Source organism: Erinaceus europaeus, chromosome 3 (assembly GCF_950295315.1).
Source record: "Erinaceus europaeus chromosome 3, mEriEur2.1, whole genome shotgun sequence".
NCBI lineage: Eukaryota > Metazoa > Chordata > Mammalia > Eulipotyphla > Erinaceidae > Erinaceus > Erinaceus europaeus.
The window spans coordinates 173,095,843-173,384,200 of record NC_080164.1 but is presented as its reverse complement, the minus strand read 5'-3'; the positions used below and the strand labels follow the sequence as shown (position 1 = coordinate 173,384,200).

The following is a 288,358-nucleotide window of genomic DNA, read 5'->3' as shown; positions in this document are numbered from 1 at the left end:
CTACCAGAAAAATATGGGACTCTTGTTTCCCATCCCTATGAAATGTGTTATTATTAGAAAACTGGAAATAACTATATTTCTCAGATGTCTAAAAGAAAGAGCTCTTCTCTAGTTCATTTATGTCGATAGTCGTGCTTATCAGAAAGATTGGTTACAGATATTTTCAAGTTCTGAAGCTTCCTGTACTTCTAAGATATACATGACTCTTATACTCTTCTTTAGCCCCTGAGAGGGTAAGGAAAGAGGAAAGATGTTCAGTGATACTACACTCTAAAGTGTCCAGTGCATGAGTATCACTGAGAATCTTCTTTAAAGCTATAGTGAAATGCTCTGCCAGTTTAGTACCTTCTTTATCTCTTTACTTTACACAAAAATGGTATAATGCCTTATCAGTAGTTACTAAGGTTACATGCATTGGGTGCAGAAAAAAAAAAGATGCTTATAGAGTGGGTTGTCAGAAAATTTATGACATTTTTCTATGTTTTTCTATGTACAATGAGTTATGACCTATCTGGCAACTCAATAGTGGTTGCTTGCAAAGATCTACCGAAGACAAACATTGTAATTTTGGTTTAAAATTCTAATTAGTTGAGAAACTGACACTAAAACTGACAGTTTGGCTAAATACTCCCCAGGTTAATAAAGTGTTGAAACTCTTCTTAATATTCAAGTTGCTCTGAATAGCCCAGAAAATCTTACTTCTTTATTCTGGTTTGTTATGAGAGTGCTAAGGGGCCTTATCTTAGCCTTTCTGAAACTATTTCAGTTTACATCTATCTTCCCTGTACAGTTATTAATAATTCAAACTTTAATCTTAAAATTTTCCTAGTTGGATGTCACTACATCCTCATTCTACCTATAATTTCATATTTCTTGTTTTCTAAGTGTATCACAGAAATGACAGCCTAATTCTACTACTCTAACCTGAATATCAAGCATATGCTGCCTATTTCAAAAATCAGAGTTCTAATCTGAGGGAGTTGGGTTCTCAACTCTCTCTTAACAGGAAGAGGATTTTAAACTACCCCAAACACAAAGTACTGAGTCATAAGCATTATTAACATAAATAACGTTGACTCTCTGAGAGCAGGAAGACATGTAAACATTCCCAAACTCTATAATATTAGTGTTCCCATTAATTAGCTCTTCTGGTCTTTAAGCTCACAACAGAAAAATCATACTCCATCTACTCCCTGATAATTTTATCACTCCTATCTTTTAATAACTTGCTCTAGAGTATACTGACTGCATTTTCATGAATATAACTCTTTTCCCTAGTAAATAATAACAAACTTGAAGGTATCATTTTTCACCATCTATGCACTTCTAGTGCCAAATGCAAGGTCAACTACTCAATAAATTTTTCATGGCATTTGAATAAATGAACACATCCAATTCAATCCAGTCAACATAAATTGAAGTCAATTCAATTGATTTTAAATTGTTGTATTGTAATCATAAAATCCTGGAAGCCATAACAACCAATTTATTTTTGAAGACACAAGATTTTATATGAACTTGCCTTGGACTCTGGAAAAGTACAGTTGCCAAGAGTGAAATTATTAACTTTCTTTTTGCATTTTCATTCCTGTTCATGAACAGTTCTCTTTCCATCCTCTCCTCTACATTCCTAACAAGAAATCATCGAAAATAGAATGCTGATTTCCCAGGAAGCATTGCCTTTTCAATGTTTTTTCTCTAGTACATATTTTGGCATAAATTCCATCATTTTACCTCTGGAAGAAATCCATTGTAACCATTAAATGTCAGAAAGCATTGAGCTGTAGAGGAGTCTTCAGGGATGAATGCCCTTTAAAACCTGCTTCATTCTAAAAATTATTGCATTTAGTTTTTGGTTTTATTACTAATAAAACCAAGTAAACTAACCTCTAGACTATTTTGCAGTTAACTTGTACATATGCCCACACAGTCAATTCATTTTTCTCAAACATACAGTTCTAAGTAAAATGTGCAACCGACAGCATCAAAATCTATGTTAACTTATCAAGTAAGTAAATAAAACCTAACTTTCCAGGCCAAAAAAAACTGTAGTAATCTATGATCTGTGACATGTTAATGGAACAGGAATTGGGGGAGGAGAGAGTTAGGAAGATAAAGAGACATTGTTGTGTTTTTGTGTTTGATTGTGATGTCCTTTGACATATCTGTCTCTGTACTTTATCTCTCCATCATTCATCAACACTTATTTGAGAAAAACCTGCCCTGTTGTATATACAGATTCTAGCACTTGGGAATCACAAGGCTGAGTCAACATTTGTCCTGACTTTAATGCTCTCAGAGTTGAGGAGAGTAGCTGCAAACAAAGGACTCAACCATACAAGACTGCCCTCCACTTGAGGTAATCGAACATTCAGTTTCATATCTGTATTTCTGACAAGCTAGGTAGAGACTGGAAGTTCCAAGGAGCCCACCATACATCATACTTTGGGAATTAACTGGAAACCCAGCATGTTACCTTATTTCCAATCAACTGTAAGTGAGATGTTCTCAAGAATTATTCCTTACTTCCTCACCTCCTCTCTACTCGTTTTCCCCATGGTTCAGTTAACTTAATAACCTGACTCATAGAACTCAGGAAAACATACCAACTCACTAAATTAGCAGTTTCGTACAAAGAATACCAAAGCTTTCAAATCAATAGCCAGTTGAATCAAAATATAGTACAGAGTACAAAAAGTGTTACAAGACTCCCATACCCAAGCATATTCCCACTTGTTCATCAACTGAGGACCTCCCCAAACTATGAAAGTTTCATTACATAGTGATTGAAGCACCGGCCTTTAAACAGTAATCTCAACCTCCAGTTCATCTCCTTTCCCTGGAGGTCAAGGTTGGAGAGCTAAAGACTGAAGTTCAACCCTCTAATCATATGGTTAGCTCTCCATCAATCATCTCCCAGCTTTGAGTGCCTTCCAAAAGTCATCTTTTTAAAACATAATTAATAACAGTGTGGCAAACTTTATAACAGAGATGAATTTGTGACTGAGATCCTGTTCATGAAAGACTCAATAGAGTAAATATGATGGTTGAATTTTTAAGAATTAGTAGAAACTTAGTAGACAATTAAATGAAATACCAAATAGGAAAGATAATAAACTCAAGAGACAGGGACACATGATAGAATGGCACTTTCTGGAAATGCAAGAGATTAAGACAGCCAGAATTAAAGACAAGTATAGGGAATAATAGAAAAATGAAGGCAAAAAGTTAAGATCTAAATCGATTATATATATATATACCGATAAAGGCTTCGTAGTTCTTCCTTTGTATAGCAACTATGATTAGTTTAATCTGAGGAGTACCATGAACAGACAACATACTCACATATATACTTTGATATTTTCTAAAATTTCTTATTCTTTTTACTCCTCTGAAAAAGTAAAATGGAATCATCTTGCCCCTCCCCCCCAAAAAAAATAAATAAAAACAACCTGATGTCTCCTTAAAAGAGTTCAAGAACATGGAGGGTAAATAACATTTTCTAGCACTACACATTAGTGTACATCAGTAATTTGGCTTCATCTCTAGCTAGCTCTATCTTGGAAACCTTGGAAGGCAGTAAATGTTTAAGTGAGAGAGATAAATGACTCATTAGGAAATCCTGCCTAAGAGAACCAGCACAGGAATTTAAAAGCCCAGGGCTAAAAGTCAGAAGATAAGAATTCAGGACCAAGTACTAAAGATGTCTGCTCTTCATTTACAAAATGAGAACATGATCCACTTGGGTTCTAATGTTTACTGATGCTCTAAACAATTTTATCCTTCCAAGATGTGCCAATGGGGCATCCATGAAAGATGGCAGTAACTGGGCACATCTTAAGGGTCAGGGAAAAAATGCCAGATACCAGACTAAAGAATGAGTCTTCTAAGTGTCCCTGCAGAACACAAGATGTTGAAGAAAATAATATGATTCATGCAGCTGACCTCATATTAAGGGTCACAAGTTTAATCACTAGGCCAGAGCATTACTTTTTTTTTTTCCTTAGGAATAGCAGATTCAGCATTCAAAAGTAAAGTAACCACAGAGCTTTATTTTTGTTTTTATTTTGTGATCATATGATGAAAGAAGACTTTAAGTGAATTTGTTTTAGGTCTTAGCATAAGGCAGTTGCCAAGAGTACAGTCACAGTTTTGAGTGTTCTTACTCCTCTCTCATCCCTTCTTCTGTATTCTGAACTGGAAATCCAACAAAAAGATTCCAACTGCAAGGGAAGCATTACATGTACGATGTCTTCAGTCAATGTTTCTCAGTATCAAGAGAATGAAGCTTTTAGAAGTTAAAGGACTCTCATGAGATCGAGGAGGTGAAGTGGCACGCCTAGGAAAAGAACCAAGATTTCTGGACCATAACTCAGGCTACTTATATCCTCCCCTTTATTTTTTTTTCTCATGAGTAGTAAAGAGTAGCTATCAATCATAATGAAATTCTCTGCTCTTCAGAAAGTCACCCTCAATGACAGATTGAAAAAGCTATTGAAGGCTATGGTAATAAGGTCTAAAAAAAAAAAAAAATCTAGATTCTAGCCTGTGTCAACACAGGCTATATTGTGGTAAGAACTTTGCATGAACCAAAACTAATCCTCTTAAATCCATGACCAGAAGGGGTGGGAAGGAGGATGTGCCTGCTCCATTTCTTGTCTCTATGTCTCCATCCTTAGAATTATTACGTTGCAGTCACTGAGCAATTACTTGACAAGCTGTTCAAATAAGCTCCTTACCTCCAGTCCTCAAATACAGAAATGGAAACAAGCAAAATGTCAGAAACCTGTCACACTAGATTCCTGTACGTTCCAGACCAAACTACCTCAAGATGGGGTGACTCAAATCAATAGAAACATATTTTCTCATAGTTCTAGAGACCTGAAGGCTGAGGTTAGAATGTCTGTTGATCATGCTCTCAGTAGTTACTCAAAGGGAAAATTGTCCCTTGCCCCCTGTAACTTCTGGCATATGCCAGTGGCCACTGGCATATGTTGGCTTATGAATGCAAAACTCCTATCACATGGCTGTTTTTTTTCTACATTTATCTTCACAAAATTTTTCCTCTTTGTATCTCTATTTCTGTGTCTAAATTTCAACTTCTGTATAGTCATCTGTCAATTTGGATTATTGCTTTTTTTTTTTTTTTTTTTCCAGAGCACTGCTCAGCTCTGGCTTATGGTGGTACAGGGGATTGAACCTGGAACTTTGGAGCTACAGGCATGACAGTCTCTTTGCATAGCCATTATGCTCTCTACCCCTGCTCATTAAGGCCCATTTTGACAATCCCACTACAACACATAATAATTGCCTCACAAATGATAACAGATGTGGACACCAACCTGACCATCTCTGCAAATGCTCTGTTTTCAAATAAGGAAGTTTCTTGTATGTTGGATGAAATTTTAGGCGCCAGAAAAATGGCAGCTTTTGGAAAGACCATGATTACTGCAAGCAAGCAAGCCATCATAGAGTTGGCATGGAAGGAAATTGTGAGAGAATATGTTTTTCAATCAGTAATATTCATTCATGCCCAATTCTACCCATCTCAACGATCACTTTAACATTTCTTGTTACATAACCCAAAGAAAGTTAGAAAATGTCCACTCTCCTTGTCTATGTCACTGAAAATGTCCCTGTTATTTCAAAGAAACTCATCCCACATCTCATATATAGGCAAAAATATAAATGTAGGATGTCATAGCAATATTAAATGAGCTAAAAGATGAGTCCCAATGACTGTGTTCAGAATCTGTGAAATAATACCTGGGAGTTACTATAATAAGTAGTTAAAATTGAGCTGAGGGCAGGGGGAACAGGCAATTGCACACCCAGTTGACGGCACAGATTGTTTAAGGATCCAGGTGCAAGTCTCCACTCCCCATCTGAAGGCGGACTGCTTCACAAGAAATAAAGTAGGTCCACAGGTGGCTACATTTCTTTTTTCCCCCTCTACCTTCCCTCTCCTCTCAGTTTCCCCTCTTGTATCAAACAAAGCAGAAGAAACAAAAAATAAAATAAAATAAAATAAAATAAAATAAAATGGCCACCAGGAACAGTGCATTCATAGTGCCAGCACTGAGTACCAGCAATAACCATGGTCTCAATAAAAAATAAGCTTTGGGATGAACTTCTGCCCTGATGTATATACCTATGATGTTATACACTAGATATATAAGTTAAGCAATTGATTATCCTTTATGTCCGTCTGTTTTCTCCTCTGTTAATGCTGGCAGCATCAGTATACAACTTAAGACTTTTTAAGGGGGCTGGAAAAATAGCTCACTTGGTTAGCACACTTTCTTTTCATCTAGAATTATCACTGGGAGTTAGTGCCTGCATCACAAATCCACAAATCTGCTCCTGGTGGCCATTTTTTTTTCCACTGTTATTGAATAGGACAGAAAGAAATTGAGCAAGAAGGAGAAGACAGAAAGGGAGAGAGACAGAGAGACACCTGCAGACCTGCTTCACCATTTGTGAAGCTACCTCTGCCCCCCCCCCCACAGGTGGGGAGCTGGGGGTTCAAACCAGGATCCTTGCTCTTGTCCTTGCTCTACTCTACTGCTAGGCCCCTAGTGCACTCCCTCCCTCCCTCCCTCCTTCTCCTGCCCCCACCTCTTTCTCAGCATCCTTATTTCTGTCTTTATCTTAAAAAGCCATCCTGGAACAATGAAGCCCCTGTGATGACAAAAAAAAAAAAAAAAAAAAAGACAAAGATTACTAAGGTAATCCTTTAAAATGCACAAACTTCCTGATGCTTGATAACTGATGAATATTTTTTAACTTTTACTATTATTTGAGAGCAAAGAGAGAAAATGTGAAATATTCATATTTTATCTTTTCTCTTTCTTACTACCTACATTCCCCCACCCAGTAAGCTGACACAAAACTTTGTATATAGAGTATAACCCCCTCCAGTCACAAAACCTTGTTCTTTTAAGAGGAATATACTTATGGTTTCTGAATACTCCTTACATCTTTACTTTTTACTTTTACATTTGAATACTTTATATAAATTTACCTTAATACAAAGTGTAAAAATCTATGTAATAGTTCCAATGACATTTCATTCTACTCTACTGGTTTGGGTTGCCACCTGCTTGTAGATTAATTCCCCAGGGATACTGTATAATATAACATGATTTTTAAAAAAAGAAAGAAAATAGGACAAATAAATACAAAGACTGGGACCCAGCCAGGTGGTGGTACACCTAGTGAGCACACATATTATAATGTCCAAGGAACCGGGTTCAAGGGGAAAGCTTCATGAGTGGTTTAACAGGGTTACAGGTGTCTCTCTGTCTCTTTCACTCTCTATCTCCCCCTCCCTTCTTAATTTCTCTGTCTCTATACAGTAATAAATAAATTAAAAAAAAATCTTTACAAAGAAATACACAGACTGTCTCAATGCTCCTCAAAAAGTAGGAGCATGTTCTGACCCCGTGAACTGGGCACCCACCCATTTCCTTAACTAGAATGTGCTCCCTGCAGATAATCCTATGGTCAACATCTTTAAATCTGTTCAGATTCTGGTCAAATGCATCTTCTTAGAGAACTCTCCCCTTGACAACATGACTTTTCAAACAACCACTTTCTTTCTTTTTTTAAAAAATAGTGTTCATCTTTTCTTGTTTGCTTTTTGTTATTCTTTAATATTTATTTATTTCCTTTTGCTGCTTTTGTTGTTTTATTGCTGTAGTTATTATTGATGTCATTATTGTTGGGTAGGACAGAGAGAAATGGAGAGAGGAGGGGAAGACAGAGAAGGGGAGAGAAAGATAGACACCTGCAGACCTGCTTCACCGCTTGTGAAGCGACTCCCCTACAGGTGGGGAGCCAGAGACTCGAACCCAGAGCCATACACCAGTCCTTGTGGCTTTGTGTCACCTGTACTTAACCCGCTGTGCTACTTACTGCCCAACTCATAACAATCACTTTTGAGTTTAAAGTGCAGTTCTTTAATATCTATCTATCTATCTATCTATCTATCTATCTATCTATCTATCTATCCATTTGCCTCCAAGGTTATCGCTGGGGCTCAATGTCTGCACTATGAATCCACTGCTTCTGAAGGCCATTTTCCCCAGTTTGTTGCCCTTATTGTTGTTATTGCTGCCATTGCTGCTGCTGCTGTTATTGGACAGGACAGATAAATCAAGAGAGATGGGGAAGACAGAGAGGAGAAAGAAAGACATCTGCAGCCCTACTTCACCACTTGTGAAGCGACCTTCCCTGCAGATGGGGAACTGGGGGCTCTAACTGGGATCCTTATGCTGGTCCTTGTGCTTTAAACCATGTGCTCTAAATCGCTTGTACTATTTCCTGTCCCCACTTCTTTATTATTTTTTTTCCTCCAGGGTTATTGCTGGGCTCGGTGCCTGCACCATGAATCCACTGCTCCTAGAGGCCATTTTCCCCCCTTTTGTTGCCCTTGTTGTTGTAGCCTCGTTGTGGTTATTATTATTGTCATTGTTGATGTCGTTGTTCTTTGTTGGATAGGACAGAGAGAAATGGAAAAAGGAGGGGAAGACAGAGAGGGGGAGAGAAAGATAGACACCTGCAGACCTGTTCCACCACTTGTGAAGCGACTCCCCTGCAGGTGGGGAGCCGGGGGCTCAAACCGGGATCCTTAGGCCAGTCCCTGCGCTTTGCGCCACATGCGCTTGACCCACTGTGCCACCGCCTGACCCCCTTCTTTCTTTTTTTTTTTTTTAAGCACTATTACATGAGTTACAGTCTATACCCATTGTGGCTAAATATCTGCTTCACAATATCAGGAAATTCTAGGTATGCATCCATCAACAGCTTTACATTACATAGTATCTCAATGTGGTCGATATGAAGTACTTCTATATAAGAGACTATTTCCCTAGATGATGGTCATGGTCAAGTTTTAGTTAATAATACATAAGTAAAAGTTGGGGGGGGGATAGGATTCCTGGAAAATCTGATTTAGAAAAGAAAGGAGTTTTCACAGAACTGAGTCTCTCTTATCCTTCTGCCTTTTTACCAAGCCTGGAATAGGGTCACCACCATCAACGGCACCCAAGTACTAAGAGGTGGCCTGGCACTTAAGAAACACACATGCTACGGGAGTCGGGCTATAGCTCAGCAGGTTAAGCGCAGGTGGCACAAAGCACAACGACCTGCATAAGGATCCCAGTTCGAGCCCCTGGCTCCCCACCTGCAGGGGAGTCCCTTCATAGGCAGTGAAGCAGGTCTGCAGGTGTCTATCTTTCTCTCCCCCTCTCTGCCTTCCCCTCCTCTCTCCATTTCTCTCTGTCCTATCCAACAATGATGACATCAATAACTACAATAAAAAGGGGCAACAAAAGGGAATAAATAAATAAACCAACAAAAAAGGAAACACACATGCTACAATGGACAAGCAGCTGCCACACAGCTTCCAGGAGCAGTGAAGTTACTGTACAGACACCAAACCCCCAGCCATAACCCTGGGGACTGATAAATAAATCTACATAAATATTTTTAAAAAGAAAAATGGCAATTCATTGTGTTTACATCACAGTTTTATTGATTTTAATTGTACTCATCGAATACAGATTTACTCTAGATGTGTTAGCAAGTAAATTATTGTGGCTTAAGGACTGCATTTTTGGCCTATATTCAATTGATAAGCACTTTTCAGAATCTTACACATGAACCTAACATTAGATGAGGAAGGGCCGGGTGGTGGTACACCTGGTTGAGCATACACATTGCCCTGCACAAGGACCCGAGTGGGAGCCCCCAGGAGCCACCTGCAGGGGGAAAGCTTTGCATGTGGTGAAGCAGGGCTGTGGGTGTCTCTTTCTCACTCCCTCTCTATCTCCCCTTCCCGTCTCAATTTCTGGCTGTCTCTGTCCAATAAATAAAGATGCTTTTAAAAAAGATTAATCATATTAGGAACTTTAAATGCATAGTAATTATTGCTCTTAGCCTATAAACTCAGGGATGCCAAAAATATTTCCTTCAAATACCTTCTCTGTTTTTTAAGATTTTTTAAATTACCTTTATTAGATAGAGACAGCCAGAAATTGAGAGGAAGGGAGGAGACAGAGAAGGAGAAAGGCAGAGAGGCACCTACAGACCTGCTTCACCACTCATGAAGCTTTCCCCCTGCAGGTATGTAGTGGGGGCTTGAACCTGGGCCCTTGAGCACAGTAACATGTGCGTTCAACCAGGTGTACCACCACCTGGCCCCTCAAATATTCTCTCTAATATGAAGTTTGTGCTTCTTATAGGTCCAGCAAACAACAGCTATGAATATCTTCAAAAAGAAATAGGTTCTTGGGGGCCAGGTGATGGCACACCAGGTTAAGCACACATAGTATGAAGTGCAAGGATCCCCTTGGAGCCCCCAGTGGCTCCCCACCTGCAGAGGGAGGTCACTTCACAAGCAGTGAAGCAGGTCTGCCAGTGTCTATCTTCCCCTGCCCTCTCATTTTCTCTCTGTCCTATCAAAAAAAAAAAAAAAAAAAAATGGTTGCAGGAGCAGGGGATTCATAGTGCAGGCACAGAGCCCTAGCGATAACCCTGGAGAAAGAAAGAAAGAAAAAGTTTCTTAAATCTGGGAGAGCACTGGATACTGCTATGGCTTACTGGGGCCTCTACAAGCATCTCTGACCCCCTCCCTCCCTCCAAGTACAGGGTCTCTTTCTTCCAGCCTTCTGAGATTTTCTTTGTCATTCTCTTCCCAAACTCCAGGATGCCAGATGTATTTCTTGTTCAGAAGAGCGTATGCTCTTTACAAAAGCAATAAAAGAGGGAGCACTGCTGATCTCAAACAGTTTCTGTTTTCTGCCCTGTAAATATTACAGAAGCAAAGACTTGAAAAGAAAAGAAAAGAAAACTTGCATGCAAGCAGAGGAAACAATACGGAGAGGAAAACAGAAATAAAAAAAAAACTTTCAACAATTTTTAGCATGCAAAGATCATTTTCCATTTTCCTATGAACTTTGCAGATTAGAATCACACACACACACACACACACAAACAGACAAACACAGGATGAAAACAAGTGCAGTGGGAGGAAATTGGAAGATAGTTGCAGATGCAGTGGAGGACAGTAGAGGCGGAATTAAATTGGCGGTGGTAAAGAAGAATGTCTTGAAATGAGGAGATAAGAAATTGTATCCATGAGACAGTTGTCCTGTAAATCATTATTCCACTAATAAAACCATTTGGGAGGAAAAGGTGCATAAATTTACATGAGAACGTGGTTGAGCATGAACTTTCACCCACACATTTTTAAAAATTATTTATGTATTCCCATTGTAGTTATTGATGTCGTTGTTGTTAGATAGGACAGAGAGAAATGGAGAGAGGAGGGGAAGATAGAGAGGGGGAGAGAAAGACAGACACCTGCAGACCTGCTTCACTGCCTGTGAAGCGACTCCCCTGCCAAGGGCTCGAACCAGGATCCTTACACCAGTCCTTGTGCTTTAAGCCACCTGCACTTAACCCTCCACACTACCACCCTACTCCCCCCTGCACGCATTTTTACAGGTATTAGCCCTGCTCCTGTTTCCTGTAGGACATTAGTTTTCTGGTTATATTTTGTAGCATTCTTGTGACCCATGGATTTGTCTGAGATATTTAGAATTCTGAGTGGGTAGAGTTGTTGGTATGCTTCTAGTTCTGCTTCTGGGATCCCTTCTGTTACACTGCTTGACGTTGTGGTCTATTTACATGGTCATTCCGTTACATTGGTTTGGTCTCACTCCCCCTGCCTCCGGGAGATTGTGGTTTAGTCCTGGCCTTTCCACGCTTCTTCCTTCTCCCCGCTCCATATAGGACACACTTGCTTGGTTCCTGACTCTTCTGCCAGAGGAGAGAGAGGCAAGACAGAATCGGGTTGTGATTAGATTAGATTAGTTTTTTGAACCGTTCTCTTGTGAATAAAGAAATATTGCTTCTCCATTCAGCCATGTGTCCCTGGTCATCTGTCTCCCGCCGCAAAGTTAGCCCGGCATACTGGCGCCCTGAATATTGACTGACATACAGTTACACTGCAACCAGTGTCAATGCTAGCAGTTTTGCCTTTAACTGCTTAGTAGCTATCTATAAAATTAAGCAATTCTTAAAGCAACTTTTTAAGGCAATGCTTCAACATTTGAAGAATTTAGCCTACTTGCTTTTACTGAGAGTTCAGAACTCATCAGCCATCAAGTTCAGCTTTGCGTACATAAAAAAGTCACTATTTCTTAATGTAAATATAATAACATTGGAGCCCAAGTTACTTAGATGAACCCATTTAAAATTTTTACCTGATTTTAAATATGCCCATATACTAAATGTTTTCTCACGCCTGTTTTATCTGCATCTTTTTTTTTTTCATGTAAAAGGAGGTACAGCTCTTGTGTTTATGCCTGGGAATTCAGCAGATACCAACAGGGGCAGACACCCTTGCAAAGCTTACCCAGCCAAGTGTCTTTGATCACATAGCTCACACTGAATTCTACTCCACGGAACCCAGGCTCACAGCAGGAAACAAGTTCTGCAGTAGTTTGGGCTTTCCCATCTAGCTGTCCTGTCAGAAGAAACTGAAACTTTAAATCTATATTCTTTCCCACCCTGGTTATAAAATCATGAAATAGGATATTCACAGAAGATAAAGATATATAAGAACATTTCCATTGTATTAGCAATCTAGAAATGTCATGGAAATTAAAAACTCCTCTTAGAAAAATGATCCTTCTAATCTTGGAGGAAGAGGAGTGGTCAGGTTGACCTGTTGGAGCAATAAACTTCCCAAATGATACGGAGGGCTCAAATCAGAGAACGTCCAATGGGGGCATTGTAAAAACAGGTCTTATCTTCCTTTCCTTGTTTCTCAAATGCACTGAGTCCTGGAATTAAGAAGCATGCTGGTGTTTTTCTTATACATTCCCATTAATTACCTTGAACTCACGTTCAGACTTAAAGATCCATGTTCTTTCACTGTAACCTCCCTGTCCCATCTAAAGTTAGAGTTTCACTTGAATAGGATCTTTGACTTTTTTATGTGTGTGTGTCTTTATTTATGGAATTAAATACCAAGTGCAGTGAAATCTAAGAGGATCTGATTTTGGTCTGAAAAGTACTGATGATCAGAGAAGTTGGCAGTTGTGTCATGCTACACAGCATAGCAGCAGAGCCTATATCCAGATTTGGTCGGCCTCTGAAACCCCTATGCATTTCTGTCTCTCTTAACAGCAAAGCAACAATAGTCTGCACAGAATGTTAACTGGATCTCAACAGACAACTCAAGTAATCCCTCCAGTGATGGCAGGAATATGATCTGCCAACGAACACTTTTGACTTTGCTCACGTACAGGCTGGCACACAGTTACATGGAGAAAGCATATGAAACACATTTAACTGATAATCGGTTTAAAAATAATTGACTGCTTCTTCAGGGTTAATGATTCATTCACTGGAAGGTCCATGTTCAGCTGAGCACACAGGTTGCCAAGCAGAAAGACCCAAGTTTGAGCCCCAAATGCTGGGGCGAAGCTTCATAAGTGGTAAAGCTTCTCGTTCTCTATCTCCTCCTCCTGTCAATTTCTCTCTATTCTATCTAATAAAATAGAAAAGAAAACAATAGCTGTCAGGAGCATTGGATTCATAGTGCTTGCACTGAGCTCCAGTGATAACCCTGGTGTTGAGAAGGAAGGGGGGGTGGGGAGGGAGGCAGAAAAGGAGAAAGAGGAGGGAGAGACAGGAAGAGGGGAGGATATTAGAATACAGTCAGACTTAGCTGTTTGTGTATTTGCTTGTAATTTGTAAAACTAAAATATTAATCACCTCTTCACAGAAACAAATCTTCTAACACTGAACTAAAGCAACACAAGATGATTTATCTTACAGCAGTCTCAACAGTCTTTGCTTTTGCCTCGCTTGCATTTTATGTAAAATTTTGAATCCTAAATAATGCCCAAGGGCTTGGGCATTTCCGTAAGGACATACCTGTGTTATTTGCTCAAGGACAATGCTGGGATGGATTTGTACTCTCCCAAACCAAAAGGCACTCTGCAACCAAATTTTCCCTTTATATAAAGATAGTTGTCACAGTGAGCTGCAGATTGCCTTAACTACTTGCACTGGTAACCTGTGTGCAAATAAAACTACATTCTGACGCTAAGATTACATCTTCAAAATTTTATATTGAGGGTGGACAACTGAATTCATCACACTAGGCCACTAAACATTAATTTACCTCTACAATGACATTATCTCCTTCCATAATATTCTCCCAAAACTCTCTTAATAAGTTGAGTTTAATATTCTAGTTTAATAGTAATGAATACAAAAAAGCCACTAAGAATATTTGAGGATTTAAGTGAAGAATTCTTGGAAAATTACAAAGCTTTAGACTAGCATTTAAACTATTATTTAATGGTACAGTGGCAATAAGATTCTGGTGGTAGATATTTTTTTTACCTTTACATCCATGTAGACTATACCTCTAAATTTTTATTATAGACCCATAATAAATAAATTCAAAGTAATGACTCACATAATATGTAGGTTCTAGTTATTATTAATGAAGTAACCATACTGCATCTTTATAACATTTATAACATATGATATCTGAGAGCTGGGCAGTAGCGCAGTGGGTTAAGCGCATGTGGTGCCAAGTGCAAGGACCAGAGTAGGGATATGGGTTCGAGCCCCAGCTCCCCACCTGCAGGGGAGTCACTTCACAGGAGGTGAAGCAGGTCTGCAGGTGCTCTCTTTCTCTCCCCCTCTGTCTTCCCCTCCTCTCTCCATTTTTCTCTGTTCTATCCAAGAACAACAACAATAAAACAACAAGGGCAACAAAAAGGGAATAAATAAATAAATACTAAAAAATAAACATTTATACGCTATCTAAATCACTCTTTTTATTGATGGCTGAGAAAATAAGACTAAGAATTTAGAGAAATGAAACTTGGAGAATTTGCTGTCCTATCAAATTACATAGACAATAATACATAGAATTTGAATTAAAAATCAAATATACATATCCCCAAAATTCATATTCTGGCCACTCTCTCACAGCAATGCAAGTGAGTCAGTAAATTAGATACAGACGTAAAATGTTCATGCCACAGAGACTGTCAGCAGTATTAAAGATACAACAGGATTCATAAAGACTGCAGACTTTCTGGTTGAACTTCCTTTGTCCTAATCATTGACTAATTTTCTGACTTAGGTTCGCATATACAGTATAATATCAGTCTTCTAGTACATAAAGAGGCAGGTATCAAATCAGCCTCAGAAGGTGATTATGAAGTTTAAGAGAGAGGACACAGGCGAAATGCTCAAGAAAGAACCTGGTAAATAAACCAGATTTTAGTGTGGGCTTTATAACAAACACTGTGACTTTTAATGTTATTCATATTATTTCTTCAACAATATATAGTGTTGAAATTAATACATGTGAAAAGGGTTACATTATTTAGGTTTGGTAGCCTGTTAAGTAATCCTCAACCTTGCCCAAGCAAATTTGTTGAATTAAAAAAATACGTGGTTGGGAGTCGGGCTGTAGCGCAGTGGGTTAAGCGCACATGGCACAAAGCACAAGGACCAGCCTAAGGATCCTGGTTCGAGTCCCCGGATCCCCACCTGCAGGGGAGTCACTTCACAAGCAGTGAAGCAGGTCTGCAGGTGTCTATCTTTCTCTCCCCCTCCTCTCTCCATTTCTCTCTGTCCCATCCAACAATGATGACATGAATAACAACAACAATAAAAAAATGGCAACAACAGGGAAAATAAATAAATATAAAACAATTTAAAAAACATGGTTGATATTATCTCTACAAAAAATCTATTTACAAACATTTGCAAGAAATTCTACTGTAATGGCACAAAGAACTTGCTAGAATGTTCCTGACTTCTTATAGAATGAGGGAAGAAATTCTCCACATGTTTATGTGAAACAGGTTAACATAATGAACCTAGAGCAAAATAAATCTGATGATACACATAGTAGGAAGAAATATTCTAATCCTTAGCACCCTATCAAAAAAAAATTGTTAGTATAAGTTGATGGTTATGGCTAACAAGAAAATGTCAGTGGCTTTTCTATAAGTTGTTCATTTGAAACTGCCTATAGGTAAGTCACTGTGTTATATTGAGATAAACACATATGATTTCCTACTTACCTCACTGCATATAGTTTTTCTACCATAAGAATAGTGATTTTTTTAATGTTCAATGGATTAAAGATTGTTAGAATGTCCTGCAATTTTTTTCCACATAGGAACTAGATCCTGAACAGAGTATATATATATATATATATATATATATATATATATATATATGATTTTATTTTGTTTTATTTATGAGAAATATAGGAGGAGAGAGAAAGAACCAGACATCACTCTGGGACATGTGCTGCTGGGGATCGAACTCAGGACCTCATGCTTCAGAGTCCAAAGCTTTATCACTGTGCCACCTCCCAGACCACGCAACAGAGTCTATTTTTAAAAAGCAGTAGTTCAGTGCTTCTGTGTGAAAGTACAGTCACCTCAAAAAAAAAAAAAAAGAAAGAAAAAAGGAAACTGGAATTATAAAGCTGTCTCCATAATCAGGGACTATGTTGTCCCAAATGGTGTTTAAACTATGGTTTACCATCTCCAAGATGATGACTCTCTTTTAATGGAAATACTATCTGAGGTATCATTTTGAACTTCTGGTACTCCAAAAAGAAGAGAGACTATACTGTACACTCAGACATATATGAGGTGGACAGTCTTATTCCTTGCATAACCCATAATAAGCAGACTACTTTGGCGTTTTCTGCCATCCCGCTTTACAGTTCTTCAAGCGTTCTTGGCCCCATAACCACTATGTGACTGCTGTTTCGTAGAGATGGTACTAATATGATGATGGCCAGTAGAAGCATAATGAGAAGCTCATGTTTCAAATTTGATCCTACATGTCTCCAGGACACAAAGGATAGTAATTAGAGAGAAGGAATCTCTGATCTCCCTTCACAAAAATCTGCTGGCATGGAAGTTTAGGGCCATGACCCTTCTGGATTTACTTGTGATTAACATTTGTGAGAGTAAAGGGAGAAGAAGAAAGAATGAGCAGGAAGGCCCTTCAAGCTGTGGTACAGGTCTGACCTCTGGCTAAGGAGATGGGGTGGCAGGGTGAGTGGCTGGGAAGAGTCCCAGGCAAAGGATAGTTTCATACTTCATTCACCTTTCTGGTGAGCCCTTCAAACCAAAAGCAGGTCTACTAATTCTAATGCCTTTATCCCTAAAGTTGAAATATATGTCACAATGTCTCAGGTTGTTTCTAACACACTCCTGGAAACATTGTCAGACTTACCTATTCGTTGTATGTAACATTCTCTACAATAGAAGTGCCCAGTCTGTTGCAGCATCTTCTCATGATAAAAACAAAGAGGTATTATGCCTGGATATTAATTCAGTCGTGCCATCAGTACAAGAGATTTACTGATGGCATGAGCTTTTAAGACAACTTATTTAGGCCAGACATCAGAGATAGAATGCTGTATCAGAACATGGTCTTCGTCACATTAGAACTTAGTCTACTTGGCATGAAGCGCAAGACCCAGATAAGGTTCCTGGTTCAAGCCCCTGGCTCCCCACCTGCAGGGGAGTTGCTTCACAGGCGGTAAAGCAGGTCTGCAGGTAGCTATCTTTCTCTCCCCCTCTTTGCCTTCCCCTCCCCTCTCCATTTCTCTCTGTCCTATCTAACAAAGACGACATCAATAACAACAACAATGATAACTACAACAACAATTAAAAAACAGGGTAACAAAAGGGAAAATAAACAAAAATTTATATATAAAAAAGAACTTAGTCTACTAAAGCAAATCTTACAATGTTATTTTTTTCTGAATCCCTGTAAATATTCCAAGTGTTATGGATAGTGTCCCCTAGTAAAAGTGTAATTTGAACATATGCATACAAGAAAATTCTGCAGTAATATTGGAAATTTCAAGAACATAATTCTGTCTTAGTCCCTGCCTTTTTTTTTTCTGAATACATTAATTCACATGCCAATCCAGTTCCAGTAACTAGACTCCTGTCATGTTTATTCAAGCCAAAAGTCTATTTCTGATAATTTTAAAAAATTATTTATAAGAAGGAAACACTGACAAAACCATAGGATAAGAGGGGTACAACTTCACACAATTCGCACCACCAGAACTCTCTATCCTCCCCCCTCCCGATAGCTTTCTTATTCTTTAACCCTCTGGGAAGTATGTGCCCAAGGTCATTGTGGGATGCAGAAGGTGGAAGGTCTGGCTTCTGTAATTGCTTCCCCACTGAACATGGGTGTTGACAGGTGGATCCATACTCCTAGCCTGCCTCTCTCTTTTCCTAGTGGTGAAGGGCTCTGGGGAAGTGGAGCTCCTGAACACATTGGTGGGTATTTCTGAAAACTTTCCTTTAAGCCAGATCCTAGCCTTTGTCCTTATCCCCTCTTTTGGGGATTTGAATCCAACTTCTATATTATTCCCTTTCTTTCTTTCTTTCTTTCTTTCTTTCTTTCTTTCTGTCTGTCTGTCTTTCTTTCTTTCTTTTTTTCTTTCTTTTTTTGCCTCCAGGGTTATTGCTGGGGCTCAGTGCCTATACCATGAACCCACTGCTCCTGGAGGCCAATTTTTTCCCCCTTTTGTTGCCCTTGTTGTTGTAGTTATTATTGTTGTTGTTGATGATGTTGTGTGTTGTTGGATACGATGTCGGGCTGAGCTTCATGAGCAGGAGACAGACGACCAGGGACTCATGGCTGGGTTGTACACAGTATCTCTTTATTCATGCAGGATGCAGCACAATCTAAGCCAAGCTAAGCTAAAACTAAACTAAAAACTCACAATGCTGTCCTTATATATACTTGCCAATTAGGGTGTAAACAGGATGTGATGTAGAGAGGGTGGAGAGAAAAGTGACTGGTGAAAATCAGGGTGTACTACAAGAGGGGGCAGAGCAAAAACACATCATGAGCCAGTGGGGATTAAACCAATGCCATGCAGGCATGCTGGTGCTTAGTTATGTAAATAGAATAGTGTTAAGCAGGGGGGCATTAAACCAAATGAAACAGAAGGGGTTTTTAGAAGCAGAATTAGAAGCATACCAACAATACCAGAGAGAAATTGAGATGAGGGGAAGACAGAGAGGGAGAGAGAAAGACAGACACCTGCAGACCTGTTTCACTGCCTGGGAAGTGACTCCCTGCTGGGAAATTGTGCAGATGCATTCACATCTGCCATGTTTTCCCCTCAGGCTACTAGTTCCCGTGAGAGTTGGGACATTCTGGGAGTGCCTGTTCCGCCATGTTATGCCCTCAGGACATTGTCTATATCCCCGCGATATCTGGAGTGCTCTGGTTACTCCTCCCCCCTCCCATTCTCATGAGAGTTATCATCCTATCCTGGAGTGCTATGGTTACTCCTCCCCCTTCTCATTCTCGTGAAAGCTGCTCCTATAAAAACCCTTCGTTTTCCGCACCTCTCTCTCTTGCCAGGGCTTCATTCCGGTGTTCAGACGCAGAAAAGGTTACTGCGTGAGGCGGCCATTTTCGCTACCTCCATGTGGCCCAACCTGCTTCTCTAGCACCCAACTCTGAGGTGCCAGCGCAAATAAAGATTTGTGTTTCCTCTTCGCTCCGGACCCCCTCTCTCTCTTCTCCGCTGCCCGCGTTCAACAACTCCCCTGCAGGTGGGGAGCAGGGGTCTCGAACCGGGATCCTTAAGCCTTTCCTTGTGCTTTGTGTCATGTGTGCTTAAACCACTGCGCTTTCACCCGACCCCTGTTCCCTTACTTTCTAATTTTTCCCTTCATGATTACCAAAATAGTCTTTTTGGATTGGCATAGCCCCAGTAACTTCCTAGTCTATGGTCTTGTCCCAAATACCCCTCCAATCCACCTGGTTAGATTCTGATGCCAGATGTGTACTCATGAAGCACAGATACAGGAATGTCCGTTTTCCACACAAACATCTTCCTTGTCTCAAGCCCAGTGAAGTAGTTGCCTAGGTGCACAGAGTTACAGAGTTCTCCTCCCAAGAAATTCATCTCAAACGCTATTATCAAAGACATCCTCTCCATAAACTGCATGACCCTGTAAATTTACCTCAAGTCATTGCATGTCCTGGATATATTATTCTTTTTCTAGGCTCAAAACTTTTTTCACCCCTAAAATATCCTTCTGTCACCTTTTCTACTGACCTCAACATCAGTCACGCCTCCATAATACATAAGCAAGGAAAGTGTAAGGGTAGATTTTAAAAGGAAGTAGAAGTAGAAATGGAAGACAAAAACCAAGAGTAATAGGGACTTTAAAGGTAGAAGTAGCAGTGTTCTTTTATAAAACATGAGAACTAAGATTCCTAAGTACTTAAATAAATTCTTATTTTTGTACTTTCCTTATATGTAACTCTACGGGATGTGTTTGTCTGGCATTGGCCCCTTTATACAGGTGTCCTGGTAAAGGAGCTGCTTCTATCATCTCAGTAAAAACAATAAAGTGGAGAGTCAGGCGGTAGCGCAGCAGGTTAAGCGCATGTGCCCCAAAGCGCAAGAACCGGCATAAGGATCCCAGTTCGAGTCCCCGGCTGCCCATCTGCAAGGAAGTCGCTTCACAGACGGTGAAGCAGGTCTGCAGGTGTCTATTTTTCTCTACCCCCCTCTGTCTTCCCCTTCTCTCTCCATTTCTCTCTGTCCTATCTAACAACAACAACATCAGTAACAACCACAATAATAACTACAACAATGAAGTGAATGCTACAGGTACCAGTAAACTCGCTAAGCTCTCATGGCATGTTACTCTTAAATGCAGGTTTGTATAAGAATATCCACCCTTGTCTTCCCTAAGAGAAAATGACCTGAAGTTTTAAGTTTTATAGCCTGAGGTCACTGAATATTTTGTGAAATAAAGACACAAGATCTTCACTTCTGAAATGTTTACTTTTGAAACATTTGAATGGTGTCTAGGAAGAGATAGCCATCAATTAATAACAAACGTGAGGACAGAACTTGGAAAAGAAATCAGTCATGCAGTTACTGACCTGACTAGTTTGAATGTTAGGAAATCCTAAGGGAAAATGCATCACTGTGCTGAAAAAAAAAAAAGAAGAAGAAGAAAAACAAAAGTTGGGGATGGGGCAGACGGTAGAGCAGTGGATTAAGTGCACACAGTGCGAAGCACAAGGACCTGTGCAAGGAAGGATCCCAATTTAAGCCCCCAGCTCCCCACCTGCAAGGGGGGTCGCTTCTCGAATGGTGAAGCAGGCCTACAGATTTCTTTCTCTCCCCCTCTCTGTCTTCCCCTCCTCTCTCAAATTCTCTCTGTCCTATCCAGCAATAACAGCAGCAACAACAACAATGGGAAAAAATGACTGCCAGGAGCAGGGGATTTGTAGTGCAGACACAGAGTGTTAGCGTTAACTGAAAAGAGGAATATTCAAGGCAAAACCTGGTCCAACTGCATCAGAGTATTATACCATAGGTTCCTCTCTCCCTCCCTTATGTCTGGCTGTGCTTTCCATGTTTACAGGCAACTTACAGTCAAACATGGAGAACAAATTATTACGTACAACCTGATATGGAGAGAGAACATTCACATAACTTTTATTATAGCAGATTTATTACTGTCTTGTCTATTGCTTTTTGTTATTAACTTCTCACTAGGCCTAATTGTATAAATGTGTATTTTAAAAAAAACATAGTACATACAATGTTCAGTATAATTCTTGGTTTCAGGCATCTGTGGAGTTCCTAGAACATATGCCCATAGCCAAGAAGAGCTACTTAAATTAGAACAATAGTCTGACAGTGTTTAGAAAATTTTAGAGATTGCTAAACAAGTTATAACTGATCGTGCAGAATGTTACAGCAGAAGAAGCCAAAATAGAAAGAAATGAAGGAGTAACTCACAGAGATTCATTTAATTTTGCCAGTAAAGGAAGTTAGATCTTGGCCTATCCTGTTTTTTGGGAGTGGGGGTGGGGTGGTGGCAGGAACAAGACACTTTCTCTGTAAGTTTTATGAAGAAGTATCTACTCTTGTTGAAAAAATAAGATCAGAAGAGAAAACGCTAAGCAGAACTTGGAATGAAGTTGGTATATTGCATTAAAGTAAAAGACTCTGGGGTAGGTGTTGGGGGGGGGTGTAGTTTCAGCTCCTGGATCATGATGCCAGAGAACCTAATGGGGGTTGTATCAACTAGGAAGTGTTATACATGTACAAAGTATTGTATTTTACTTTATACTGTAAAACACTAATCCCTCAATAAGGAAAAAAAAACCAGACATATCTACTCCTTTGGGGATTATGCAGCCCATTCTGAAAGACTTTGTTCAGTTGATATTTATGTCCCAACAACTTCCCTTTCTGCTCACTTCATAAAATGGCACGTGTTGTGTAGTCAGTCTTTTCCAGTTGAATTGTACAAGCTTCAAGTTGTCACCATTTACTTCCCAAATGACTATTATTTAACTGAAAGTGTTGATCTGTCACTGTTATTTGGTGATTCCAGTGTTTGAAGGTCATTCTGATTATATACTAGACTAGACTACAAAGTCCTTGGAGATGGAGACAAATAATGCTACATCCATACCCAGCAACTAGTAAACCTCTCATGAATGCTCCCAGCCTCATCCAGTGTCAAACATAATCAGACATTGAAAAATGATCACTGAATGAATTAGTAAATTAATGAATGAGAAGATAGTTGAATAAGTAAGTTGCAGTGAAAAATGTATTTTCAGAAACACAAAAGTAAACAAATAGAAATTAAGTTCTATGGAGCAATGGTATATACTTGAAACACAGCCTAAAAGAATACATGTATGTTTTCTATAGATGACCTTCAATGAGGACATGCGCTTATATAAGATTGTGCTACATATTTATATAGGGCAGTAAGTATTCAAGTAAAGTTTGAAGACTGTCAGAGATATAGGAAACTATCATCTTTCCTTAGTGAAATATTGATCTAGGCAGTCTCTAAAGGATGAAATCTAATACCATACGTGCTTTAAGTCCTAGTTAAGCACACTGAAAACAAGAGCTCTGGATTGGTAAATGTTCCTGTCAGTATTTTCTTCTCTGAATGACAGGTTTTTGCACTTCACATCTAGAACAATGTCCATTTCACAGATGATTGCTGAACTGCCTCAGTCAGAATAAGGCAACCTAGGCTGTGGCAATTACTTCTGAACCTCAATGGCCACAAGTGACAAAAGTTTATTTCTCACTCAGATTTCATATCCAGCTGGCCTCTCTTCTGTTGACTGTTAATAAGAGATCCAGCCTGATGAACTGCCTGCATCTGCCTTCACATACACATATCCCCACCTACCAGGGGAAAGAGCACAGTAAAATCAGACAGCATCTCTTAAAGGCATTCATCTCTTAAAGGCATTCAACAAGAAGTGACTTGTGTTATTTCCACTCAAGTCCCTTTGATTACACTCTATGAAAGAAGTCATTTGGCTAAGCAGAAGTTGGCACACTTTTCATCTTATTATTTTAAGAAATTAGGGGCTGAGCGGTAGCACACCCAATAGAACACACATGTTCCAATACACAATGACCTGGATTCAATCCCCCAGTCCTCACCTACAGGGAGGAGGTTTCAATAGTGGTGAAATTGTGCAGTTTGTGTCTCTCTACCTTTCATTCTTTTCCTTCCCACTCAATTTTTGTCTCTATGAAAAAGATAGAAAGAAGAAGAAAAGAGAGAAAGGAGAGAGGAAAGAAGAGAGAGGAAAGAGAGGAAAACATTGGCAAAACACTTTCCCACCTAAACCTCAAGGACATCTTTGATGAAATAAACCCAATTGCAAGGAAGACTAAAGCAGAAACAAACCAATGGGACTACATCAAATTGAAAAGCTTCTGCATAGCCAAAGAAACTATCACACAAACAAAGAGACGCCTCACAGAGTGGGAGAAGATCTTCACATGCCATACATCAGACAAGAATTTAATCACCAAAATGTACAAAGAGGTCAGCAAACTTAGCACCAAAAAAGCAAATGACCCCATCCATAAATGGGCAGAGGATATGAACAAAACATTCACCTCAGAGGAGATCCAAAAGGCTAACAAACATATGAAAAACTGCTCCAGGTCACTGATTGTCAGAGAAATGCAAATTAAGTCAACACTGAGATACCACCTCACCCCTGTGAGAATAGCATACATCAAAAAGGACAGCAGCAACAAATGCTGGAGACTGTGGGGACGTCCCAGAGGAACCTGTCTGCACTGCTGGTGGGAATGTAAATTGGTCCAGCCTCTGTGGAGAGCTGTGTGGAGAACTCTCACAAGGCTAGACATGGACCTTCCATATGACCCAGTAATTCCTCTCCTGGGGATATACCCCAAGGACTTCATAACATCCAACCAAAAAGATGTGTGTACTCTTTTGTTCATAGCAGCACAATTCATAATAGCTAAAACCTGGAAGCAACCCAGGTGCCCAACAACAGATGAGTGGCTGAGAAAGTTGTGGTATATATACACAATGGAATACCATGCAGCTACTAAGAACAATGAACACACCTTCTCTGACCCATCTTGGTCAAAGCTAGAAGGAATTATGCTAAGTGAGCTAAGTCAGAAAGATAAAGATGAGTATGGGATGATCCCACTCATCAACAGACGTTGAGAAAGAAGTTCTGACAGGGAAACTAAATGTAGGATCTGACTAAATTGAAAGTAGGGCACCAAAGTAAAAACCCTGTGGTGAGTGGGAGGGTGGACATGTGGCTTCCTGGGCCGGTGGGGGGGGGGTGGGGGTGGGAGGGTGGGATGGGACACAATCTGTTGGTGATGGGAATGGTGTTTATGTACACACCTATTAAATTGTAGTTGTATAAATCACTAATTAATATGAGAGGGGGAAAAATTTTATGTCTAACAAAGGGACTTTTCAAAGTTAACCCAATTACCAAATAATGTGATGATAACAGTAACTATCCATTGTCTTCTTGAACCCTAAGACAGCAGGAACCTCACATTTCCACTATAGACCCTAAACTTCCCCCAGTCCCAGGACCCTAGGGAAGGGCCCACTTTCCCATATACTTCACCCAATTCTTATCAAATAATATTGCATCCACTGATCCACAAATAATATAAAATATAATCATAAATGAATAGGAAAGATACATCCCCCAATACTCAGTTGGTCAAGGCACCAAACCTCTTTTTCTATAAAGCATTCAAATCAGATGCCCTGCTAACCACGAGAAGCAGATTGTTTATGTTTCTTCCACAGGAATCCCAGAAAAAAAACATCTGGACCCCTGCACAACCTGACATCACCCACTAGATGGCACGACTACAGTGGCACACCCCCCGAAACCCTAGATGTCACCTGACGCGATCTGAAGAATCTGATTCGCAGACTCCAAGGACAGAACCTTTTTACTGCCTGTCTGCCTTTCCTGCTTTTGCTTTGACCTGTCACGTTTTGGCGGTTCCAGCTCACAATCTACAGAAAAGCAGAATTCCAGAGGCTGACCTTCCTCATGCAGCATTTCATCCCCTGCCATTTCTCCCCCTAGTCGCCTACTTTGGACTGACACTTCTATCGGACTTGCTGGTATACCCTTTGGACACTTTAGACAATTTTACAGCAGCTTCCTTCTCTTCACGTTGCTGGTTTTTCATAGACTGACCCTGAGTAGTTCATAGACTTTACACACTGTTGCCCTGGGCATTAGATAAAAGGAAAGGGGGAGATGCTGGGAAATTGTGCCAATGCAGTCACATCTGCCATGTTGTCCCCTCAGGCTACTGCTAGTTCTCTGGAGAGTTGAGACATTCTCGGAGTGCCTGTTCAGCCATGTTGTGCCCTCAGGACATTGTCTATATCCCCGCGATATCTGGAGTGCTATGGTTACTCCTCCCCCTTCCCATTCTCGCGAAAGCTATTCCTATAAAAACCCTTCGTTTTCCGCACCCCGCTCTCTTGCCGGCGCTTCACTCTGGTGTTCTTACGCAGGAAAGGTTACTGCGTGAGGCGGCCATTTTCTCTATTTTCTCTACCTCCACGTGGCCCAACCTGCTTCTCTAACACCCAACTCTGAGGTGCCAGTGTGAATAAAGATTTGTGTTTCCTCTTCACTCCGGACCCTCTCTCTCTCTTCTCTGCGGCCCGTGCACTACAACATCTGGCTCTACAACAAGACCTTTCCTTTCATAGTATTCTCTAATTCCATCCCAGGTGGTTCACTTCCTAACAAAGTCCCAAATCTAGATATAGACCAGGTTCCAGGAGATAGAGCATATGTTCACACGTATCCATAAACTAGGGCAAATATATACCTGAAAGCAGAAGTACACTAGAGTTTGCAGTGAGTACCCCCCCCCAACACTTCATCTCCACTATTCCAACCTTTGGGCCCATGATTCTTCAACAATTTGTTTGGCTTTGTATGTTAACTCTCTTTTCATCCACCAGGTTCCAGATGCCATCAGGATGCCAGCCAGGCTTCCCTGGACTGAAGACCCCACCAATGTGTCCTGGAGCTCTGCTTCCCCAGAGACACACCCTACTAGGGAAAGAGAGAGGCAGACTGGGAGTATGATCAACCAGTCAACGCCCATGTTCAGCAGGGAAGCAATTACAGAAGCCAGACCTCCCATCTTCTGCAACCCACAGTGACCCTGGGTCCATGCTCCCAGAGGGATAGAGAATGGGAAAGCTATCAGGGGAGGGGATGGGATATGGAGATTGGGTGGCGGGAATTGTGTAGAGTTGTACCCCCCCACATCCTATGATTTTGTTAATGTCTCCTTTCTTAAATAAATTTTAAAAAAAGAGATCAATAAAATTATAATAGGGGGGCTGGTTGGTATCACACCTGACTAACTGCACATAGTACTAAGCAAAAGAACACATGCAAAGATCTGGGTTTGAGCACCCAGCTCCCCACCTGCAGGGAGGGGGTGCTTCACAAGCATTGAAGCAGGTCTGCAGGTGTCTTTCTCTCTCCTTATCTCCCCATCTCTCTCAATTTCTCTCTTTCCTATCCAATAAAATAGACAAATAAATGACTTCCAGGGGCCATGGATTGTTTGTAACAGCAGTGAGGCGAGGCTGAGTGATAATCCTAGTGGCAGAGAGAAAGAGAGAAATGAAGGAAAGAAGGAAGGAAGGAAGGAAGGAAGGAAGGAAGGAAGGAAGGAAGGAAGAAAAATCAAGGAAGAAAGGAAGGAAGGAAGTTACAGTCAACAGTGAGGCTTTAAATTCAACTCTATTCAACTATACATGGTAGGGTGAAGTGTGATATAAGCTTTTGAAGTCAGAACACAAAAATAGCAAATCGAGAACTACAAATTAATGACTAAATATTTATGAAGTGTTTATTACATGTCAGGCTCAGTACAAAACACAGAAAATAAAATATGAATTGGGCAAAACACTGCCCTTGCCTGTGAAGAATAATTGCAGGAAGAGAAGAGATGAACATGTGAATAATTCATAATGAAAGCTGTATCTGGTGTTGTATCTGGTAGTATGAAAGACAGTTAATACTGCATGGAGGGGGTCAAAGAAGGTGATGTTAGTACTAGAGAAATGCCTGAAAAAGCAAATGAGAAATGGCCATGTGGAAAATGACAGAAAGGGTGAAATCTATGGGACCATTTTAGGACAGACATAAAAACATTAAATGCATTAAATGTGTCCCTCTGAGACAAAACGTACTGAATTGGTATTATAAATAGAGTATATTTACAAAGGTTACATAAAGTAAATCCCAATACAAACCAAGGCTGTGGTATAAAGTTCCTGGAACATTACATAGTCTTTCCTGATACTCTAGTTTTCAGTGTCCCAGTGCCTTCCTTCATGATCAGTGCTCTACAGATGAATTAAAAGATAAAAATTATAATCATATATGTTGAATACATTACTAAAAATAGCTTAAGGTTTTCACAAGACCTTATGATAGTTGGCATATAGATTTTTGAGATAATGCCAAAATATGTGAAAAATTAAAAGACTCAATTTCTATATCACAAAATTTTTTAAAAATATAAGCATTTTTTCTTAAACAAAGAAAACCCTATTCTCCTTAAACATAGAGACAATAGGGAGTCAGGCGGTAGCACAGAGGGTTAAGCGCATGTGGCGCAAAGCACAAGGACCTGCGTAAGGATCCCAGTTTGAGCCCCCAGCTCCCCACCTGCAGGGGAGTCGCTTCACAGGTGGTGAAGCAGGTCTGCAGACGTCTCTCTTTCTCTCCCCCTCTCTGTCTTCCCCTCCTCTCTCCATTTCTGTCCTATCCAACAACAACAACATCATTTACAACAATAGTAACTACAACAATGGTAAAACAACCAGGGTAACAAAAGGAAAAGATGGCCTCCAGGAGCAGTGGATTCAACAAAAGATTGAGGAAAATGTGTGTGTGTGTGTGTGTGTGTGTGTGTGTGTGTGTGTGTGTGTGTGTGTGTGTGTGTGTAAATAATGAACTCAACACTTAAATTTCACTCTGTTCAAGTCCAAAGGGAACAGTCTGCCATGCCCAAACTCTGACGATGACAAATTGAACAAGCAAAACTTGATGTTACATGTACCTAAAAATTTCCATCAGAAGCTTACAAAGTAGAGACTACATCTTTAACTAAATGCCAGGTCCACAACATCCTTTCCTGAAGTCCAAATTCTATGTCCCCCAGCTACATTCATGTCTGAGTTAACACTGAGTCTTAACACTATTTTGGTTGCTAAGGTTACACTATTTGGCTTCTAAGATATTAACTAAAATCTTTCAAAAGGAGCAGTAGTGATCAAATTAGTGGTTTTATATTAGCATCAATTCTATGAAGGGATTCCAAATTAGTATGAAATATTTATTAAAATAGTGCAAATTTGGGACCTGGTGCACAAGGACCCAGGTTCAAGCCCCTGGTGCCACCTACAGGGGGAATGCTTCATGAGTGGTGAAGTAGGGCTACAGGTGTCTCTCTCCCTCTCTACTTCCCCTTCTCTCAACATCTCTGTCTTTATCCAATAGTAAACAAATTTTTTTTAAAAAATAGTGCAAATTTGACAGAAATAGGAGATATTGGTTAGCATTGGAGACACTCTGTAAAAGCTTTATAGGGGCTGGGTGGTAGCACACCTGGTTGACAGCACATGTTGTAATGCTCAAGGACCTGGGTTTGAGCCCCTGGTCCCCACCTGCAAGGGGAAAGCTTTGCAAATGGTGAAGCAGTGCTGCAGATGTCTGCCACTCTCCCTGTCTATCTCCCCCTTCCTCTCAACTTCTGGCTATCTCTATCCAATAAATAAAGAAAGAAACAAAAAAAATTATAAATATAATGCCCAAGCAGATGACTCACAAGCCTATGACAGAAACTTTTCCTAGCAATGATATTTTCCATAACATGAAATAGTAACCAAAAGTATTTCAAAAAACAGTAAAAGGAAGTTGTAGCAATGAACGTTTTGTTAGAATTAATAAACATTGTGCATGCAGCATGTATTTGAATATTCGGTTCTTTGAAACATCAGGTCTTCAGTGACCAAACAAAGACTATATAATGAAGTCAGAGAAAGCAAAGAGCCTTGCAAAGGGTGAAGCTTTATGCTATTTATAAGGATCAGGCGATAGAGAATTCTTTAATATGTTGGCTTAAGGAGTTATAACAAAAGAGGGCAGGCAGTTTTACAGGTTAAGTGTTCATGTTACCATGCACAAGGACATAGGTTCAAGTCCCCAGTCTCTACCTTTAGGGAGGAAGTTTCATGAGAAGAGAAGCATGTGGCTGGTGTCTCTCTCTTTCCCTCCTTCTCTACATTTCCCCTTCCCCTCCTAACTCCTCTATGTCCTATACAATAAATAAATATATATATATATGTCTGCAAATATATATATACCTATATATATTTAGATATAGGTATATATGTGTTTAAAAATAAAAATTATAATGGGCTACTTTTGTATGAAAAAAGAAGTCTTCAAAGATAAGTTCTTAGTGTACACACAAAGTGTCCTGTATTGGATAAAGATTTTAATTGAAGTGGTACTGGGAGTGAAATTATAAAAAATTTAGTTTCCTGTTTATAATAAGTGCGGTAGTGGTCCCTTTAAGCTGCCATAACAGACTACTGCAGACTAAGGGGCTATCACAGTTCTTAACCTCAAAATTCCAAAGAAAAGTATGAGCCTATCTGTTCTCTGGTGAGATCTCTCTTCCTGACTTGTACAAAGCAGTCACTTTTTTTCTATGTCCATCTAATAACATCTGCCATGGTAGGAGACAAAGAGCTCTTCTCTGTCTCTTCCTCATTTTAAAGACAAAGTCCTAGAAAATTAAGGCTCCACTTTGTGACTTAACTTATTATCACTAAAGACAGTCATACTGACGGTTAGCACTTGAAAATAGGGATTTAGAAGAGACAATTCTATCACATGTGCTAAAACAGAAATGTTTAAATCCACCCATCAGGACATGTCTTTTTAATGAAGAGCTGCATTAAATCAAGAGATGCCATTATTAGCTGGCAGAAGTTCCTATAGAAAAGAAAATTTGAGACAATTACAAAAGCGGAAGTTCCCTCCCTTATCTATTGGGAAGCAGCCCATAGAGAATCCAATGGTTGTGCACTCTGTGTCCCCTTAATGCTTTGAATGAAGAATTCACATCTGTCACCAAAAACCCCATGCTTTCCTAGCCCAACTTGTCAAGCTATGTTATAGTTTGGGTCTCATATACTTGTCTGAGTAGTGTGAGTGATGAGAGGGCATGCCAGGTAAGTAGAAGAAACTATTTACAGAGCACTGTAAAACTCAAAAAAACTCTAGAGAGATAAAAATTCAAACTTGGAAATCGCACTGTCACATTACAGCAAACTATCGAACTGACCTGATGAGTCTTCCCAACTACCTGGCTGGGAAGTTTGAGGAGCCTACGAGTTCATCACCAGTCATGTTATTTCTGGATTTGGGTTACTTCTGAGTGCATTATTATGGTATTTCACTGCATTTCAACGTAATGATTAGTTAAATTTTAATGACTTGTTCAGAATAATAACATGTGCTTTGATACTAATTTTTGCGACCATCAATTCTATAGAAAATTGGAATTCCTTTTCTACTTCGTGGTGAAATCTATAAGGATATCTTTAGGCTATGCCCTATTCATGTTTGGAAGGCAGAGTCTGGTAACAAGAATGAACCTGACCATGAAAGGGAGACAATAAAAAAAGTAGGTTCCAGAGATAAGATCAGGAGACATAATAGGATATTGGCTAATAAGTTGACCTTGAAAAGGTGACTTTTCCACCACCTGGTAGAGTTATCTGACAAATCCTTCATTTTTTCTGCAAGTCACAAGTTCTTATCTATAATCATGTTCACTCACTCTCCCAGGTGCGCCACCACTCAGCCCTTATCTGAAATCAAATAAAAGTCTCTGCCTAATAGGGTCATTCTGAAGTTCAAAGGCTGTAGTATCTGTGAAACACGGGGTGCCTCCTATATCCCAGGGTCTCAAATAGTGATTATTCAAATGATGCTGAAAAAAACAACTTTCCATTCTCTGAAATGCTTCATGTTCATGAGATATTTGTAAATTAATGTTCAACTTCAAGAACAGACCTTTAGATGAGTTTCTGCTTAGTTTAAAATACTGCTTTCCAGTATTTTAACAGGTATACTAACATTACTGCTCTCTATCATTTGATAGTATTAATTAGAGGTCTAACTTTAGATGAGTATTAGATTGAGATAGAGATAAAAGGCTCACAATTTCTCCAGCACTGTGTTTATAATAAATATGCAAGTCCTGAGAACATTCATTTTCCAGATGAAAGCACAAAGGTCTAGAAAAGTTAAATGAACTGTTTAAGTTATTCTATCTTCTAAATAATTCTTCTGAAATTTGATGGCTTCTTTATAAAGATTATGATGATGCATATTATAGTTCAGGAGTCAGCAAACACTTTTTTGACTATTGACAGTGGGTAAGCATACAAGGCAGCCTGTGTTTTGATGAAATGTTATTTGTAAACACAGATAGCAGGTCAGACTGGGTTTACAGGCTGTGATTTTCTGACCCTTGTCCTAGTTAATAGTTATATTACATAGTTTAACAAGAAAATTGTGTTCCTTTGTGTGTATTGCCAAGGGAATGTCTTTACTTTCTACTTTGTCTAGATCATAAGAAAAAAAAACTTTGTTCCATATCCCATTCAAAATTGTGTATCATTTGTCATTTTTATCCCAAGATATATATTTTAGGCAGGTTATCATAGGTGTCACTGTATACACAATGAATATATATAAATGTGTAATCAAATGAATAACACATAAAGAAATTATTAGCTTTTACTGAGGAAGAGCATCTGCAATATAATATGCCTCCTAGTGACATAAATTTGTCAGATATTTATAAACTAGCTCCTGTATGTCAAGTGCTCTGTTAAGAAGTAGGGTTGTTACAGCACAAATGGTAGGCACTCCCCTCACTCTCCAACGGGAGGCTGGGTCAACATACTTTGCCACTGTAGGAAGCATGGTCCTGAAATGAGTGCAGCCTAGAATGTTCCCAGCTGTGACCATGGACTGCAGGCTCAGAGTGACAGGAACTCAGAGGTTACACAGGCTTCTGTGCTAAGCAGGAAAAGATATGGGCCCTAGCTCAGATCCATGAGGTTGCAGTTAAAGGTATTTATATACCTCCCTCATATTTGGGAGCTACTCTTTGTTGTTAGCCAGCTTTCTAGGCCTTTTCTCAACCCTGACACCATCTTCCTAGACAAGACTTTTAGTCCATCTGAATGCTAGCTATCGGCTTAGCCAAAAATCCATCAAACGATGGGCCCCTTGGAACACACCTAAAATAGACTTCCTAGTTTCTTCCTACAAGAAGACCCCTAGTTTCATCTACTATAGTCCTACTGTAGTTCCTATTTATTTTTTTAATATTTATTTGTTTATTCCCTTTTGTTGCCCTTGTTTTATTTTTGCAGCTATTATTGTTGTTGATGTTGTCACTGTTGGTTAGGACAGAGAGAAATGGAGAGAGGAGGGGGAGACAGAGAGGGGGAGAGAAAGACAGACACCTGCAGACCTGCTTCACCGCCTGTGAAGCGACTCCCCTGCGGGTGGGGAGCTGGAGGCTCGAACCCGGATCCTTAGGCCAGTCCAGTCCTTGAGCTTTGCGCCACCTGCGCTTAACCCGCTGCGCTACACCCCAACTTCTGGGTTCCTGTTTATTAAACAGTTTGTCCTGCTTTTTATCTTACCACGTTTCAGCCACTAAGTTGCAGAGGCTACCATGACACTATTCTGACTTTCCTGGTCACATGAACTCACCTGTGTGTCCCAGAATATTGCCTCTCTGGAGCCCTGGCCCACTGAGGACGGGTGGAGACAGGCTGTAGTGTGGATCAGCCTGCTGGCCATGTTCAGTGAAGAGACAATTGCAGCAACCAGACATTCTGCCTTCTGCATCCCATGGGGAGTTTTGTTGCATACTCCCAGAGGGATGAAGAGTAGAGAAGCTTCCAGGGGAAGGAATCTCTGATGGTGGTTACGTGTGGAGTTGTACCCCTATTATCTTACAATTTTGTTGATTATTATGAGATCACTAATAAAAAATTAAGGTAAAAAATGAAGTAGGATTGTATAGGAGTTAAAGATAAAAACGATTCCTTTCAGGGGACTCGGGCAGCAGCGCAGCGGGTTAAGTACACGTGACGCAAAGCTCAAGGACCAGCTTAAGGTTCCCGGTTTGAGCCCCGGGCTCCCCACCTGCAGGGAGGTCGCTTCACAGGTGGTGAAGCAGGTCTGCAGGTGTATACCTTTCTCTCCCCCTCTCTGTCTTCCCCTCCCCTCTCCATTTCTCTCTGTTCTATCCAACAACAATGACATCAATAACAACAACAACAATAATTACAAAGAACAAGGGCAACAAAAGGGATAATAAATGAATATTTTTAACAAGAACTATTCCTTTCCCAAGAATTCAAGTATAAGAGGCAAATATATATGGCACTGAATCTGTGAAAGTTCTGTTGACTTCGGCTACTCAGATATAACAAATGGACTATTATCATAGAAGTACTTTAGGCTTCCTATAGTCCCAATCCCTATTGCACTGATAATCAAGAAATATAAGAACATACCTTTCAAAATAAAGAGTCAAATCAGAGCCACATTTATCTTGAATTGACACAAGAAGAGTAAAATCCAGAAAAAGCATTCTTTATGTGTGTCTTTTTCTGGTCATCTCCTTGCTTTTTTTTTTTTTTTTTTTTTAATTCAGTGCTAAAGTTCTCAAATTGGGTATTGGCTTTTTTGGTCCCAGTATCATTGGAGAAGTGAGTTATATAAATTTTATCTTTTATAGCATTAATTCTTTAATCCTTATTTTTAGGCTTAGTGGTTTTCCCCAAATGCATTCTCTGATTTTTTTTTTCTAATATCAACCATGCAACTAGAACAGAATGGAGCATAAATAAGTCTTAATGTTCATTGCATAAAATGCATGAGATACCACAAAACTACCAGTACTAAGTTGACAATCCCAGGAAGTTGAATCAAGTGCCAAAATATGTGGGGAAATTACCAACACATAAAATTTTTTTAAAAATTATAGAAAAAGAAGTGTCTTAAATTATCATGCCAGAGCTTCAGGGGACACGATATTAAGAAAGGGTTTGGGAACCAGTCATATCATCTGAATGAGCTAAGTGGGTTTCATGTGTCACAACCCTGGGATATGAGTCTTTCAGAACATGGTGAATGATGCTTTGAGTGTTATAATAGGTCTAAAAAAAAAAGAAAGAAAGAAAAAAGAAGTGAAAGCATTTGATTTAATGCGTAGACATCAGTTCTGTCTGCCAAAGCTCAAGGAAGACATCTATGAGCCCATCAATCAAAATTAGGATCTCTGTGTTGAACAAATGACATCCAAATCATAAAGCTGCCGTCATTTAAAATGCATTTTTAAATCACTGCTCCACTATCATTTATAATGGGCATATTTTTAACTCTAATAATTAATCAACTCTGACATGTTTCCTTTCTTCTCCCCCCACCCCCGCCCATCTTCTCTGACATCTTTCTTTTAAAAGAAATCATGTTTAATTTCCTGCATGCATGCAGAAAACCAGCCAAGGTATACAAATTTCTAGATTTTCAACGACAAAGGGGCCTTGGAGGTTTATAAATTAAGCAAGTTGAAAAACGATCTTCAGCTTCGATAGTGTCTTGACATACATGTATCATGATCGGTGTGATACTCTGCTGGGAATACAATCACCTCAGTGTGATACTCCGCTGGGAATACAATCACCTCAGTTGTGACTGCACTGCAGAAAGGCAGTGCTTGAGAATGATAGGCCTCGAGCGTACAGCTACATCACATTTCTCCACCTCTCTAGGAACAAGCTCATCAGATAATTTCTCTTAAAGAGATTCCAGTACTGTAATTTGCCTCTGCTTTAATCAACAGTGAGATAATATAGAAGCCGCATTAAATGATTCAGAATGATTTAGTCGGCAGGAAACCCATTAGCCTAACCATATTTTCCCATACTTTTCAGCACCATGTCCTGTCATCTGGAAATAATAGGTACCATAAAAGCAAATTCTGAAAGCTTGAGAAAAAAAAAAAACAACCTAGAATAGAGCACCCAGTGTTTATTTGGAGGTTGATATTACCACAAATTAATCAAAATGATAATTTTTTCCAGTATATTTGAATTTGATTTCCATATGAAAGAATGCTAAAATGTTACATTTAAGCATGATATATTTACATATTTACTAACATCAGACTGGAATATTCCAGATGTGCAAACTTACAATCATACTAATGTAGATGTTTGCATTTCTAGTAAATGATGGCATAAACATAATCATATATATATATATATATGGAGTAGGGAAGTGGCAACTTGAAAAGATAGCCAGGGCATATAAAAACATTTTGAGTTCATAGTCTTTCTAGGGATTCATGTCTTATTATTTCAATATGTCTTAAATGCGTTGAAAATGAACATTAAAAAATTTAAATCCTCTGTTTAAATTAATGTGGTTGGTGGGTGAAAGGAGTGAAAAATCTAGGATGTGATCATCCACATACTCTGACTACTCGATACAGTTGCCTTTGTGGACTCTCTTGGGTGAGTATTAATTGACAGTGCTCTCACTTTCTAAAGGATAGATTCCCTAGACCTTCCTCCATCCCTCAGAGCAGAGCATCATAGCAGTCTATGCTATCATGTGACTATTTTGTAGCCACCAGACTGAAGAGTTGGGAGAAATAAGGTTTCAGATGACTGGGTGATAGCAATAGCTAGAATGGACTCACTTTTTGTAATTGCAAGAAAATATCCAGTTATAAGCACAAGGAGAAGTTGGTAGCATTATAGGTTTAAATAGAAAAACACAAATGTCAATAAGAATCCTGGGATCCTACTGCAAATTTCAAATTTTACTAGGTCTTTGGAAGATGAAAGTGAAAAATAGTAATAAATGTCTGTAGGGTTGCATTTCAGTGATGCAGATTAAATATTCTCAAGCAGTCGACTGGCTTTGACACTAAAAGTACACTCTGTGGTGAAGTTACACATAATAATGGAGTCACCAGTGATTAAGACCTTGTTACCATTCTGTATTTGCCTCTTAAATTCACTGCAATGATTAAATGAGCTAATGGAAATGAAATTAATTCCATGTTTGACTGATCCTCAATAAACAGAACATTAAAAAATCTTGTTCTTATGGAAGTGATATTTGCAAGGGTAGACATGGGAAATGAATAAGTACAACAGAAAAAAAGAGCGTAAGTCTTAGGTTTGCTAAAAACCAGGGACCGGTTCGAGCCCCCGGCTCCCCACCTGAAGGGGAGTCACTTCACAAGTGGTGAAGTAGGTCTGCTGGTGTCTATCGTTCTTTCTCCCTCTCTGTCTTCCCCTCTTCTCTCCATTTCTCTCTGTCCTATTCAACAACAGTGAGATCAATAATAACAACAAGGGCAACAAAAGGGAATAAATAAATATTTAAAAAAACAACAGGGACAACACTTTTTTTTTTTAACCAGAGCACTATTCATCTCTGTCTTATGGTGGTGTGGGGGATTGAACCTGGCACTTTGGAGCCTCAGGCATGAGGTCTCTTTTGCATAATCATTATGCTATCTACCCTCTGCTGGGACAACACTTTTTGACACTTATTATGTATGTTGTTATATTTTTTTAGAAGTATCAATTCATGTAATGCTACACCCTGGTGAGGTATCTATGATAGTAATCCTCATTTTATGGATGAAAGAGACTTAAGCACAGGGAGGTTATTTAGTTCACCCAAGGTCACAGAGTTAGTATAAGAGTAAATATTTTAACCCAAGTAAATTGGCATCATGGTCAGGCACTAAGGCAATGGGCCACACAGCCTTCCACGTGCACGTGCATTAGTATTAGGGATATTATTGATGAAACAACTACCGTATGACTAGTATTTCTTTAAAACGTGGTTTTCAAAATAGAATCCCAGTGGTCTCCTAGCAGTTGTAGGATCAAAAATAACAAGGATTTCTCTCTCTCTCTCTCTCTCTCTTGTATTTTTACGTATTCATTTATTTTAGATACATACATCGAAAATGAGAGAGGAGTAAAAAAGAGGGGGTTGGAGAAGGGACACCTGCAACATTGTTTCACCACTCCCAAAGCTTCTTCCCTGTAGATGGGGACCAGGGGCTTGAACTTGGGTCCCTGTGCAATGATGTGTTCACACAACTAAATGCATCACCACCTACCTCCCCACTTTTCTCTTTATAGCCCAGCCTAAAGCAGAGTGGTTTAGGCCAAGTTTGTCTTAAGTCTGCCTTATTAACTCTTCGAGGAATAAGCAAAAGTGTTGGACTATGAACAGGGAAGATGTCTCTCTTCATGAGACCTAAGATCCCAAGCTAATAAAAATGATAAAGACTGGGAGTTGGGTGGTAGCGCAGCGGGTTAAGCGCACATGGCACAAAGCGCAAGAATGGCTTAAGGATCCCGGTTCAAGCCCCTGGCTCCCCACCTGCAGGGAAGTTGCTTCACAGGAGCTGAAGCAGGTCTGCCGGTGTCTATCTTTCTCTCCCCCTCTCTGTCTTCCCCTCCTCTCTCCATTTCTCTCTGTCCTATTCAATAACAACAACAATAATAACTACAACAATAAAACAACAAGGGCAACCAAAGGGAAAATAAACAAAATCTTTTTTAAAAAATGATAAAGACTGAAGTGTTTTGTTTCAACTTCATTGTTTAACTGAAGTACTGAAGCACCAAATGTATCGATAAAATCCCAGAATTACTTAGGTGTCTCATCTTTCATGAAATGAAATGTCGTTTGAATTTGATTTTAAAGTATCTAAGGAAACAAAATGAGGTGGGGGTGGAATCAGATGAGAGGGAAAAATATATATCTCAAATGATTTCCAAAAATACTCTACTACTCACACTACAGTTTGGGACACTGTCAGGGGAAAAACATTCAACGACTCCTTTCTTTAACTAGCCACTGCTTAAGAAAATTTTGTGTTTATTCTGTGGGAGTATTTGGGAAGAACGAGTTTAACTTGGCTACCCTGGAAGTTGTTTTTTGTTGTCTGGGTTTCTTAATGTTAGTATTTTAGTATTTGGGATAACTTTGTTTTCTCTAGGGTGGAGGAATCAACTTTTCATACAATTTAGTGGTTATATGAAACCACCTCCGTTGGACTCTCATGCATTCCACATACTATATATAATACATACTATGGCTGGATTTGTTTTCCCAAAATACGAGAACTCCTGCATCAAAGTTGCTCAATTTCAGAAAGATTTAAACCACAGGGAGGATAATTCTAGATGGCACCAAACTGCAGGGGTTTCCTAAGCAGAATGCATAGCCTTTCACCTCTCTCTTATGTCTTTGGTCCTATGGCATGGAATCTCGATTTAAAAAGCTACTATATTCTGAGTTAGTGTGTATATCTGAGTAAGAAGGCCACTTGATGTTGTCTCTAATGAATGCAAAGCATAAAGCTCCTGTTCCTGGGTCCATCCATCATCTTCCTCTACCCTTTCACATTCTGGCCCTCTCTCCCTCTAAATGTAGAAAGGGAACACACACAAACCAGAGTCCCAGTGTGGTCCCCAACTGTGTTATTGCCCCTTCTACCTCAAGAATATTATGCAACCTTTAAACAGCACCAAACTAGACTCTAACTCAAGGTAACACAAGTCAGGCTGATTATGACTGAACTCACTAAGCAGCATATGAGAGTGTTTTTAAGAAGGTAGAATGAGAAATTTTCAGTATTTTTTGTTTTTAGTTTATGAAACAGACCAGTAATTTTTCTCCATTTAGTTATCATTGCCAATTTGGAATGAGATAGCTATAAATAATGCATGATAGTATTAGAGAGAATAGAGGCAGAGAAGAAGCCCTGGTGCGTGTTGGAAATTGCAGAAGAGACACAGATTGGTGCATACCATAAGCCAGGATTACCTGCAAGCCACCATCCAGCAGACTCTTAACCAGTGCCAAGCAAGTCAGTTACAAAGAAAAAGCAACTGGTTGGGGGGTGCGGGGGGGGGGGGCTGGGGAGGGGGGTGTACCTGCATAAGGCAGTGTAACTGAGGAAACCTCATAAAACTCAAGACTTTGACCTGCCCCACCCAGCCCTTCCTGTTGCTTCTCTTGTGGTAGGTGACTGCGACCCAGCTCCCCCAAACCCTTAGGAGTAGAGAATCTCATGTGATGAGTCTGGTAATGTGTTTCTGTCTCCTCACTCCTTCGAAATCATTAAAATACTTGTGCTTAAATTTAATTTGCTCTCTTAAATAAACTTGCCCTTAATTCTTGCAATAAATCTCCTTAATGTGCTAATAGTTTCTGTCCTTAGTGGCCATTCCCATGTTTGGTTAAACATTTTCCTAATGCAAGAAAGAACTTAGAAATTCCCAAAAAGAGGTTGGGAATTATCTGATGGCAGTGGTAGATTAGTGTCTAACTTCAATTTAAAAATTCAATATGGAACTATAAATGTGTGTGTGTGTGTGTGTTTATATAAAATTGAAAAGTATTCAATGTAAGAACTGCTTAACGGGATGTGGAGAGGGTGAAGAAAGACCAGCTAGGGTTGGGAGACAGAATAATGGTCACGCAAACAGTCTTACGTGCCCTGGTTAAATCCTCAGTACCACCATAAACCAGAGCTGCACAGTACACAGCTCTGGTCTCTCAGCACTCAGTTCTCTCAGTCTACCTTTCTCTCTGTATTTCTCTCATTAAAATAAATTAAAAATAAAGTAATTTAACAAAGAAAGAAAGAAATACCATAAGCAGCACTAGGACTTAGAGTAATACCAACCCTAAACCCAACAAGACAAGAATGAGGGTTGAGTGTATTCCACAAGCAGTATGGCTTTAGGGAGGAAATTGAGGCCACAGCAGGAGGTCAGTCACTGACATCCTCTTGTCTGCTTCAGTTCTTTTACTAACCTAAACAACAGGAAGCCAAAGGGCAAGGAAGTTCTTTACTATAATCTGCACAGGTCAATCTCCAGAATGTATGCATAGAAAAATGCACATAAACCCTAACGAGTGAGATGACAGATAGATAGATAGACAGATAGACAGATAAGAGGGTGGAGTCAAATAGCTTAATGGTTATGCAAAGAGATAAGAGAGAAAGAAAATGATGCACACAAAAGATGATAAAAATTAAATGTTAAGGGAGTTGGGCGGTAGCACAGCGAGTTAAACACACATGGTGCAGAGCTCAAGGACCCGTGTAAGGATCCCGGTTCGAGCCCCCGGCTCCCCACCTACAAGGGAGTCGCTTCACAGGCGGTGAAGCAGGTCTGCAGGTGTCTATTTTTCTCTCCCCCTCTCTGTCTTCCCCTCCTCTCTCCATTTCTCTCTGTCCTATCCAACAGTGAGGATATCAATAACAACAACAATAACTACAACAATAAAACAACAAGGACAACAAAAGGGAATAAATGAATAATTATTTTTAAAACATGAAATGTTAATACCAGTATTAGTAAGATGGATGTGAAAGTGGCATGATAGAATCATTAACAGATGCATGCAGTTTATTTGAAAACTATTGAATTCAAACATGTTTACATGCTGAAAATCCTTTGTATTAAACTGACATTAGGTAAAATGTGAAAGTCGTTTCTCCTGCCAAGACCCATCTAAAAAAGTAAGTTGAAATTGCATAGGCAACACCTCCATGAATAAAAATACCAAAGTATTGCTTTCTTTCAAAATAAATTGCTTTATACTTTGAGAGAAAAGAGAGTGTAATAGGATCTTTCCCATTCTCTCTTTGCTCTGGGATTTTAAAAGGGAATTCTGCTACATTTTCAATTCAGGCTGAGAAATCAAGACTGTGAGATTCTGGAAATTGCAAAATGATCATTTTACCAATAAAAAAGGTTCTGGGCTAGGCTGATTGTTTTTCTAAGCTGAACTCAAGTCAGAGGATAAACATTCCTGTTCAGTACCTACAATTATTCAAAGAATCACCATACTAAGAAATACTGAAGAAAAACAAACAAACAAACAAAAGATAGGAAGGCTAGAAAGAGAGAGGGAGGAAGGGAGGAAGGGAAGGAAGGGAAGGGATAGAAAGAAGGAAGGCAGACCCAATTACAACCATCTACCCTAGAGCCAAGCATGAAAAGTGTTAATGAAATCATCTGTTAAGCCCATTAAATGGTGTTTCTTTTGACTGACTTACAACAGTACAATGAAATTTGGCAAATACTTCTGTTACCCTCTTACTAAAGTTCCACTTAGAACTACCATAGGATTCTGGCCTGGGATTGGTTGAAAATTTACTGAGAAAGCCAGAGGAGACCCAGAAAATGGCATAGTCACTAGGGTTTGTGACTTGTCATATGTGTGAATCTGGTTCAAGTCCCAGCACTACACAGGAGTACTACAATATTTGGGGAAGCTCTAGTAATGTTAGTGTTTGTGTGGGATGTGTGTGTGGGGGGTGGAAAACCAGATGTCTCTTCCCTCTGAGTATCTGGTTCATCACAGTAGGTTTCCACAAAGAATTGAACACATTATGGATCAAGTAAGCCTAATTTTATTAGAAAAAAGGCATAGCACCTGTACAGGTTATCTACCAGAAATGATGAGTAGCTGATTTTTTTCTGCATTTTCACATATTTTTTATTTATTTTTCTAATTATACTTTTTTTATTTATTCCATTTTGTTGCCCTTGTTTTATTGTAGTTATTGATGTTCCAGACTCTTGGAAACAGAGTTGGCAGTCAGCTGAGGTCAAGAACAAACACCTCATCACAGACCCCTGCAAGCGTCAACCCGGCTTTGACCTAGCACCTCATGATTGGGCCCTCCTCAATCGCTATCGAACAGGCCATGGCCGGTGCGCCGCTATGTTCCATCGCTGGGGAGCCAGAGACGACCCGAACTGCCCCTGCGGCTCCAGACAGACTATGACCCACATAGTCAACGACTGCCACCTCTCCAGATTCAAAGGAGGTCTCGAAACTTTACATCAGGCTCAACCTGACGCTGTTGACTGGCTACGGAAGAAGGGCAAACGCTAGAAGAAGAAGATGACATCACTGTTGGATAGGAGAGAGAGAAATGGAGAGAGGAGGGCAAGACAGGGAGGAGGAGAGAAAGACAGACACCTGCAGACCTACTTTACTGCCTATGAAGTGACTCCCCTGCAGGTGGGGCACCGGGGCTCGAACCACCGGGATCCTTACACAGGTCCTTGTGCTTTGCACCACATGTGCTTAACCTGCTGTGCTACCATCCAACTCCCTGGCTCCCTGGCTTTTTATATTCTAATTTGTCTACCAGGAGTGAACTTTCCATTGGTCATCTGTTTAAATGACCTGATTCTTTTTTTTTTTTTTGCCTCGAGGGTTATTGCTGGGGCTCAGTGCCTGCACTAGGAATCCACTGCTCCTGGAGGCCATTTCCCCCCCTTTGTGGCCCTTGTTGTTTATCATTGTTGTTATTGTTGTCATTGCTGTCATTATTGTTGGACAGGACAGAGAGAAGTCGAGAGAGAATGGGAAGACAGAGAGGCAAAAAGAAAGACAGATACCTGCAGACCTGCTTCACTGTTTGTGAAGCAATTCCCTGCAGGTGGGGAGCTGGGGCTCGAACCGGGATTCTTACACCCGTCTGCACCATGTGCGCTTGTGTGCTTAACCTGCTGGGCTACAACCCCACCCCCCTTTTTAAATAATTTAATAATGATTGACAAGATTATGGAATAACAGGGGTACAATTCCATACAATTCCCACCACCACAGCTCTGTATCCCACCCCCTATATTGGAAGCTACATTATTCTTTATCCCTCAGGGAATATGGAACGAAGATCTTCATGGAGTGCAGAAGTTGGGGGGGTTTGGTTTCTGTAATTGCTTCTCAGCCAAACATGGATCCTGTCCTCATGGTATATCCTTTCTAAGACACCCCCTTCTTTTTCCTTTCTAAGGCCTTGCCAACTGTTTTTCCCATCTAGACATTTTCCCACCATGGAATTTTGAAGATAAAGATCAGGATTTTGGTTAATTCTATAATGGCTGAGTCTTGCCCTAATTTCCCCTCTAACAATGTCTCCCCACAACATCCCTATCTAAGATAAAACAAGAACAAAAAGTTAGCCCAGGAACTTAGACCTCTCTCCACTACCACTGGTCACTTCCATAAGGAACAGCATCTTGTGGGCCCTCCCAAGACCTTGGCTTTATCACAAGGCAACAATAGTAGGGATAGCCCCAGCCTCCCTTCGGTATCCTCCCCTGCCACTTGAAAAACACTAGTCCAGAAATGAGTGCAGCCTGTAATGTTCCTCAGATGTGACCATGAGCTATAAGCTCAGACCAATAGGGACTTAGAGGTTACACAGACTCTGGTGCTAAATATATATGCCCTGGAGCAAGTTGATGGAGTTAAATAGTTAATGTAGCCACAGATTTTTTTTTTATATATAAGAATGGGAGCTACTCCCTGCCCTAATTCAACTTTCTAGCCCTTTACTCTGACACCATTCTCTCAGACAATATTTTTATCCAACTTCAGGCTAGCTATCAAACTCAAGCAAAACTACCATAAGGCCCCAGGAAAATGCTTAAAATGGTTTCCCTACCTTTCTTCTTCCCTAAAATCCTTAGTCTCATCCGTTCTGATCCTACTTTTTGGTTCCTGTTCATTAACCATATTGTCTCAACTTGGGCCATGCCACCGTCCAGACACCAAGTTACAAATGCTACCATGACTCCATCCCAACTTCTCTGGGAAGACAACCTCACCTATGTGCCCTGGACCCTCGCATCTCCAGAACTCTGGTCCACTAGAGAAAGATAGAAACAGGCTGGGTGTATGGAATGACGTGTCAACACCCATGCTCAGCAGAGAAGCAGCTACAGAAACCAGAACTCCTACCTTCTGCTCCCCATAAACAACCTTGCTCCATACTCCCAATGGGGGAGAAGTGATAGGATGAAGATAAGAGGGCTCTGCACTCCAGCTCCATCAGCACCCAGAGAGAAAGAAGGAAAAGGAGAGGGACATATGGAGGCAGCTTTGATGTCATGAGTGGTTTAGAGGGAAAGAGAGGATTGAATCAGAAAAAGGGGCAACTGTGTGTAAATGTGGGCAGAGAGTTGTAGAGAAGATGGTCGGCCCATGTCTACAACTTTAGGGGAACTGTGGTGGGTTGCAGTGGGGAGAGTGAAGATTCAGAACTCTGGTGGTGGGAATGGTGTGGATTCAAAGCCCTGTCGACATGTAATTCTGTAATATAAAAATGAATGTTAAGAATTTTTTTAAAAAGAAAAGAAAAATGTAAAAAAAAAAAAAAAGGTGGCCCAGGACTAGTGAAATCTCACATGTGAGAAGCCATGATACAGAGAGAGAGAGAGAGAGACAGAGACAGAGACAGAGAGAGATAGAGGAGAAAATGGGAGTGGTGACAGGTGTGGCTAGGAAGGAGGAAGATGGGGCTTGGATGTCAAAGGCTAAACCTGTGGGCTTCTCTCACGCTCTCTCTGTTCAGGTCACCATATGAGTATAAACTCTACTTCTCTCCCTCTCTCCCTCTGTCTCTCTGTCTGTCTGTCTCTCTGTCTGTCTGTCTATCTATCTCTCATGTCCTAACATGTGGATGTTTTTAACTTTCCTGAATAAAATTTAGAATTCCTGAAAATCATGCTCTCTCCTCAATTCTCTGTTGAGATAATTTGTGATGAACTTTTAAAATGTTGGGGAAATAAGTGTCTGCCCCTTCTCCCCCAAAACAGAAGGAAGGAAAGCAAGAAGGAAGGAAGGAAGGAAGGAAGGAAGGAAGGAAGGAAGGAAGGAAGGAAGGGTAGAAGGAAGGAAGGAAGGAAGTCAATAGCAAATCCATCCTCATGATGATTTGTCACTTTCCAAAAGTAATAATAGAGAAATGGGAGCGAAAAATGACTTTTCCAGCTGCTATGCGTAAACTACTTGACATCAAACAAACATCTTATAAGCAAGTGCTCACCTGAACTGCCCTTGCAGGGCAGGCAGCTTTGGAAGAGAGAAAGGGATAGAAGGTTGAATACATCAACACTCAAGCAGCTTATTTGAATCCCACTCTACAGCAGGTTCCAAACTCGTGGATAATTACAGGAAATAACTGTCAAATGGTTCTCATTTACAAATGAGAAAGTGCTCCTTCTCCCCCAGGCCACATCAGACAGAGCAAAGATCCAGCTACCCAGCCATTTGTTTGCTAAAATTCAGCCAAACTCAAAACATTCAACCCCTAAGATCACCATCCCACCCCCCATCCCCTGTGGAAGTCACCCCCATTTAAAATTTTTTTAAAGAATGTTTTATTTTTTTATTTTTTTAAAATCAGTTCTTGCCCCCCCCCTTTTATTGTCCTTGTTTTCTTATTGTTGTTTTTATTTATTTCATCTTTGCCTTTCGGTTTCTTCCTGTACATAACGATTGTCCCCTGTCTGTAATATGATTCCTATCACCAACTTAAGCATCGTCCAACCTCCTTCTTTCTCATCTCCTAGGTTTAATAGTTCCCTGACCATTTCTCCCTCTAGTGGGTCAATTACATGTGAAAAGGGGCTGTGTTTGTTTGACCTCTTCCCTTAGCATCTAACCAAGGCCCACTCACAGTAGACCCTTAATAAATATTTGTTCAATGCATGAATGCAATTCTCATCCGGCATTAATTATAGAGTAGCCTGCCTGAAAGCAAGTCCTTCTAATTCTTCTTATTTTTTTAACATGGGAAATTACACCAAAACTTTCCCAGAGCTTTTGTACTCACAAGAACTTTAAGGAGGACTTTGGAATCTAAGGAACAACATTTCTTGACCACAGTATTCCACCAGAGTCTAGCTTCCAACAGTCACAACAGGGCAGACAACCCTGAGACACACATGTCTAGTTAAGCCTGGACTTGTAACTTTTTTTTTTTGCTAGAATTTGTCTTTTCTATTTATATGCTAATAGTTTAATATTAAAAATACACATTGTTGGTATGCTTCTAAATTCTGCTTCTAATACCCCTTCTGTTGCATTGCTTGTGGTCTATTTACATAATCATTGTTTTCATTGGTTTAATCCCCAGTGGTTTGCACCCAATTTTCCTTCTCCCCAACACCTATCCTACATACTTCCTCTTCCTGACCCTTCCGCCTCAGGAGATATAAAAGACAGGGCTTTCCAATGAAGAGGAATTAGAAGAGATTAGATTGTTGAACTGCATCCCCGCCTGTCAATAAAGACTGAACTGCTTCCCAGCTCAGCCATGAGTCCCTGGTTTTCTGTCTCCCACCCGCAAAGCTAGAATGGCATCTGGTGTCCCAAACTGGGACCAGCACACATGACGCAAAGCACAAGGATAGCTGTTCGAGCCCCCACTCCCCACCTGCAGGGGAGCCACTTCACAGACTGTGAAGCAGGTCTGCAGTTGTTTATCTTTCTCTCCCCCACCTTCCCCTCCTCTCTCCATTTCTCTCTGTCCTATCCAACAACGATGAAATAAATAAAAACAACAATAAGAAAACAAGGACAATAAAAGGGGGGGGGCAAGAACTGATTTTAAAAAAATAAAAAAATAAAACATTCTTTAAAAAAATTTTAAATGGGGGTGACTTCCACAGGTGGGGCTACAGAGTAGCAGCAGCTGTGTTTCTCTCCTCTCCTCTCCCAGGTAAACTAGGAATACCAAAGAAGACACCTGGGACTGGGACCTCCAGAAGACAGGACTAGAATGACTTCAGGAACCCACCAAATCCAAGGTGACTGCAAACACATGTGGCTTCTGAACAGAGAGGAGCCTAGGGAGAGATTAAGTGGCTGGTAACATTCCGGCATTTTACCAGTTGAGACACCACGTCCGGTCTGTTTCACCAACAAAAAGACGGCTGAAGGAAGGAGAGGACTCCCCTAAGACTCACTAAATGCAACCATGAGTCTCCATTACTACTGCCCTCATATTCTGGAGCAGCAGCAGGGAGGCCCTGTGCTGACACCAGGGAACAGAGAACTAACCAGAAAACTCAAGATCTATACCTCCGTGGCCTATCAGTAGGGTTGTGAAAGTCTCTTTGCATAACCATTGGATTATCTCTGCCCTACCCTGCTTTATCTCTTGGTCAGGAGTCAGTGATTAAGCTAAGAAGTCTTTGAACTTATAGTTCGAAAGCCCTCAGGCTCCCATAGCCTACAGGAAAGAAAAAGAACAAAAGAGGCATTTAAGCCACTGAGCTCTAACTCAGGGATTAAAATACTATTGAAACAACTGTCAATTTCCACAACTGTGAATCCTTTAATTACCTTACTTAGACACAAGTCAATCCAGGCAAGAGTGATCAATAATTTGAAAAGTACTGAGAGACGGACCTCATAACATACTATATAAATTGGTTAAACCAACAAGAAGAAAATTGGAGAAACGAGCCAGGACAAGTGTCCAGCTAAAAGGCCCCCAAAGGCTGAAGCACAAAATAGTGAGGTCAACATCCAAACACTAGTTAAGGAAATAGATAATCACAGGAGTGAGTAAAGAGTCTGAAAGAATTATCATCAGAAATGCAGAAACAACAAATGAGACTCTGAAAGAAAACACTAATTATCTCAAGGTTATTGGAGAGCTGAAAGCTGAAATAGCTGAGCTTAAGATACAACCAGCTGAACAAGCTAAAACAGTATAATAACAGGGTAACAAAATAGATAAACTCCAGAAAACAGTAGAGGGGAGAGACAATAGAATAAATGAGGCTGAAGACAGAATTAGCAAGATTGAGGATGAATTAGAGACAACTAAAAAAGAAGTAAGAGATCTCAAAAAGAGATTAAGATATACTGAAAACAACAACATAGACCAATGGATGACTTCAAAAGAAATAATATACACATTTTAGGCTTTCCAGAGGAAGAATGACAGGGAGGGTAACAAAAGCATTCTTCAGAACATAATAGCTGAAAATTTCTCTAGTCTAGACAACATAAGTCATAAAGGTTCAAGAAGCCCAGAGGGTCCCAAACAGAATTAGCCCAGACTTAAAGATACCAAGACACTTCATATTTAGAATGGAAAGGAATAAGGATAAAGAAGGCTTCAAGAGAAAAAGAGTCACCTACAAAGGAAAACTCATAAGATTAGCAGCAGACTTCTCCACACAAACACTACAAGCCAGAAAAGAATGACAAGATATCTATTGAGTGCTCAATGAGAAAGGCTTTCAACCAAGACTACTGTATCCTACTAGACTGTCATTCAGACTAGCTGGGGGTATAAAAATCTTCTCAAACAAGCAACAGTTGAAGGAATTAACTATCATCAAGCCTGCCATGAAAGAAATTCTGAAAGGTCTCCTATAAACAGTCAGACCACCATAAATATAGCATAGATCTGAAAACTCTAAAACTCCACAAGAATGGCATTAAAATATCTTCAGCCTTTGATATCAATAAATGTCAATGGCCTGAATTCACCTATTAAAAGGCACAGAGTAGGAAGATGGAGCAGAAAACACAACCCAACAATATGCTGTCCACAGGAAACCCACCTAACTCAACAAGACAAACACAGACTCAAAGTGAAAGGATGGAGAACTATCATACAAGCCAATGGCCCACAAAAAAGAGCAGGAACAACTATTCTCATATCTGACATGATAGACTTTAAAATAAATAAAATCTTAAAAGATAGGGATGGACACTACTTAATACTTAGTGGATCAGTCAATCAAGAGGACTTAACAATTATTAACATCTATGCACCCATGAGAAGCCATCTAAATACATCATACATCTACTGAAAGAGCTACAGCAATATATTAACAGCAACACAGTCATAGTAGGGGACTTCAACACCCCATTCTCTAAACTTGACAGATCATCCAGGCAGAAAATCAATAAAGACATGATGGAGCTAAACGGGGAGATAGATCAACTAGAACTATTGGACATATTTCAGAGTCATTCATCCCAATAAACTGGAATACACAATTTACTCAAGTCCACATGGGTCACTCTCAAGGCTAGACCATATGTTAAACCACAAAGACAGCATCAGCAAATTCAAGAACATTGAAATCATCCCAAGCATGTTCTCAGACCACAGTGGAATTCAACTAAAATTTAACAGTCAACAAAAGATTAGTAAGAGTCTTAAAATGTGGAAGCTCCACAGTACACTACTTAACAACTACTGGGTCAAAGAGGAAATAAAGGAAGAAATCAAATGTTTAGAGAGTTCAATGATAACGAAGACACAAGCTATCCAAATATTTGGAACACAGCTAAGGCAGTACTGAGAAGGAAGTTAATAGCCATACGGACACATATTAGGAAACAAAGAAAACGCACAAATAAACAGCCTAATTGCACATCTTAAAGACCTAGAAGAAGAAGAAGAACAGAACCCTAAAGTAACTAGACAGACAGAAATCACTAAAGTCAGGGCAGAAATCAATAACACTCAAAATAAGAAAACCATGCAAAAGATCAACAAAGTATATTTTGGTTCTTCGAAAGAGTGAACAAAATCAACAAACCTTTAGCCAGATTCACAAAACAGAAAAGAAGAAAAAATAAATCAGATCATAAATGAAAGAAGAGATGTTACAATAGACACAAAAGAAATTCAACATATCATGCGAGGCTTCTATGAACAACTATATGCCACCAAGCTACAGAACCTGGAAGAAATGAATGATTTCCTAGATACCTATGAACTCCCAAAATTAAGTAAAGAGGAACTAGATAATATGAACAGGCCCATCACAGCTAATGAAATTGAGACAGGTATTAAAAATCTTCCCAAGAATAAAAGTCCTGGACCAGATGGTTTCACAAATGAATTTTATAAAACCTTCAAAGAAGAACTAATACATCTACTTTTAAAAGTCTTCCAGAAGATTGAAGACACTGGAATACTGCCTTCCAGCTTCTATGAAGCCAATATCACTTTGATACCAAAATCAGACAGGGACACAACCAAAAAAGAAAACTACAGACCAAAATATCTGATGAACATAGATGCAAAAATACTGAACAATATTCTAGCCAACCAGATACAGCAATATATTACAAAGATTGTTCATTATGACCAAGTGAAGTTTGTCCCAGGAATGCAAGGCTGGTTTAATATACATAAGTCAATCAACATGATCCACCACATCAACAAAAGACAAAAAATACATAGTTATATCAATAGATGCAGAGAAAAACTGACAAAATAAAACATCCCTTTATGATCAAAACTCTACAAAAAAAATGGAAATAGATGGAAAATTCCTCAAGATAGTGGAGTCTATATACAGCAGACCTACATCCAACATCATACTCATGGTGAAAAACTGGAAGCATTTCCCCTCAGATCAGGTACTAGACAGGGATGCCCACTATTACCAATATTCAACAGAGTGTTGGAATTTCTTGCCATAGCAATCAGGCAGGAGCAAGGAATTAAAGGCATACAGACTGGAAGAGAAGTCAAACTCTCCGTATTACAGATGACATAGTATACATAGAAAAACCTAAGGAATCCAGCAAGAAGCTTTTGGAAATCATCAGTCAATACAGTAAGATGTTAGACTACAAATTTAACATTCTAAAGTCAGTGACATTCCTCTATGGAAACACTTAGAATAAGTTGAAATCCAGAAATCAATTCCTTTTACTATAGCAACATAAACAATAAAATATCTAGGAATAAACCTAACCAAAGAAGTGAAAGACTTGTATACTGAAAATTATGAGTCACTACTCAAGGAAATTGAAAAAGACACAATGAAGTGGAAAGATAGTCCATGTTCATGAGTTGGAAGAATGAACATCATCAAAATGAATATACTACCCAGAGCCATATACAAATTTAATGCTATCCCCATCAAGATCCCAACCACATTTTCAAAAGAATAGAACAAATGCTACAAATGTTTATCTGTAACCAGAACAGACCTAGAATTGCCAAAACAATCTTGAGAAGCAAGAACAGAACCGGAGGCATCACACTCCCAGATCTCAAACTGTATTATAGGGCCATTGTCATCAAAACTGCTTGATACTGGAACATGAATAGACACACTGACCAGTGGAATAGAATTAGAGCCCAGAAGTAAGACCACATACCTATGGACATCTAATCTTTGACAAAGGTGCCCAAACTATTAAATGGGGCAAAGCAGAGTCTGTTCAACAAATGGTGTTGGAAAACATGGGTTGAAACATGCAGAAGAATGAAACTGAACCACCATATTTCACCAAATACAAAAGAAAATTCCAAGTGGATCAAGAACTTGGATGTTAGACCAGAAACTATGAGATACTTAGAGTAAAATATTGGCAGACACCTTTCTGTCTAAATTTTAAAGACATCTTCAATGAAACAAATCCAGTTACAAAGCAGACTAAATCAAGCACAAACCTATGGGACTACACCAAATTAAAAAGCTTCTGCACAGCAAAAGAAACCACTACCCAAACCAAGAGACCCCTCACAGAATGGGAGAAGATCTTTACATGCCATACATCAGACAAGAGTTTAATAACCAACATATATAAAGAGCTTGCCAAACTCAACAACAAGAAAACAAATAACCCTATCCAAACATGGGGGTAGGACATAGAATATTCACCACAGAAGAGATCCAAAATGCTGAGAAACACATGAAAAAGTGCTCCAAGTCTTTGATTGTCAGATAAATGCAAATAAAAACAACAATGAGATAGCACTTCACTCCTGTGAGAATGTCATATATCAGAAAAGGTAGGAGCAACAAATGCTGGAGAGGTTGTGAGGTCAAAGGAACCCTCCTACAGTGCTGGTGGGAATGTAAATTGGTCCAGCCTCTATGGAGAACAGTTTGGTAAACTCTCAGAAGGCTAGAAATGGACCTACCCAATGATCCTGCAATTCCTCTCCTGGGGATATATCTTAAGGAACCCAACACACCCATCCAAAAAGATCTCTGTACACATATGTTCTTAGCAGCACAATTTGTAATAGCCAAAACCTGGAAGCAACCCAGGTGTCCAACAACAGATCAGTGGCTGAGCAAGTTGTAGTAAATATGCACAATGGAATACTACTCAGCTATAAAAAATGGTGACTTCACCATTTTCAGTGGATCTTGGATGGACCTTGATAAATTCATGTTAAGTGAAATAAGTCAGAAGGATGGATATGGGATGATCTCACTTCTCAGGCAGAAGTGGAAAAGCAAGATCAGAAGAGAAAACACAAGTAGAACCTGAACTGGAATTGGTGTATTGCACCAAACTAAAAGATTCTGGAGTGGGGGCGGTGAGGGAATACAGGTCCTTCAGAGGACCTAGTGGGGGTTGTATTGTTACATGGAAAACTGAAAAATGTTATGCATGTACCAACTATTGTATTTACTGTCTAATGTAAAACATTAATTTCCCAATAAAGAAATTTAAAAAATTTAAAAATACATAAAATATTAAAGTTTACAGGTGTCTATCTTTCTCTTCCTCTCTATATCCTCCACCTCTCTCGTTTTCTCTCTATTGAGTAAAATAAAAAGTGAAAAAAAATGGCCAGCAGGAATAGTGGACTTGACATGCAGGCTAGACCTAGTTCCAGAAATAACCCTAGTGGCAAAAAAAAAGGGGGGGGGCAGAGCAAAAAAAAAGTTCTTGACTACCTTTTCAAAGACTCAGTCAATGTACATCGAGATTCTGGCAATCTGGATCTATAAGACATTCAGTTATGACTTATTTTTGAAAATAATTTTTCTGGAGAGAGAGCAATGAAATATCCCCTTGGGGCGCTCCGTTCTTGTTGAAGAAAACCTGGAAGATTGGGCAGATGGCTTGACGCTCCTATAGAGTCGAAGATAAAACAAAAAAAGTATATATGCTTTTTATACAACCTGCATGTCTCCATCATTTATGAGTCTACGTTAGAGTCTTTGAGGTTTTTATGGGAGAATTGAGAAACTAACACGAGTAGTAAAAACACCAGAAATATCTGTTTACTTGGCAAAGCAATCCCATGACATCTGTGGGCCAAAACAGTGCATCATCAATGAAATTGGTTTGGATTTTCATCTTAGTTTGGGAGAGGACCAAGAATCAAGTCTCCCTCTCTCTCTTCTCTCTCTATCCCCCCCCCCCTTATAAACACACACACACACACACACACACACACACACATCTTTGGCAAAAGGATTAATTTCATGGAAGTTGGAAGCAGGAGATCTGGTCTCTAGAGAAGGTGAAACACTCTGCCTACCTCCAGTTTTCTCTGTGTGCCCTGTTTGGGTGGTTTTCCTTCCTTGCTGACACCTTCTCACATCTTGTGTCACACCTGGCCTTTCTGATCTTCTTTTCCTCTACCCAAAGTCCTTCAGATTCGAAAGCTATAATAGTGTATAAAAAATTACAGGGAGGCTCAGAATCACTGGGTATCTCCCACGTGTATAAGAGGTATTATGTTATTAATAAATTCATCTTTTCTTTTTCTTCTTTTTTAAATTTTTTATTATCTTTGCTTATTTATTGGGTAGACAACCAGAAATTGAGAGGGAAGGGGGAGACAGAGAGGAAGAGAGAGAGAAACACCCGGCAGCGCTGTTTCCACTTGCATAGATTTTTCCCTGCAGGTGGGGACTGGGAGCTCGAACCCTGGTCCTTGTGCATTGTAATGTGTGCTCAGTCAAGTGTGCCACCAACTGGCCCCAGTTTTCTTTCTCTTACTGAGATGCCTCAAGTTTACTTAATTACTTGCCCAGCTTTGCATGACCCAAAGGATACAGGGTTTTTTTTCTCTAACCCCTCAGTTTTAGTCTGCTTGAGAACTTAAAGTTAGCAAGACATACCTCAGATACCTCGAGAAATTGAGTGCAAGAATAACAGAAGTAAAAATCTGGTGGAAAAAAAAAAATTCCGGCAGGGGTAGATAGCATAATGATTATGCAAACAGACTCCCATGCCTGAGGCTCCAAAGTCCCAGGTTCAATCCCCTGCACCACCATAAACCAGAGTTGAGTAGTGCTCTGGTTTAAAAAAAAAAAAAAAAATCTCTGGTGGAGGATAGAAACAGACTTAAGAGTGGTGAAATGTATGTGTTTGTTGCATTCTTTTTAAATTATTTTTTATATTTCTTTATTTCCCTTTTGTTGCCCTTGTTTTTTTATTGTTGTTTTAGTTATTTTAGTTGTTTTTATTATTGATATCGTCATTGTCAGATAGGACAGAAAGGCATGGAGAGAGGAGGAGAAGACAGAGAGGGGGAGAGAAAGACAAATACCTGCAGACCTTCACCGCCTGTGAGGGGACTCCCCTGCAGGTGGGACGCTAGGGGCTTGAACCGGGATCCTTATGCTAGTCCTTGCGCTTTGCTCCATGTGGCTTAATCCACTGAGCTACAGCCTGACTCCCTGTTGTATTCTTATTGAATGAGATACTAGTAGGTTTTCAGATTGATTCCCTCTGGGTTCATAAGCTCTAGGGTCCAGCTAAGGCAGGTACTCCTACCACACAGTTCAGAACTTGCTTCTAATAATAACAACCTTCCCTGCCCCTTTTTATTTGGTTGTTGCTGGAGCTTCAGTGCAATGGGCAGATTTTTCATAAAGAAAGACAGAGATTCAGAGAGAGGGAAAGACTACAGTACTGAAGCTTCCTCCATCTCTAACTGGAGCCAGGTTCAAACATGGAAGATGAACATGAAAGCAGGTGTATACTATCAGGTGAGTTAGCTGCTGGCCCCAATACTAACAACTCTTATGAGTAGTTCTTCCCTAGTTTTATTCCTACTTCTAAACAAGACTCAATTATTTATATAAATCAGTTTAATAAATATACAAGCAGAAAGAGGAGTCACACATAAACCATAAAATGAGCGAAGGGCTGAATTTGCCAGCAAACAAACCAACCCAAAGGATCATTAAAGTAAATGAAACAATAGAAAGAAAACAGTGAAAACAGATTTCATTCAGATTCGAAACCCACTAATGAACAGTCACACCTGAATATGCAATTTACCTAAAACACCTGATAAGTCTTGGGGTTTATTTATACCACTTTCTCCTAGAAAATATCAGGTAGGTCTTCTAGCTTGTTTTGAGTGTTTCACCAGTTTTGAGCTCAGTCTTAACAGATACATCTCAATTCAGTCCAATTTAGAAAAGTAGTTAATGAATATCTACTGTGTGTCAGACTCAGAGAAGGTTAGAAAAATGACTCCTTAATGTTAAGAAGGATAATACATCTGTGACACTCAAAATTTCCTATCACAAATGGCTTACAGGAAACAATAAAGTAGTATGTATTTCTTCATATAAAGAAATAGATTTGTCCCTTTTCTTCTTGTTTAAATTGCAGCTTGTATTCCACAATAAATTTTTGTATCCTGTTCCACATGTGTGAGAGGTGAGCAGAAAGAAAAAAAAAAAATAAAGCAAACTTCACTAGGCTTGTTTTCCTGATGAAGCAATTGAGGATTTAATTTACCCAAGGCCAACCAACTAAAACTGAGCACAACAGAAGCAATTTGTCCCCTTTTTCAATGGTGGCTAGAACAAGACACTGAAGTTCAAACTCCATGATTTCTTAACCAGATCATCAAAGGAAAATCATCAGCAATCCCCTTCACTTGGCCCATGCTTCAATAATTCATTCAATTTTTACAAACTACCATGTTTAGCCAGGAGGAACTGATAATTCTTGAGTTCTGATTATGTGACACTTGCTGTGCTAGATGTCTACATGTGAGCTCATTCAGCCCTTACTAGTACTTCTTTGATATGTATTATTTCCCTTTTGAGACACTCAGTATGAAGGAGTTAAGAAACCTGTCCATTGTTGAAGAGCTGGTAATTGAGTTGAGATTTCTGTAATTTCAGTCTTGTTTCAAGTCATTTGTCTTTACTTGTTGCCTCCAAGAAGGAAAAATTAGCTTCTCTTAACAAACCATTGGCAACTCCTGCTTGAAGAAATAAGTGAGCATGCCTTCAGCGGACCTCTCTAATAAGAACTAACCCGGTTTCCTTTGATCAGAAAGAATGCTTCAGAACCCTATGGTGTTTACAATGCCTTGCTCCAGGAATTGCTTTCTTTCCACTGAGATGTGAAACCACCAACTAGTTGCTTTGGGTAATTAAAGATCCTTTGCACCAACTCAGTGTTTCAACAGCAAATGTCCTGGGTAAATTTCAAGTAAGTAATTACATTCTGTCAATCTGAAATGCCTTTCTAATTTTTTCTCCTAACATATCCACTTACTGTACCTTTTACTGTGGCTGTAGAGAATTCTAATATAATTGAGACCACACAGTCCGCTGTCCCAACTAAGAATGAGAAAATGGACTTTCATTTAAAATGTGTGTCAAGTTCTTCTGTATCACTGGGTAGAAGCCAACATACAAATGTTGAGAGTTCATTTTTCCCTCTATGTATCAGATTTCCCATCCAAGCAACCAGAAATGAAAACTGATTATATCTTCTTTTTCTATTTCACTCTTACCTGCTGTATGTGAGTAAATCAATTTATTCATAGTATGAGAACTTTGGACTCCTTGGAGAAAAGTCTATTGAAATATTACATTTATAGCTACAGACAACTTAACACCCAAGATATTTTTAAAAGCGCTCCACTCTGGAAAAAATAAAGTGTCATCCTAAAATCCATCACACATTCTTTATTATAACAAGCCATCCTATGCCCCAAAGGGGAAAAAAAGTCTCAGCAGTAAGCCATAATTTGCAAGATACTTTTTCTCAAAGGACTTAGTAGAGAGGATTTTCCCTGCAGTAGATCATTTTAAATTTTACAGGCAAATGAGTTGAGTAAGTAAATAGTATAAGAAGAAAAGCTACATACTATTCCATAAATTAATTTCCTGAGTAAAACCCCTCAAAGAATTTGCTTTTATGACTAATCCTCTATATTCACGAATATGGTATATAATCAAGCAATTTATAAACTAGTGATCTAGCTAATAAATCTGCAATGGCCATGAAAGCAAAGCAATCATTATTAATCCTATGTAAATGTATTTGAAGTGGTTTTATAAGACATCTCTCATAGCCATCTAACACTCACTACCCCCACTACACACACACACACACACACACACACACACACACTCACTCACTCACACTCACACACCTTATCTCAATTCTAACTACAGCTTTGTAGTTATGCCTCAAGTTTTTAAATAATACAGAGGTATAAAATTGGTACAGGAACACATGACTATTTTCTCTTTAGTTTCCACCTTCTTATCACTGGGATTCTGTACCTGTATGATTCCACCACTCTGAGAGGACTCTTTCTTTTCTTTTTAGAGGGTGGGAAAAATGGAAAGAAAGAGGGGGGGAGGGAGGGGGGAAGGGGGAGGAGGTAAAGGGAGATGGAGAGAGAGAAGGAAGGAGAGAGAGAAAAGATATCATAGCACTGCCACAGCTCATGAAGCAGGTATTTCCATGTGTTGGCTGGGAGCTCATATACAGCTTCTCATGATGGAAAGTATGTACTCTATTCAGTGAGTTATATCTCCCAGTCCCCTATTTCCATTCCTTATACTATCTGACCATTTTATCTGATTCCAGAAAAATTATGCCATATATATTTTTTAAACTGTCAAAACCAGATTACTGTCAAAAATCGGCTGTTTGCTCAAAGTCAATAATACTAATATACCGTATTGATCACATAAGCATTCTTATTATTATCCTCACCATGGCTGTACTACTCTGAGTCAGCTTGTTCAGACAGAGAGGGAAAGACAGAGACAGAGAGAGACTGTGATATCATATAGCACAAAAGCTTACTTCAGTGCCATGAAGACTAGGGACTCCAACCTGGGTTGTGCACATGACAAAGCAGGTACATTCCTAGGTGAGCTATGTCATTGACCTAGAACCCCATAGTTTTTAATTGAACAAACTATTCGGAGGTCACAGTCACATTTAAACTGAAAGAAATGGAAAATTGTTGTATTAAGATTATTATCTAGGCATGGAAGATGGACAAATATCAAAATGCTCTTCCACATTCAGTCAATTAACCATTCTTATGTAATCCTGATTTTAAATCTTTGCCTCACCCCCCCCCCCCTTTTTAGGTCTTTAAAGTAGAATTTGACCAAAATTATTTCCAAGTTGTTTTAAAACACAAGGTAAATTGTTGAGTGGCTCAGCTGAAAAGTGTGTGGGTGTGTGTGTGTGTATGTGTGTGTGTGTGTACACACACGCACGTGCTCGAGCATTAGAATGATCAACAGTAAGTGGATAGTAGAGCAACAAGCTAAAAGAATGCTCAAGTTGGAGCAGGTCAGTAAAAACTGTAAGAACTTGAAGCCAGTATAGGGGTATTACACTGATACTTTGAATTTTGATCAGATCTCTTAGTTAGGTTGGGGGCAAACGCTAGAAGAAGAAGTTAGGTTGGGTATCTTATCAGTCTCCAAAAGTGGAATTTAAAATAAGCAGTCAGGAGTTCCCTGGTCAGCACTTATAAGGTAATTTTCATGATGAGACTCTCGTCTTCCCCTATAAGAAGGTGGTTTTGCTGGATGTAATCCATCATGCATTAGCTAATAACCCTGTCCTACTCTCTGTCTATAGAAACCTTTCATTTGAATAACATTTAGCTACCTGATTCATTAATTGTTTAAGAAAGTCAGTAAGAAATTAAAAAAAAAAGACTCAAGTCAGAAAGTCAAAATTGAACCTAAAAGGCAAGCCTATAGACTCACAAGTCAACTCTCTCTGGTTTACTCATGCTGTTATATGACCAGTGATTTTCCTTGTCACTTGCCTCTGTAATATATAAACTCCTGGTGTGTAAAAATAACCTATCTTCTCTTTAATTCAGAAAAAAAGTCTTACCACAACTTTGCATGATAAATATCATCATTGAATGTTTGCCGAATTATACGAAGCAATTCCAACCTAACTTTCTCACATTATCGTTCATTGGTTCCCATCATTAACCCCATACATCCGTTCCTGATGACATCTTATCTTAAAAAAGCAACAGAGAACCCTCTTCTCCTCTAGGAAATTAATTTTGGATTCTTTTCTCCCTACAAATGAAGTAATGACAAGGTCATGAGGACCTATAAGAAAACACTTGCCATGGGCTCAATCATCCTTTTGTTCACTAGTCAATTCTATGCTGGGAAAAGTCAATAATTTCTCTGTTACTGTAAAGGTTTTGACAGTTCCACAGTCACTAGAAAAAAATATGCCATAGGCTGTGAAGTAATCCATTTCATGAAAGCCTGACCTCTGACCGAAAATAGTGGTAAGTAGTTAACTATTTGACATGCTTCTCGTGATAAAATGTTACCTCCCCATGAAAGGGCAATTCAGCAAAGACCTTGAAGATATTAAAGGTTTTATATAGGGATGGAGGTCATAAATATTCAGAAGCTGGTCCTGAATATGTGAGTAAGTTAGGAAATGTTCAATAAATTGCCCCAAGTGATTTTTTGATAGCCATATAACAAGGGGAAATAAATTCACACGATGTCTTGTGAAACAGAACAATGATAAAGATGTATACCTTGGACTGTCAGAAAAGTTATGATGTGTTTTTCTATTCAAAAAAATGTCATGACTTTTTCAACAACCCAGTAATACTTCCCCCTCTTTTATTGAAACTGAATGTGATCACAGAAGAAATAGTGGGGCAGGAATATTTTCTGGATTGTCGTTAAGGTTCGGGGGCTCCAGCAGGCCGGGCTAGCTTCGCGGCGGCAGTAGACAGAGACGACCAGAGACACACGGCTAGGCTGAGAAGCTACAATTTAATCTTTATTCACGAACGGCAAATCACCACACCATGTGCTTCCCCATCATTCTCCCTCCGTGGCTGCTGCTGGGACTCTGGACATCCTTAGCATAGGGGGCAGGGAGAAAGTGGGGCACGAAACTAGCAAGGGCCAAACCAATTCTCTCAGAGGTGGGGGGAAGGGGAGCAAACCAATATGAAACATATCAACACTGGATCACTTCCCATTTTAGGAGAAAGCAAACAGAAACCAGATATTCTTTGAATGTGTACTTAGCTCACTATCATGTTTGGACTTAATCTTACCTTATCCTCAAAGTAACTTAACATAGAATGGCATCCTTATTTGCAGAGGCTAAAGTCAATCATCTTGCAGTGACATGAAGAAAAATCAAACATTGTGTCCACTATCACACAACTATCACCGCTACCGAACTCCCGTTCTCAACTCACCTTTCACACCTAAAATGAGTGTGGAAGTCAGTAAACATTACAAAGTCTCTATCAAGTGCCTGGTTCTAGTCTAGGTAGTAACTTGATTAGTCTCTAACTTCAAGACACCTCACAATTCGGTTGAAAAGAAGAACATTCATCAACCAGAGATGAAAAAAAAAAAGTGAAATGATGACTCTGCCAGAAATTATACCAGTAGGTAGATCACAGGACATGTCTGGGGGAGGCCTGGGTTTCATCCCTAAGGCTAAATATGCCAGAGTGGTGCACTGGTGTCCTCTCTCAGTAAGTCAATTAATAAATACTTCTTTTAAAAGAGATACATCCCATAAAAATATTTTCTTCTTCTATGTAGATTTGAAGTGGTTCAGGAACCACTCTGTTACTCTTCGAAGGAGTACCAATACTTGCTAAGAGATCTGACAGACTGGCACTAAAATGGAATTTTTAAGAGGCCTTCCACACATCAGGCATAATCTCAAAAATTCTCTGTTATAGGAAGTGATACTGTGTATAAATAAGATTAAAATTAAGCATTCAGTTCAGCAGTGATGGCCATAGGGCAAATTCCTAACCACCCAACCTCACCCACAAAGTTGGAGTGATGTCCCTTAGCACACTCCTGTGTTACTCTGCACAGCAAGCCAGTGTCACAGTTTGGGTGCTTAGTATTAGTTCTATGCAGTAACCTTCATAGTATCTATAGAAAACACTGCGGCAATGATATTATGAATAAAGAAAGAAGGAATGGACAGAAGGAGGACAGAAAGGACAAAGGGGGTAAGGGGAAAAGAAAGGAGAGCAGAGGCAACCCAAAGAGATCATCTTTTAGAATAGAACACAGCCTCAAGGAAGAAAGGAGGCATAACTGAGTTTGAGTTACTGCAGGAGCTGTCACTGAACAAATCTTCAAAACCGGGCTTACCTACTCAGGAGACCTGAGCTCTGGGTACTAACTGTCTAAGAAAGAAAAAGCTTAGCCTGAGAAGTTATTTAGGGAAACCACAAGGCTGTAACCAAGTTAAATTCCTATCACCAAAAAATGAGCAATGAGCATTTTCAGATCCAAACAAAAAGGGCTTTTATCCCAAAGTGACAGGAAACTTGGGAGCAAAATTAAAGGTGTTTAATAAAGTTGAGGAGCTAGGTACTGACATAGCTAATGGAGTACACAATGGGCAAGGACCCAGGTTCAAATCTCCAATCCTGACCTGCAAGTGGGAAGCTTTACTAGCCATGAAACAGGGCTGCAAATCTCTCCTTTCCTCTGTCCCTTCTTCCCTCCCTCCCTCGATCCCTTCTCAATTTCTCTTTCTCTATTCAAAATTATTTTTAAAATAAAACAATTATTTATTTTTATTTTTTAACATTTATTTATTTATTCCCTTTTGTTGCCCTTGTTGTTTTATTATTGTAGTTATTATTGATGTCATCGTTGTTGGATAGGACAGAGAGAAATGGAGAGAGGAGGGGAAGACAGAGAGGAGGAGAGAAAGATAGACACCTGCAGACCTGCTCCACCGCCTGTGAAGCGACTCCCCTGCAGGTGGGGAGCCAGGGGCTCAAACTGGGATCCTTAAGTTGGTCCTTAGGCTTTGTGCCACGTGCGCTTAACCCCCAGTGCTACCGCCTGACTCCCAAAACAAATATTTTTAAAACCACTGAGCAGCATAAAAATGATTATATTTGGCCTTTTTTGATCTATAAAATAACTACTGAATAGGGATTTACCTAGATTAATACTAGAAAGAACTGAATACAAATAATCCATAATTTCCTCTATATTACATATTTATATATATACATATTTATATTTATATATGTCACTGTGGTTAGAAAGTAAGGACAGTGGCAATAGACAAAACTATATTTCAAAATCAGCTATTTAACAAATAATAGTAGTAACACTGTTCTATATTATATGTGTTATGAAGTAAAGGATAAAGAAGAGGCTGGTATGAGAGAGAGTAGCCACTGAACTAAAGTGAGCCCCAGCCCCACCCCCAATTCATAAATTGGAGTCTTAACCTCCAGAACCTCAATATGTAAGTTTATTTGGAGAGAAGGTCATTTACAGGCTGAGGAACAAGATAATTCAGAAGCAATCCAGTCAGGTGACACTTGTCACCTCTGGACCTTGGACATGCAGACCGCACAACAGTGACAACATGAGTTTGCAGTTAAATCCTCCTAGTCAATGAGGCACTGTCACATTAGTACTAGGAAACGAAGATGATGGTAAGACAAGAAGGCTTGGCTCTATATGTTAACTCTGTTTTCAGCCACCAGATTCCAGATGCTAAAATGAAAGTCCAATCGGACTTCCCTGAGCAGATGACCCCACCAATGTGTCCTGGAGCCCTACTTCCCCAGAACCCCACCCCACTAGGGAAAGAGAGAGACAGGCTGAGAGTATGGATTGACCTGACAACGCCCAAGTTCAGTAGAGAAGCAATTACAGAAGCCAGACCTTCCACCTTCTGCACCCCATAATGACCCTGGGTCCATGCTCCCAGAGGGTTATGGAATAGGAAAGCTATCAGGGGTGGGGATGGGATACAGTATTCTGGTGGTGGGAACTGTGTGGAGTTGTACTCCTCTTATCCTATGTTTTTTTGCCAGTGTTTCCTTTTTATAAATAAAAATTAAAAAAAAAAAAAAGGCTTAAGCACAAGAAGTGGTTAGAATGAAGTGGGCATGGCTAAAGAGAAAAGTAGCAAAGGCACCAGAAACTGTCTGTATCACATCCTTTGGGTCCTCTGAATAGAATTTGGATCAACTGCCTTTGTCGTCAGCAAGGTCAAAGAGTGAGGTTTACTCTGTGGACCTGACTTGAATCCACAGTTTCCCATGTTATGAATTCTCTAAGCAGGATTTTGGATCTAGGTGAGTCATTTTATTTTTGTTCCTTCATTTCATATTAAAGTGGATAATACCTAGTACTTATTGAACTGTTTTCATATATTGGATACTATCTGAAGTACTTTAATACTGATCTCTGTATTCAAAAAATTGCTCTGTGGTTTATTTCTACTCATTGTACAGATGTGTCAACTGAGACACAAGGAGGTAAAAGAATTTCCTGGGCAGGGGGTACATAGCATAATGGTTATGCAAAGAGAGTCTCTTCATCCCTGAGGCTCCAAAACCCCAGGCTCAATTCCTTGTACCACCATAAACCAGAGTTGAACAGTGCTCTAGTTAACATCAACAACAACAACAAAAAAGACTTTCCCAAAGAATTCATAACAAATAGAATATAAATTTGATGAGTCATTTTGGCTCTGGAACCCATGTTCATACACACAACTGTAACTCTCCTACAATCTTCCATATAGAGGTTATTTAACATTTCACAATGGTTATAATTTTAATCAATATTCTTCTTTCTCAAAAACTAAATTATCATATAAGTACAGTGTATGCCTTCACCTCAGGAGCACTTTTTAATCAGGAGTAACCTTTGAACTCCAGATTGTTCTAAAGACTCATTTTTTTTCTTTGTATTTTAAATTACTGATCCCTCTTGCTTTTTGTTTAATTTTAACTTGCGGCCAATAGTTTCCAAACAGATTCAATGTGTAAGAAAACAAAAGACCTTGAAGAAATACTCGCCAAGTAGCCTGTCAGGTGAAGGACCCAAGTTTAAGGGATGGGTCCATGTGGGAGGTGCTATGGTAACAGAGAAAGCTCCTGTCATGTGGAGTCTCTCCCTGCCCCCCTCCTTCCTGTCTGAATGAAAAAAAGAGGGCCAGGGCAGTGAAATCTTGCATGCAAGATCTCCTGTTAAATTAACAGAGAGAAAGAGAGAGAGAGACAGACCAAGATCCTGACACTATACATAAAAATAATGAAAGAAAATGTATTTTCACAAACTCTTAATATTCCATACTGTAATGCAAAAAAAAAAGGGGGGGGAACATGCATATTTGCAAGAATGGACCAGTGTGTATTATTAAGTGCTGCCCTCGTTGCCACAAAATCTGCAAATGAAAGCAACGAAGAAACAAAAGCATAATCAAAATGCTAATCAAATGACATTTGCTTAATTGCAGTAAAACATAATCAATTCTCCCTCTGGAAAGATGGTGCATCTGACCCTTAAAACTATTATGGCAATTGTCTGTGAGGCTGATTGCTCCTCTGCAGCGGTTGACAAGGGAGATAAGAGGATATTTCACTGAGGGAGAATTTCTATTGGACTGCCCAGTGCTGGCCCTGTGACCTGTGAACCAGGGAACAGTCTTTCAGGGCTCACCAGGGAACGCAAGAGCAGGGAACGCAAGAGAAAGTGCTTAGAATCACGGTGATAAATGGCAACTGTTCATGTGCTCAGTAGTTTGAAACTGCTATTTAGTGAGGCCTACACAATCATTTAACACATGCCACGAAGCACTTGGAAGTGTAATAAAAAAGTACACACCCTATTTATCATTGAAAAGCTTGGGGGCTCAAAGCATTCACCTGTGACTCAGCAGATTCTTGCTGCTACTGATTTTCAAAGGTGTCTCTATCAGGGGAAATAGAGAGATTTATTATTTTACGGGATCTTTTAGGTAGAGGCCTTGAACATTTTTTGCAATGAAAATTTAACATTTCATCTTCCAAGAACCTTGAGCTCATGGGTAGTTTGGAGACTAATAGTTGAATATTAGTGTAGGCTACTATACAGGGTAGGGGAAGAAAAGATATTTCTAATTTTCTTATTTTGAAAATCACAAACAAGACATGGCAAAGAGATAGGCATAGCGACTAGCTCTAATAATGATGAGTCAATGTAATTTTGAGATTTGAGATTAGCCATATTTTTATTCTAGTAACTGTAGACCCATGCACTGCCCGCTACTAATATAACTACTATTGGGTTGTCAGAAAAGTCATGATGTATTCCTTTCTATTTTTTAAATTTTATTTTATATTTTTAAATTAGAGAATTACATGTCAACAGGGGTTTGAATCGATACCATTCCCACCACCAGAGTTCTGAATCTTCTCTCTCCCCACTGCAATCCACCACAGTTCCCCTAAAGTTGTAGACATGGGCCAACCATCTTCTCTACAACTCTCTGCCCACATTTACACACAGTTGCCCCTTCTTTTCCTGATTCAATCCTCTCTTTCCCTCTAAACCACTCATGACATCAAAGCTGCCTCCATATGTCCCTTTCCTTTACCTTCTTTCTCTCTGGGTGCTGATGGAGCTGGAGTGCAGAGCCCTCTTATCTTCATCCTATCACTTCTCCCCCACTGGGAGTATGGATCAAGCTTGTTTATGGGGAACAGAAGGTATGAGTTCTGGCTTCTGTAGCTGCTTCTCTGCTGAGCATGGGCATTGACATGTTGAGCCATACTCCCAGCCTGTTTCTATCTTTCCCTAGTGACCAGAGCACTGGAGATGCTGGGGTCCAGGTAAGATCATCTGCCCAGAGAAGTTGGGGTGGAGTCATGGTAGTGTCAACAGCCTGGTATCTGGACGGTGGCATGGCCTAAGTTGAGACAAGATGGTTAATGAACAGGAACCAAAAAGTAGGATTAGAGCAGATAAGATTAGGTATTTTAGGGCAGAAGAAAGCTAGGGAAACCATTTTAGGCATGTTCCTGGGGGCATACAACTATAATAGTTTTGCTTGAGTGTGGTAACTAGCCTGAGGTTGGATGAGAATACTGTCGGAGAGAATGGGGTCAGAGTGGAGCAGCAGGTTTGAAGAGTTGCGAGGTTGACTTCTCAGCCTGGCATGTCAGTATTACAGTCCACAGTAGGATTTCAATAGCAGCATAACGTGGGTGGCAGCACCAGCAGCAATTTGGTTCAAGTTGACAGGGTGGGTATGGCGGTAAGGAATCATAGAAAAGGAATTTCAAGAAGTATGGGCATATCCTAGAGACCTTTTGACCTTGTAAGTACTTAAAATACAAGGAGGCATTCAGATCATAGTGAGGTTAAGTATAATAACACAGACACTTAGTCCCCCAACTAACCTGGCTATAATAATTGATTGTGGATATTTTAACTTTCTCTAAGACTATAAGCAACCCCTTGCATCCTCTTTAAGACCTGCATTTCTCCTAGTCCTGGTACCTCTAGGATATGCCCATACTTCCTTTCTATTTTTGATACAAAAATGTATCATGATTTTCTGCCAATCCATAATATCTCCTCTATTCATCATTTAAAGAAAAATTACCCCATGTTTTTCTTCAGTAAATCCACTTGAAATACAGAGTCTTTGTGTATATGTGTGCATGTGTTTCTAACATGGTGATGGGCAGAACACTTTTAAGCATGCACTGGCAATAATACGTAAGCTGTTTCACAGACCTACATTTCAGATCTTCAAGAAGGAACTGTGGATGGATACCCAATACTATATATATATATATATAATCTGCTGGGTGAGAAAATGAAACAGAACTTGAACTTTATTAATTACACCATTTTTCTGTGGCCATTTGGAGTTTTTACTTGTAGCTTGTAGTTTGAAAATTTGAGGGAGCTATAGCATTCATTATTCATAATGGTGATGAATCTACTAAGGTATGTTTTTTCTTTTTCCTCCACAAAGGTGTCTGGAAAACAATGAAAAAAGTAGTCAGCCAATTTCTTCTCTTCCTGTTTTTGGCTCTATATTATTCATTCAATCTTTCATTTCTGGCATCCTGTTAACATCAGTTAACATGTTTAAGGAAAAACATGCACAGTCTGTGCTTAGTCTTTGGGTATTATTTTTATTCTACTTATTTTTGTATTCTTCTGCATGCGATGGGATTCTTTTTCTCAATTTCTGTGGTCAAGGCCCAATAAATAAATAAAGATACTTAAAAAAAAAGTGGAGTGAGACCAACCATATTCTTCATGTATTTTGGCTGAAATACAGTAGCTGTTGTCAAAGGGGAAAAAAAATTCTGCCTTGCAAGGTTGTCTTTTTCCTGTTCCATTAATTAGAAGAATGAATTTTTTCTTGGGTCTTTTATTGAGGGGGGTGGTTTGGAGGGAGTTTGTGGAAGATGTACCTGTTGGTGTTAATAGGTCGTTGGTTTCTGCAACACTCAAGTCTGGGCTACAGGAGGCAAAAAGAAATCCAAAGAAACACTGCTGCATTGAGCTGGTGAGACAGCTCCCCTGGCAGGGCACCTGCTTTGCCATGTGAGTGTCCCAAGGAGCTCTCTGGTAACAATTGATGCTTTGATGCTGTGGTCTGTCTGTCTGTCTGTCTGTCTCCCTCTCTGAAAAAAAAAAAAAAATCAGTCAGGAACAATGAAGCCCTGTAGAAAACAACAGTAAAAAGCAATACTACCTCATCATTTCATAAATTCAAGTTTATCCTTTTCTCTCCACATCACAGAGTCTTCTAATACTGTTTTACTATATCAAAGAGTTTTTAATCAGTACTAAGCAAGAGGAAAAGGGAAGCAAATTTTCTTTTTTAATTCATAAAATCTTTTGGTTTTTAATTTATATTTATAAAAAGGAAACACTGACAAATACCATAGAGTAAGAGGGGTATAACTCCACACAATTCCCACCACCAGAACTCCATATATCACCCCCTCCCCTGATAGCTTTCCTATTCTTTATCCCTCTGGGAGCATGGACCCAAGGTCACTGTGGGATGCAGCAGGTGGGAAGTCTGGCTTCTGTAATTGCTTCCCTGCTGAACATGGGCATTGGCAGGTTAATCCTTACTCCCAGCTTAAGAGAGACAATTTTTCTAGACACAGAGTCATCCGTGAATTATTTTCTTATGCTTGTTTCAAAAATATTTATTGAGATACTTACTAAGCACCAATGATCCAAAGTGACTAAAATAGCTATGGTTTCTTTCTTAACAATACTTCAATCTAGAGAGTAGAATACATAACAGTCAAACACAAAATTATTAAGGGGCGGGGGCTCGATGAAGTGAGGGGGGGCGGGGCAGGCAGTAGCAAACTGGGTTATGCACATATAGTACAAAATGCAAGGACCCCTATGCGGATCCTGGTTCCAGCCTCCAGCTCCACCTGCGGGAGGTGGGGGGGGGGAGGGTCTGTCACATATAGTAGGTGAGGCAGGTCTTTGGGTGTTTACCTTTCTTTCCCCTTCTCTATTTCCCCCTCCTCTCTCAATTTCTCTCTGTACTATCCAATTAAAAAAAAATGGAAAAAAAGGCCACCAGGAACACCGGATTCGTAGTGCTGGCATCGAGCCCAGTGATAAACCTGAAGGCAAAAATCAATCAATCAAAAAAAAAAAATCAATCAATAAAATAAAATGAAATTATTAGCCATAGTTTAACTACTGATAAGTTGTAACATTCAGAGTGGCAAATGAAAAATTACAAGGGGACCTATCTGTTTACATTATGTATACATTATTTTTCCATTGCTTTTAATTCAGAATTTAATTGAATGATTATCTTATGATGTAATTAAGACATTATTTAAACACTTAACTGAGGATGTTTCAGGAGTTCGGTTTCACACTTAGTTTTATACAGTGTTTTTCAAAATATTTTATGTGTGTTAAATGTAACTATTATTGGGTCTGGATGGTGGCAATGTGTATACATTATAGTGTGCCCTTAAGGACCCAATTTCAAGCCCCCAGTCCCCAAATGCCAGGGGAAAGCTTCACAGACAATGAAACAGTGCTGTAAGTGTCTTTCTCTTTCTTTTTCCCTTTCTGTCTCCCAATTCATCCTCAATTTCTCCCTGACTCTATCCAAAACAAATACATTTAAAAAAATAAGACTTTAAAAATGTATATCATATTAGTTATGAAAAGAAGTTTTTGCATCCACTCATGGAAATAAATGACTAATATTTACCTTTTGAAATAATTAAACACAAGGAAAATAAAGCTGCTTTCTACCCAGGGCTTAATAAGCATATGCTGTAAATTTGTTTTTTAAAAAAAATGACTTCAGATTATTGTATCATAATTTGTAATCGATGACATTTCTACGTGGTATATTCCTACATTTTCAGAGATCTTATTGTCATAAATAAGATGGAGTTTGAGGCTGAGTGAACTTTTGTTGGATTCCAATATGGTGACTCTCAGGAATCATCTCCCCGCAAAACTCCTTAGTGACAAGGTCCTATTTCATTATAGAAAGTTCAGCTACTTGTCTTTAGACTGGGCTGACTTCATTGTCTAATGTCCTCCGAAGAACATGCTGACATTTTTCATTTGATGGGCTGCTGAGAAACCACAGCAGGGTACAGACCAACCCATAAGAAGTGAATGGAGACTTTCATCGATGTGGAGAGCTAATTATGTGACAGTGGGGAACAGGGCACTGATTGAAATCTATCCGACTTCCCATGCTGACTCTTGAGCGCTGGCTCTCGAGAGGAATGGGAAATGAAGGGAGTTTGTTCTCTGCTCTCACCAAAGTACTGCACAGTCCTTTAAGGCTGGGAGTCAACTGCAGAGACACTTCTCTCAACCCCAAAGCCAAGAAGTCAGGGAAACAAACGGAGGAATGTCTTCTTTCACCAGTCTTGAAGCAGTCTGATACACAGGCAGATTCTTGTCTTCTGGCTTTTTGTATCTTCAGTTTCCCTCAGCCAGAAACACTCTTCCTCTTGTCTTTGTAAAGGGAATTCAAGGAGATCTTTCTTGATTACATTATTTAAAATGGCAGCTAAAGCAAACACAACTCCATGGGCAGTATAACAGTATTTGGTATTTTGGTCTCTCTGTTCCTCACTCTCTCCAGCAAGATAAAATAAAATACCAGGCAGGGAGGGAGGAGGTTCAATAGTAGAGTGCATACTTGACACACTAAATTCAATTTCCAGCACCACATTAAAAAAAAGGGAGAAAATTAAAATTGTAACTATTTGCAACTCTTGTGTTGGCTTCTCCACTTCACTTTTCAGCCTTAATATGAGTTCAGCTCTCATACAAGCTTTGCATACATATATATATATATATATATGTATATATATACACACATATATATACATACATATATATATATATATATATATATATATATATATATATATATGGCCTCCAGGGTTATCACTGGGGCTCAGTGCCTGCATTACAAATCCACTGCTCCCATGGCCATATATTTATTATATTTGTATTTATATTTTTGGATACAATAAAGAGAATTTGAGAGAAGAGAGGAAAATAGAGAGGGGAACAGAAAGATAAGACACCTGCAGACCTGCTTCACCGCTTGTGAAGCGACTCCCCTGCAGGTGGGGAGCTGGACTCGAACCGGGATCCTTAGGCCCGTCCTTGCACTTTACACCACGTGCGCTTAATCTGCTGCGCTACGCCTGACTCCCAGTACCGGTTTTTTATGTCCTTATTAACAATGAAACAACTTTATTTTCAGGGGACAGTCCATATAATAGTATGCCTAGAAATATGATATGGAAAGAAAAGAGCATATATTCTATACATATATGCTACTGTACTTATTGCTAAGAAAATGGGGTAAATGCTACAAAAAAAAAAGAAAAAGCAAGTATCTCGAGCCTCAGGGGTTACCATGTGACTGTGACACAGAAAGTCTGAGCTGACTGGTGACCTTCCACTTTAAGATGTGCAGAACTTCGTGTCACCGTTGTCTGAAATCCTGCAAAATGTGTCTTATTATGCAGAGTGAAGCTTTCTGTCCCTCAACTCTTGTAAAAGTGATTGTAAACGCAACTTAAGAGATAGCCAATGAGAACGCACGTCAATACTCATTTAGAAGGATGTCACACAACTGGCTCAGGATCTGTTTACATTATTTTTAAGATCATCATCCAAAGGCAAATACAAAAATTCATAAATTCTTATAAAAAAGCAAGTCTAAGTCCACAGACACCACATCCTCATCCCAACCAGGGCTCATGAATCACAGTTAAAGAAACAGTCTTTGTAATAAAAGGTTTTTGCCAGACAAAGTATGATAAATGACACCTAGAAATATTACAGGCAATTCGATTGAAAGAGAAACATTCAATCTGCAATAAAGGACAGGTTTTTAAAAGAAGTGACATTTATGCTAGAGCCAATTTAGCAAGGAGGAAACTAGAGGAAGCTCCTTCAGGTAGAGAAATTTGGCACGGGTAAAGGGCTACATGCAAGACAGCCATAGGCTTCTTAAAAAACTTGAAATGTCTTTTATTTGTTGGGCAATAGAAAACAAGATTAATGTGAACTAGCATGAAAAGTAATTTGGATGTTAGAAAAATTAACAAATAATGATAGCATACACGTGTGTGTGTGTGTGTGTGTGTGTGTGTGTGTGTGTGTGTAATTTGCATGTGTCTTGTTCTCTTCCACATGTGCCAGGCAGTGCTCTAAGTGCTTTACACAGGGTAGTTAGTCTATCTAATCTGTATGATGGCCCTTTCAAGTGAACAAATAGTAGTTGAACAAATGTTCAGCTGCTCCCTCAAGGGCACACAACTGGGCAGATGATGCTACATCTTGATCCTGGAGCCTCTGTGCCCTAAGTAGCTTAAATATGTAAGTCGGTGCATATCAAAGATTAGAACCCCGCAGATAACAGCCCATTATAGTTAGTTGGCATAGCAGAAAAGGTACAAAAGGCTTTCAGAAGCAAAACACGTGAAGAAATTAATTCACAAAACATCTTACAGACGAGGTTTTTGTACTATACCAGAGAGTGAGTGAGGAGTTACCAAGGAGCTTGCACATTATAAGGAACTGCAGAATGATAACGTATGCCTCTCATTTCCTTCTCTCTGACTGTCCCTTCCCCTCCTGCTGCTTCCCTACAGCCATCTCATCTGAGCACTGCCTTTCATGCAAGCCCTAGAACTGATCTGACTGCTCATTTATCTTATCTGTTTTTTTTTTTATTAAGAATTAAATATTTTAGTAGTTTGTGGCCCATGAATCTGATGTAAGAAATGGTTGGCCTTCCTTAACCTCAGGAAGGCTAAAAAACTGATCTGCAACAACTGGGGGAAAAAATTATGTTAAGACCTGTCTTTCCAGTGTCCTCCACCCTCAAGAGCATAGGAAACAGCTAAAAATGTTTAAAATTTGCAAGAAACAAGAGACAAGTACATCAGGCGAACTGATTTGGGTTTGCTCTTTAGTAAATACTTCAAATTTCTCACTGTCTTCTTCTGTCAACTAAAATGATAAATGGAAGGTCCTTTTTACACAAATTAAAATTAATTTTACTTTAATTAGGTGTGGCCTGGTCATTCTTTGTGCACTACACATTCTCATTACTAATACATGTAGCTTGGTGAGTGGCTGAAGTTCTATTTCTAAGTACATACGAAATACAAAACACTTATTCTAGCTTTATCATCTGTATGTGATATGGTAGAATACAGGTTTTAAAAATTACTTAATATTTTGCTTACATTCTGCTAGACCTAATTATCCCATAGTGCAAAAACTTATCTTCTTCTAATTAAAAAAAAAAAAGAGCACACTATTTCTTCCTACTTGTAAGGAGAGAATATTAGCTTATTTCTTTTTTTGTATTTTTGTGTAGAGAAAAGAATGAGAAGAAATTGTATGGTGCAATCTGCTTGTTTGTCAGGAAAACTTTGAGTAATTAAGACAATGTGAAATTACACTGAGTATTCCATTTTGTAAAAGCTCATGTTAAGATGATTACCATCAAAATCATTAAATAATTTAATTATTGAAAGAAAAATAAATGCCATTCATTAATAGCTTTTGCAATAAAAGCAATACTGAATCAATGTTCCACTACATTCTATATGCAATTGAATTAAGAAGCAACATTAGATGGGTCTTTAATTATAGGAATAATTCCACACTTGATGTATATCAACAAGATAAAAATGTAGCTGTACCAGACTAAACAAGTTGATAAACTACTGTATTTAGTAGTTAATTTTAAATACATACTTGGTTAAGCCACATAATGCCAGTATAAGAATGAAATGAAAAATACTATAAATGACAAAAGTCATTGTGAAAACAAAACCTTTAGTACCTTAAAAAAATTTTGGGAGAGGAAGAAAAAGATACTTCTCCACATATAATAAGTATTTTTCTCTTCTCTCCTCTCCTCTCCTCTCCTCTCCTCCCCTCCCCTCCCCTTTCCTCTCTCTCTCTCTCTTCTCTCTCTCTCTCTCTCTTGCCTTCAGGGTTGCTGCTGGGGCTCAGTGCCTGCACTACAAATCCACCACTCCTATAGTCTATTTTTTCCGTTTTGTTGCCCTTGTTGTTTATCACAGTCGTAGCTATTATTGTTGTTGCTATTGCTGTTGTTGTTGGACAGGACAGAGGGAAATCAATCGAGAGAGGATGGGAAGACACACGAACTGGGATCCTTAAGCAGGTCCTTGTGCTTTAAGCCATGTGCGCTTAACCCACTGTGCTACTGCCTGGCCCCCAAGAGGTTATTTCTTTATTATTATGTAAACAGTCAGAATTCCTATTGTACTAGCAACTGATTGGTTAGAAGTAGAGCAATTTACACTTGAAAATAACAGCATTAATTTTTCAGCTTATTCAAAAATTAAAATACTAGCTAGTGTATTTTCATCAGCCAAGCCATGTAGCAAGAATATTTTCCTATTAATAATATTCTGGGCAATGCTACTGATCCATGAGAAAATGTCTGTGAGTGCTTCCTGTCTTAAATAGTTTGGGTTCAGTGCTTAAGAACTTTGATGGCTTGTCTGCTCATTTTCTATTTATCTTATGGTCAATGAATTAGGTTGAGTCACAAGAAGTTGTCCACACTTAACATTCTAACTTATGATAAAGGAGATGCATATATCATATGACTTATTAGATATGTTTCTTATCTATTTCAGTCTGAGGACAGAGACCTTTTTCTATTTAGTCTTCTTTATCCCTGTTGCTAAAATAGTGAATGATGGGTAACAGGCATTGAGGGAAGAGTTCACTGTATTTTTTTTTTTAATTTTTCTAACTTGCTTTTTCCCTCCTTTTGTTGCCCTTGTTGTTTTGTATTATTGTAGTTATTGTTATTGTTGTTATTTATGTCATTGTTGTTGGACAGGATAGAGAGAAATGGAGAGAGGAGGGGAAAACAGAGGGGGAGAGAAATACACCTGCAGACCTGTTTCACTGCCTGTGAAGCGACACCCCTGCAGGTGGGGAACCGGGAGCTCGAACCAGGATCCTTACACCTGGGATACTTATGCCTTATGCCTGTCCTTGTGCTTCACACCACATGCGCTTAACCCACTGTATTTATGCACTCGTGAACAGTGTGCAGTAGGTATCATTTTTTTAGGAAAATACAGTAAGATACTTCCAAATATCAATCATTAAAATACCTAATTATAGTTTTATTTTCTCTTTAAATAAATGTGTGATTTGGGAGATGGCCCAGTGGGTAGGGTGTGATGTGTATGCTTGAATGCTCCCTTCACTGCGCTGAGGTCCAGGTCTGAACCTCTGGTTATGCATATAACATAGCACTAAGTAAACCATTTGCCAGCCTGCTCTCATTCTTTATTCTCTTCCTCTATTTTTCATAAATAAGGAAACAAGTGCAGTTGCTTAGCATATGAAAGGATTGTTGTTTGCTTTAATCTTTAAATCTTATCATTTTCTGACACATAAAAAAAAATAAAGCATGGACAGGTTCTTGATTTTTACAGCTTTTGACCAAACAGACAATTACTTTTCATAGACTATGGCAACATAAGGAAACAGGCAGTTATTAATAAGGTACCAATTAGTGATAACACTTCAAACTTATAGACTTAATTTTTTAAGTTTATGTCAAATAGATGCCAACAGTGATGCTTCAAACAAATTATTCTGTTTTAACCTCTCTCTCTATATATATTTTTTCTTTTTCTTTTTTGCTTCCAGCATTATCACTGGGGCTGTGTACCTGCACTATGAAATCCACTGCTTCTGGAGGCCATCTTTTTCCCATTGTTGTTGTTGCTGCTGCTGTTGGATAGGACAGGAAGAAATTAAGAAAGGAGGGGAAGACAGGGAGGAGAGAGAAAGACACAGGCAGACCTGCTTCACTGAAAAAGACATCAGCAGACCTGCTTCACTGCTTGTGAAGACACCACCCTGCAGGTGAGGAGCCGGGGACTTGAACGGAATCCCTGAGCAGATCCTTGTGCTTTGCACCTTGTGGCTTAACCCAGTGTGCCTGGTCCTCTACCTACTTGTATTTTAAATATTGTGATATTCCTGATACAAGCTTAATCATTTTTAAGTAGCTAGTATAAACTGTATTTTTAATCAATACATTCTCTTTGTGCTATTTGGAAGATCTCCTTGTTGACATTTAAACTGGCTTTGAATTACTAGGCAATCTTCTTAAAATTGAAATGATAGGACTGAAGAAGCTAACAAACATAAACCCTTTTGTGAGCCTCTACAGGAACTTACCTTCAATGTAGAGCAACAGTAGTAGGGACTACCCCCACTGCCCCAAGAGAGAATGGGACAACCTAGCTGCTGGTCCTGAAATGAGTGCAGCCTAGAATGTTCCGAGCTATGACCATGGAATGAGAACTCAGACCCACAGGAATGCAGAGGTTACACACATTCCTGTGCTATATATGAAGAGATATTGGTCCTAGGTCAGCTCGAAGGGATCCACAGTTAATGGTACTTATATACTTTCCTCATGTTTGCGAACTACTCTCTGCTCTAATTCAGCTTTCTAGTCCTATTCTCAACTCTGACACCATCTTTCCAGACAAGAGTCTTAGCCCACCTGCATGTTGCTTGTTGGGCTCAGGAAAAAAGTGACTAAAGACATGAGTCCCTTTGAATATATCTAAAATGGACTGTCTAGCTTCTTCCCACCAAGACCCCTAGTTCTTACTTTTAGGTTCCTGATTATTAAACAATTTGTCTTTAATGTTTTTCAGCCACCAAGGTGCAGATGCTACCATGACACCATCCTGGCTTCCCTGGGCAGACGACATTACCAATGTGTCCTGGAACCCCACTTCCCCAGAGCCTTGTCCCACTAGAAAAAGATAGAAACAGGCTGGGAGTATGGATTGACCTGTCAATGCCCATGTCCAGCAGAGAAGCAATTACAGAAGCCAGACCTCCCACCTTCCTTCCGTACCCTATAAAGATCTTTGGTCCATACTCCCAAAGTGATAAAGAATAGCAAAGCTTCCAATGAACGGGATGGGATACTGGGAACTGTGTAGAATTGTAACCCTCTTATACTACTTGTTAATCATTACTAAATCACTAACAAAATTAAAAAAAAGAAACTCACCAATCCAAAACCTATCTCTAACTTCTCTATCTTTTCCTCCATGATCTCTATTATTGGGCAACAAAACTTATAATATCTGAAACTGAATAGAATAGTAAAGCTGGTTTATGTACAGTCAACAGAGCCTCTGAACTACAAAAACATTCTTACAAATTTTCAATTTTATTTTGAACCCCAAACAAAACAAACTGAGCAATCCTTGCTCTTTTTTTTTTTTTTGTATCTGATTCTGTTCCATATCCTCAAAGTGTGTGCTTGCTTTCTTCTCTGTGTCATTAATCCTTTAAAGGAAAAAGAAAAAAAAAAAAAAGAAAAAGATAAGTAAAAGCCTGTGCCTAAAGTCTAGACACATGCATTCATTGCATATGAGTGTGAGCATGTAGGCGTGAGAGAGAAAGATTAAGCTTCGTTCTCTGTTTGCTAGAAGACAGTTCGCTCTCTCCTTATTTTCCAGGCAAACATGGCTCATCTGCTTGCACTTGCATTCAGCTTTCATGATCACCGTTGAAGAGACTAGGTGGCGTACACCATGCAGATAACACAGTCTTCCTTGCAATTGGCCTAAATGCATGCTTTCTGATTTTCTTGTCAACCTTTCCTTGGACTTGTCTCCAAACTAAGCTGTGCTAACGTACACATGGAGACAGTAATAGATCTTTGCTCTTGCCATAAAGATTATTTCATCTATAACATATCACACACAAGCATGGCCCAAACACATCAAGTCCAGGAATACTGTGTCTAGAGCACTCAGGAAAAGAGACCAAACTTTCTACTGCAAGTTTTGCTTTGGGTTTGTGAGGATTTTGTCACACTTTTCTCCATAAGCTCATGAAATCCAATCCCTTAATAGCATGCAATCCTTTTTCTTTATATTTACAGGTGGTGGCAGATGACACAATTTTTTTTTAAAAAAAGAACAGAATCACAGCACAGAAAATTAATCACCATCTCCACTAACTAAAGATTTCAGATAAGGGACCATGAAGGTGGCACAGAATTTGCATAGTATAAGATCTTCAGTTTAATTCTAAACACTGCATTTATCAGAAATGGTCTGGATCTCTCCCATTCTTTGATTGTCTTTATCATTAAAAAAATACATTTATTTTTAATTGCTACCAGGGTTATCACTGGGGCCTGGTGCCTACATGAGGAATTCATTACTCCTGGTGACCACGCTTTCTTTCTTTTTTTTTTTTTTACTTTGCTGATCGGATAGAGAGAAATTGAGGGGGGAATAGAGAATGGTAAGATGAGAGAGGACATGGGACACCTACAGCATTGCTTCCCCATTCATGAAGCTTCCCTCCTGCAGGTGGAGACCAAGGGAATCAATCCAGGTAACATATCCACATCACTACCTGGCCCCAACAAATCAATCTTTCAAAAATGTTCAGCAAAGCATCATTATATAAACTACATTGAATTGTATAACAGTCCTTCATTGAATTCACTTTAAAAATAAAGCATTACTTTTCCTCATGACCAGAGGAGGCAGACAGGTCACATTCAATACTAAGCCCAATTTGGGGGAGAGGGAGGGGAAGAAGAAACAAACAAACAAACAAAAAAACCTGCCATAGTGTATGCTTAGTTTAGACAACAAAAACTAAACTAGACTGCTATCCACAGGATTAGTCTTTTTAAATCTCCCATCATAAAACAAGCCGGCACATATTCTACCCAATATAGTAAAAGTGAGTTCCGCTATAATGTTCTTGACTTTGTAACCTTTTTACCTACTGGCTGTTCTTTTCCTTCCTTCTTTCTGGTTGAAATCAATTCTCAGTATAAGGAATGAACATGATAGCGTAGATTATAATAAATAATTTACAAAGTGATCATCACGACAGATTTAATTGCTTGTCCCCTGGGATATTTGAATTTTAAAAGTAAACTCAAGGTCAAAGAAATGAATTCATTGATAACAGTGACCCTTAAGAGAACTGTAAGAGGTTATATAGGTTTTAACCAGTCTGCAGGAAAAAAAAAAAAAAAAAGAAGAAGCACTAGACTTCCAGTTAGAAGTCACTGATCATTTGGCGTATTGCACCAAAGTAAAAGACTCTGGGGCTGGGGGGAGGGGGGGGAGTGTTCAGGTTCTGGAACATAATGGTGGAGGAGAACCTAGGTGGGAGGTTAGAGTGTTATACAGAAAACTGAGAAATGTTACACATGTATCAACTACCGCATTTCACTGTCAACGGTAAATCATTAACCCCCCCCAATAAAATAAAAGAATTATTAATTTTAAAAAAGATGTCACGGGAGTCGGGCAGTAGCACAGCAGGTTAAGTGCAGATGGCGCAAAAACGCAAGGACCGGCCTAAGGACCCCGGTTGGAGCCCCCGGCTCCCCACCTGCAGGGGGGGGATTTCCTCACAGGCAGTGATGCAGGTCTGCAGGCATCTCTCTTTCTCTCCCCCTGTCTTCCCCTCCTCTCTCCATTTCTCTCTGTCCTATCCAACAACAACGACGACATTAATAACAACAACAGTAATCACTACAACAATAAAACAACAAGGGCAACAAAAGGGAATGAATAAATAAATAAAATTTTTAAAAAAGGAAGTCATTGAGCTACTCTTTGGAAGATCCTTGACGCTTCGTGGAACCTCAATTTTGCATTTGTGAAGTTGAGGCCACAGAATCACTGACATCTGCAGCAAAAAAGCAATGAACTGGATCACAATGTCCTTTGTATGTGATTCCATAGGACACACTCTAAGAAGAGGAGAAACAAAGGGTGAACATTTGATTCTGTTATGTCAGAGACTGGCTTTTAATTTAATGCCTTCTGCTCTGTAAGTAACCATTAAATAATAACTCTGATTTCAATTGAGGGCCTCCTGTTTCTACTATGCTAGGGTAGACTAAAAATTCCCAGGGCTTTTATCCATTAAGTGTAAAATGAATGCTTGGAAACGTCTTCTGGGACCCACATTTATACAGTATATATTTTCTCAGTCAACCGATTGTCTCTAAATTTGCTATTTACAATTTACCCAGTTCTAATTAGCAGGCTGCTCCCCAAGTCAATCCTGCTGTAGGCAGAACATGCAGTAGAATTTTTTAAAAAGTGTTTCTGGTTGCTAAAAGCAAGCCATACATATTCATGGTGAAAACAGAAAATCATTTGCCAAACTGTGGATGGTAAATACAAATTAACCTTGTGATGAAAAGTGTAATATTTGCATTTTCATGCCTTAGATCTCTCTGGGATTAATTAGGTGATCAGTAGGAATTACAGTTATCAAGAACAAAACTTGGCCTTAGACTGTATGTATCAGTGTGTGTGTGTGTGTGTGTGTGTGTGTGTGTGTGTGTGTGTGTGTGTGTGATATTACTCATTACTGTCTTTCATTATAACTGTTTGGTCCAGTCCACAAAGACTGTGGTTTAGGCTTATTAGATAGCTTGCAAACTGTACAGTGCTAAGCAAATACTGGGCTGTCAGAAATGTCATGACACATTCTTCTTTTTTTAAATATTTATTTATTTATTCCTTTTTGTTGCCCTTGTTTTATTATTGTAGTTATTATTGATGTCATTGTTGTTGGATAGGACAGAGAGAAATGGAGAGAGGAGGGGAAGACAGAGAGGGGGAGAGAAAGACACCTGCAGACCTGCTTCACTGCCTGTGAAGCAACTCCCCCTGCAGGTGGAGAGATGGGGGCTCGAACCAGGATCCTTACGCAGGTCTTTGTGCTTTGCCTCATGTGCGCTTAACCCACTGTGCTACCGCCCAACTCCCGTAACACATTCTTCTATGGTCTTCTATGCAAAAAAAAAAAAAAAGTTTCATGACTTTTCTAACAAACCAATCCAATGGGATCTACTAGATTTTATGACTTCTCCACAGAATAGCAGAAAAGTAAATTGAAGACACTCAGACCATAACCCTCTTTCTTGTCCAGTTCCACTCTGCCCTCCACCATGATTCAACAACTCATCATCTCCTTGTAGTGGACAGAGAACAGCTCTGTAATTGTTCCCTTTGCCTTATTTTTTGCTCCATTTTGCTTCATTCCCAAGGTTCTGCCAGAGTGAATTTTCTGATCCCCAGGCATCATCAAGTCAGATCACTTATAAAGGTACGTCATGCCTTTTGGATGAAGTCCAACGTTTTTAGCTTGCCATGGATGATCTCTGCCCTGCCTACCTCTGTAGGCTCATCTTCTGGTACTCAATCTGTCGACAACTCTTGACCAAATATCGATTGTGTGCTAGGCATGCTTCCAGGAGCTCACATTTCACTCTCTGCTGTCTCGTTTTATTAAATCATGTACACACCCTATACAGGCTCGTGTCTGTAAGGCTTCTGTGTCCATGCATGCTTTATCTTCATGGGCAGAGAACACTCCCTTTTTCGTCTGCATCATGCCAAATGGATGTGGCTTAGGAACCAGTCCAGTTATGAAATTCAATGTGAAGCTCTCCCCGACTTTATTTTCCCAGTTTTGTGACACTCTTCAAGAATCCTGGACTGGCCCTACCCATCATACACTTTAGCACAAAGCACTAAATCTGTCAACTCTACTCTTAGCTTTCCTTTTCTTCTACTCTTGTCCCTTAAAAAGCAGGGGATGTATCTGCCACTTCTGACTTGATAGGACCAAGGATATGTTACATTAAAGTTGTGAAATCATCAGTGAGTGAATTAATGCCAGAGCAGAAAGTGCTGGAGGTCTTGGTCATCAAAAAGAAGTCATCTGTTAATAAAATAAGTTTTATTAAATACCGAGATCTTTTGGATAAAGACAGATTTGTAATTTATTGTTTCTATCCTGTTAGCTCTGGAAATTAATTTCTAATTTTAATGTATAGACCATTAGGAATATGCCACTTCAATTTCTTTTTACCAACAAAAGGCCAGCACTGATATCCTAATAAATCAAACAGTTAAATCTGAAATTTTTTCAGTTTTGAAAAAGAAAGAGTATCCCCAAGAAAGTAAGGTAAGGACATGTGCTTGAAATTAAATTATAGGAGGCGCTGGGTGATGGTGCAAACGGTATAGCACACATATTACAATGTGCAAGGACCTATGTACAAGCCTGGTCTGTATGTCCCCATCTGTGTGTGTTGGGGGAAAGGGGAAGAAGCTTCATGAGCAGGGAAGCAGTAATGCAGGTCTATCTCTTTCTCCTTCTCTGTCTCTCCCTTTCCTCTCAGTTTCTCTCCAAAATAAATGAATAGGTGATTCAAAATAAAATAAATCATAGGAACAAAATTTGGAGAGAAGCCAAAGCAAAGAGCAAGTAAGGACAACAAAACAACGAAACACGTACTACCAATGACAGTTTTTGGCTTTTAAAAGGTTTTGTTTTCAAATGGTTATCTAAGTATCCATATAATATTCTTGTCCACAAAACATAAAATAGTTCGTATGTATCTTTTGTTCTGCAAAACGGAACAAGTCTGAAGACTCCCTAGCCTAATAACAGCTAAAGAATGTGAAGTTGTAAAGTAGACAACAAAGATAAAAAGACTGCAAATCAAAGCTGGAAATTATACACGTGGCCCTAATGCATTCATATACAAAGCAGAAACATCTGAAGAGTCGTAATCCTGTGTGGAAAAGTTTCTTCACTTACGTTCAAGAACACAGAAGAGATGTACTTTTATATACCCAACCAACTTGCTAGTCCTAGAGGAATGTTTTCACTTACATACTAGTACCTGTTTGCTTATTTGTTTGTTTATTCAGAGAGAGCACAGCACTACACAGCTCTTACAGATGAACCTGTGGTCTCAAGGCTCATTCTGAGCTGTAACAGTCTGAGCTCTCTCCCTGGTGCTGAGAGTATCATTGCAAAAACTAAGTCATACTCCTTGGGGTTCTACATGGAGATTTGGATCATGATGGTGTGAAATGTGGAAGAGGAAAAAAAAAAAAAAAAGGAAAGGTGACTTTTAGAAGGAAAGAAATACAAACATTTTGTCTTGAATATAGCTTTCTAGGTATGAATAAAACCAGAGGGTTTATTTGTTCTCTTTGGGAAAATATGATAAAGAAAATGAATATTATTTGTTCTCTTTGGGAAAATATGATAAAGAAAATGAATATCTGATTACCTGAGTTTAATTCACTTTAGACTTCTAATCTAATCACCAAAGGCTCACCCTAGTTTCATTCATCCTCCTCCTCTCTTAGAATGTGAGCTCACTGAACTTGGTCCTTAGATTTACCTAGAATGACAGCCATGTGTTACATTGATAAGTTGCATGAAAAGGCACTTGACCAAGAGCCAAAAGTTAAGGCACTAAAAAGATATTTCCAATCTCCAGAGTAAGAAAGTTCTAAAATCAATAGTGTACCTCCCTCTTGTTGTTAAGAAAATGCAGGTGTACATAACTGCAGTAACTCAGATGTGTAAAGTTATAAGTGGGGATATTTGAAGAATGATTGGTTTCCAGTAGCCTTTACTTTGGTTACCAGCTCTATGATCTACAATACCTCTAACTAACCTTATAAAAAGTTTTTTTTTTTACTTTTTTAAATTTTTCTGCTTTTTATGGTCTCTTCTCCACATCATTAAATATCAGAACAGAGTTTAAAGCAGTTCATTAGGAGAAGACACTAAGCTACATCTTATTCTTTATGAATAAACATTGGGGCCCTTGTTTAAAGACATTCTATATATTAGGATATTAATGAATTGTTTCTTATTTCTAGGACAACTTGGCAAATTAACATTTCCTTCTGTCTGAAGAGAAAACTAAAGTCCACAGAGATGAAGTAACTCTATGTTCAATTCTACAGCATAGCTTGGAAACGTCTGGGAATAACGTCCTCAAAATCCCATGACCTGAAAGGCCACAAGTTAGTAAAGATGGCCAAACAGATTGTCAAATGTCAGACTTGCAGGAGACTCAGAAGACAAAGAAAATAGTCAAGCATTTCCCTTGGATAGTTCCTAGTAGACAGAGGCAACTTATTCTTGCTCTCTTGAACTTGAGGTCCATCTTACCTTCTAGATTTCTGCCCACAAGAATCTTCTACCCACTATCCCTCCAAGACACATAGGTAGAAGTTTCACAAAAACACCCCCACCGTAATCAGCCATTCTCTATTGCCATATAAAGAACCAGATGTGCTTAGTTCCTCAGATTTCCTCAGAACTCTAGCTTGTCCACCTGTACCCTACAGTAGAAAAACAGGTTAGTGCTCTGATCTTCTCAACTTCCTTTTTAGATGTCCATTTGCCCAATTTATCCATTGATAAGTTGGATAATACTATTCCCATAATACTATTCTCCCTGTCATATGTGCCTACTTCTGAATTCTAATGGATCCACACAACCAAGACCACAGAGCTGGTAGTACTTATTCAAAATAGCCATTTCTTTTTTTAAAATTTTTTATTTTATTTATTTGTTATTGGATAGAAACAGAGATAAATTGAGAGAGAAGGGGGAGGTAGAGAAGAAGAGAGACAGAGAGACACCTGCAGACCTGCTTCACCACCTGTGAAGCGACTCCTCTGCAGGTGGGGAGCCGGGGGCTTGAACCGGGATCCTGACCAGTCCTTGTGCTTTGTGCCACGTGCACTTAACCTGCAGTGCTACTGCCTGACTCCCTCAAAAGAGCCATTTCAAGGACACTGATGAGCTTGTTAGAGCACCAACGTGCATGCTTGATGCCCCAGAGAGCATGGGTTTCAGCCCTGGCACCAGTGTGTGTCAGGTCTGACCAGCATTCTTTTTTTCTCTTTTTGTCCCTTCACCTTCACTCTGTCTTTCACAGTCAACAAATCTTGAAAAAATTAAGAATAACAGCACTTAAATAATATATACCATGTTACCATACTATGGAAGATAGCAAGATGAATCAGATCTAGTGCCAGTCCTTAAAAACATGATACAGGGTACTGGACAGTGGCACAGCAGGTTAAGTGCACATGGCACAAAGCACAAGGACCGACATAAGGATCCTGGTTCAAGCCCCTGGCTCCCCACCTGCAGGTGGGGTCGCTTCACAGGTGGTGAAGCAGGTCTGCAGGTGTCTTTCGCTCCCCCTTTCTATCTCCCCTCCTCTCTCCATTTCTCTCTGTCCTACCCAACAACAACAATAGCAATAACAACAATAATACTAATACCAAGGATAAACAACAAGGGCAACAAAAGCAGGGGAAAAAATAGCTTCCAGGAGCAGTGGATTTATAGTGCAGGCAGGCACCCAGTCCCAGGAGAAAAAAAAAAACATGATGCAATATACATAGATCATCACAATACAGAAAATGAGGCAGTAACAGTCACACACACACTGTATATGTGGGCTGAACACCATGCATATTCAAATATGGCTGAGGAGACTTGCCACATGGAACCTTTGCAGATGGATGCTCTTTCAACGAATGATTCACCCAAATAAACCGTGGAAGGGGCCAGATGTGGCCACACCCAGTTGAGCACACATGTTACAATGTGAAAGGACCCAGGTTCAAGCCTCCGGCCTCCATCTACAGTGGGGAAGCTTCATGAGAGGTGAAGCAGGTCTGCAGCTCTCTTCCCCCCCCGCCTCCCTCCTCTTCTTTCCTCCTCCCCCATTTCCTCCCTCCCCCCCTCACTTCTCTCTCAATTTCACTGTCTCCCTCCAAAAAATAATATATAAATAAAATGTTTAATAAGAAATAACTTTAAAAAGAGACCTGGCGATGGAAAAAACAAAGAATGAAGTGGTTATGCAACAAAATAAGATATAGTTATTTTTAAATGTGCATGGGGGTTTCTTAAGGAGAAGTCACATAGTAGAGTAGTATGTCAGTATTAGAGATGGCATAAACAAATCTTTAAGAGAAGGAAAGCTAATCTGCATGGATGTGCCAGAACAGTAGGGTAGGTGGCTTGTTAATGGAGCCTGAGACTTGAATGAATAAGGCTTGCAGCTCGATCCCTGACACTACCTAGACAGAGCAGCATTCTGGTTCTCTCTTTCACTCCTTCCTCTCCAACTCTCTCTTCCTTCTCTCTCTCTCTCTCTGTAAATCATTTTTAAATAAGAGGAAGTAAATGAAGTTGAGAGTGTCAGTGGAAAGCAAAGAAATGAGGAGGGAACAGGAAGATATGGAGACAAAAAAACCAAAGAGGTGAAGAATAGAACTGAAGTAAAATGGGAAGGAAATGGAGGGGCGGGGAGGGGGGGAGAACAGAGATAAGGAAATGATTCCTTGGAGCAGAAGACTGCAGTATACACTCCCATATTAATTCCAAAACCTTCAGACTATTTTTTTTTTTTAGCCTCCAGGGGGATCGCTGGGGCTCAGTGTGCACTATGAATCCACTGCTCCTGGAGGACATTTTTCCCATTTTCGTTGCCACCGTAATTGTTGCTATTGTTGCTATATAGGACAGTAAGAAATTGAGAGAAGAGGGGAAAGAGAGTAGGGGAGAGAAAGATAGACACCTGCAGACCTGCTTCACCGCTTGTGAAGCAACTTCTTTGCAGGTGGGGAGCCAGGGGCTCGAACCGGGATCCTTGTGCTTCATGCCATGTGCACTTAAACTGCTGAGCTACCACCCAGCCCCCCAGACTAATTTTTCCTTTTTTAAAATATTTTATTTATTTACTTATTAGAAATATAGGAGGACACACACACACACACACACACAGAGAGGAGAGAACCAGACATCACTCTGGTACATATGCTTCCGGGGATCGAACTCAGTACTTCACGCTTGACAGAGTCCAGTGCTTTATCCACTGCACTACACCTCACAGACCACACTGCAGACTAATTTTTCAATCTAAGTATATTTCATGAGGGAAATCTCATGCATGAACACTCAAGAGGTTTGCATTGAGGTACTGATGGAGAAAACAGACTTTTCACATTAGAACACGTAAGCTTAGCGATTTGGTGAAGCCTACAAAGCAAGTTACACAGACTTGGCAATCATCAAAGGGAAGATTTCAGAACATCACAGACATGGTTTGCAGTTTGAGTCAAGTTAATTCAGGGCACAGGGTCCCTAGTGATATCTGGTTTGCAGGAACTAAAACTATATACAATGAAAAGTTGAGGTGTGGCAGGCCATTTGACTATTCCAATAACTTTATGAGAGACATACTAGTATTATCCTCATTTTATCATGAAAAAAAAAACAGAACTTTATTTGAATTGCTTTATGAGCTCACACAGCATGTAAGGGTCAAAGATGCTATTTAAACCTAGATCTTTCTGGTTCCTGAATCTTAATCATCGCTTCTCAGTGAGTTGGAAACAATTAGTTGTATTTACCAGTCTCCTTTATTCTCTTTGACTCTGTATTATGTCAAAATCAGATTATTCTGGAACTCGCATGAAATGTGAAATCTGCTATCAATTTTTCTGGGCTAATTCATATTATTGTTGCCTAAAATGAGACAGAGCTACAATCTCACTGTTTCTTTTCATTAAGTACTTGTTAAGAGACTGTTCAGCCATCACAATAAAGCTAACATGATCTCACCCATTCTTATTAAGACAAGTGTTTCAAATTAAAAATTAACATCTTTGACGTGTTAGAATGGTACATATTAACTCAAAGTCAGATTTCTAAATGGAAAAAATATGATATTAGTATGAGCTAATGGGCAAGAAGAAAGAACACCTTCTCCCATTCCTATCTTTGACCACAGAAGAGAATATTTCCTGTACTTTTGTTAAAAAATCAAAAAGCAGGGTTAAAAGGCCAAGTGAAAATAAGTTTAGTCATATATCATAGGTAGATATTTTAACGACTAGCTTGATAAGAGATTCTTATAAATCAGAAAGGAAATTCCCAGTCATGGTTTCTATTACTGTGTCTCTTATGACTGAAGACTCATTACTATTGAAGTCCCTTTTGCCTTATTGTTGTATAATGTCAATTATTTGGTGTAAAGACTAAGGGATAGACTTTCACATTTAAAGAAAGCACACCCAGTAAAAAATTTAAATAGAAAAATACTGCACTATGAGACCAGAGTTCCCCAGATACTGGAGGGGAACTTTACATTAAAACTCAACAACATAGATTAAAAACAGAAACATGCACTCACTTAGTTTTTGGCAAACATAAACTACACAACTTAGTTTATGCATCTAAATCTATGCCTTTTTCTCAAGTAGTTTTGTCTACTGACTGTAGTTGGAACTGTTTAATTTAGATCCACTAGTCTTCCTAGGTATTTGATAAGTAACACTGTCTACATTTGGGCCACAGTTGACATTTTGGGTCAGGGTGACCATTCAGCAATTGAACATAATACCAGCAAGCATAAAGTCTCAGGTTTAATCTCTGGTATGACATATAGCAGATATAAGTGCATATCTGGTGTGCCTCTCTCTCTCTCTGATAGATAATCACTTTTTTAAAATCACCTAAATTTACAATTACTCATAGCTTCAAATCTGTGAAACTAAATTTTGAATATCTAGTTAGAAGAAAATTCTTTCCTTTTAGTTTTTGTTAGAATCTTGGCCAGGACTCAGCAAACCCTTTTCTGTAAAGGGCCAGATAGTCAATGTTTAAAGCCAATTATTTCTCAACTTTATCAGTGCTGATATTTTGTATAAGATGACTGTTCACCGAAGGAGAGTTAATGATTGCTCATAGTGGGACATTCCTAGTTTACAAATCATTTTCTGGGGTTTTACCACTTTGAAATGACTAAAAAATATTTTTTAAATTTATTTACTTATTTTAAGGAGAGAGATGCAAAAGGATGATAGAAAGATAAATAGATAAGATAGATATATTAGATAGATAGATAGATAGATAGATGATAGATAGATAGATAGATAGATAGATAGATAGATAGATAGATAGATAAAGATTAGGTAAGACAGAGTCCAAAGCGCCACTCACAGCTGATGGTCATGCTGGGGATTAAATATGGGACCCCAGAGTCTCTTGCATGAATGTTTTTTGTTTGTTTTTTTTGCATGACCACTATGCAAATCCCTGAGATAACTTGTTTTTGTTTTTTTTTCCAAATGGAGAGGAAAAAAAAAACAAAACCAAAACTTCCAACAATTTGATGGGAGTTGGCCTCCAAGTGGGGTCACATGCAATGTTCATCTACTTTTTTTTTTGTCACAGTATTTTGAGGAGGGGGGCAGCACTAGTAATTACTAGCATTGATAGAAAGAATGCCCCTAATAATTCTAGGTTTCTTTTTAAAATTTTTAATTAATTAATTTATTTGTCACCATGGTTGTAGCTGAAGCTTGATGCCAGCAGGACAAATTCCTACCATTCCTGGCAGCCATATTTCCCTTTATTCTTTTTCTTTTTATTTCACTTGATAGGAGAGAGAGAAATTAAGAGGAGTAGAAGATAAAAAGAGACCTGCAGCACTGCTTCACTGCCTATACAGCTTTCTTCTTTTAGGTGGGACCAAGGGCTTGAACCCAGATCCACTAATCCAGGTTTGACACCAAAATACCTCCAAATTTGACTAAACATCCTGAGAGCTATAAGCAAATTCAGTCTTGGTTAGCAAACCATTGATGATGATGATGATGATGATGATGATGATGATGATGATGATTATGTACTGGAGACAGCCAGAAATCAAGAGAGAAGGGGATGATAGAAAGAGAGAGACACAGAGACACCTGCAGCCCTGCTTCACCACTTGCAAAGCTTTCCCCCTGCAGGTGGGGAATGGGAGCTCAAACCCAGGTCCTTGCGCACTATAATGTGCGCTCAACCAGGTGTGCTACCACCTGGCTCCACAAACCTTTGTTTAAAAATCTCAGCTCATATTTTCTCTGTTGGGACTATGAAAACAATCATGGAATATATGTAAATAAATGACATAGATGTGATCCAGTAAAGATCTATTTTATACACACCACACTTTTTGAGTCAATTTTTATGTATCATAAACTACTTTTTTTCTCAACTCTTTAGAAAATGTTAATTATTCTAAATTCATGATGTGAACAACAACAACAACAACAAAAAGCAACCAGTCATAGTTGCTAATCTGTGATCTGGAGGATAAAATAATTCAAGGAAAATATGAAAAATCTCTACCTTAAGGAGTTCCTGATCTATAAAGGAAAATGTTTATCTTTTCCCTTGATAAATGCTGTCAAGACAGTAGATAAAGAGAAGTATGGTGGCAGTAAAAATGAATGATATCTACAGTGAAAAACTTTACACAAAGACAGTAAACTGAATAATCAGAAATTGACCAGGGAATCAAAGTGAGAGGTGTTGATTTATATATATACATACACATACATTTCCTTATATACGTGCATGGGGATATATGTGTTTTTAAAATTTATTTTCCTTTTTTATATTAGTGATTTAATAATGATCAATAAGATTTTGGGATAAGAAGGGTACAATCCCATATAATTCCCGCCAACAGATTTCTATCCCATCCCCTCCAATGGAAGCTTCCCTATTCTTTATCCCTCTGGGAATATGGACCAAAGATCTTTATGGGGTGCAGAAGGTAGAAGGTCTGGCTTCTGTAATTACTTCTCTGCTGGACATGGGAGATGACAGGTCGATCCATACTCCCAGACTGTTTCTATCTTTCCTTAGTGGGGTAGCAGCTCTGGGTAGGTGAGGTTCCAGGACTCACTGTTGAGGTTGTCTGCCCAGGCAAGTCAGGCTGGTATCATGATACTATCTGCAACTTGGTGGCTGAAAAGCATTAAGAGAGCAGCACAATCCAGGAAAAAAGTCTTCTTTCTTAAGCGACTTTTAAAAATATTTTCTTTATTGACTAGAGACAGTGAGAAATCTATAGGGAAAAGGAAGATGGGGGAAAGAAAGACACAACACACTGCTTCACCTCTCATGAAGCTTCCCCCCACAGGTGTGGACCAGGGACTTGAACCTGGGCCCTTGGGCATTGTAGCATGTGAGCTCTACCAGCTGCACCACCACCTGGCCCCTTAACAACCTTCTTTCAATGCACCTTTCTCCACATTTTCAGTTACTTGGTTTGACTTTTTTTGTATTAATATGTTGGGTAGTATGCCAACCCCCCCTGGCTTCTGCTTAACCATATGCCTATATAGGGATTTATTGATCCCATTCAAAGCTTTGGTCTATTTACATAAATCACTTTTACATTTACATAAAGCACTCCCTCCAGGGCATTGGTGGTTCAGTGATAGGATTCTCGCCTGCTCCACCCCCTCCTTGTCACACTCTGATTTTCACCAGTCACTTTTCTCTCCACCCTCTCTATATCACATCCTGTTTCCACCCTACTTGGAGAGTATAAAAATAGCTGCTCTTCTGATTAAAGACACTTGGAAATTGCTTTCCCGCTCCGAGAGTTCCAGAGTGTATCTCCTGCGAAGTTGGTGCGGCATGAGTTCCTGATCCGTCTCCCACACAGCAGCCTAGATCAGCTCCAGTTGAGTTCTCTCCAACCCAGAGAGCACTAGCTCGGGAAGAAGTACCCTCAGGCTATCCCGGCATTAATATATTTATAAAATAAAAATTATCAACAAGACCACAGGATAAGAGGGATACAATGTCACACAATTCCCACCACCAGAGTTCTATATCCCATCCCCTCCCCTGATAGCTTTCCTATTCTATATCCCTCAGGGAGCATGGATCCAGGGGTCATTATGGGCTGCAGAAGGTGGAAGGTCTGGCTTCTGTAACTGCTTCTCAGCTGCATATGGGCATTGACAGGTCCATCCATACTCCCAGCCTGTGTCTCTCCTTCCCTAGTGGGGTGGGGCTCTGGAGAGTTGGGGTCAAGGGTACATCGGTGGGGTCCACTGTCCGGGGAATTCAGGTTGGCATCATGGTAGCATCTGCAACTTGGTGTTAGAGTGCTGGAGCTGAAGGATTGACATTCCACGTCTGGTGTCTGTGGACACAATCCAAATTAAAATGCTTTGAGGTGGTACTGGTTGCATTGATTTTGCTGAGCTCAGCCAATGCAGTGTCAGATAGTATGGATTGAATGAAGCATGCAAGAAGATAAGCTGTGCCCGGAGTTTCCAGGACTGGGATAAATATGGGTTTTATAGAGAATGGGTAGGGTTCCTGCTGTCTTGAAGTTTAAGATGGCAATAGGTATTTATTATAGTAACCAAGTTATTAGGGAGGTTTTAGTTTTATCTTGACTGCAGGGCAGGTATTTCACAGTCTTCCAAGTATTGTTACTCTGCTGAGGGCATCACATCAAAAGGCATCAAACACGGAAGCTTTAAAGGCCAGTTCATTCAGCAGTTCACGAAACTCAAAAAGTAAGGCACAGTTTCATCTGAACAACAAATGTTTTTAAGTGCTTTCACCCAAGCCCTGTGATGACTTCAAGGAACAAGTTCTACCCATGGTGATGAAGTAACCCAAAGACAAGAGTCCACTCAATTTTAGAGCAGGGGTCTTTTACTTTTGGCTTCCTTGAATTTAATCTTGCTTATCAAGTTGCTGCCATCTGCAAAGCTGTGGTTTCTGTAGCAATGTTCTGATAGAGAAAACCCAAAATCCTAAGTCTATTTTCCATGTAACTTTAATCCTGAGCTTTGGCCACAAGCATTCATAGTGACGGATACCAAACAAGCTACATGGTTGGTTTTCATTTGTTTTTGAGAAAAGTATCCATGTCACATGTGGGAATCTGCCTCAACCCCCAAAGTGGGGAAAATTAAGGGTCAAGCTACATTGTGGGCCAACCAATTCCTTGGGCATCTGCTCCCAGAGCTATTTATCTGATTTTTTTTTTTTTTTTTTTACTAAATAGCAGTCTTACATTGTAACTACAGGAGATGAAATACATCAGACTCATCCAGGGGGTGACTGATCTTGATGAATGCAAATTAAAAAGCAAAGCAAAACAAAAAAAAAAACCCTAAAATGTACAAATATGGTTGCCTAGATGTAAAAAAATGGAGACAGATACACATATTTTTTTGGTGTTATACGTATCTCTAGTAAAGGTTTATGTATTTCTGTTATAGTTTTATATATATATGTATATATATACACACATATATATTTCTCTTTTGCCATCTCATTATGTTTTTGAAGGAAACAAATTTTGCTCATATTTGTGTGTGTGTGTGTGTGTGTGTGTGTGTGTGTATATATATATATATTACAGCATTTTACTATAAGAAGTGTTTGCTGTATATTTGAACAATCTGGACTACTTGAAAACCTAGTAGCATTACTAAAATGTATACAATGGGAATGGTGGGAATTGTGTGGAATTGTCCCCCTCTTATCCTATAGTCTTGTCAATACTTCCATTTTATAAATAAAAATTTAAAATATATATACACACACACAGTGGGTGGCAAAGTGATATTTCAGAAACAATTACAGAATCCCAGTCTTATTTTAGAGGCATTAACAAATTTGCAGAGAAGTCCTGCCCTGCAAAATATCTATTCACAGTTCATTTTTAAAAAATATTATTATCGGGAATCGGGTGGTAGCACAGTGAGTTAATTGCACATGTCACAAAGTGCAAAGGCTGGCATAAGGATCCTGGTTCAAGACCCCAGCTCCCCACCTGCAAGGGAGTCGCTTCACAAGTGGTGAAGCAGGTCTGCAGGTGTCTATCTTTCTCTCCCCTTCTCTGTCTTCCCCTCCTCTCTCCATTTCTCTCTGTCCTACCCAACAACAACATCATCAATAACAACAACAATAATCACTACAACAATAAAACAACAAGGGCAACAAACGGGAATAAATACATAAATATAAAAAAAGCTTTAAAAAATATTATCAAGTTTCTCATAAAAAATCAAGCCATTGAAGAAAAACAAAAGAGGTAACAGTTCAAAGGATTTTAATTCCCCTGTCAATATAGCATACAGAAATTACTAGGTATTCTCCCATGGGCCATCCCTTCCTGCTTGCTAGGTCTCTGCTTTAAAGGAGGTGGTTGTTTTCTTAGTAGATATTAGCAACAAAAACATCAAATCAGAAAAGAGATAGCAACTCCTCTTCAGAAACTCAAATTGAAGATATTCTAAGAAAGATGTCCACAAAATATTTGTTTATAAGTATCAACTGAAGGATTTTTTTTTTTTTTTTTTTTTTTTTTTTTTTTTTTTTTGCTTGGGCTGACTTTTTCCGATACAGAAAGACAGATAAAGATATGAAGAGACAGTTACCACAGCACAGAAGCTTCCTCCAGTCTGGTGGGAGACAAGACTTGAACCTCAGTGCTGTGTTACTAGGAAAGCCGGCACACTATACAAACAAACTTTTTTTTTTTGCCTCCAGGGTTATTTCTGGGGCTCAGTGCCTGCACCACAAATCCACTGCTCCTGGAAGCCACCCTTTCCCTTTTTACTGCCCTTGTTTTTGTTTTTTTTTTAATCATTGTTGTGTTATTACTGTTGTTATTAATGTCCTTGTTGGATAGGTCAGAGAGAAATGGAGAGAGGAGGGGAAGACAGAGAAGGGGAAAGAAAGACCTGCAACCTGCAGACCTGCTTCACCACCTGTGAGGCAACTCCCCTGCAGGTGGGGAGCTGGGGGCTCTAACTAGGATCCTTATGCTGGTCCTTAAGCTTTGCGTCATGTGCACTTAACCCACAGCGCTACCACCTGACCCCCACAGATAAAGTATTTTTGATGGCCCAAGATCTATTTTGTATATTTGATTTGACCAAAGCACCACTCTGTTCTAGTGTGTGGTAACAGGAGTTAACGGGGGTCTTCCGAGCATGCAAGATTCCTGTACAACCACTGTGCTATCTCCTAGGCCCACCTGAACATCTTTTTTTTTTAATTATTATTATTTTAAATTCTGAACGGTGGACTCTCTTGTCAACTGCTATATCTAAAGGTCTTCTTAGGAGCCCAAGTATTTGCACTTTTAACAAGCCTAGTAATAAAAATGAAACTACTTCACAGATTTAAAGTTCTGTTATCTAACTTTATCTTTCATTTAAATTGGGTAATTTTTCTCCTTCCCATATAATTGAGAAAATGTACAATGCTGTTATCCAGTTACAGATTTTTAAAAGATTTATTTATGGGTGGAGGAGATAGCGTAATGGTTATGCAAACAGACTCTCATGCCTGAGGCTCCTAAGTCCCAGGTTCAATCTCCTGCACCACAATAAGCCAGAGCTGAGCAGTGCTCTGGTGTTTCTCTGTGTGTGTCTCTCTCTCTCTGAATCTCTCTCAAAAATAAAATAACATAAAATTTTAAAAAGATTTATTTATTTACTAAAGAAAGAGAAAAAAAAATCAGCACATCTCTCTGGCATATGTGGTACCAGGGACCAAACTGGGGATTTCGAGTTTGTGAGTTCTGCGCTCTATTGCTATACCACTCCAGCGCCGAATTACATTTTCCTTATTTGGGAAGTGAGTCTACAATTCCCATCTTTATTAGGAAATTTTCATATTTTCTGAAATCCTTAACCTTATGAAATATTTGCTCCTCCCCACAACAACAACAACAACAAAAAATCAGGAAAACAAAAGTATTTTCATTATCTTTTCTGATGTAGATCTTAACTAGCAATACAGAAATAGTTGTGATCCAAAGGGCAACACTTGATTGAGAGTAAGGGCAGTAGACACTGACATGCTAAGTCTAAAAATTAAGTTAACCTTTCTAGAAAAAAAGGTCAAGACAGTAGATCAGGATTACTGTTAACCACTGCCTTGTAAAAATGTGTCCATGGTCCAGTCTATAACCTATGGTGAGCCCTTTATGCAAAGAGAAAAAAAAAAAAAAAACCAAAAACAACTGCACTGTATAATTTATACAAATTCTCTTGAATGATGTTCAAAAAAATAGCACACTTAAAAATGCAAAATGAGGTAGCGCTGCGGGTTAAGCGCAAGTGGCACAAAGCACAAGGACTGGCGGAAGGATCCCGGTTCAAACCCCTGGCTTCCCAACTGCAGGGGAGTTGCTTCACAAGTGGTGAAGCAGGTCTATAGGTGTCTATCCTTCTCTCCCCCACTCTGTCTTCCCCTCCTCTCTCCATTTCTCTCTTTCCTATCCAACAACGACATCAACAACAATAATAAAACTACAACAATAAAAAACAAGGACAACAAAAGGGAAAAATAAATATTCAAAAAATCTAAAAAAAAGAAAAGCAAAATGTGTTTTCTGAATGGCAACTTCAAATATGATTCTATGTAATGCAGTTACATTTAACTGGTTATCTGATTGCTTTGTCATTCAAATACTGAACAGTAATGTTTTCAGTTGTCTTCATTGTCAGAATATTAGCTATAGGCTACAACTGCTGGTGAATATGTCAATGGATTAATGCAAGAAATGGTATGAAGGCTGTGAAATGTTCACACAGGATATTACAACGTGTTCTATAATCAGTTCTAGTGTTGGGATGCAATATTAATTTTAATAGCAAATAAAACTCAGGACAAGCTCACTGAAATGAACTGATCCACACGAAGCCCTAGGTACCAATCTGAAGAAGTTTTTAAGCATTTTTTTCATGTGGTCAGCACAAACACAAAGGTAGAAACATTTCTGAGCATCTGGAACACTTGTTACAAAACAAAGATCCATTCTATTGAATAGTGTGATTAATGCTTTGTATATTTTAAGTATTTACTTAGGGTAATAAATATTAAATATTTTATTTTGGTTTTTTTTTATTTTTATCTTTATTTATTTATTTATTGACTAGAGACTGAGAGAAATTGAGAGGGGATGGGAAGACAGAGAGGGAGAGACAGAAAGATACCAGACAGCACTGCTTCACTACTCACAAAGCTTTCCCCCTGCTGGTGGGGACCAGGAGTCTTGAACTCTAGCCCTTGTGCAATGTGACATGTGAACACGACCAGGTGCGCCACCACCTGGCCCCTTAAATATTTTATTTTGTCCTTTTAAATAATGTTGACATCTATTTTTATTAGCTTAGTATCTTTTACTATAAAGTATATGTCAGGCTAAGATCATTAAGATCATTTGTAGATGCTACTGAAATACAAAATCTTGTTCTTATATATGATTAATAATGACGATAAGGTATGTGTTTACTAATGCAATGTGATCATGGAATAATGCAAATCATTAAATATATATGATTTTTAAATCCACGGATGCTCAGTTCTAATTTATGGTAATGCCAGAGACTGAACCTGGGACCTGGGACCAGGGCCAGGAGGTGATGCACCAGGTTAAAGCACATGCATTACAAAGCACAAGAACCCAGGTTCAAAACCCTGGTCACCACTCCCAGGGGGGGAAGCTTCATGAGTGGTGAAACTGTCTCAAACAGGCCTTGTTCTCCCTATCATCCTTTACTCCTAAATGAAGAAAGATTGTCTACACTACCTGTGGACAGATGTCTCACTGGTCTATAGAAGAGAATCATCTAAGGAATGTCACTGCACAAAAACACCCTACCTCCCTGATTTTCTGAAATCTATACTTCTATAATTTTTGCATGTTTTCCACTTTTACTCCAACGTGTTGGAGTTGCTGTGTGCTGTGTAATAAGCTGAAATGTGTTTCTTCCATATCCATATTGAAGGGGGTTAACAATATCTAGCACTTTAGAATGTGACTGTAACTGGATTCTAATTTAAAATAAGGTCTCTTGGGTCACTTACTGCAATGATAACTGGTGTTCCATCGGAGAGAAGACATACACACACACACACACATACACACACACACATATAAAAAGAGGGAGAGGGAGAGGGAGAGGGAGAGGGAGAGGGAGAGGGAGAGGGAGAGGGAGAGGGAGAGGGAGAGGGAGAGGGAGAGGGAGAGGGAGAGGGAGAGATCTTATGTGAATACATTTAAACCTCAGCTGCCAACCAAGCCTCAAAAGAAACCAGTCCTATAGACACATTGATCTGGAACTCCCTGCCTTCTTAGAAGTAAGGAAACAATATCTAGGACAAGCCTAGATAATTCACCAGTCTATAAAAAAAAAACCCTCCTGTTTCCTAGATTTTTCCAGTATATTAAGTGGCAAAATCATGGAACTAACTCCTTACTATGGCATGGATATGAAGAGTTCTTCAACATAATAAAGGCCATATATGACAAAACATCAGTTGGCATTGTATTTAATGGAAAAAGTCTGTTTTTCCCCTAAAAGCTGGTACTAGACAAGGAGTTCACTCTTACCATTTTTTTTTTTCCAATATTGCCCTGGAAGTTCCTGCCAATGCAAACAGACAAGAAGAAGACATAAAAGAAAACATACTGGAAAGGAATTTGCAAATGGCATGACAATATATGTAGAAAGCCCTAAATACAACCCCCAAACTGCTAGAAATCATAAATTCTGTAAAGTAGCAAGATACAAAATCAATACAGGTACAGATAGGGCATTCCTATACATAAATAATGAGTTCCAAGAAAATGAACTGAAGGAAGCACTCCCATTTACTACTGAAGTCCAAGAGAGAAAGTCCCTTGCACTGAATCTAACAAAGGAGGTGAAGGATTTTTTATTTAGCATGAGAACTACTGGACATTATTTTTGTTTTGTTTTGCTTTTTGTTTGTTTGTTTTTTAAAGGGTGGCACAAAGAAATGGAAGAATATCCCTTATTCGTGAATTGGGAGACTAAACAGTATCAAAATAGTCACCTTTCCAAAAAAGCAACCATATAACCTGTACCAAAATACCAATGACATTCTTTAAGGAAATTGAACAAGTTATCTAAAAATTTCTGTGGAACCAAGAAAAAAAAATCACAAATAGCCTCTCATGCCTCACCTTAAACCCTAAAACCAAGTGGAGAGGGAGAGAGGTGGGGCTAGAAAGAGAGAAGAGAGATGAGGTTAGGGGTAGAGGGGCTGTTTGTTGAGGGCACAGAAGTTTGACAATGGGTAAGTGTGAAACTCTTCCCCTGTAATCATATGTTCTTGTAAACTGTAATTAAATTACTAGTAAAGTGTTTTTAAAAACTTGCTAGTAGGAGCCTAGAGGGCTGTCTTTTCTAGAAAATAAGATTTTCTTATTTGTTGTTAGATCCATTTTGCTCACAAGTGTAGCCATTAGATATTCTCTGAAAATATCCAAGTCTATTTATGAGAAGATAAGAGGGGATTTTTTTTTTTTTTTTTGTAAGACAAAGTAAGCAAAGCGATGCCTGCAATTCCCAGGTTGAAGTTTAAGGGTTAATGTACAACTTCCCACATTTATTTTTTCTGATCTGGTAACTGTGCAAATAAAAAGACAGAGGTTCTCCTCCCTAACTTGAAGCCAGATCCAACAAACCCAATATTGGTTTGGATACAAAAAAAAAAAAAAAAAAGAAAAATGGCACTCAATGATTTAACAACTGGGAGAAAGTCTAAGCTCATCAGACAAAGGAAGGACTATAAAAGCTGGATAGGGCAAGAGACTGGTACACTTTAATGATGGCCTTTTTGGTCAAGACCAGGCCACCCATCACCTGAGGCTCTAGTCAGAGAATCCTAGACCTCTAATAGATCCCTCTCTCCACCATCACTGGTCATCTCCATCAGGGACCTTATCATAAACCCTCTTGCGGGCCTCTCCAGGACCTTGCCCTCACTGTGGAGCAGCAATGGTAGAGTTTGCCCTACTTTCCAGTGGGAGGCTGGGTCAATCAACCCTGCCACTTGAGGAAGGCTGGTCGTGATGTAAGTGCAGCCTAGAATGTTCCCAGATGTGACCATGGACTGTGAGCTCAGAATGTCAGGGACTCCTGAGCTAAATATGAATAGATATGGGCCCTAGGTCAGATGGATGGGGTTTATAGTTAATGATATTTATATTTTTTTTCCTCATGTCTGGGAGCTACTCTCTGCCCTAATCCAGTTTTCTAGGCCTATTCTCAACTCTCGACACCATTTCCCAGACAATATTTTTAGCCCACCTCATGTTAGCTATCAGGCTCAGGCAAAAATTACTAAACCCATGGGCCCCTTGGAACATACCTAAAAGAGATGTCCTAACTTCTTCCTACCCCAAAGCCCCTAACTTCACTTGCTCTATTCTTACCTTTAGGTTCCTGATTATTAAACAATGTCTTATTTTATATCTTACCACTTTCAACCATCAAGTTGCAGACACTACTATCGATCCCATCCAGACTTCCCTGAGGCAGAGGACCTCACCAATATGTCGCAAGGTCTAAGGAGACTCCAAAGCCCTACCCCACTAGGGAAAGACAGAAACAGGCTGGGGGTATGGATCATCCTGCCAAGCGTCTATGTCCAGCAGAGAAGCAAGCACAGAAGCAAGACCCTCCACCTTCTGCACCCCATCAAGAATTTTGATCCATACTCCCAGAGGGATAAAAAAATGGGGAAATTTCTAGGGCCAGGCACTGGCATACCTGGTTGAGCAAATATGTTACAATGAGCAAGGACCTGTGTTCAAGGCCCCCAGTCCCCACCTACAGGAGAGAAGCTTCAAGGAATGGTGAAGCAGTGCTATAGGTGTCTCTCTGTCTTTCTCTTTCTCTATATGTCCCTGCCTCTCAATTTCTGGTCGTCTCTATCAAATAAGCCAAGAGAATAAAAAATAAAACTAAATAAAAAAAAAGAACAGGAAAGTTTCTAATGAAAGGGATTGGTCACAAAACTCTGATGGTGGAAACTGTATGGAATTACATCCCTGATATCTTCCAGTCTTTTTAATCATTATTAATTCACTAATAGAAGATTTTTAAAAAGAGGTTCCTGTATTGTGTGTTCCTGAGTGAGATTACAGAGCAGAACTCGTAAGCCGACCTGAAGTGGTCACGAAAAAGGGAGGAGAAAGAAGCTTGTGCTATTTTGAGGCATGTGAATAAGTGACTTTTGAATACTGCAGATCAACTTAACTTATTCTGACTCACATAACTGCATTTTTATTTATTGTTCAATCTTAACTCTCTTCTAAATACAAAAGTCATTATTATAGTCTACTTTGGTTTTTGTTTATCTTGAAGGACTGAGTAAGAATTCCAAGGGCAATGAGTGGGATCCACTGTAAAGGAAGCATTTATCACTTTGCTTTCATGTTTGCAGTGATGCTGATATCTTTTACTGAGGAAGAGAGGGAGGAAGAGAAAGAGGGAGGGAGGGAGGGATGGAGAGAAGGAGGGAAAAACCACTACACCAAAGCTTTATTCAAAGCAGTGAGGGTCAAGCTCAAACCTGGGTCACTATCCAAGGGAGCTATTTTGCCAGTCTCATATCTATACTTTGAAATACTCATCAGCACACAGATCCAAGGATCAGTATTTTTGTACAATGACAGAAATTTCAGTGATGCTGCTAAAACGTTCATTTTTTTAAAACTGTATTATCTTTATTTATTTATTGGATAGAGACAGCCAAAAATTGAGAGGGAAGGGGGAAATAGTGAGGGGGAGCGACAGAGAGACACCTGCAGCCCTGCTTCACCACTTGCAAAGCTTTCCCCTGCAGGTGGGCACTGGGGGCTCAAACCTGGGTCCTTGTGCATTGTAACATGTGCGCTCAACCAGGTAAGCCACCACCCATCCCCTAAAATGTTCATTTTTAGACAGAGAAAACAAACTCTCCTGCGTCTATCTTGATGGATAATCCCCGAGGTTATCTTAACTGGCTCTCCACTCTCCAGGTCCCCAATTTTTAATATTAACATCCACACAGAAACTTTCCTCCACCCCATTTCCTCAAAGCAGGATGTTTCAAAGGGAAGAACAGTCAGGACCATTCAAGGAACACCCACAATCCAACTCTCTCTCCTGAGCATGGGCCTAAATATTGAATCAAGAGAGAGCCCTTGCAATCAGCTAGACTTATGCCCTAAAGACCTAAAAATCCACACCAATCTGGAAGCATATGGATGTCATTTATTTCCTCTCCTTTGCAAAAGAAAGGTTTTTCAAAGAATTGTTTCTTCTCCTCCAGTTCCCACTTTTCTCTGTTTTATCATTTAGAGATTATAGAGAACAAATTTAGCTTGCAAAAGTGTTTATGAATTAGACTGTGCCCATTATTTATACGATTAAATACTCAAGAGAAGAGATACAGTTCAGAGACTGTCACAAGAGAGAATCATGGCTACAATTACAGTTGATTCTCTACAATCATGGCTACAAGCCAGCCCTGGGGGACAGGTTGGGGGTCATGTAAAGCTGATAAATTATAATTCTTAGCATCTCTGTCTGTTTCTTTCCTTACCCCTTCAGGATTTGTTATGTGCTCATAATGCTTCTCGGGGCACCGAACCTCCCATTAGATAAAGAATTTTATTTCCCAACTACACTGTTCAAACTTTCACTTTCTCTGGAAACACCACCCAGGATCTCTTATTAGATTAACGCTTCTTCTAGAATTTAAGTCATAGTGCTATAGAGTCCCTGTCTCTGAGGTGGGTTCTTCATTGTAAAGACGGTGTAACATAACCTTTCAAAATATTACGCTTGTTTCTTAAATTCATATAACTGTGTTAAGGTAGGCAAAGTCTAGTCCTTTAACAGATTACTAACTACATATAGAAATTTGGGACAAAGAAGATGACTGATCACAAAGAATCCTCTAAATCTAGAACTGTTATTGGAATATTCTAATTGGATACCATATTTATTCAACTCTGCCCAACAGTGTGTTGCCCTCTTAGAGAAGTTATCTAGAGCTCAAGGAGTGGAGTTCAGAGAGTGCTAGCCAGACACAGCACTCTTATCACTCTTGCCTCAGGGAATGTGTCAGTGATGAACCAATCAGCATAAGGGTTTATTCAGGAGCCTATGGATAACTCAACTTTGATCTGACAAAGGAGAGGAAAGAATTTGTTTTAATGTTTTTATCTTTATTTATTGGATAGAGACAGCCAGAAATTGAGAGGAAGGGGGAGACTGACAGGAAAAGAGACAGAAAGACACCTGCAGCACTGCTTCACCAATTGCAAAGCCCCCACCACCACCACCACAGGTGGGGACCGAGGGCTCCAACCTGGGTTCTTATGCATTGTAACTTGTGCACTCAATCAGGTGCACCACCACCAGCTGGCCCCAGGGAAAGAAATTTGCTTGGAATATGTGAAACTATTTGGAAGTGATTCTTGTACTCTACTTCAGGGTTTATGAGGAAGAATGTAACGTAAGAAGGGATAACACTCATTTTGAAGACCCTGAATACCTTACAGTGACCGTGACATGAAAAAAAGAAGGGGAAGTGTACTAGATATTTTTTATTAGTGTTCTAAGTAGCTCCCTTAAATCACTTACCCAAACCACCCCAACAGTCCATCTCTTCAATTCCATGATCTATGTAAGCACCTTGGTTATGAACAACTTCAGTTTTTCTAGTTTGAAATTAAAGCAGTTTTCCACTGTTACACATCCCCTAAGAATGCACGTATCTTGGTATCTTTTATAAAATATACCCAGTGCCAAGGTGATTTATAATAAGATGTGTTGATTAAAAATGGATCTGAAAAAAAATAATCTATGGTAAAAATAACTTTGAAAAATCTTTTTCTGAGTCAGATTAAGAGTAATGTCAATGATGGTTTGGCATGCATACAGCTCTCTTTATTTCCCTAGGCTTTAATCTTACAACTGGAATCATCCTGGTAAGACACAAGTTCCCCAAATAGACAATGGAGCCACCTGCTTCCCATCTTCTTTGCCATAATATGGGACTTAGTTTGGTTCAATGGGAACTTGTAGATGTGATAAGTAGATCAAAGAAAGCTATGTCTCTTCCAGGTGAAATACTAAACACAAGAACCAGGGGAGTTATATTCTCTGTTTCGGTAACTGAGTTCTGGCAAGGAAAATAGACCAGAGAGTGGACCAAAAGCTTAGTTACATGAGAAAAAAATAAATAGTTCTGCTAGAACTATTTTTATTTATTGGGGGATTAATGTTATACTGTTGGCAGTAAATACAATAGCTTTTACATGCATAACATTGCTCAATTTTCCACATAACAATATAACCCCCACTAGGTCCTCTGTCATCCTTTTCCAGGATCTGAACCCTCTGCCCCACCCACCCCAGAGTCTTTTACTTTGGTGCAATACATCAACTCCAGTCCAGTTTCTACTTAGTGTTTTCTCTTCTGATCTTTTATTTCAACTTCTGCCAGAGGGTGAGATCATCCCAAATTCATCCTTCTGTTTCTGACTTATTTCATTTAACATGATTTCTTCAAGCTCCATCCAAGATGGGCTGAAAATGGTGAAATCACCATTTTTAATAGCTGAGTAGTATTCCATTGTGTATATATACCACAACTTGCTCAGCCACTCATCTGTTGTTGGACACCTGGGTTGCTTCCAGGTTTTGGCTATTACAAATTGTGCTGCTATGAACATGGGTGTACACAAATCTTTTTGGATGAGTGTGTTGGGTTCCTTAGGATATATCCCCAGCTATGGCCATACCATCCTGAACATGCCCGATCTCGTCTGATCTCGGAAGGGTATATCCCCAGGAGAGGAATTGCAGGGTCATAGGGTAGGTCCACTTCTAGCCTTCTAAGAGTTCTCTAGACTGCTCTCCACAGAGGCTGGACCAATTTACATTCCCACCAGCAGTGCAGGAAGGTTCCTTTGTCCCTACAACCTCTACAGCATTTGTTGCTGCTACTTTTTCTGACAGAAGTTAAGTAATATCTCATTGTTGTCTTTATTTGCATTGCTCTGACAATTAATGATTTGGAGCATTTTTTCATATGTTTCTGGACCTTTCAGATCTCTTCTGTGGTGAATATTCTGTTCATGTCTTCTCCCATTTTGGGGTGGGTTCATTGGTTTTCTTATTGTTGATTTTGGCAAGCTCTTTATATATTTTGATTATTAACCTCTTGTCTGATGTATGGCATGTTTCCATAGAGACTTATTTTGCTGTGCAGAAGCTTTTTAATTTGATGTAGTCGCATTGGTTTATTCTTACCTTAGTCTTCTTTGTAATTGGATTAGTTTCACTGAAGAGGTCTTTAAACTTTATGTGGAAAAGAATTCTGATGCCACTGTATTATTAAACAATGAACTAGCAAGAGTTGAGGAAATTATTATCAGAGTTCATAAAGATAATTCACTTTATCACAGTAATGAAATAATTCATAAAACTATTATTTGATTTATTTGTGGATCAATGCAAAGAGTTTGGATGCAAATAACATACAATGATTACTATTGCCTGCTACTGAATAAGTATAAGGAAAATAAGTCGAAGAAATAATTGACCAATTTGCAAGCTGAGTGCAAGAAAACAGAATTTCCTACCTTGAAAAGTAGAAAAAGATCTATGCTTATTACCTCCAAACATTACAAGTAAAAGTGAAGATTATGGGATTAAAAAGTACATGTCCAGGGGGTCGGGCGGTAGTGCAGTTGGATTAAGCGCACATGGCACAAAGTGCAAAGACCTGCTTAAGGATCCAGGTTCAAGCCCCCAGCTCCCTACCTGTATGTGTGTGGGGGGGTGCTTCACAGGCGGTGAAGCAGGTCTGCAAGTGTCTATCTTTCTCTCCCCCTCTGTCTTCCCCTCCTCTCTCCATTTCTCTCTGTCCTCTCCAATAATGATGACATCAACAACAATAATAATACCAACAACAAAAACAACAAGGGCAACAAAAGGGAAAATAATAAAAAAAATTTTTTTAAGTAAATGTCCAGAACTTTCACGTGATTAATCTCGGATCAAAAGTTACACTGAGAGTGTGGTACCATTCATTTACATAAATTAACTCAATGGCCTCCTGGGAGGTGGGATATGGAAGTCTGGTGGTGGAAACTGTGTGGAATTGTACCCCTCGTATCCCACAACCTTGTCAATTATTATTAAATCACTAACAAAAAATAAAAAAGAAACAAAAAAAGACAGTCACATGACTTGAGTTTACTCACATAAGGAATGTATTTCACATTTTAGAAAAAAAAATATTGACAGAGTAGTGAGAGAATTAACACATTATCCTTTTGAAAAACAGAACACCTCCCTGTGAATGACGGAACTGTAAGATTAAAGCATTTACTATGTGGGAGATAGTGCCACAACATTTATCTTGATACCATCAGAATCTACCGTCATTTTTACATAAGTTTAAAGTCACTGAAGTTCAGGGCTTCTTATTGTCTTCATTTCCCTTTAAATTTTGTTAATTATAGCTTCAAAGATTAATCAAACATAGTTCCACAGAGATAATAATATATGACACTTTAATATATCACATTAAGTAAAATAACCAGATGAGATTAATTTTAATATCTTTTCTAACTCAAAGCCAATATGTAATTAATATATTAATATAATCAATATAATAATGAGATATATTTTCATATAATTCTCAAAAACATCTCAAGACGACTAACCATCTTTCCATTACATAATAGTTGCATGAAGCTGGTGGTTATCACATTAAATAGCACATAGAAAGCTTATCTAAGAAATATAATTCTGTGCTATGAGTCAGTACCTCCAACAATTAAAAAAATTATTATTTTTATTATCTTTTTATTGGATAGAGACAGCCAGAAATCAAGAGGGAAGGGGGTGGTGGTAGAGAAGGGAGGAAGGGAGAGAGACATCTGCAGCACTGCTTCACCTCTCACAAAGCTTTACTCTTGCAGGTGGGGACTGAGGGTTCGAACTGGGCTCCTTTTGCATTGCGACGTGTGTGCTCAACCAGTTGCATCACCACTCGGGCCCCACTATCATCCTCTGTTGACAAAGGTCAAATAAGATGATGGTTAGTTTTTAAATGTTAACTTGAAAGGCATTTGATGATGAAGTTAATACATAAATGAGTGAGCTTTTGGTAAAATTTATCTTCTACAATGTAGGAATGGGATTCATTCAGTCAGTCCAGTGTCTGATTATAATGAAACTATAAAAAGGCCTGAAATTCAGTGGCCTTAAACTCATTTAAAAATAACAGTCAGGGCTGGTGTGGTGCACCTGGTTGAGCAAATGCGCAAGGAGCCAGGTTCAAGTCCCTGGTCCCCACCTAAAGGGGGGAAGCTTCACGAGTGGTGAATCAGTACTGCAGGTGTCTCTGTCTCTGTCTCTCTCCCTCTCTATAACTACCTTTCCTCTCAATTTCTGGCTGTGTCTATCCAATAAATAAATGAAGACTGAAAAACTTTAAGAAAAAAATCTCTTAAAAAATGATAGTAGTTTCTGATATTATGATAAACACCACTTAAGGATGAAGTTAATACTTAAATGAGTGAGTTTTAGATTAAATTTATCTCCTACAATGAGAGAGTAGGCTTCATTCAATTAGTACAGTGTCTTGACTATCATAAAATATCACTGAACAAAACAAAATTTTCTACTGGGCTGCTTTCAAACTTTGCCTACAATCTTGGCATTCTTGGGCCTTTGGGTTGTCACCAAAAAAGAAAAACAAAACAAAACAAAAAAAAAACGGAGACCTCAAATCTCAACTGCTATATTCTTGCTGATTATTAAAAAATTTGTTCTAATTTAAATCTTAATGCTTTTTCAGCCATCACAGTCCAGATGTTACCATGACGCCAACCAGACTTCCCTGGACAATCTCACCAGTGTGTCCTGGAGCCTCGATCCCCCAGTTCCCTGCCCCACTAGGGAAAGACAGAAACAGGCTGGGAGTATGGATTGGCCTGTCAATGCCCATGTTCAGTGGGGAAGCAATTGCAGAAGCCAGACCTTCCACCTTCTGCACCCCATGATGATCCTGGGTCCATGCTCCCAGAGGGATAAAGAATAGGAAAGCTATCAAGGGAGGAGATGGGATACGGAGTTCTGGTGGTGGCAACTTTGTGGAGTTGTACCCCTCTTGTCCTATGATATTTTCAATATTTCCATTTTATTTTTTTAATATTTTGTTTATTTATTAATGAGAGGGATAGGAGAGAAAGAACCAGACATCACTCTGGTACATGTGCTGCCGGGGATTGAACTCAGGACCTCATGCCTGAGAGACCAACGTTCCATCCACTGTGCCACCTCTAGGACCACAATATTTCCATTCTACAAATAAACTAATAAGTCTTGGACTTGCCAACCTCCATAATATTTATAATAAATCAATCAATCATTTTACTCCATATTTCTGTGTAATGTGTAAGTACTGCGTTAAATAAAATCAAATTTGGATTTTTTTTTCAGTTGCGTACTCTACATTTCCATGTCTTGTGACTGAAACATTGGCAATAGCACTTGTCAGGCTGAATCGTGTCCCTGTTCTCTGCATCACAGTCACAGTGTATTGACCTTAAACTAGAGCCCCAGCAAGTTCTCTAACGTTTACTTCTGTCACTTCTCAACAATTCCCTGAACAGTTCCATCCTGCTTCCTATACCAAGGAAGCTTTCTACCTGATACATTAAACCTGTGTAGTGGGATGACATGTTATATTTAATGCACTCCTTAATTCAAAGGAAAATCCAAGCTAGTAATTGTAAATGCTAAGTTGTTCTAACAAAAGGAGTCTAAAATAGACAACCATCTAAAGAGAGAAAAATAGATTTCTATTTTAGAAAACAGTCCAAAGATAAACGCTTTTTTATTATTGGGGTGGGGGTAAATATTATCAAAAGGAGATTGGTTCTTCCATTAAGGAGAAGGCTGTGTGATTTTAAGCAAATGAGCTGCTTTGGAGTGCAGTCGAATCCTATACAGGAAAGTCAGTCTCTGTAAAGGGTATTCAGTGGTCTATTGATATTCCAAACCCTATCAACAGTTTGAAAAATGAGAGTTTTTCTACAAGTGCTCTGTCAAACAGAACATAATATATCCTCATGCAAGGATTTATTTTTGCCTCCAGAGTTATCGCTGGGGCTCAGTGCCCACACAACGAATCCACTGCTCCTGGTGGCCAGCTTTTTTTTTTTTCCACTTTGTTGGATTGACAGAGAGAAATTGAGAGAGTAGGAGAAAACAGAAAGGCAGAGAGAAAGACACACAACTGCAGACCTACCTGCTTGTGAAGCGACCCCCTGTAGGTAGGGAGTCAGGGGCTTGAACCAAGATCCTTGTGCTGGTCCTTGTGTTTAACCCAATGAGCCATTACCCCACCCCCTCAAGGAATTACTATTAACTAGAACTATTTTGACTGAAAATTTTAGAAGTTCAACTTATTTAGACATGAAGAAATTTGTTGGATCCCCCAAAATAAAAACTTTAGAAATAAATAAGAACAGAATTGCATTCATTCCATTTCATTTTTATTATTCCCTCCTGAGTTCATTCTAAATCCCAGGTTGGTGGTTATAGGACAGAAAACAAAAATTATTGTTACTATTCTCTTAGTTACTCCAGAGTGGGTAAGCTTAATTTTTCCAATAAAAACTCTAGAACTGAAGTCTCACAGGAATTGAATTGGATAAAATCCTATATTCATCCCTAAATAATATTCCAGAGTAGAGTGTAACACTGACTTGATAATATTTCTATTTTGAAAATAAAAGTAGTAGTCTGGGAGATAGCACAGTGGATAAAGCACTGGGCTCTCAAGCATGAGGTCCCTAGTTCGATTGCTAAACAGTGCATGTGCCAGAGCGATGTCTGCTTCTTTCTTAATAAATAAAATAGTAAGAAAATAGAGTAAAATCAGTTATAGCAAAACACATGCAAATCCTTGGGCTAAGTTCTTTGCCAGTTGGTGGGAGTGGGAGGGATACATTTTTACTAAAAAAAAGGTGGTATAGGTTTTTCCTTTTGTTTTTTGTTTGTTTGTTTGTTTGTTTTTTAGACTTTTAAAAAATCATGATTAGGGGGCCAGGTGGTGGCGCAGTGGGTTAAGCACACATGGCACAAAGCACAAGGACCAGCGTGCCATAAGGATTCTGGTTTGAGCCCCCGGCTCCCCACCTGTAGGGGAGTCACTTCACAGGCGGAGAAGCAGGTCTGCAGGTGTCTGTCTGTCTCTCCCCCTCTCTGTCTTCTCCTTCTCTCTCCATTTCTCTCTGTCCTATCCAACAAGAAGGACAGCAATAATAACAATAATAACTACAACCATAAAAAATAAGGGCAACAAAAGGGAATCAGTAAATATTAAAGAAAATTTTAAATCATGATTAATTATGAGTTACAATATTATAAGATTACAATGTATAGTACCACACCGCACTTTTGTGTCCTCACCTTGCCACCTCCCAGAGATTCCAAGTAACTACCATAGTATTCATAAAGTCTTAAATCTTAAAAAGAGGTGGTTACTTTCTTTTGGAGGGGGGGATGTTTGTTTGTTTGTTTGTTTGTTTGTTTTTGACAAGCGCATGTCTATCAGTTCTGTCGATCACACACATGAGTGAAAGCATCCAGTGGTCTTTGTCTACTTACTTAATTAAACATCATCACCTCCAGTTCCATCCATTTGGCCCTAACGACACAGTTTGTTTTTTTATTACAAAGCAGTATCTATTTATTCCATAACTTCTTTTTTAATATGTTTATTTCCTTATTTATCATTTAGTATTAGATAGAGACAGAGAGAAATTGAGAGGGGAAGAGAGAGATAGAGGGAGAGAGAGAGGGAGAGAGAGACACCTGCAGACCCGTTTTCACCACTAGTGAAGCTTTCCCCCTGTAGGTTGGGACCAGGAGCTTGAACCTGGGTCCTCAGGCACTGTACTGTGTGCGCTTAATCAGTGCCACTGCCTAGCCCCTCCCATAAATTCTTTAGTCAGCCATCTATCAGTGAGTATTTTGGTCCTTCCACACTTTGACTAGTGTGAATAATGTAGCTAGGTGGTATGGGTGTTAAGCAGGTAACTTTGTTTAAATTAAGTCTTTATCTAAACTCTTTGTACATCTAAAACAAATGTCATAAAATATTTTTTAAAAAATAAAGACTGAGGATATAGCACCATAGTTATGCAAAAGATTTTCATGCCTGAGGCTCCAAAGTCCCAGATTCAATCACCAGAACTACTATAATCCAGAGTTCAGCAGTGTTCTGGTCTGTGCCTGTGTGTGTGTGTGTGTGTGTGTGTGTGTGTGTGTGTCTGTCTGTCTGTCTGTCTGTCTCCCATTAAAATAAAATAAATAGGAAGTCAGGAGGTAGCACAGCAGATTAAGCGCACATGGTGCGAAGTGCAAGGACCGGCAGTGTAAGGATCACAGTTCAAGCCCCCGGATCCTCACCTGCAGGGAGTCGCTTCACAGGCAGTGAAGCTGGTCTGCAGGTGTCTGTCTCTCCCCCTCTGTCTTCCCCTTCTCTCTCCATTTCTCTCTGTCCTATTCAACGATGACTAAAACAATAAAACAACAATGGCAACAAAAGAGAATAAAAAATGAATAAATATTTATAAATAGATAAATAAAACACTTTAATATATATTAAATTATATATATAATTTACATCTGACTGGAATCTTGTAGTTCAACATGCTAGTTTTTTATCTGAACATCAAACTGAGTAATCTTATTCAATTAAAACTTCTCAGTACAAAATGTAGAAAACAACATACAAATAAGCGCATGACAGACATGCAGCAATAAAGTCGATCATGGAATCTGTACTTATCTGGTTATTTAGTAGTAATCTACTGCATTTCCAAAGCACTCTCAAAACAGTCAGTCTAAACACAACAGATAAATATATTTCCCCCTAATTCTGAAGACTGGCAGTTTGGTCAGGGCTCAGGTGAGAATTTATTATCTCAGGTACAGATAGGATTGACTCATGCATCTGCAGTCAGCTCTGAACTGGCACAAGTAAGTCTCAGCAGATGCAAACATTTTCTGGCTTGTCTCACAAGACCTCACTCAGATGTTTGGATTCTGTGTGGAGAGATAAGAAGCAACTAGACTCTTATCTCCATCACAACAGATCGAACATAGATTTTTTTTTTCCCCCTCTTAAGGTGACTGTGTTTAAAGAGCACAAAACAAGAAAAGCAAACACTTTGAAGCCTCGGCATCATGACTTGTTAATTTCTCATTGGCTCATGGAAATGACTGAAGGAAGAGAAACAGACTCTTATAAAGAGACGGAAAATAATATGTCCTTTTTATATTATGTACCACAGTCCAACCTATGGCCATAGGTATTTTCCTCCTATTGGCCAAATAACACCTTCCCAAAAACTCCTCCATGCATATATGCTTTTATTAACAAAATTTGGCATTTAATTTAAATGTAGCATTTTGTTACTTCTATCTAGTCTGAGATGCATGTGAGTCCTAAAAAAGTCATCTGTGATTGAGTCAGTGACATGTAGACTAGGTAAGTTTCTTGCCCTTCAGGTGGCTATAATAACTGAATTATAACTCCAATTCCTGGTGTATTGCACCAAAGTCAAAGACTCTGGTGTATGTGTGGGGGGGAGAGTACAGGTCCAAAAGGATGACAGAGGACCTAGTGGGGGTTGTATTGTTATGTGGAAAACCGAGAAATGTGCATTTACAAACTATTGTATTTACCATCAAATGTAAAGCATTAATCCCCAATAAAGAAATTGAAAATAATAACTCCAATTCCATACGAGCAGGAATGAACAGCACTGCTCCTTAGTGATTGAGAAATTCAATCAGAGAAATGATGTCAAGTCACATTACTTTGAAGATGTAAAGAGCTAGGGTTTTGTGCCACACCAGAAATTCATAAAAACTTCTTTTCCCCATGGTTCTCAGCTCCTCCCTCTGAGTCATTTTTTTTTTTCAATACACATTTTTCTCCAAGGGAGAGAGAGAGAGAGAAGAGAAACTAGTGTTGCTTTGCCATTTGTGAAGCTTCCTTCCCCCTGACACAAGGGCTTGAACCCAGATTCTCTCCTATGGTAAAGTGATACTCTAAGGATGAACTATCTCTTGACCCCAACAAATGTATGATTACCTTACATCTCTGGAGGTCAGAAATCTAAAATTTTGCTGAGCAAAACTCAGGTGTCAGCACGGTCTCATTACTTTTTAAATTATTATTATTATTATTTTCCCTTTTGTTATCCTTGTTTTATTGTTGTTGTAGTTATTATTGTTGATGATGATGATGTTGTTGTTGTTGGATAGGACAGAGAGAATGGAGATAGAAAGGGGAGACAGAGAGGGGGAGAGAAAGACAGACACCTGCAGACCTGCTTCACTGTTTGTGAAGTAACTCCCCTGCAAGTGGGGAGCCAGGGACTTGAACTGTGATCCTTACGCTGCCGGTCCTTGCGCTCTGACCACCTGTGCTTAATCTGCTGCATTACCGCCTGACTCCAGGTCTTATTACTTTTGGAGGCCATTTCCTAGAGACTACCCACGTTCCAGGGCTTGTGTCTCTCCCTGCTAACAACCCCACCATTCTAACACTCACTTCTGTTATCACAACTCCTCTCATACTTTTTCTTTGAAGTAGTTTGCCTAACCTGCTTCCTACTTCCAAAAAGTTGGGGTCAAAACTATTTTCCATTCTTAGTTAACCCTAGAACGTTTAGTACGAGATGTGGTGACAGTTGCTATTTTCTTTAGGACTCTACGACTTCTCCTGTGTATGTCCAAAGACAACATGCACATTTGCTAAGGTTGCATTCAGCTAAGGCAAATCACGTGGCCAAACCCAGATTCACAGAGTGGAAAAACAACTTCCACTCCTTGGTGAAGGAAGGAACTGCATGTTTTTATAATCTTGTTGATTCTACCACAATGTCTGAGGTTGGAATATTTATTTACCATGAATAAAAATGTTATTTTGTGATTTTAAACTCCTGATTCTTTATAGACACTGAATTCTATTCCCCACACACAAATTTATCGGCAATTAGTATTTGGCATTAAATTAATTCAGGCAAATGGGGAGGTAGCAGAGAAGAGACCATAAAGGGGGTGAGGGGCAGGGCGTAAGACTCATAAAAAAAAAAGGAAAAGGAGTTTTCTCAAACCCCATTCCTGGAACATATTCTCTAAACACCCTTGGAATAAGATCACAAAGCTCAGAATCCTAAACTGAGTATTAATAAAAATCTCAAAGTTGGGGTCTAAATTGAAGATTTGATATTCAGTTGCAAATGAAACCAGGGATATCCTTGCAGACCTTCTCACTATTATGAGAGATGACAGTTTCTCTTTGGGTAAAAATGGGATAATCTGTCAGTAAACCTGTTCCCTGCAGTGTTAGTATTATGATACATTTAATTTGGAATACTGAAATTCACAGCCATGAAGTAGTTAGAGAAGACGGCACACATTTTTTGCAAGCCAATAAATGTTTTCAAGGCTATCTTTAAGGGTCAGTATGCCTGCATAGTTTCTATAGAAACCATATCTCAATAACTCAATATCTCAAATAAAATCACCTTGACGCATACTAAAAATATCCAAAGCTTCTCTATAAAGATCTGAGACTTGGAACAATAATTCAATGAAATAAAAATATAAAATGCCTCATCTTACCTCACTGCTAGTAAATCATATGGAAAATGAGAATTTAACAAAAAAAACTTGGAAAACATCATAATTATCAGTCTTTTCAACTCCCTCAATCTCTACTGTTTCTGTCTTCAGGCACAGGGTAGGAGAAGAGAGGTAGCTAGTAGGAATAGAGTACTTGCATGCAAATCTTTACTCTAGGGAAGAAACAAATTTCCTGGGGGCCAGGTAGTGGTGCACCTAATTAAGCACAGAGTACTAAACACAAGGATCCAGGTTCAAGCCTCCCTCCCCCCCCCCCCCGTCCCCACCAACCCGTGTGCCTTCACAAATAGTGAAGCAGGTCTACGGATGTCTCTCTCTCTCTCTCTTTCCTCCTTCCATCTCAATTTCTCTCTTTCCTATCCAATAAAATGAACAGAAGAAAAAGAAAAAAAGAACAAAAAAAAGTGGGGGGGAGGACTGGCTGCCTGGAGTCATGGATTTATAGTGCCGACACCAAGCCCTAGAGGCAAAAAAAAAAAAAAAAAAAAGCAAATTTCCCAACAGTTTAAATACACAGTAAGACATCAACATGTCAACTATTTTTCCAAAGCTTCTGCAATTCAAAAAACAGGAATTTAGTGCCAACTTACTCACTGATAGGCTCTTTTCCTGGTGCTGGGAAATGATGTCATCAAATTCTTATTATAAACAATAAAATGATAAAAAAAATATATTGCTACAAATAAGCACCTAGACTACATGTGTAGAAGCTTCATTCGTAAGTGCCAAAATCTGAAGCAACCTTTGAGTGACATAGGGATAACCAGAACTGCGGCATCTTCAGTGGACTAGCCAGCGTTAATCCTATGAATCTTCAGGATCCTATGAGCTAGAGCCACTTTTCCTTTGATGAAAAGGGGCAACAGAAAGACCAGAGGCTCAAAGTGTCCAGTGCATCACAATGGGTAAATAACCAGAACCGAGGTTCAAACCTAGGTGTGTATGACTTCCACTTCTGAACACTTGGTCCCACTCCATATGGGTTCACGACATCAAGGGCTCCTGAGAAATGCAATCACCGTATCTGCGTGCTTGAAAGAGTGTTAGAAACTATCATACTTATTTCCCACAACATCTAGTCCTGTGCCAGGTATATGAAGGTACATAAGATTCACTGATTTCTGCCAAATTTAATTCAAAGAACTATTGGCAAGGGATAGAAACATATTTTTAACTGGGAGCCAGGTATTGGCACACCTGGTTAAGCACATACATCATAGTGTGCAGGGGCAAAGATTCAAGCCCCTGGTCCCCACCTGCAGGAGGAAAGCTTCACAAGTGGTAAAGCAGGGCTGCAGGTGTCTCTCTGCCTCTTTCCTTCTCTGTCTCTCCCTCCCCTCTCAATTTCCTTCTGTCTCTGTATAACAATAAATAAATATATTAAAAACATTTTTTCTTTCCTTAGAATATCCCTCTGAAGTAGCTGTAAAGCACCACACATACAGTATTTTATTGATACTGACAACCCAGTGTGCTACTCGCCACCTTTTTTCTCTGGAGTCCTTAATATAGCTCATTCTCCATCCTCACTGGCACAGACCCACACTCCAACCTTCCTAAGTAATCTATGACCTCATAGTTCAACACTCCAATCATTTACATATGCTATTAATTTCTGGGTATTTTTTTTTTAAACATAATACATCCAACTGGGCCTATTTGTGCTTTATATTTGCTTTCAAATATCCCATGAACCATTATGTCAACACATACTTTTTTACTTTTCCTTTTCAGCATTTCTGAAATTAATAATAATGTGTTAGCAATTAATTTCATTTATGTGTTAAAACACCTGCTGGGCATTTTATGCCTTTTATGGTTTCAGAGAATTGGGGTTAACATGTGTGCAATATAGAAAGACTTTTATTTCTCTGCACTCTCTCTCTCTCTTTCTCTCTTAATTTTATTACCACATCAAGTTTATATTGTATATTACCATGCTATAAAAATACCTTATTTCTCCACTTTTGCATGTGTGGCTTTGTAAGGTGCACCGAAGGATATTTCCCCTTAGCCGAATCATTTTGATAATCACTCTGCCTTAATGCATGCAGGGGTTCTTTTGTATATGGATACAGAAATGTGTTGATAACTTTAACAGACAGTTGTTAAATTGAGCATACATTCAGACAGCAATTTGCACAGGCTATAACTCCAATGCCTGTGTGCTACCAGCAGAAACTGACATATTTCAGGAAGGGCAATCACTCACAATTCATCAGATATGAAATGAAAGACTGGTTTAACACATGCTATATATCTCCTCATGGTTGACATGCAACTATTTCACCTGTCCTAGGATGCAAATCAAATTGGCATCTACTACTGTGCTCACATTTTGGATACTCAGCCTACAGTAATGAAGCAAATGTTGTTCAAGAGGCATTATTAGAGCACTCCTTTCATTCATCACCATCATTACATTAGTTGAAAGCATATGCTGTGATCATAATATGTTATGTTACTAAGTGCTTCATACCACACGTGTGCACCGCGTAGAAAACTATACTGGTGTCTACACGCCAAGCAATGACAATTAACTTGAATTAACCACCTCCCGCATCAATAAATATCTTCCAACTAGACTTGATAAAAGCCTTAATCACTGGGATAGCTTTTTGTGTCCCTTTTCTTGCAACCCATCCAAAGATAAAGCCAGAAGGAAAAAAGTCAATCAGTGTATAAAGGAAGGGGAGAGAAAACACCCTGGCATGACAAAGTATTCACTCCGTTGTAAAAACACAACCTGGCTATTAATGTTAATCATACACACACACACACACACACACACACACACACACACACACACACATACACACACATACAATCTCTGAGGTATATGCCTGTTGCTGACACTTTTCCTTATGGAAACTATTTCATCTTTGATCATGCACATAGCATTGATTAAAAACTGATTTTCTTTTCAGCCTACCTGGTTTAAAAAAAAAAATCTCATTCTAAAAGTACTACTCATGGCAAACAGTATCTGAATTGAAAGCACAAATATATTTCCCTTACTTTGCCTCCCCCCCGCCTCAATACTTACAGGAAGTCATATACAAATGTGTAGAAATGCTAATCAAAAGGATAATCCAAATTTGATAAATGTGAGTGAACTTGTGTTCTGACCAACTGATACACGGAGACTAAGCAAGTCAGTTAAAAAAAAAGAAGAAAAAAAAAAAATTCTAAGCTTCCATCTTCTATATAAACTTAATAGTCAGGAAAATGAAATGTATGGCAAATGTCTTAAAAGGTCTCAGGATCTCAAGATGTTGATGTCGACTATGCAGCAGGATCTGACTTAGAACTCATTGCTCCTGCTCCTCCACGCTCCTCCCTCAGCATTTCTCGTCTCGCTTATGTTTCCCCCTAATTCCTTTTGAGTTTTATTCTTTCTCTCCATAATTTTTCTATAAGTAGATCCAGATTTTTCTCACACCAAACAACACAACTACTTCCTCCTGTTAACATAGCGGATCAGATTCATCAGACGTGGACTTAATCTTTGGTAACTTTCATGATTATAGTAAGATTTCAGGTGGTCAAAAACGAGCACGACGCAAGTAAACAACTTTCAATTTCTGACTGAATTTTCATCATTTGTACAGCTGAACATGCTAAATAAAATCACTGATCTGGTGGCAACTCTAAAAGGAACCTGAGTTATCTGTGTGTGTGGTGGTGGTGGTGGGGGGGGGGGGTATTTGTTGTTGTTGGAGACCAGAAGCAACTAGTCTTGTCAGTATATAAGATATAGTTACTTGTAAATAGCATTAAATGGCATAAATCATTGTGCAGTCTGTATGGTACAGTGAATCCTAACATGGGATTTTAAAAGTAAACCAAATTTCCAAATAACTTGGTTGTAATAACGATCTATTGCTTTCTCAAACTCTAAGACTGCAAGGAATCTTCCTCATTCTCATATAAAACTCATATCGGGGACAGGTGGTGGTGCACCTGGTTGAGCACATGTTACAATGCACAAGGACCCAGGTTCAAGTCCCCGCTCGCTCTCCACATGCGAAGGAAAGCTTTGTGAGTGGTGAAGCAGGGCTGCAGGTGTCTCTCTGTCTTTCTCCCTCTCTATCTCCCCTTTCCCTCTCAATTTCTGGCTGTCTCTATACTATAAATAAATAAAGATTAAAAATAAAACTCTTAAAAATATATTTAAAAAACAAAAAACCCTATTTCTCCCAGTCCTGGAATCTTTGGAGCTTGGTTCATTTTCATTCATGCTACTTTGACCTCCTCCCCTTTGACACTGCATCTGTTGATTTCAGGCAATCGCTATCGAACAGGCCATGGCCGGTGCGCCGCTATGTTCCATCGCTGGGGAGCCAGAGAAGACCCAAACTGCCCCTGCGGCTACAGACAGACTATGACCCACATAGTCAACGACTGCCACCTCTCCAGATTCAAAGGAGGTCTCGAAACTTTACATCAGGCTCAACCTGATGCTGTTGACTGGCTATGGAAGAAGGGCAAACGCTAGAAGAAGAAGAAGTGCAGCCTTGACATGTTTCATACGATTCTAACAGAGCATTGCTTAGCTCTGGTTAATAACAATGCTAGGGATTGAAACAGCAAACTTGGGTCCTTAGGCATTAAAGGCTATGGCATAACTATTAACATAGCTCCCTCAGATCTGTCAGTTTGCTTTATGATAATTTTTCCAGCTCACTGTCCCATAATGAAGGGACAAAAGGTAGAAAAATTATTTAAAAATAGTTAGCAATGTTAAGCAGTTACTTAATAAATGCATGCTGTTTTTCTGACATTTCTAATATCTGTCAGCTTTTTCAAAAGTTAAAATTTGTTGTGTTTTTATCATTCAAAATAATTATTTTCACTTGTGCATTGTTTCTTCATAAAGGGTACAGAATTACATAACTTCAGAATCTGCCTGTGAAACCCAGATCCAATCTCACTCAATACTTTAAATTATTAATGGATTGTACATCTTCTCCTTGTATTGAAGGGCTGTGCATTTAAAAAAAAAAAACTTTCTTATTCACCTCTGCATTTCATTGTCTATACTTGAACTTCGGGCTTCCAGAGGAAAATGACTTTCCTAGCTGTAAAATGTATTGATCCTTTCTAACTTATTGGAAAGGTCATTATGGAGATTGAAGTTGGCTCTCCCCCCTCCCAATTATGATAGTCCACACTGAAGAACTCTCAGATTTACTTCACATGATGTGTCAAGACTGAAATGGAATATTACTCAGTTATAGTCAAATGCAAGATCTTCTTTGGTTAAATGAAAGTAGAGGAATCAAGGTAAGTGAAATAAGCCAGAAGGTGGGGGACTCATAGCAGATGATATCACACAGAGTTGGGATTTAAGAAGCCTAGCAAGGGACCTTATAGAAACAAGCATTAATAAACGTGGTCTGTTGCTGAAACCTCTAGTTTTCAAATGGGGGTAGGGGGAGAAGAGGCTGGGAGCCCCGATCTCTATGGTAGAGACAGAACAATTTGGTAATGGTGCTGATACCTGTCTTGAAGAGTTTTGATGACAACAATCAGAAGAAACAAAGAGCCTAAACTTAAAACTGTTTTTATAGGGTAGTACTAATGCTTGTGCACTGGAAATTGGAGAGTTGGAGAACGGTCATGGTACGTTATGCTAGGTTATCTGCCGCTTGAGATTAAAAGGTACAGTTAGAAACAACCCTTGTACAGTGAGATCTAACTTTAAATATGTCTCTTTGGTGGTGAATTCCTGGGAAACAATAAAAGCAGACAAACAGCATGGCTTAGAGCAATTAGGAACAGAGTGACTCCTTGTGAGATGGTCCTCAGGAAATTGTTTGCACACCCAAAAATCTTTCCTCTGAACCTCCTTGTCTAGTAAGAGTCAACAGTTGACAGCATAAATGGCTGAGCCAATTCATTGAAGAGCACAATATTCAGACTCTTGTTAAAAGAAGTTACACAGAGCTTATCCCTGAAAAGCCATCATTAATCTTCATAATGACCTTCCCAATGAGATCGAAAGAATGAACACATTTTATAGATAGGAAAATCTGGATACAGAGGCTTTTGTTCAAGGTCAGAAGTCTGAAAAAAATGTAAATGTTATTTTTAATAAATTAAGGTCTCCTTTTGCCCCTACCCCCATTTCCTCTCAATCCTATTCTCTGTCTGCTCTAAGAAAGCCTATTTTTTTGCCAAATGATATTTCTAGCAGAAATAAATGCATTATAAATCCATTCCCTTTGAAACTTGCATTCAAGTTGAGTCAATCTTATTTTTAGAACATTTATACGTTCCTACACTAAAAAAAAAAAATCATTTAAAGTTCTACTTATAAAGATCATATTTCTTCTTTGCTGCCAAAAGATCGCAAATGCCTACAAGGCAGAAAACTTCCTGTTGAACAAGGGAGATTAGATAAGGCTTTCAAGAGAAAGATTAATTCGTCTATTGAAATACAGTTGGTATTGCTTAAGCTGATGATTTTCCTAGCAACCACTGAAATGAAAGCAGTATGACTTAATGTCACCAGGTTTAAGGAGTGAACATTGTGGTACTACCAAAATGCATTAGGCACAGCTTTAACTAAAGGAGCCATTTACAAGCTACCAGAAGCAAAGGGTCATCCATAAGATAATCAACAGAGGCGGGGGACTGAAAGAGTACTGACACATTTTTAAAAGTCAAATTCTCCAATAAAATCATCAGCGCTTCTCCAAACTGCTGATAGGCGCATTGCTTGTACATCTAATTACGAAGATTCCGTTGACCAAACCACATAAACAGAACAGCATTTGTCCTTATTTAAAAGTGTATGCAGACCACAAATTGCTCTGTAGCGCATGGAATATAGATAAGCTTAAAACTGCTTTCGTTAGTCGTTATGCACACACATCAAAATAGATGGTCTTTGCATGTTTAAACGTTTCAGACCTAAGCCTGTTTTAGCGAGTTTGAGCTTACAATATGATGATGATTACACAGACTCATAAAACCTCAAATATTTCTAGTTATCTCTTGGGAATTTTCTTCTTCCCTGCTCTCTTTTTATAATATATTTAACCAGTACTAAGATAGTCACATATGGTCTGAAATGCCTTTCCTCCTTCACAGACTCTCAATTTCATAAATCAATCAAATCCCTGAACCTAACATACCACTACGTCTGTGAAACCATCGTACCCCCACATAATCTTTGTCACCACCGCCAACCCCAAGACAGCTAGCTGACTTCTCCCCTGAAATGCTCTTTGGCTGATAGATACAACTTTAGCCTTTCCAACATCCCACTGCAAAGCAGACCGACAACCTATACATTTGAATGCACACAAACAGAAATGCAAAAATACCCAAAATTTGTTTTGACAAATAGTCTAAACTCAGAAACTATATTTTCACAAAACATAAAGACAGATGACCCCCAAATTAAGAAAACCTATCACATGCTGGTTCATGATAGACTTTTGCAAGCCAAACTAGCCTAATGTACATGGAAAAAAAGAGTTTTTGCTCATTAAGATGAGTTAGATTTTAGCTTACTTGTTCATAAAGGGAGTAGCAGTGTAACAAGAGAGATGACTGGGCAAAATTTGGGCCCCAGGTGGGTGAGTTAGAATGTACACTGGCTGATAGCTTTAACATCTTATGAAAGAAACATAATCACCAGGATGACATTTTTCCTATCGGAAACACATGAGTAGGATGATTAACAGAAAGATGGAACTTCAAAATCAGGACAAGAAAAAGATGGAACCAGAAAGAAGGCTGAAGGTCACTGAACAGGAGATGCCAGCTGTAAGATGGAAGTTTCCACCTGGACCACGCTAACAGAGAGGAAGAGACAGGAATGAGGAACTGGTTTCCATAAAAAGCAGGTACTATGACATTCCCCTAATCAAGGGAGAGGAAGATATGCAGGTCAAGCAATAAAAACCTATTATAGTCTCTGGACACAGTCTGAAGAGAAGCATGCTGGGGTGGCACTTGATGCATTGATTAGGTTGTGATCAGCGGATGCAATATTATTTGATAAGAATTGGGAGAAGCATACAGGAAAGTGGGCCCTATCCTAAGGTTCCAGGACTGGGGGAAGTTTAGGCTCTATAGTGGAAATGTGAGGTTTTTGCTGGCTTAGGGTTCAAGAAGACAATGGATAGTTATCCTTATCATCACATTATTTAGTAATTGGATTAACTTTGAAAAGTCCCTTTGTTAGACATACAATCAATTTTCCCCCTCTCATATTAATTAAATAGTGATTTATATGGCTACAATTTAATAGGTGTGTACATAAACACCATTCCCACCACCACTGCTGGGCTAGCTTCGCGGGCAGGAGACAGACGACCAGGGACTCATGGCTGAGCTGTATGTAGTATCTCTTTATTCATGCAGAACGCAGCACAATCTAAGCCAAGCTAAGCTAAACTAACTATAATCACAATCCTGTCCTTATATATATATACTCACCAAGTAGGGTATAAACAGGATGTGACATAGAGAGGGTGGAGCAAAAACAGATTGGTGAAAATCAGGGTGTGACAAGGAGAGGAGGCGGAGCAAAAAGACATTGAGAACCAGTGGGGATTAAACCAATGCCCTGCAAGCATGCTGCTGCTTAGTTAACAGCGGTTATGTAAATAGACTACAGTGTTTGTTGTTAAAATTTCGGAGGCTCTTGCCGGCAGGTTGGCTTCACGGGCAGGTAACAGAGATGCGGAGACAACGGCTGGGCAGGGCAGCTGTATTTCTTTATTCAGGAACAACGATTCATAAACTAAGACAAACTAATCACCAAACAGAACTCTGCTGTCTCTTTGTGGTGGCACAAGCACTCTCTCTCTTACTCTGGAACTCAGGAACCCAGGAACTCTCCAACTCTGGAACTCTGGAACTCTTGTACTGGGGAACCCTCTGAAACTCTTCCACTGTGGAACTCTCTCTTACTCTGTAACCCTGAAACTCTCCAACTCAGGAACCCTCTGGCCCTCTCTCTCTTCCTCTCGAACTCAGGAACTCAGGAACTCTGGCGGGGTTCCTCCGGGGCGGGGCCAAGCGGGCCCGCGAAATTAACAGGACTGACGCAATTCTCTTGGCGGGGGAGAACTAGAACCCAATGTAAAGCATACAACAGTGTTAAGTAGGGGGGATTAAACCAATGAAACAGAAGGGGTTTTTAGAAGCAGAATTAGAAGCATACCAACAATTCCCCCTTTCTTTTTAACTAATGGCCATAGTATCAGGAGTGTGGGGTGAACAGAAACCTATATCATACAGGCATTTTCAAAAGAACTGGCACAAGACATGGAGGACCAAAGTAGGAGAGCAGCAAGAACCAGTGTGATGGCAAGGGGAGGCCTGAGGGGGGCGTTGTTAGTATGCTTCTAAATTCTGCTTCTAAGACCCCTTCTGTTTCATTGGTTTAATCCCCCCTGCTTAGCACTGTATTCTATTTACATAACCACTGTTAACTAAGCACCACCCTGCCTCAGGGCACTGGTTTAATCCTCACTGTTTTGCAAGCTTTTTCCTTCTCCCCACCCCCTATCCTCTTTACATCCTTTTCGGACCTGACGCTTCCGCCTCAGGATATATAAGGACAGGATTGTGATTAGAGATTGCTTAGATTTGCGCTGCTTTCCACATGAATACAGACATACTGCTTCCCAGCTCAGTCATGAGTCCAGGTCCTCTGTCTCCCACCCGAGAAGCTAGACCAGCACCCCGCCCCCACTCCCCGCTGGCTCAGGAAGCAGCATGTCCACCCTCCCCCTCACCACAGGGTTTTTACTTTGGTGTCCTATTTTCAATTTAGTCAGATCCTGCTTTTAGTTTCCCTTTCTGATCTTCTTTCTCAACTTCTGTTGATGAGTGTCCAGAGACTTCAGGTGTGGAATGACAACCCTTCAACTTCATCACTCGGGTGAGACCTTTCCTTTCATAGTATTCTCTAATTCCATCCCAGGTGGTTCAGTTCCTAACAAAGTCCCAAAACCTAGATATGGACCAGGTTCCAGGGGCTAGAGCATATGTTCAGACATATCCATAAACCAGGGCGAATATATACCTGAAAGCAGAAGTACACTAGAGTTTGCAGTGAGTACCCCCCAACACTTCATCTCCACTATTCCAACCTCTGGGTCCATGATTCTTCAACAATTTGTTTGGCTTTGTATGTTAATTCTCTTTTCAGCCACGAGGTTCCAGATGCCATCAGGATGCCGGCCAGGCTTCCCTGGACTGAAGACCCCACCAATGTGTCCTGGAGCTCCGCTTCCCCAGAGACACACCCTACTAGGGAGAGAGAGAGGCAGACTGGGAGTATGGACCGACCAGTCAATGCCCATGTTCAGCGGGGAAGCAATTACGGAAGCCAGACCTCCCACCTTCTGTACCCCACAATGACCCTGGGTCCATGCTTCCAGAGGGATAGAGAATGGGAAAGCTATTGGGGAGGGGATGGGATATGGAGATTGGGTGGCAGGAATTGTGTGGAGTTGTACCCCCCCATCCTATGATTTTGCTAATGTCTCCTTTCTTAAATAAATAATAAGAAAAAGAAAATGGAAAAAAAAAACCTATTATATGCAGCAGAGCTGGGGACTCAACAGGGGGAGGGAGGAGTACCAAGAGGGGATTGGAGACCTACTTCTTTATGGTGGGGCAGGATGCAGTGTGGTGGAGCATGAGATGTATTGGCACCTGTCTAGCAGAAATGTGGAAATGAACCCTTGTGACATCAACAATCCTGTAAATCAAAAATTCCTCCATAACGTGATAGTGAAGTGGGGGTGGGGGGGTCTTACAATGACATCACCACAAGGGCTCAGTGAAAAGCAGAAAGTGTTGTGCTATTTAGAGTTAACCAGATGCTATAATAAAGATGCATGGTAGGATAAGATATTTGCGAGGCCCACAGAGACGCAATCTGATGACGACCGGGGAGTGAAGAGAGAAAGGTAAAGTTGAAAGAATTAAAATAGCAACATAAAAGCTACACAGGGAAGTGAAGAGGACAAAGGGGAACTAAAATATTGAATCAGTGGGGGTGGCTTACATGTGAGAGAGAGTGGGTGGTAGAGAACTCTGAAGCTGAAATAACAGAAGAGGTGTTGACAGGTATAGGGAAAAGTTAAAGAGAAACCACCCAAGGCTGAGACACCCACTCAACCTCAGTGAACCATGACAGTGGAACAGAGGAAGAAGTAATGACTTATTAGAAGATAAATGTTTAGCAAGTTAAAATATCATCGAAAACAGCAGATAAAAGGAAACTGGAGAGAGTGAGACAAGACATGAAAAGAATCTGACACAGATACATCTCACATGGAGACATTCCAATCACAGCGATAAGGGGGGAAAATGATTCAAACATGCAAGAAGTGAAAGATGAAATATGTGTAAAAGGGAACAAGTTGAGGCTGTCCCTAGACTTTTTCACAATATTTTCTCGGGAGTATATACTAAAGAAACATTCACAAAACTGTGATGAGAGAAAAGTCTGTGATTCTTCAATTCTTTTTTTTTATTATTATTTATAAAAAGGAAACATTGGCAAAACTATGGGATAAGAGGGGTACAGCTTCGCACAATTCCCACCACCAGACCTCCTTATCCCATCCCCTCCTTATGCAAGGTTTTGCTGGTGGACAAATCTCAAAGAAAGGAATTAAGAAGTCATGCAGTTTTCCGATAAAGAAACCACCCACATGGATATAGTAGGGGGAAAAGAGTTGATTGAAGACATTCTCTAGCTAACATTGAAATGAGTCCAAACCAACAGACAAAGTATTTGTTAGGTGACAAGACCTAAACTGGCCAGAAACAGCATTGGAGCTCTGTCTCCAGTGTTTTTTTACAGTAAGATGGCTGCAGCCCTCTGGGGCCCACCCTCCACACCCTCCAGTATCTTTTTTTGTTTTGTTTTGTTTTTCTTCCAGGGTTATCCCTGGGGCTCTGTGTCTGCACTATGAATCCACTGCTCCCGGAGGCTACTTTTTTTTTTCCCTTTTGTTGCCCTTGTTGTTTATCGTTGTTGTTGTTGTCATTGCTGTCTTTGCTGTTGGATAGGACAGAGAGAAAATGGAGAGAAGATAGGAAGACAGAGAGGGGGAGAGAAAGACACCTGCAGACCTGCTTCACCTCTTGTGAAGTGACCCCCCTGCAGGTGGGGAGATGGGGGCTTGAACCGGGATCCTTATGCCGGTCCTTGCACTTCGCACCATATGTGCTTAACCTGCTGTGCTACCACTCACTAGACGCCCCTGTATCCAGTATTTTTAATAAATAGTTTAAACTATCAATAGATTTAACAAAAGAACATCAAAGTTCAAAATCATAATGAAAGTTATCACTGATAATATTAATTTACTTTAAAACATATTATATACCCACATCTTCATATATATAGATATACATACAGAGATACAGATTTGAAGGTGAAGAAAACAGCAAAGAGAACAGAGTATGATAAATCCTGAAGACATAGAAAAATTAATCTTTCTCCTTTGATAATCACAGAAATAAAAATATTAAAGCATATTATAAAAAGTCACTAACTCCTACCAAAACTTTTAAATGGGAACTATATTTTCCAGAGATTTGGTGTCGTTCACCTGGAAGAACACACACATTACCATGAACAAGAATCTGTGTTCAAGTCCCAATTCCCCACCTGCCGAAGGGAAGCTACACAAGCAGTGAAGCAGTGCTTTGGGTGAACCGCTTTCTCTTTCTCTATGTCCACCTTCCCTCTCAATTTTGTCTCTATTAAAAATGGGAAAAAGGAAGAAAGGAAAGGAGGAAGGGAGGGTGGGAGGGAGGGAGGGAGATAAATAATGGCTACCAGGAGTATGGTGAGTTCATGCAGGCATGGAGTCCCAGAAATAAACCTGGTGGCAACAAAAAAATCATAAATAATACATTTTAGTCTGTTTTCTACATATGTACAAAATTCATGGAAAGAAATAGTCCACAGAGTTGTACTGAAGAGGAGAATCAAGGGAATAGAGATATTAATTGATATGATTTTATTATTAATAAAATCACAAACTTGCAACTAGTCAAGCCTATGCTATTCAATATAGGGAGAGGGACCTTCCAGGGGCTAGAAAGTAGCAGCAGAGTCTTTATGCTCTCCCTAGGAAACTAGGAAGAGTAACAAAAATCACCAGAAAACCTAACAAAATACAACTAGGATTTTTTTTTTTTTTTTTGGAAATTCAGCAGGCCAAAGATGACATGTGTAGCTCATGAGAAGAAAAGGGGTGAGGGACAGATTCTCAGAACTAAAAGGCTATACTCAGGAATGGCTAGCACTAAACTGGGAAAATGACAGCTGAGACACACTTCTGAGTCTGAGTTAAAGAAACAGCAAAAGAGAAAGAAAGAAAGAAAGAAAGAAAGAAAGAAAGAAAGAAAGAAAGAAAGAAAGAAAGAAAGAAAGAAGGAAGAAATAGAGGGAGGGAGGGAGGGAGGGAGGAAGGAAGGAAGGAAGGAAGGAAGGAAGGAAGGAAGAAAGAAAGAAAGAAAGAAAGAAAGAAAGAAAGAAAGAAAGAAAGAAAGAAGAGAGAGAGAAAGAAAGAAAGGAAGAAAGAGGAAAGGAAGGAAGATGGGGAACGATGGTAGAGCAGCAGGTTAAGTGCTGGTTTCAGGCTCCCCACCTGCAGGGGAGTCGCTTCACAGGCGGTGAAGCAGGTCTGCAGGTGTCTGTCTTTCTCTCCCTCTCTCTGTCTTCCCCTCCTCTCTCCATTTCTCTCTGTCCTATCCAACACCGAACGACATCAACAACAACAATAATAACCACAACAAGGCTACAACAATAAGGGCAACAAAAGGGGGGAAAAATGGCCTCCAGGAGCAGTGGATTCATGGTGCAGGCACCAAGCCCCAGCAATAACCCTGGAGGTAAAATGAAATAAAAGAAAAGAAAAGAAAATGTAAAGAAAATTATGAGTCTGGGTGGTGGCACGCCTGGTTGAGCACACATGTTACAATGCACAAGGACCCAGCCCCCACCTACAGCTTTGTGAATGGTGGAGCAGGTCTGTAGTTATCTGTCTCTCTCCCTCTCTATCAGCCCCTTCCCTCTCAGTTTCTGGCTGTTTCTATCCAATAAATAAATAAAGATAATACCAAAAAAAAAAAAGTTACTAAAAAAAAAAAATCTTCAAAGTCAAAGAGAAATATGAAAAGGTTGACAAGACTAATCCCAAACATCGCCAAGCACTTGTAATACAAAGGCATAATCAAACATTAATGTCATAAAACTTTAATCCAGATACCTAGAAAAACCATACTAACTCCAAGACTTAACTACACCTCTCTTAAAATATTTAATAAATCAAACACTAAAGCAAAAGCGAACAAACTGTCTCTAAGACCTTGTGAGAAACTATGGTGGTGATCCTTGGGAGAGTGAGGAGACAGAACATTTCTCTCCTTTTTTACTATCTAAAAACAGAAGTTTTGGATTGTCTAACCAAATCTCAACTATCCCTTTTTCCATTAAAGTTCTTTCATAAAGGGGAGGCATCTTCCCTGTATTCTTTCTTTTTTTTCCCTTTTGTTGTCCTTGTTTTTTTAAATTGTTGTTGTAGTTATTATTGTTGTTGTTATTGATGTCATCATTGTTGGATAGGACAGAGAGAAATGGAGAGAGATGGGGAAGAGAAAGAGAGGGGGAGAGAAAGATAAGACACCTGCAGACCTGCTTCACCACTTGTGAAGCGACTCCCCTACAGGTGGGGAGCCAGCGGTTCCAACCAGGATCCTTATGCCAGAGATGCTTTTCACTTTGAACTTGTAGGAGTCAACAGTTTTCAATAAGCATCACTACATTTTCGCATTCTCTAGAAATCTTAAATGTTCATGAAGGACTTGTATGATCAGATAATACTGTCTCATAGTCATCCATTCAAAAATGGACTGTTGGAACATTTAGTTAAGTGTCTGAATCAGTGCTCTTAAGTACAGACTGACCCTTAGGGAAAATATTAATAAAGTAAATTCACACAGGTTCCTCTGCTGTCAATAAAGACTTAACGAACTTGACTCTTGTGCACACAGCTGTACAAACCATGGGATAAGCTTTATAGGAAGGACAAATATCCCTTGCCACCAATTCCCACTGTAATCTGTCTGCATGGGGTGAAAATTTCATCAGGTGCTTAGAGGAGTTCCATTTGCCATTCCCATGAGGCCGTGCTGTGCCCTCTTGGCTTCTCCCAACCGTTCTGTGGATTCTGATTCTCTGCTTCTTTGCAGCCAGGTGAAAGTATCTGTCAGCAGCTGCACTCCTTCCTGAAAAAGTTCTATCAAAGGAGAACCTCAGCATAGTTGTCAAACTAAGGACCCTTGTGAAATCTGTCCCTGAAACAAAGTGTTGGTAATGCAACAGAGCAAGAAAAAAAAAGAAAAGGAAACGCACACCCTGCCCTCCTGGAATTCATATTTTAGAAGAGAAACAGACGTTGGATAAGTAATTACCACTGTGATGAATGGAACCTAACAAAAGAAAAAAAGAAGAAGAAGCTGGATGCCATGAAAAATCTATTTTTCCTTTCTCTGGTTTCCCCTCTTAAGTTGCTTATTAACCCAATATGGCACTTGTTACCTTCTGTTTTGTTCTGTGCCTCTCCCTGAGCACATCTGTTTTTGCAACTATTCAGTCACTCCCAGGCATCTGCACAGTGCCTGCCTCAAATTAAATGTTCAATGATGTCTTGCATAAATGAATGAAGAAAAAGCCGTGGGTCTCCCACCATGCTCTCTTTTATCAATATTTTTTATTTAGACACAATTTCAAGACACCAGGAGTCATGCTTATTTAATTAGCTTAAATCTTGCACCAGACAATGCTTTAGAAGTTTTCTTTTCTTCCTTTTTTTTTTTTTTTTCCTTTTGGGCATGTTATTACCTAGCCTTGAGAAATGATGAAGTGAGAGTATTTATATACAGAAAGAGGAAAGCTAACCTTGTACTCACCTACTAAAAATGTATGTGCTAGCTCCCAGTGACACATTTCAGTGTAGAGAAAAGATTGAAGCCTTTACTGCTTTTCTTATAGCAAATTTGAGAGATAAGGGACCATGACAAGTAGCTCTTGGTTCTGAAAAGATAGAGGAGGGCCACTATGTGAAAAAAGTCACACCCTTGACAGTGTTATTCTTGCTTAGGTGTGACGTGGTGGCCCAGTGCATCTTTGAGCCCTCTGATATCCAATACTCAGGCTGCAGGCACTCCCATTAGTGGTGACTGAGTAAAAGGAAATACATTTATGCAATCCAACCTTTGGACCAATGGTGAGAAATCTGGCTCATTGTGAGTCTTGATGATACTTCCTTTTTGACTAGGTGTCTGGGTGTTAATTAGCTTAGATGATACTTGTTGGTTTGGAATTAACTGGATTCCAAAGAATCCATTTCCCAGAAAAAGAACCAGGTGGTTCTTTAGACTCTGGAGCTGGTATCAAGATTTTGTAATGATGAGCTCTCATGTGGATACAAAGCTAGAAAGGCTTAAGCATATGAAATCATGTAAATCTCGGATCCCAGGACCTAGGTACTACCTATATCAAGACGTAAGCATAAGACTCTTCTAGACTTCACATAGTATGCCTTTGACCTTCCTCAAGAGATACTCTTGTGTTCTTGCACTTTCTAGCTCTTGTCTGCTGAATCAGGAGACCACCTCTTCCTCTAACTCATTTTTCTAACTCAGGAGGCATCTAGTCTATTACTGCATCCTATACAATCCTATGGCTGTCCACAGGAAGGCTTCAAAAGGCTTGCTGATGATTATAGTTAAGGTTGAGTTTCAGTTCTGGCAGGTCTAACAGTGAAAACCCAGATCATGTTTCACCCGAATACCTTTGCAAGCACCAAAACCAACATATCCTCTCTTGATGGATGAGAGAGCCCAAAGATGAGAGAGTTGGATGAGAGCAGCCCAAATTATTAATTACTGAAGCCTAAGTACAAAATTGTTGGTCTGCTTCTAATTCTGCTTCTAAGACCCCTTCTGTTTTGATCATCATGTTAGGTTCGCTTGCATTGCTTTAAGCTGTGGTCTATTTACATATTCATTGTTTTGTTTGAGACCCACACTGGTTTAATCCCCACTGCTTTGAGCTCTTTTTCCACTCCGCCCCCTCTCCTAGTCACATCCTGTTTTTCCACCGTTTAATCCCCACTGGTTCGCACACTTTTTCCTTCTCCCCACCCCCTATCCTACGTATTTCCTCTTCTGACCTGACACTTCCACCTCAGGAGATATAAAGGACAGGATTTTCTAATGAACAGAGATTAGATTGATTGCACTGCATTCTCACTCATCAATAAAGACTGAACTGCGTTCCCAGCTCAGCCATGAGTCCCTGGTTGTCTGTCTCCCACCCTCGAAGCTAGCCCGGCACAAAATATCTTCAAGACTTGAGATATAATCTCGTCACCATGCTTGGGGTATCTCATTTATCTTCATTTATCACACACCAGGAGAGAGAGATGGCATCATCCACCTTTCAAATGATGAAACTCACGCTGATTATAAGTAACAAACCCAAGTCCACACATCTATGAATCCTATATAGAAAGTTATGTTAGAATTAGGTTGAGTCAATCAGAGAAGAATGCTACTACCTTGGGTTGGGAAGTCCCAGAAAATTTAAAGATAGGGTTCATCTGTGAACTTAAACTTGAAAATAGTAATGTGTGAACCAGAGATCTAGACTGTTTCCCATCTAGTCAAAGAATGAGAATTCACCCTCATATTTGTTTATTCACATATATTATCAAACATATTTTAACAACCCAAACATGCTTAGTATGTGTCAACCACAGCTATTTGAAATGGAGCTCAGCTTATACTAACTGTCCATGTTAATAGATGTTTAAAAGGATGTTTAGGGCAGATGAAACAGCTCACTAGGTAACGTGTCTGCCTTGCCATGTGTGTGGCCCAGGAAAAAGTCCCAGTAATACATGGGAGTGCTATGGCATCACAGGTAGCTAAATTTGTTGTTCTCTCTCTCTCTCTCCCTCTCCCTCTCCCTCTCCCTCCCTCCTTCTTCTTCCCTCTCTCCTACCTCCCTCTGCTTATCTGAATGAAAAAGTAGCTGAAAGTACTTGAAACCAAATATGCACATAACATCAGCTTATATAAGTAATAAAATAAGATAGATACTGTTTATATTCTCTTTGTGAGAAGGAGCAGGACAGTGTGGAAATAAACTAATGAATTCAGCACATCAGTTTGTGATAAGTCCCATAAAGAGAAATAAAACAGGGGGTCTGGCAGTGGCACACTGGGTTAAATGCAAATAATACAAAGCTCACAGACCTGTGCAAGTATCCTGGTTTGGGCCCCTGGCTCCCCACCTGCAAGGGAGTTGCTGCACATCTGTGGTGTCTATCTTTCTCCCCCCCCCCGCCATCTTACCTTCTCAATATCTCTGAAGGCTTCAGGGCTGTCACCCTTTATATAGTTGATGGGGAAGAACTCAATGGGTCTGGAAAGGCTGCAGAGGAAGAGAGATGTTGGTGGATCTGGATAAGGAACATCTCACTCATTGCAAAGAGCCATGGAGGTCTGGGGACAGCCAGGAGAGTGGTTAGAAGTTGAAGAGGAGGCCAGGGAGGAAGCTGGTAATTCAAAATCTTGCCAGCGAGGACTTGTCTTATCATGAGAACAATATAAAGGGAGCGTGGGTGTGTCTGAGCAGAGGAATCGCAAAAAATCTGTGCAAATTTCACACAGAACCTAAGGTGGGGGGGGGGGATCACAAGGTTTTGTCCAGAGTTCCAAACCTCATGGGAAAACACTTGGCCTCTGCATTCGACCATTTCTAAAATGGCCAAGCCCAAAAAGGAAAAACCAAAAAGGAAAAGCCCAAGGCAGACCCTGAAAAAGGCAAGACTCATCCAGGCACGGTGGCCATATGCCTCAGTTTACCTCCACTGGCCATCCAGCATTATTATTGGCACTACATTCACTGACAAAAGTGTCCCCTTTTAGACCACAAATTGTACTGACTCTTGTTCTCAAGCCATAGTGGATCCACACTGAGCTCACGTTGAGTTCCTACACCCCTGGCCTCCGTCGTTCCAGGCTCTCCTACCCATCTCGATACACTCTGGGATTCTATGCCCATGTTTTCTGCTGGATGTCTGTTATGAAGATGGATGTTCCTCTTTCATGAGTATGTGGGGGAAAAAAACATGGAAACAAAGATAAATCCAAGAGTCTGAAGATTATTTACCTGGTAGGATGCCTGCTTTGTCATGCATGTTGGAGTCTAGCCCCTACATCAAGGATGAGTTCCAGTGCTCTAGGAAAAGCTCCAAAAATGTTTTATTCTTCTCTCTCTCTCCTTCTCATTCTCCCTTTCCCTCTCTGAACAAAACAGTTGCTTCAGAGAGGTGAAATAGTGCATTGTTTATGAGGCCCCATCAATGAAAAAATTCTGAAATAAATTAAAAGCAAATAAGGTGGCTCACATCAGAGGATACCTGCTTTGCTCTGAGTAGGACCCAAGTTCAAACCTGACACCACTACACTGAATGAAGCTTTCAAGCTATAATGTATTTGCCTGTCTTCCTCTTCTTCCCTCTCCTATTTTATAAAAAAGCTGGCTCCAAGCAGTGAAGCCCTGGAGATGACAAAAAGAAAAGAAAAAAAAAGGGGAGGAATGGGGAGTGGGGGGAAGAGATGGAATGGAATGGAATGGAATGGAATGGAATGGAATGGAATGGAATGGAATGGAATGGAATGGAACAGAAAGGAATGGAATGGAATGGAATGGAACAGATACCTAGAGAGCTGAAGTAGGAATGTTTCACAGAAAACTGCATCTCCACTCACTTCAACTGGAGGTCAGCCAGTGGGAAGTCTAAGTACATGTTATGCTACCAAGAAAGTTCAAGCTTTATATGGAACATGTGTCTGTGCAAAGACATGGAGGACCATGAGAACCATGATCGCTGATGACTGGTTTTCCCCAAACACCTGTGTAGGCTCCATCCCCACATCTGCAGGCTATAGATCAAGATCTCTGATCAGTGCCAGTTATTGCACATGCCAGAGACCTCAGAGATGCACACAGGCTGACCCAGTCTCAATATGCCCACCATCTCCTAATAAAGATGCCAGCTTGCCCTTTCTTAGAACCAACATGGTCAGTGTCCAAACTTCTGAGACCGAATGATTTTATATATTCACTGGTCACATTGCACTGGATCCAATAACCAGTGCAAAAGAAAAAGGGGTTATCGGTTTATATTTAAACACTCAGAAGCCTCTTTTCACTCCTAGCTACACCAGGGTGTTGTTTTTTTTTTTTTTTTCTGTTACAATTTCCACACAGCTGCTTGAACCAATTTAGGAAGTGATCTGAATTATGTCATTCCCTTCATCAAGATCTATAACTAGGTATTATTAAATCAAATCAAAGTTCTTTTTTGCTACCACAGTTATAACTGGACTCAGCATTCACATCTACACCATTCATGGCAACTATTACCATTTGATAGATGGTGAGAGACAGAAAGAGAGAGAAGGGGAGAGAGAAAAAGAGAAACCTGCAGCACTGCACCACCGCTCATGAAGCTCCCCCCCTTCAGGTAAGGACTGGGGACTTGATCCCAGGTCCTGGCAACATATGCATTCTACAGGATGCAAATCAAAGTTCTAGTCTCTACAGTTGAGTTCCTCCAATCCTGATAGATTCCAGACACTGTCAAAGGAACACAGAGGTGAACAGTATTTCAAGAGGAAGAAAGATTTTTACCAAGGAACTCATGCACTAGAGGAAAGTAGACCTTGAGATACAAGAAAACACCAAATCTGAACAGGATCTGGAAAAGTGGGATTTGTAGTCAAAAGTAAGTAGGAGGTAGGGGAGGTTCATGAACGAATCATCACTAGTAAAAAAGCACCAGGAAGGGAGAGTTCTGGTTAAACTGACTTAGCAAGATTCTTGCTACAACTGAAAAAGAAACAGACATGAAAGCTTTAAGGTCAGGACCAAGTAGAGAAGAGGATTCAAAGGAACCAGACAAACCTTTATCAAGAAGAGGTGATATGCCCAGTAGAGTACATGCGTAATCATACAGGAGGACCCAGGTTCAAACCCTACTGCCCACTGGTGGGGGGGAGTTCAAGAGAGGTGGAGCAGTGTTGCAGGTTTCTCTCCTCTCTCTCTACTCTATCTCTCTCCTCCTCCCTTTCTCTGTCTAAAAAGAATTTTTAAAAAAATGACTGTTGGGATTAGTGAATTTGTCGTGTAAGCACCAAGTTCTAGTGATAATCCTGTGGGAAACTCTTAATTAACTAATTAAAAGAAGAGTTGTGTCAGTGTTGTGTTCTAGTTCATTCAATAAGCAGAATTTAGCTAAATTCTGTTCTCAAATTCTCACACGTAACCATTACAGTTACCCCTCCTCCTATCGATACCCAATCAAATCTTCCTCTTCAAAGCACAGTAAGCTCCCCCTAAAACCTTTGAAAAGTCAACAGTTTCTTATGATTTTCTTTGTAATGAGGGGTTAGACAGAGTCTCTTACATGAAGACACACATTTTACCACAAAGCTACTTTCCGGAAGTAAGGTTTTTTTATTATTATTCTTTTATTCAAGAAAGGAGACATTAACAAAACCATAGGATAGGAGGGGTACAACTCCACACAATTCCCACCACCTGGTCTCCATATCCCATCCCCTCCCGTGATAGCTTTCCCATTCTCTGTCCCTCAGGGAATATGGACCCAGGGTCATTGAGGGTTGCAGAAGATGGAGGTCTGGCTTCTGTAATTGCTTCCCTGCTGAACATGGGCATTGACTGGTTGATCATACTCCCAGTCTGCCTCTCTCTTTCCCTAGTAGAGTGGGGCTCTGGGGAAGCGGAGCTCCAGGAAACATTGGTGGAAGTAAGTTTTTATATTATTATTTCAGGAAGGAGAGGAAGACAAACTAGTAGCTACATGATGGGGCATCTGGTTGAGCACAAACATCACAGTGCACAAGGACTCTGGTTTGCGCCCCAAGACCCCACCTGCAAAGCGGAAAGCTTCACGAGTGATGAAGCAGGGCTGCAGGTGTCACTATGTCTCTCTCTCTCTCTCTTTGTCTCCATGGTTATTGCTGAGGCTCAGTGCCTGCACTAGGAATTCACTGCTCCTGGAGGCTATTTTTTCCCCTTTTGCTGCCCTTGTTGTTTATCATTGTTGTTGTTATTGTTGTTGTTGTTACTGTTGTCATTGTTGTTGAATAGGACAGAGAGAAATGGAGAGAGGAGGAGAATACAGAGAGGGGGAGAGAAAGATAAGACACCTGCAGATCTGCTTCACTGCTTGTGAAGCGACTCCCCTGCAGGTGGGGAGCCGGGGGCTCAAACCGGGATCCTTACACTGGCCCTTGTGCTTTGTGCCATGTGCGCTTAACCCACTGCGCTACTGCCTGACCCCCTCCTCTCTCTAACTCCCCTTCCCGTCTCAACTTCTGACTGTCTCTATCCAATAAACAAAGAAAGATAGAATAATTTAAAAAATAAGAAAGACAGACTAACATAGCACCCCACCATCATTACTTCATTTGCTTTTGTCTTTCTTTGTCCCTTCTGATGGGGTGTGTTTCCCCTAAGGCCTGTATCCTACCACTAATCCTCCTCTCCAAGCTCTTCTCAAGAAGTCCACACATCATACAGTGTATCCTTCCAACTGATGAGTTTTCATGAACTCTATCTCAATCCTGATGCCACATACTGAGACACACACACACACACACACACACACACACACACGTTGTTTTCGCCAGGCTGGCTTCACGGGCGGGTAACAGACGACCAGGGACTCATGGTTGAGCTGTAGGCAGTATCTCTTTATTCATGCAGGACGCAGCACAATCTAAGCCGAGCTAAGCTAAACTCAAGTACCCTAAAACTCACAATGCTGTCTTTATAGATACTTGCCAAGTAGGGTGGAAACAGGATGTGACATAGAGAGGGTGGAGAGAAAAGTGACTGGTGAAAATCAGGGTATGACAAGGAGAGGATCAGGGTATGACAAGGAGAGGGGGCGGAGCAGGCAAGAATTCTACCACTAAACCACTAATGCCCTGGAGGGAGTGTGGTGCTTTATGTAAATGTAAAAGTGATTTATGTAAATAGACCACTTTGAATGGGATCAAACCCAATCCCTATAGAGGCATACCGGTGCTTGGTTAAGCAGAAGCCAGGGGGAGCTGGCATACTACCCAACACACACACACACACACACACACACACACATACATGAATAAAAGATTCCAGAAATCCTGCTATTTCCTGTCTCCCCTTTTTAATGATAAAAGCTTTATTGTTGATAAGCTATTTAGATGTAAGAGAAAACAAATGTATGCTTGCTTTCCAAGCTATGCCTTGAAGAAGGGATGTGCCTTTGGTTTTTCTTTGCTCATGAAGGTATGTGGACATACCAAATGATTCCTTAGGTAGAAATCCGTGAGGAAGAAGGAAATCGGTTTCTGAATTAGTGTGGAATCCATCATAACCTAAACCCAAAGCCAGCAGTTGTAAAGCACTTAGCATGGTGGCTGGTACTTAGAATTCAGTGAAAGTAAATATACCATGATGACTTTTGGTGTAGAAAAAAGAAAAGTTGATGTGTGGGCAGGGGTAACTATGATGATGAGTGTGTGCTTTCATTCACAAACTACATTCAGGATGGCCCATGTCTTTTTTGTATTATTTTTTTCTCCTTTCATTGCCCTTGTTATCGTCGTTATTATTGTTGTTATTATTGCTGTCATTGTTGTTGGATAGGATAGAGAGAAATGGAGAGAGGATGGGAAGACAGAAAGGGGGAGAGAAAGATAGACACCTGCAGACCTGCTTCACAGCCTGTGAAACAACCTCCCTGCAGGTGGGGAGCCGGGGCCTAGAACCGGAATCCTTACGCCGGCCCTCGTGTTTCCAGCCATGTGCGCTTAACCTGCTGTGCCATTGCCCGGCTCCCTGCCAGTTTCGATTACTTGGTCGGGATAATAAAGCAGCACAGGTCACATTATACTCAATTCCCTTGCTTTGGCAGGTCACAAAAGTAAGGTCACAGAGCTGATGTTAGCTCTTTTGAGATCATCTTTGGGCATTTTAGGTACAATCTAAAGTACTTATAGAGAAAAAGATTAAAGGCTTTCAGAGAAAAAATAAAATGAGCAGGGCACAGCAGTAAAATCAGCTTCAATAAGGGCCCTGGAGCCATGTCATCTGGCAGGCCCTGTGACTTACCATGCCTCACGAGTGTGTATTAGAGGCCCAGCACTGCAAGGAAGCAGCACAGACAACACTGGAGGGAGTTCCTTCGATGGGAGGGATGATGCTGTGGTGTCCTTAACTTTCTCTGAAATAAAAAAGAGTGTAAAGTTGGCCCCAGATTGATAGTATCATACATGAATCAGACTGAGAACAGCATGAAAAGTCAAATAAGTGAAAATACTTCCCTCCGTCCTACTAAAATAATAATAATGATCACACTAAACATGATGTTTGATTATACAACTCAATTAAATTAAGTTATTCACCAACTGGGCCCCTGGGTACATTTAACAACTGTTTTTGATGAACACTTAAAAAGAAAATAAGAGCGAAAGGGAATTGCATGGGAGGGAATGAGAAAGATTTGACATATTAACTACAAATGATTTTTTTTTTCTTCTTACCAGAGCACTGCTCAGCTTTGTCTTGGGTGGTGTGAGTGATTGAACCTGGGACTTTGGAGCCTTGGGAATGAAAGTCAGTCTTGGGGCCCAGTGGTGGAGCACCTGGTTGAGTGCACATGTTGCAATGCGCAAGGACCCAGGTTAGAGTACCCAGTCCCCACCTGCAGGGGGAAAGCTTTCCAAGGGGTGAAGCAGGGTTGCAGGTGTCTTCTGTCTCTTTCCCTCTCTGTTTCCCCTTTCCCCTGGATTTCTGTCTCTACCCAATAAAGAAATAAAAGAGAATTAAATAAAAGCGTCTCTCTTTCTCCCTCTCTCTCTCCTCTCTCTCTCTCTCTCTCTCCATCCCTCCCTCCCTCCCTCTTCCCTTCTCTCCCTCTCTCTCTCTCTTTCTCTCTCTCTCTGCCTCCAGGGTTATCACCAGGGCTTGGTGCCAGCACTACAAATCCACTGCTCCTGGGGGCCACTGTTTCCATTTTATTGCCTAGGACAGAGAGGAATTGAAAGGGGAGAGGGAGATAGAGAGGGAGAGACAAAGATAAGACACCCGCAGACCTGTCTCACTGCTCCTGAAGCGTCCCCCCTTGCAGGTGGAGTACAGGGCAGCTTGAACCCAGAACCTTAAGCAGGTCTTTGCATTTATACCATGTGCGCTCGGTATGCGACCGCCCGGCCAAGAATAAAAGTCTCTTTGCATAACCATTATGTGATCTCTCCCACCCCCATATCTTGAGTAATTAAAATAGATACTGTGATCCCTAGTAGATGTTTTTTATGATCTTTATTTATTTATTGAGTAGAGACAGCCAGAACTTGAGAGAAAATGGGAGATAGAGAGGGAGAGAGACAGAGAGAAACATGCAGGCCTACTTCACCACTCATGAAGCTTTCTCCCTACAGGCAGGGGCTGGGGGGAGAGGGGGTTTGAACCATGGTCCTTGTGCACTATAACATAGGCGGTCAACCAGATGAGCTACCACCAGGCCCCTAGCAAATGCTTAGGTTGGAATTATCTCAACTTTTACTGCAAGCAGAGATAAAACCAGAGATGTCGCAATTTTTTTAAGGTTATAGCAGCATAAAAATGTGGGTCTTTTAAATATTTACACTTAGATTTTATTTCCTCATTCACCATACTTATTTTTAGCTTAAAATAGCACTAAATATGACTGTGGGCCTTTGCCTACTATGTTTCCTAAGTAAAAATCCAGTTGTGGGGCAGTGTGCAGAATGAAATGAAATAGCTAGAGGATTTAGAAAGAAATATGAGGGGATTTGACTTAGAGTGGATGGAGACATTTTTACTGCAATGTGAGAAAGAGGTTACAAGGTAGAATTATGTGAAATTACTAGAGCTGTGACAAATGGTAAGCTACTATACAATAAAGCACATGTTTTTTTTATGGTATCTGTTTTAAGTCTTTTTTATTTTTTTCTTATTTTTTATTGATTTAATAATGATCGACAAGACCATAGGATAAGAGGGGTACAATTCCACATAATTCTCACCAGCAGAGTTCCCTCCCATCCACTGGAAGCTTTCCTATTCTTTATCCCTCTGGAAGCATAAACCAAGGATCATTATGGGCTGCAGAAGGTGGAAGGTCTGGCTTCTGTAATTGCTTCTCAGCTGCATATGGGCATTGGCAGGTCCATCCATACTCCCAGCCTGTTTCTATCTTTCCCTTACTAGGGCAGGGCTCTGGAAAGGTGGGGTTCCAGGACATATTGGTGAGGCTGTCTACCCATGGAAATCAGATTGGTGTCACGGTAGCATCTGCAACTTGGTGGCTGAAAAGGCATTAAGATATAAAGCAGAACAATTTGTTTAATAATCAGGAATCTAAAGGTAAGAATATAGCAGATGAGATTTGGGGTCTCCATTTTGAAAAGAGCCAGGAAGTCTATTTTAGGTATATTCCAAAGGACCCATGACTTTACTAATTTTTGCTTGAGTGTGACAGCTAACATACATGTGGGCGAAAGGGAGATGGGGAGATGATGGTGTCAGAGTTGGAAGTAGGACTATAAAGCTGAATCCAAGAAAAGGGTAGCTCCCAAACATGGGAAAATTATACAAATACCATTAACTGTAAACCCCATCAATCTGATCTAGGGCCCATATTCAGCACAGGTGACTGTAAGCTCTGCATCCTTGTCAGTCTGCGTTCCCATTCCATGGTCACAGCTAGGAACATTCTAGGCTGCACTCATTCCAGGATCCATCTTCCTCAAGTGGCAGAGTGTGTTGACCCAGCCTCCCTTAGGAGAGTGGGGCAGTCCCTACCTCTGTTATTCCACATCGAGAGCAAGGTCTTATAGAGGCCCACAGGAGAGTCCACTATTTTGTTCCTGATGGAGATGACCAGCAATAGTGGAGAAAGGAGTCTGTTAGAGGTCTAAGCCCATGATATCTATGTGGGAATCCCGTGATTCCCTGACTAGGGCCCCGGATGATGAGGTGGCCTGGTAGTGACCAAAAGAGTCATCATTAAAGTGTGCTGGTCTCGGGAGTCCGGCGGTAGCGCAGTGAGTTAAGCGCACCTGGTGCAAAGCACAAGGAGTGGCGGAAGGATCTCAGTTTGAGCCTCCAGCTCCCCACCTGCAGGGGAGTCGCTTCACAGGCGGTAAAGCAGGTCTGCAGGTGTCTTATCTTTCTCTCCCCCTCTCTGTCTTCCCCTCCTCTCTCCATTTCTCTCTGTCCTATCCAACAACAATGACAACAACACCAGTAATAACTACAACAATAAAAAGGGCAACAAAAGGAAAAATAAATAAATATAATTTAAAAAAATAAAGTGCGCTGGTGTCTTGCCCTTATCTAGTCTTTGTAGTTCTTATCTGACAACGTTAGCCTTAGAGTAATTGTGGGAAGTGAAATAGGAAGTAATTGTGGGAAGTGAGGAGGGTACCTAGGTCTAAGTAGAAACCGCTTGATTAAGTACTTCATGGTTTTTTGTTTGTTTGTTTGTTTTGTTATAGGGTTTTCTACTTGCTTGCTGCACTTATTGAGTCACTGCAAACCGCTGTGCACTTTTACTTTAAAGTATATATTTTCCCCTAACTTATGGACACGTGCACGTGCTCTATCACATAGGCTCTGGTCTATGTGTAGGTTCTGTGGCTTTGTTAGGAAGTGCACCACCAGAAATGGAATTAAGTAGTCCAACGCGCTAGAAAAGGTCTCACCAGAGTAACGGAGCAGAAGAAGGCACCTGATTTATGATCCCAATCACCTAACCACGTCACCTATCATTTTCATTTATAAAAGACATTCTCAGACATTCTCAATATGAGCTAACTAGCCTGGCATCTCAAACTACCAACTGGCAATGAAATACTCACCTCAGGGTTGAGAGATTCTAGAGGTAGCGGCACCTTGCCCCGCCCCCACATCCCTAAAGATACTGCTGGCATCAACACTGCTACAGAATCCTCCAAATGGCAAATATGTTGCTGTTCGAGACTGACTGACTCCTTTATGGCTCTCCAGTAATCCTGACTTGCAGGTAATTCATTATTTAAGATATTCCGTGGTCTCTCTCTGGTGCCCAGACATGTATATTCACACACATATGTATGTATTGGGAGTGAGGTACAGATATCTGCTCTTTAGAAAGAACAGGGCCTGTATCCTCATCATGATAATATAAGAATGAAAGGTACATCCATCTGATTAATGGGGAAATTGGGACTTGCTCAGTGGCACACAGCTAGGACCTCACGCAGCTGGGATTTGAACCATGACAATTTACTTCAGGATCACTGTTCTTTTTGTGGCTTGTTTGTTTTATTTCCAAGGGGCTTATCCCTGGGGCTCAGCACCTCCGTGATAATCCACCATTCCTCGAAGTCATTTATTTATTTCCTCCCCTACCCCTTTTTTTTCTTTTACTTGAGAGGACAGAAAAAACTTGAGAAGTATGGGAGAGATAGATATACAGATATAGGGAGAGAGAAAGAGAGAGAGAGAGAACTGCAGCACAGCTTCACTGCTCCTGAAGCTTCCCTTTGCAAGTGGAGACCAAGGGCTTGAACCCAGGTCCTTGCACACCTTAATGTAAGTGCTCAATAGGTACACCATTGCCACTGATAAGAATCCTTGTTCTTATTTGTTACACAAGTGGAACTAGAACTCTAATATTTTCAGGATCTAAAGGTGGGTATAGATACTTCAGCATTTGCCTTGAATACATACAAGAAACCAAACAGAATGGTCTGGGTGATACTGCAATGGATAAAGCATTGGGATCTCAAGCATGAGGTCTTGAGTTCGATCCCCAGAAGCACATGTACCAGAGTGATGTCTGGTTCTTTCTCTCTCTCCTCCTATCTTTCTTATAAGTAAAATAAAATAAAATAAAATACCAAACATACAACAGAAACTAATGCAGAGATCTGTGAAAGAAAATGCTAGCAAGAATTAAAGTAAGTGTGTCAGTGCTTATGAATCCAGGAGTCTACAAGTCTCCAAGAGCCGACAGCCAGAACAACCTTCAGTATGCAGTTCCTCTGTTGGGAGATCTCACACTTCAACTTTTGAATATTGGCTCAAAAAATTCTAAACACTCTCAGGTCAAACAAAATCCTTCCTCACTGGGTTTAATTTACATCATAGTCCAGAGGACTATTTTATTTTTAATATTCATTTTAATAAGAGAGAGGAGATGTGGTGTAACCACACCATATGTGGTGTCAAGAATAGAACACAGGGCCAGGTGGTGAAGCACCTGTTTAAGTGCACACATTACAAACCTCAAGGACCCAGGTTCAAGCCCCTGGTCCCTGCCTGCAGGGGGAAACTTCACTAGTGGTGCAGCAGGGCTGCAGTTGTCTTCCTGTCTCTTTCCCTCACTATCCCCACCTCCCCTCTCTATTTCTCACTGACTCTACCCAGTAATAAATAAATCAATTAATCAGAAAACCTAACACAGGTCCTCAGTTTTGCAGAGATGAATCACCTCCCTGGCAGTCAGACAAGACATTTTTCAGTCATGTTTGGGAAAATCATGATTTCCAAGAGAGTTATTGTCACAAGAGTGCAATTTCTTATCCCCCTATGGTTGGTGTCTGCACACCAAGTCCCGTGTTAGTGCACTGGGTCCCCCGTGTCCCCTTAACTAACCCCCTGCCCCTGAACTTGACTCCCTTACAACAGATTGCACCTAGTCCAACTTGCAGGAGAAAATGTAAGATACAATGGTTCTTAACCCAAGACTCAGCATACTCTTTGCAAAACAGAAATAAAACGAACAGGAAAAGAAGATTCAGGCCTAAATCTTGGCTACAGGGCTTACTAATTCTGACCTCCAGTCATTACTTACTCTCTTGGAACCTCAGTTTCTTCATCTCAAAGGAGGAAGCAGGCCGACCTCGACTGGTTGCTGTGGCAGTTGTATGAAATAATGCCTGTGACTTAATTAGCAGAGTGTTTCATTCAAGACACATTTTCAAAGATGTCTGTGGTCATCTAATTTGTATTCCTACCCCTTGCACCTTTATTATTCATCACCTCCTTGGGTAGGGAAGAGGAGAGGAGAAGAAGGGAAGAGGAATACAAGGAGGGAGAGATGGAAATCCTTATAGCATCCAGGGATGACTAGAAACAGGAGTCAAAGGAACTGACTATGGTCAAATCAGAGCTCTACTGCACTTCCACAAGATAACTTTTGGATAACTTTCATATACTTCTTGATCTTTAATATATTTCCTTATTAATATCATTATAACTAGTACCATTACCACTGTTGTTTTGCTGGGCTGGGTCCCTGCCCATATATAATTCCATGCACCCAGGTCAACGTTTTCATTTGAATTGAGACAAGGAGAGAGCCCACACCACCAGCATTTTCCCACTTGCCATCACACCTCCCATGTGGTTTCCAGACAAGAACTCGGGCTGCAGTTGACCTGGCGAACCCTCTTTCTCTCTAGAACTAGTACCTTTCTTTCTGAAGAGTCAATAATGATCCCCGCCTTATTGCCCTGAATGAAGACTGTGTCCAAAAATACCTGCAAGGTCCCAGGCACCATGTCTGGCACAGAACAGGGATCTCATGAAGGATTTCTAGTTTTCCTCTTTTTCCTTGATGAAGTAAGTCAGTTCCCACATTCCTCTTTTTACTGGAAAGACTAAGTTCTCTGACGCCTTCTCCTCTAGTTCAGAACACGAGAAGTTCTGCTTATGATAGATTGTACAACACGCTACCCTGAGCTAGACGCTCTTTCCCACGGTCTCTAGAGCTATTGCCGGAAGCACATCTTCCCAAACACCCCCCCCCGCCCCCATTTCTATTCTTTCTGTCATTTTCTACCCTCAGCCACTTTAAGTGTCTTCCCTGCTGCCATTTAAATTATCTTATCACTTAGCTGTCTCGCTTCCCCTTAGTGAGACAATTTTCACTGAAAGCACTAAGCGTTTTCCCCGGCATTCCCTAATGACAACATCAGTGAAAAATGTGGAAGCTTACTGGGAACTGAGCAGAGAAGCAAGGTGACAGCTCTCACATCTTTTTTTTTTTCCTTCTGGAAAAAAGATACCCAAATTTCTTCCCCCCCCAAAAAAAAAAGAAATAGAGACCAGTTTATAAGCAAAACAGTAGGCAAAATATGTTTCCTTCACTCAGCAGATTTCTCAATCAAGAAAATTTTCCTCCAGGAACTATTTCTCCTATAAAATGGTGGGATGTGGACCCCAGGCCCTTCTTATCTACGCCTGACCATCTTTTCTCAGGAGTAAATGACATAGGCCATTTGCTGAGAGAGTAAGTAAGTCAGGGACTGACATCCCCCCTGTTCTCAGCCAGCCGTCATTTCACATATGAGAAAACCAGCTGGGTATGGAAAAGGGGCTTTTGCTGAATGCAGAAAAGGTCTACCTGCTTTTTTAAAACTACACGTGCTTGGGTTTTGTTTTGAATCGGTTCATCTTATTTTTTTTCTGCAGGGTTCTCAAGCATTTATTCTACAGTTCACCTTGACTTTCAATTATTGAGTAGAACAGTTGTAGAACCCACTCCCAATGGTTTAATCGAGAACAGAGGTTCTAACAGAGATCCGAGAAGGAGCTGCAGCCAGGAGCTGTAAACACATAGACCTCTCTCACCAATTTCACCTTCCCCACTATCATTTTATCCTTATGACTTAAACACAGCCCTCATCACTCCCCCTCATCTCACCCCAACCTCCTCTAATCTTGACACTTTTTCAAATGCTATTCGCCCTGTGAAGAATGATTTCCCATTACAGTTTTCTGTGCTACCTTGTCGTCTTGTCATTTTCAGTTCAGATATCACCTCCTCTGTGAGACCTTCCCAGCCTCTCAGCCCAGATATCAAAAAGCAGCTCATTCCTACCAGCCCCTTCCCCATACTCTCCCTCCACGATGTTGTCCCCAGACCAAGTTCCCAGGACCATCTTGCTCACTCCTTTGTGTTTTTCAGAGTCTCTATACACTAGACTGTAAGACTTGAAAACAAAGAGCATCTGTGTTGTGTCATCCCAGTAACCCCACTTAGCTCTAGGTGCTTAGTATATACTCAATTAGAAAAAAACTGTCAGGGCTGGGTGGTGGTGCATCTGGTTGAGCGCATGTTACAATGCGAAAGGACCCTGGTTCGAGTCCCCGGTCCCAACCTACAGGGGGGTAACTTTCACGAGTGGTGTAGCAGTGCTGTAGGTGCCTCTCTCTCTTGTCCTCTCTATCCAACCCTTCCCTCTCGATTTCTGGCTGTCTCTATCCAATAAATAAATAAAGATAATAAAAAAATTTAAAAATTCTTTTTAAAAAATCTGTGGAAAGAATGAACCTTTAAGAATCACTCAGTGATGCTATCTGTGCTCAGCAAATGTGAGCTCTTAAGACTCGTTCACTGTTCCCCAGAAACTGGCATAAGAGATAAGAACTGATTACCTACTATGCATCAGGTAGATGCTGAGTGAGGATGACAAAAATTCAATGACTGGGGTAGAAACCTTGTTTGGTAGAATTGGCAGTGCTTAGGTGAAGCAAGGTTATTGAATAAGAAGTTGCATTCCTCATTCCTCGATGGTAGTGTTCCACCTCAGAAGCGGGGGTCTTTTCAGATTCACAAGCGAATAGTTTCTAGTCAGGGGACAGGCAGAGGTACACTCAATAAATAAAGGGAGGTAGGCACAAAAGAGGAGAGGGAATTAAAACAGGATCAAATGCCTAACCTGTTCAAGTCCTACTTTTTGGTTCCTGTCAGTAGCCATTTTGTCTCACTTTATATCCTGCCACCTTCCAGACACCAAGTTGCATGATTCCATCCTGACTTTCCTGGACAGGGGATCTCACCAGTGTCCTGAAACCTTGCCTCTCAGGAGCTCTGTCCCACTAGGGAAAGGATAAGTGTATGGACTGACCTGCCAATGTCCAAGTCCAGTGGAGAAGCAGTTACAAAAGCCAGATCTCCTACCTTCTGCACCCCCAAAACAACTTTGATCCATATTCCCAGTGGAGGAGAAGTGATAAGAGGGATCTGAACTCCAGCTCCATCAGGTCTCAGAGAAAGAGGATGAAAAGGGGAGAGATACTTAAATGTAGTAATAGGGTTCTGTGTGGCCTGGAGAGGAAGAGAAGATTGGACCTGGAAGAAAAAGAAGGCAACTATGTACAAATGTAGACAGAGTTGTAGAGAGGATGATTAACCCATGTCTGCAACCTTTGTCTGCAACTTTGGGAGAACTGTGGTGGTTTACAATGGAGGGATTTAGGGTTTAGAACTCTGGTGGTGGGAACCGTGTAGAATTATACCCCTGTTGACATTTAATTTTGTAAATCAATATTGAACCACATATACATATACATATACATATACATATACATATACATATACATATACATATACATATACATATACATATACATATACATATACATATACATATACATATACATATACATATACATATACATATACATATACATATACATATACATATACATATATATATGGATCAAATGAATGGCAAGTATCTATATATAATTTCTACCTGGGTCTCTCATAATTGTATTCTTTGTAAAAGAATCACCATCACCCAATTCACAGTTAAGAAATGTAAGAGGGAGTCGGGCTGTAGTGCAGCGGGCTAAGCGCAGGTGGCGCACAGCACAAGGACCGGCATAAGGATCCCGGTTCGAACCCCGGCTCCCCACCTGCAGGGGAGTCGCTTCACAGGCGGTGAAGCAGGTCTGCAGGTGTCTAACTTTCTCTCCTCCTCTCTGTCTTCCCCTCCCTCTCTCCATTTTTCTCTGTCCTATCCAACAACAACAACAATAATAACTACAACAATAAAACAACAAGGGCAATAAAAGGGAATAAATAAATAAAATAAATATTAAAAAATTAAAAAAAAAAAGAAATGTAAGACACTCATTAGTTAAGTCTCTCTCATGGTCCCACAAGTTTACTCTGAGAGCTAGACCCAGAACCAAACTTCCCAGACTACAGCCCATTCCCCATAATTTATGTCTTCCAGGTCACAACACTTTCTTCTTCTTCTTCTAGCGTTTGCCCTTCTTCCGTAGCCAGTCAACAGCATCAGGTTGAGCCTGATGTAAAGTTTCGAGACCTCCTTTGAATCTGGAGAGGTGGCAGTCATTGACTATGTGGGTCATAGTCTGTCTGAAGCCGCAGGGGCAATTTAACAACACTTTAACAGCAAGGATTCCCAGATCCATGGCATTGTCAGGGACCACAAAGGACATGCTAGGTACAAAATAATAACCCAAGTAGAGTATGTCCACAAAGTGATATGGCCAGATGGAAGGCTCAGAGCTCTCTGTACTGAAGAGAGCTCACTGGGACTAAAGAGCCCACCATTGTGTCTAGGTAGATTAGTAAATGTCTGTGAGGAATCATTTCAAGGAAGAAAAGAAGGCTCTCTGCTACTAATAAAAATGAATTGAACTTTGCCTTTACCCTTGACTTTACTCTGTGAAGGCTAGTGATCTTAAAATGACCAAGAGACTTCCTCAAGCTGTCAATGACAGTAACCAATGCTACTCAAGTCACTGGCATTTTATCTTCTCAACAACTGTTGAGTATGGTTAATCCTGATAAGTAGCAATACTGGGATTCAAACTCAGGATTTTCTGAATGCAAAATCCATACACTGAACCGGGGACTGTGCTTCCCTCCTGCTATATTACAAAATACACATCAATAAAGATTGTAAAGTGAGCTGGGTAGGTCTGATTACCTGGGTGATACATATAAATTCACAGGGATAAGCAGGAAACCCAGAAATTGGGAGAAGATACTTGGTCTATCACACATCTGACAAGCTTCTGATAACAAACATCTATAAAGAAATCACACAGTTGGGGGCCTGGCGGTGGTGCACCAGGTTAAGCACCCATAGTACTAAGTGCAAAGATCTGCACAGGGCTCCCGGTTCGAGCCCCAGGCTCCCCACCTGCAGGGGGGATGTTTCACAAGCAGTAAACCGGGTCTATAGTGGTCTTTCTCTCTCTCTCAATCTCCCTTTCCCCTCTCAATTTCTCTCTGTCCTATACAATTAAAAAAGAAATGGAAAAAATCACTGCCACGTGCAGTGGATTTGTACTGCTGACACCAAGTCCCTGCAATAACCCTGTAAGAGAGAGAGAGAGAGAATCATACAGTTCAACACAAAAGAAACAACGTAATAAGAAGGTGGGCAAAGATCTGAATAGATTATGTTTTAAAGAAGAGATCCATATGGCTCGCAGACATATGAAGAAATATGCCACTTCACTTAGAATCAGAGAAATATGAATTAAAATCATAACGAGCTAACACCTCATACCTGTGAGAGTGGCTCTAGCATCAACAAATCAAGAGAAGACAGGTGTTGACAAAGATGTGGAGAAAAAGGAACTCTGGCACATTATTGGCAGAAAAGCAAACTGGTATAGCCCACTGTGGAGAGTTTTCAAACAAATAGAATGGAAAATGCCTATGATCCAGCAATGCCATTCATAGACATATACCCAAAGGACATGGGAACACTGATTCAAAGGGACATAGGCACCCACCCTCTGTTTCTAGCTGTGTTATTTACAGCTCCAAGGAATGGAAGCAACCTAAATGCCCATACAGGGATGACTGGATAAAAAGGATATGGAACATAAATTCAGAAGAATACTACTGTGCAGTTATTTTCTTTAATGATATTGTATCTGTCAGGACAATGTGGATGGACCTGGAGATCATTATGTTAGTAAAGTAGGGAGGTGAAAAAGAACTCTCCGATGAGTTTCACTCACATGCAATATAAAGAATTCCGGGTGGGGGGAGTGGTAGCACACTTGGTTAAGCACATATAGTATTAAGCACAAGGACCTGCAAAAGGATCCAGGTTCAAGCCCCCACTCCCCACCTGCAGATGAGTCACTTCACAAGCAGGGAAGCAGGTCTGCAGGTATCTAGCTTTCTCTCATTCCCTATCTCCCCCTCCTCTCTCAATTTCTCTCTGTTCTATCCAATAAAATCAGAAAAAAGAAAAAAAAGGCTGCCAGCAGCAATGACTCTGGAAGAAAAAAAAAACTTCAAACACATGAACTTGCAAAAAAAAAAAAAATTAACCCAACTGTTTCTAAGGCTTTACAAAAGTATGGTGGCAGGAGGAGAGAACTTTGATGATAGAGATGGTGTGAAACTCTACCCCTATCATCATTTTTATTTTGCCTCCAGAGTTATCTCTGGGACTCAGTGCCTGAACTACAAATCCACTGTTCCTGGAGGCTATTTTTCCCCTTTTGTTGCCCTTGTTGTTTATCATTACTGTTATTGTTGTTAATCCTGTCGTTGTTGTTGGATAAGTTGGATAAGACAGAGAGAAATCAGGAGAGGAGGGGAAAACAGAGAGGGAGAGAGAATGATAGACACCTGCAGACCTGCTCCACCGTTCATGAAGGTGAGGAGCCAGGGGCTTGAACCGTGATCCCTGCGCTGGTCCTTGCACTTAGCGCCATGTGTGTCTCACTCGCTGTGCTACCACACCCTCCCTGCCCCCCCCCATAATCTTCTAATCTTGTAAACTATCACTAAATCACTAGTAAAAATGAAAAAAAAAGTCAAGGCCCCATATTTCCATACATATTTTACATACTTAATACTATCTTGCCAGAAGGATTTCCTGGGAACTTTCCAAAGAACTACTTGAGTTCTCGATTGATTTATTTATAGTCTTAGGTTCTATAGTATTCAGGAAGGAAAGGAAGGAAATATGTTCCAAATGAAGACTTCTACGTGGTCATGATCATGACAGTTAACATTTGTTTGAACTATTCAGACACGAAGTTTTCCAGTGCCTTCTCTCACGGAGAGAGTTGAAAGCTACTCATTTTGCAAAAAGAAAAAAGAAAAAGAAACAAGGATTCAGAGAAGTTGCCCAAGAGTCATTGTCTTGCTTATTTGTGTTGCACTGGTGGGTGTCAAACATGCATGACAAGATTTCACCACTTCTTTTTTTTTTTTTTTTTTTTTGGTTGCCTCCATGTTCATTGCTGGGGCATGGTGCCGGCACTAGGAGTCCACTGCTCCTGGAGGTCATTTTTTCCCATTTTGTTGCCCCTGTTATTGTTATTGTTGTCATTGTTGGTGGTGGTAGTGGATAGGACAGAGAGAAATCGAAAGAGGAAGGGGAGAAAGAGAGGAGGAGAGAAAGACACCTACAGACCTGACGGTGGCTCAAACCAGGATCCTTACCCAGTCCTTACACTTCTGCCATGTATGCCTAACCCACTGAACTACCGCCTGCCCCTGAGGTGGTATTTTAATTTAACTAGTACAGAGATAAAAGCAGAAATACATACTCAATACCAATATAGGTTTTAAATCCAGAGCTTTAAGCTTCAAAGTTCTACCCAATGTTTAGACTTGTTCTTCAAATGCAAACTTTCCAGTATTCTTATGCACACAGAGCAAATGTTTCTGGACAAAAGTGGAAAAGAGGCAGGGGGGATAAGAAAGAAAGAGAGAGAGAGGGAGAGAGAGATCCACATATAGATGTACTTAACTTCTATGTATTTTGTCACAAATCTTAAGTAGTTTCTCCAAGAAGTTTAGACCAAGAAAACCCTTAAATACAACTTCTAGCATTTGAAAAACATTAATAGTTCCTTGAATTCTAGAAATGACAGAGACCCCAATGACAAAGTCAAATACTTCATTTTACAGAACAAAGAACGGAAATCCAGAAAGATCGAATACTAGACGTCAGTTCTATTCTGAAATGTTTAATTAAGTTATATAAAACATCTAGATAACTGTCACATGTAGTAAATTTACCATTGTTCTTTCTTCCTTCCTTCCTTCCTCCCTTCCTTCCTTTCTTTCTTCTGGCATCATTTATGAAATTTAACTGTGATAAATACTCTTTGGCTTCATTATGCCTACACAGACTAATGCATCTGAAGGAAATTTATATTCAAGCCCTATTAGTGCACAATGTAAATCAAAAACAGGCTCTAAATGGCCAGCTACTAATTTAAAAAAAAAAACAACAACACGATAGGCCCACTGGAAGCAGGCAGCTGCACTGCCCTTCTTCACAGAGCTAAGGAAAAATACAAACTATTCAGGGGAAAAAAAAAAAGTTGTGACTCCTGACGTGGAGTTCCTCTATCACCAGATTTACTGACCTAGAAGAGAAGTCAGTGGCTGTTCTGCCCCAGTCAGTATTCATTTCCAGGGTCAATAAATCCTGGTAATGAATGCAGAGTGTGAGGCAACATGTGCTCATTAGAAGTGTTCACAAAACCCGCCACATAGGAAACAATAATCACTCAGCGTATCGACGCTCACAAATTATTTCTGACGTCTTTTGAACCACCTTTTTCTTTGTTTTCTTTTGCAAGTGACTCCAGATTTAAAGGAAATCACCTCAGCAAGTTCATATCCCCTATATAACATTTGTCTGTGTCTACAGACCGCTGTCCCCAAGATGGGGCGAGCAGCCTTCTAGCAGGAGAAGACTCAGCCATTTCTGCAGATGGACTTGGGCTTCCAGCTTTACAACTAAGTCACCTCTGTCCTCTTTAGTCAGAACAGAGTTGTCAAATGGGGATCAAGGACAAATAACCAGGACCCTGGGTATATGTTCAAAAGAAATGCATTCCAGGCCTGGAAGAGTGATATATGCACTTCCGTTGTCCTTCTACCATTATACAAAGCATTAAAAGTATGGGAACATCCTAAGTGACTCCTGACAAACGATAAAGAAACTGTGGTATGTACATGCACGGAGCAATATGCAGCCATAAAGAGGCAGACGATCTTGTCATTTGCAGCAACATGGGTAGACTTGGAGGGCACCGTGCCAAGTGAAATGAAGCAGACACAGAGAAAGTACTGCATGACTTCACATATATGTGGGAAAAAAATTTTCCAGTTCAAACTCATAGAAACAGCAGAGTTTGTTGGGGAGGGGGAAACGGGGAGTAGAGAATTTCAGAGATACTGATAAATTCTCAGGACAATGTGCAGCAATGGGGAACATAGTCAATAGTATGCATAGAACACCCGGCATTGGATCAAAGGGTGGATCTTCATTCAATTCAATAGTCAATGAAAAAAATTGGAATGTCACAAAATCGTGCCTATGTAGAGGTAGGAAATAAGTTATTTAGCTTGATTACTCTCTCTCTATATATATATATGTATACATGTATATCTCAAATTATGAAATTGTACACCTTTGTACAACAGATTGTATGACAGTAATTATGTGAGCAGCATTACACATATACAGCCTTCATCACACATATTTTAAATGCCAGAGATATTTCAATATGGTTTACTTTAAAAAAGAGAATGGGGAACAATGATCCCACTTATAAACATTCGAAGGTGAAGGTGTACAAACAAATCTTTTGCAAGTACATATCTAAGAGGTATGCAGAAAACCCAGGGCAAACAATAAAGAGGGCTACCATTTTTCAAGAACTTTCAAAGATGAACATTACCAACTTAGAACTATATTGGATATGGTACACATATTATTTCTAGACTTTAAAAAAAAATTCAAGGGTCAGCAAAATAGCTCACTGGGTTAGTGTTCAGCCTAGGCTTAAATTCTGTCCTTGCATTAAAGAAAGCTTTACTGCTGTGGGGTCAGTCTCTCTCTCTCTCTCTCTCTCCTCCTCCTCCTCCTCCTCCTCCTCCTCCTCCTCCTCTTCCTCCTCCTCCTCCTCCTCCTCCTCTTCCCTCCCTCTCTATCTTTGTTGAAAATAAAAGATAATTCAAGGTAGTTCCATTTTTCCCAATTAGGGAAATAAACCTAAGAAAGCTTAATAATTTTTATCAGAACTGCTATTTCACAGAATCCCAGAGTCCTGGAGTTTTTCACAACCTCCTACTACCTTTTAAGCAAAAGTCTGAGTTGACATGAAAATCCTTGAAAAAGTGAAGTTGTACTATAAGTTAAGTCATATTCATAAACAGTAACAGATACAACACCAAGGAACTTTTATAGCTGGTGCAAAGTAAATTTTAAGTCTCAAAAATGCTGCTGGTTATGTAAAAACATTGATTTTGAAATACTTGGATTTCTAAAGCTCTGTTGGTTAACTTTATTTCAAAATGAAAATATACTTTATAAACCAACAAAGTTCACACACAGACACACACACACAAATGACTGATATTTGAGGGGTGGGGTGAGGGCAGAGAAAGAGGCACAGAAATCACTTCTGCTATGCCAGTTAACATTAGGCAGTCAAAAAGAACGCGCTCATAAAAATGTGTGTATGTTTTCAGACCAATCCTGATCATGTTAAAATAAATATGACACATATTTTGTGTTACATTTTCAAAATCATGTTTCAAATAAGAGTCCTGAAGGACTATTTCCTGAAGTCTGCCCACAATGTAAAACAGGTTTCCATCCCTACAAAGTAGCTGACAAATCTAGCAAGATCAGGCACATGAAATCAGCTCTAATTCCATTCGAGGGGCAGTGTTCTCACCAAACCCTCTCAGCCAGTCAGCCCTCCACAACCTTATGTATGCTTCAAAAACTCTATGTGGGCCTAAATTAGGGTAGTTGATGAGAAGTATGTCTGCCTAAGAATATTCTGTCTCATGGGAGAAAATTATATGAGAAAGATGACACCAAGTTGCAAATGCTACTATAAAGCCAACCTGACTCGCCCAGGCAGATGACCTCACCAATGTACCCTGGAACCCCATCTCTCTGGAGCCCTGCCCCACTAGGGAAACGTAGAAACAGGCTGGGAATATGGATCGACCTGCCAATGTCCATGTTCAGTGGAGAAGCAATTACAGAAGCCAGACCTTCCACCATCTGTACCCATAATGATCCTGGGTCTATACTCCCAGATAATAAAGGAATAGGAAAGTTTCCAGTGGAGAGGGTAGGATATGGAACTCTGGTGGCGGGAAATGTGTGGAATTTTACCCTTCTTATCCTATGGTTTTGTGGATATTTTCTATTTTTTATTTTATAGATAAATTTTAAAAAGGATTATCATGTCTACATTGACATTATGGTAAAATTAGTGGCTCTTGGATTATGCAAAAGATGGTTTTAACCTTTATATGTATAAAGAAAATAGTTCACCTGCTCTAAGACTTCAAAAATCAATAAGGTCATTAAAAAAAAAACTGTGGGGGAGTCGGGCAGTAGCACAGTCGGTTAACTCAGATGGTGCAAAGCGCAAGGACCGGCTTAGGGATCCTGGTTGGAGCTCCCGGCTCCCCACCTGCAGGGGAGTCACTTCACAGGCAGTGAAGCAGGTCTGCAGGTGTCTGTCTTTCTCTCCCCCCTCTGTCTTCCCCTCCTCTCTCCATTTCTCTCTGTCCTATCCAACAACGATGACATCAATAACAACAATAATCACTTCAACAGTAAAACAACAAGGGCAACAAAAGGGAATAAATAAATATATATATATAAAAAGAAAATAGGGATACAAGATGGTTGCGCCTGGTAGAGCACCAACATACATACTTGAGGCACCAAAAGCTACAAGTTCAATCCCCAGAACCACTTTAGTTCTTCATTAATTTTGCCCTGTAGCATTATTTTACTAGTGATTTAACACTGACTTTCAAAATCGTAAGATAACAGGGTGTAGGGAGTCGGGCGGTAGCGCAGCGGGTTAAGCGCAGGTGGCGCAAAGCACAAGGACCAGCATAAGGATCCCAGTTCGAACCCCGGCTCCCCACCTGCAGGGGAGTCGCTTCACAGGCGGTGAAGCAGGTCTGCAGGTGTCTTTCTCTCCTCCTCTCTGTCTTCCCCTCCTCTCTCCATTTCTCTCTGTCCTATCCAACAACGACAACAACAATAATAACTACAACAATAAAACAACAAGGGCAACAAAAGGGAATAAATAAATAAAATAAATATTTAAAAAAAAAAGATAACAGGGTGTTCCATAACATTCCCACCACCAGAGTTTGGTGTCCTCACCACCTCGAGTACCACTTTTGGCCAGAGCTGAGCAAAGCTTTGGCCTTTCTCTCTCCTTTTTCCCCCCCCTCATAACAGATTAAATCATTTTTTCATCTTCTTTCATTTGTTTGTTCGTTATTGTATAGAGACAGAGAGAAATTGAGAGAGGAGTGGGAGAGGAAGAGAAAGCTACAGAGAGACACCTGCAGCCCTGCTTCACCACTTGTGAAGCTTTCCACCTGCAGGTGGGAGCAGGGGCTTAATTTTTTTTTTTAGATGAAAATAGTTTAAAAGTAAAAAAAAAAATCATCTACATAAAAGTAAGCATGTCTGTGAAAATTGATATCCCCAGTGTTGTGCTGACTTTCAATCACAATTCAAGAGACATTATTTTAAAGAAGTAAAGAAGACGTTTTAGAACAAACTTGTATATTTATAAATGTCACCCATTAACCTAAAATGACACAGTCCAGGAATTCGTGGAGATCAGACATCTGACTTCCGTTATTCCCTGCTCTTGGTCCTCCCAGAATACTGTTTCAGCACAGTGACCTAGAGTGGGTTCACCTGTGCGAGTTTCCAAACCTCGGATCGTCCTGAGATGGCCGGGCCGAGCCAAGCTGCCCACCCAAGTCACTTGGGACTGCACGGGCTCCCTCGGGGGCTAACTGCTGCATCCACAGGAGTTCTTGGGTGGCCCTCTGAGCAGACTGGGTTGAAGTAACTCGGTCCTCACTGTTTATGCTTTGGACCAGCTCCCAACTTCAATAATATAGTGAGAAAAATGCTACGACTTGTAGGCATGAATGCTCAAATTCCAAACCTGTGGCAGCCTATTTTTTGATCCTTCTCATTCATATTCAATTAGCTTCTCTGTGTATTTGTATCTCCATATCTAACTAAAGAGGTGCATGAAGCTAAGTGCACACACATGGAGGGGTTTGCATTGATCTGGTATTTACATATAAAGAAATACACACTGATTAGTATCAGAATGCTGTAAAGCACAAACATGTGCACATAATTACTAGATTCTCTTTCTCTGATTGCAGCAAAGAACAGTGTTCCTTCTGGGCCTCTGCTTCATAATCTGCTACGTTCTTTCCGGCAGCCAGCAGAGGAAGCTATGAGATGTAACGTCTAACCTTGGAATCTATTATCTATCCCTTGACCTGCTTAAGAATGTATACCTTAATTTCTCATAATTTTACTGCTCTAGGCTTCTTCTTTCCTTCACGGTAAGCCACCATTCACCCCACCTTAAGAATGTATTACAGTTTGGAGAAAGCTAAAGATGAATTAAAGGAAGAATACTGACGTCTCCCTCAAATTCTGCCACTTAGTTTATTCCCTCACCTAACAGCGACAGCAAGGGTGTCAACTAAAAATGAACCTGATCTCTTCTGAGTCAGTTTCTTCTGGGTTTGTTCAGGCCATGTTTCTAGGATTTTTTGTTTGTTTGTTTGTTTGCCTCCAGGGTTATTGCTGGGGCTCAGTGCCTGCACCATGAATCCACTGCTCCTGGAGGCCATTTTCCCCCTTTTGTTGCCCTTGTTGTTGTAGCCTTGTTGTGGTTATTATTGTTGTTGGATAAGACAGAGAGAAACCGAGAGAGGAGAGGAAGACGGGGGGGGGGGGGGGGGGGGGGAGACAGACACCTGCAGACCTGCTTCACCACCTGCCTGTGAAGTGACTCCCCTGCAGGTGGGGAGTCAGGGACTCAAACGGGGATCCTTAAGCCAGAATCCTGGAATTTGAATATGAACTCACACAGGAAAAAGTTCCTCTTAGCCCCAGCCTGAAATGGCTTCTACTTCCTGCCCCATCCACTCCTGAGGAGTTCTGTATCTCAGCTTTTTCCAGTTATCACTCTTTACTTTCTTTAGCTAGTGTATGTGGAAAACATGTTAAATGAAGCAGGGCCCTAAAATGTGTGATGAATAATACAGCAGCGCATATGTGAACTGAGTGCAAACGGGGACCTCTCTCCTTTCCATATTTATGTTTGGTTGTTGTTATTGTTAAATGTACTAGACCAAAAAGATGGTGCTGATAAGATAGATGCCATGGAATACCAGTTAGTTAAGCAGTCTGGGATGTGACTAAACTGTTCTATTGAACTTGGGTTTTGTTTTGTTGTTGTTGCTGTTGTTTTCTCCAGCTGGAGGAGTTGATGTCAATTAGCCAAACTGAAACCACTGAGTAATTTTTAAAGTCATATTAAAGTCAATAACATTAACAGTTAGCTGACTCTCAGAGTCACAAGACTCATTTTGGGGCCAGATGGTGGCACACCTGGCTAAGTGCACACTTTGTAGTGCACCAGGACCCAGGTTCAAGCCCCTGGTCTCCACCTGCAGTGGGGAAAGATTCACAAGTGGTGAAGCAGGGCTGCAGGTGTCTCTCTTTCTCTCTTTCCTTATCATCCACTCCCCCTTTCAATTTCTGCATGTGTATCTAATAATAAAATGAAAAAGACTCATTTCACTCAGCCGTGAGTGTCCTTTGTCAGCATTCAGACTTCTATGTCCCACCCCTTAACCTTACAGCCTCTGCTTCTTGCAGCCTCTGCTTCTGTAATGACGCTTTTGTACCCCCTAGAAAAGCTTGTACCGTCCCTTTGTTTGTTGCCAGAGTTATCAGAAAGATCAGAGCTCCTGGCCCCGCGCATAAATAAAAGACTCCTTTTCCTCCATCTACCTCGGCTTCAGTCACCTTGATATTAATAAACAGAGTCCCTTAACAGCACCACCACCAGGCTCCTCCTGTCCTAGCTCTTTGAGCAATCACAATTCATTTATCATTCTTCAGCCACTTCAACCACTCCCACTGCCAAGAATTCATATATTTCTTTCTTTCTTTTTTTTAATTGGATAGGACAGAGAGATGTTGAGATAGAGAAGGGGAGAGAAAGATAGACACCTGAAGACCTTCGTCACTGCTTATGAAGCGACCTGCCCTGCAGGTGGGGAGCCGGGGGCTCAAACTTAGTTTCTTGTGCTTCGTACTATGTGCATATAACCTGGTGCGCTACCATCTGGCCCCCAAATCCACATATTTCTAAGAAGGCAGTTAATGTTTGCCCCCCAACTGCATATAGCTAAAGATCATTCTCATCTGAATGTCACATTTATGCTTTCTTCTAAATTTTTTATTTCTTTATTATTTATTTAACTTGAGAGAGAAGTTAAGAGATTCAGAACATCACTCTTGCACATGTGATTCTGGGGATGAAACTTGGGGACTTTTTTTTTCCCCACCAGGATTACTGCTGGGGCCTGGTACCGGCGCTATGAATCCACTGCTTGCAGAGGCCATTTTTTCCTTTTATTTATTTTTTCTTTCTATTTTTTTATTGGATAGGACAGAGAAGATTTCAGAGGGAAGGGAAAAATCGGAGAGAGAAAGACAGACATTGCTCATGAAGCGTCCCACCTGCAGGCAGAGACCAGGGGGGCTAGAACTTGGGTCCTTGCTCATCGTAACTTGTACACTTAACCTGAGATACCAAGTCCCAGCCCTGGACCTAGGGATGTGCTGGTATGCATGAGACCCCTTCTGTTTCATTTGGTTTAAATCCCCCCTGCTTAACACTATTCTATTTATATAACCGCTGTTAACAAGCACCTCCCTCCAGGGCATTGGTTCAATCCCCACTGTTTCATGATATGTTTTTGCTCCACCCCCCCTCCTTGTCACACCCTGATCCTCTCCTTGTCACACTCTGATTGTCACCAGTCACTTTTCTCTCCACCCTCTCTATGTCACACCCTGTTTCCACCCTACTTGGCAAGTATATATAAAGACAGCATTGTGAGTTTTAGAGTACTTTACCTTGAGTTTAGCTTAGCTCATCTTAGATTGTGCTGCGTCCTGCATGAATAAAGAGATACTGCCTACAGCTCAACTATGAGTCCCTGGTCGTCTGTTACCTGCCCGTGAAGCCAGCCCGGCGAAAACAACCTAACCCGTCGAAAACGACAGGGATGCATTGGATCGACCTTCCCGTGGTGCATCCCGTGAGTACCCATTCATTGGGGAAACTGACTATCCTTCCTAGCCGACTGAATCCACATGGATCCCAGTCACTTTCAAAGCCAGCAACAAGCAGCTCCTGACAGCTTTCAACCTGACGCTGTTGACTGGCTACGGAAGAAGGGCAAACCCTAGAAGAAGAAGCCCTGGACCTCAGCTACTGTGCCACCTCCTTGGATACCTGAATGTCACATTTAGGTCAGCGTGAGATACAGTCAAAATTTCACATACAGAACCAATTCACTTTTAGGAGTGGCTATTTACACATGCAGTCATGATTATCAGTAGTGTAAAAGTGTACAAAGACTCTGACCTATTGACTATAGAATTTATTAAGGGAGATTTTGTTAACTACTGGGACAAAATTAACAATGTGCTTTTGCAGAAATCCCAAATGGACCCAAATGCTTTATGCTCAGTGTCCTCCAACTTCTGTCTAAACAGTCATTCTCATTAAGTGAGGTTCAGTAAAGTCACATTTTAAACACACACACACTAACAATAATCTGTGGATTCCTTTTCTATCTTTCTTCCTATGTGCTTTCAAGTTCTGAAGGGCTGGGCAATTCTGTCTTTAGCTGCCATTTTAAAATACACACTTAATGCTTTCAAGTTCTGAAGGGCTGGGCAATTCTGTCTTTAGCTGCCATTTTAAAATACACACTTAATGTTGCATTTCCTTGAAAATAATTGAAGAGAAAATGTACTAGAGATTGCTTATAAATTGATATTTTTCTCTAGGTTCCTAAGACACATTTGAATAGCCCCTGTTGCTCATTTCATTGAACACCCGACCCTCTACTTCACAATTGGTGAAGAAAATCTGTGGGTGTCGGTTTTTATTTTTACTCCCCCTCACTATCTCCCCTCCCCTCTAAATTTCTCTCTCTCCTGTCGATTATAATATGAAAGAGTGGGGGGAAGGTAAAAGGCAAAAATAACCTCGGAGTGGAAGATTCCTAGTGCTGGCACTGATCCGCAGCCAATAACCCTGGTAACAAAAATAAACAAATAATAAATATATATAAAGAAAGATAATTCAGGGTATTACCGGAGCGGGCGCTTGAACCCCGGATCCTTGCTGGAAAGCTTGCACTTTGTACTATGTGCACTTAACCCGGCGTACCACCGCCAGACCCCCCTCTCGTGATTTGTTTTAATTGTTATTAGATAATAAGTTCACCTGGGGCTGGGTGGTGGCACATCTGCTTAAGTCTACGTATTAGCATGCATTGGAAACACTCACGAAAGACATGTCTCTGATATCTGATTACTGTAAAAAATGGCGACTAATCCCTAGCACTGCAAAAACGGTATCATCTGTTTTCCATCTACACCATGCCTCGGCCTCGCGTGAGCTTAATGTGCAGCTTGGCGATACGAGAATCCGGCATGAAGCCCAGCCAGTCTATCTTGGCGTTACTCTCGATCGCACTCTGTCATTTCACGAACATCTCATAAAAACTGCAGCAAAGGTGGGCACGAGGAACAACATCATTGCAAGACTGGCCAGCTCCTCATGGGGCACGAGCGCTTCCACACTACGATCATCCTCTCTGGCATTATGCTATTCCACTGCAGAATACTGTGCCCCAGGATGGTTCCGTAGCCCCCATGTCCACTTGGTCGATTCCAAATTATATTCCTCCATGAGGATAATTTCTGGAACCATCCGTTCCACCCCGGTTCCATGGCTGCCAGTTCTTAGCAACATCGCCCCGCCAGATATTCGTCGGGATGCGGCATCATCTAAGTTCATTTCCCACGTCTACGCTCGACCGGACCTGCCAATATACGCGGATATCTTCGCCCACCCTGTCCAACGCTTGACGTCTCGTCACCCAATCTGGTCCCCTACGCCTACACTGAACTTCTCTGTTCCAGTCTCTTGGAAACAGAGTTGGCAGTCAGCTGAGGTAAAGAACAAACACCTCATCACAGACCCCTGCAAGCGTCAACCCGGCTTTGACCTAGCACGTTATGATTGGGCCCTCCTCAATCGCTATCGAACAGGCCATGGCCAGTGTGCTGCTATGTTCCATCGCTGGGGAGCCAGAGACGACCCGAACTGCCCCTGCGGCTCCAGACAGACTATGACCCACATAGTCACCGACTGCCACCTCTCCAGATTCAAAGGAGGTCTCGAAACTTTACATCAGGCTCAACCTGACGCTGTTGACTGGCTACGGAAGAAGGGCAAACGCTTGAAGAAGAAGCCTGCATTGGTATGCACTAGGTTCAAGCCCGTGTCCTCACCTGCAGGGGGAAAGCTTCACAAGCAGTGAAGCAGTGCTGCAGGTCTCTCTCTCTTCCCTCCCTCTCTCTCTCTCTCTCTTTCCCTCTCCCTCTCCTCTCCCTCTCTCATTTTCTCTTCTATCAAATAAAAATAAAGTTTAAGAAGTAATAAGCTCCCTTTAGGCAGGCACATGCATTATCTCTTCTTTGATAATGTAAAATGTCCACTCCTCTAAAATAACCAAGGTCTGTGTTTGATTTCAATTGCCCATTCTCCCCTCCTTCAGACAGGGCCTCCCACGAGCAGGAAGTGGAGCTGGGTCTCCCAATGGCAAGATGCCTTGACACACCCTGGGTAGAGACTGTGTGCTAGGATAGTTCTCCTGCAGAAATGTTCATGGGCGGTTCACAGTGTTTCTACTCTATGTCATCTGATCTCTTACCTTTTCATTGTGCTACTGATTTGCTTTGTTTCTTAGTGCCAGTGACTAGCTTTATAGAATTCACTGGGGACTCCTTCCATTGTCACAAGCTCCCCTAATTCCTAGGGTTCGTCCTAACTACCCACCCCCCCCTTCCCTCACAGTCATTCATCTCCTCGGGAAATTCCACAGGTCAGAATCTAACTATTAGCCCCTCATACACTGCTTCAACCTTATAGCCTAGCTAACCATCTGTTTGAGAGTATAGGCTCACGGTAAATCTGTCACTTGCCCTATGGCTTGTCCATGGTAACTCTCCAAACCTCCTCTTAACCATGAATGAGTCTTGTCAGTTTGGAATCTTATATAAAAACCTTGGTGGCCCCAGCTATGGGTATGTCTCAGGCTCTCCAAATGTTTCAAAGGGCTTGACACAAGATGCAGCTGGAGGGTGACGGATTATCCCCATTTGTCTTGACTCTCCAAGTTTCAGGACCAAAACACCATCCACCCTGGGAAACTCTTCACTTTAGAACCAAGCAGAAGACATAGTCTCACTAGAACAGGAGGCTCAATAATCCCCTTGGAAATGGGGGTTGCAGTCTGGCTTTAACCAAACAACTATCTGCAAATGTATAAAGTGTGCATGAAATAAGTGAGCGTGGAAGAGTTAAAAAAGGACTCTAGCTTCCTCCAGTCTAGGGACTGACATTCTTTTTATCATTGTCTTGATTCCAACTTATTTTCAACCTTTATTTTATTTGATAGGACAAAGATAAACTGAGAGGAAAGATGGAGAGGGGGAGAGAGAGAGAGAGAGAAACACATGCAGCACTGCTTCACTACTTATGAAGCTTCCTCCCTACCCCCCTGTGCAGGTGAGGACCAGGGTCTTGAACCCAGTTCCTCACATGTAGTATCATCTGCACTTAACCAGGTACATCATGGCCCAGTACCAAAACGGACAATTTTAACCCTTACCACCACCATACCTGGAAAACAAGGGGAAACAGTTTTCATGGTGACATATATCTAGCAACTACATACAGAGGACACTTTTTAAACAGTGCAAAAAGGATGAGGGGGCTGGGGGGGTTTCAAGGCAACGTGGCATTTCTCCTTCCTCCATGTTACCATGCTTATTTTCACAAACCATCTTCCCCTAGCACAAATTACCTTATAAACTTTTGATAATGGCAGGCAAAGGAACCTGAAGAAGTGCATTTTGCTATATGTAGCATTCAGGAAATTTACTTAATGTGGAGAAGAATTGCGATTTTTTTTCTTCATTTTTCTCATTCTTTCATGATCTACTTGTTCCAGTTCCAGAAGGACTATAATACTTTTGAGATTTCAGGAGGAATTTCCTTTGTTATCATCCTCTGACCGTGTGTGTGTGTGTGTGTGTGTGTATCTCAACTTACTATATCCCAAAACTACATTTTCTTGGGTAGACAAGGCTGTATTAAGTACAACAGTGGCTCTTACTGTGGTGCCTGGTATAGCGTTAGCAGTATTCAGGGTCACCTGAAAAGATGCTCTAACAAAAACTCTCAGACCCCAGCAAAGACCAACTGAAGCAAAAACTCCAGAGTTGAGGGTCCAACAGTCTTTTTTTTTTTCCCCTCCAGGGTTATTGCTGGGCATCCACCGCTCCTGGAGGCCATTTTTCCCCCTTTTGTTGCCCTTGTTGTTGTAGCCTCATTGTGGTTATTATTATTGCCATTGTTGATGTTGTTCGTTGTTGGATAGGACAGAGAGAAATGGAGAGAGGAGGGGAAGACAGAGAGGGGGAGAGAAAGACACCTACAGACCTGCATCACCGCCTGTGAAGTGACTCCCCTGCAGGTGGGGAGACGGGAGCTCGAACCGGGATCCTTACGCTGGTCCTTGCGCTTTGCACCACATGCACTTAACCCACTGCACCACCGCCAGACCCCCTCAACAGTCATATTTAAACAAGCCTTCAAGTGAACTAAGCGAGGCTGGTGTGTGAGAACCAGTGCTCCACAATTTAGTTTTTCAATGCTAGCTAAACATCAGAATCATCTATCTGGCTGGTGGGTCTGGAGAGATAGTACAGCTCTTAGACATAGGACTTGCATGCCTGGAGCCTAGAGGCTACAAATTCTATCACTGGCATCACCATATGCCATAGCTAAACAGTGGTTTCACCTCTCTCTCTCTCTCTCTCTCATTCTCATTTCATCTCTCTTAAAAATTAATAAATAAATAAAAGTTTTTAAATAACAGTGAACCAAATTCTGGGATGTTTAATTCATGATTTCTTCTGGGATTGTAGAGACCAGAAGAACTTTAAAAGCTCGTCAGGGGACTTGAATGAGTAGCCAAGATTTTAAACCATTTTTTCTACACCACTGTTTGCTTCTATCCATCATCGGAGGGCAGAATTGTGAACTGTTGTGGAGCAGTAGAACCCAATGGCTATGTAAGTATCAGATTCTTCACTTACAGACAGCAATTATGTATGTTTAACTATATATAAACAAAAACGTTCCAGCCCATTCAATCTGTTTCCTCAAGACTGAATTGCACTATATTTTTCCGTTTCTTTACATTCTTGGGTTTAAACTTTGTGAGATTTCAAATTGAATAGAACAGCATAAAAATATGGAATTAGGGCTCATGTTAATTTCCATGTGGCTTTTTTCTGTACTGCCCATGAGGACCCAAAGCAATCTGCCAAGGAGCAGTAAGACTTGAAAAGACATGCACATATGTTTGCTTGACAATATGCTCTGAGAATTTAAAAGCGGATGGTGTTTATTTCACTAGACTGCAAATCTTGTAACAGTCTACAATGTATATGTTAGAAATGATATGTGGAAATATGATCATTTGCAAATAGGTATATTTATCTGAAAAGTGGCCACATGAGCCTAAGACCAGTTAGGGCTCTTCAAACCCATTAAGACTATTCGTCTGTCCAGCGATAAGTAGAATAAACAAATTATTGCTGAACTGGAATCAGTCCTGCTGCTTTTCAAAGTCGTTCAAAGGATGATGAAGCCCAAAGATTTTACTGATATCTTCCCCCTTACCCTACTTTTCTTTTTTTTTAATATTTTTTTTGCTAACTCTGCTCTTTTCCTTGTCAGAGAAACTTAATATTTGCATTGCTAAGGGAAGATTTTGCTGAGATCGTCCCTCCTCTGGTTGACTTTGAAAAAAAGAAAAAAAAAGCTTAAAAGATTCTTGGGATTTGGGCTGTGATAATTTGGCTTAGTGCAAAGAGATAAGGCAAATTTTAGCTGGAGGCAATTTAGATTAAAACAAACTCAGAATAAAAGTGCCTACATTATTCAAACAAATGAGGAAGTTATATATTTTTTTCAACCTATGGCTTTAAGCATGCCTAAAAGACTTAGCCTGCCTGAAAATAAAAATTAAAATATATTTAGTAAGAATTCCTGATTTTGCAGTGAGTACCCTCCCTAACACTTCCTTTCCACTATTCCAAGCTTTGGGTCCATGATTGCTCAACAATTTGTTTGGCTTTGTATGTTAACTCTCTTTTCAGTCACCAGGTTCCAGATGCCATCAGGATACTAGTCAGGCTTCCCTGGATTGAAGACCCCACCAATGTGTCCTGGAGCTCAGCTTCCCCAGAGACACACCCTACTGGGGAAAGAGAGAGGCAGACTAGGAGTATGGACTGACCAGTCAATGCCCATGTTCAGCGAGGAAGCAATTACAGAAGCCAGACCTTCTACCTTCTGCAACCCTCAACGACCCTGGATCCATGCTCCCAGAGGGATAGAGAATGGGAAAGCTATCATGGGAGGGGGTGGGATATGGAGATTGGGTGGTGGGAATTGTGTGGAATTGTACCCCTCCTACCCTATGGTTTTGTTAATTAATCCTTTCTTAAATAAAATAAAATAAAAGTATACTAAAGCTAAAAAAAAAAAAGGTGAACAGACATATGAAAAAATACTCCAAGTCACTGATTGTCAGAGAAATGCAAATAAATGAGATACCACTTCAACAAAGAGATATCACTTCACCCCTCTGAGAATGTCACACATCATAAACAATAGCAACAACAACAACAACAACAAAAAAAAAAGAATTCCTGATTTTGCTTCCAAGTGAAAGATGCCTAAAAGGGAGGGAAAGGCTGATTCTACCAGAGGTAGAGCTGATATCTGCATTTCCCTTTATGATTTGCAAAATGTTTATCTTTTTGACTTTTTAATTTTAATTTTATAGAGGGGGAAAGAAACACTATAACAATCCTTCCAAGTGATAGAAGAGGTATGTCTCACCTTTAAGACATTTTTTAAATGAGTTTGTAAACCTTCTTTATTTTTTTTAACCAAAGCACTGATCAGCTCTGGTTTATGGTGATGCAGGGGATTGAACCTGGGCCTTCAGAGCCTCAGATTCAGGAGTCTCTTTGCATAACCATTATGCTCCCTACTGCCACATAAATTCATAAACTAAAGGCACAGTATGTGTCCATGGCTTAAAAATGCAATATGTTGTAGTAAATAAAGTCCTTAGAGTAACTGTTTAAGACACACTCTTGCTTGAGTCTATAGGTCTTGATTGTGTCTCTCAAAATAATTCACTGGGATATTCAGGGATACGTATTATATGATCTTCCTCATGGGAATCAACTCAACTTCTTCTCACATCAATAACCTATTGTACTCAATCGAACTATAGGGGAAAAAATTATGCTACATAGAAAAAAAAAAGTGAGTACAAATGCAAACTTAAATGCATTCATTTTATCAAACGCAAAATGATTACTTTGTAACAGCAGAGAAAGGGTATTTTATCTGAACAAGCTAAGTAATCTTCCAAATGGGTAACTCTCTGAAATGACATCATAAAATGACCCAAAAGGTAAGAGTCATCTCCAAATGTTAATATAGAGTTATGTGACTTCACCTATGGCATCCTGAAGGGCAAAGCAGTTAGAGCAGAGGACGCGCAATAACTTTCAAGAATAAATGAAGCCCTGCAGCCTGATCTTCTACCCTATGGGCTGGGAGTCAGAGCCCATAAATCGTACACAGGATGAAGGAGAAAGAAGCAGCCTTATTTTATTAAGAGGCAAAAGGGAAAGAGTTGTCTCTCTCCAGAATCCAGAAGCTACGTGGAAGTGCCCTCTGGAGACAGAGTGGGGCTAATTAGGCTATTTCCATGAAACCCAGGATGGAGCGTGGTATTTAATCACATCGTTTTGACAAAGAATTAGAAGATAAATCACTCAAACTATGGTGCTACTGTCTCTTAAAAATACAGTGCCAATAACGTTGACAGGATTTACAACTGCACCTATTCATTTAATTTTTCATTTAGCAGAAAAGAAAGCAGAAGGCAGATTTGTGCGCCAAGCCAATCTAGCCTTCAATTTCTGGCAAGGGTTGAGCTTGGGCACACACCAATCTTGCATGAAATAGGACTCTGCTTCTCATTTATAGAGAACATTGAAAAGTTATAAAATATAATATGTGGTTTGGGGTCTTTTCTTGTTAACTGATGGTAAATACTAGCCTTCGGGTTATGTGGGAAATACCAATACATGTTTATGGTCTTCAAAGGGCTGCCGGGAAATTGCTGTGGAGCAGTCTCTCAAGATTTCTTATCCCTCTCCAAGTTGTTTGAATGTTTAGGGGGAAAAAAAAAAGGCCTCTTTATATATTCTGTCTTATACTAGAGTATTATCTTTGACCAAAAACAAAAGGAAAAAATGCTAGGGAAATGGTTGGAGTAAACACAGATAACATCATTTAAATGCCCTGTCCACTCACTAGCAAGCCTAAAAAAAAAAAAAAAAAAGCAAGGGCTGGGGGAGGGAGAACTAGCAGGACTAAACTCAGTGTTAATCTTTAATCTTCATTAGATGCCAACGACTGTAAAGGTTTCATATATACAGCACACTTCTTATTTCATAGTGGGAAGGTCAGATCATGTTTCATTTCAAGCCCACATTCCATAGTAGCAGATCTAGCCTTTGCTTTTCATTTTAAAAATCGCATTCATATGCATATGGGTTGGTGAGGGTGCCTGTCAACCAGTTTCTTTCTAAAAACTGGTTTTGTACAGTTGAGTGATGGATAGGTTTGGAACTGACATATGATTTGATCTGACTGCTGACTGAGGTTGTGAAGGATTATTCTATGTTGTTTAACTAGGCAATAAATCCAGCGGCAGCGATCTGCACAGCTACACTGTTTATAATTTACAGTAATCTTGGGCAAGGATCAAATCATACAACTCTTTCTTCCCGGTGATTAGCATTTACACTGAGGAGATAGAGAATACCAACTTGTCTACTAGGAAGGACTTGGGAAACTTCTTTCGTAAAGAGTAAATTTCCCTCCAAGGTTTTTACAAGTTAACTATAAACCATGTTACATCACGTACGCCCAAGAAATGTAATGAATTTTTAATACAGTCTTATTCTTCAGGGGATTATAAATACTGTAATGATTTGACTTAAGTCTTGGTTTTCCTTGTATGATTACACTTGTCCGATTTCCTTAAGATTCTGAATAGAGGTGATCAGGCTGAAAATGGGTTTGGAAGCAAAGTTTTAGAAAGACTGGGCATCTTCATGAAGGAATGAGAGAATATGGCAACAACAACAAAATTCTGAAGAAAGATTTGGATTTTCTGCTTTCAGTTATACAGGCTCCAGTGTTAAAGGCACCCAGGGGCTTCTGGGGCCTTGTGTAGTCATCCTAGTATTTACTAGAACCCACTTCAGGTCCAGTTTTTTGAGCAGCATGAATTATCTCTATAGATCTCCCTCCAACTTTTATGACAATCTCACACAGAATAGTACCCCAACTCCACAGTGCTTCCCTACAGGGCTGTCCAGGACACAGCAGACATGTGGTGGCAGGACTGGAACCTGGGTCGTGCTCATGTGCCCTATGTGATTATCCATGTCTCACTCTGACATATACAACAATTGTAAAATACAACTGTAGAGTTCAGTAAATTAGTCATTGTCATGAATTCCACAGTCCATTTTGTATGTGCAGTATTTCATGTATTTGTCTGTGATATAATTTGCATAGTTATATTATTATGAATTCTTTGTGCTGAAAGATGACATCCTCCACCAACCTAATAAGAGATATTTGATACACAGCAACAATTGATTTGCAGGAGAATAGAAAAGCATGTGATGTGTGAACAGCCAAGTGAATGTAGGAGCTAAGTCACAATCTTGAATACATGAACATTATGTAAAAGTCAGATTTTTGAAATTGCATTTATTCTCCAATAAATCAGTGAGTGTTAAAATCACATACAAAATATGTGAAAACTGAAGTATGAGTGATGGAAAACACTGAAAAGTTAATTGGCCTTCCAAAGAACAAACTCTTTAAAAATAAATAAATAAATAACCTTTATGAGGCCAGAGAAATAGTTTTCTTGGATAGTGCTCCCTTTGCCATGCATGCTACCCAGATTACAGCCCAGCCTTTACCTCATGAAAGGAAGCTCTGGTACTAGAGTCTCTTTCTGCTTTTCTCTGTCTTTATTAATAATAATAATAATAATAATTCTTTATGACAAAAAAAAAACTATCACCTAAGGAGTCAGCAGGAGACTCACCCAGTGGCCCAGTAGAAGACTCATGTTACTATGTGAGAGGACCCAATAGAGGACATGTGTTACCATGCATGAAGATCCAGTAAAGGACACATGTTACCATGTGTGAGGACCCAGGTTGCAGTCCTGGGCCACCACATGGAAGCCTGCAGAGGGGAAGCTTCACAAGTGGTGGAGTGGTACTGCAGTATTTCCTCTCTCTCGGTCTCTCTTCTTCTCTGTCTCTCACCCTCTAGAGGAAAGAGGAAAAGAAACGAGCGCTGGCAGGGATGGTGGAGTCATGTAGACACCAAGACCCTGCAATAACCCTGGTGGGGGGGGGAAGCCATCCCCTCAGATCCTACATTAACACATTTATATAGAACCCTGACTTAATTTGGGGAAAAACAAAACAAAAGCAGAGTCTGTTACAAAAGGTCTGTTTCTAGTTTCTCGCTTAACGTGATTGTTAGCTCCTTGCCTGAAGAACATGAACCAAAAACACCGGGAAAACTGAAGGTGCCCTGAGTACTTAAGTGCCATGTAGAATTGATATTGGGAGTAGCTCAATTCTTTGCTCTGGGACAGGTGACAACACAGCTTCCTGTGAGAAGATGAAATACAGGAGAGCTTGTTAAAGCTATACTATAGCCTCTCCTCACCATTTCCAAGAAAGAATAGCCCAAATCAGACCAACAGTGGGAACATCTCAGGAGACAAGGATGATGGCTTTTTGTTTTGTTTTGTTTTGCCACTCTCTGTACCAATGTACAGAAGGAAATACAGTCCTGCAGGGGGGAAGGGCTTATTCAGTCTGGAGATTCATCAGAATGCTAGACATAGACCTACCCTATGACCTTGTAATGCCTTCCTGGTGATATAGCCTCCAATCTGATGAGTCCTACATACATCTCTGTTCGTAGCAGTACAGTTTGTAACAACCCAGACTTGGAAGCAGCCCCATGCCCAATGACAAATGAGTGGCCAAGAATGTTGTTCTCTATATATATTGCTGCTAGTAAAAATGACAAAGTCATTTCCTTTGCCATATCTTGGATAGAAGCTGAAGGTATCATGTTAAGTGGTATCGTGTTAAGTGAGATAAGCCAGAAAGAAATCAATCAATACCAAATGATTTCACTCCAAGGTGGGCCCTAAAAAGCAAAGACAATCAAGAAAAACACCAGGTGAAACCTGGATTGGATGCTGTGTACTGTGGCCGAGCAAGGAATTCTGGGGAAGATGGAAGCAGGATAAATGGGGGAGAGGGGGTGGAGGGACTGGTGTTTGACAGTAGAAAAGGGCCAACCAAATTTAGGAGACAAGAGTGGCTTGCAGGGAGTCGGGCGGTAGCGCAACGGGTTAAGTGCAGGTAGCACAAAGCGCAAGGACCAGAGTAAGGATCCCGGTTCCAGCCCCCAGCTCCCCACCTGCAGGGGAGTCGCTTCACAGGTGGTGAAGCAGGTCTGCAGGTGTCTATCTTTCTGTCCCCCTCTCTGTCTTCCCCTCCTCTCTCCATTTCTCTCTGTTCTATCCAACCGCAACAACAACAATTATAACTACAACAATATAACAACAAGGGCAACAAAAGGGAATAAATAAATATTAAAATAAATAAATAAATAAAGAGTGGCTTGCAGACAGCTACTATGGGAGATAAGAGGTTGTACCATCAACTCCTGATACAGTAGAAAATAAAATCTGGGTCAAATGCATGGCAGGACTCATGCACTACCAGGTGAGCTCTCTCTCCTGCCCGACACAACACTTGTCTAATACAGTCCCTCCCCCTCCCCCACCAATCATCCTGTTTCCTTTTTCAATTTATTTCTTTCCAAAATATATGATTATCTAATATGTTCCCACTGCCCCTGATGCTGCACTTTCCTCCCTCAGATTTAAACTTCATGAACATGGTTTGTTTCTTTCACAGCTGTGTCTGCAGCATAATTGGTGACACCCAGGAGGCCTTGGACATTAAAGTTCTTCTTTTTTTTTTTTTTGCTCAACTCCAAATCCATTCTTCTAAATTCCTTTCCATGAGACTGCACTTCGGTGAAATTGTATTTCTCTACTGTTAAATGGATTCTGGTTATACTTTGCTAATCAAAGACGTTAGACAGATACTGGGAAGCCGAAAGATGGGGTAGGAAGGAAGTGGTTGCTGGCTGCTCTCCCATCACTTCAACAGGAATGGTTGATGCTGGATTCCAGCCCTTTGCTCCCACCCCCACCACACACACACATTTCTACAGCCAACTTAGAAACACCTGGCCAGAGATCCCAAACAGCCTCCATGTAGGAAACCCTAACACTGCAAGCCCTGCCCCTCTCTCCACCAAGCAAGATCCTCTCCTCACAAGACTTGTTTTTCTCTCCCTCCTCATCCCCTTGAGCTTCTGTGCTCTAACATCCTCAGCCCTTCCCCTTGGGTCTCCCAGCTAGCTCCTATCTCCCTCTTGGCTACTGTTACTTCGTCTTTCCTTGAGTATCCTGACCGCTGCAATAGGCACAACATATTTGTGAATGAATGAAGGGGGGTGAGTGGTAGTGGTACACAGGTCACCATTCTCAAGGACCCGGGTTCAACAAATGCAGCCAGGGCAGATCCAGGATGTAAGATGTGCCGTGGAGATGCTACTCACAATTATCTATGACAATGGACCACCCTTACACAAGCACAAGCATGGCATTATTATCTTTGAGCCAATCGAATGTCTTGGACAGATGCTGTGTGCTCCATTTGTTAGTACTGAGCCTTATGATTATGAGATTATGGTCTTTAGAGACCTGTAGAGACTGAGATTATGATCTATTGAATAAGAAATTTAAAACAGAATATCAATGTAGGGGGAGATACAAAGTTATTTGTAAAATAAATATAATACTAGAAATGACTGCATTTGTCAACAATATTTATACACCTTTCCCATATTTGGGAACTACTCTCTTCCCTGATCCAGCTTTCTGGTCCTTTTTCTAGCCATGACATCATCTCCCCAAACAATAACTAGGATCCACCTGCATATCAGATTTCAGGTTTAGGCAAAAAAAAAAAAAAACAAAAAAAAACCCTAGTATAGCCACAGGCCCAGGCCTGTGGAATATAACAAAAATATGCCTACTAGCTATCTACAAAATGGAAACCCCCCCAACTCTTCATCTGTACTACTCTAGCCTTTAAAAGTTCATGATTAGTCAACAACTTGTTTGGCTTTGTATGTTAACTCTCTTACCAGCCACCAGGTTCCAGATGCTACCATGATGCCAACCAGACTTCCCTGGACAGACAACCCCACCAATGTTACCTGCATCCCCGATTTCCCAGAGCCCCGCCCCACTAGGGAAAGAGAGAGGCAGGCTGCGAGTATGGATCAACCTGTCAATGCCCATGTTCGGCAGGGAAGCAATTATAGAAGCCGGACCTTTCACCTTCTGCATCCCACAATGATCCTAGGTCCATAGTCCCAGAGGGTTATAGGAGGGCTATCAAGGGAGGGGATGGGATGTGGAGTTCTGGTGGTGGGAATTGTGTGGAGTTGTACCCCTCTTATCCTATGGTTTTGACAGTGTTACCTTTTTATAAAAGAAAAAAGATGACTATTTGTGTGGGTGTGAGTATGTTTTTTTTATTATTTCTAATACACAATTTCTTGCAAAAAAAGTTTCCATTTTATAAAAAAAAAAAAATTCTCCCATCTTATTTTTGGATGTTCTTACTTTTCTGATGTCATTATCATGCATTCAGTTACATAATCTAGAATTCTAGGTATTATTTTTTTTTCCTTTCTGTTGTTGGTTAAGGACAATGACAAATTGAGGGCGAAAGGGAAGACAGAAAGGGAGAGAGAAGGAAAGACACATGCACAAGAATCCAGGTCCAAGCCCACACTCCCCACCTGTAGGGGAGTCGCTTCACGGGCAGTGAAGCAGGTCTGCAGGTGTCTTTCTCTCTCCCTCATTATCTCCTCTCCCCTCTCAATTTCTCTTTGTTCTATCAAATAAAAATAAGGTAGAAAGAAAAAAAAATAGATTACAGAAGCCATGGATTCATCGTGCCAGCAGCAAGCCCCAATGATAACCCAGGTTGCAATAAAAGAGAGAGAGAAAGAGAGATTCTAGCAGCACTGATTTACTGCTCATGAAGCTTCCATTCAACCGGTGAGAACAGGTGACTTGAACCCAAGTACTTGTGCATGGTAATATGTTGATGCTTTACCACGTGTGTCACAGTCTGGCTCCATTATTAAAATCCTTAAGATTCCCACATGAAGAAAATGTTCACACACACGAGTTGTGAATGCTTCAAGTTAAACCTAGACTCCCCCTTTCTTGACCACCTGGAGAACCCTGACGTCCTTAGTTCAGCTCTTCCAAGACGTTCTGGAAGCTCTCACATTTATTGAGAGCTCATTATGAGTTCATATGCCTATACCAGACATTTTATATATAATGTCTCATTTTAGCCTCACAAAACTACTCTAAGTTAGCAATTACACTTACTTATGCTGTGACAGACTATATCCAGTGCTGAGTACCCCCCAGACGCTCTATAAAATATGACTATGTCTCTCCTCCTAACATTTTTAAGAGCATAAAATGTGCCAGGAATTCTTTTAAGTTTCTTGGCATATATTAGCTTATTAAGCCATAAAAACAGTATGTTTTACTTCAACTTCAATGAGGAAACTGACAAACAGAAAACACCTACCCCATGTCCCCACAAGACAAGAGACAGACATGGGAGTTATCCTTCGTCTTTCTTTGACCATCTGTATGTCTACCTAGAAAGTTAGATGTAAATAGCTTTGCTGTATTTCCTAGATTAAAACGGACTGATGCTTTACGAATAATCTTCTTCAGTAAAGCCTGCAATGTGATGTGTAGTCCTCCACAAATCGGTAATGATGACCTCCCAAATGCTCAAATCAGAACACTCCTTTCAGTGAGATGGCAGTTCTACTTTTTAACTTCTCTTAGTCGACAACACAAATGACACTGTTTCTACTTTGGTGGGGTGGTGGCACACCTGGTTAAGCACACACAGTACTAAGCACAAGGACCCACTCAAGCATACTGGTTTGAGCCCCCGCCACACACACACACACCTGCAGAGGAGATGCTTCACAAACTGCAAAGCAGTTCTGCTGGTCTCTTTCTCTCCCCTTCTCTATCTTCCCCTCCACTCTCAATTTATCTCTGTCCTATCAAAAGAAAGAAAACAAATAGCCACCAGGAGCAGTGGATTCATAAGGCAGGCATAACCCTGGAGGCAATAAAAGGGGGGGGGGCTGCTATTAATAAATACTTGATAAATCTTATCAGAAAGCCTATCCAATATCTTTGGATATTGTCCATAAGACAAAATTCATAATCTGGCCTTGCCTGTTTGAACCCAACCTTTCTCTCTTGTCCTGATTGGGACCACCGTCCCCAGTAATCACAGTCAGCCACACAAGTCTTCTCTCAGCTGCTCCATTAGCTTCAGAATTTTCACAGAGAGCATGTTCCTTCTGCTTGCTGGAAATCGTCCTCCCAGCCATTTGTAGCTAGTAAACTCCCACTCACAGTGGAGATGCCAACTGGCACTTTATCTATGAAGTCTTCCTTCATCCTCCCATCTTGACCAGAGTCCACATTTAATAAAGAGCCAGTGCTACCCCCTTTGGATTTAGAAGGACACCAGAGACCGTCATTTACTTCAGAATAATGTTTGAAAATATTTCTGCTTGCAGAATATCTGGCTTTGCAGCTGCATTCCCTGCCTCTGAACAATGGCCACTGAGGGTGGGAACTATGGTTGAAGACTCCCTTCATTCAAGCACATATAAAGCCCTCCTCATAACAGCCTCAGCAGGCAGTGTGACATAAAGTCTCGTGCCTTACAAAAGTGAGTTAGTGGGGGTCGGGTGGTGGCGCAGTGAGTTAAGCGCATGTGGCGCAAAGCACAAGGACCTGCGTAAGGATCCCAGTTCGAGCCCCCGGCTCCCCACCTGCAGGGGAGTCGCTTCACAGGTGGTGAAGCAGGTCTGCAGGTGTCTATCTTTCTCTCCTCCTCTCTGTCTTCCCCTCCTCTCTCCATTTCTCTCTGTCCTATCCAACAATGGATTGTGTCAACAAGGGCAATAATAATAACCACAACGAAGCTACAACAAGGGAAACAAAAGGGGAAAAAAAAATGGCCTCCAGGAGCGGTGGATTCATGGTGCAGGCACCGAGCCCAGCAATAACCCTGGAGGAGAAAAAAAAAAAAAGTGAGTTAGTAATGCTACCGTTACTATTACTCAAATTCATTTAAACTAATACTTTATTAAACACAACTCTTGCTATATTCTCAACTCTAACAGGAAAACTATTAGGACCATTTGAGAAAACTCTCAAGAGTCAAACAATCTGAGATCCATTGACACAGGTAATGGGTGAAGGGCTACAGACTGCTACACATAATCTGTGAAGGGCCATACACGTTTTTGTTTTTGTTAACTCCTCTGAAAAAAATTCACATTGCTTAGACGTGGCAAATGTAATAACTATATTTTGCCTCTAGGATTTATTGTTGAGGCTAGGTGCCTGCACTATAAATCTGCTGCTCCTGGCAGCCATATTGTTTCCATTGTTACTGTTGTTGGATAGAACAGAGAGAAACTGAGAGAGGAGGAGAAGACAGAGATGGGGAGAGAAAAACATCTTCAGACCTGCTGGGAGCCAAGGCTTGAACCAAGATCCTTACATGGGTCCTTGCACTTAGCACTATGTGTGCTTAACCCTGTGCGCAACCGCTGGCGCCCCTAATAAGTCTATCTACATGTTGTAATTGTTTATATAAATGTATTTGAAATATATAGAAATATCCCTATACCCTTGGCTAAGAATGTTATTTTCCCGGTGTCCTTGTACCAAAAAAAAAAAAAAAAAAAAAATAACTGATTTCCTTAAACTCTAAATGATGGCTTTGTGGATGCCTCAAAGTGACAATCATTTTCCCATATCTTGACTTCAAGACAGCATCATACCATATTTAAAGAAAAAAAAGAAGATGATATTCTATCCTTTGGAACAAAATGGATGGCACTAGAGATGATTATACTTAGCAAAATAAGAGAGGAAACACAACTACTGAATGGTTTTACTCATGTGGAATCTAGAGAACTGGTGAACTTCCAAATGAATGAGTAATATATACCCAAGTGCCATGTAAATTACAGCTCACTTTTGGTCATTTCTCATTTGAGCAACATGCATGAGTCTTCACACTGTAATGACCACATTGTTATCAATGATAGTTGCAGGTTGTCTTCTCATTTCCGTGCTCATGGGGTTGAGTCTCCAAATACATCTTTGATGTGAAGATACTATAATGTTTCATCAAGATTTTCTTCTATAAACTTGAAAGTTTCTAGTTTAATATCCAGATCTTTGATCCATGTTTACTTGATGTTGGTATTAATTGGTGGTCAAGTTTCACTTTTTCATATGTGGCTGTCCAATTTTCCTAGCACTAGTTACTGAAGAGTCTTTCCTCAATGAGATCATCTCAGCCCCTTTGTCTTATAGTAGGTGACTGCATATGAGTGGGCTCTTGATTCTATCCCACTGACCCAAGTGCCCATTTTTATTCCAGTACCATACTGTTTTAATTACTACTGCTTTGTAGTATTAACTCAAGTTAGGGACCGTGATACCTTTTTTCTTTTCTTTTGTTTTTTCCTCAAAAGCACTTTGACTATATATGTTTTTCTGGTTTTTAGTAGTTCCATGTAAATTTTTAGATAAGTTGACAATTTCCTTTAAAAATGCCATTGTGGTGTGCTAGGGGAAAACCAGATAAACTAGAAGAAAAAAAAAAAAACCTAGAACATCATAACATAACATAATCTACGGTGTTTGAGGAAACTTACTGAGAGGCAATTGTATGCAAACAGGCATGTGGAAAGGGGTGGAGGGGAGAAGCAAACTGGGAGAACAGGGTGGCCAGAGGCCAGACTGCAGTTTGGAAAAGGCAAGCACAGCTGTGCCAGAGGAGCCATGGGCAACAGCATCCATACCACCCATCTTGGATAAGAAGCTAGAGTCACAGCCTTGGGAAACAAACAGAGCCATGTTGAAATTCCCACCACCCACTGACCTGAGTAACAATACAGCCGCCTGCCAGTTAAACAACAGAAACCACACCCAACCAAAGAATGGACAAGAACTCAAAAGACCAACATCACCCAGAAGACATGTTTGAGTTTAAACTGAGAAAGCTAATTATAGAGACAACTAAAGACTCCAATTATAAGATACAAACACAAATTAAAGAATCCAGATATCTTTTCACCAAAGAGCTAAGGAATTGATAAATAGAACTCCAAAAGGAAATTCTGGAATTAAAGGAAACCCTTGACGGCACAAAGGTCTGTCTAAGAGGCCTTGTTACGAGAATAAATCAGCTTGAGGACAGAACAGCAGAGCCAGAAGGTAAAACTACGAAACTCTTGGGGTGCAAGTCTGCTGAAAAAGAAAGATTTATGAAAAGCAAAGCAGTTCTCAGTGAAATAGTAGGCTCCATCAGAAGAAACTCTTTCAAAGGCATTGGGGTACCTGAGGATAAAGGGAAGGAAGGAGAAGCACAGAACATATTCAAACAACTTACTGCAGAAAACTTTTCACAATGGTCAAAGTATAGATATAGAGAACAGAAACTAAAACTACTGAATCCCAAACAGCCAATGTCAAGACATATAATAGTAACACTTTCCAAAAGTAAGGACAAGAAATAAGTATCGGGAGTCGGGCTGTAGCGCAGGTGGCACAAAGCACAAGGACCAGCTAAAGGATCCCGGTTCGAACCCCGGCTCCCCACCTGCAGGGGAGTCGCTTCACAGGCGGTGCAGCAGGTCTGCAGGTGTCTATCTTTCTCTCCTCCTCTCTGTCTTCCCCTCCTCTCTCCATTTCTTTCTGTCCTATCCAACAACGACAACAATAATAATAACTACAACAATAAAACAAGGGCAACAAAAGGGAATAAATACATAAAATAAATATTAAAAAAAAAAGAAAAGTAAAAAAATAAAAATAAATAAGTATCAGAGGCTGCAAGGGCAAGAAAGAAGCTGACATACAGAGGCAGAACCACCAGGTTAACCTCTCACCTGACTTCATAGCACAGGCTTGAGAAGAAGAGGATGGAATGACTTTTTTTTTTTTTTCCTCCTCCAGGGTTATTGCTGGGCTCGGTGCCCGCACCGTGAATCCACCGCTCCTGGAGGCCATTTTTCCCCCCTTTTGTTGCCCTTGTTGTAGCTTCGTTGTGGTTATTATTATTATTGCCCTTGTTGACGCAATTCGTTGTTGGATAGGACAGAGAGAAATGGAGAGAGGAGGGGAAGACAGAGAAGGAGACAGAAAGATAGACACCTGCAGACCTGCTTCACCGCCTGTGAAGCGACTCCCCTGCAGGTGGGGAGCCGGGCGCTCGAACCGGGATCCTTACGCCGGTCCCTGAGCTTTGCGCCACATGCGCTTAACCCACTGCGCCACCGCCCGACCCCCTGGAATGTCATTTTTACACTATTAAAAGGTAAGAACTATCAGCCATGAGTACTCTGTCCTGCCAAATGTTCCTGAAAGTATGAGGAAAAATCAAAAGCTTCCTAAACGTACAACAAATCAGGAAAAGAGGCCTGAACACAGGATGAGTCCAAATGTCGGTAAAATTTGGGACTCAAAGTTATAAAGGGAGATCATGGGGTGAAGTTTGGACCGAAGCTGGTGTACTGCACCAAATCAAGGAACACTGGGGAGGGAATGGTATTGGGAGAATGAGAGGAGTGAAGTCCTTGATTAGGGGTTATAAGAGATTATAGCTGACACCTGTTATGCAGAACTGGGAATACATACAAATGAATAGACAAATGTGATTTATTAACCTGTCAATAATTAAAAAATGTCATTGTAATCTTGATAAAGATGGCATTGAAACTATAGATTATTTTTGGTAGAAAGGTCATTATAATAATGCTTAGTCTCCAGATCCAGATACAAGATTTGTTCTTCCATTTCTGTGTGTCCATCTCTATTACTTTTAATAACATCCTATAATTCTCCCTGTAAATATCCTTCATTTCCATGAGATTCACCCCCAAGGTATTTTATCTTTGGGGGTTGGATTATAAGTGGGATTTAGTCTTTACTTCCTTTTCCTCTAACTCCTGTTAGAAAAGAGAAATTCCACAGATTTCTGTGTAGTGATTTTGTATCTTGCTAATAATTTACTTAATAATTATTTCCAGTAGTTTTCTGGTGGGTTATTTCGAGTTCTCCAGGTATACTATGTCTCCAACAAATAGTGACAGTTTGATTTGTTCCTTTCCAGTTTGTATGCCCTTGAAATCTCTCTCGTCTGACTGCAGTTGCATGGACTTCACTGACTATGTTGAATAAAAGTGGTGATTTGGGGGCATACCTGGCTGGCATGATGGTATTTGATTCACTTATTTACTCACTGGACAGGCTTTATTTCTTTTCTTTTTAGTGACTTCATAATGATTAGCAAGATTGTAGGATAAGAAAGGTGTAACTCCACACAATTCCCACCACCAGAATTCCATATCCCATCCTCTCTATTGGAAGCTTCCCTAATCTTTATCCCTTTGGTGGTATGGTCCACAATTCTTCATGGGGTGCAGAAGGTGGAAGGTCTGCCTTCTGTAATTGCTTCTCTGCTAAACATGGACATTCGCAGGTCAATCCACACCCCCAGCCTGTCTCAATCTTTCACTTGTGGGATAAGGCTTTGGGGAGGTAAGGTTTCAGGACACACTGGTGAGATCATCTGCCCGGGGAAGTCAGGATGGCATGATGGCAGTATTCACAATTTGGTGACCAAAAAAGCAGCAAGATATAAAGCAGGATAAACTGTTCAACAATCAGGAACCCAAAGGTAAGAATTAGGCAGATGTAACTAAGGGTGTTGGTGTGGGAAGAAGCCTGGAAACCCAATCTGGAGGCCCATGACTTTAGTAATTTTTGCCAGAGCTAACATGCAGGTGGGCTAAGAGTATGGTTATGGTAATGGTAATGGTAATGGTAATGGTAATGGTAATGGTATGGTAATGGTATGGTATGGTATTGCATGATATTTTATTGTTTATATTGTTATTTATTTTTGATAAAGGGTAAGAAAAAGATGAGATGGGGAGATAGGGACAGACAGATAAATGGATAGATAGATAGATAGATAGATAGATAGATAGATAGATAGATAGATAGATAGGCAGGGCAGATAGATATGGCTGAAGTACTGCTCCAGGACTCAGTAAATTTCCTTCCTGCTGGTAGGGAACAGAGGCATGAGCCTAGGTCCTGGAGTATAGTTAAATTTATGCTCTGTCAGGTGTGTCATCAACTTTCAGGTGTATAGCTTTGGACACAGGAATTCATGGATGTCTTAGGGATAAAATGGCATGTGAGCAAAGACTTGAACACTATAAAAGATGAAATCATGAGAATATGGGTTTTCTGTCAGAGTGAACAGGTTTGCAGGTGTGTCAAATAAAATAAACTTAGAGAACATTTTTAAAAAAATTAAAACCCAAGAATAAGAATGAAAGAAAATTCAATACCCATTCTGTCCTCTCATTTATTGAATCTCAATATGTGTAGGTTTCTCTCTTGTACTGTGTTCTGATAGAATAATAAAAATTGAGAATGGAAAATGAAGGGGAAATTACACCTGTTCTCAGCTAACTTGCCCTTTCATGTTGAATTGCATTATTTGATGTATTTAAGTATTGGTTTCTCAGCTGTAACCCAAAAGAGACCCTTTGGAAATGACATTGTATATATATATATCTGAGAGACATATTTCCTGTAGTGGAAAAATACACAATAAAAAAGTAACCCCCTAGTGTCTGTGTTCCTCCAACCAGAGTCTATTGTCTAATTATAGCACACACAGTCTTCTTTTAAAGATGGTTTTATTTATATATAAACATCTTAACAGACTTATTGTTAGATCTTTGTTTAGCTTGATTTGATTTCTTTTGGAGGAAGGATATTTTTATTTTCTATGAAAGTTTGCAAGCTGATTACTATCAAATATGGACGTCTATTAAAAAAATACTACTGTTTTAATGATGAAAGGGGGATATCCCTCTTTACACAAACTCAGTTCAAAGAAGACAAACGCTTAATTCTAATTCTCAAGCAACTCCAATGTGCTTCAAGTTTTACATAGAAACAAAGCCCAAGATGTTACTTTGGTAATAATAAGTTAACTAAGCAAGCATGTTAACTTATTAAATTTGGAGAATACATCGTGCTTATTATGTTACTTACCCTTGCAGTGAACTAGAAAATGAATGTGGTCATTCCAGACTGGTTAAATTGGAAATATATTTTATACAGATGTGTCTAATGTAGTTTCCTGGCAGAGGAATAATGTGCACAACTTATATTTATAAGTATACAAATCTGGTTTTATATTACAGTGCGGTTCTGTAAAATCAGATTTCCCCCTCTGTACTTTGGTTTTCACTTTCAGGATATATTTACCTCCTTTTATCATTTAAAGCATCTTTGCTAAAACACTATTTTTTCCAGATCCTTCAGAGCTTGTTGCATTTATGAGTACACTGGGGGTTGGGGATTGGAAAAGGAGAAAATTTAAGAATAAACAGTGAGCAATCTATTTAAAACCACGGATTCACTCTCCTTAATTAGTGCTAAATTGATTTTACAAAATCCTATTTCTATTGCTAATGTAGCTGAAAATCTTTTTATTTTAATTATTTTTTTGGGGGGATCTCACTTTTCCTTTCTTTTTTTTTTTAAAGATTTTATTTATTTACTAATGAGAAAGATAGGAGGAGAGAGAAAAACAACCAGACATCACTCTGGTACATGTGCTGCCGGGGATTGAACTCAGGGCCTCATGCTTGAGAGTCCAGTGCTTTATCCACTGTGCCACCTCCCGTACCACTTCTTTCTTTTTTTTTTTTGAATTATCCTTATCTATTTATTGGATAGAGACAGCCAGAAATAGAGAGGGAAGGGGGTGATAGAGGCAGAGACACTTGCAGCACTGCTTCACCACTTGTGAAGGTTTCCTCCTGCAGTTGGGCATTGGGGGCTTGACCCTGGGTCCTTGTGCATTGTAACATGTGCACTCAACAGATGTGCCACCACCTAGTTCCTTCTTTTCTTTTCTTCTATTTTTTTAAAATCACATCATAGGATAAGTGGCAGCTGGACTCACTCAAGGGTGAGATAATTTTGTGCTTATGTTAACTAATTGTACTCGTTGGTTAAGATAGTATTAATGCTCATTTCAGTTCTCTAGAAAAATTGTACTACCTGAATACAACCTAAAAGACAATGGAAATTTTATCTAAACTTAAGTGTTCATTAGTATTTTTGATATTTTTAACTTTAACATTTGTGCTTTAAGGGGAATTTCAGTGGACTGGGCTTATTATAAAAATTAAATGTATTCCTGTTGCATTTACTTTTTGTTTAATGAATAACAGTTACTATTCAGTGCTCCAGAACTAACAGATTATAAAATTATTCCATTCAAAAACTAGGACTTCTTTTTTTTTTTTTTTTTTACCAGAGAACTGCTCAGCTTGGGCTTGTGGCAGTGTACGGGACTGAACCTGGGACTTGAGAGGCTCAGGCATAAAAGTCTCTTTGCATAACCATTATGCTACACCCCCACCCAAACTAGGGCTTTTTCATGAGACAGCAATGGAATGGAAAGGCATAGACAAGTTACAATGAAATCTCTGTGTTTTGGTTGTGAATGTTCTGTTTTACCACTGCAAGTAGTTAATATTTCTGGTCATCTTCTGAGTACCCTGTACATGAAAACTTTATTAATTAACAATCTTCTCCAACCAGAACTCAGAAAGTCTAGGTGTCAGAAGCCTGACATTTAAGTTCAATGGATCCAAGTGTAGTACAGTAAGAAAATTGTAGAAATGGCACCTTGAGATTCATTAGCGTCTATCAATGGCTATAAACAAGAGTTCAGAACTGATCTAACAGCATTATGAATTAGCCAGTGTTTGCTTTCAGTGTCATTTCACCATGTTTTTCAGCAGGATTGCCTCAGAGATAACTTGTACTAGAAATCATGCACAAATGATCACATATTTGGGACCTTTCTTTTTGGACTGAAAGCCAGACACAGTTAATGCAAGAGAGTTTACGTTACCTGACGTAGCAAGAGTTCTATCAGACTAAAGAGAAAGAACAAACATGGTCTCTTAGGCTGCTCAGGGAAGACTTTCCGGAAATAGGACTGTTTATTAAGCATTTACTTTATCAGGATCTAGGATAAATATTTTACAAATATTTTCCTACTTCATTCTTTTGATCATATAATGAAGTAGACTCTCATACACATAACAACAGTAAAATCTCAGGTTAAACTTAATTGTGTAATATCTGGAGTCACTTGCTCACAGAACACTGAAAATACTCTATCCTTCTGTGCAGAGAGATTATCTTCAGTAATTTCTTGCCATACTTTCTTGCAAAGAGGAGGAGGAAAATGGTGCTAGTGGTAGACATGGGAAGTTGACTGAAAATACAGGAATCCCATAACTTCCTTATTGAGCAAGGTACTTCCAGTTTTGGAATAAAATGTTGGCTCCCTTTGGAAACATGAAATGGAAGTCTATTTATAGGCAGGGGACACAACTCTGAGCTGAAGCTTTTCATTTAAACAATGGTTAAATATCCACTAATAGGCTGGCATAGTTTTTGTTGATCAATAGCATTTGACTGGTTTCTCAGCTTTAAGCTTACAGAGGAACATGATTCACCAAAACGATAAATTTGGGTCCATAGAAAGTCTGGAGATATCAAGAGAAATACATTTCTTTATATCCAAGAATGTCACTTTAAGGAATAATTTTGAGCCTGTAACACAATTCTACATCTGCCATGATATAACATTATTATAAACTAGATAATTGGCAGGAACCCTTAACTAGTCCCACTTCCACTCTTTTTACATTTAGTCATCATATTCTCTTGACTCTACAGCTGTAAAGATATGTTCCTGTGAACCATGCCATGACCTGTCATTCAGCCTCTGCAATGTTCCAGGCACTTTTCCAGGTGTTAGGGATAAAACAGCAAACAAAAGTAGAATACAGTTTGAATGTAAATTCCTTGAAGGCAGAAATCTTGATTTCTATCTATTTCTTTTTACTGTTATGCTGCCAATTCCCATAATACTGCCTGCCCCAAAGAAGGCGCTTAGAAATTATTGGTCGAATGAATGAAAACAGATGAAATCTTTGTTCTCATGTAGATTTATATTCAAGTTGGTAGGTGGGGGTGAACTTTATTAAGAAAGGAATAAGCATACACTAGTCTTTATGTCAATACTATGCCTAAAAAGAAGGCAAGGTAATGAAATCAAAATGATCGAGCATTAAGGAACCACATTTAGAAAATGGTGTAGTTGGAAAAATATTGTCAAGCAAGACTCCGAGCAAGTAACAAGAAAGATCTGAGGGGTGATATGGCTATCTGAGGAAAGAGTATACAAAGAACCTAAATAAGAATGTTTGGCATTTTCACAGAACTGTACAATGAATAATGTAAGAGCAGTGTGAATTTGGGAGGAGGGGGGAGACAGACATGAAGTTAAGTGCACAGCAAGTCAACAATCATACACAGCCTTGTGGTCCATAGTAATGATTTTGGATTTTAATCTGTATCAGTTGAGAACTCATTGGGACGATTGGACAGATCACTGAGTAGACAGCAAGCATACTTGTTTTTTTATTCTAGTTGGCTTCTTTTAAAAAGAAAAAGGGAATATGTTTGTAGACAAATGGGAGTTAATTACAAAAGTCCTTACAGAGAAAAAATAATGAAGGGAAAGAAAAGAAAAGAAAAGGAAAGGAAAGAAAAAAAAGAGAAAGAAAGAAAGACTCCTAACATAGAAGCATTTCACACTTATGAACATCTAATCTTTGACAATGGTGTCCAGACTATTAAATGGGGAAAGGAGAATCTCCTCAACAAATGGTGTTGGAAAAATTGGGTTGAAACATGCAAAAGAATGAAACTGAAGTACTACATGTTACCAGACATAAAAATAAATTCCGGAGTCGCATGGTAGTGCAGCAGGTTAAGCGCACATGGCGTGAAGCACAAGGACGGGCATAAGGATCCCGGTTCAAGGCCCCGGCTCCCCACCTGCAGGGGAGTCAATTCACAGGCAGTGAGGCAGGTCTGCAGGTGTCTATCCTTCTCTCCCCCTCTCTGTCTTCCCCTCCTGTCTCCATTTCTCTCTGCCTTATTCAACAATGACGGCATCAATAACAACAACAATAATAACTACAACAAGGGCAACAAAAGGTAAAATAAATAAATGTTTATTTATTTATTTTAAATATTTTTTTAAAAGATTTAAAAAAAAGTAAATTCCAAATGGATCAAGGACATGAATGTTATACCAGAAACTATCAAATAAGAAGATAATCCAAAAGGCCAGCAGACATATGAAAAAATGCTCCAAATCATTGATTGTCAGAGAAATGCAAATAAGAACAACAATGAGATACCCCTTCACTCCCGTGGGAATGTCATACATCAGAAAAGGTACCGTAACAAATGCAGGAGAGGGTGTGGGGGGCAAAAGACTCCTACACTGCTGGGAGGAATGTAAATTGGCCCAACCCCTGTGGAGAGCCATCTGGAGAACTCTCAGAAGACTAGAAATGGACCTTCCCTATGACCTTACAATTCCTCTCCTAAGCATATATCCTAAGGAACCAGTCACACCCATCCAGAAAGATACCTGTCCATAGCAGCACAATTTGTAATAACCAAAACCTGGAAGCAACCCAGGTGTCCAACAACAGATGAGTGGCTGAGCAAGTTGTGGTCTATATACATCATGGAACAGTACTCAGCTATTAAGAATGATGAATTTACCTTCTTCACCTCATTTTGGATGGAGCTTGAAGGAATTGTGTTAAGTGAGATAAAACAGGAAGAGAAGGATGAATATGGGATGATCACACTCATAGACAGAAGTTGAAAAATAAGAACTAAAGGGAAATCACAAAGCAGAGCTTGAGCTTGATGTGGTGTACTGCACCGAAGAAGACTCTAGGGTGGGGTGGGGAGGGTGGGATGTTCAGGTCCTGGAACATGATGGCAGAGGAGGACCTGGAGGGGGTAGGGAGGGGCTAGACTGTTATTTGGAAAGTTGAGAAATGTTACACATGTACCAACTACTGTATTTTACTCTGGACTGTAAGACATTAATCCCCAAAATAAAGAAAAATAAATAACAAAAAAAATAAGTATCCATCTGCTATGGTAAAGATACTACCTTCCAATCACTGTGTTTTGCCCCAGTATCAGATCAATCTTTCTTTTTAATTATTATCTTTATTTATTGGATAGAGACAGCCAGAAATCGAGAGGGTAGTGGGAGTCAGAGAGGAAGAGCAAAAAAAGAGACACCTGTGCCTCTACTTTAATACCTGGGGAGCTTTCCCCTGCAAGTGGGGACAGGGGGCTCAAACTAAGGTCCTTTCACATTGTACACTCAACCAGGTGCACCACCACCCAGTCCCTCAATCTTTCTTATATATTGAATAAAAATACTAATTCCCTGCTCAATTTTTCAAATTTCTCATTGTCTAAATGATAACAGTTCTAACGTACTGCCTTTGGTCACGTAAAGCCAGTCTTACCTAACAAGTTCATCTACTCATTCTTTTTGATATTCATAACTGTGTATTCATGCTGACCACCAGTCTCACACAGGTGTTATATCACCATTTCTCATTGCAATAAAAACAAAGAGACAGACACCCATAATACCAAAGCTTCCTCCACTGCCAGTCTCTCCCACGTGGTGCTGAGACTTGAACTTGGGTTAAGCATGCCAATGCAGGTCCTCTGTCTAATCAAGCTAACTCCAGCCCTTCTTCATTTCTGTTCCTTTTCCATAGTATAGTTCCCATAGATGCTATAATGCAGCATACAAATGATTGTTTGTGTGTGTGTGCTCCAAAAGTACTAATTCTAGGACTCATGCTGTTTTAACTTGGTGAGCTTGAAACATTTAAAAAGATGTCAGATGACAATGCTTTAGCATGATAGCCAGATGTAGTGTGGCATGGACTTCTGAGAATTACCTTCCTCTTATAACTAGGACAATTTTTAGATATTCTTAAATTTATGCTTGGGACATATTTACAAATATCTGTTCTGGGGGGGGATGGCACACCAGATTAAGCTCACATAGTACCAAGTGCAAGGACTCACTCAAGGATCTGGGTTCAAGCTCGCACTACCCACTTTCAGAGAGGACACTTCACAAGTAGCAAAGCTGGTCTGCAGGTATCTATTTTTCTCTCTCCTTCCCCTTCTGCCCCTCCTCTCTTAACTTCCCTCTGTCCTATCCAGTAAAAGGAAAAATCGGCCACCAGGAGCAAGAGATTCGTAATGTGGGCAGCAAGCCCCAGCCATAACCCCAGAGGCAAAATAAACAAATAAATCTGTTCTTAAAAAGGATTAAATTCAGTACTTCCAAACTGTATTGTATTCCAAGTCATGATTTGGAAATTTCACCTATCATTTCTCTTCTTAGAAAGTATATGTATATAAGGTTCTAAAGGTTTTGAGGTATCCTTGAATTTAATGAAAAACTGAGGAAAGAAGTCAGCGGTAGCACAGCGGGTTAAGCAAAGCTCAAAGACTGGCATAAGGATGCCGGTTTGAGCCTCTGGCTCCCCACCTGCAGGGGAGTCATTTCACAGGCGGTGAAGCAGGTCTGCAGGTGTCTCTCTTTCTCTATGCCTCCTTTCCCCATTTCTCTCTGTCCTATCTAACAACGATGACATCAACAGCAATAATAACTACAACAATAGAAAACGACAGGGGCAACAAAAAGGTAAAAATAAATATAAATAAATATTTAAAAAAAAATTTTAAAGAAAAATTGAGGAATATAAAGGTATAAAGATACTAACTAGTCTTGGAAAAGATATCCAAAAAATGATAGTGATACCATGTAAATATGACCTTCATTTCATACCCAACTGCTGGGCTAGGGTAGGGTGGGGGTGCCTCTTCCCGATGCGTACTTTCTGGGTTGGAGAGAACGTGACTGGAGCCAGCCTGGGCTGCTACTCACTCAGCAATGTAAGAGAGATGACCCAGGAACAGAGCTCGTGGTGGTGAGGCAATTCAATTCTTTATTGATGAGAGAGCCAAGGCTTTTAAGAGTCAGACCAGAAGTGGCAAGTTGCAAACGGAAATGGCTTGACATGGTTTGGAAATGGGCAGAGAGAGGCAAAAGGGGGCTGGGAAAGTTAGGAACTTCCTTAGCAACTGTTGCAAGCGTTTTAACTGGTAGGATAAATAATACCCTGGAGGCAGGGAGGGTCTTGAGGGTAGAAAGAAGATAGAGCAAAGGAATGGAAGGGTGGGATCTTTCAGGCAAAACAATGATTATGTAGATAATAAGGGAGCAGGTCATAGTATCAGGAATGCAGGGTGCTTTGTGAGGCAGGGAGTCTGATAAGATGAGGCAAACCTTGGGGTTTTTTTGTCCCTCCTTGCTCAACCTCTTAGTAGAGAGAGACTGACAGGATGGATGTCCCCTCAAGTCAAGCCCTGCCAAGCTCAAACACATCCTCACAATTTCCTGACACCCAACATGGCAAATTTACAGACTCAAGGTTAATTCAAATTATGTATCTTAAGATATTGTCTCAAATTGTACCTCTCAACATTATTTTTTAAGTTTTAGATGATTCTCCAGGCTATCATGTGTGAACCAAAGATACACAGTTTACTCCATAAAAATGAAACAGAGGGTACTCTCAAAGATATCTAGCATGAATGCAAGCGCACTGAGTTACCTCTTCTTTTTTTATATTTATTTTATGTATTTATTCCCTTTTGTTGCCCTTGTTGTTTTATTGTTGTTGTAGTTATTATTGCTGTTGTTCTAGATGTCATTGTTGTTGGATAGGACAGAGAGAAATGGAGAGAGAAGGGGAAGACAGAGGGGGGAGAGAAAGACAGACACCTGCAGACTTGCTTCAGCACCTGTGAAGCAACTCCCCTGAAGGTGGGGAGCTGGGGGCTCCAACTGGGATCTTTACGCCAGTCCATTAACGCTTTGTGCCAAGTGCACTTAACCCGCTGCGCTACCGCCGACTCCCGAGTTACCTCTTCTTTTAAAGTGCATCAAAATCCTTTTATGATAATAGTTTTTAATAACTAATTTTCTATCTCAATGTCAGTATTAATTATAAAAACTATATGATTTTCCTAATTAGAATCATGGTGGTATTTTTTCAGTGTGGAACTATACTCCTGTAATTTTATAATCTTGCAAACCACTATTAAATCACAAGTTTTAAAAAATTGCACCTATACAGAAATAACAGCTAATTTCTTCTCTTGACCAATGTTATCTTAGCTTGTCACAAACATCTAATTCAATAGTAGATGTCCAAATTGTCAAAGCATAGTGTTTTCAAGTAAGACTGCACAAGATGCTTCAAATCTCCCATAAGTAGTGTCAGTGAAGATAGATGTGGAGGGACTAGAAACAGGACAAATAGACCCTACATTTGAATTAAAATGAATGGAATTCATTAGGTTCAACTAAGGAAAGAAACTGAGAAGCCAGTAAGTACTTATTTTGGTTAATGTATTCATTTATACATCAAAGTTAAAAAAGTAAGACTCAGTGAGTGATATAAAGAAAAACCCCATTTAAAACATATTTTATTTATCTTACTTTAATGAGACACAACGACAAGAGCACTACTCAAGTTTGGTTTAAAGTGGTGATGGAGATAGATCTTTGTATGCCAGAGCCTCAGGCATAAACGTTTTTTACATAACAATTATGCTGCCTCTCCAGCCAGTGGCCCCATTTTTTTAACCTCCTATTTTCCCTTCAAACTTTCCTTTAGGGACAGGAAGTCATTTGCCCTCATGGAGAACCTGACTAGCTAAAACTCCTACTCGGTCGGTCTCAGGTAAATCTCAGTCTCAGGAAGTCCTAAAAAGACTAAAGATACCAAAATGCTACCCAAATTTAGAAGTTAGAATCCCACTCCAATAATAATGAAAAAGCAAAAGCAGCAAGTTGGAGAATTTGTAGATTTAAGTTAATGGTGCTTGCCCACTGTTGCTGACGTCCAGAAAGCTGCTCTTTGGTCCTTCTTCAGTTTCATTACCGTTTCCATGAGGAAAGCAAAGAGTCCTGAAGACAGACAAGTAAGCTCTGTAGATACTGGGGTGAGGGAGACTGGGCATGGGCAGGTGGGAGGAATGGGTGCTGGGTCAGCATTTCAGACAGAAGGAACAGCAAAGGTTAAAAGATGAGGCAGCCAGAATTATTAGAGGAATAAAATGGGAACCAGAACGAGCAGACTGATTAAGAGAAATGTTTCTGCAACACAAAATTTGACAAGACTGAATCTAAGGAGTCAAATCTTGTGAACCATCTCAAAGAGCAAAGACCTCCAATACTGAAGAAGCAAGCTATGCCTTCTGTATTAAAATGATCATGTTTCAATGGAATACTGCACAGCTGTAAGAAACAATGGCATCATATCCATTGCAAGAACATGGAAGGAACTAGAGGGAATCATGTTGAGTGAAATACACCAGAAGAATGATGAATACTGGATGTTCGACCTCATTTGCAGATGGCATCGAAGAAACAAAGAATAGCATAATACAGGTTACAGGTTGAATTCTCAAGAGTCTATCACAACAGATTTGGGGACTCAGAAAGCGGAAGGTTGGCAAGGTAAGGTTGCCAACTTAAGTCCCTATCACAGAACAAGATGGTGGTTTGTATGAGAGTAAATGCTGAGATATCTATCTTGGGGAAATATGGAAATGCACCCTTATGAGGACAAGAAAAAAAAATGTTGGCTGCTCTCAAAAGATGGACTAAAGGATAAAGTCTGAAGCTCAGAGATCAATGATTTGATTGGCAGTGAAAATTAAGATGACTTATAGTGATATGATAACACCCCCCAAAAAAGTAAAAATAGTATGTTTTTTTTTACAGTGTTGCTTTCTAGAAATATTCTAGGAGGAAAAAACTAGTAGGATAAACTGTTAGACTTGCTATGAGTATGGGAGAAAAATCAAGGATAATTCCAGAGTGCTTAATGTTAACATTTAGAAGTATAAAGATAAATTGCCACAGAGGAAGAAATAAATCAGTGTGGAAACAATGAGGTACCAAATGAGTAGGAAAAGACAGATAAGAAAGGCCATGATCTATGTGTGAATGGCCAAGAGGTAAGTTAGAGATAACACATGAGGTTCATATTGAGACATAGTGATTGAAAAAAAAAGAATATAAAGGTTACTGTGTTCCCATCAAAGGGAGTCACAAATACCAGAGTTTGCAAAATTTAGGAGAATTTAGGAGAAGAGCTAGGTATTTTTGAAGACTCCAGTGAAAAACTGAAAGTGTACAAAAACTTGGCCCAGCGACTTTAGAATCTATACATGCCACCACAATGTGAGAAAGAAATTTCACTACAAAGTGAAAAGGAATTCACAAAGCAAAAAGGAAATCTTCAGTAAGAGCTTCTCCCTGAATTTTTGAAGACCCCAATAAGGCAGTGTAGTGTGGTTGTAAAGTACTGAGGAAAAATGGCTGCAGGCCAAGTTGGTGTAGAGTCATCAAAGATGTGACTCATTTTGAGCAAATGTGTCATACAGACTGTGATATACCAAGACATAAGTCACAGATGGCAGATGACACTTCAAAGAACATACAAACATTAATACACTCTCAGCTCCATAAGGAAAAGTGATAAATAGTAGGAAAGGCTCTGAATGAAGGATGGGAAATTTCAAAGTAGTACTAATTTCACTACTGCTAGATGTGACATGTAAGTGAAGCATATGGTCTCTCAGTGCTGTGAATGTTTTATCATTAGAATAGAAAAATCATGTGGCTTCAACAAAATGGCAAATGACTCTTCCTGGCTCTCCCTGTACTGGTTAATTTTCTGTGTCAACTTAAGTGAGTCACAGGTGCCCAAGTTAAGTATCATTTCTGGGGTACGTATCTGAGGGTGTTCCAAAAGGAGATTAACATTCCATTAAATTGATTTAATAAATTAGACTGCACAGCTCAATGAGGATAGGTAACATCCCATCCAAAGCAGGCATCAATAGAAGAAAAGGTAGAGGAAGGTAGCCTTCATCTCAGTTTACCCTGATTCACTGACTCACGGATTGACCTGAAATATCTGATCTTATGGCAGCTTCTCTTGTTCTTGAATTAATATTCTGTACTCATAGACCTCATCTGTACTCACAGACCTCAGGCCTCTGGACTTACTTAAGGCTGAATTTTTCTACCAGCTTCCCTGGGTTCCCCACTTTTAGAGGGCAGATAATAAAATCTAGCTGACTGATTGATTGATAAACTAATTATAGGCAAACAGAGAGAGAGATACAGTGGCTAGAAGATGGCTCACACAGTAGAGCATGCACCCTGCTGTGTATAATGCCCTGGATGTGAGTACCAGAAACACACAGGAGCCCAAGGGACAATTCCACTGATGGTGGAGAGGGGCTGTGGTGTCTCTCTGCTATTGGCATGTGTCCATCCATCATCTCTTAATCCATGATTTTTTTTTCTTTTAAAAATGGGCCTGGGGAACATTTTTTATGCAAATCTGAAGACCTGAGTTCACTCAGGACTAGGGGCTGGTGAAGGTGAGGGCCCTGGTTATCCAGTACACCATGGGGGAGGAGGACTGGGGTGCGCGGTGAGAGTGTTATGCAGACACATATCATGGGGAGATGGCAGACCAGACCTCTGTGTCAACAGCTGTCCTGTAAACCATTATCTCCCCAGTAAAGTGGTAAAAAAAAATAGAAAAGAAAAGAAAAGAAAAAACAATATTTCAGAGGATGATGGTAGTATTTATACTATACAGATGTTAAGAATACCATAGTCATGGGGCTCCTTGTGGAGCACCCAGATAAACACACATAGTACTAAGCACAAGGACTCATACAAGGATCTAGGTTCCAGCCCCCAGCTCCCCACATGAAGGGAGGGCACTTCACAAGTAGTTAAGCAGGTCTGTGGGTGTTTATCTCTCTCTATCCCTCCACCTCCCTCTCCTCTGTCCTATAGAGTAACAAAAAAGAAAAAAAAAGGACACCAGGAGCAGTGGATTCATAGCACCAGCACCAAGCCCCAGCAATATAACCCAGGAAAGAGACCAAAAAAAAAAAAAAACAAAAAAGAAGAATATCATGGTGCTGGGGCTCACTTGGGGTGACTCTCAGGCAGGAAGGTAAGTTTACCAAGACTCCATCACTAGGCTCAAGAGACTGTGTGATAAAGAAAGAGACTCGGGGAGGATTCTGATACAAACACTCTCAATTTATTCAGAGGTGGGCTTGGGTATATACAGAGATTTAAACAAAGAACTTTTCAAATATGTCAGAAATTACAGGTTGCTTAAAGGTCAGCTTGCCCCTATGGTAAGAGGCTGGTATGACAAGAATTGATGCAGATACATAAAGGTCAAGATAATTAGTCTCCATGATGCAAACAGGTTAATTATCTAAAGGTATTTGAAAGAGGCATAGGGGTTAAACCAGTAAGGTGAGATGGAGAGAAGATAAACAAAAATTGATGTAAATCATAGATATCAAGGGACATAAGGAAATAGAAGTTTTGGGGATTTTCTCTGTCTGGTGTTTGAGATGTAAGATGGAGTGTGTTTCTCCTTTGTGAATGAACCTTAAAGCAGGCAGCCATGTGGCCTACCAGCAGGGAGAAACTAAGTGCAAGAGGTCTGCAGGTTTTCTGTGAGCCTGGGAGGCTAACAAGGCAAGCTTAGTCTGGGAGACTTTTTCCCTCTTGGCTCATTTCTATGATGAGAGAGGCTAACAAGTGGGGTGTCTTTCCAGACCTCCATCTGAGGATGGGGGGGGGGAGCTTCTCTAAGCTCTACCAAGCTTTCACATAGTCCCACATCATGGTCATGTCCAGTGAGAACAAGACCTTAAATTTTAAGTTGTTTCTATAAGTCATTTACATTTTTTAAAAGGAACTAAGTCTATCTGATTAACTCGTGAATCCTTAATCATAATATTATTTCTGTACATTTATTTTTACTATACCCTAAATTTTTACTAAATCCTCTGATACTTTCTGATCAGAACATTCTCCCTCTCCATTTACACTCTTAAAAAAAAGTCATTCACCAGAAAATGTTCCCTGCATTTGGACTGCAACATCATTTATGGTTATATTTTGCTCAGCTCCTGTTTTCTGAACAGAAGTTCTGTGGTCATGAAACCTCAAGGACATCTTTGATGAAACAAACCCAACTGCAAGGAAGACTAAAGCAGAAACAAATCAGTGGGACTACATCGAGTTGAAAAGCTTCTGCACAGCCAAAGAAATGATCACACAAACAAAGAGACCCCTCACAGAATGGGAGAAGATCTTCACATGACATACATAGATCAGAAACATCTAAACCTAATTCTAAAATGATGTAACTGTTATCCTAGAGTTCTCTTGCCCATCTTTTGGGAAAAGTTTCCTTTACTATCAAATTTGATCTTCCTCTAGGTCTTTATCTTCCTGGAGTCCCAAAAAGAGCTCGGAACTAGTCAAGGGTTTTCAGGGAACAGATCCTAATGGAAATCACCTGAATATTCTAAAACATTTTTTTTGTCTTATGCTAAGAAAAGGCTTCAGAGAGCCTAGATACTATGGAAACAGGCTTATATAAATACTTTTATCTGAAAAGTGCTCTGTCAAAGCACTCAACTGGTTAGTTACAGAGTGAATTTCTTCCAACTTGAGATCTCTTCAAATAATTGCACTGGAAACCTGAGAAGTCAGACCAGGCTTTTAAAAAATGTTTTTCTCCATCAGCTCACTTTAACCACCTACATATTCTAAGAAATGTCACTTCAGAAGTGCTTGGTTGGCACAATGTTACTTGCTATATCACACCTATCTTAATTTGTTAGTTTCACCACTGTAAGAGACAAGGCCAGGTAAGAGTTAGAGCTCTTTGGGTTTTTTGTTTGGTTGGTTGGTTGGCTGGTTTTAGTTTTTGTTTGTTTTTTTTTCTACACCTTAAATACATTTAGAAAGAAGTTGTATCACCAGGATGAGGTAAAAGTGCACTTGGAGCTTTGATATGCTTCTTGACAGATCCTTTCAACTTTCTTATTCAACAGCAAATTTTACAAAAGATTGATAAGTATTTGCCATGTACCAAGCAAACTGTTAAGGAGTGTGGGTACAGAGGTGAGGAGAAAAAAAAGTTGTATCTACCTTCACCAATTCATAGTATACATTGTTAAATAAGGGTGTGATGAAACTCAAAATTAACATATCCTTTAGAGGCGTAATGTTTTCATTTCAACGCACAGTCCTTAAGTTTATGTTCCCAATGATGTTCACTGATTTAAACAGTCTTTTGACTGAGAAAATGGCTCCATAGTCAAGAGACTGGGATTTTTATACCTGAGGCTCTTGATTACCACAGTCATATGCTAGAACTCAGCATTGTTCTGGTATCTTTCTCTCACTACAATAAATAAAATTAATAAACCTTTCAAAGGAAAAGATGCTGTCTAAGAATATGTGGTAAATGAACTCAGGGTTCCTAGGTCTTTCCAGAAAAAAATACATATTTTCAGTAAATTTCATGTAACATTTTCTCTTACCCATCTGCTTCATGCTTGTTTGACTGTCCACTCTCTAAAGAATCCAGAGGGGTACAAGATGATTTCTTTGCATCCCAATAGAAGGGTTTTGACAAAAACACTTTTCAGTGCCAGACTTTATGTTGTGTCCTAAAGCAAAATGTCTCAACCTGTAGGAGGACAATAGATTCTACAGGAAGAAAATGTTTAATGAAGAAATATTTGCTTGGAAACAAAGCTTGGGGCCGGGTGGTGGTGCACCTAGTAGAATGCACATGTTATATTGAGCAAGTAGTGAAGCGAGTTGTAAAGCAGTGTTGCAGGTGTCTTTCGTCTCTCACCCACTCTGTCTCTGCCTTCCCTCTTGATTTCTGGCTATTTCTATCCTAAGATAAATAAAGATATATGCAGCTATTAAGAACAATGAACCCACCTTATCTGACCAATCTTGGACAGAGCTAGAAGGAATTATGTTAAGTGAGCTAAGTCAGAAAGACAGAGTATGGGAAGATACCACTCATCAACAGAAGTTGAGAAAGAAGAACAGGGAAACTAAAAGCAGGATCTGATTAAATTGAGAGTAGGGCACCAAAGTGAAAACCCTGTGGTGGGGGGGAGGGTGGACATTTGGCTTCGTGGGGTGGCAGGGGGTAGGGGTGGGTGGGATGGGACACAGTCTTTTGGTGGTGGGAATGGTGTTTATGTACACTCCTATTAAAGTGTAGTCATATAAACCACTATTTAATTAATATGAGAGGGGAGAGATGATCATATGTCTAGAAACACAGACTGAATCTTTTTAGTACATAGGCTGAGTCTTTGATATGCTGACTCTCTCAAAAGTCTAGACCAGGTAGAACAGAAGCATCCAGTGGCACAGCTATATACAAGATGCTGGGTAGTATACAGCAAATCCTAACAAAAGGACTTTTCAAAGTTAACCCAATTATCAAATAATGTAATGATATTGAACAATAACTATCCATTGTCTTCTTGAACCCTAAGACAGCAGGAACCTCCCATTTCCACTATAGAGCCTATATTTCCCCCAGTCCTGGAACCTTAGGGTGGGGTGCACTTTCCTGCATGCTTTTCTCAATTCATATCAATATTGCATCCACCGATCACAACCTAATCAACACAAGGAGTGTCACCCCAGCATGCTTCACTTTAGACTGTGTCCAGAGACTTCAGGTGTGGAATGACAACCCTTCAGCTTCATCATTCAAGTGAGACCTTTCCTTTCATAGTATTCTCTAATTCCATTCCAGGTGGTCCACTCCCCAATAAAGTCCCCAAACCTAGATACAGACCAGGTCCCCTGAGATAGAGCATATGTTCACAAGTGTCCATAAACCAGGGCAAAATATATACCTGAAAGCAAAAATACACAATAGTCTGCAGTGAGTACCCCCCAACACTTCATCTGCACTATTCCAGCCTTTAGGTCCATGATCAACAATTTGTTTGGCTTTGTATGTTAACTCTCTTTTCAGCCACCAGGTTCCGAATACCAGCATGCTGCCGACCAGACTTCCCTGGACTGACGACCCCACCAATGTGTCCTGAAGCCCCGCTTCCCCAGAGACCCACCCTACTAGGGAAAGACAGAGGCAGACTGGGAGTATGGATCAACCAGTCAATGCCCATGTTCACTGGGGAAGCAATTACAGAAGCCAGGCCTTCCATCTTCTGCAACCCACAATGCCTGGGTCCATACTCCCAGCGGGATAGAGAATGGGAAAGCTATCAGGGGTGGGGTTGGGATATGGAGATCAGGTGGTGGGAATTGTGTGGAGTTGTACCCCTCCTATCCTACGGTTTTGTTAATGTATCCTTTCTTAAATAAAAAAAAAGATAATACCAAAAAAAAATTAAAAAGGGAACAATGCTCTATCAAAGCAAGCAAACTGTGGAAGTTCTTAGACCAAAAGTTCTCAAGAGAGTAGTAAATAGAAGCTGAATTTCAATTTCTAGGCAAACAAGTCAGCAGGCATCTAATGTCTCTTTGTTGAAACCATGAAAACAGTCTACATGTAACCACATTAGGAGAAGATATGAGAAGAATTGATAAACTGCTTAGTAAACACTTAAATATTTCCAAACTGGGGAAGTCAACCATTTCTCCATGTAGCTTCTCCACAAGCTTACCAAAGAAATCAAAATCCTCAACTCTTTCAAGTGACTTTTTTGAATGATAAAATCAAATTTAGCTTTTCCACTATGATCTCTTCCTTACTAGTTTCCTTTTAGAAGCATAACAACGTTTTCTGAAATTAAGAAAAAAAGCAACACTTAACTTCTGTCAACATGTCATGTCAGCATGAAATTAATCTACCATTAAGCTTTGTCATTTTCCCCCTATTGATATAACTTCTTACTGAAGGCCTGACATTGCCTTCCACTATGGTAAAATTACTTCAACATGTTTGAATGGCTTTTTGCAAAGCAAAAGCATGAAAGAATATTCAAATGTCCTTCACTACAGTACTAGAAAAGTTAACATTCTGTAGAGATCCTCAGATTACAAATATTTTTTCAGATATAGTATGTTACATAATTTACATCTTGATTAAACTTCTCTACCCTATACCCATATGTATCCATGTATGTTTTAATCTACAGTATTACTTCTTCAGATTAAGAAAACAAAGTCCCTGAAGCTGGGACGCTCAGTCATTTGTATACTCACTCAGGCAGTAAGTGAGACTTCTAGCCCCTTCCCATCTACTTTTCAATTGAATTCTCATACATGTTTTTCTTTTTCACCTCCTGACTAAGGCTTCCTTACAAGTACAACCCCATAACAGTACTTTCACTGATTACATCTGTCTTTCTGAAGTCCTCCTCCCATCTCTTTTTCATCTTCTGCCTGTCCATCACAATTGTGGTTTATTATGCAAATCAATGTATTACTTTTCTTAGCTTTAGTCATTCTCAAAATTCGCCATAAGGGAGATTTTCATTCCTTAGGGGTTTCTTAGATGCACTAAACATCAACATAAAGCAAATGAAGTTTCAGTCCTTTAGAACTTGCACAGCTAAGTTCCCCAGCCAATTCTCTCTACCTGTAAATCCTAAATCCCAATCGTCTCCTTCCTTCCTCAATAATAAGCATAACAGGATTTTGTTATAATAGTCATTCTAGAAGGGCCTTACTCAGTTCTAACAGAGAATGTTTTGGCTTTAGCACTACTGTTTAACAACCATGTGAGTTTTCCTCCTTTCCCACAAATACAATCAAATTTGCTTTTCAGTCAATAGGGAATTAAGTATGTTAAATAAATGTATATATATTGTGAATTCTGGTTAAATCAATAGTCATACATACTTTGCTGGTTCCATCGAATATACTGATTATCCTAGAGCCTAGTAGAACACTATGATTACTTCTCATTTTTGTACATTTTCAGATTTGTTTCTAGGTGAAAGAGGGCCACTGGATCTTTTTACAATAATATATTGTCTGCTTCAATACCTTGCTTTATTATTATTATTATTATTTCCTCCAGGGTTATAACTGAAACTCGGTGCCTGCACTATGAATCCAATGCTCCTGGAGGTCATTTTTCCCATTTTTGTTGCCCTTGTTGCCATGTTGTTATTACTGTCGTTATTGCTATTGTTGTTGGATAGGACAGAGAGAAACTGAGAGAGAAGGGGAAGACAGAGACAGGGAGAGGAAGATACACTTCTGCAGACTTGCCTCACTGCTTGTAAAGTGACCCTTCTGCAAATGGGGAACGGGGGCTCAAACCAGGATCCTTATGCTGGTACTTGGCGCCTCTTGCCATGTGTGCTTAACCCACTGTGCCATCACCTGGTACCCCTTTGTACAATTTTTAATTGTAGCCAAAAACATAGAGCATAAAATTTAGCATCTGACCATTTTTCAGTGTTAAGCATATGCACATTATTGTGCAACAGAGATCTCTAGAACCTTTGCATCTTGCAAAGCTGAAATTCAATACTCACTGAACTCAATTTTTCTAACTCATGACCTCCAGCAACAATTATCCTTTGTTCTTTTTTTTTTTCTATATTGGGAGGATTAATGCTTTACAGTCAACAGTAAAATACAGTAGTTTGTACACATGTAACATTTCTCAGTTTTCCATGTAACAATTCAAATGCCTCTAGGTCTTCCTCTGCCATCATGTTCTAGGACCTGAAACCCCCACCCACCACCACCAACTCCACCACCACCACCCCAGAGTCTTTTACTTTGGAGCTATACACCAGGCCCAGTTCAAGTTAGGGTATGTGTTTTCTTTTTTTTTTTTTTAGAAGATATTTATTTATTTATTCCTTTTTGTTGCCCTTGCCCTTGTTGTTTTATTGTTGTAGTTATTGTTGTTGTCTTCATCGTTGTTAGATAGGACAGAGAGAAATGGAGGGGGGGAGATAGAGAGGAGGAGAGAAAGATAGACACCTGAAGACCTGCTTCACCGCCTGTGAAGCAACTCCTCTGGAGATGGGGAGCCAGGGGCTCAAACCGGGATCCTCATGCCTGTCTTTGCACTTTGTACCACGTGTGCTTAACCCGCTGTGCTACCACCGTTTCTTATTTAAAGTTTCTTATTTTAAAACTTTTTTTTAAATTAGTAATTCAATAATGATTGACAAGACTGTGGGATAAGAGGGGTCCAATTTATACAGTTCCCACCACCAGAGTGACATACCCCATCCCCTCCATCGGAAGCTTCCATATTATCCCTCTGGGAGTACGGACTAAAGATCTCTATGGGGTGTAGAAGGTGGGAGTTCTGACTTCTGTAATTGCTTCTCTACTGGACATGGGTGTAGACAGGTGGATCCACACCCTCAGCCTGCTTCTATCTTTCCCTAGTAAGGTGGGGTTCTGGGATGGTGGGCTTCCAGGACACACTGGTGAGGTCGTCTGCCCAGGGAAGTCAGGCCGGCATCATGGTAGTATTTTTCAACTTCTATGAGTGCAGTCATCCTATATTATCCTTCTATTTCTACTTATCGAACATAATTCCTTCAAGTTCGATCCAAAATGAGGTGAAGAAAGTGAAGTCACCATTTTTAGTAACTGGGAAGCATTCCATTGTGTATATAGACCATAACTTGCTCAGCCATTCATCTGTCGTTGGCCACCTGGGTTGCTTCCAGATTTTGGCTATTACTAATTGTGCTGCTATGAACAAAGGCATAAATACATCTTTCTGGATGGGTGTGATTGGTTCCTTAGGATATATACCTAGGAGAGGAATTGCAGGGTCAGAGGAAAGATTCACTTCTAATCTTCTGAGAGTTCTCCAGACTGTTCTCCACAGGGGTTGGACCAATTTTCATTCCCACCAGCAATGCAGGAAGGTACCTTTGTTCCCACAATTTCTTCAGCATCTGTTGCTGCTACCTTTTCTGATGTATGACATTCTCAGGGGAGTGAAGTGGTATCTCATTGTCTTTATTTGCATTTCTCTGACAATCAATGACTTGGAGCCTTTTTTCATGTTTGCTGGCCTTTTGGATTTCTTCTTTGGTGAATATTCTACCTATATTTGAGTGGGGTCTTTTTTTTTCTGAGTTTGGCAAGCTCTTTATATATTTTGCTTATTAGCCTATTGACTGATGTATGGCATATGAAGATCTTCTCCCATTCTATAAGGGGTCTCTTTGTTTGGATCGTGGTTTCTTTTGCTGTGCAGAAGTTTCTTAAATAGATGTAGTTCCATTAGTTTATTTTTTGTTCTAACCTTCTTTGTACTTGGACTTGTATCATTGAAGATACCTTTAAAATTTGGATGGAAAAGGATGTTGCCAATATTTTCCTCTAAGTATCTGATAGTTTCTGGTCTAACATCCAAGTCCTTGATCCATTTGGAATCTACTTTGGTTTTTGGTGATACGGTGGTTCAGTTTCATTCTTCTGCATGTTTCAACCCAATTTTTCTAACACCATTTGTTGAAGAGACTCTGCTTTCCCCATTTAATAGTCTGGACACTGTTGTCAAAGATTAGATGTCCATATGAAGTGAGTTATTTTTAAGCAGGAGTTAATTTTAAGCAGCTGAGTATCAGTGTATGTTGGTATGCATGAGACCCCTTCTGTTTCATTTGGTTTAAATCCCCCCTGCTTAACACTATTCTATTTATATAACCGCTGTTGACAAGCACCTCCCTCCAGGGCATTGGTTCAATCCCCACTGTTTCATGATATGTTTTTGCTCCACCCCCCCTCCTTGTCACACCCTGATCCTCTCCTTGTCACACTCTGATTGTCACCAGTCACTTTTCTCTCCACCCTCTCTATGTCACACCCTGTTTCCACCCTACTTGGCAAGTATATATAAAGACAGCATTGTGAGTTTTAGAGTACTTTACCTTGAGTTTAGCTTAGCTCGTCTTAGATTGTGCTGCGTCCTGCATGAATAAAGAGATACTGCCTACAGCTCAACTATGAGTCCCTGGTCGTCTGTTACCTGCCCGTGAAGCCAGCCTGGCGGAAACAACCTAACCCGTCGAAAACGACAAGTGTAAGTACAAAATTTATGATAACTGAAAATAAATAGTGAATTGACTCCTTTCCTCCTTTACTTTACTGTCTCTCTATCTCCTCCCTCCTCTCAATTTCTAGTTGTCTCTATAAAATAAATAAAGATCTAAAAGAGAAAGAAAACAAACCTAAAAAAAAAAAAAAAAAGACAGCCAGAAATCAAGAAGGAGGGTGAGACAAGGAGAAAGACAGAGTGATACCTGCAGCACTGACACACCACTCACAAAGCTTTCCTTCTGCAGGTGGGAACTAGGGGGCTCAAACACAGGTCCTTCCACACTGTCATGGTAGTATTTTTAATTTAATCTTAATTTTTAATTGTAATTTTTCATTGTAATTTAATTTTAATTAAGCATATTTCAAGTTGTTGTTACTTACAAAATCCAAACTTAAAACATAAAGATGTGGAAAAGCACTTTAAAAAATCTAAAGAATTATTTTAGGTAAATACTATCCAAAAGTAACTATTATGCTTTTATCTGTCACCACAAACAAAATAGAAAAAGCACATTGCAAGATACTGAGGACCTCTGAAGTCTGATAAGTAAAATTACCAGGAGAACACTGAAATATGTAATATATATCCATCTTGGGTCTAGTGGTAGAACACTACCTGAGTGCATGTTACCATGTGCAAGGACCCAGGTTCAAGCCTCTAGCCCCAGCCTACAAGGGGGGAGCTTCCAGAATGATAAAGTAACACTACAGGTGTCTCTGCTTCTTTCTCCCTCTCAATTTCTCATTGTGTTACCAAATTAAAAAATAATGAACTTTTTTTAATAGTTATCTAATACCCTGAACATAGATTAAAGAATTGACTGGATTAACTTTATCATGAAAGAACCTGAATACCTCTTTCAAATAACAGATAATCATACTAATAAAATATTCATGTACAACCTTCTTATAAAATTCAGAGTGCATACAAAAAGTTCAGAGTGCATAATAACTACAACAGTTAAATCAGCCACTTTTTTAAAGGGGGAAAAAAGGACTTCACCATCAAATGTAAACTTCAGAGGCATCCTACCCTACAGGTGTTTGAACCTACATATCAAACTCTTTTACACTAGTGGTTCTGAATAATTTATTGAGGTGGTAACTCATGTTTAATTTGACAGCCGTTGAAAACCCAGGCAAAAGATAGTTACTATCTCAGGGGCCAGGTAGTGACACACCTAGGAGTGTAAATATATTACAGTGTGCACCCACCTGTGAGGGGGGAAGCTTCGGGAGTGGTGAAGCAAGGCTGCAGGTATCTCTCTTGTCTCTCTTATATCTCCTCCTTCCCTAGTGGATTCTCTCTGTCAGTCTTCATCAAATAAATAAACAAATATTTTCTGTTAAAGATACTTTTTCTATTGCTCTTGTCACATAACTTTGATAACTAGGAGGAAGGCTGAGTGTTCAGAAACTTGCACACAGCATGGGAGAGAAGAGTTGTGTCTGTATGTTTATGGTGGTGGGAACTGGACAGGTGTCGAATGGTGGCACTGCTTACCACCTAGCAAGGGATGGACTGGCAGAAAGACACAGTGCCTGGAGCTACAGCAGAGCCTCCTAGCCCCAAATGAGCAAGAAAAGGCAGAATGGAAACCACCTTAGCAAGACAATGAACTGAAGATTCAAGTCCCTGCTTTCATATTCTAAAAGTCATAGATACATATGCATACATATTAACGGAAGTGAAAGAAGTCATTAAAAGCACTCCTTACCACCACCACCAAAAAAAAAAAAAAAAAATCATGTCAGATTGCTCTGCCATTCTCCCAAGTGATAGTTGGGAGTGAGATTTGAATTCATTTCTTTTAAGTGTTACTACTCTTTGATCACCAGAGAATTAAGGCATCCAAATCTCACTTAATACATACCCTGAAACTTTCCCTGTAAAACATGTTATTTCCAATGCTTCTGCGTTTGACATTCTCCAGAGGAATACATTTGGGACCTTAGGACTTACAGTAAAAGTCCTTTGGTCTAGTTGAGATGTATTCTCTATTGCACTTTCATGTTTTTCTGAATATCTATTTTGCTATTTGGTTAAATAATGAAAATCATGTTAGACTTTCATGGATCAAAGAAATATTCAGTAAACATCAATGATCTTGAACCCCTCAGTATCTGAGGAGATTGAGTATTGGTAGATGCTCAGTAAATAATGAATCAAGAACCCTATGCCACCATAATTTCATTTATTTATTTTTATATTTTTAATTTTTTTAGGTTTTATTTACTTATTCCTTTTTGTTGCCCTTGTTTTTTTATTGTTGTAGTTATTATTGATGTCATTATTGTTGTTGGATAGGACAGAAAGAAATAAAAGAGAGGAGGGGAAGAGAAAGATAAGACACCTGCAGATCTGCTTCAATGCTTGTGAAGGGACTCCCCTGCAGGTGGGGAGCCAGGGGCTCAAACCGGGATCCTTATGCCGGTCCTTGTGCTTTGCTCCATGTGCCATTAACCCGCTGCACTGTTGGGCATTAAGCAAGCCCCCCCTCCCTGTTCCATCCTGCATTGTTGAAAGTATGGTCTATTTACATAATCAACGTTTTGCTTGATCTATCTTCTTTCTACCTCAAGACCCACCCTGCCCACAGGGTAACATTAATCCCACCAGTTAAAGCCATCACAACAGTTGCTAAGGAAGTTCTACCTTGGCTCCGCATGGCATGACAGCTGCACTCAAGCCCAACTCTGGGGGTCCCGCATGAATAAAAATTTGTACTGCTACCGCCATGAGCTTGGTTCCTGGATCATCTCTCCTGCCCACGATGCCAGCCAGGCACTGCACGACCGCCCAGCTCCCTTTACTTTTCTTTTTTAAATTCTTTTTTATTTATTAGATAGAGACCATCTGAATTGAGAGGGAAGGGGGCAACAGAGAGAAAGAGACAGAGAGACACCTGCAGACCTGCTTCACACACAAAGCTTTCCCCCTGCAGTGGATCTTTGTGCACCGTAACCTGTGCAATCAACCAGGTGCGTCACACCAGGCCCAAAGCTTATTTTTATTTTTATGAGAGCACCATTCAGCTCTGATACATGCATCGAGTGTGGGACTGAATCTAGGGTCTCACGCATGCAGGTTCTCTGCTCAGCCACCAACCTACTCTCCAGTTCTGTGCCGTTTCTGTTTCCCCTGCAAAGAAACTAGGCAAACACACCTGGCTGAGTTATATAAGATTTTTCCAGTCAGTGCCAAGGTCAGAATTAAATTGGGGGTCCAATTCATCTCTCATTTTCTTTTTTTTCTTTCTTTCTTTTTTTTTTCCTCCAGGGTTATTGCTGGGCTCCATGCCTGCACCATGAATCCACCGCTCCTGGAGGCCATTTTTCCCCCTTTTTTGTTGCCCTAGTTGTTGCAGCCTCGTTGCGGTTATTATTGCCATTGTTGACATTGCTTTGTTGTTGGTTAGGACAGAGAGAAATGGAGAGAGGAGGGGAAGACAGAGAGAGAGGGGGAGAGAAAGATAGACACCTGCAGACCCGCTTCACCGCCTGTGAGGCGACTCCCCTGCAGGTGGGGAGCCGGGGGCTCAAACCGGGATCCTTACGCCGGTCCCTGCACTCTGCGCCACATGCGCTTAACCCACTGCACCACCGCCCAAGCCCCCACAACTCTCATTTTCTTAGCATTAGACAACTATATTTTCAGCTTGAGAGTCATGACTGATTAGCAGTTTTTATATGACAACATGGTCATAATGGCATTTTTAAAATGAAATAGAAAAGGTAATGGAGTTCTTCTTCTTCTAGCTTTTGCCCTTCTTCCGTAGCCAGTCAACAGCATCAGGTTGAGCCTGATGTAAAGTTTCGAGACCTCCTTTGAATCTGGAGAGGTGGCAGTCGTTGACTATGTGGGTCATAGTCTGTCTGTAGCCGCAGGGGCAGTTCGGGTCATCTCTGGCTCCCCAGCGATGGAACATAGTGGCGCACCAGCCATGGCCTGTTCGATAGCGATTGAGGAGGGCCCAATCATAACGTGCTAGGTCAAAGCCGGGTTGACGCTCGCAGGGGTCTGTGATGAGGTGTTTCTTCTTGACCTCAGCTGACTGCCAACTCTGTTTCCAAGAGTCTGGAATAGAGAAGTTCAGTGTAGGCGTAGGGGACCAGATTGGGTGACGAGACGTCAAGCGTTGGACAGGGTGGGTGGGCGAAGATATCCGCGTATATTGGCAGGTCCGGTCGAGCGTAGACGTGGGAAATGAACTTAGATGATGCCGCATCCCGACGAATATCTGGCGGGGCGATGTTGCTAAGAACTGGCAGCCATGGAACCGGGGTGGAACGGATGGTTCCAGAAATTAGCCTCATGGAGGAATATAATTTGGAATCGACCAAGTGGACATGGGGGCTACGGAACCATACTGGGGCACAGTATTCTGCAGTGGAATAGCATAATGCCAGAGAGGATGATCGTAGTGTGGAAGCGCTCGTGCCCCATGAGGAGCTGGCCAGTCTTGCAATGATGTTATTCCTCGCGCCCACCTTTGCTGCAGTTTTTATGAGATGTTCGTGAAATGACAGAGTGCGATCGAGAGTAACGCCAAGATAGACTGGCTGGGCTTCATGCCGGATTCTCGTATCACCAAGCTGCACATTAAGCTCATGCGAGGCCGAGGCATGGTGTAGATGGAAAACTCAACTAAGCCCACATATCACCATGTATAAGGACCTGGGTTTGAGCCCCAGTTCCCTGTGTGTGTGCGTGTGTGTGTGGGGGGGTGCTTCAAGAGTGGTGAAACTGATCTAAATGGGTCTCTCTCTCTCTCTTCCTCTTTATCTCCCCTCCCCTCTCAATTTCTCTCTGTTAAATTAAAATAGAAAAAGAAAAAAAATAATAAATGGCCATTGGGAACAGCAGATTTGCTTGGAGGCAGAAAGCTCCAATGATCACACTGGTGGCAATAAAATGCATACATGTAAGCATACATGCATGGAGCTTTTGTGACATATTTCCTCTGTCCTCCCTGGCCTCTTGCAATCTTTCCTCTCCGCCATATTCTCTCTTAGGGACCAGAATGTGACAGAGCAAATTCTCCAGACTGTACTCATTTTAGCCACTGTCTTACTCCAGCGTAATCACCGTTTTGAAACAAGTAGATTATGTCCCCATCTATGAGGACTAATTTTGCCTCTTAGTTATCCATCTATACTTCATTTATTCCATAGATGGAAACCATCTGATTACTACTTTCTCCACTAAATTTCTTGAAGTATGCACCGGATGATTGTCCTAAGCAATAGTATGATAAATACTGTTACTTAATGTGCCATTGTGTTTACACATTGTAAGTATTCTATACCTTTTGCAACCAGGAGAAATAGCTCATTTGGCAGAGTGCAGATCTTTCCTGCCTAAAACTCCTGGTTGGATCCCCAAAGCCCCATGTACAAGATTGTTACTATGAGCTTCCATCTCTCCTGTGAAACTCTTTCCGTACCAAATGTGAAGTAAAGAAAAAAATAATAATAACTGTTTTATTTGATAGGACAAAGAGAAACTGAGAGGAGAGTTGGAGAAGACAGACAGACAGACAGAGAGAGAGAGGGAAGACTACTGCACTGCTTTACCAGTTGTAAAGCTGTCCCCACCTTACTATGAAGCTTTCCCCCCTCAAAGCTGAAACCAGGGACTTGAAATCCTGGCCCTTCAACAAGGTAATATGCACTTAACCAGGTAAGCCACCACCCAGCCCCCTAAATAAAACTTACTGTAAAAAAGCTTGTTCTGGGAGTCAGGCAGCACAGCAGGTTAAGCGCAGGTGGTGTGAAGTGCAAGGACCAGCGTGAGGATCCCCATTGGAGCCCCCAGCTTCCCACCTGCAAGGGAGTCACTTCACAGGCGGTGAAGCAGGTCTGCAGGTTTCTTTCTCCCTCCCTCTCTGTCTCCCTTCTCTCTCCATTTCTCTCTGTCCTATTCAACAATGATGACATCAATAATAATAATTACAACAATTAAAAAAAAAAGCTTGTTCTACCTTAGTTAGCTGGGAGTGAAGTGGGACAGCTTCAATAAACTATGAGCACCTCACCTTCCTAGATTCGCAAAACTCAATGTACCGATTTCCATTTGTATCACAAGATACCACAGATTCTGTGTGTCTACATATCTGGCAGCAAGTGAAACTAAATTTGACCCTTTATTGAGCAAAAATAATGACATAATTTGAATTTCTCGCCCTACTAGCAAAGCTGGGCAGCTTGCTAGAATTAAAAATGGTTTGGTAGGCCGTCTGGCTTCCCTTCTTTGTATATTATTTGCTTCCTCTCACCCTTTTTTTTGGGAGGGGTTGGATGGAAGTGTACTTTTCCTCACTAAAGTTAAAATTTATTTACACATTGTGATTACTAATTTTAACTATGCACATTATATAAACCTCTTCTCCAGCTCACGGCATTCCTTAAAACTTTGTTTCACAGAAATACAGACGTTTCTCATTAGTGTTAATTTAATGGCATTAAAAGTATCAATTTATAACTTTATAGAATCTCATTTTTCTTAGAAATAATTTCCCATTACAGCAACATAAAGATAGGCTCTGCATTATCTTCCAAATGTGTTATCATTCTGATTTCCACATCGTCTCTAATGCATATGAAATATATTTGGGTACGGAGAACAATGTCAGAATGTGGTTTGATTTTGTATTCATATAGTCAGTTGTCTCAGAGTTATTTATAAATTGCTGATTCTTTCTGACATGATTTGTAATGCTATTTTTAATTCTTGTATCAAGCACTCACCAGATTTGGCAATAGAGAATTCTAGGTCTTTTCATTTGTTCTGCTTTTCTTACATATGCACAAAAACTTAAACTGATGAGCCATACCCACCTTTTTCTTTAAGGATTTCTCGTTTATTTTTAGGCTCTCACTCTTGTGCTTGAGTTCTGCAACCAGCTTGCCATGTTTCCTGAGACTTTAGTTTTTATTTTAACTGATATTAAAATGAATCTATTTGCAAATTACTGGCTAACTGTCATGTTTATAACACTGAGTTTTTACTTCTAATAAAATAGCCAAATTCTCTATTAGGCGTTTCACATTCCTCTTTGTTGATTAGTTTTCCTTCTAGCAGCTTCATAGTTTCATTCTACCACAAGGGCTGTACTTTATGTTTTATATTTGTGCATGTACATAATGGATTGTACAGAGCTATCAGAATATTATATATTTGGCTTTTGGAGTCTTTCCTCATAAATGTTCACAGAAATGTATCAATTTTTACTGAATTTATAGAGAATTTTCTGGGGCTGAGTGGTAACACACCTGGTTAAACACTCACATTACAGTGTGCAAGGGACCCAGGTTCAAGCCCCTAGTCCCCACCTGCAGAGGAAAAGTTTCATGAGTGGTAAAGCAGGGCTGCAGGTGTCTCCCTCTGTCTCTCTCCCTCCCTTCAGAATTTCTATCTGTCTCTATCCAACAATAATTAAATAAATAATATTTTTAAATGTGCATTATTTTAAACTGTAATGTGAGTGCTTAACCAGGTGTGCCACCATCTGGCCCCAAATAATGCATATTATTTCAGTTTCTATGAATCTGTTCAGATCAAGGTTAGTTGGGTCCTTTCCTTAAAGTCTTAACTGCCTGATATCAAAATTGGCAGGGCTGTAATCTCAGTTGAGACTGTGGATTCTCTGTCAAATTCACAAGTTATTGTTTCAGTTTTATTTCTATGTACTTCTATGACTGACACCCTTTTTGTTAACTGTCATTTGGTTAACTCACAAGTAAACAGACTAGGGACAGGTTGTATCCATGAAGTTCTCTTATCACTGTCATATTACATAGACATGCAAATATTATCTCATTATATTCATAAATTCTACATGCATTCAAAGAGAGAAATTAAAGCAAAATAAATCGTAGAAGGCATTTTAAAATTCTGCTTGTCACTATTTCCCAAAATTCCAAAATCTAGGAACCTCCTTGGTAGGTATGTGAGATTGGAATCTCACTGTTTGTTTTACACTCAACTTGACTGGAGTATAAACTAACCCACATAATCATTACCATCTTGAATGTGTTTTATTTTCTGGGTTTATATGTTAGTATGTGTACTGATACTTAACAGTTTAACAGTTTCTTCAGTCACTGTGTTAAGATGATCAGAAGTTGAGAGACCAGATTTTACTTTTGAAATCCCCAAATATATATGATTTATATATGTGAAATAATGAGGTAGTATTCATCCATGACAAAGAAGAGAATCCTGATGTTAGGGACATGTATGAAGCTTGAGGACATTATGGTAAGTGAGATAAATCAGACAGAGACAGATAAATGCTGGTATCTAAAAATAATTGAAGTTGTAAAACTAACACTACCATAATCATTACCACAGCTAGTGATGGGGGAATTAAAAGCTTTTATTTAAGAAAGAGGTAGGAGGCATCCAGCCTGTAGGCCACATACAACATCAAAACCATTTGGTCAGCCACTGCCAAGGCACCTGCAGGTAGACTTGAAATTCCAAAAATCTAGGGTTCTAGAAACCTAGCTTCTTTCCACCCTGAGATATCTATTCTCATCTGATCTACTCTGTTCTCATCTAATCTACTCCTTTTTGGTTCCCATTTATTAAACATTTTGCCCTGCTTTGTATCTTACTACCTTTTCAGCCACCAAGTTACATATGCTTTCATGATTCCACCCTGACTTCCCTGGGCAGACAACTTCAACAATGTGTCCCATAACCTCTTCTGAGCCCTACCCCACTAGGGAAAGACAGAAACATGTTAGCAGTATGGATCTACCTGCCAACATCCATGTCCAGCAGAGAAGTAATTATAGAAGAAAGAAACCCTATCTTCTGCATAACACAAAGAATATTGGTCCATGACTCCAGAAGAGGTGAAATGTTAGGAGAAGATGACCAATGGGCTTTGAACTCCAACTCCATTAAGAACCAGAGAGAGAAGAGAGGGGAAAAAAGGACATTCAGAAATAGCATTAGGGGTAGAGAAAGAGGAAGAGAAGGCAGGACAATAGGTAAAATGGACCTTAATTATTTTGTAAGGTCTTTGGATGATACTATAAATATCCAAATGGCCCTTGGCAAGAGAACGGTTCCTCAACCCTGGTTTAACAGTATAGGTTTGCAACTAGCAGATAAATATCTTATATGACCACTACACAAATAATTATTGCAGCCAACAGTTTCAAAGTTACTAATATAATGCTTCCTCACATCAAAAACAAAGATGTGATAACTGTGAAATGATGTATGTGTAATGCTATAATGATACTATATTGCTATGTAAGATGCATAAAACCAGCATTTGTATATCTTATATGTTGTACACATCGCACTATATTGATATCTCATTCATTAATTAGCAAGAAAGAGAGAAGGAAAACATATGGGAGTAAATAAAGAGAGACAAAGGAAGGGAGGAGCAAAGGAATTCTCACTTCTGGTCACCAACACCAAAAAACACAATGGGAAGAGAACCCTGAATACTGGAATCAACCATACATTATGGGGGGTCAGGCAGTAGCACAGCAGGTTAAGCACATGTGTCACAAAGCATAAGGACTGACATAAGGAGCCAATCTGAGCCCTGGCTCCCCACCTGAAGGGGAGTAGTTTCACAGGCGGTGAAGCAGGTCTGCAGGCGTCTTTCTCTCCCCCTCTGTCTTCCCCTCCTCTCTCCATTTCTCTCTGTCCTATCCAACAATGAAGGACATCAACAACAACAATAATAAGCACAACAAGGCTACAACAACAAGGGCAAAAAAGGGGGGAAAGTGGCCTCCAGGAGCAGTGGATTCGTGGTGCAGGCACTGAGCCCCACATAACACTGGCGGCAAAAAAAAAAAACAAAAAAAACACCTTGACTTCTTTTGCTTTCTTCTTTTTAAATATATATTTACACATATATATATACCTTCAAATACATTTTTATTTGCTTCATTACAAATCTCTTTCTCCCGGGGTCATCATTTATTAAAGTTATGCCTGTGCAGCCTACCTTGCTCAGCACTGTCATGAATATACATTGCTACATTTCTCTCCTTCTAACAAAATCCAGTCACTTTATGATGAGCAGAAATTTATATTTTCCATGTGCTCTTCAAAGCCTTGTATAACACTGAAAATGTGAAAGCAACCACTAATTTGAAGTTTTGAGGACATATTAGGAGAACTACTGACAAGTATTTTGGAGTTAGAGCCATGCCTCTGCTATCTGGGATTCCTTGATCGCAGCATCCACCACTATTTCTTACAGAACTGAGCGTATTTTTAAAGCACTTCTTATCTAATAGTTATAGCTGGATCAAATAAAAAATACATACTACTTAGAGAAATCAGTTTACATTTTTTCCTTTTCTATTTTCTTCTCTTCTGAACATCTTGGCCTAAATATACAGTTCTAAGTCTGACATAAAGCTTATTTTGTTACTCAAGTTATTATATAGAATTGAGCTTTGTGGTTTGGTTTGCTAAAACTATGGCTGAAAACTAAACATTTCTGGGGAAAAATGGATAAGAATATCTTATATTTATTGAACATAGCCAAGAAATTTATTTTTAATAACTGTTCCACAGATGGAATGCCATCTGTCAGCATATGGCACTGGCTCTTAAAGCAATGTTTACATCTGGGGGATATGATGCTGTCTTTAAGAGAACAAGAGACACTATTGGACTAAACATGAAGAGGAGTGAATTTAGGTTCATGAATATTGTAAGTTTGCTAAAGATAGAATCCGCATGTTTATATGCATACAGTTTTCATACATTTGGGTGGGTAAGAAGAAAGAAAATCTGTCCATTGAAATTCTGTTATGGTGATAGAACATAATTATAATTCTGAAATTGTTGAGATGTTTGTCGTCCTATGACAGGCAAAACTGTTGGACTTAAGTAATTAATTAGATTACCACATCGAAAAGTTTTTTTCATATATGTTCATTTTTACTATCTAAAGGTTCCTATAAAGAAAAGGATATGGGGGGTAGATTGCAAAATGGTTATGCAAAGAGATCTGAGGCTCCAAAGCCCCAGGTTCAATCCCCTGCACCACTATAAGCCAGAGCTGAGTAGTGCTCTGGTAAAAATAAATAAAATAAAATAAAGATACATTACTTTAGTTTACTCAAGTCCAATTACAGTCCCAATTTAAGAAATAGCTGCAAATATTTTTAGATCTGATTTGCGTGGGTAATGTATTTTGGAAATATCAGTCAAGATTGTTAAAATATTCATAATATCTAATCTATTACATCAACTTCTGACATTTTCATTTTAATAACATAATTTTAAATTTTAATGAGTTTGAATTGACGGAGGATTCCCTGTTGTAAATGCATCTTGGAAAACAGAATTCATAAAGTAAGTCATTTGCTGAATAAAGGTGGTTAAATCTTATTATATAATCAGAATTTCGTAATTTTTGATACTATATACATTAATAATAAAATCCTATAAATATATTTAAAAGGATGAGAAAAGTTCTATTCTTGACTTCTAAGGCCCCGTATCCCATTTTTAAGGTGATAATAATCAAATCATACCATGCTATTGATTTTAAAGCAAATCATTTAATTAATTAAAGATATTTAGATGAAATGACTAGAGCATACCTATACAGAATCATGGAAATGAAAACAAAATGTGAACTTTGAGTGACCAAGGGTATTTACAGTTATGCTCATGAACAAAGACACAAATATTATTTCTTTGGTACAGTAACTATTTTAAGTGTTGACATTTTTTTGTTAGATCTCCAATAAGCATTTTTAAGGTTTATTTCAAAGAGAAAGGGACAGATTAAGAGAGAACAAAATACCACCCAGTTCTGGCATGTGCTGTTGCCAGGGACTGAACTTAGGATCACAGGAATGAAAGTCTGGTGCTGACTAGAAAAATTTTTTAATTCTACTTTTTTATGTGACCCATGAGGAAAAGCAGTGAGTGGGTAAAAAATTGGACCCTCAAGCATGAGGTCCCGAGTTCAATCTCTGGCAACGCATGTACCAGAGTGATGTTCTCACTCTCTCTCCTTCTCTGACCCCTCTCTTTAGCACTAATACATAAACAAACCTTTAAAAAAATAAAACAAAAAGCAGGTGCGGATCAAATTGTAAGTAGGGCACCAAAGTAAAAGCCCAGTGGTGAGGGGTAGACATGTAGCTTCCTGGGCCAGTGGGGGGTGGGAGTGGGCGGGAGGGATGGGTCACAGTCCTTTGGTGGTGGGAATGGTGTATGTACACTCCTAGCAAAATGTAGACATATAAATCAGTAGTTAATTAATATGACAGGGGGAAAATCAATTGTATGTCTCAAAGTTTCTCAAAACACAAACTGAATGTTTTTAATATAGGCTGTGTATTTGATATGCGGACTCTCTCAAAAGCCTAGACCAAGCAGATTAGAAGCATCCAATAGCACAGCTATATACAAGATACTAGATACTGTACAGCAAACCCTAACAAAAGGACTTTTCAAAGTTAACCCAATTAACAAATAATGTGATGATAATATTAAATATTGATTGTCTTTTTGAACCCTAAGACAGCAGGAACCTCACATCTTCACTATAGAGCCCTTACTTCCCCCAGTCCTGGAACCCTTGGATAGGGCCCACTTTCCCGTATGCATCTCCCAATCCAAACCAAATAATATTGCATCCGGCGATCATAACCTAACCAAAGCAATGATTGCCATCTCAACATGCTTCACCTCAGACTGTATCCAGAGACTTCACGTGTGGAATGACAACCCTTCAGCTTCATTATTCGGGTGAGACCTTTCCTTTAATAGTACACTCTAATTTCATCTCAGGTAGTTCACTTTCTAACAAAGTCCCATAACCTAGATATACACCAGTTTCTGTGAGAGAGAGCTTATGTGCACACGTATCCATAAACTACTGCAAAATATATACCTGAAAGCAGAAGTACACTAGAGTTTGCAGTGAGTACCTCCCTAACACTTCCTCTCCACTATTCCAAGCTTGGGATCCATGATTGCTCAACAAATTGTTTGGCTTCATATGTTAACTCTCTTTTCAATCACCAGGTTCCAGATGCCACCAGGATGCTGGCTAGGCTTCCCTGGATTGAAGACCCCACCAATGTGTCCTGGAGCCCAGCTTCCCCAGAGACACACCCTACTAGGGAAAGAGAGAGGCAGACTGGGGGTATGGACCGACCAGTCAACGCCCATGTTCAGCGGGGAAGCAATTACAGAAGCCAGACCTTCTACCTTCTGCAACCCTCAACGACCCTGGGTCCATGCTCCCAGAGGGCTAGAGAATGGGAAAGCTACCATGGGAGGGGGTGGGTTATGGAGATTGGGTGGTGGGAATTGTGTGGAGTTGTACCCCTCCTACCTTATGTTTTTGTTCATTAATCCTTTCTTAAATAAAAAATTTAAAAAAATAAATTAAATAAAATAAAATAAGGAATCGGGCGGTAGTGCAGCAGGTTAAGCGCAGGTGGCACAAAGTGCAAGGACCAGCATAAGGATCCCGGTTCGAGTCCCTGACTCCCCACCTGCAGGGGAGTGACTTCACAGGCGGTGAAGCAGGTCTGCAGGTATCTATCTTTCTCTCCCCTTCTCTGTCTTCCCCTCCTCTCTCCATTTCTCTCTGTCCTATCCAACAATAATGACATCAATAATAACTAAAACAATAAAACAACAAAGACAACAAAAGGAAATAAATAAATAAATAAATATAGAAAAAACAGTAAAATAAAATAAAATAAAAGCACAAGGACCCCAGTTAGAGCCTCCAGTTCCCCAACTGCAGGGGTGTTGCTTCAGAAGCCATGGAGTAGGTCTGCAGGTATCTATTTTTCTCTCCCCGTCTTTCCCTCCTCTCTAGGTTTCTCTCTGTCCTATTCAACAGCAGCTGCAGCAACAACAAGAGTAACAACAGAAATGGAAGAAAATGACCTCCAGGAGCAGTAGATTCATAGTACAGGTACCATGGCCCAGCGATAACCCTGGAGGCAAAAAATAATAATAAAATAAAATAAAAATAATGATTCTACTTCTCAAGATCCCTTTGGCAAAGAAAATACATGGGAAAGAAGATTTTGGGTGTCTAAAGAACACTGAAAAGTCAATAATTTGGACCCAGTGGGGGTTGTATTGTTATGTGGAAAACTGGGAGATAATCTGCATATACAAACTATTTTATTGTCGAATGTAAATTTGACAAACATTAATCCCCCAGTTAAAACATTAATCCCCCAGTTAAAAAAATTAAAATAAATAAGTCATTAATTGCTTTAATACTGTTTTAAAAGGGTGATATTAGTTTAGTGGAAAGACAAAAAAAAAAGCCTTCTATTCCTTTACCTATGTTCACCAAAGAGTACTGGGTACCCTAACATTTAGTTCTCCCAAGTGAAAGCTAAATGCAAGAACCTTTGACCTTACATCAATACAACTTGAATCCAGAAAACTAACTTTATATCAAAATGAATTATAAGGCATAAGCATTTTTGCTATCAATGGCTTGAACATTGATTACTTTATACTGCCACAGACGGGAATTGTTAGCAGATGATAACTCTTCACAACCAGATTTACTTAACCTACACCACAGAATAACCACAGCTATATTTGAATCACACCAAGGCATTTATTAAAAATAGTCACTTTCGGACCTGGTGGTGATGCACCTGGTTGAGCGCACACAGTACACACTATACTGCACATGGACACTGGTTCAAGTCCCCGGTCCCCACCTGCGGGGGTGTGTGGGGGGGGTGTGGTAGCTTCACAAGTGAAGCAGGGCTGCAGGACTCTCTCTCTCTCTCACCTCCTTCTTCCCTCTCAATTTCTCTCTGTATCTATCTAATAAATTAAAAAATATTTAAAAATATAAAAAGATAGGGGGTTGGGCGGTAGCGCAGTGGGTTAAGCACACGTGACACAAAGCACAAGGACCGTGTAAGGATCCCAGTTTGAGCCCCCGGCTCCCCACCTGCAGGAAAGTTGCTTCACAAGGGTGACGCAGGTCTGCAGGTGTCTGTCTTTCTCGCCCCCTCTCTGTCTTCCCCTCCTCTCTCCATTTCTCTCTGTCCTATCCAAACAACGAACGACATCAACAACAATAATAATAACCACAACAAGGCTACAACAACAAGGGCAACAAAAGGGGGGAAATGCCCTCCAGGAGCACTGGATTCATGGTGCAGGTACTGAGCGCCAGCAAGAATCCTAGAGGCAAAACAATAAATCAATAAAATCAAGTAAAAATAAAAAACTAGTCTCTTCATAGTGTGATGCTTTGCCATGTGAATGATCTAGGAGCCTGGCCCTCACTACACTGACAGAAGCTCTTCGGTGCTCTGGTTTCTTTCACTCTTTATCTCTCTGCCTCTAAGAAAAAAAAAAAAAGAATCCTTGATCCCTTTGGCATCAGGGAGATAATGTGCCGCTGGAATGTATTTTTCTTGCACATATCCAAAGTGATTGTGAACGAGGGGATATCCAACAGGCAGACCCAATTTCTGACTTCACAGAGCTACTTAAGTTTCCACTGTAGCTTTACAGCAGAGGAAATAACCCACTTTAACTTGTTTAAAGAGAAAAATGTTCATGGGGTTGCTGGATGACTAAGCAGAATTTTGAGAAACTGGATAAAACAGACCAGAGGAAGAACTTTGAAAGCAACAACACAAGTCTGTAAAACATGAGAAATTCCGTCTCTCCCACCATCAGGGGCTATGAAAAAGGCAAGCTGCTAAGAAGAGCTGACAGTCTCAGAGAACCACACACGCAGATGGCCTGAGACCCTCCCTCCAGTTCCCCCACTGCCCACCTCACATCTCTATTCAAACCCTGTGCAACTGTTTTACATTAGTGAATCTTTCAGCCAGTCCAAAGAAGTTTGGTGAAAATGAGTCTGAGGAAATTTCAGGAAGCCTGGTGGTGGCACACCTGGTTAAGCACTAGTGTTACCATGTTGCAGCGACACCTCACAAACGATGACTGTGGTCTGCGGTGTCACTCTCTCCCCTTTCCCTCTCAATTTCTCTCTGTGATATCTCATTTAAAAAGAGAGAGAAGGGAGCTGGGCAGTAGCGCAGCAGGTTAAGCGCGGTTGATGCAAAGCTCAAGGACCCACATAAGGATCCCGGTTTGAGTCCCCGGCTCCCCACCTGCAGGGTGGTCTCTTCACAGGTGGTGAAGCAGGTCTGCAGGTGTCTATCTTTCTCTCCCCCTCTTTGTCTTCCCCTCCTCTCTCCATTTCTCTCTGTCTTATCCAACAACGACAACATCAACAACAACAACAATAATCACTACAACAACAATAAAAAACAAGGGCAACAGAAGGGAAAATAAATATTAAAAGAGAGAGAGAGAGAGAAAATAAATGTATGTTTTCCTGCTTCTTCAATCCAAGAAGAAACACTAGAAGAAAGTTGGAAAAAATAATATCAATCATTTTCTTTACATTGTAGGGAAAAAAAATCTGTAAACTCAGTCAATTCTCAGTCTTTCACCTGTTTATTTATGTCACTTAGCATAACCACCTCAACTCCATGCATTTTGTTCTAGATGATAAAAACCCATCCCTTCATACTGCAGAATAATTTCATTCATATACAGAATATAAATGACTAAAGCAAATAAAATTGCAAAAAGAAAGAGGCAACGACGAAGGAGGAGGAGGATATGCCAAGGCGGAGGAGCCTGAGGAGGAGGAGCCTGAGGAGGAGGAGCCTGAGGAGGAGGAGGAGCCTGAGGAGAAGCCTGAGGAGGAGGAGGAGCCTGAGGAGAAGCCTGAGGAGGAGGAGGAGCCTGAGGAGAAGCCTGAGGAGGAGGAGGAGCCTGAGGAGGAGGAGCAGCCTGAGGAGGAGGAGGAGCCTGAGGAGGAGGAGGAGCCTGAGTAGGAGGAGCCTGAGGAGGAGGAGGAGCCTGAGGAGAAGCCTGAGGAGGAGGAGCCTGAGGAGGAGGAGGAGCCTGAGGAGGAGGAGCCTGAGGAGGAGGAGGAGCCTGAGGAGGAGGAGGAGCCTGAGGAGGAGGAGGAGCCTGAGGAGGAGGAGCCTGAGGAGAAGCCTGAGGAGGAGGAGGACCCTGAGGAGGAGAAGCCTGAGGAGGAGGAGGAGCCTGAGGAGGAGGAGAAGCCTGAGGAGGAGGAGGAGCCTGAGGAGGAGGAGGAGGAGGAGGAGGGTCGCCAAATTCCTAAAACATGAGAACTAAGATGGCGGAGTGGGCCACACAGGTTGGGGGACCAGAACTTTGTTAATGGGTATGGTGACTTCCTTGAACCAAGTGTGGACATGATGAAAATATTCCTCAAGTCTGATAATTCTGTAAAACAAAGTTAAATCAACAAGACACTAACTTAAATATAAATCTATTAAATTTATAAAACAAAAATAAAATGTATGGAGCCAGGCAGTTGAGCACACAGATTACAGTGCATAAGGATTCAAGTTTAAGCTTCCTGTCCCCAGCTGAAGCTGCCATGATTTGGAATGGATTAAAAAAAAAAAAACAGTAAATGCTTAGACTCTGAATATCCTCAATTATTGCAATGCATTCTGGAATTACATTTGAAGATTCTCTGTTTTAATAGGTGTGTGTCTGTGCACTGTTCAGCTTCACTATGATGTTCTCATATTGTATACAAGCTAGTAAAAATAAATTTTGCATTAAAAATGTGTTGCTGCCATTCCCAGAATGTCTTTTTCTTCCAGTAACAGTCAGTCTTACCTTTCTCTTTTTTCTAAATAATATTTTTTAATATTTCTTTTAATATTTATTTATTCCCTTTTGTTGCCCTTGTTTTATTGTTGTAGCTATTATTGTTGTTACTGATGTCAGCATTCTTGGATAAGACAGAGAGAAATGGAGAGAGGAGGGGAAGACAGAGGGGGAGAGAAAGATAGACACCTGCAGACCTGCTTCACTGCCTGTGAAGCGACCCCCTGCAGGTGGGGAGCTGGGGGCTCCAACTGGGATCCTTATGGCAGTCCTTGCACTTTGTGCCACGTGCACTTAACCTGCTGCACTACTGCCCAACTCCCTAAGTAATACTTTTGTAAGATATTATTTATTGTGAGACAGAACTAGTGAAGAGGGACCCTGAGAGACAGAAACACTAGTTTAAGATGGTGCCAGGAATTGAGCCTGTGGCTTCTTGGACCTCAGGTTACAAACTGATGCTCTAACAGACTGAGTGATCCATCATCCTGCCCCTTCACCTTCCCTCTTGACGTAGCTTATAATCTGTGAACCACTATTACTTTTATTTATTGCCATGCATTTCTCCACCCATCCATTTGGCCCACTTTGTATCCATTTCAACCTTCCTTTCTCTCTCTGAAGATGTCTGAAGGAAAACACACAACTATGATATTTGATCTTTTCATGACCACTGAATGCAGTAAGGCTTTTACAGACACCCAACAGTTCTGTCATATTAGCTGGAGTCAGTCATGTTCTGACTCTCCCAGTTGACAGTTTGATCTCTGACCTAAATTACCAGATCCTCCTTGAATCTGTGGCCATTAAAAGCAGTAATACAGGCAGAGAAATGAATACAATGGCCAGGTTCCCACCCCCTTACAGAAATATTTAAATCAATTCAGCATTTTGTCTTGCATCCTGACGGACACCTGTTTGAATCACAAGTAGCTGCTCAAAATAATGTCTAGCTAAAATGATCTTCCTAAAACCTTGCATTTGCTCTGACATTATCCATCTCAGTAAACATGCAATCCCACTCTTTTCCAATTGGCCAAGGAAAACCCCTAGAAATCATATGTAACTCTTCTTACTGTAATACCTCATCTCTGCCATCAAGTCTTTCTGACCTTGGTTTTCAAAATACATCCCATATCAGACCACTTTTCTTTAATTTTTTATTTATAAAAAGGAAACGTTGGGGGTAGTCAGGTGGTAGCTCAGCAGGTTAAGCACAAGTGGCACAAAGCACAAGGACCAGCTAAAGGATCCCGGTTCGAGCCCCTGGAGTCGCTTCACAGGTGGTGAAGCATGTCTGCAGGTGTCTATCTTTCTTTCCCCCTCTGTCTTCCCCTCCTTTCTCCATTTCTCTCTCTGTCCTATCCAACAATGATGATATCAATAATAACTACAGTAATAAGACAAGGGCAATAAAAAGGGAATAAATAAATATTTTTTTAAAAAGGAAACACTGACAAATCCACAGGATAAGAGGGGTACAACTCCACACAATTCCCACCACCAGATCCCCTCCCTTGATAGCTTTCCTATTCTTTACTCTTCTGGGAGTATAAACACAAAGTCATTGTGGGATGCAGAAGGTGGAAGGTCTGGCTTCTATAATTGCTTCCCCACTGAACATGGGTGTTGACAGGTTGATCCATACTCCCAGCCTGCCTCTCTCTTTCCCTAGTAGGGTGGGGGCTCTGGAGAAGCAGAGCTGCAGGACACATTGGTGGGGTTGTCTATCCAGGGAAGTCTGGTTGGCATCATGCTAGCATCTGGAACCTGGTGGCTAAAAAGAGAGTTAACATACAAAGCCCAACAAATTGTTGAACAATCATGGACATAAAGGCTGGAATAGTGCAGATGAAGAGTTGGGGGGTCCTCCATTTTGTAGATAGTTAGCAGGCATATTTTAGTTATATTCCAATGGGCCTGGGCCTGTGGCTATACTAGTGTGCTTTTTGTTTGTTTGTTTGTCTGTTTGTTTGTTTTGCCCGAGCCTGGAATCTGATATGCAGGTGGATCCAAGTTATTGTCTGGGGAGATGACGTCATGGCTGGAAAAGGAACAGAAAGCTGGATCAGGGAAGAGAGTAGCTCCCTAATATGGGAAAGGTGTATAAATATTGTTGATTGTAAATCCCATCGATTTGATGTGATCTCGGGCCCATATTCAGCTTAGGAGCCTATGTGACCTCTGCATCCCTGTAGATCTGAGCTCACAGTCTGTGGTCATGAGTAGGAACATTCCAAGCTGCCCCAGTATCAGGACCCATCTTCCTCAGGTGGAGCATAGAGTATATTGTCCAGCCTCCCTTTGGAGGATGGGACATTCTCTACCATTGTTAATCCAAGTTGAGGGATCAGACCATTTTTCTACATGTCATTCTGGACCATGCTCTAGACAACTGTGTTGCTTGTAAGGATGAGCTCTTGCTTGGTCTGTGTTAGTCATCTCCATTGACCCACCTACACTTTTATCCATTCCCAGTCTATGATGTACACAATCATAGCAATTACTCTTTTAAAACACAAGCCAAAGCACAGTGTCTCTTTTCCCCAAACTGTGGATTGATTTCAACTCATTCTAAATAATAGCATTTCATTCCAGCCTTTGAGACACCATCTTTCCTCCACTAAATCTGTATTATCCTGCTACCTCTCTACTGGTCATTCTGTCCCAAACATGAAGCGATGGTTCTTTCTTCAGACACAGCAAACATGATCACAGGATATTGCCTTAATCTTTCTTCTAATTGGACTTCTTTTTGTCACTCAAATAGCTACATAAGTGAATCCTCACTCAGGACAGGTCTCCCTGTGAGAATATTCTTTTGTTACCCACTCTGTTCAACTATAAATCCTCTGACCCAAACCACTAAACCTCTCGATTAATGTCCTTTTGCACCATCCCAGCCACCCCCCAGCCACTACAATGTATGACTCAAGGTCAGAGCTCCTGTTTTGCTCCCTTGTATTCCTAGCATTTAAAATGGATCCTGACCATAATGGCTACTCTAAAAGTTCATATTGGCGGAATGAATGAACACACTTACAAACTCCGTCTGAAATTCACTGTCTCTCTGTGTTCCTACAGGTTGAGTGAACACATGGGAACTAACTGGGAAGTTAATCAACTACCCGAGTCACAGTGATTAGCTTAGCAGCAGATATGTGACCTGAGCTAACTCAGTAAGAATTTGATGTCTGTGATAGTTACTATCAAAAAATGACCTCATTTCCCCCTGAGCCTGAGAAGGAAGGCGTGTGAAATGGCAGCTGTTGCTAACAGAGTCTACCTCCTGAAGTTCAAAAGAGACAAGACAACTGAAAAGAGCCAGGAGATAAAAGAGAAATTCAGGACTGATGGCATTATTTAAGACTTGAGTTTGAGTTGAGAGGACTGTTTAAGGGTACCAACCTCCAGACATTTTCCCATAATGAACCAAGTAAACTTCATTTTTAAAAATGTTTCAGGCTAGGGTTTTCTCCCACTTGGCAAAAGAGAAGTTATAATAAAACTGCATGTTCTAATTTTGGTCAGCTAGTTTTATCTGTGCTTCCACAATACTCTGATTTTTCTACTTTCACAGCATTTTTAAAACTTAGATTTATCTTTGTCTGTCTTTCTCACCCAGGATGTATAGATCTTAAAAAGAAAGAACATTATGAATTATTCATTTCTTATACCCAGTGCCTGAGCTAATATCTGGTTCATGGTGGATGGTCAATAATAAAAAAAAAAAACTTGCTGTATACATGTCATAACTATCAGGTAGTATGCAAGGAAAAGTAAAAGCAAAGTCTTCACAAGGAATGTGTATGCTTGGACAAATACCATAGGAGGGGAGTCGGGTGGTAGCACAGTAGGTTAAGTGCATGAGGCACAAAGTGCAAGGACCGGCGTAAGGATCCAGGTTCGAGCCCCCAGCTTCCCACCTGCAGGGGAGTCGCTTTACAGGCGGTGAAACAGGTCTGCAGGTGTCTTTCTCTCCCCCTTCTCTCTCCATTTCTCTCTGTCCTATCCAATAATGACGATATCAATAACAACAATAAAGCAACAAGGGCAACAAAAGGGAATATTTTTAAAAACTATTAAAAAAAATAAAATACCATGGGGGAGAATGGTACATGGATGTATTGATTTTCTGCCCCACTCCCAGCCATACACAGATATCACTCTAGTGTCTCCATCTAAAGGTAGGATGGTGGCAAGACAGAAAGATCATGGGCTTTGGAATCACTTATGGGAAGTCTGAATCACCACTCTACAAGAAGGCAAATAGTAAGTGGTCTCTTTGGCTTATGCTTGTAGTTTTCACTTGCTAGTACTAAATACACATAGCAGAATACCATCAGAGATGGCAGCCAGAAGTCTGGTAGATAGTGATAATTGTGGCATAAACGGAAACACAGTCACTGCTGAGTTCACTCATTCATTCAACAAATCACTACTTAGTGAGCTTTTTCTGTGGACAGAGCCTATCGTTGGCATCACTCTGACTTTTATGTGCCCCCAATTCCCATTCACCTATTCACACATTGAAGCCCTAACTCTGGAATCTCAGAGTGGAAACATGTTTGGAAATAAATTCACTAAAGGAGTAATTAAACTCAAACAAGAACCTTAGTTGAACTATAATTCTGTATGACTCATGTCTTTAAAATAAAGGGTGGTGGTGGTTTGAGAGACGGACCCCAGGTTCTGTTTCTGCAAAGGGTGAACTGTGTGTAGGTACAAAGAGGAGTTGGCTGGCTGACTAAAAGCCAAGAAAGAAGAGATGTCTCACAGAGAGGAAGCCTCTCTACCTTCATCATGCCCTTCCAGTCTGCAGAACTACAAGAAGTAGATTTTTGTGGTTTAAGCCGTGTAGTCTGTAGTCTGTTCATGGCAGCCTTAGGAAAGTAAAGTCATGCAGGCACTGGGAAATATCAGTATGCATCTGAGCTTTATGGTTTAATCCTTGAGAAAGACAAGTATGCAAGTGCACACAAGTATATAAGGTCAGATTCAAAAGAGGCTGAGTCCCAAAAATCAGGAGCCTAGGAGAGAAACCTCATCTGGTCCAAAAAACTAGCTGTGCAAAAGCAACAATATCAGTAAGAATTTTAAAAGTGGGGTCGGGTGGTAGCACAGTGGGATAAGCGCAGATGGTGTAAAGCACAAGGACAGGCATAAGGATCCCCCACCTGCAGGGGGCTCCTTAACAAGTGGTGAAAAAGGTCTGCAGGTGTCTATCTTTCTCTCCCCCTCTCCATCTTCCCCTCCTCTCTCCATTTCTCTCTGTCCTATCCAACAACTATGACAGCAATAACAACAACAATAATAATAACATCAACGATGAATAAGGGAACAAAAGGGAAAAAAATGGTTGCCAGGATCAGTGGATTTGTAGTGCAGACAGCGAGCCCCAGAGATAACCCTGGAGGCAAAAAAAAAAAAAAAAAAACTACAAATAACTAACAGCAGCAGTAATAAGAGTTATCTCAACAGTATAGGTGTGAAACCTCACATTTCCACTATAGAGTCCTGGGACCCTAGGGTGGGGCCCACTTTCCTGTATGCTTCTCCCAATTCTTATCAAATAACATTGTATCCGCTGCTGATCACAACCTAATCAATGCAACGAGTGCCACCCCAGCATGCTTCACTTCAGACTGTGTCCAGAGACTTCATGTGTGGAACGACAACCCTTCAGCTTCATCACTCAGGTGAGACCTTTCCTTTCATAGTATTCTCTAATTCCATTCCAGGCGGTTCACTTCCTAACAAAGTCCCAAAACCTAGATATAGACCAGGTCCCTTGAGATAGAGCATATGTTCACATGTATCCATAAACTAGGGCAAATATGTACCTGAAAGCAGTAATAGAGCACTAGAGTTTGCAGTGAGTACCCCCCAACATTTCATCTCCACTATTGCAACCTTTGGGTCCATGATTCTTCAACAATTTGTTTGGCTTTGTATGTTAACTCTCTTTTCAGTCACCAGGTTCCCTCCAGATGCCATCAGGATGCCGGCCAGGCTTCCCTGGATTGAAGACCCACCAATGCGCCCTGGAGCTCCACTTCCCCAGAGACTCAACCTACTAGGGAAAGAGAGAGGTAGACTGGGAGTATGGATCGACCAGTCAACGCCCATGTTCATCGGGGAAGCAATTACAGAAGCCAGACCTTCTACCTTCTGCAACCCACAATGACCCTGGGTCCATGCTCCCACAGGGATAGAGAATGGGAAAGCTACTGGGGAGGGGATGGGATATGGAGATTGGGTGGTGGGAATTATGTGGAATTGTACCCCCCATCTTATGATTTTGTTAATGTCTCCTTTCTTAAATAAATTTAAAAAAATAGCAATGCTTAAAAAAAAGAATAGGTGTGAGGGATCATAAAAGAAGGAGCATCCTGTGCAAAGGCACTACTAAAGCAGGTAGTCAGACACACTGGTGGAATTGAATGATGACTTACGTGACTGCTGACTACATATGGAAAATCAGGGGTAGTGTCAAAGCTACGCTAGGCTCCATGGGTATTATTAAGAAGACCCTGGCAGCAAGGAAAACCTTTAGAAGATATTGTCTAGTGAAGAGATAATATTCTACTTCTAATGAGCTAGAATATTTTATACTCAATAAGAGATATTTTTACCCTCCAAAAGTGTTGCCAGAAATGTATGCAGGCTCACCACTTAGGGTGTATTCAGATAATATTTGACAGCAAGACACAGAAATCTTGACGTGTACTGTGTCACCTGTAAGAACACAAGACCTAGTGTGTCCAACAGCAGAAGAATGGCTAAGAAAGCTATGGTCTATATACACAATGGAATACTATTCAGCTATTAAGAATGATGAATTCACCTTCTTCACCTCATCTTGGATACAGCTTGACAAATCACATTAAGTGAGATAAGCTAAGAAGAGAAGGATGGATATGGGATGATCTCACCCATAGACAGAAGCTGAAATATAAGAACAGAAGAAGAAATACAAAGCAGAACTTGGATAGGGTTTGGTGGACTGCACCAAAACAATGGACTGTGTGTGTGTGTGTGTGTGTGTTGGGGGGTGTTCAGGTCCTGGTGCATGGTCAGCAAAAGAGGACCTAGACTGGGGGGTGAAAGTGTTCTGCAGAAAATTAAGGTATTTTGCACATGTATCAACAATTTTATTTACTGTAAACCATTCATCCCCAATACAAATATTTTTTAGTACAATGCAAGTGAAAAAAAAAAAAAAAAAAGAATTGGCCTTTAAAACACAGACCACACACACAAGTCTGAGAGGCAGATTGAGCTATAACAATGAGCAAGCCAGTAGCTTACAAAGTTTATCATGTGTGGTCTTGGAGGTGGTGCAGTGGATGGAGCATTGTATTCTCAACCATGAGGTCCCGAGTTCGATCCCTGGTAGCACATGTACCAAAGTAATGTCTGAATCTTACTCTCCTCTTATCTCTCTCATGAATAAATAAATAAATTATTTTTAAAACAGTATATCCTGAGAAAAGGTTCACTCTATCATCCTTTTGTTTGTTTTTTTCTTTTCTTTTATCCTCCCCCAGCCTTTTTATTATACCATTTTTACTGAGGGCTTACTGATTTAACGTACACTTATTGTCACATCACTCCATCATGCTGTTCAGCCTTGTCAGCATTTGTTTCATAATTAAACTCGCAGAACTATGATGGCTGCCTGTCATTCAGTCAAATATAATTCAGTTGTTCATCTAGTTCTTTCTTATGGATAGTAAAATCATTTCTAGAAGCCTGCCAACAGACTTCGCCTTAGAACCCAAAGACCAAAGGTGAGTTACTTCTTTGCCAAGCAAGAAGGGGTTGCTCTTCCATAACTGACTTAGATAAAGCATAGACAAAAGGTCTCTATTATGATAATTACTACTTGTGGGAGAAATACAATTAAGCCTTAAGTCAACCTTCTATCACAATACACAAAAGTGAAAAGTAGAACAAAGCTTAAAATCAAGGTTTAATGGTTCAACTTATTCCCAATACTTCAGATGTATCCTAGAAAACATGAAGGCCAAGAATATTAAAGAAATTTTGTAGCTATCCAACATCTCAAAAGGTAAATCTGATCTCATTTTATTAAAAAATTAATAATAAATTTATAATAAATAATAAACGTTACATAATCCATGAAGAGATGTTAGCCACTCAAAACTGCCCACCAATGATACAAATGATTTAATTAATAAAGTTACAGTTTATGTATTCATACTTTATAGATTCAAAAATTCTGAAGAAACTCAGGAGGCACAGCGGGTTAAAGGCAAATAGCGCAAAACTCAAGGACCATTGTAAGGATGCCAGTTCAAGCCCAGCTCTCCACCTGCAGGGTGGTTGCTTCACAAGAGGTGAATCAGGTTTGCAGATGAATATCTTTCTCTCCCCCATCTCTCAATCTCTCTCTGTCCTATCCAACAACAAGAACAAGAAGGGCATCAAAATAGGGAAAATGGCCTCCAGAAGCAGTGGATTTATCCTGCAGGAACTGAGCCCCCACGATAACAATGGAAGTAGGGGTTGGGGGGGAGAAAGAAAGAAAGAAAATTGAGTTCAGTAGAAATATGAAATATTTAGAGATACAACTACAATTTGTAAGATTTTTTTTTCAGATAGAGAATAAAAGGAAGTAAGATCACAGCACTCCCCTGCCACATAGGAAGCTTCTCCTTTTGCACTGTGCTCCCACGGTATGGCTGGGGGCTTGAACCTGGGTTCTTGCAGATGGTAAAATGTATGCTCTGCCAGGTAAGCAAACTCCCAGCCCGTGAAAGATTTTTTTTTTTTTAGCACACTGCATGGAATGTACAACAGATCAAAATGTGTGTTAGAAAAGACTAGGGGACTAGACATTTTTAAAAAATAGAGGAAAATCCTCTCCTGGTAGAGTACACACTTTACTATGTGCTAAGAACCTGGTCTGAGCACCAGAATGCCATGTGGGATCATGATACAAACAGGAACGTTCACAAGGGTTATAGTAATGCTACGGTTTTCTTCTCCTTCTTTCTCTGCATCTTTCTTCTCTCTAGTTCCTCTACATTCACCTCAAACAAACAAAAAAGATTCCTGTGGGAGCAGTGGAATTGTGCAGGCAGAGAACCACAACAAATCCCTGTTGGCAATAAAAACTAGTCATACAAGCTGTCTAAAATAAAACCGAAAGAAAAATACTGAATAAAGGAACAAAGGGGCAAGAAGCTTATATGACAATTTGAAACAGTCTAATTCATTCTTAATTAAAGTCCCTGAAATGGACTTTCTTATTACACTTCTAAATTATTTATACTTTTTAAAATTAATGAAATATATGAGCCTTCGGGTCTAGGATGCCCAATGGAATCAGAGCCAAAAAAACAAAACGAACTTCTAGATACTTCGTAATTAAATAGCTTAAAATAGTGATTGAGAATCTTTAAAAAGTAGTGGTAGAGAACCTTAAAATTAACCTATGGATAGGGGGCCAGCTGGTAGTACAGCGGGTTAAGCGCATATGGCGCAAAGTGCAAGGACCAGAGTAAGGATCCTGGTTCAAGCCCCTGGCTCCCCACATGTAGGGTAGTCACTTCACAAGTGAAGAAGCAGTTCTGCAGGTGGCTTTCTTCCTCTCCCACTCTCTGTCTTCCCCTCCTCTCTTGATTTCTCAAGAAACAGCAACAACAAGGGCAACAAAATGGGAAAAAATGGCCACCAAAAGCAGGGGATTCATAATGCAGGAACCGAGCCCGAGTGATAACCCCAGAGGCAAAAAACAAACCAAAAAGTAACCTATGGATAGGGGCCAGGGAGTGGTACAGCCGGCAAAGCACACACATGGGCAAGGACCTGGAGCTCAAGCCCCTGGTATACATCGGCAGTGGGGAGGCGTCATGAGCAGTGGCTCAGTGCTACAAGTGTCTCTCCTTCTCTCTCCCTCTATACTCCCTTCCCTTCCATTTTTTCTCTATGTCTTGTTGTGCAGTCACCGAGTCCCAACAATAACCCTGGGAGCAAAAAAAAAAAAAAAAAAAATTAACCTACATATAAAACGAGCATTATACAAAGAACAATGGATGATAATGAGGATTTTTCTTTAGATGTGCAAGTCAGATGAAGGAGCAAAGGTTTAAAATTCTGGAACAAAAAATATTTATAGTGTCTATTGATTTAAAAAAATATGATTTTTCCTTTCTGTTTATTGATGCGATGAGTAACATTAATTGATTTATATATAACGAACATTCATGGGATGGATTATTTCACTTGGTCGTGGCGGATTATCTTCTTTATATATTGTTGGATTCTAGTTGCCAAGATTTTGTTGAGGATTATTGCATCAATGATCATCAGGGATGTTAGCTATAGTTTTAAGGATGAAACTAGGCCATCAGTTAACACTATACACCAAAATTAACTCCAAGTGGTTTAAAGACTTAAGATATTTAACCTGAATCTGTTTAATACATAGAAAAAAGAAAAGACGGGGGACTGTTTAGTGTTGGTCTGCTTCTAAATTCTGCTTCTAAGACCCTTCTGTTTCATTGGTTTAATGGCCCCTGCTTAACAGGGTATTCTATTTACATAACCACTGTTAACTAAGTACCACCCTGCCTCCAGGGCATTGGTTTAATCCTCACTGTTTTGCACACTTTTTCCTTCTCTCTACCCCCTATCCTAAGTACATCCTCTTTGAACCTGACTCTTCTGCCTCAGGATATATAAGGACAAGATTGTGATTAGAGATAGCTTAGATTGCACTGTGTTCCACATGAATAAAGACTGAACTGCGTACCACTCAGCGATGAGTCCCTGGTCGTCTCTCTCTCCCACCTGCGAAGCTAGCCCGACAGCTTAGGACCTGAACATCAAAGATGTTCTCACAGTCAAGCTCATGGTACCGGGAAAGTAAAGAAAGACCAAGCAGAAGGGACTACATCAGATTAAAAAGGTTCTACACGTTGAAAGAAAATGCCCCCTCCCCCAAAGACAAAAAGTTAACCTAGCAACTGGAAGAAAATGTGTACAGATCACACATCTGACAAGGGGTTGATATGGAAAATTTACAAAGAAATCAAACAGTTAAGCGGCAAAACAAAATTTATATGATGGGCAAAAAGATCTGAACAGACAACTCTCTAAAGATGACATTCAAATGACTCACAAGACATAAGAAAAAAAAATGTCCCATATCACTGATCATTAGGGAAACGTAAAATGAAACTCCAATGAAATACCGCCTCACACCAGTGAGAATGGCTTACATCAGCAAAACAGAAAATGGTAATTATTAGGAAGGGTGTGGAAAGGAGAGATGTTATTCTGTTGATGGGATTACAAGCTGGTGCAGGTCCTGTGGAAAGCAGTTTGGAAAACACTTAAACAAACATGGAAATACCCTATAGCCCAGCAAGCCACCCCAAAGCATATATCCAAAGGACATGGAAGCACTAATTCAAAAGACTGTATGCACCACTCCTAGCCGCACTATTTATGATAGCTTATGTGTGGAAACTACCTAAATGTCCAACAACAGGTGACTGAGTAAAGAAGTTGTGGGATATGGATACACACACACACACACACACACACACACACACACACAGAGAGACACTAACGAAAAAAGATGCTATTGTATCACTTAGAACAAAATGGATGGAACTGGAGGTTTCACTCAGACTATGCTGAAATAAGTAAAGAACTGAAGGACAACTATCAGATGGCCTCACTCATATGCAGTATATTCATAACTAAAAAAAATGGGGGGATGGGCGGTAGCACAGAGGGTTAAGCTTACATGGAATGAAGTGCAAGGACTGCCATAAGGATACCGGTTCAAGCCCCGGGCTTCCCATCTGTAGGGGAGTCGCTTCACAAGCGGTGAAGCAGGTCTGAAGATGTCTATCTTTCTCTCCCTCTTTCTTTCTTCCCCTTCACTCTCCATTTCTCTCTGTCCTATCCAACAATAACAATAGTAACAACAAGATCAACAAAAATGTGGGGGGAAAATGGCCTCCAGGAGCAGTGGATTCACAGTGCTGGCACCGAGCCCCAACAATAACCCTAGAGGAAAAAAAAGGTGGCTGGGTGGTGGCACACCTGGTTAAGAACACATGAAGTGAAGCTTCAGGACTGGTGCAAGGATCCCGGTTCACGCCCCCTGCTCCCCACCTAGAGGGGGGTCATTTCACTGTCTTTCCCTCTTTTCTCTGTCCTACCTAACAACAACAGCTATAAATAACAACAACAATGACAACAAGGGCAACAAAATGGAAAAAAGATGGCCTCCAGGAGCAGTGGATTCACAGTGCAGGCATCAAGCTCCAGTGAGAAACCTGAAGGAGAAAAAAGTAACCAGACCATCTCTTGAATTCAATAAAAATTAAAGTGATAGAGAGGGTGGGGGGGCAGGTGGGGAAAAGTGATTATTTACACACACACTGTGTGGGTATGAAAAATATCCCTGAAATCTTATACTTTTGTAAAAAAAATGCTTAATCACTAATAAAAATATATAAGAAAAATGGAGAAAAAAAGAATTTTAACCCACAAGATCTCTAAACAAACAAAAAAGAATCAAAATAAAGATCTTCTCAAACGTACACTAATGAAAAAGATTTATAAGCACAAGAGATCTGCACTTTGTGAAACATGAAAGAAGCTTCTCCTGGCAGAAAGAAAGTGTTATCTGATTGAAATAAGAATTTATATGAAGAATCAAAGAAACTCAGGAATGGTAATTATGTGAATATACATACAGGTATTTATATGATTTGAAGACATTTTTAAAATATTTGGCCTTTTAATCTAAGTGAATAGCATTGTCCTGTAGTAGTTTTATACAATATTCAGAACGCTAAAATTTAGCAGCAACAGCACAAAGGCCAGGAGGAGAAAAGTGAAAATAAACCAGCATAAAGGTTTTCTGTTTGTTTGTCTGGTTCCACCAGGGGCTCAGGTGCCAGCACTATGAATCCACTTCTCCTGGTGGTCATTTTTTTCCATTTTAGTGGATAAGACAGAGAGAAATTAAGAGAGGAAGAGGGGAAGAAGAGAGGAATAGAGAGAGAGAGGGAGAGAGAGAGAGGGAGGGTGAAAGAGAGAGAGAGAGAGGAGAGAGAGAGAGAGAGAGAAAGACAGAGAGAGAGACCTGCTTCACCATTTGTGAGGCATACCTCCTGCAGGTGGGGACCCAGGGGCTCGAACCTAGATCCTTGCATGGGTCCTTGCACTTAGTACTATGTGCGCTTAACTGCATGTGCCACTGTTCTTATAATCTACATGAAGCAGTATAATTAGGTAAATTATTAACTATGCTTCCCTTTCAGATACTGATACAGAGAGACCAAAGGACAGCAGAAAGGAACCACAGTACCAACAATTCCATTAGTAGTTTGGGAATCAACCTCAAACCTGCATCACACACATGGCAAAGCAGTGTACTCTACAGGTGAGCTATTTTACCGGTCTATGCACTTTAATTTTCTGTCTGTGAGGCACGACTATAGATGTCTACTAAATAACATAAACACTTCAGGAAATAAAGAATTTAAAACCATAGTCCGGGAGGTGGCGCACTGGCTAAGGCGCTAGACACTCAAGCATGAGGTCCTGAGTTCAATCCCCTGGCAGCACATATACCAAAGTGATGTCTGGTTCCTTCTCTCTCTCCTCTTATCTTTCTCATCACTAAATAAATAAAATACCTTATTAAAAAAAGAATTTAAAATCAATGTATAAGAAATAGCAATACAGGGGTCCAGGTGGTGGCACACCTGGTTAAGTGCATGTACTACCATGCATAAGGGTCCTGGTTCAAGCCCCCAGTCCCCACCTGCAGGGGGCAAGCTTCACAAGTGGGGAAGCAGTGCTGCAGATGTCTCTCTGTCTCTTTTTGTCCCTCTCCCTCCCTTGTTTCTATCTCTAATATATCAAAATAAACGAAGTTGTTTAAAAAAATAGCAATGCAGAACTAATTGTGACCAGGAGGTAATGCAGTAGTCGTGAGTGCAGGACTTGCACCTGTGGCATGGACTGCCAGTCCTGCACGTGGCAAAGTGAAACAGCACCTTAGTTTCTCATAAAAAAATAAAGAAAAATTGGATGGAGTAGATAGCATAATGGTTATGCAAAGAGATTCTCATGCCTGAGAGTCCAAAGTCCCAGATTCAATCCCCTGCCATAAGCCAGAGCTAAGCAGTGCTCTGATAAAAAAGTAAAAAATACATATATTTTAAAAATTATATATATATGTGTATATATATATATATATATGTCTCCAAAATTAATAAATTTTAGGGTCAGGCAGTAGCACACCTAGCTAGGCACACATAGTACTAAGCTCAGGGTTACATCCAAGGACTGGCGGCCTGAGGCCCCGTTCCCCACCTACAGGGAGAAAGCTTCACAGAGGTGAAGCGGGTCTGCAGGTGTCTATCTTTCTCTCCATCTCTCTATCACCCTCCCCTCTCAATTTCTCTCTGTCCGATTGAATACAAAATAAAGGAAAAAAGAAAATAAATAAAAATCCTTTTTTAAAAAAAAATTACAACTAGTAAAGCCACAAATAGGTTAACAGTGAAATAACTAGGATAGAAGAGAAGTCAGCAAAAGGAAAGTACTAATAGCAAGTACAGCAAAAAGAAAAAAAATGGAAAAGTGATAAATTTAGACCCAAACATACCAGTGTTCACATTAACTATCAATAACGAGAATACCCCAATTAAAATGCAAAGTACTGGAGAGTTGGGTGGTAGTACAGCGGGTTAAGCGCATGTGGTGCAAAGCACTAGGACCATAAGGATCCCAGTTCGAGCCCCTGGCTCCCCACCTGTAGGGGTGTCGCTTCATAGGTGGTGAAGCAGGTCTGCAAGTGTCTCTTTCTCTCCCCCTCTCTGTCTTCCCCTCCTCTCTCCATTTCTCTCTGTCCCATCCAACAACATCATCAATAATAACTACAACGATAAAAAAAAATAAGGGCAACAAAAGGGAATAAATAAATATAAAAAAAGTAAAATGCAAAGTATTTCACATCAAACATAAAAGCAGACTCAGCCACGTCTCCTTTTATCCACAAGATTTCTCTTTAGGAACAAGACACAAAAGGATTAAGAGTTAAAAAATAAATAAGTAAACCAGATAGCTTAGCTTAGACAAAACATCTAATTCCTTGTTTGATACTAACAAAGCTGATTCGAGATAAAGTAGACAGTCTGAATTAGAACTATAGCAAATCAATGCATTTTATTAGTAACTTCAAAACTTTGTGCTCTGGGAGGAAATCCAGACTCAGATGACTTCACTTGTGAGCTCCACAAGATTAAGTAAATAAGAATTAAGACTAAGTAAATAAGAATTAAGACTAATCCATCCCAGACTCCTCCCAAATAATGAAGAGGTAACACTTCACAACTTGTTGTGTGGTGGCAGTATACCCTGTGACAAAACCCAACAATGGTTTCATAAAGACACTAAGTCTATTCTTTTGTGAACATGAATGCAAATGTTTCCCAAATGGATAGCAAACCCATTCTGACATCATGCAAAAGATTATGTATGATCAACAAGGAGGATTTATTTCAGTAATGTCAAGCTACCAAGAATAAAGATACCTCATTATACAATAAAGACTGAAAACAACAGGTCATCTCAATAAATGCAGAAAGAAAAGAAGACAGAAAATTAAAAGCTTTTTGTTTGTTTGTTTGTTTGTTTGTTTTAAATAGAGACAAGACAGAGAGAATGAAAGAGACCACAACACTCAAGCTTCCTTCAGTGCAGTGGGGGCTGGGCTCAAACCTGGGTCCTATACATGCCAAATCAGAACACTATCCCACTGAGTTGTTTCACTAGTGCACGGGGGGGGGGGGATATATATATATATATATATATATATAATTATGGTTGTCACAAGGTATTCACTGCTCTGTACTATCTTTTTCAGATAAAAGAATAAGTGAAACAGAGAAAGAGAGAGACACAATAGCAACAAAGCTTTCTCCAATTCCATGGGTACAAGCTCAAACTCGGGACATCATCATGGGAAAAAGCATGTGTACTATCTGAGTGAGTGATTTGCTGGCCCACTGGTAAAAGATTTGATTGTGGTTTTTTTGTTTGTTTGTTTTGGTTAACCTGAGTACTTTTCAACTCTGGCTTGTGGTGCAGGGGCTTGAACCTGACATGTTAGAGCCTTAGGCAGCAGAGTATCTTTGTATACCCATTATACGATCTCCCCTCCCCTGTAAAATACACTTTTAATAATAAAGATCCGCAGTCAAACAGTACTACTAGTAAACTTCTTGATAAAATAAAAAGTTGAGGGAGTCGGGCGGTAGCACAGCGTGTTAAGCGCACTTGGCGCAAAGCGCAGGGACCAGGAAAAGAATCCCGGGTTCGAGCCCCCGGCTCCCCACCTGCAGGGGAGTCGCTTCACAGGTGGTGAAGCAGGTCTGCAGGTGACTGTCTTTCTCTCCCTCTCTGTCTTCCCCATCTCTCTCCATTTCTCTCTGTCCCATCCAACAACGACGACAACAATAATAACTACAACAAGAATAAAAACAACGGGCAACAAAAGGGAATAATGAATAAAATTTAAAAATAATAATAATAATAAATAAAATAAAATAAAAAGTTGAAATACAAACCCCCCACAACTAACTAACAGCATAAATAATAGGAAAGAAGATGGGGCACAGCGATAGCAGCGTGTTAAGCGCACCTGGTGCAAAGCGCTATGACCCATGTTAAGAATTTGAGTTCCAGCCCCTGGATCCCCACCTGCAGAGGATTTGCTTCACAAGCGGTGAAACAGGTGTGCAGGTGTCTTTCTTTCTGTCCCCGTCTTTCCCTCCTTACTCGATTTCTCTCTGTCCTATCCAACAACAACAGCAATAACAAGGGCAAAAAGGCAATAAAAATGGGGAAAATAGCCTCCAGGAGCAATGGATTCATAATGCAGCCACCAAGACCCAGCATTAACTCAGGAGGCTAATAATAATAATAGGAAAGAAGAGAGTACTTTCTTTTTTTGAAATCAAGAACATGACAAGAATGTCTCCTCTTACACACAAACCAGTGTGATTATGCTTCAGAGTACAAGATCAATGCACAAAAATCAATTGTTTCTATACATTGGCAATGAAGAATGCAAAAATGAAATTAAGAAAGCAATTCCGCAGGCAATGGAATAAATAATAATGAAATACTTAGAAAAAAATCTAACAAAAGTGTAAGCCTTGTGTCTTGAGAACATTAAAGACGTTAAGGAATATCCAAATAAACAGAAGGATGAGTGGCTTGTAATTAACAATCAGAAAATTTAATTTTGTTAAGAAAGTCAAAACTCCTTACTGTCAAATGTAAAACATTAATTCCCCAATAAAGAAATTAAAAAAAAAAAGAAAGTCAAAACTCCCAACATGGGTCTACAAATTCAATGCAATCCTTATCAAAAATAATCTGGCTTCTTTGCAAAAAAAGAAAGAAAGAAAGAAAGAAAGAAAAAAAGACAAGCTGATCATAAAATTAATATGTAAAATCTAGTGGCCCTGGATTACCAAGGCAATCTTGGAAAAAGAGAACAAATTTAGAGTATTTGTCCTTCCTGATTTCAAGACTTACTGTAAATTATCAAGACATAAGAGTGTTATCATAAGGAGAGGAAAGCTAGCTAGTTAACCTGGATATCAGGTAAGTTAGTAGGCAGGCAGGTAGACAGGCACATAGCTAGAACTAAATTTTAAGTCCTTAGGTTTAAAGCAGGTTGATTTTTCCACTACAGAGATAAAATTATTCATTAGAAAAATGGTTATCTTTTTCCAAATATGTGACTGGTGATTATTGTGGTGGAGATTATTTTATAGTATGTGCAAAGGTTGTATGTCTGAAACTAAAATCATACCTCATTTTTAAGTTGCTCTAGCAGACGGCAATTAACACAACACCGCTGCAAGTGCTTAACAGGAAAAGAAAGCATCAAGAAGTAAATAATTTAACTTTGGTCTCCGCTAGCCCTGTGTCACCACTGGTACATGATGATGTCCCAAATTTAACCAGAAAGAACTGCCCAAAGGCCAAAGAACCCAGCTGAGGCATGCCATAAAGAACACTCCAGTTTGAACATACAGAATGAGAAGTAAAACGCAGAAGAAATCTAGAGAAACAAATAGTAAAAACTGAAGACTAGACCAGGCTCACCCTGATAATGCTACACTAAATAATATCCCCCACTTCAAAGCGGACATCCTTAGTGGCATCGGAAGTCTTCTTCTGGGACATGTAAGAAGACACAGTCACAGATCTTGGGCTTTATGGAATGCACAACACTTCAGGACCATTATTTTCCTTATGACAATGTTAAATTATTCTCTGACATGATTATAAGATTTCAAAAAAAAAAAAAAACCTGCCACATAGAGAGTAACTTGTTCACAGGTGTTCATGGCAGCTTTTTTCATGATAGAAAAAAAAAAAATGGAAATATCCCAAATGCCCATCATCTGATAATGAATAAATAAGATGCAGTTTCATGCACTGCAATACTGTAAGGTAATTAAAAGTGAAATACTGACACATGCTATAATATGGATACACCTTGGAAACATTATGCTAAGCAGAAGAAACCAGCCTCTGTGTGTTTCTCTCTCTGATACACACACACACACACACACACACACACACACACACACACACACACACACCCACTATAGAAATTAATTTTGTGGAATATCAAGAATAATTTATTTGTAGGGACAGAAAATAGATTACTACTTTCCTAGGACTCTGGGTAAAGGATTTAGGGGGAAGAAGAGAGAAACAATTAAGTATTGAACTTCTTTGGTGGACAATAAGATATTCTAAAATAACTAAATGATATCTCAATGAAGATGTTGAAGAAAACTAAGCAACTTACAATGCTGGTGACAATATAACAGGTCTTCCTCAACAGGAAAGAAGAAGAGGGACAGCTGAAAGGCAGTCATAGGGAACTAACCAAGCTTTGCTGGCTATGTCCTTATTCTTGGTCAGTGGTGATTCCAGGAGTGTTCAGCTTGTTACTACTCACTAAACTGCACATTCAGCACATACGCACTTTTCTGGACTTACGGACTACTTTAACATATCAAATGTAAGCCTATTTGTCCACATACAAAATGTAAACATTAAATATTTTTCAAAGAATTTTAAATGTTTCTTTTCTATACATTTTTAAAATATTTATTTTATTTAATATAGACAAAAAAAAATGAGAAGGGTAGGAGGAGACAGGGAAAGAGAAAGAGAGATACCTACAGCTTCTCCACTCATGAAGCTTCCACTCCCCCAAGGACTCGAGCGAAGGTCCATACCCACTGTAACATGTACGCTCCACTGCCCATCCACCTGATAAGTGTGTTTCTATTCATGCCAAAAAGAAGTAAAAGTAGTTTCATACAACAATACTGAGCATTTTCTAATAGCAATGGAAAGAGTTTAAAAGATACATGAATATATCTTAAAATTTAAAATCTAACAAGAATTGGTGGTAGATTAAAAAGCACAAGCAAGATGCTGACCAAACAGACTTCCCTGGACAGACGACCCCATCAATGTGCACTGGAGCTCCACTTCCTCAGAGCCCCACCCTACTAGGGAAAGAGAGGGGCAGACTGGGAGTATGGACCGACCAGTCAATGCCCATGCTCAGCGGGGAAGCAATTACAGAAGCCAGACCTTCCACCCTCTGCAACCCACAAGGACCCTGGGTCCATACTCCCAGAGAGATATAGAATGGGAAGGCTATCAGGGGAGGGGATGGGATATGGAGATCGGGTTATGGGAATTGTGCAGAATTGTACCCCTTATTCTATGGTTTTGTTAAAAATAAAAAGCACAAGAAAAGATGGTGTTAAGGATTACTTGTTACCTCCTTGTTATCTGCTAGATTTCTTTGTCTTCAGCAAACAGACTAGAGTTAGGTGAGTGGGAATAAAATCTACTCATGGATATACTGATTCCGAGACTCTGTAAGACCCAACTGAAGACATCAATGAAGAGCTTCATCTACAGGCTGGAACTTATGAGGTGTTCAGTTTGAACACAGTGCCAATTTTTTTCTTTCTATCTTTGCTTTTCTAGGTATGTTCCACAACCCTCAATATGCCTAAGGGAGGTTATTTTTATAAGTTGCCTCATTTTTTTTTTTATCTCTTGACCTTTGGGGCTGGGTTATCCTGGTTGAGTTTGGCTAGTGGGAGGTACCAGAAAGAGGTCAGAGGTTGGAAAGAGAATAAGTTCATGCCTAGGGGCTATTATAACTTCCAGCATTTGCTAGCTCCTATGCACTTTACCACCTCACATACTGGTTTCTCTTAATTCCTACCCCACTTCTGTAAATAGGTCCATTATTGAACCCTCCTAAACAGGTCCATTAGAAAGCACCATCTGTTTCCTGTCAGGATCTTGACTTATTCAGTAATTGGCACAAGAAGTGGCTCTAGGAAACACCCTTAAAATAGGATTTGAGGATGGGGTGGCTGGCATATTTGAGGAGCTCACAGATAGCTTCTTTGCTTCAGGAAATAGGACACTGATAATCTCTGGCATGCTATGACATCGTGATTAGTCAAATAATCACTGGTGGTGGCATAAGATGAAATACAGATGCAATGAAGGCGTTGGGAGATCAAGTGACTGTGGCACTTAGTCTCTATGGCAACAATGGTTATTACAAGGACTGTAGCAGGGAAGGAGAAGAAAATGGAAGGCCTGCTTAAAAACATGAATGGAAAATCAGAATGCTTCTACAAAAGAAGACTCCCTTCTCTCCAGTAGCTATGGGGCAGAGACGAATGAGAATCAAGCCCAAAGACTAAAGTAATTGCACAGTCATTAAAGACTAAAGTCAACTGGAAAAGAAAAAAAAAAAAAGGAAGTAGCAGCTACTGTCTTATTCAGATGCTTTCAGAAAGAGAGTAAGACTCTAATATTGATGCACTGCAGCAGACAAGGCAAAGAATAAAACTTTCAGATCACTAAATTGTCAGTGTACATACACACTAGGTCATTTCAAAGTGTTATTGCAAAGGTTATGGATTAGGCCCAGTATCCAGAGAATAGTGTCCCCATCCAAAGGGAATTTAAAAGGAAAGAAAATTGCTCACTTGGTAGGGCAACATTTGGTAGTAGTCTGCAGGACCAGCAAGAACCAGTTAACTGAGCTTAAACGTGTGAGAATTTACAGCTAATAAGAAACAAATGCTAGGAATGTTGCCGGGGGTCTCTCAACTATAGCTACATAGAGCAATCAATGAGAAAGAAGACATGAATAATAACTAGGTCTGGGGATGGCGAGGTGGCATACCTGGTTGAGCCCACATGTCACCGGGGATCCCACCTGCAGGGGGAAAGCTTTGCAAGTGATGAAGCAGTGTGGTAGATCTCTCTCTTTCTCTCTCTCTGCCTCATTATCTCCCCTACCCTCTCAATGTCTGATTGTCTCTATTCAATAAATAAATAAATAAATAAATAAATAAATAAAGGTAATAACCAGGTCCTACCCACAGAGTCGAATTTTTGTATCATTAAGGGATGGACTTCGGGACTCCTGAAGTTCCCCAGATTATAGTATCAAACCAGAGTTGAAAAGCATTGACAATGATGGATGAATCTAGAGTTTAAATACTATTTAAAGATGAGACTATTAAGTCTACTTATTTCTTTTTTTTTTTTTTTTTGCCTCCAGGGTTATTGCTGAGGCTCGGTGCCTGCACCATGAATCCACTGTTCCTGGAGGCCATTTTTTCCCCTTTTGTTGCCCTTGTTGTTGTGGTTATTATTACTGTTGTTGATGTCATTCATTGTTGGATAGGACAGAGAGAAATGGAGAGAGGAAGGGAAGACAGAGAGGGGAAGAGAAAGATAGACACCTGAAGACCTGCTTCACTGCCTGTGAAACGACTCCCCTGCAAGTGGGGAGCCGGGGGCTCGAACCAGGATCCTTACTCTGGTCCTTGTGCTTTGCGCCTCATGTCCTTAACCTGCTGCGCTACTGCCGACCGCAAGTCTACTTCTAATAACCCACTCAATTTAACTCTACCAATCAAATAGTGAAAAGTGAAGTCAGGTTATATCAATATCCTAGTCTTCTTACCTCAAAGTGCATAACCTCAGTAACATTTATAAAGTCCTCTAAAGGACCCACAGGACACTTCCCCTAACCAAAACATCATTAAAATCTCTACCCTAAGTGCCTTCTATTGACCAAAGATTCTGCAAAAGTATACTAATAAACAATAAGAATAAAGTGCTCCAGGGAGTTGGGTGGTAGCACAGCAGGTTAAGCACAGGTGGTGCAAAGCACAAGGACCAGCATTAAGGATCCCGGTTCGAGCCCCAGGCTCTCCACCTGCAGGGGAGTCGCTTCACAAGCAGTGAAGCAGGTCTGCAGGTGTCTATCCTTCTCTCCCCCTCTCTGCTGTCTTCCCCTCCTCTCTCCATTTCTCTCTGTCTTATCTAACAAGGACGGCATCAATAACAATGAAAAACAAGGGCAACAAAAGGGAAAATAAATAAATATAAAAATTTTAAATAAATAAAGTGCTCCCTATAACTATGGGAATAAGAATGTCAGTGTGACAGAGGCCAGATCAAAGGGCTTAGACATCAGAATCAAGGTGTTTAAAAATCTCATTAAGAAAGCAAGTCTTATTTGCAAGTCTCTCCTTATTTGCAGATGACATGATAGTATACATGGAAAAAACTAAGGAATCCAGCAAGAAGCTTTTGGAAATCATCATACAGTAAGGTGTCAGGATACAAAATTAACATTCAAAAGTCAGTGGCATTCCTCTATGCAAACACTAAGTTAGAAGAAATTGAAATCCAGAAAACAATTCCTTTTACTATAGCAACAAAAACAATAAAGTATCTAGGAGTAAACCTAACCAAAGAAGTGAAAGACTTCTATACTGAAAATTATGAGTAATTATTCAAGGAAATTGAAAAGACACAAAGAAGTGGAAAGATATTCCATGTTCATGGGTTGGAAGAATTAACATCATCAAAATGAATATATTACCCAGAGCCATCTACAAATTTAATGCTATCCCCATCAAGATCCCAAGCACATTTTTTAGGAGAATAGAAAAAATGCTACAAATGTTTATCTGGAACCAGAAAAGACCTAGAATCGCCAAAACAATCTTGAAAAAAAAGAACAGAAGCAGAGGCATCACACTCCCAGATCTCAAACTATATTATAGGGCCGCTGTCATCAAAACTGCTTGGTACTGGAACATGAATAGACACACTGACCAGTGGAATAGAATTGAGAGCCCAGAAATGAGGCCCCACACCTAGGGACATCTAATCTTTGACAAAGGGGCCCAGATTATTACATGGGGAAAGCAGAGTCTCTTCAACAAATGGTGTTGGAAACAATGGGTTGAAACATGCAGAAGAATAAAACTGAATCACTGTATTTCACCAAATACAAAAGTAAATTCCAAGTGGATCAAGGACTTGGATGTTAGACCACAAACTATCAAATACTCAGAGGAAAATATTGGCAGAACTCTTCCACATAAATTTTAAAGACATTTTCAATGAAACAAATCCAATTACAAAGAAGACTAAGGCAAGTATAAACCTATGGGACTACATCAAATTAAAAAGCTTCTTCACAGCAAAAGAAACCACTACCCAAACCAAGAGACCCCTCACAGAATGGGAGAAGATCTTTACATGCCATACATCAGATAAGAGTTTAATAACCAACATATATAAAGAGCTTGCCAGACTCAACAACAAGACAAAAAATAACCCCATCCAAAAATGGGGGGAGGACTTGGACAGAATATTCACCACAGAAGAGATCCAAAAGGCCGAGAAAAACATGAAAAAATGCTCCAAGTCTCTGATTGTCAGAGAAATGCAAATCAAGACAACAATGAGATATCACTTCACTCCTGTGAGAATGTCATACATCAGAAAAGGTAACAGCAGCAAATTCTGGAGAGGGTGTGGGGTCAAAGGAACCCTCCTGCACTGCTGGTGGGAATGTCAATTGGTCCAACCTCTGTGGAGAACAGTCTGGAGAACTCTCAGAAGGCTAGAAATGGACCTACCCTATGATCCTGCAATTCCTCTCCTGGGGATATATCCTAAGGAACTCAACACATCCATCCAAAAAGATCTGTGTACACATATGTTCTTGGCAGCACAATTTGTAATAGCCAACACCTGGAAGCAACCCAGGTGTCCAACAACAGATGAGTGGCTGAGCAAGTTGTGGTATATATACACAATGGAATACTGCTCAGCTGTAAAAAATGGTGACTTCACCATTTTCAGCCGATCTTGGATGGACCTTGAAAAAATCATGTTGAGTGAAATAAGTCAGAAACAGAAGGATGAATATGGGATGATCTCACTCTCGGGCAGAAGTTGAAAAACAAGATCAGAAAAGAAAACACAAGTAGAACCTGAAATGGAATTGGCATATTGCCCCCAAGTAAAAGACTCTGGGGTGGGTGGGTGGGGAGAATACAGGTCCATGAAGGAGGATAAATGACATAGTGGGGGTTGTATTGTTAAATGGGAAACTGGGGAATGTTATGCATGTAGAAACTATTGTATTTACTGTTGAATGTAAAACATTAATTCCCCAATAAAGAAATAAATTTAAAAAAAAAAAAGAAGAAAGCAAGTCTTCTAGGCGGAGGGTAGATAGCCTAATGGTTATGCAAACAGACTCTCATGCCTGAGGCTCCAAAGTCCCAGGTTCAATCCCCTGCACCACCATAAGCCAGAGCTGAACAGTGCTCTGGGAAAGAAAGAAAGAAAGAAAGAAAGAAAGAAAGAAAGAAAGAAAGAAAGGAAGGAAGGAAGGAAGGAAGGAAGGAAGGAAGGAAGGAAGGAAGGAAGGAAGGAAGGAAGGAAGAAAGAAAGAAAGAGGAAAAAAAAAGCAAGTCTTCTGACCTGTATTAACCTATGTCAGCGACATTTTGGTCACTAGTTTTGTTTCTTCAAACTAGTGAGCAGCCTATTTGAGGCAAGCATGCATTTTCTGTCTAGTGTTAAAACGCCAATTCTTAATGGGAATTCACAGCTTCTTATCCAGTTTCAAGATGTGAGTCAGTGTGCGTGTCCAGAGTGCCTTCATGAAGGAAAACTTGCTCTTCTTTGGGGAAGGACCTACAGCTGAGGCACTGATGAACACTGAGTATGATTGTCAAATCTTTTAGATGTGACCTGTAGTCATTGACCAGGCCGGCTGTACAAAATGGTAAATGCTCAGTGTTTTGGAGGGATTGTTAACAAAAAGCTGTGAACTGCTGATATAGATGTACTTATAGATATACAAATAGTTATGGATCAATTCAACCCATGTCTATGGCCTTCAGAGGACTATGGCATTTTCTGCTAGAGGAGGGTAGGGACACAAAAATCTAGTGGTGGGAATGGTGTGGGATTCACCCCTATTATCATAATCCTTTAACACATTACTAAATTACTAAAAAAAGAAAAAATAGTGAAAGAACAAAACAAAGCAAGGCACTGATGTTGTGTCGTCTATTTCCAACAGAGGTATGGTGTGTATAGGATTTTCCACACCACTCTGTTTGTAAGCAAGATGGCTAAGAGCTTAACTCCAAGGAGCTCAGTGCTTACCTACACTCTAACCAGGAAGAGCACAGGATTCCACAGGTTAAGGGCTCCATCGCCCAGTCACCTTTTATTTCCAGTGCCACATGCAGGTACCTGTGCTTCTAACCAGCTGGCTATACTGGTAACATGTTCTCAAGGCACCTCCTCAGATATTCATCTCAAGTCCAGATTGTTATTAAGGTTTGTTTGTTTGTTTGCTTGTTTGCCTCCAGGGCTATCGCTGGAGCTCAGTGCCAGAATGATGAATCCACTGCTCCTGGAGGCCATTTTTTCCCTTTTGTCGCCCTTGTTGTTGTGTTTTTATTATTGTTACTGTTCTTGGATAGGACAGAGAGAAATGGAGAGAAGGAGAGGAAGACAGAGGGGTAGAGAAAGACAGACACCTGCAGACATACTTCACCACTTATGAAATGACATCCCACCCCCGTGCAAGTAGGGAGCCAGGGGCTCGAACTGGGATCCTTACAGGGTTCTTGAACTTCACACCATATGAGCTTAACCTGCTGCACTACCTCCCTACCCCATTCTTAAGTTTTTACCAATCAGATGCAAATAAGATTCACGTTGACTCCCCTCACAGAACTCAGGAATTGTGTTTAATCACTAGATCACCAGTTTATTACAAAGAAAATCATCCAGAAACTACCAGATGAAAAGATATGCAGAGGGAAGTATGAAGAAAGGACACAGAATTCCCATGCCCTCTCCCGGCATGCCCGTCTCCCCAAATCCCCCACCCCATATTAATGACAGCAAACTTACCAAAGGTCTTCTTTTTGGGTTTCATGCAGATTTCATTACAGGACATTGATGATAAGTGGCTGCTGATATCTCTCTCTTCCCTCCTCTCTGGAGAGCCCTACACCTCCAAATGTTGCCTTACTTCAATTGTAAAAAAATGTTCTTATTTACTTTTTATTGAACAGAGACAGAGAGAAATTTAGAAGGGAGGGGAGATAGAGAGGGAGAGACAGAGAGACACCTGTAGCCCAGCTCACCACTTGTAAAGCTTTCCCCCTGCAGGTGGGAACCAGGGGCTTAAAACTGGGTTCTTGTGCACTGTATGGTGAACACTTAACTAGATGCACCACTGCCTGGGTCCTCAAATTCATCTTTATCACCCTCAACTCTTAGGGAATTCTATGTTCCTTGGGTGCTGTGAGCCAGGGAGCTGGATGAAGATAAAATATGTATGAGAAACATCTTTTGGTCATTTGAATAACCAAAATATGTGTTTCTAATAAATTACAATATTTCAGGCTCTGTTTTCAGATGTAGTATCTTTACTGGAGAAAAAGCAACATCGCCTCTGCCATTTTGAATGGATTTTTCAACGTGTTCCCATACCAACAGCACAACTTATAAAGCTACTAAAAATACTAGTTCCTAAGACCCACTTCAAATAAAGTAAGTACAAAACAAAACAAAAAACCTGTAGGAGTTGGACTCAACATTGGTGGTTTAACAAGCCTTGAAAATCATTTTATTTTATCATTTATTTCTTTTTCCTTGTCCTGTTAGAGCAATCTTGATTTAGAAGATACTTTCCCATCTAATTCCTACCATGAAGAATATTCCAAAGCAGTTTGATTTTCACAAGGCAAAAGGATAGAAACCTAATCTTGCTGAATAATTAACTCTCATGCTCTCCTTTGTAATATAAACTAGGGAGGCTTAATCATCTCTGTGTCCCATAAAAATTCATACTGGTCTTAACACAGGTTAATTGGCTCTTCGAGTGAGAAGCTCAAAGTACTGGATGACCTGCTATGGCCCATGGGTAGAAAGGTTAAGAGATAAACCCTATAAAAAGTTCAAGAGTCTGAACCTACCCTATTGACACATTTATAAAGTTTAAGTGGTCTGCAATGGGACAGGATATTTCTTCCTAGCCTGGGAAAGAAATGACTGAAACTTGTACCACCTACTTCTGAAAGTTAACACATCTTGCAAGGTCATTTCAAAGCATAAGAGGACAATATATTATGTTTAGTCTGGATGATCTCACTAATTCATTGGCTGGTTTATAAACCATCCTAAGACAATAGATAGATAGGGGCACGAATTCAACTGGCTTCTATGACAGGTCTATGTGTGAGTGCTAACTGCGCTACCCCTTGGGTCTTACGACCAGTAGAAGCAGTTGTTTAGAGATAAGCAAAGGAGTTCTATGGATCTTCTCAGAAAAAAAGTCATTAGAGGTGTAAAGCTATACACAGTTATTCTACGGTTTTGGTTTTCACCATTTTCTACAAAAATTTTATCTCGGTTTGAAATTTTACTTTACTCTTTTAAGGAAGTTCAATTCATCAAGAGGATATAATTCCAAATATGCATGCATCCAAGAATCTGTGTATCTAATAATACTAGTTTTACAGTGCATGACTAAAAACTAGTAAGAACTTCTGAGGAAATAAGAGTCATTAGTATTTCTCTCCAATAATAGAATGAGTAGACAGAAAATCAGTAGCTTATAAAATACCAAATGGTATTTATTACCAATGCATTGAACCTATATGACAGATCTTTCAACATCACACACTTTTTTTTTAAGTGGACATCTTCAAAGTAGTGGTAGATAGGTCACCAGATAAGACATGTGTTTTACTCTGAGTTCAACCCACTTTCAAACCCTGACACCAACTGGTGTCTCTTTTTGCATTCTTCCTCTGTCTGAATGAAAAACAAAGTGTATATAAAAGGGTTAGCGGGGGGCTGGCTGGTGATGCACCCGGTTGAGCACATGTATTACAATGCACAAGGACCTGGGTTCGAGACCCTGGTCCCCACCTGCAGGGGGAAAGCTTTACGAGTGGTGAAGCGGTGCTGCAGGTGTCTGTCTCTCTCCTTCTCTATCACCTCCTTCCCTCTTGATTTCTAGCTGTCTCTATCCAATAAATAAAGATTAAAAAAAATTTTTAAACGGTTAGTGGGGGCCAGGTGGTAGTGCAGCGGGTTGAATGCACATGGCGCAAAGTGCAAGAACCGGCATAAGGATCCCAGTTTGAGCCCCTGGCTCCCCACCTGCAGGGGGGTTGCTTCACAAGTGGTGAAACAGATCCGTGAGTGACTATCTTTCTCTCCCTCTATCTATCTTCCTGTCCTCTCTTGATTACATTATTTGTTTTCCTTTTTAACTTGATAGGACAAAAATTAAGAGAAGGGGAAGACAGAGATGGAGAGAGAAACAGAGACACCTGCAGCACTGTTTCACTACTTATGAAACTTCCCTCCTGCAGGTGGAGACCAGGGGCTCGAACCTGAATCATTGTGCATGGTTGTGTGTATGTTCTACTACGTGTGACACCACCTCATCCCCAAAACTAAACTTTTTTTTTATAATATTTTTAATATTTATTTATTCCCTTTTGTTGCCCTTGTTGTTTTATTGTTGTAGTTATTATTGTTGTTGTCGTTGTTGGATAGGACAGAGAGAAATGGAGAGAGGAGGGGAAGACAGAGAGGGGGAGAGAAAGACACCTGCAGACCTGCTTCACCGCCTGTGAAGCGACTCCCCTGCAGGTGGGGAGCCGGGGTTCGAACCAGGATCCTTATGCCGGTCCTTGTGCTTTGCGCCACCTGCGCTTAACCCGCTGCGCTACAGCCCGACTCCCAAAACTAAACTTTTTAACCAAATAGTACCATACCGCAAAACAAGCTATGAACCAAATAACATATCATAAGGAAATTTTAAAATCTGTTGAAATAAAAATCTAACAACAATTTATAGAATATAAATAAGTAAGACTTAGACATTTACAACACTTCATTGATATTATAAAAGCACAAATGCCTTCCATGTGTGAGTCTGTATTTACCTTTATTTATTTTTTTTTTTAGATAGGACAGAGAGAAATGGAGAGAGGAGGGGAAGACAGAGAGGGGAGAGAAAGAGAGACACCTGCAGACCTGCTTCACTGCCTGTGAAGCAACTCCCCTGCAGGTGGGGAGCCGGGGTCCCTACACCTGTCCTTGTGCTTTGTGCCACATGCACTTAACCCCTGTGCTACCGCCGGACTCCCTATTTATCTTTATTAAAATTAAAAAAAAATGTTTACAATAGTGGAAATGAATGAAAGTGAAAATACAGTAAAAAAAAAATCACAAAACCGAAAGATCTTTCAAAAAATTAAAAAGAAAAAAGCTAAATCTTAAACCAGATTTATCAAGACTCGATAGAATCATCCAGTGTGAGTTGAATTCTCAGTTAAACAAGATGTTCTTTCAATTTTTCATCTACTTCCCAACTACTATAGCATCTCTCAGAATATCAGGTGCAGCACGGTGCTGTGTGATAGCCATGTTGGAAAGCATCAACAGGTCTTACCTGTCAACCAACTTCCAAGTCTAATGCTAATTCCTGATATGTTACCATCCATCTAGGGACAAGACTGTCATATTTTAGATAGTAGAGACTTTCCCAGTAAGGACTGATAAGTTCTCTGGATATGTGTTTGCTATCTATGCCCATAATGCTTTCTGGCCATCATCGCAAGTGTGAACCTAAGTCATGGTTCATCCACTGTCAAGAATTTCACACATCCCCCTCGCTCCAACCAGATATGACGTTTAACAACTGAAGTGAGACTTTGGACTCACTCTCAAGGAATTCATGGGTCATGCCAAGTCTCCCATCTTTCAAAAGCAACTCGTTTAAAAGAGCTACAGTAGTCAAGCGCACATGTTACAATGCGCAAGGATCCAGGTTCAAGCTCCCAGTCTCCACTGCAGGGGGAAAGCTTCATGAGTGGTGAAGCAGGGTTGCAGGTGTCTCTCTGTCTCTCTCCCTCTCTATCTACCCCCCTTCCACTCAAATTCTGGCTGTCTCTATCCAATAAATAAATAAAGCTAATAAAAATTTTTATTAAAAAAAAAAGAGCTACAATAGTCTTGACAATAGGACAGACTATAAGACAAAAATTCATGGCCAGGACCCTAGAAACACATTTTCCTAAATAACTCACTAAGTAAATGTTTGTTTTCCATTACCTAGACGGTGGATTTGTGGCATTTGTAGTCACAGTGATAAATAATAGTAATAATAATAACAAAAAAACCTTCATCATGGAGACTATTTAGTTTTTACTAGAAGGTGAGTCTCCATCCTGACCAGCTTAGACTTTGCATAGTGTTAAGACAATAGGTAGATCATTTACTACACCATGTAAAAGGCCATTGGGTTGCAACTCCACACAGAAAGTTATAAGAAACTCATCAATTTCGGTCTATTAAACTACAGATTGACTGGTAAATCGCAAAATATTCATTAACCAACAGTCCTAGCAGATGAACAACTCCAATATCCTAATGAAATCACAAAGTAGTCAGTTTATGAAAAAAATAAATATGTGTGTCACTCATCCTGTGAAGAATGCCATCTAATTATGGGTGAAACCAAAAAATATGAAGTAGGTGATAGAAGAAGGAAATTCAGGCTTAGGGACTTGTTACTGAAGTAAAAATTGAAATATGTCTGTTACCCACATATTGTGTGTGTGTGTGTGTGTTGTTTTGTTTTTTGTTTGTTTTTTGTTTTTCTATCTTTCCTTCAGATGTTATGTAAAGAACACTGCTGGCAAACAGTTTCATTTTGCCTATAAATGCAGCTTAATTACCATCAGTTGAAGATGATAATAATAATGTCTATGATGAATTCGTATGTTTCCTCTTCTTCTTCTTCTAGCGTTTGCCCTTCTTCTGTAGCCAGCGTCAGGTTGAGCCTGATGTAAAGTTTCGAGACCTCCTTTGAATCTGGAGAGGTGGCAGTCATTGACTATGTGGGTCATAGTCTGTCTGTAGCCGCAGGGGCAGTTCGGGTCGTCTCTGGCTCCCCAGCGATGGAACATAGCGGCGCACCGGCCATGGCCTGTTCGATAGCGATTGAGGAGGGCCCAATCATAACGTGCTAGGTCAAAGCCGGGTTGACGCTTGCAGGGGTCTGTGATGAGGTGTTTGTTCTTGACCTCAGCTGACTGTCAACTCTGTTTCCAAGAGTCTGGAACAGAGAAGTTCAGTGTAGGCGTAGGGGACCAGATTGGGTGACGAGACGTCAAGCGTTGGACAGGGTGGGCGAAGATATCCGCGTATATTGGCAGGTCTGGTCGAGCGTAGACGTGGGAAATGAACTTAGATGATGCCGCATCCCCATGAATATCTGGCGGGGCAATGTTGCTGAGAACTGGCAGCCATGGAACCGGGGTGGAACAGATGGTTCCAGAAATGATCTTCATGGAGGAATATAATTTGGAATCGACCAAGTAGACATGGGGGCTACGGAACCATACTGGGGCACAGTATTCTGCAGTGGAATAGCATAATGCCAGAGAGGATGATCGTAGTGTGGAAGCGCTCGTGCCCCATGAGGAGCTGGCCAGTCTTGCAATGATGTGATTCCTCGCGCCCACCTTTGCTGCAGTTTTTATGAGATGTTCGTGAAATGACAGGGTGCGATCGAGAGTAATGCCAAGATAGACTGGCTGGGCTTCATGCCGGATTCTCGTATCGCCAAGCTGCACATTAAGCTCATGCAAGGCCAAGGCATGGGGTAGATGGAAAACAGATGATACCGTTTTTGCAGTGCTAGGGATTAGTCGCCATTTTTTACAGTAATCAGATATCAGAGACATGTCTTTTGTGAGTGTTTCGGAAGGCAAACTGGCGGCTGTTCAGTGATCTTACCAACAAATCTATTCCTGCAATTCCAATTAACTCTATCCCCTCTGAAGATTCCTACAGGCGCTTCTGCCAAGCCATCTTCAAAGCAGCTTCCCAAGCCATTCCTCGTGGGAGACGTGCTAACTATATGCCTTGTCTTGATGCTGAATGCGAGCAACTACTAAAGCAGTATGATGAGTCGGGCGACCCAGATGTGGCTGACCATCTCATTGCCTCCCTGGATGCAGCACGCCAAGCCCGCTGGCAACAACTCACGGAAAGACTGAACTTCACCCACTCAAGTAGGAAGTCCTGGAAGCTTCTTCACAGACTGGGTGCCGGTAGCCAACCCCCTCCCGTCTCCCATCCTCCCGTATCTCCAAACTCAGTGGCCAGTCACCTAACTCAAGTTGGACGTGCTAAGATCGACCCAGTCTGGAAAAGAGAAATTTCCCACGAGTGGTCATCCCACTTCCGGTTATCTTGTCCATCTCCAAAACTCTCTCCCTTTACACTGTCTGAACTAGAAGACGCTTTGAAGAGGGTTAAACGGGGAACAGCTGCTGGCTATGATAACATCACCCCAGAACTCATTCTTAACCTGGGTCCCGCGGCAAAGAAGTGGCTCGCTTCATTCCTGTCCCACATCTTGGAATCTGAGTCTATGCCCAAAGTTTGGCGTCGTGTGAAGATAATAGCGGTTCTGAAACCAAAGAAAGACCCAACACTGGCCGCCAGCTATAGACTAATTTCTCTCCTCTCCATGTGTTACAAACTCCTTGAGAGGCTGCTTCTGTCACATATTTCTCCTCTTACAGAGAAATTCCTATCACCCGCCCAAGCTGGTTTCCGCCCAGGAAGATCTACCTGAGAACAAGCCCTGGCCCTCTCACTTACATTGAAAATGGATTCCAGACGGGTGCTGTCTTTGTTGATCTCACAGCAGCCTACGACATGGTCTGGCACTGTGGTCTCCTAGTCAAGATCTCAAGATGCCTGCCTCCATGGGTGGCCAACACTATATCATTTCTTCTCAAAACAGAAGATTCCGGGTGCATCTGGGTGACAAGTCTAGCAGATGGAGACTTGTCTCAAGTGGCCTCCCCAGGGCTCTGTTCTGGCTCCTATGCTATTTAATATTTACATCAATGACCTCCCAGAAACTTCAAGGAAGTTCATCTACGCCGATGACATCTGCTGTGCAACTCAGGCATCCAAGTTCGACATCCTTGAGGAAACACTCACAAAAGACATGTTTCCTCTATTGGAGATGTAATTATTTTTTATCAAAACAAAAGCCACACGGATATTGAACAGAAAGGGATGGCAAGAACATACGGTTCATTTGCCCTTTTTTGGCTCACAATATTCCAGGATTGCCGGGATAGCCTGAGGGTGCTTCTTCCTGAGCTAGTGCTCTCTGGGTTGGAGAGAACTCAACTGGAGCCGATCTAGGCTGCTGCGTGGGAGAGGGATCAGGAACTTGTGCCGCACTAACTTCGCAGGAGATACACTCTGGAACCCTCGGAGCCGGAAGGCAATTTCCAAGTGTCTTTAATCAGAAGAGCAGCTATATTTATACTCTCCAAGTAGGGTGGAAACAGGATATGACATAGAGAGGGTGGAGCAAAAAGGGAGTGGTGGAAGATCAGGGTGTGACAAGGAGAGGGGGCAGAGCAGGATTCTACCACTTGGTGGTTCAGGAATTCTACCACTGAACCACCAATGCCCTGGAGGGAGGGTGGTGCTTTATGTAAATGTAAAAGTGATTTATGTAAATAGACCGCAGCTTTGAGTGGGATCAAACCAATCCCATACAGGCATACCGGTGGTGCTTAGTTAAGTAGAAGCCAGGGGGAGCCGGCATACTACCCAACACAGGTCATCTCAATATACATCAAAGACTGTATTAATGAACTTTTTTAACCTTTAGCTTTTGGGGTTCAGTTAATAGCAGGCACCAATTAATGATCAACAGTAAAAAGAAGGGTGTCATTGGTGTATTGATTCTTCAAGTCTCTCTCAGGTCACATATTGACATCAGAGTTCAGTTAGACGAAGAAATGAAAGTATGAAAACCATTCAGAAATCAGGTTGGTATAGTAAAAAAAAGGTTTTCCTTTTTCTAAGGCATATGTACTTTTATATAAACCAATTAATACAATCTAGTATCTCAAGGAAAACAAATGACCTATTCAAAATGCTTTACCTGGAGTTTAATGACCTATTTACAAAGATGCAAATGAAAATAACAAAACTATTTAGCTGTGAGGATATGTCTATATTTAAACAATGAGAAGCCATTACTGTCCCTTAAGGGGGGGGGGGGATTATGTAATCAGCACTCAGGGAAAACAATATTCCAGGCTCATTCTCAATATACATCAAAAACTATATCAATAAACTCGTTCAACCTTTAGCTTTTGGGATTCAGTTCATAGCAGGCACCAATCAATGACCAATAGTCAAAAAGGGTGTCATTGATGTACTAATTTTTCCAAATCTCTGATCCCATGAAACAGAGGACAAAGCATTAGAAAATGTCACTGCTAGAATACAAGACATAACCGGAGATGAGGCAGCAGGTAAGAGAGTGAAGATTAAATATCTCACTCTCTGCTACCTTTCCATTCAATGTTAGGCCTTGTCAAATACAACTACAATTCAATAGTGTGAATAGCAAATGATGAAGCCTATAGAAGTCAGAATGTTAGGGTAGGGAGTAACACAGCCCAAAAGAGAGCTCACAGATCAGCCTAATGGAGAGCTCTGGTAGGTGGGTAGGATGAGGAAAGAAAGTGGAGTGAGAGAGATAGCAAACATAATGACCAACACACCAAGTTAATAGTTTCAAATGATTTTTGTTAATGTACAAAATTGAAAACAAAAGACTTGAGTGGAGTACATGAAGGAAATGAATAATTCTTCAAAAATATGTTTTGGATCAAAATCCTAGTTAAAAGTAACAGCATTTCAAATGGCCTTGGCTTCAACATATTTAGAACAGTTCCACAGAGCTGGCTTGAATCCTGTAGCTTTGACTTTTGTTGCCTTGATCTTGTAGTACATGTTATCTTTTAAGCTTCCAAATTATGAATACTACTGTGGATTTCTTTGTATAGCTACAATGATGTCTTTGAAAAAGGTAATCACTATAAATAGCCTCATTTCAGCTAAAATTTGTATTACAGATTCTTTATGTAAGAATAATAAATCAACTCAAACAGCTGTCTCAGTATTATTGAGATTGGTACCATGTAGCCAACTGGGGGAAAAAAAAAATCTTGCAATTCTCCTAAAGCATCTCTTTGAATTGTGCAAAATTTCTCTTGCAGCTAATTAATTTAGAGCACATTACTAAAATGAATCAATGAAAATGAAAGACTGAACAAAAGCAGAAGTACAGATGCTAGTAGAGATTCTTTGTTACTAAGCTTTATACTCTGCTCCAGAGAAGTAGAAAATAGTAATATGATATTCCTTTAAGGGCTTCTCTATCTAGTCAAATACATACTAGCAGTAGGATGAGTTGGCATGCACTCCATTTCATCACTCTAGATAAATAACCATAATTGATTTGGGGTATGGATATTTGTCACTAGTTAAAAGTTAGAGAGAGACAGAAGTGAGTCAGCATTATGTGCACCATCATATCCAATGCTTGCTTATTTCACTCTTTTGTACTTGGCACAGGCTGCTTATGTCTCAGATTAATGTATTTATGTCTCATATCCACCTCATATCCACTCCCTGCCTGACAAGGTCAAAGAAGGAATTTTGAGGAATGTTCAAGAAATCTGTGTCAGAATGAAAGACTAGTCTGCTTTTAAAATTGCATCCACCAGACTGCCATTCCTCAGACTGCAGCCACATGGCTGTTGGACCTTAAAGCCAGCCCCCTGCTCTGCTTACATAGTCATTGTTTTGCCTGAAAGATCCCCACCATGTTATCTCCTCAGGGTACTTCTAATTCAGTTAAAACCATTACAACAGTTGCTATGGACACTTTCACCTTCCCAGCATGCCTTTTGCTACTTTCCACCCCCTTCCCTAGCCATTTCCGTTTCCAACTTGCCACTTCCGGTTTTTTACCCTGTAAAACCTGCTGCTATTCCAATTTCGCCCCCTTTTCTCTTCCGCATCCTGACCTGGAGAAGACCTGGAGAAGGGCTGGTGGGTATAGTGGGAGGTCTCTTCTCTCTCCCCCGTGATGCAACCTGACACATGGCTACTTTTTAAGTTGTCTTTCTTACCTTAGTGCATCATGCAGTTCAAATTCATCTGATTGTATGCACAGAATTCTCGTCTTGCTATGTGCACATGCCACATGGGGCACCACATGCGAGGTGTGCTGTCACTTGAAGGAATCTTTAGTGCTGTGCTGTTTCTCTCTAAAGGAAAAAGCAGCCCACTGGGTGACGAAATGGCACTTGTGTGAGGCTGCTGAGGTATCAAAAAAAAAAAAAAAGAGAGAGAGGCTAAAGGAATAAGGGGGCAGGCCATAGTGCACCTGGTTGAGCACACACATTACCAAGCACAATGACCTGGGTTCAAGCCCCTGCTCCCCATCTGTAGGGAGAACACTTCACAAGCAGTGAAGCAGATATGCAGATGTCTCTATCGCTTCCTCCTCTCTCAATTTCTGTCTGTCCTATCAATAAAAAAAAAACTTAAAGAAATAATAAAATAGGGGCCAGTTGGTGGCACAGCTGGTTGAGTGCACGTTACAACGCACAAGGACCTGGGTTCAAGCCCCCATTCCCCACCTGCAGGGGGAATGCTTTGCAAGCGGTGAAGCAGGACTGAGTAAAAGGAACCTCTTCAACTTGATAAAGGTTATGTACAAGATTGTTACATTAAAATCATAGTTCAATGGTGACTAACTTGAAGCCTTCCCATTAAGATCAAAACCAGCAATGTCTTCTCTCACCATTCATTTTTTCATCATCATATTGGAAGGACTATCTAAAGCAGAAAGACAAGAAAAAAAATTTAAAACACACAGATTATGGGAAGAAAAAAAAGGTTTACAAATGACATGATCACCTTTGTAGAAATTGTGAAAAAAAAAAATTACCAAAATCCTGGAATAAACAACTATGGTAAGGTTGAAAGTTAAAAGACAAATATGTAAAAGTTAATTTCTGGGTGAGGGAGATGGCATAATGGTTCTGTGAAAGATTTTTTTCCCTGAGGCTCTTAAAGTCCCAGGTTCAATCCTCTACATCACTGTAAGTCAGAGCCTCGCAGTAATATGGCAAAATTAAATAACGTATCACAGCACAACATAACAAATCTCTTTGCTATATTCCAGCAATGAACAAGTAGAATTTGAAATTAAAAGCTCTGTACATTTTATGTTAATACTCCACCAAAATCAAATTGTTTTATATATATGTAAATTTGTACGTTACATGATTAAAATGATAAAATTTCCTTTTTAACGCATGTATGATGTCACTGCTCCTACACCAGCTTTTCCATTCATTCAGAGACAAAGAGATAGAGAGATTAGGAGAGATATCACAGTATCATAGTTTCTTTTACTACCATGGTGTTGGTCTGCTTTTAAATTCTGCTTCTAAGACCCCTTCTGTTGCATTGCTTGACTCTGTGGTCTATTTACATAATCACTGTTTTGCCCGCATTGGTTTAATCCCCACTGGTTCAGGCTCTTTTTCCACTCCACCCCCTCTCCTAGTCACACCCTGTTTTCCACCTTTTAATCCCCACTGGTTCGTGCACTTTTTCCTTCTCCCCACCCCCTATCTTAAGTACTTCCTCTTCCTGACACTTCCACCTCAGGAGATATAAAGGACAGGATTTTCTAATTAATAGAGATTAGATTGTTGAACTGCATCCCCGCTCATCAATAAAGACTGAACTGGGTCTGAGCTCAGCCATGAGTCCCTGGTCGTCTCTCTCCCGCCCGCGAAGCTAGCCCGGCACCATGGCATGTCCACAAGGTGCTGCAGCTCAAACCTGGACATCCCTCACAGTGAGGCACACACCCAGTAGTCACCCTTGATGCCTAAACATCAATATTCTAATCAACAAAATCAAACTAAAGAGCCTGCACCCTTCACAAAAATAAACTAAAGAAAGAAAAAAATCAAACCCCTAGATGTAAATATCTGAGACTACAAACACCATTAAATCCTTAAAAGCCAGCTAGAGAGAAAACCTAGCTAACCTTGGGCATGACAATGACTGACCAGGCAAAGTGAAAGAAACAATGGCTGAATCAGACTCCATTAGAATGTAAAGTCTCCCGAGTCCAGGGGTAGCGCAGCGGGTTAAGAGCACATGGGGCAAAGCGCAAGGACCAGCGTAAGGATCCCAGTTCGAGCCCCCAGCTCCCCACCTGCAGGGAAGTCGCTTCATAGGCAGTGAAGCAGGTCTGCAGGTGTTTGTCTTTCTCTCCCCCTCTCTGTCTTCCTCTCCTCTCTCCATTTCTCTCTGTCCTATGCAACAACAACGACAACAATAATAACTTACATCAATGAAAAAACAACTAGGGCAACAAAAGGAAATAAATATTTATTTTTTTAAAAAGAATGTAAAGTCTCTGCTCTGTGCAAGATGATGTCCGAAGAATGTAAAGAGCGGCCACAGAAGAAAGTATTAGCAGAAGATACTGATAAAGGACTATTGTCAAAACAAGCTACAAAGATCTCTTAAAATTCAACAAGAGAATAATCTGATCTTAGGGCAAAAAGGCTTAACCTGCATTTCATAAAAGAAAAAAAAAAAAAGGCGGGGTGGGGGAAGATATATAGAAGGCAAATAAGCATATAAAACCATGGCCGAAATCATACGTCATCATATGATTCAATGGCTACGAGATTCTACTACAAAGCTACCGAATGGTCAGAATCTGGAATATTGACAACACCCTGTGCTGACAGGTAGGAGGAGCAGTGAGACACAGCTGATGTGTGTGATGCATTGCTGCTGAGAAAGCCAAAGGGCACAGCCATTTGTGAAGACAGTTACGTAGTTTCACAGAAAACTAAGTGGGTTTTATCCTACAATCCAGTAATCTCCCTCCTGGGTTCTTGTCCAGAGGAATTCAGAACATGTCCACACAAAAACCTGCTCACAGATGCCTGTAGCGTTTTTACTCATAATTGTCACAACTTGGAAACAACCATGATGCATGCCCCCTCTCAGTAGGTGAACGGATAATTAAACTGTGATACATCCGGACAATGGAATATTTGGAATACTATTATGAGCTAGCTGCAGTGTTTGGTGTTGGCCAGAGTCACTCAGGAACCTCGAAGTTCAGCTCAACCCTCAGCCCTTCTCTGTCTGTGCTCTCTCCATGTATTTTCTTTTATCTTTCAGGACTTTTTCTCATGACTTTTCTCAGACAGGTGAGTCTGGACTTTTTCCAGCATAGCAGCCAGGTTCTTTTTTTTTTTTCTGCCCCCCAGGGTTACTGCCAGGGCTCAGTGCCTGCACCACGAATCCACTGCTCCTGGAGACCATTTTTTCCCCTTTTGTTGCCTTTGTTCCATCATTGTTGTGGTCATTATTATTGTTGCTGTTGTTGTTGCTGCTGTCATTGGATAGTACAGAGAGAAATGGAGAGAGGAGGGGAAGGCAGAGGGGGAGAGAAACACAGACACCTGCAGACCTGTTTCACCGCCTGTGGAGCGACTCCCCTGCAGGTGGGGAAGTGGGGGCTGGAACGGGGATCCTTACACTGAGCCTTGTGCTTCGCGCCACATGCACCTAACCCGCTGCGCTACTGCCAAATGAGAAAAAAAAAATGTTTCAAGGCCAGGTGGTGGCTCACCTGGTTAAGTGCTCACATTACAATGCACAAGGACTCAGGTTCGAGCCCCTGGTCCCCACCTGCAGGGGGAAAAGCTCCACAGGTGCTGAAGCAGGGTTGCAGGTGTCTGTCTTTCTCCCTCTCTATCTCCCCCACCCCTTTCAATTTCTCTCTGTCTCTATCCAATAATAAATAAATAAATAAATGTTTCAAGTAATTGTCAGAGAAATACAAATAAAGACAATGAGACACCACTTTACCTACCCCTGTGAGCATGTCATACATCAGAAAAGGTAGCAGCAACAAATGCTGGAGAGAGTGTGGGGACAAAGGAACCCTCCTGCACTGCTGGTGGGAATGTAAATTGGTACAACCCCTGTGGAGAGCAGATCTGAAGAACTCTCAGAAGGCTAGAAGTGGATCTGCCCTATGACTCTGCAATTCCTCTCCTGGATATATCCTAAGGAACCCAACACACCCAACCAAAAATATGTATATACCTATGTTCATAGCAGCACAATGTGTAATAGCTTAAACCTGGAAGTAACCCTAGTGTCCAACAACAGATGAGTGGCTGAGCAAGTTGCGGTATATATACAATAATGGAACACTACTCAGCTATTAATAATAATGAATTCACCTTTTTCACCTCATCTTGGATGGAACTTGAAAGAATCATGTTAAGTGAGATAAACCAGAAATAGTAGGGTGAATATGGGATAATCTTACTCGTGGGCAAAAGTTGAGACATTAGACCAGAAGGGGAAACTGAGCACAACTTATACTGTCTTTGGTGTACTGCGCCAAAGTAAAGGGCTACAGGGTGTGAAGCAGGGACTGGCAGTAGGCATCCAGGTCCTAGGACAATATAGTGGAAGAGGGCCTAGGGGCCAGTGAGAATGCCTCACCTCGCAGAAAACTGAGAAATTTTATACATGTATCAACAACCGTATTTACTGTTTACTGTAAACCATGAATCCCTCACACATAATAAAAATTTTTTAAAAGAAAAGAAGAAAAAGAAAGGAAGAAAGGAAAGAAAGATTGATTTCCAAAGTAAAGGATTGTTTGGATTTCTCAACTTGACTTAAGATTGAAATGGCAAACAGAAATTTGGTCATTTGGCAAGGAAGCTAAGGAGCAAATAGTAAAATGATGCTTTTAATAACCAGATGTAAAATCTTACTAAAGAGGTTATGTCATTATACCAAATTCCCTTATGGAAACGGTCATGTTTAATGTGATCAACTATCATCAAAGTTTTCACCAGGCCCAGATGATTTTTTTTTTTGACTGCTGTTGCTTCCAAGTTGTCAAATATAATGTGACTATGAGATCCCTTAGCCAGCAAAGGATCTGGTTTAGAAAAGAAACTGGGAATCAAATGAATACATTTCAAGAATAATTCATAGTATTCCAGTAAATAATCCAGTGAGTCACCATATTGCCACACTGAATAGTGTCTATTCACTTAATAAAAGTGTGTATACTTTACTTATATTCACATGACAGTGAACTATGGAGTCCTAGAAACATCAGACCATACTGCTTTTTAATATGACATTGGCATCAAAAGTAACCAGGAAACTAAATAAATGCAAGTGCGGTCTGCTAAAACTAGACAAGCTATCCATCTAATCTGAGTTCAGATGAATAATTAAGATTGATAGGTATGTTATCATCACATTATTTGGTAATTGGGTTAACTTTGAAAAGTCCTTTTGTTATGGTTTGCTGTACAGTCTCCAGTATCTTGTATATAGCTGTGCTATTGGATGCTTCTAATCTACTTGGTCTAGGCTTTTGAGAGAGTCCGCATATCAAATACATAGCCTATATATTAAAAAGATTCAGTTTGTCTTTTGAGAAACTTTGAGACATACAATCAATTTCCCCCCTCTCATATTAATTAACTACTGATTTATATGTCTACATTTTGCTAGGAGTGTACATAAACACCATTCCCACCACCAAAGGACTGTGACCCATCCCTCCCGCCCACTCCCACCCCCCACTGGCCCAGGAAACTGCATATCTACCCCTCACCACTGGGTTTTTACTTTGGTGCCCTACTTACAATTTGATCAGGTCCTGCTTTTAGTTAACTGTCGATAGTCTTTTTGAACCCTAAGACAGCAGGAACCTCACATCTCCACTATAGAGCCCCTACTTCCCCCAGTCCTGGAACCCTTGGATAGGGCCCACTTTCCCGTATGCATCTCCCAATCCAAACCAAATAATATTGCATCCGCCGATCACAACCTAACCAACGCAACGATTGCCACCTCAACATGCTTCACCTCAGACTGTATCCAGAGACTTCACGTGTGGAATGACAACCCTTCAGCTTCATTACTCGGGTGAGACCTTTCCTTTTATAGTACACTCTAATTTCATCTCAGGTAGTTCACTTTCTAACAAAGTCCCATAACCTAAATATACACCAGTTTCTGTGAGAGAGAGCTTATGTGCACACGTATCCATAAAATACTGCAAAATATATACCTGAAAGCAGAAGTACACTAGAGTTTGCAGTGAGTATCCCCCTAACACTTCCTCTCCACTATTCCAAGCTTGGGATCCATGATTGCTCAACAAATTGTTTGGCTTCATATGTTAACTCTCTTTTCAATCACCAGGTTCCAGATGCCACCAGGATGCTGGCTAGGCTTCCCTGGATTGAAGACCCCACCAATGTGTCCTGGAGCTCAGCTTCCCCAGAGACCCACTCTACTAGGGAAAGAGAGAGGCAGACTGGGAGTATGGACCGACCAGTCAACACCCATGTTCAGCGGGGAAGCAATTACAGAAGCCAGACCTTCTACCTTCTGCAACCCACAATGACCCTGGGTCCATGCTCCCAGAGGGATAGAGAATGGGAAAGCTATCAGGGGAGGGGATGGGATATGGAGATTGGGTGGTGGGAATTGTGTGGAGTTGTACCCCTCCTACCTTATGTTTTTGTTCATTAATCCTTTCTTAATAAAAAATTTTTTTAAAAAAAGGAGAATTGAAAAAAAAAAGATTGATAGGTATGGTAGAGTCATGAAAAGAGAACATTTAAAGTGCCTTAATTTTATTAAAACATCTTGCTTTGTTGTATTCTGTTGTATGTCATATATTATAGCTAAGTGATGAGAGGAATCTGGTTTGGAAATTTTGTATTTGGCTTTTGTAGAACTGCTTGGCATAAATGTTTGTTCACTATCAATATGGAAACAGTAAAGATAACTATATTGCACAGGAGATAATGCTAAAATCTTCTATCAGTGATCTATAACCTAGAGCATTTTTTCTGAACAAAATCAGAATCTAAGAGGTTTCACTCATGACCATAATAAAAACTAAAAAAGATATAGGAATAGTTCAGATTAGAAAACGACTTCAATTAAATGAAAAATAAACAGAGAAGTGACATGAAGAATAAAGAGTAATGTATCTAAATGAATGTAAGGTAACCTTTTCTTTGAATGTCTGTTCTATTTGTTCTGTGAAAGATGTATTCTATTCCTTTATTATGGACTGTGTTACAGTAAATCAAGGACTTTTCACGCACATAAGTTCTTAGTCTTTTAAGAGTATTTTAAGAGTATTTAAGAGATTCTTGTTGTAGAAATCTTTTTATTATTTGTTTCTATTTTGTAGTATTTTTAAGTCGGTAACAGTAGTTATGTTCAGTAAACAGCTATCAGTAAAAGATGATCTTAAGGTCATTTGATAAGAAAATGCAAAATAAATGACTGATATTATAATACCAAGGCATTATGTGTAACTTAATTTCAATTTCAGCTGCTTCTGAACGTGGAGATTGAAGCAAATCAGTCTGTAGTTTCGAAAACATAGTCTGCTTGATAAGATCCTCCCGATTTCCCCAAGTGGAAGGTGAATTTTCCTGAAATAATTCCTTTCCTTTTGCAATAATCTTGCGCCACCCTCTTTCTTATAAAAAAGAAAATTCCATTCTGTACTTTTTTCTTTTTTTTTTCCATTCTGTACTTCTAACAACACTTTGCAGTTCACTAGATGTAATGCTGCCTGATTCATGAATCATTTAATCAAATCAATTAGATCTTCATAACTAACTCATTTGGATCTTTGTTATTTAATAATACAACTCCCGAAACAGGTAAGACTTTTTAAATTACAGTACTAGGTATGATTCATTGCTACACACAATAAGCCCAGTGAAATGGATAATTTTCCTAGAAAATTGAAATGACCAAAATCGACTTAAGAAAAAAAAAAAGGAACTCTGAATACATCAATAACCATGTAATAAATTGAAATGCTCATAAAAAGAGCTATTCTCTGGAAAAGACATGCAGCTTAGAAGGTTTTAGCAAGAAATTCTTCCAAGTCTTGAAAAAGAACTGGGTGTTTGTTTGTTGTTTTTGTGCTGTGTAAAGTGTTACAGAATGTGGAATAAATGCCAGGGTCACAATCGTGTTATCAAATTACATTGCTTCTCTGTGTATCCATTCCTGGCCCTGGTCAGCCCCCAGAGCTGTTATGACGTGGAATTCATTGCCTCAAGAATATGAAAATGATTCTCTTTTACAAATTCTCCCTTGAAATTACCTCTTGGTAATCAGCTTTTACTAAAGAAAAGAAGACACCCCTTAAGCTGTTAAGAAAGGAGAGCTTTATAATTCCCTAAAACATATATGCCCCACACTCACATCTGGCATGGTCAGAGAAGCTGTAAAACCTCAGAGAAAATGACAGCTTTGGGAGCTGTGACCCAACAATGAGTGACTTGGGAGTAACTGAGCAGCAGGAGATGAAGGATAACAGCAAGTGTCCTCCAATGCTTAGCTACTCGGCAAAGACTCTAGAAACTTTATACCACCTCAGTAAATGGCGACTCAAAACTAACTGAGAGCAAGATTCCTGCCAGCCTAGGTTCGTACGTGCTATGCAGTTGAAAACTTGAATTCATTGAAAGGCAATAAGAAACACTGTTTCGGGAGTCGGGCAGTGGCGCAGCGGGTTAAGCGCACGTGGTGCAAAGTGCAAGGACCGGCATAAGGACCCTGGTTCGAGCCCCCAGCTCTCCACCTGCAGGGGAGTCACTTCACAGGCAGTGAAGCAGGTCTGCAGGTGTCTGCTTTCTCTCCCCCTCTCTGTCTTCCCCTCCTCTCTTCCTTTCTCTCTGTCCTATCCAACAACAACAACAACAATAACTACAACAATTAAAAAAAAACGAGGGCAACAAAAGGGAATAGATAAATAAGTTGTTTTTTTTTTTTTTTGTCTCCAGGGTTATTGCTGGGGTTCAGTGCCTGCATCATGAATCCACCGCTCCTGGAGGCCATTTTTTTCTCCTTTTGTTGCCCTTGTTGTTGTAGCCTTGTTGCGGTTCTTAATGTTGCTGATGTCGTTCGTTGTTGGATAGGACAGAGAGAAATGGAGAGACGAGGGGAAGACAGAGAGGGGGAGAGAAAGACAGACACCTGCAGACCTGCTTCACCGCCTGTGAAGCGACTCCCCTGCAGGTGGGGAGCCGCGGCTCGAACCCGGGTCCTTACGCCAGTCCTTGCGCTTTGCGCCACGTGCACCTAACCCGCTGGGCTACCGCCCGACCCCGATAAATAAATTTTTTAAATGCTATTTCTTTCACAACTGATTTTGTGCATCAACATCATGCCTATTACTTATAGTTTTTCATTCTAAATCCATTTCTGATTAAATTCCAGGGAATATTGCAAAAAATCAAGCAGGATTATTTCTGTGCCTACAAGCAAGGTTAAGCATCACAAAAATGTATTAATCTACATGGGCAAATTAACAATCATATTAAAGAAGGTATGATTACACCTAGGAAATAGCACAGCAGTATATGCAACAGACTTGCATGCCTGATACTCAGAGGTCCCAGGTTCAATCCCCGGCATCAACATAACCCACAGCAGAGCAGTACTGTTAAAAAAAAAAAAGTTATGATTTTATTTCTGGATGCTGAAGAGTAATTTGAAAATTTTAGCCTTTGAAAATATTAATGATTTGGGGCTGGTAAGAGAGTTCACCTTGGAAAGTTCTGCTTCCTGCTTTGTTATGCCTCCTGACCCAGGTCTGAGGCCCTGATATCCACAGTACTTAGAGTCTCTCTCTTTCTGTCTCTCCCTTTCTTTTTTTTTAAATATTTTTATTTATTTATTATTGGATAGAGACAAAGAAAATCTGAGAGGAGACAGAGAGGGAGCAAGACAGAGAGATGCTTGCAATCCTGCTTTACCTGCAATCCTGCTTTACCACTCATGAAGCTTTCTTCCTGCAGATGGGTACCAAGGCCTTGAAGCTGGGTCCTTGTTCACTGGAACATGTGTGCTTAACCAGGTGTACCACTGCCTGGTCCCCTATCTCTCCCTTTCTACCTGAAAAAGTTGGACCAGAGTAGTGATGAGCAAAAATAAATAAATAAATAAATAAATAAAATTAATGATTTAAAAAAATCACAAAGCTATGGTAATACTAGGTCACTTTCCACTGTTCCACTAAGCTCTGTCACATACTATCTGCTTTAGTTTTAGGACAGTCTTCTTGATACTTTTTATAAATTTTAACCTGAAAAGATTATGTAACTGGCGCAAGATCACACAGATTATTAACTGATTATGTAAGAATTCAGGTAATCTATTTGCTCAGTTACTGTGTAATAAATAATTACATGGTCTGAAAGATAATAAATGACAAAGTAGATAATAAATCTAACCTATCTGGCTCTCAGGTCTTTTTTATTTTCTTCATTCAAAGCTAGAAATGTGTCTCTCCTGCTGAATTATACTCGTACACTCCAGCCTAGCCTCCCAGTTGCTTTACCTGCTATCAGTATTGTGTTTACAGCCTATTACAAACTCCATGAATATGTTCTTCATGAATGAATGAGCATTTTGAGTTGACTCTGTAGGCAGGAGTGATATGAAAAAAAAAAGTAATAACTTTTATAGCACAGACACTAGCTAATCAGAACAGGCACCAGCTGGAAATATCCCTAGTACTATCATATCAGCATGTTCTGATACCTCTCAAACCAAAAGTGCTCAGCTTAGTCTCTAATTTCTCTTGTCCACATAAAAAAGGCCACTGGAGGGACGGAGTGTTGGCTCAGCTGCCAGACAGCACACCAAATATGAGGGGCGTGGGTTCAAGACCAGGATTTCCACCTGCAGAGGTGAAGCTTCAAGAGTGATGAAGGAGTGTGGCGGCGTGGCATACCTATCCCCCCCCAGCGTGTGTGGTGTCTCTCTCTACTTCTGCCAAAAACAGAAATAGGGAAAATAATGTCCACCAGAAAAATAATGCCCACCAGAAACAGTGCACCTACCCCAACAATAATCCTAGTAGCAAATAACGTAAAGATAAGTTAATAAAATAGTCATTGGCACCCCAGAACCCCAGAAGTCATACCATTAGCCAGCCTCTGCTGCACATAACCCAAACGCTTCCACACAACACACCTTCCTGAACACAGCAGATAGTTCAGGCCTAAAGCCTATGATTCAAATTGTTTCAAAGAAGTCTGGTTCCTGAGAATTTAACTTTTGCCTTGGGAAGGCTAGATAAAGGAATTCCCATCTCTTCCAACAGTCAGAAATGTTAGTGATTCTTCCAACTGTCCCAAACGTATTTTCCAAGATATTTTCTGGTGCTACACAGCAATGCCGTGTAAAGACGAAATAATAATAATAATAATAATTTGAAGACAGATAGAAAAGGGACAGAGCTAAGGGAGTCGCGGTTTCTAGTCCTGATTCTGTCTGCAATTGCATTCCCTGCTTGAGACTTTCAGACTTCCACCAGGCTGGGTTTATGTTAACACATATGACGTCTGTAATGTTATATTAATTACAGTAAATATTCATTATAGTAAGTAATATCTATTAACTATAGAAACTTTGCTTACCAAATTATGGCCACCCCAGGCACAACAGCCTAGTAGAGAAACCTGCCATTAGGCCAGAACGCCACAACAAAAGGCCGTGTTAGGGCAGGTGCTGGTGGGACACAGCCCCACGGCCCAGGAGTCCACGTGGCAGCAGGGCGAGACAAACAAAGATGGAGTCACCGCCAGACCACAGCCTATCACAGGCAGCCAAAGGTGCCTACGTAACATTGCCCTAGCTAGAACAACCAATCAGAACTGACCCTGACTGCGCATGCCCGAATATCAGGCGCACCAGGAGAAGGCCGGCAGGCAGTCGGGGGGTGGGGACGACCTGGGAAACCTAATGCGGCACGTGGACTTCCCAGCTGAGTCTAACTCTTCCCACCTGACTCTTCAGGGCCATTTTAAGGTGAACCATCACTGACTTTCATTCTTTAGCTCCCTCGCAAGCGCTTTTGCTCTCCTTCTGTTCACTAAACCTCAGTTCATTGCACGGACACAGTCTGTCTCCAGAAATTCTTGTTTGGAGACATGAATGAGAGGAGACAACGTTTGTCGGGTTCAGTTCCTGGGAACAGATTGAAGCCGGTGTCCGCTTGAGTCACCAGTAAACGTGTCATCTTAAAGAAAATGTTACCCTTCCTCATAGAGCTGAGTGAATGTACTTACACACAGCAGGACAATCAAGTAGAGAAACTAAGAGAAAAAAAAAAGAGAGAGAGAAAAGAAAAGAATCCTGTTATCAGGGAGGGAGAGCATTGAAGACCCAGCTGCTGTTTCGCACCGAAGTCTGAGGATCCATCTGCCCTCCTTTCACCACTTCCGTGGAGTATCTTTGTATCAGACTACAGTGAAGTCAACCAGTAAATAGCAGTCTGGGAAATGCAGAGTATTCGAAGAATACTGGCTCGTGGCAAACCCCCCAAATTAATACCATTAACCCCCACCCCCTGCGGAGAGAGAGGGGAAAAATTATATATATATGTATATATATATATATATATCCAAGATGTGGTCACTCAGAGGAGTCTTTGTAGCATATAACAGGAACAAATCTGTAGCTTTTTTAGGAGAGGAATGGAAACTGAAAAATGAAAAATAGTGGAGTAGAAAGTATGGGAGGACTGAAGCAGATCACAAAGAGTAGTAATACTACTGAAAGGCATATATTGTTATGTAGTTATCTTTTGTCGTTAAATTTACCCCAAAAAATTATGTAAATAGCTCCATTCTTAAGAACCTCTAGAAGTTAGAATTTACCTGGTTGATTTGTATTCTCTTTCCAAACATCTTCGAAAACAGATCTGTTTTAAACAAGATAGACACTATTTTGTTGGGGGCGGGGGGGAGAATAGCTAGTGATATCTTTTAGCCTGAATACAAAAGTTTAAAAATATATATGTTTTCTCCAGATTCTTTCCAACTACATGATTGTATTATAAACCAAAAATTTCTTAATTGCACTTATTCCCATGACTTCAATTAGCTTATTCATATTAAGAATCTCTTCAGTCTAAGAAAAACATACCCATAACTTATTGGCTAGAACAAGTGTTTTCCATGAAATGCCACAGGAAAAAAAAATAACTTTCAAAAAGAATAACTACTTCCAAAACTTGACTTGGAACAGATATGCAATGCCTCTGCTGCTTATGAAAAGCATGCATGCTCTGACCCTAAAAATAGTTCCTTGATTTTAGGTAAAATGACTCAGGATTATAATTTAAAAATGAATAAAAGCTGAACCATTAGCAGACGTCTTCCAATTGCCCTCGACAGCCCCTCTGCTGGGCCAGACATGAACTCAGGAAGGATGTCTTCATACATCTTGCTTCACAGTCTCTTGGACCACAGTAAGTGCTAGCAATTATAAGAAAGAAATGCCAGTTTGTGACACAGCTATCTACAAATAATGTCAGAGGGCATAAATTATGGTGATGTTGGGTATTATACAGCAAATCCTAACAAAGGTACTTTTCAAAGTTAACCCAATTACCAAACAATGTGATGATAACAATAATTATCTATTGTCTTCTTGAACCCTAAGACAGCAGGAACCTCCCATTTCCACTATAGAGCCTATATTTCCTGCAGTTCTGGAACCTTAGGGTGGAGCCCACTTTCTTGCATGCTTCAATCAATTCATATCAAATAATATTGCATCCGCCAATCCCAACCTAATCAATGCAATGAGTACCACCCCAGCATTCTTCACTTCAGACTGTGTCCAGAGACTTCAGGTGTGGAATGACAACCCTTCAGCTTCATCACTCAGGTGAGACCTTTCCTTTCATAGTATTCTCTAATTCCATTCCAGGCACTTAGTTAACAGTGGTTATGTAAATAGAATACAGTGTTAAGCAGGGGGGATTAAACCAATGAAACAGAAGGGGTTTTAGAAGCAGAATTAGAAGCATACCAACAGAGAGAGAGAAGGGAGAGAGACAGGAAGACACCTGCAACACTGCTTCACCACTGGTGAAGATTCCCTTCTGCAGGTGTAGAGCAGTACCTTGAACCTGGGTCCTTCCACAAGGTAACACATGTGCTTTACTGGGTGGGCTACAGCCTGGCCCCTCTACATTTCATTTATTCATCCATCATTTATTGTCCATCAAATGGACATGGAAATTTTTCGTGGTGTTTATTTCCAACTTACATTCCCAAAGCAATGCATGGTGGTCCTTTCCTTGGTTTTTTATCTCTTCAGCATTTGTAATCTCTTACCTAGCTCATTCTTATTTATTTTTATGAGAGAAACATAGATCAAAGCATCACTCAATTCCAGTTTATGCTGGTGCTGGGGACTGTGGACCCTCAGATGTGCACAGTCTGGGCTCTAACACAAAGAGCTCTCTCTGTGGTTCACTCAATTTGTGTTTTTGTTTTGTGTTATAGGGGGAGGTGTTTGTTTGATAAAGACAAGCAAAGAGAGAGTAAAAGAGACCACAACACAGAGGCTTCCTTCAATGCTATGGGGTTGGTCTCAAACCTGGCAAAGCAATGCATTAACCAAGTGAGCTATACTGTTCGCCTTCAATTCATGCTTGAGATAGCTTCTCAATATATTAAGTGCTCTAAGACTTGGGGCTGGGTGGTGGTGCGCCTGGTTAAGCACACACATTACAGTGTGCAAGGACCTGGGTTCTAGCCCCTAGTCCCCACCTGCAGGAGGAAAGCTTTTCAAGTGGTGAAGCAGGGCTGCAGGTATGTATCTGTCTCTCTCCCTCTTTATAGCCCCCTTCCCTCTTGATTTCTGGCTTTCTCTATCCAATAAATAAAGATAATAAAATTTTTTAAGTGCCCTAAGACTTATTTATTTATTTATTTATTTATTTATTGTCTCTGGGGCTTCACCATTCTAGGGTAACTTTCTCAGATACAGTCGAACAGGGAAATAGGGATACATACCATAACACTGAAACTTGCCCCAAGTTGGGCTCAAACCTTGACCATGTGAGTAGAAAATCAGACTGCTGGCCTGCCTTCAGACGCTTTTTACATGCACCGTGCTTGCGGAGCTGTCTTTTCAGTTTCTTTTTTTAAAGTTAAATTTATTTATTTATTTATCTTAATTATATTTATTTAGGATAAAGACAGAGAAAAAAATCAAGAAAGCGAGAGAGGGAGAGAGAGACCTACAGCCCCACTTCACCTGTCTTGAAGTTTCCCCCTTGTAGTAGGTGGGGACTAGAGGCTTGAACTCAGGTCCTTGCATACTGTAATGTGTGTGCTCAACCAAGTGCACCACCACCCAGCCCCTAAATTTATTTGTTTGCTTGTTTGTATATGTATTTTATAGGGAAGAGAGAAATTGAAATGGAAGGGGAGACAAAGGGGAAGAGAGATAGAGAGACACATGCAGTACTGCTTCACCGCTAGTGAAGCTTTCTCCCTTCAGATGAGGACGGGGTGGGGGGGGAGGGGGCTTGAACCTGGGTCCTTGAGCATTGTAATGTGTAATGTGTACAGTCTACTGCTCAACTAGTTGCACCACTGTGCAGCCCTATCTTTTCAGTTTTTATCTACATCATTTGCTATTAAGTGTTAAATTCCAGCAAAAATTAAATATGTAGCCTGCTCTCAACTGTGGCTATTTGATAGGAATGGAATAGAACTGCCTTACATCAATCTTGCAAAACTTGTATTATCCTTACTTGTCTTCTCCCTAGAGTATGAACTTCTCTAAAGAAGTGTCAGTGACATTGACTCCCTACTCCTAATCAAAGCAAACATCTAGCACATAACAGACTTTTAATAATTGTTGGGTGGAGAAATAAAGACCAGTGCTATGTTATCTATCCTTTTCAATGAACAATAATAGCAAAACATGTCATACTCTGGGATTGCCAAATAGAACCTGTAGTCATCTTATTATTCCATTCCAGACCTATAGAATTGGAAGTTTGCTGAGCTCTCTTTACTTACCACCTCCAATTAAATGTGCCCCAGACTGAACACTTCATTTTTCCTCTGTTGTGTTGTCTGCAGTGTACTTACATCACTTCAGCACTGTCAGTGTGATGTGTGTGTGTGTGTGTGTGTGTGTGTGTGTGTGTGTGTGTGTGTGTGTGTTAGTTTTCACCCACACCCAAAGGCAGTCACTTGCCTTAATCTAGAAAACTCACCCAGGGTCTTGGCAATTCATGAAAAGAAGTAGTTGCTTGAAGTGATTCAGTTCTCTCTCTTTTGAAGCCAAAGCTAGGGCTTTGTTCATTAGAAGAATGGACTTTGAGAAGGAGGTTCTATAGGTGAAGTCGGTGGTATTCAAGACATGTAAATGAGGTAGGACAATGTTTAGGAAGCAAAGGAGATTACTGTACCTTTAGGAACTGTGTGCTTGGCTTAAATCCCAAAACTCATCAGAATCTTCTTACAAGCAACTACATGGTTCCCTACATCATGCCACTGAAATATCAGCGCATTCACTTCAACTGAACTTCTTATACAAGCTGCTGAAGTCTTCAAAAGGGAAAAGATCCAGAATTATTTATAATATTATTATAATATTATTCAGTTTAATATTATTTAATTTATAATATTATTATAGTTACAGAAAAATGTTGGCTGTCTCTTTATTAGCTGGATATTTTTTTAATTTTTTTTTTCATTTTATTTAAGAAAGGATTAATTAACAAAACCATAGGGTAGGAGGGGTACAATTCCACACAATTCCCACCACCCAATCTCCATTTCCCATCCCCTCCCCTGATAGCTTTCCCATTCTCTATCCCTCTGGGAGCATGGACCCAGGGTCATTGTGGGTTGCAGAAGGTAGAAGGTCTGGCTTCTATAATTGCTTCCCTGCTGAACATGGGCGTTGACTGGTCGGTCCATACTCCCAGTCTGCCTCTCCCTTTCCCTAGTAGGGTGGGGCTCTGGGGAAGCTGAGCTCCAGGACACATTGGTGGGGTCTTCAGTCTAGGGAAGCCTGGCCGGCATTCTGATGACATCTGGAACCTGGTGACTGAAAAGAGAGTTAATATACGAAGCCGAACAAATTGTTGAGCAATCATGAGCCCAAAGCTTGGAAAAGTGGAGAGGAAGTGTTAGGGAGGTACTCACTGCAAACTCTAGTGCACTTCTGCTTTCAGGCATATATTTTGCAGTAGTTTACAGATACATGTGAACATATGCTGTCTCTCACAGAAACTGGTGTATATCTAGGTTTTGGGACTTTGTTAGAAGGTGAACTACCTGAGGTGAAATTAGAGTATACTATGAAATGAAAGGTCTCACCCGAGTAATGAAGTTGAAGGGTTGTCATTCCACACGTGAAGTTTCTGGACACAGTCTGAAGTGAAGCATGTTGAGGTGGCAATCGTTGTGTTGGTTAGGTTGTGATCGGCAGATGCAATATTATTTGATATGGATTGGGAGAGGCATACGGGAAAGTGGGCCCTATACAATGGTTCTAGGACTGGGGGAAGTAGAGGCTCTATAGTGGAGATGTGAGGTTCCTGCTGTCTTAGGGTTCAAAAAGACAATCGATAGTTAATGTTATCATCACATTATTTGGTAATTGGGTTAACTTTGAAAAGTCCTTTTGTTAGGGTTTGCTGTACAGTACCCAATATCTTGTATATAGCTGTGCTATTGGTTGCTTCTGATCTACTTGGTCTAGGCTTTTGAGAGAGTCTGCATATCAATTACACAGCCTATATATTGAAAAGATTCAGTTTGTGTTTTGAAAAACTTTGAGACATACAATTAATTTTCCCCCTCTCATATTAATTAACTACTGATTTATATGTCTACATTTTGCTAGGAGTGTACATAAACACCATTCCCACCACCAAGACTGTGACCCATCCCTCCCACCCACTCCCACCCCCCACTGTCCCAGGAAGCTGCATGTCTACTCCTCACCACAGGGTTTTTACTTTGGTGCCCTACTTACAATTTGGCCAGGTCCTGCTTTTAGTTTCCCTTTCATATCTTCTTACTCTCTTTATTAGCTGGATATTTAAAATACTATGTGTATGGTAGATTTTGACTGAGATTTGTTTTATTTTGTCTTGTTTTGTTCTGTTCTGATCTGTTCGGTTTTGTTTCATTTTGATGTTGGGGCTTAGTGCCTGCAAGATAATCCCATAACTACTGGTAGCCATTTTTTTTTCTTTTATTTGATAAAGATAGAAGAGTTGATACCTGTAGCACTACTCCACAGCTTCACCCACCCCAGTAGGTATGAACCAGGGGCTTGAACCCAAGTCCTGACATTAACATGTGTGCTCTATCAGATGCATAATTGTCTGGCCCCAAATGTATTCTTTTAATACTAGGATCTGGGGCTGGGTGGTGGTGCACCAGGTTAAACACACATAGTACAAAGCACAAGGACTGGCAAAAGGATCCCGGTTCGAACCCCCAGCTTCCCACCTGCTGGGGGGGGGGTCATTTCACAAGCGGTGAAGCAGGTCTCCAGGTGTCTGTCTATCTCCCCCCCTCAATTTCTCTCTGTCCTAGCCCTAGGGAAAAAAAATGGCTGCAGGAGCAGTGGATTTGTACTGCAGGCATTGAGCCCTGGCAATAACCCTGGAGTAAAAAAAAAAAAAATACTAGGAGTAAGGCAGCATGAAAGACTCCTTATATCATTCTTCAAAAAGCAATTAAATTCTCATGTTTTTTTCATTTCTTTAAGAGAAGGAATAGTCATTTTTATCCATTCAATAGTTTTCACCGTGTTCCATTTTTACTCTAAAAATTCTTTTGATTCAGTCAAAACAACTGTCTTAAGTTAAAGGAGAAATTTTAAACTTTCTTATGATGAGAAGTGACAAGTCACTGTGCTTTCTCTCACCCTTCTCTATGTAAGTTGACTAAAACTACCACTCCCAAAAAACATTCACTGATTTTTACTAAGGCTTAGAATAGGGTAATATCAAAAGGCTAAGACATTGTTGGTTCCAGTCCCCTGGGTGGTGTGACATCACAAATTCTAGTGAACTATACATGCAGGGAAAAGTCTGTACCTTGGATCTGTACCTTGAGAGAAAGATGAAAGATATAAAATAGTGGCACAGCAGGTTAAGCCACATGCTGCAAAATGCAAGGACCAGCTCAAGGATCCCGGTTCAAGCCCGCAGCTCCCCACCTGCAGGGAGGTTGCTTCACAAGCGGTGAAACAGATCTGCAGGTGTCTATCTTTCTCTCCTTCTCTCTGTCTTCCCATCCTCTCTTGATTTCTTTCTCTCCTATCCAACAACAATGACAGAAACAACAAAAACAACAACAATGATAAACAAGGGCAATAACATGGGAAAAATGGCCATCGGGAACAGTGGATTCATAGTGCAGGCACCGAGGCCCAGCAATAACCCTGGAGGCGAAATGAATAAATAAAAGAAAATAGAATAGAATTATGGCACACCCAGTTGAGTAAATGTTACTGTGCTCAAGGACCCATGCTCAATTCCCCACCCCACACCAGCAAAGCAGATCTGCAGGTGTCTATCTTTCTCTCTTTCCTTCTCTCTCTCTCTCTCTCTCTCTTCTCCCTCCTCTCAACTTAACCCTGTCCTATCAAATAAAAGAGAAAGGGGGAAAAAAAAGAGGAAAAAAATTCTCTTTGAAATAAAATCAGAGAAAGTATATGTGTACTTAAGGTAATTATAATTTTATGCAAATAATTATATAAATTTTATAAGCATGTATATATAGATATACATATGTAAATAAGTGTGCCTGTGTGTGTCTGAATCACGGCAATGGAAAGAAACCATCCAGGAACCCTCTAGATAGTACAGATGTTAGACAAATAATCAAACAGACTGCTAAGAGAAAAAGTAGGCATGGGGGCTGGACAGCAGCCAGCGGGTTAAGAGAACATGGTACAAAATGCAAGGACTGGCAGAGGGATCCCAGTTTGAGACCCTGGCTCCCCACCTGCAGGGGTGGCGTTTCATAAGCGGTGAAGCAGGTCTACAGGTGTCTATCTTTCTCTCCCCATCTCTGTCTTCCCACCCTCTCTCCATTTCTCTCTGTTTTATTCAACAATAATAACAACAATAAACAACAAGGGCAACAAAAAAGGGGAAAAATGGCCTCCAGGAACAGTGGATTTGTAGTGCAGGCACCAAGCCCCAACAATAACCCTGGACGCAAAAAAAAAAAAAAAAAAAAGAAAGAAAAGAAAAGAAAAAGCAGGCATCACTTCCTGCTTCCCTCTAGCTACCATCTTGTGTCCCCATGTGTGCACCCAATCTCAGCTGCCCAGAATCCCCTGACACCACCCTAAGTCTTCCACGTGGCCCCACTTCTGCTCCCACAAGATGATAGGAACCACAAACCAAAAGAAACCTCCCAAACTGTAAGCACAAGTGTGCACTGGTGAGAAAGGAACTGTTCACAGGAAGAGGAAGTTGTTTATATAAAAGTTACAGTAAATGATAGAAAAAACTGCAGTACTCCTTGAAGAAGTTAGAGGTAAACAGTCTCACTGGTGTTCAAAAGATGGATATGTTCACAAACCAAGGAACAAAGAAAACAGTGACCCACATTAAAGACCCTACATTTCAGGCATCTCTGGCAGTAAACACCTGCACAGTTTCAGGCCATGCTTGTAAGATGCAACTTACAAAAAATGCTATCAGCAGTCGGGCAGTAGTGCCGCAGGTTAAGCACACATGGAGCGAAGCTCAAGGACTGGCTTAAGGATCCGGGCTCCAGTACCAAGCTCCCCATCTGCAGGGAGGCGCTTCACAGGTGATAAAGTAGGTCTGCAGGTATCTATCTTTCTATCCCCTTCTCTGTCTTCCCCTCCCCTCTGCATTTCTCTCTGTCCTATCCAACAACAACAACATCAATAATAATTACAACAATAAAACAACAAGGGCAACAAAAAGGAATAAATAAATATTTTTTTAAATGTTACCTAGCTAGCATCTTTTTTCCTATCATTTTATTGGAAGGTTAATGGTTTACAGTACAGTTGTTGACACGAGTATAATTTTTCATCTCACCCTCACCATCAACTTAAGTATTTTTCTGCTTTGATGTACCAAGATCACAAGTGCCCCTGTGCCCCCTCACTGCCATCTTTCCCCAGAGTCCTTTGCTTTGGTGCTATACAGTAAACAGTCCAAGTTTTACTTTGCATTTTCCCTTTCTGTCCATATATTTTTTAAGTTCTGCCTATGAGTGAGAACATCTGATTTTTTTTGGCTTATCTCACTTAGTATAACTCCTTCAACTTCTGTCCTCTTAAAGCAGAGTAGTGTACAGTCCACTTTAAAGAGTCTAGCTGAAGATCTCCCCCATGTTCTACTATCAAGAATGGTGATGAAGCACTAGATCTCATGTAGAATGTTGATAAAGCTTTCAAGAGTGAGGCAAACTGAACTAAGGTCACTTCTAGAGAAGATGAAACTTAAAAAAGTTACTGGAAGCTTCGATTTTGTAGTATGATGTCTTTTAAAAATTTAGTTCATGGAGCTAATAAAATCTAGGTCTCTGACGTTTCTGAGCTCAAGCCAATGGACATGACAGCTTTCCAGTTTTAGCCTACACAGAATTCATTTTTTGGCAGCTAACTAAACTGAAATAAAGTTTAAAACAAAAATTGATAAAGTTCTTCACTGCTTACATGGCTTAATTTTTATTTTATTTACACTGATTTAAGCACAGAAAGCAAAGGTGTTTTATCAAAAGAAATATTTATCTTTAAATTTTATTTACTTATCAAAAGCAGAGGAGTAGAGATGGAAAGAGGAAGAGATACGTCTGCAGCACTACTGTACCACCCATGAACCATCTTCCCTGCAGGTGGGGACGGAGCATGTGAATGGAGTTCCTTGTACATAGTAGCATGTGTATTCAAGCAGACACGCTAATGCCTTGTCCCTAGAAAGCAAAACTTTTAATAGAAAATTAATTATGACATGTTATGTGGCTGAAAATCATTAAGAGAATTTAATTTTAAAAAGAGAAAAAGTAGGGGGCCAAGCGGTAGCACACCAGGTGAAGCCCACCCACATAGCGCGAAGCACAAGGGCTGGTGCAAGGATCCAGGTTTGAGTCTCCGGCTACCCTCCTGCGGGGGTGGGGGCACTTCACAAGTGGTGAAGCAGGTCTGCAGGTGTCTATCTTTCCCCCTCTCTGTCTTCCTGTCCTCTCTGGATTTCTCTAGGCACTATCCAGCAACAACAAGGGAAAAAATATGGCCACCAGAAGCAGTGGATTCTTAGTGAAGGCACTGAGCCCCAGTGATAACCCTGGAGGCAAGAAAGAAAGAAATGAAGGAAGGAAGGAAGGAAGGAAGGAAGGAAGGAAGGAAGGAAGGAAGGAAGGAAGGAAGGGTAAAGAGAAATTTACTAGTATTGTGTCTACATCCAATGCAGACTTTATATTGAAAGTGTATCCCAATATCAAGTATTCTTTCTAAAATCTGTCGGTGGTGTTTTCATACTTTTCTTTATTTTATTTTATTTTACTTTATTGCCTCCAGGATTATTGCTGGGGCTGGTTGCCTGCACCATGAATCCCCTGCTCCTGGAGGCTTTTTTTTTTTCACTTTTGTTGCCCTTGTTGTTTTATCGTTGTTGTGGTTATTGTTGTTGTTATTGATGTCGTCATTGTTGGATAGGACAGAGAGAGATGGAGAGAGGAGGGGAAGACAGAGAGGGGGAGAGAAAGAAAGACACCCGCAGACCTGCTTCACTGCTTGTGAAGCGACCCCCCTGCTGGTGGGGAGCCAGGGGCTCGAACTGGGATCCTTGAGCCGGTCCTTGCCTTTCGCCATGTGCCCTTAACTCACTGTGCTAGCCCCCCACCCACCCCACTTTTCTTTTACAAGTAATACCTCTTCCTCTCCTCCTTAATTTTGACATTTATCTCTGAAATTATAAGGGACTTAATTTGTTATAACACAGTAAAGAAGAACTTTATAATTTTGTGTGATATTTAGTTGCTTCTTAACATCTTAAGATTATATACTCCATTCTTTCAGAAAATGTTTCTTCTTTCACTTATTTGATTTTTGTTTCTCTTCCACTTACCTGACTTTTACTCTGTGGTGTGTATATTATAGCTCACCCCCCTCTCTTAAAGCTCTATCTCACTTAAATTTCCTCCATCTCTCTCCCCTTTTTAAAAAATTTTTTTTATTTATTTTATTTTATTTTATTTTTATTTAATTTATTTTTTATTTAAGAAAGGATTAATTAACAAAACCATAGGGTAGGAGGGGTACAACTCCACACAATTCCCACCGCCCAATCTCCATATCCCACCCCCTCCCATGATAGCTTTCCCATTCTCTATCCCTCTGGGAGCATGGACCCAGGGTCATTGTGGGTTGCAGAAGGTAGAAGGTCTGGCTTCTATAATTGCTTCCCCGCTGAACATGGGCGTTGACTGGTCGGTCCATACTCCCAGTCTGCCTCACTCTTTCCCTAGTAGGGTGGGTCTCTGGGGAAGCTGAGCTCCAGGACACATTGGTGGGGTCTTCAATCCAGGGAAGCCTGGCCGGCATCCTGATGACACCTGGAACCTGGTGACTGAAAAGAGAGTTAACATACGAAGCCAAACAAATTGTTGAGCAATCATGGACCCAAAGCTTGGAAAAGTGGAGAGGAAGTATTAGGGAGGTACTCACTGCAAACTCTAGTGTACTTCTGCTTTCTTACTTTGGTGCCATACTCCAAACTCAGTCAATTTCTGCTTTGCGTTTCTACTTTTTTTTTTTTTACATGCATAACATTCTCCCCTTTTTTTTAAGATAAATCTTTTTAGTGTATTTTCTAAATCACTAATTGATACTCTTACATTTCCTCAGTTATCTGAGGTTTGCTATTAAAAAAATAATTATCAGTGAGATCAGTAATAGTGGGTCACCAGCATAGTACATCTGTTTTGTCATGCCTATGAGCCAAGTTTAAGCTTGTTCTGAATTGCACTGTAGGAAGTCTCTGTATTATTGCTTCTATATGTCTTTCTCTCTTTTTTAAATCTCTGTCTCCTGAAAAGAGAAATCCCAGAGTAGGAAAATCCAGGTGCGGACAAAATCTTTTTTTTTTTTATTTTCTTTTTTAGCAATGACATTTTTTTTTCATCAGGAATGAGACTTCACTCTAGTGTAAGATTATTTTATATTGGTACATATCCTCAAATTAGGCTCTGATTAAAAGGAGAAAGCACTTTTTTTTTTTCATGTTTCAGGAAGTAGATCCATCTCAGAAGATGGTGTATAGACTAATTCCTCAATATTCACTTCCTTTGGACTACTGAGGCTTTCCGTATACCTGATGAATTTTATCTGTTTGCCTTTTTGTAAACAAGAATTCTGTGTTTGCCTAGTAATATGACTTGTGATTTATTTTTTCTGAGATTGTGTTTAAGTTTTCATCCTGTGTCAAAGAGGAAAAGAATGTTTATGTTTTCTGTGGTTTGACTGTGCTAGTCTGGGAATCCAGATGGCCACAAGGCATGAGGAGAGACATATTTCTGCTGTTCTAGTAAGTCTCGTCCAGCTAATAAAGCAGGTGCCTGATTCCAGGTCTACTCTGGCATGTCGACTGGCCAAGAATGAGTTCTCAATTGCATTTTAAAATGGAAATGTAGAAGTTACCATGAAGAGAGGCCTAAAGAAAAATCCTTTAGGAAAATCACCATGGATTGCAAATGGCGTTTCTCCATGTTTACTGTTTATCAAAGAAGGTCTGAGGAAATGTGCTGTAGCTGATCATTTGAGCACAGCTTCATTTGCTATATAGTAATCACCTCCAGATTCTTCATCTAATAAACTCTCATCACCTATTCTTGGTACTTTAAGTCTGGGTTTTATATTTTCTCTGTAGTCTTGCGAGAAAAGCTATAAGATGGGGAACAAATATCTACTATTGCTACCAAAAAAAGTTTGTTTTCTTTGTTTTTGCAAAAGGTGGATGTTATGGGAAGAACCTAGCTGGCAGAAGAATGGAAATTGCCTTCGGAAGAGATATTTGCATGTAAATCCTCCCTTAAGGGGAAGATCTAATCAGAAGAAAAGGCAGAATTTAAATTTATATGAAGTCAGCAAAACTACTCTCCTGAAGAGTGCTCTTCTTTGCCATGATCCAAATCAAGGTTCAAGCCTGACCCCCATCACAATGGAAAAACTTGGGCATTGTAGTGTCTTTCCTTCTCTCACCTCTCTCTGAGAATTTTAACCATGATATTCAACTCCCCTCCAAAAATTCCTACATAGTCTTGATTTTCTGTATGCCTTTTTTTTTTTTGGGTGGTGGTAGGGGGAGGCAGATCTTATGTTTCTTGTGCTATGTAAGATTGTGTCTAGAGATATATAGTGAGTACTCAAAATCTCTAGGTCTCTCCCGTGTGGATCAGACTCATATATGTTGGTGTGGTGGTTGTGGTAGTTGTTATTTTGTGTACTACACCGTGGCTATTGCTGGAGTTGGTGCCTGCACTATGATTCCTGTGCTCCTGGCAGACATATTCCTCCCTCCCTCCCTCCCTCCCTCCTTCCTTCTTTCCTTCTTTCCTTCCTTCCTTCCTTCCTTCCTTCCTTCCTCCCTTCCTCCCTTCCTCCTCTCCTCCCTTCCTCCTCTCCTTCCTTCCTTCCTTCCTTCCTTCCTTCATACCTTCCTTCCTTTCTTCTTTTTTCTGTTTTATTTTCTAGAACAGAAAAATTGAAAAGGGAGTGGCTGATACAGAGGAGGAGAGAGAAAGAGAGAGACACTTGCAGATCTGCTTCACCACTGGTGAAGTGTCTCCCCTGAAGGCTGGGAGCAAGAACCCAGTTCTTGCTCATGGTAATGTGTGCACTCAACCAGGTGCACCACCACCTGGCCCTATTGTTATTATTATTACTTCACCATCAGGGTTATTATGGGCTTAATGTGCAACTTGATGATACAAGAATCCGGCATGAAGCCCAGCCAGTCTATCTTGGCATTACTCTCGATCGCACTCTGTCATTTCACGAACATCTCATAAAAACTGCAGCAAAGGTGGGCGCGAGGAATCACATCATTGCAAGACTGGCCAGCTCCTCATGGGGCGCGAGCGCTTCCACACTACGATCATCCTCTCTGGCATTATGCTATTCCACTGCAGAATACTGTGCCCCAGTATGGTTCCATAGCCCCCATGTCCACTTGGTCGATTCCAAATTATATTCCTCCATGAGGCTAATTTCTGGAACCATCCGTTCCACCCCGGTTCCATGGCTGCCAGTTCTCAGCAACATCGCCCCGCCAGATATTTGTCGGGATGCGGCATCATCTAAGTTCATTTCCCACGTCTACGCTCGACCGGACCTGCCAATATACGCGGATATCTTCGCCCACCCTGTCCAACGCTTGACGTCTCGTCACCCAATCTGGTCCCCTACGCCTACACTGAACTTCTCTGTTCCAGACTCTTGGAAACAGAGTTGGTAGTCAGCTGAGGTCAAGAACAAACACCTCATCACAGACCCCTGCAAGCGTCAACCCGGCTTTGACCTAGCACGTTATGATTGGGCCCTCCTCAATCGCTATCGAACAGGCCATGGCCGGTGCGCGGCTATGTTCCATCGCTGGGGAGCCAGAGATGACCCGAACTGCCCCTGCGGCTACAGACAGACTATGACCCACATAGTCAATGACTGCCACCTCTCCAGATTCAAAGGAGGTCTGGAAACTTTACATCAGGCTCAACCTGACGCTGTTGACTGGCTACGGAAGAAGGGCAAACGCTAGAAGAAGGGTTATTGCAGGGACTCACCTTCTATGGGATAAATCAATCTACTTCCAGTGATAGGTTGGGGGGGTATTTTTTTTCTTTTAATTTTAGCTATAATATCTTTTTTCATTTTTACTTTAATTTTTCTTATGATAGAGACAGAGAGAAATAGTCCAAAATGGGCGAGAGAGAGAGAGAGAGAGGAAGGAATAAAGTTACTTGCAGTCTGCTCTACCTCTCCTAACGCTTCCTTCCTGCAGGTGGGGACCCAGGATTTGAACCTGAGCCCTTATGCATGGCAACTTGTGCCCTTTACTGGCTGAACCAGCGCCCAATGTCTGTATATGTTCTTAATACTTTTTAAAAATAAATTTGTCTGATAATGCTTAAATTATTTGTCCAGTCTCTGAAGACAAGGATGACTAGTTCCACTGAAGGATTTCATTGGTTTTGGACACAGTCCACTAATCCGATAGGCAGACTGTTCCTTTTCCTTTACCTGCCTGTTATTTTCTAAAGTTTTCTCAAAGATGATTGATCCTGGATATAAATTCTGTGTTGTCAATGCCATGACAGATACATTATTCCTAGACTGGTTGTACTATTTCAACGCTTTTTAGGGAGAAAGTAAAAAGTAAGTATATGAACACAAATAACGATTTTAAAACCAAAATTTGAAAATGTGGCTTTTAAGCCAAGCCATTGAATAAAGACCAATTTTCCAAACAGCCTGTGTGGTTTACAGTTCTCCCACTCCTTAAAATATATGTTTATGTAGGGTAATATACTTTACTGATTTGGAGAGAAATAAACTTGTTCTACTTTTTAATGTTGGTAAATCTTATACTCACATAAATATTATAAAGCTAAAAATATGCTAATTTTATTTAAAAGTCAGGCCTGGTAGAATTTGGTGAGGGTTAAATTGATAAACAGACCATTACAATATTTGAGGTTTTACATAATAGACTTATGTGGTTGCTATTTTTCCCTGTCATCTGTTTAAAAAGCTAAGTCAAGTACTGAAAGTAACAATGGTCCCTCAGACTTTTAAGATTTCTGATGCAAATTTCCATCTTTAATTAAATATTGGTAATACCTGCTTAGCATGAAACTATTTTTTCTGGTTAAATTTGATTAACCAAATCATAGTAAGCTCACAGGTTACTGAAAACGTTGCATGTTTTACAGAGAGACTGTCATTTTGACTGTCCTTCCTGCAATCAGGGGGATCTGCTAAAACTGCCAGGTGTGGCTACCAGAATCCTACCTGCAGCCATTGGATGGATCCATCTGTTTCTACCTAGCAACACACAGGATTCTTTAAGCTGCACATGGTCAATGTGTGCTAAATTGTAAACCTAAAATAAAAATAAACACCTAAAGGCAACACATGCAACCTTTTAAACAAATTTTTTATTAGTGATTTAATAAAGATTAACAAAATTGTAAGATAACGGGGGTCTAATTCCATACAGTTCCCACCACTAGTGTTCTGTGTACTATCCCTTCTATTAGAACTTCTCTATTCTTTATCCCTCTGGGAGGATGGAGCAAAATTCTTTATATTTTTTTTTTATTTTTGAGAGAGATGCAGAGAGAGAGAAACACCAGAGCACTGCTCAGCTCTGGCTTATGGTGGTGTGGGGGATTGAACCTGGGACTTAGGAGCCTCAGGCATGAGAGTCTGTTTGCATAACCATTATGCTGTCACCCCCACCCTGGAGCAAAATTCTTTATGAGATGCAAAGGTAGAAGGTCTGGCTTCTGTAATTGCTTCTCTGCTGCACATGGATGTTGGCAGGTTGATCCATACTCCCAGCCTATTTATTTCCTTACCGGGGGCAGAGCTCCAGAAAAGTGAGACTTCAGGGACACATTGGTGAAGCCATCTGTCCAGGGATGTCAGGATGCAATCCTAGTACTGTCTACAACTAGTAGTGGCTGAGATGTGGCATGATATAAAGCAGGGCAAATTACTTAATACACAGGAACCCAAAAAGTAGGAATAGAGCAGGTGACGTGCCATCTTTGCTACAATGCCTTTCTCCCACCATTAGTAGAGTTTCTAGTGATAATGATAAAAGTTATTATAGTAGTCCCCCAATCTGGTGGCTTTTCTTATCTTCTTTAACACTATAAATTTATATATATATATTATTTATTTATTTATTTACAAGATAAAGACAGAGAGTAATCAAAAGGGAAGGGGAAGATAAAAAGGTAGAAGGGGGATTATGGAAGGGCAAAACCCTGAATTCATTCTTGAGTTAAAGAATAATAATAATAATACAGAAAGGCCTACAGCAAAGGGAGCTTTCACTGCAAACACATTACCAAGTCCCTGGTCCCCACCTGCAAGGATACACTTCAGGAGCAGTGAAGCAGGACTACAGCTCTCTCTATCTCTCTATTTCTCTCTCTCTCTCCTCTCTCTCTCTTCCCCTCTTTATACCCTCCCTTTCCATTTTTTTCTCTCTATCCAAAAAAATGGAAAAGAAAAAGGGAATAAGGAAAGAAAGAAGGAAAGGAAAGGAAAGGAAGAAAGAAAGAAAGAAAGGGGGAAATGACAACTAGGAGTGATAAATTCTTCTGGAGGCACCAAATCTAAGAGACAAATCCCAATGGTAGTAAAAAAAAAAAAAAAAAAGGAAAAAAGAAAGAAAGAAATTAAAGTATTTAAAAAGAAAGGAATAAATAAGTAACCCCCCTTTGCTGTTGTGATGTTGGCTGTGTTCAAGAATAATTTTTCTGGTACAGGCAGAAGTATGTTACTATTAGGATACTATTATGCTAATTCCTGTGGTGTTGAAATTAGGATTTAAATAGTTAAGTAAAAAAGGCATTGTAGGAAGAGATTTAAAAGTCAGATTGTGCCTGACTACAGAGATTTTAAAAGCTAATCACACTGCTTTCTAAATTGCTGAGTTTAGCCAGAAAAGCTCTAAAAAATGCTTCATGATTATGTCCATGTTTTCTTTTTCAAATGGATAATAGAATAATTGAATAAAAATCTCATATTATTTCATACTCAGTGATGAAAATGAGTAGCTAATAAATTCTGAGCAAGCACAAATTCTGTCAAAGACATACTTAGCAAAGTGAGTAGAAAAAATTAGTGGTTTGCTACAAGTTTTTTTTTTTTTGCCTCCAGGGTTATTACTGGGGCTCAGTGCCTGCACCATGAATCCACTGCTCCTGGAAGCCATTTTTCCCCCTTTTGTTGCCCTTGTTGTTGTAGCCTTGCTGTGGTTATTATTGTTGCTGTTGATGTCGCTCATTGTTGGATAGGACAGAGAGAAATGGAGAGAGGAGGGGAAGCTAGAGAGGGGAGGAGAAAGACAGACACCTGCAGACCTGCTTCACTGCCTGTGAAGCGACTCCCCTGCAGGTGGGGAGCTGGGGGCTGGAACCGGGATCCTTATGCTGGTCCTTGCGCTTTGCGCCACATGTGCTTAACCCTCTGTGCTACCGCCCAACCCCCAAGTTTTTTTTTTAACTTTTTTATGTAGGAAGAACAAGACAGAGAGACAAAGAGAGAGAACAAAATCACAGCCCCTGAGCACCTGCCCCTCTAGGTGGGGGGAGCTGGTCTGGAACCTGGATCACACATGTGGAAAAGAAGTATGCTACCCACCTGAGATGTTTTTGCCAAGCCAGTCTGCTACACTTTTCAAATCGGTAGCAAGCTGGGTCTATACTGAATGTGGATGGAAATATACCCAGACTTTTTCTCAAAGTTTTGTTTTATTGATTTTATAAGAAAGAGACCAGACTACTCTGGCATATGTGGTACCAGGGAT

At 40.2% G+C, this 288,358-nt stretch overlaps 1 long non-coding RNA gene across 1 annotated transcript; it reads right to left on the bottom strand.

The window, feature by feature from the left end:
• Positions 1-53,757: 53,757 nt before the first annotated feature.
• On the bottom strand, positions 53,758-269,497 carry LOC132537726 (uncharacterized). The gene is made up of 3 exons (XR_009549182.1): positions 269,406-269,497; positions 138,376-138,487; positions 53,758-53,864 (listed from the first exon to the last, which is right to left on the bottom strand). It is a non-coding gene; the product is annotated as an uncharacterized LOC132537726 (long non-coding RNA).
• Positions 269,498-288,358: the final 18,861 nt, after the last annotated feature.